Source organism: Canis lupus, chromosome 1 (genome assembly GCF_011100685.1).
Source record: "Canis lupus familiaris isolate Mischka breed German Shepherd chromosome 1, alternate assembly UU_Cfam_GSD_1.0, whole genome shotgun sequence".
Lineage (NCBI taxonomy): Eukaryota > Metazoa > Chordata > Mammalia > Carnivora > Canidae > Canis > Canis lupus.
Window position 1 is genome coordinate 47,839,116 of NC_049222.1, and position 254,261 is coordinate 48,093,376.

At 44.9% G+C, this 254,261-nt stretch overlaps 2 protein-coding genes and 3 long non-coding RNA genes across 7 annotated transcripts; 2 read left to right on the plus strand and 3 right to left on the minus strand.

The window, feature by feature from the left end:
• The first annotated feature begins 1,628 nt into the window (after positions 1-1,628).
• On the plus strand, positions 1,629-112,911 carry SNX9 (sorting nexin 9). Of its 2 annotated transcripts, XM_038526429.1 has the most exons (19): positions 30,222-30,353; positions 49,275-49,361; positions 52,445-52,519; positions 53,742-53,867; positions 65,400-65,486; positions 72,925-73,090; positions 74,605-74,755; positions 78,108-78,192; positions 80,275-80,400; positions 80,521-80,638; positions 89,124-89,254; positions 93,325-93,428; positions 95,033-95,136; positions 98,924-99,001; positions 104,161-104,237; positions 105,396-105,485; positions 107,344-107,458; positions 109,427-109,518; positions 111,290-112,911. In XM_038526429.1, the coding sequence occupies exons 1-19, from the start codon at positions 30,351-30,353 to the stop codon at positions 111,335-111,337; spliced, it is 1,863 nt and encodes a 620-aa protein (XP_038382357.1). In that variant the 5' UTR covers positions 30,222-30,350; the 3' UTR covers positions 111,338-112,911. The 2 variants fall into 2 exon arrangements, with proteins under 2 accessions (XP_038382358.1, XP_038382357.1); XM_038526430.1 differs by lacking the exons at positions 30,222-30,353; positions 65,400-65,486 and adding an exon at positions 1,629-1,688.
• Positions 101,261-103,768, minus strand: LOC111095864. Its single transcript, XR_005353733.1, has 3 exons — positions 103,662-103,768; positions 101,750-101,943; positions 101,261-101,420 (listed from the first exon to the last, which is right to left on the minus strand). It is a non-coding gene; the product is annotated as an uncharacterized LOC111095864 (long non-coding RNA).
• Positions 112,912-135,899: 22,988 nt separating the features above from the next.
• Positions 135,900-139,011, minus strand: LOC111090679. Its single transcript, XR_005353734.1, has 3 exons — positions 138,772-139,011; positions 136,749-136,973; positions 135,900-136,074 (listed from the first exon to the last, which is right to left on the minus strand). It is a non-coding gene; the product is annotated as an uncharacterized LOC111090679 (long non-coding RNA).
• On the plus strand, positions 138,237-236,737 carry SYNJ2 (synaptojanin 2). 2 transcript variants are annotated; one of them, XM_038526431.1, is made up of 27 exons: positions 138,237-138,372; positions 162,700-162,786; positions 172,422-172,692; positions 176,931-177,156; positions 184,292-184,375; positions 190,916-190,977; positions 195,647-195,743; positions 198,245-198,417; positions 199,922-200,003; positions 200,723-200,872; positions 200,948-201,113; positions 208,556-208,747; positions 210,479-210,560; positions 211,303-211,443; positions 213,038-213,230; positions 215,384-215,542; positions 217,443-217,599; positions 218,567-218,684; positions 222,311-222,529; positions 222,649-222,727; positions 223,315-223,483; positions 224,216-224,383; positions 226,963-227,097; positions 228,481-228,593; positions 229,916-230,024; positions 231,496-231,647; positions 233,182-236,737. In XM_038526431.1, exons 1-27 carry the CDS (start codon positions 138,246-138,248, stop codon positions 233,917-233,919), a joined length of 4,449 nt encoding a protein of 1,482 aa, XP_038382359.1. In that variant the 5' UTR covers positions 138,237-138,245; the 3' UTR covers positions 233,920-236,737. The 2 variants fall into 2 exon arrangements, with proteins under 2 accessions (XP_038382359.1, XP_038382360.1); XM_038526432.1 differs by lacking the exon at positions 226,963-227,097.
• On the minus strand, positions 214,019-227,315 carry LOC119870761. The gene is made up of 4 exons (XR_005353735.1): positions 226,944-227,315; positions 225,702-225,946; positions 216,703-216,825; positions 214,019-214,922 (listed from the first exon to the last, which is right to left on the minus strand). It is a non-coding gene; the product is annotated as an uncharacterized LOC119870761 (long non-coding RNA).
• Positions 236,738-254,261: the final 17,524 nt, after the last annotated feature.

Below are 254,261 nucleotides of genomic sequence, written 5' to 3' on the forward strand. Positions count from 1 at the left end.
TGTGGCGGCGGCTGGCCGTGGCGGCGGCGGCGGCGGCGGCGGCGGCGAGGGCCGGGGCGGAGGCTCGGGGCGGGGGCGGAAAGTGGGCGAGGAGGCCGGGCCGGCCCAGGGCACCGGGCGCGCTTCCGCCGGCCGCGCCGCGCCGCGCACGCCGCGGTCAATGGGAGGCTCGGCCGGCAGGGGCGGGGGCCGCGCAGCCGGGGAGTTTCAGGAACTGGAGGAGCGGGCGGCGGCCGGAGTCGCCGAGCGCCGAGACTCGCGGCCGAGGCGGAGCCGCCGCCGCCGCCGCCGCCGCCGCCGCCGGGGCCCAGCCGTAGCCGCCGCCGCCCTCGCCGCCGCCCTCGCCCGCCCTCCCGCCTCAGGCCGGCAGCCGCGGCGCCCGAGAGGAGCCGCCCGCCATGGCCACCAAGGTGAGGGGCGCGCGGCGCAGGCCCGGCCGGCCGGCCGCTCGGGCCCGCGGGGAGGGTCGGGGCGGGTCGCGGAGGGTCGGGGCCGGGCGGCGGCGGCGGCGGCGGCGGCGGCGGGGCCCGCCGGCCGGTCACGCGGGGCTGGGGCGCCGGGGGCTCGCGGCGGGACCCCGCACGGCCGCCGCGCCGTCTGCAAAGTTTGCGGCTGAGCGTGGGCTGCGGCCGGGCCGGAGCGACGGAAAGTTCCCGCGGCCCGGGCTCGCCGTGAGGGGGGAGCCGCCCGCGCCCCGGGAGGCTGGGAGCCCAGGCGCGCTGGCCGGCCTTGGGGCGCCCCGAGCCGCGCCGGGGGCCACTGGGCATTTCGGAGGCCGCCCGCGAGCCGGTGCCCCTGCCGAGGGAGGGAGGAGAACGGGCGACCACCCCGCGCCTCCACTTCCTTCGTTTTTCTTGTTTTTTTTTTCTGTTTTCTTCTTCTTCTTCTTCTTTCCCCCCCTCTTTTGTTTTGCTACCTTTTCAGTTTGGTGTATTTCCAGCGTGAATGAAATGCAAAGAGGGAAATGACTGTGCTTTCAGTAACGAGTTCGCTCGCAAAAAGGCCCAGGCCCGAATTTCCGCGGTGGAACCCTGGCTGGAGCTCGGTCACCGGCCAGCAGCGGCGGTTTGCTTAGTTCAGGGTCTTGGTGGTGGCCTTGGCAGTCACCCTTTGCTACCTGAGCGTGCCGGGGCCACCCCCCACCCCACCCCCACCCCCGCGCCGCCTGCTTCAGTCCTTCGTGCAGAACAGTCCCTGGGGAGTCACGACCGCGGAGGCCTCCTGGCAGGAGACCCCTCCTGCATAGACCTAGGGATGTGGTGTAGGGAATGGCTCCACTTTTGCAAATAGTTTCTGTGATGCCACCTTGATAGAGCATCAGCACCCTCTTCCATCTTCATGTCTGAGCTGCTTTGGGGTTGCTGAAAACCTTAAGCTGCTGCTGTTGTGTGTTCGTGTGAGGTTCGAGGAAAATTTAGGAGAGGATACAAAATTTGAAATCCCTTTGAAAGGCCAGATTCACTTGATGGGATGAGCGCAGGGTGTTATTCTATATGTTGGCAAATTGAACACCAACAAAAAATAAATTTTAAAAAAAGGCCAGATTGTCTGATGTCATTTCAGTTCTGTTACAATTTGTGCTCTGAATCTGCCTAGGTGCAGTGTTTATTTATTATTAATTATTATTATTATTATTTTTAGAAATGGAGCTCTCCCTCCAGGGAACCTGTTGTCTGCTGTTAACTGAAGTAATTACTTGCTCGTTACTACATCAACAACTGGGCTCTTCCTTGGTTTACTAGATGTGGTAGGACTTGGTACCTTTGTAACACGCATAATTTTGTGTCGATCTTTTTAAAAACAAGACTGAAGCCAAGGATTTCTAAGGAAATTTGATTTTTGAGCTTTGTTACCAAACATTCCAGAAATGACCAATTATGCGTCCTATCTTGCACTCATCTTACAACCTTAAAAGCGGTTTGTGGTAAATGTGTGTTCAGCAGTGGTCAGCGTCTGTGGTATTTTGCCCTCTGATCTGCTGATGCGTGTTACCTGTATCCTCCTTTTCAGTGGGACCCAGGTTAGCAGCTAGCACGGGTATACCTCATGAAAACTTGATTCTGTAGTTAAAACTGAACTTAGTTTTTCTGTAAAGTTGAAAAGGAGAGCACTCCTCGTACTAAACCAGAATTGCATGTGTCCTCAGCAAACCATGCTGTGTAAGCACTTCCTGCCTTATTACCTGCACTTCTCTGGAGGCCGACTCAACAGGGTTCTCAACAGGGTTCCGAGTCTTTCTCCTTTCTGATCACCGTTCCATGTGGTGTTCATCTCCATGTTTACATGATGTGGAGCCACTTCCAATTTAAGAAAGGGAGAGCAAAGAAGCACTTGCTAAAGGAGGACCCTAATTCCGTTCTCCGGTTTTTTCCCTCTTTTCCCATGATCTGTGTGTCAAATCAGCCTCAGTTTTTCGTTGTTATCAGGGAGGAGGAAAGTTTTCCTTCACCGCCCCCCCTCCGAAACCCCACCCCTGCCTTTGCTGACATCAGAGCAGTTTGGGGTTTTTCCTTTCCTCTCTTTAATTGAGTAGGTGGTGAGAATGCTACTCAGTACCGACTTCTAACTTTTTATGAAATTTAAGACTTCTGTGGCGCTCAGGCTCTTGCTGCAAGCCTCAAGTGATGAAAAATATAACAGTGTCTGGCTGTGTAGGGTGATTGTTGAGTTTCCCTTTGAATTTACAGAGAATGGCTTCATTCTCTTCAGATCTAATTTTCTTGCATAGTGCTCTCAGGTGTTTTTTTCGGAGATGCAGTTATCTTTGAATGGTTGTGATTAAGAAAAAATCTGCTATGCTCACAATAGAAAGAAATGAACTTTTAGAAGAAAAACTTTAATTGGGGCCATTCTCCACTGCCAGAGAAAGTTAATCAATAACTGCACATTTTAAAGGGATTATTGTCTTTGTTTCTAATCACTAAGGAGGATGCAGAATTCAGTTTTTAAGTAGGTACGTTATTCTGACTCCAATCTTATCTCTCTTGACAAATGCGGTGAAGGGCTAGTATGTCTGTAAAGTCTTGGCTTCTACTAGAAACCTCAGAAGGTTGTGTTTTGTCATAATCCTTTGGTGGATTTAAGAGTAAATTAAGTTTACTTATTAAGCCCTGGGAAATAATTTTTTTTTTTTTTTTGGCTCACATATATCGAAAGAAGCGTGAAAATAGTGAAAGTTAATCCATACCTATATAACGTAGCTGTAATTTCCATGTCAGAGTTAACCTTTGGTAACTAATTTTGTTCCTTTTGTGCTTACGTAGTCACTTTTGGGAGTAATCATTTTAACAAGATTCTGGGGGTCCTGGATGTGTGTTTTTTGTTTTTGTTTTTACTTTCTGTCTCCAGTATCTAAAGTAAGCTATTTGTGGTAGTGCTTGGTTGAATTAAGGGGGCGTGGAGTGTTGAAAATACTGGTAGGAAATGAGTGACCTGCTCAGGACTATTCCATGATCTACATTAGTGAGAGCAGTAGAAAGCATATTTTGTTATCTCTTCTGAACAAAAACCTCTTTATTTGAGTGAAAGAAAGAATCTATCTAATAGAGCCTTAAGGATTAACGTTGGATTTGATTGTTTCTTAAAACAGTATAGGAAATGCTAACTATTCAGTTTTGTATACACATAATTTTTAAATGTCTTAATAAATAGAATATCTGGACAGCATTTGTATAGCCCCCAAAAATTCTCTAGTAGAAAGGTCAGCCACTTTCTTATTGAGAAAGGAGTAGTTGAGAAAGCATAAATTTTTTGCAAAGTTTTCTACTGCACTGTTTTTTTTTTTTTTATATTTTATTTATTTATGACAGACACACACACACAGAGGCAGAGACAGAGGCAGAGGGAGAAGCAGGCTCCATGCAGGGAGCCCTATGTGGGACTTGACCCCATGTCTCCAGAATCACAACCCAGGCCAAAGGCAGGGCTTAACCCTGGGCCACCAGGGCTGCCCTGCACTGTGTTTTTATATTGACCATCTGAAAATGATAGTTTTACTTTGCCCACCGAAACCTTTTTAACTTCACCTGTATTGTTCTGTTCTTTTCTGGAATGCTCTTCTCTGACCTCTTCCCTCCAGATACCCCCCCTTCCCACACGCCTTTGTTTTAACACATTATTTTTCAGTTCAAAGCATCCCTTCTTCCCGAAAGCTTTTCCTGATCCCCCAGACCTCTGTTACAGGGTCACATTGTATGTCTGGGCCGCTATTTTACATGTTTTGCTTCCAGTGGCTGTGTCATACATAGGATGCTCTCAGCCCCCGGACACTGGGACTGTGTCTGCTCATCTTTGAATCCTCTGTGACTGGCATAGGTGAGGCTCTTGATAAACCTATTGCACAAACGAACGTTGGATTTTCTTGCCTGGGTTCCTTGCTGTCCAGTTTGAAAGTACAAAAGATATTCCAGTGAGTTCAGGGAAAAGTCTTTCTCCAACTGTAAACTGTCCAATTCTTTTAATTGTGTGTTTTAGGAAACTTTTCCTTTTTAAGTATACATGCACAGTGAAAAACACACATCTACACTTTGGGTATTAGCAATTTTTTAAAAAAAATCTAATTCAATTTTACTAATGAGAAATTGGTTCTTATGTTTTCAGGTTACTTGGGACAAACCTCATACTTCTGAGACTTTAACCCATGGTTGTTAGAAGTGCTTTTGATTTCCAAAAGTATAGGGTGTTCCTATTTATCTTTTTGTTAATGATTTCTAACTTAATTGCATTGTGACCAGGGAATCTGATTGATAAACATACTGTACCTGAAAATTTGTTGAGGCTAACTTTGTACCTCTCCTGTAGTCTGCTTGCATAAATGTGCCACCTGTTCATAAAAAGAATATGTTCTGCTTGCATAAATGTGCCACCTGTTCATAAAAAGAATATGTTCATCCCCTAATCAATGTGTGTGTTCTATGTTTGTCTCTTAGATTGAATTCATTAATTATGTGTTCACATCTGTATCCTTACAGACTACACTTGGTCTACTGTATCTAGCTGATCTTTTGTCTACTTGATGGAGATGTTAAAATGGTGTTTTTAAAAAATTACTCTAAGTTTAGAATTAGTATCCTCTTCCAGGTGAATCGAACTTTTTACCAGTATGAAGGGACCCTCTTGATCTCCAGTGTGTTTTGTCCTAAGGACTATTTTGTCTGATGTTAACGTCGTTTCACTGGCTTTCTTTTGGTAAATATTTGCCTGGCATATATATAAAATCCTATAGCACAATTTTACCCTTTTTATCTAGTCTAGTGGTCTTTGTGGCTAGGGAGTTTTGTCTGTTATTATTTGTGTTTACTGTTGTGTTTGGATTTCTGGCTCCCATCTTATGGACCAACAGAAGTTTTTTTTTTTTTTTTTTTTTTCTCCCCACTCTTCCTCTTATTTCATCCATCCCCTCCCCACCTCAACTTTTTGGACGGTTTGTCCTATATGTCAGTTTTTTCCAGTGGTTATCATAAGCATGTATGTTACCATTTCTAAGTTAAAGTCCGAAGTTACTATCATTACCCCCCTCCTGAATTAAATTACAAAAAGGCCACCTGGGTGGCTCTGTGGTTGAGCCTCTGCCTTCAGCTCAGGTCTTGATGCCAGGGTCCTGGGATCAAGTCCTGACTCAGGCTCCCCAGAGGGAGCCTGTTTCTCTCTCTGCCTATGTCTCTGCCTCCCTCTCTGTGCCTATCATGAGTAAATAAATAAATAAAATCTTAAAAATATTCAACTCCAGTCATGTCCTCCAGTATAGTTGGTTACTGCCCAGTATTGTAATTCTTTTCCACCAAAAATGAGACATTCTATTTTTTATTTAGCTATGCTTATTTAGATTTAACCAAAATTTTATCATATTTTTGCTATTTCTGTTTACGTTTTAGTCCTCCTCCTTCCAGATAATTTTCCTTCTACTTAAAATGAATTCTTTGTGGAGTTTCTATTGGAGAAGATTTGATGTTGGTAAATCTCTTGTGTGTAAAAATGTATTTTGCCTCATGCTTGAAAGATAGGTTTCGAGGTTGACAGTGTTCTAGGTGGGTTAGAAGGTATGTTCCCCTGACCTCTGTGGGCTCTTGGAGTTACTCCTAACAAATTAGCGATCTCATGCTGTTCCTTGAGGATGGCCTGACTCCTCTCTCCGCCCTTTTCTGAGACCACCTGGGGAGCATTCCTCCCTTGCAGTTTTATCTCAGCGTGCCCATGTGTGGGCACAGCTTGAACTTTGTTGGGTCCAAGGATGAGAATTTCAGTGGTTCTAGAATAGTGCATTAGTGGAACTTTCTGTGATGTCGGAAATGTTCTACATCTGTGCAGTCCTGCTCGCAGCTGCCTGCCACATGTGGCTAATGAGAATTTGAATGTGGTTAGTGGGACTGAGGAACTGTGTTTTAAGTTTTATTTTATTATTTATTATTTATTTTTTAAAGATTCTATTTATTCATGAGACAGAGAGAGAGAGAGAGAGAGAGAGAAAGAGAGGGAGAAGCAGGCTCCCTGTGGGGAGCCTGATGCGGGACTGGATCCTAGGACCCCTGGATCATGACAGGAGCCTGAGCCAAAGGCAGATGCTCAACCCCTAAGCCACCTAGGTGCCCTAAATTTTAAATAGCCACACGTGGCTAGTGGCTGCCTTGGGAGGGAGTGCAGTTATAGAGAATTCCCAGAAATGATTGTTTCCTGAACCTGCCTTTTCCCTATTCTTTTTCTGGAACTCTAATTAGCATGAAAAGGCCCAGCAGACCTCTCACTTCTCCAAACCTGCCACGTTCTTTCTGTTTGTGCTACATTCTGGATAATTCCCTGGGTTCTTACCTTCAGTTCACAACTCTTGCTTTCTTCGGGCCACAACTGCTCTTTTATCCACTACTTTCATTTCAGTTCTGTTTTTAGAAATTATATTTGGTTCTCTTTCAAATCTGCTTGGTCATTCTTTATAGTCTCATCCTTTGCTCATATGTTTAAGCTTCTGTTAAGCATATTAAACATTTCTAGTTTGTGTCTGTTCTGGTATGTGAAGTCTAATTCAGCCATCTGTTTCTGCTCACTTACTCATGGTGCCTTGTTTTCTTGTGTGTTGTGTGTGTGTGTTTCCTGTGAGTTGCTCATTTTCCTTGGAACTTCAGCTGAGGGAATTTTGATACCCAGATTGAAGTTACAGTCTTCCAGCGAGAATTCGTCTTTGCTTGTGCTGGGTCTCCTGGGGACACTACATTCTTGTGGCCACTTTAACTTGAATTCCTGGTTCAGTTGTCCTTCCAGCCATACTGGTACCAGAAATACAGACTTCAGATGTCAGGGGAGATCACCCTTATTCTTCTGCTTAGGGTCGATGATAAAACAAGTGTCCTTCCTGCCCACTTTTGAATAATAGATTTTCATCATCATGATGGGTGGCTCAGCGGTTAAGTGCCTGCCTTAGGCCCAGGATCATGAAGTCCCAGGATGGAACTTGGGACTGCCATGTGTCCTGGGACAAAATTCAAGTCGGAGCTTTTTTTTTTTTTTTTTTTTTTAAAGTTTTATTTATTTTAGAGCAAGCACAAGTAGGAGGAGGGACAGAGGAAGAGGGATCCTCAAGCCGACTCCCCACTGAGTGCAGACCCTGAGCCGAAATCAAGAGTCTGATGGATTACCAGACTGAGTCATCCAGGCACCGCCCCCCCCTTCCCGAGTCATAGCATTCTTTGTAACAGACTATAAAGTGGAGGAGGGGAATATGTGCACACATAGCGCCAGTCTCTTCTTTGGAGGGAAAAAGGTGAAAAAGCAGAGTAGTGAAGCATTTTAGTGGAAACCAAACCTTAAGTCAAGTGATCAAAATAACAGACTGTGGGCATATTTCACTTTCCAGCTAAGGTTCCCCCCCCCCCTTTGTTGACTATTAAAAAAGCACATGATGGATTTAGCCCTACTTACTCATTTTTAGATATTGTAAACACAGTGCTTGAGGATGTTATTCCATATGACTCAGTTCTACTGAGCTATTTGTAGTCTTTGAAAATGGAGCATCATTACCTGCAGGCAGGAGGCAGAATCACCTGTTAGTGGTGGTTCTTTACGTCAAAGAGACTTGGAAACTTTAGGTGGTGGGTTAAGGAGGGTGAAAGAGGCACCATTATTAGCCTGGGAGCTGTTACCCATCATCATTCACAGACTCCTTCATTTGAACAACAGGTGAGCTCAGTGCCTGGTGCTCCCTCCACTTGGGACGTCAGCACGGAAGGCCTCACCCCAACCCCAGGCCTCAACAGCACTTACCAGAGCTGTAGGTCCTGGAGTGCAGGGTTTCTGCCCAGCACAGTGGGGCCTCCCGGTGCAGCTTCTCAACCCGTGAGGCTTTCTAAGGTGCTGAATCTTAAAAGGTCTGTGTTTTTCTGTAATTCAGTGAATGAACTTTTACCTTTATTCTGTTACATCAATCATTTTTTTAAAAAAGATTTTATTCAGGAGACACACAGAGAGGCAGAGACACAGGCAGAGGGAGAAGCAGGTTGCCTGCGGGGAGCCTGATGCAGGACTAGATCCTAGGACCCCGGAATCATGCCCTGGGCTGAAGGCAGACAGATGCTCAACCGCTGAGCCACCCAGGCATCCCCCACATCAGTCACTTTTAAGATACTTCTATAACGCACTTCGACAGTCTGCATAGACCAGACTCTGTCTTGTAGGATCCAAGTTACCCAGTTCAGCAGATCCTTCAGGAGCCTCTGTGCAGGAAGGGAGGATGATAAGCTCTAGATCCTTGCCTAAGAGACTTGACAGTCAAAAATTAACGTGCTGTTTGAAATGTACCACTTAAATATCAGTTTAAATGTATTTTCTAACGCAAATTCACGAAGACGGCTTGAAAATGTAGGTAATGTGTGTTAATATTATTTGCCTTTCTCATGGTGGTTGCACTCAGGAACTTCGTTTTCATCTTTTAGCCTGTTTTGAATTCTCATGATTTGGAGTGATAAAGATTTGTTGCTTTTGTAATGAGGAAGAAAACAAGTTCATTTTTTTCCCCATTTAAAAGCTAGTTGTCATTTAACCAAGCCCTGAAAGCAGATTCCCAAACATACCTACCTTCTGTTAATTTGCTTTGAATTATGCTAAGATTAAAAAAAAAAAGTGTTTTAAATTAGTGCTATAACTAGTAAGTGGCACTTTAATGGAAAAATTCTAATGCATGCAGGATTGCAAATGGAAACTTAAAATTTTATTTTACTTCCTTAAGCACCGTATTTTCTTCTTCCAAAGGAGAGAAAGTAAGTTTCTTAATTTTAAAAATCACTAAAAACTTACTGAAAACCAGCACTGAACCTGAAGTTCTTAAAAATTGCTGCTTTATAAGTACTTTTGTAATTTTACCCTGCCTGACTGACTGTACCCTTTCCCTCAGGAGCTTGAAGAAAGCAGAGCCACTAGCCTTCGAAGGGCAGGACTGGGTTTTCATCACTTCCTAACATTTCCCACCTTCCTAAGGTTTTAGAGTCGAGAGTTGAATTTAAGATTTTATAGCCTTTCTGTTGATGTGTCAGGCTTTGTCTTGTGATTGTCCTGCCCAACAAGTAAAGCCCTTTCACTGTCCTCAAACCACCTCCCTCCCACACCTAGAAAACTCAGTAGCTTCTAGATTACTGAGATCTGTAGTTACATTATGTTGATTTGTCTTAATCATTTAAAGCTAAGATGATACCAAAGAATATGGACATTGTGTTTTAAAATTCTGATATTTAAACTACTTCTAGTATTGACTGCTATATGTGTAATTTTTAAAAACATTCCCCTTTTTGATAAGTAAAAAATTTCATTCTGTTTCTGTAGGGTCTTTTTTTTTTTTTTTAAGATTTTATTTATTCATGAGAGAGAGAGAGAGAGAGAGAGAGGCAGGCTCCCTGCAGGGAGCCTGATGTGGGACTCCATCCCAAGACCCCGGGATCACATGTGAGCCAAAGGCAGACACTCAACCACTGAGCCACCCAAATGCCCGTTTCTGTAGTTTTATTATGAAAGTAACAGGTAGTTCTCTGAAATAAAAATATTTTTCCTAAGACTTCCCCCCTCCCCCCTTCTCGGACTCATTAGCCATCTCTACTGTCAAGAAAGATTGTGGCATTGATAACAAGCTTCCTTCTAAGGGAGACATTGGACTCTCACTAATGTGCGTGGATATTATATGAGCTGTGATCATGTTTCTGAGGTTTTAGGCATTATTGGTTGAGTCGTGGTAACGTAGCTAGCTGCTGCCCCCGCCCTCGCCCCCTCCGGCCCCAGAGCATGTTAATCACAAATTGCTGGACCACAGTTTCTGATTCAGGAGGTGGGGCCCCGAACTTGAATTTCTACGGGTTCCCAGGTGACACCACCGGTGCTGCTGGTTTGGGACCACACTTTGAGAACCATTCTTGCGTGAGATGGAAAAAGAAGAATCAGAGCCTGAGTTCTGTTCTTGGTTCATCCCAAAAATCTGTGGGCTCTAAAGTGAGTGGACCACACCAGCATGCCCATGAGCAGTGAGTATGGTTTCTTGTTTCAGGGAATCTTCTAATTGGGTACAGGTGATGCTAAAAATCAAAAGATTAGTATTCTCCAGTAAAGGCTGGTTTCTTGTCGACTTGTGGTTTTCAGTAACTTTTCAGTGTCAGATTGGTGGGTCATTTGTGTTGTATGCAAATGAGTTTCTGATGATGGTGAAGGGGTGGCTGTGGCTGGTTATTAACTTTTCTTGTTGCTTTTAGCTTAGCCAGAAACTGGCCAGACAGTTGTATCATTAGAGTTCACAGTAATCAGCCTACATCTGTTCGCTTTGGGTAGCCCGTTCCTAACGTGGTTGGGTAATGATAACAGCTTTTCATTTACTAGGGGGGATTACTATGTAAAATTATCGTGTTTTAATTATCTCATAATTCAGATAATCTATGATATTTGTATAAATCCAGTTTTTGAAAAATTTTATTTTTGTAGTGTGTGCCTATTAATGTTGGTGATTTTTGAATTGCATCAGATTCAACGATCCTATTTTCCATTGAGGAACTATCCATCCTTCCTCTGCCGCCCCCTTAGAAGCCTTAACGAGGTCAAATTTTGGTAAAGTATTTATTAAAGCTAGAGAAAAGGATGAGTGTAATCCCTGAACTACAAAAGTCTGCGGTTGAATAAGTAAATTGATTGGTCTCCGACCGGCACATGAAGGCCTAGGTGTGCTTTGGAAGAGAGCTTTGTGATTGAGAGCCTGTCTGTGTTCCCATAATTTACCTCTATAATCCCTGAGAATTAACACGTGTCTAAATAAGAATGGTGCAGACAGATACTTTAAAATCTGTTGGCATTTACACCATTCAAAGTCTTTTTGTCGGATCCATTAACAGTAAATACTGTTGGTTATGGAAGGAATACATTTAATTTTCACTATCTGTGGTTAACATTATAATATCACTATACATAAATAAATACCAAGGGATATGTGTGGGAAATGTTGAGTATGCCACCAGAAATCAAATGCGTGAGTTTTTTTTTTTCATTCATCAGTCTTTATCCAGAACTTATAAATACTATAAGTGCACAATGCATATATATTTTTCTACTCTCAAGGAATTTACAGTCTAATGGGGAAAACACTTCAATGTCTTTAAATGTTACAGTTGCTGCTGTAGAAGAGTGTGCCAGGTACAGTTATGCCACCACCGTACCTGGAGTTGAAATGAGACCCTCTATTTTCTTAACATTCACGTTCAGTGGAAACTTAAGGGTAAAAATCAATTTGTCAGTAGAGAGACCGTAATTTAAAAAGTTTATGTAAAAATAAAAGCGTTAAAAACTCTGACATACATTAGTCATAATGCAGAGGAGGATGGTTTCTGTACTTGACATCAGGGAGCAGCAGTGTTAGATAAATGAGGACACATTCAGTTTGAGGTCTCTATTTAAGAGTCCTTTATTAGTGACTGCCCTGACAGGACAGAAAGTACATTTCACAGAAGCAGACATTTCAAGTCTCCCTGGTTGTGATCTAAAATTTTATCTGAGACTGCTCACACTAAGCCACGCTTAGGAATCTGTGAACAACACATACCATGCAGATAGTCTGGCATGGGTCTTTCTAAAACCCTGTGGTCATGGACATAGTCTCACAATGGTTAAAACAGATTTTCCAGGTTAGCAATTCAGTTAAAACATTTGGGATGTTTTATATGTCTGGTTTGTAACACCTCCAGTTTATTCAAGATTAGGGATTCGCAGCTGGTGAACCTTCAGGGGATCGAACATTGTCACAGACTGTGTGTCTTCTTCACATTTGCATCACTGTTTTAAAAGTATATGTCAGTTGTATTACTAATAAAATATGGATACATTTAAAAATGTTAATGACTTCATGGTACTTTTTTGACATTATTTCCCAATGAATTGTACTTTTGTATAGTTATAGTTGTTTGTGGGTAATATATATTTGTATGAATTAATTTTGAGGGGTGCCTGGGTGGCTCAGTTTGTTAAGTATCTGCCTTCGGCTCAGGTCATGATATCAGCGGGGAGCCTATTCAGGGAGCCTGCTTCTCCCTCTGCACCTCCCCCACCTTGCATGTGTGTGCACGTGGGCTCTCTTTCTCTCAAAAAATTGTAAAAAAAATTTTGAGGTTATTGGGATCCCTCTATGATTCAAGGTAGCTATTGCATAAAAGCCCATTTCCCTTACTAGTATTTGCTATACTTTAAGCTTATACTTAGGAGAGAGATTTTGTTGGGTTTTCTATTAGAGGTGCAATGAACAAATCAGTTTTATGATGATTTGAAGTTTGATGATTATGAAGTTTATGTGTTTCAGTGCAATGGTGGTGGTATAGCATAGAGATTGAGAGTCTGGGCTCAGATCCCAATCAAATCCAGCTGTGTTACTTTGGAAAGTTACCTAATGCTTCAGGTTCCTCATCTGTAAAATGCAAGTGGTAATATGAACTCAAGTGTGAATTCCACAGTCCAAGTGGGGAAAAAACAGAACTGTATTTTCCATTAATAATTTACAACAAATTATGGCCCCATGCTACTGGCGATGTGGAACTCAAATATGAGTTCGTGGATCTCGTCGTCTTGCCTAGGCTTAGGTATGGTTTGAGGATGGGGATCCCTTCATAACATCATGACCTCTGGGACCCCATGTTGTCTTGCCCTCCATTGACCTCTCTGCAGCAGCATCGAGGTGTCGCTTGCTCTTAGAGTCTGCTCCCCCAGTGAAGCAGCTCTCTCCATCCTTCCTTGCTGTGCCCCAGGGAATGGGAACCATTTTGCTGTTGTCATACTCTAGTGGGACACAAATCTCTGCAAAGCTCAGATACTTTCTGTCCTAATGCAATAAATAGCTGCCTTTTCCCCTCCAGTCGATGTGCCACTTCACTGGGGCTCTAGCACTGTGGGGCGTGCTCTCCCCAGGGCTCACCCTCACCTCAGGATGTGTTCTGTACGTCTCCACTGTCTCTGTCCCAGGAGTTGGGAGTGGAGGTGGCAGTGGGGGAAACAGAGGCCCTGTCTTGTCTCTCCTGTGCGGTATTTCTCACGGGTGTGTTTTCTGTGTAGGCCTAGAGGTCCCTCTATTCTGAGGGTCTTTGGAGCCTGTAGCTGGAAAGGCTCTCATGTTTTGCCACGGCCTGTCCCTCTCCCAGGGCAGTGGGCACTGCTGGTTTGGGTTGGGCAGGTAGGCGTAAAGATGAGGCAAACGAAAACCCTGAGGATGAAAAAAATTACATTTCAAAAATACTGTCTCTACCAAATAATTTCAAGAATTAGTAAAAATTCATGCAAAGGGCTTACCAAGCATCTGGCGTATAGCCAGGGATGGTAGTTATGGTGGAGTGGTGTTATTCGTGTTATTACAAAAATAGACTATAAACTACGATCTGTTAGGCCCCAAGATCTAGAGTCTGGGAGCTGAAACAGATTTTTCTACTTTCATGTTACTCTTGTGGAGGGGATCAACCTTTCTGTCTGCTTCAGATTTATCCAAAACTTTAGATATATTTCCCAAATTGGGTGTCTGACAATGTGAGTTTGCTTCTTTTGCCATGATCCTGGTGTGCCCTGTTAATTTTGGTAAACTACCTTTCATACATCAAAATGCGATAGATGTTCTATCGGCGGCCAGATGTTGGAGGCGTAGAGGACAGAAGTGTGATTCAGACCTCAGGGTGCCTGGCAGTGCTGTCCTAGCACTACGTATGTTGAGCAGAGCCGTCGGACTGAGTTTTCAGATGGCACACGTCACTGGCTCCTTACGGGGGTGGATCACCCTGTCACCTTGTTCCTTCAGTACGTTGTTGAGCACCTTCTACAGGCCAGAAACTGTTGGAGCGTTAGGAATACAACATTGAAGGAAATGATTACAAATCCCCGCTCTCATGACCCTTGCTTTCTAGCAGAGGAGATTGCAGTAAATGAGGTCGGTAAGAAGGAAGCTATAACTGGGAAGAGAAGTTGTCTGTGAGTGTGCATGTGCACACCCGGCGTTAGCCGGGGTGGCCAGTGAAGCCTCGCTGGGCAAGTGACCCTCCAGGAAAGACCTGAAGGAAGGGAGGGAGCCTGCCACTTGGATCCCTGAGGCCTGAGCGTCAGAGCATTGTTCCCCACCTGAGCAGCTTGCAGGTGGGGTGGGGTTTGGGGGTGGGAGGGCTGGAGTGGAGGGGGTGGGAGTGGGTAATAGGGGGCCAGCCTGCCAGGTCTGGGGCCACCTGGGTGACCATGAGGTCTGTGACATTCATTCCGAGTGAGATGCCAAACCGCTGGCTCCTTTTCAACAGAGCTAAAACCACAGGCTCTTTTCTTTTTCTGTCTCTTTTTTTTAAGGAATTGAGCTTGCCTTTATTGGCCAAAGCTAGCTGTGGGGAGTTAATGCTCTGTTCGCTTTTGTACTGGACTTAAGTCTTATTTTATCTCTTCTTGAGACTTAATTGATTGTGTCTAATTAAAGTCACACTAGGAAAATTCTGTGCAATGTTTAAGCCAATCAGTGAAAGAGCTATAAAAGGATTCATAGATTATCCTTTAAAAAAATATTTAGGGATGCCTGGGTGGGTCAGCAGTTTAGTGTCTGCCTTTGGCTCAGGTTGTGATCCCGGGGTCTTTGGATCAAGTCTTGCATCGAGCTCCCTATGGGGAGCCTGCTTCTCCCTCTGCCTGTGTCTTTGCCTCTCTCTGTGTGTCTCTCGTGAATAAATAAATGAAATCTAGAAAATAAAGAAAAAATAATTTATATTTTAAGAGCATACTGGTCGTGATGAGCACTGAGTAATGTATAGAATTGTTGAGTCACTGTATTGTACACCTGAAACTAATAACCATATGTTGACTATACTGGAACTAGAAATAAAGAAATAGATAAATTATCCTTTTATGTACGAAGCTATCTCAGTCAAGTCAGCTGAAAATAGTTTGTAAATGAACTTTTAAAAATCTTGAGCACACTGAATTTTAGATTCTAATGGACAGAAAGCAAATACATATACCTATCAGGCCACTTACTTATTTGGAGTAGAAGATAGTTGGTTTGGTGGTCATCATCACCTTACTGATTTAACTGGTGTTCACCCAGACAATAAGTGAAATATTTCCAGACTGACAGATTTTAAACAGATATGAGCATATTTATAACCAATTACAACCAACTACATTCTTCCTCTAACAGGAATCACTGCTTGCTAAAGCAGTAAACTTTCTGAAGCTTCAGCAATTTTGAGAACAGTGGTATAAGAAAGCAACAGGAACACCAAGAATTAGGTCAGAATGTTCTCACAAGCTTAGAAGAAATGGCACCATCCTGGCTTAGGATTTTGAGATTCAATGAATCATTATTCTTTTCCTGGTTCCATGAGTGATTTTTCTTGTGGGGGGGAAGGGGGTATGAAATAAGTGAAATTTCATATTATTTGTGCTTTAAAACTCCATGTGTGTGAGTTTTAAAGATACCCTCTAAGCAGTTTGGCATGATTCAATATTTTTATTTTAATTTGATTTATAAAAATTGCAAACATAGACAAAAGAAGAATAGTATGAAGAATACCATAGAATAGTGACCCGACCACCGCCCAGTATGTACCCATTACCAGCCTCAACAGCTACCAACTCCTGGTCAGTTTTCTTTCCTCCAAACTTCCTCGTTCATTTTCCCCTTCATTTTTTTGAAGCAAATTGCAGGGGCGCCTGGGTGACCCAGTCAGTTAAGCATCTGACTCTTGATTTTAGCTCAGGTCATGATTTCAGGGTCATGGCATTGAGCCCCATGTTGGGCTCTGTGCTCAGCATGGAGTCTGTCCCTCTCGCTCTGCTGCTCCCCCTGCTCATGTTCTCTCTCTCTTTTTAAAATAAATAAAATCTTTAAAAAAAATTTTCAGTATGTATCTCCCCAAATAAGACTTTTTAAAAACAAAACAATTATTCCTATTGTACTTAAAAATTGAGAATAAATCCTTAATATCTTGAAATACTCAGTCTGATGGTAGGCTCGTAGATGTAGAGTTGTACACATTTTCCCAAATTAATAATTTGCTGTATTTATATGGTTTGATATGCATGAAGATAAGGATTGTGTCATCTAGTTTAGCTAGATGCCTAGGTGATGGTTTAAATGATTATGATTGGTATTTGTGTGAATCTGCCAGTGTTAGTTTAAAACAAATTTGGCCATTGGTAGTGTGTCTACTACTAACATATCACAGATTTTAGAATAGGTATGTGTGTTGCTTTCCTCTTACCTTTCTTAACAGAATCCTCAGCAGACAAGGCCCTTCTAAAACCCTTTTGTACAGTTTAGGTGGTGCCAGCAATGGGTGGATGCTGAGGATTAGGGGAAAATGGGATTATATAATCAGAAGAACACATAAATAGACATTTATTTACCAATCCTGTGATAGAAAGCCAAGGTCTGATTGGAGTTCTAAGCGATCCATCTTATATAATCTCAGAATGCATTGCTTATGATTTCCTTTTTTAATTTCTTCTAAAGAGCTTAAAGAATTTAAAAATCATTTCAAAGGACTGTAAATACAGAATTCTAGATTTTAAAAAATTACAATTTCCTATTTGTCTTAACTGTTGCCTCATCTCTATTTAATAGTAAACTTTTAAACAAATTTTTATCAACGTTCCTCCAAACATTCAACTAACTTTCCTAGAACAATCACTCCTTTTTCACAGACTTGTGTGAAAGATAGTAATAATTCGGTTGCTCAGCTACAGCTGTAAGTACAACTACATAAATGGGGTTCAGAACCACATTGCATGGGTTTGAGGGAGTAGCGCCCTAAATGCAAGAGTTCAACATGCTGCATGTTCTATAAGGAGTGTGTGGGTGAATCTGGTAAGGTGATCATAGGGGGTATAGGCAGCCTGATGCTCTGCTATTCATGAGTCACATTGTTGACATTTGTGGTTGCTTACTTGAGATTGCCCCCTTGGACTGTGGTTCTCATGGCCCCGGAGACTTTGAGGAGACTTGATGGGACTTGATGAAGTCAGCATTTGTTCCTCACTTTCGTATGTTGACCAGCTGCCTTGAGTAAATCAGTATCCCAGTTAGGGCTGTATCATGATTTAAACAATGATCAGAAGCACTTCTCTGACATTTTCATTGAAAATGGGTTTTAGGCATGTCTCTAAAAAGCAACAAAATGTAGTGTACTAAAGTAATGTGGTATCAGTTTTTCCTATTTTACAAACAAGAACAGTATAGCTCTTTAAATTTAGAGATCTTGGGTAGCCTGGGTAACTCAGCAGTTTAGCGCTGCCTTCGGCCCAGGGCATGATCCTGGAGACCTGGGGTTGAGTTCCACGTCGGGCTCCCTGCATGGAGCCTGCTTCTCCCTCGGCCTGTGTCTCTACCTCTCTGTCTCTCTGTTTTTCATGAATAAATAAATAAAATCTTTAAAATAAAATAAAGATCTTACAAGTATGGGGAACTTGATAGTTACAATTTCTGCACTCATCTTTCCTTCTATCCTAGAAGTAAGGGTGGATGTAATCCAGTGAAGAAAACATATTCTCATAGTGGTGATGGGACATAATCTTTCTTGGCATTGCAGGTTAGCTGGTGTTCTGTGCTCACTAGAGTCTGCAACTTAAGTAACTACGTTTACCCTAGAAGGTATAAAAGAAGTAGAGTCAAACATAGTCTCTGTCCTTGAGGCCGTCATGGTTTTGGTGTTGTAAAAAACAAACAACAGTTGGCTGCACAAGACCATATTCAATAGGAAAATGAAAGATACAGACCACCTCCCTGAAACTCGGAACACCCCGCTGCTTCTTCTGCCCGGTGGCCTCCCTGCCAGCACCTCCCTCCCTGCCCACTGTTGCTGCTGTCTTATTTGTAGTGCATTCTCTTGATCACACTGTATCTCTGTCCCATTAGCTTTGGGAAACAATGACTGTTCCTTGCTCCTTTTCATATCCTTGTGGAGTGATGAGTAGTATATACTCAGTAGGTGATGTTTTGAGTGGGAGCCAGGAGCCCCTTGGGGGTGTGGGAAGGCCAGGCTTTGCCATGAGACAGCCCAGGGTTGAGATCCTGGCTTCCCCACTTTCCTGCTTTTTGACCATAGGCTGATTAATCACTCTGGGCTAGGGTTCCTCATCTGTAATTATGCAGGCATGTTAAACTTCTGATGTGCAGGAAAGTCTCATAGAACATGAACCATCATCCTCCCCTTGTTCAAATACAAATTGCATCACTACTGGGAAACCCTGGCCTAGGCTAGATTTGTCCCTTGGGTAGACAAGGGATTACCTTACCTGACTCACCAGAGGGAGGGATGAAAACCTTAAGAAAATGGGAGGAAGGTGTCCAGTAAAGGGAGAAAAGGAGGGCATGAATGTCGTTGATCCTGATGGTGTCTTACTGGGTTGAAAGTGAGTCATGGGGGCCCAAGAGGGCTTGGTATTATGGAATGGGAGAGAGGCCTAGATTTTTAGATTATGGAGAATCTTGACTGCCAAGGAATGAATTTGAAGATGATCTTAGGTGAGGGGGTATCATTAGAAGTTCTTGATGTGCGAATGATGCCAGTTTTGCAAAGGGAGCTTCCCAGCAGTGTGTGGAGATGGCTGTGAGGGAAGCTGTGGCAGAAAGATCAGCCCAGGGGCTCCGATGCCACAGAAGCTGCAGGGCAGAAAACCAGGTTAAGTGCCACCTCTTCCACTTGCTGGTCGCTTGACCTCAAGGCCAGGTACTTAGTGTGTGAAATTGGTGTGAACTGCTGTTTCTCCTGCAAAGCTGAGTCCATTGCTACCATGGGGCTGTTTTGAAAATTAAGGCCATGTGCGAAGTGCCTCAGTCCAGTTATACTTTTCCTCATCCACTTGCTTTTCCCTCTTGGTCATTTTATCAATTGGCAGAAAGGACCACCTGGTAGAAGAGGGACCTGGCAGAAATCTGGTCAGAGGTATATTTCCAGCCTGGTGGAAGGTTCCTCATTGGTTGCTGTTTAGTCTAAATCTCTTCATTTGACCCTGTATGATCCATTCTTCTGTTTTTGGCTTAAGAACCTTTGTTAGCTCTTTGCATTATGTTTTATTTTGCTAACTTTGACAGTCTCATTTTACTACCTTACACTGCGGTACAATAAAACCAGCTCTAGTTTTGTGGTTTTATGTTAGCTGTACGAATCTAGAAGAGAAATTGTCCTAAAGAGGAACCACTGGTAAAAATAAGTCATGGTTAAGAGTACTGCTCTTCATCCAAGTAGCAGTTTAAAAGCAGACACCTGTATCCCTCATGTAACCCAGTTGTGTGTGTATTGATGTTGAAGGAGAAGCATCATTTTGAGTAGTTTAATTTTAAAGATCTGTATATTTCACTTAAGTATAGTAGTGTTCTTGAAATACTTGAAAGTTTTGGGGTTTTTTTTTTCTTTCATTTAAGACAGGGGTGATACTTTAATCAAACCCATCAGAGAAATGGGCAGCTTGGGTCTGTAACAAAGTGTTGTATTTTAAAGCATAAGTCAGTAATTGTATGTGAGAATATATACTGCTACATACGCATTAACTTCAGAGCACAGATCAGAGATTAGTATTCCTCTCCTTCTTCACCCTCCCCTTTAGCAGAATCCATACCAGCCTTCTCATAATCTTTCTCAAGGGCAGCCATGTTCTCACAGGCCTCAGAAAACTCTCTTTCCTCCATGCCCTCACCCACATACCAGGGATCAAAGGTATGCGTGGTATACATCAGGTCAAACTTGTCCAGGTGAGCCCCAGCCTCAGCATTGGCTGTGGTGTCACTCAACATACACACAACTTGCTGTACTTTGGCTACATCTCCACCAGGTACTATAGTGGGAGGCAGGTAATTAATGCCACCTTTGAAGGCAGTGAGCTAGTCCACAAACTAGATGGTATGCTGGTCTTGATGATGACAGTGACAGCATTGACATCTTTGGGAACACTACCACAGTACAACAGGCAGCAGGCCTGTATTTGCCATGGCAACAGTCCTATTTCCCCCTCTTGTTGCCTGGCTCAGAGCATGCATTGGTGATCTCTGCTACAGAAAGCTGTTCGTGGTAGGCTTTCTCTGCAGAGATGACAGAGGCATATGTGGCCAGAGGGAAGTCGATACAGGGATAGGGTACCAGGTTGGTCTGGAATTCAGAGCCCCATCAACTCTGAGGGAAGCAGTGATGGAGGACAGCATTTGACCTTTCAACCTGTTCAGGTTAGTGTAGGCTGGGCATTCAGTATTGAGATTTCTACGACATGTCATATGGCCTCGTGTTCTACCATGAAGGCACAATCAGAGTGCTCCAGGATGGTGTAGTTAGTGAAGATGGAGTCATAGGGCTCAAGTACAGCTGTGGAAACTAAGGAAGTTTGGGTAAATGGAGAACTCTAGCTTGGACTTCTTGCCATAATCGACAGAGAAACCTTCCATCAGCAGAGGTGAACCCAGAACCAGTTCTCCCTCCAAAGCTGTGGACAACCAAGAAGCCCTGGAACCCTGTGCACTGGTTGGCCAGTCTGAATTCGGCCCAAGACAAGGTCAGTGATCTCCTTGCCAGTGTGTAGTGCACTTGGGCATAGTTATTGACAGCATCTTCCTTGCCTGTGACGAGCTGCTCAGAGTGGAAGAGCTGGCAGTGGGTGCCACTGCAAACTTCATCAATGACTATCGGTTCCAGGTCTGCAGACACTGGGCACATGCTTGACAACACCCATCTCACTGAAGACTGTGTTGAAGGACTCCTCTCCTTCCCAAGTGGTCTTGTCACTTGGCATCTGGCCATTGTGCTGGATGCCGTGTTCAGGCAACAGGGCTCCCATCAGGCACTGCAGATCTGGACCCCAGCCTGGCCAGCAGGGATGGAGATGCACTTATGCATGGTTGCTGTTTTGTGGCTGCCAAGCAGATGGCAGAGAGCAAGAGGAAAGGTTGTTGCTTCTTACAGGGTGACCCTCAGGCAGTTGATGCAAGAGAACCTGCCAATGTGAAATATTTAACTTAAGTTCTTTAAATAGGCCCAAAGGGACTTGCAGGTCATCTAGTCTAACCCTGTCATTTTTCATATTTGAAAGCTGAGGCCTAGAAACTTAAGTATTCAGTGTCCTTTACTTTATACAATAATCATGGTTATGACGAGGATCCCGAGGCATTAAGAGAAGACTTTTTTTTTTTTTTTAATGAGTTGTATTTTCAGGGTAATCTTTGTGAAACCAGGAAAGTATGTAATACTTACAAAAGAAAGACCGTGAAAAATAAATTTTTAAAAAATTTCATCCATTTTGATGATTGAGCCTTTAGGACAGAGAGAGGGCAAGCAGGAGCTGCCAGGAGGACATTGTTGAACAGGGCAGAGGCCACACACAAACTCTGCTGAGAGATTAATAATTTCTACCTTGGGCCCCAGAAGGAGCAGGGGAGCTGATGTGATATATCCTACATCTTCTGTTCTGATTTTAGTAGTGCTTGATTCCTATAATCTACTTTTCAGTATATTTTATTCATAGGTTAGGTTATATATACAAGTGTGTTTTTTTTGTGTGTGTTTTGCATAGAAACATCAGGGAAGTCATGCTAAAAATAAGGTGTTGATTTTAAAAATTCTTTTGTAAATGTGCCTTTGTATTATTTGACCTCTGGTTTATTTACCCTTAGCATGACCTAGAAACTCACAGGGGCCGTTACACTTGCTGTTCTTGCCTGCCATACTTAGTCTTGGCTCCTCCTCCATCCTTGTTCCTCACAAGCTAGCTCCCTCATTCCTGAGTTCTCAAAGTGACCTTCCCCACACATCTTAAAGTAGCCCTCCACTGGCCCCTTATTCGATCTTATCACCTAATTTCTTTTGTTGTACTTAGCACCAGCTGTATCGCCCTGTGTGTTGAGTGGCTGTCTTCCCACTAACACACTCTGAGGGGAGGTAGACATGATGTTGTGCTTTTCACCACTGAATCTCCCTGGAGCAGGGCCTGGCAGTAGTGACTGCCTGTTACATTGGATGACCAAATGAATCATATCCATCATCTGGCTTCCATCTGGTGGCCAGCATCAACTTCAGCGATTCCACTGCATCCCAGGAGAATTGCCTCTGATGGCGTTAAGCAGAAAAAACTAGGATATTGGGGGGGAAATTCTTCTCCAAAACTATGGTAGAGTTTTAGAAAAGTGTAATTAAGAAGCATTTGGAATAAACATTGACATTTTGCAAGGTAATGTTTAGTTTATAAACTCAAGAATTTTATGATTGCCTGCTAAACTATCAGGTTTTGGTTCTTTAGCTGAGGCTGTAAACCAGGGCTAATGAAGTTTTTTGTCTCAAGAAAAGTGCACCTTCTGTGATTTCGTCACTGAAATAGGGCAATTGGATTTATTTGGAAATGGCAGAGAACTCATTAGCTCAAACATCTAAACGTCTGTGCTATGTGATGAATGAATTAATAATTCATCCATCTAACCTATATTTGAGTGACTGCTGTCAGGTGCTATGCTTAACAAAACAAAAGGAACTTACAGTGTAGTAGAGAAGGCAGGAAAGTTAACAAGCACAAATAGTGGGATGGAAATACAGTGAAAGGGGAGGTATGGTGTGGGCCCAGGGACAGTCTGCAGAGGAGGGGTGCATAGCAGATCTTAGAGGCCTTAGGGGGCTCCCCCTAAGTGGAATCAAAGCTGGGACCTGAGAGATGAAAGGGACTTAGGTAAAGAGGGAAGGTCTATACAGATTTGGGGTTCATCAGTATATGGATGGCAGATGAAGCTGTCACGGTGGGTATAGGGTACAAGGTAGGGAGAGCACAAGGCCCCTGGGGGAGCATGAACATTTACAGGGAGCCTGTCTCCAAAGGGAGCCCAACAGAGGACAGACCACAGAAAGGGAGGAAGTAGCGGGCACATGCCTGAAGCCAGAGGAAGGAAGATGTTTCAGGAAGGAAGAGTAGACAACAGAGTCAAGTGTGGCCTAGAGGCCAGGAGAGAGGGGAGGGTGCCACAGGTTAGCTGTGTGAAGGTTGCTGGTGTCCTGGGCTGGAGCGGTGCCAGGGGTGCCAGCTGGCAAAGTTCAACTCCTGAGAGTTGGAGGGGGAGGAGCAGGTGAAGCAGACACTGTGAATGCGACTGCTTTTCTTAAAATTTTGATTTCTTAGATTAAGAGAAACCTTGGTCAAAGGAATCCTTGAAGTTGAGTGAGGATTTTTTTCCTTTTTCAAGATGTGATAGACATGAGTGTTTAGATGCTGATGGAGGGAGACAGGAGAGGTTGAAAAGTCCCAGAGTGGCTAGGAAGTGGAATTTGGGGAGTGTTGCCCCACTGTGGCTGGGGGGATCAGCTATAGATGATCACTGTAGCTCTGCAAGGGAGTTTCTTTCTTTTTTTTAAGATTTGATTTTATTTATTTGAGCAGGGGGAGGGGCAGGGAGAGAGAGAGAAAGAGAACCCTAAGCAGGCTCCCCACTGAGTATAGAACCCAACAAAGGGATCCCAGAACTTGAGCTGAAATCAAGACTTCAAGTTGACCCTCAATGGATTGTGCCCCTAAGCAACCCCCAGGGGTGTTTCCTCCTGGCATCTCCTAAATTCTTCCTTTCTTTCTTTGTCTTTTGTCTTTTGAAGTTGGAGCCCAGGCCAGGTACTTACAAGTAACCCCCAAGGATGCCCTAAAGCAAACATTGATGGTGAAGCTTATCACATCTGCTTTACAGTGTTTGGTGGCTGTACTGAAAGTATTTTAGTTTGCTTTACGGCTCCTGGCGACCTCTTTGAGAGCACATCTTTGTTTCTCTGACTTTTCAAGCCACAGTGTGCTGCTGGCCAGCTCCGCTGTGAATGTGTTTTAGCACCAGCTGTCAGCTACAGAAGGCTTATCCGTAGAAGGAAGAAAAGTGCAGTTAGAGTGCCATTCATTCCCCCCTCCCCCATAATTGTACCTTTTTATTTCTATAGTCTTCAAAATTGTGGAAAATGTACGTAAAACTTAGCATTTTAACCATTTTTAAGTGTATGATTCAAGTGGCCTCAGTACATTCACCATGGTTGATGTAACCATCACCAATTTCCAGAGCTTTTCCACCATCCCTAGTGGAAACTCTGCATTGTGATTAAACAGTAATCCAGCATCTCCCCTCCCAGCCCCTGGGAGCCCCTGTTCTGTTTTCTGTCTCTATGAATTTGCCTATTAGAGATGCCTCATTGAGGTAGAGTCCTGCAGTATTCGCCCTTTGGTATCCGGCTTCCCTCACTTGGCATGAGGTTCCAATGAACACCTGGTGAATTCACCTGGTGAATCTGTGTCTTAGCGTGTCAGACTGTCATTCCTTTCTATGTCTGTATAATACTCCATGGTAGTTTATTCATCTGTTAACAGACACTTGAGTAGCGTCTACCTTTTGGCTCTTATGAATATTTGCTGTATCAGTGTTTAATTTTTAATGTTTATCAGTTACAATGATTTAATGATTTAATGTTTAATGTTAACCTTGTCACAGATGATGGAACTAATTGACATTCTGGGTCAGTTTTCATTGATTTCCTCTCTTCGTTGCAGTCTGGTTTCCCGCCTGATAATTTTTGATCGGTTGCCAGATTTGGTGACTTTTACCTTTGTGAGTGCTAGATAATTGTATATTTTTCAAAACTTTCTTGAGCTGTTTTCTGGAATGCGATTAAGTTATTGGAAACAGTTTGACCTTTCTGATGCTTGTTCTAAGTCCTGCAGGATGAGATGAGATCAGCCTGTTGGGCTGTGCTCTCCCTGCCACTAAGGGGATACCTGTCTGAACAATTATCCAATGTCCTTTATCACCAGCTTTTTCCACTAGGGCTGGGGTGAACCCTAGCTATTTCCTGCCCTCTGTGAACTCTGGAGATGGTTCTGCCTGCTGCATATGTGGTTCTTCCTGCATGGCTGGGCGGTTTCCTTGCATGCACATGCTGACCCGTCCTCAGTTGGAGACGCAGAGGAAGGGCCCCTCTGCAGATCTCCAGAACACAGCCCCCGCGCAGCTGTTTCCTGCCCCCTCTTTGCCATCCGCCCTCCCCCAGTCCTGTCTCTGGGTCCTCCGTGCAGAGAGATGACAGGCTTCGCTTGGGCTTCCTTCCCGCCCGCCCTGTGGCCACAGTCCCTGTGGCCTCTCCGGGAGCACTGTCCCGGGTCGCCTGTTGGCCATGGCCTGAAAACTGTTGTTTCACATATTTTGTTCGGTGTCTGAGTTGTGGAAGGTGGGAGGGTAGACCCAGGACCCCACTCTTCCAGCTTCTGTGAAGCTGAAATTTGCCCCCTATATTAGGACATCTTTGTCACCTTTTGAAGTTAGCTTTTGTCAAATTGGCCTTTTTCCTGGGACCAATTATCTTCAGCAAAAAGGGGCCCTGATGGCCTCCTTCCCTCCTCACTGCTCACCTTCCCTGTCTAGTGTTGCTGTTTGGGGATGACTCCGACCCTGCTTCCATGCACATCCAGTGACCCAGATGCACGGGGCCCCTGAATGTGATGGCACCAGACGTGTATGTGACACGGTCTCCCAGCCAGCGGGCCGTCTGTCCCCCCAGCCTGCATCCCAATAGGAGCTCGGCCCTCAGCACCCTGGCCCTCCGCTGGCAGCTTTATTCTCCGGCTCTTCAGCCCATTGTCTCCTTTCCTCCTGACACTCTCCTTACAGACTACTTATTATCGTGGTCTCACTGTGTCATCAAGAGACAGTCTCTCACCATCGAGGCATTTAGACTACTGACATTTAAAGTGATTATTGATTCGATTTGGCTCAGGTGTAACCTCCTGCTCTTTCTTCATTTGCTGCACCTGTCTTTGGTTTAAGTTTTTTCTTTTTCTTTTATTTAGATTTTTGATAGTATTCCTTTTCACTTTTATCACTGGCATATTAGCTATTTATTCATATATGTTTCTTTTTCTCATTTTTTTTCTTTCTTCCCGATTGCTTTCAGGATCACAGTATGCACCTGTGCCTTAACACACTCTGACTCTGCCCCCTGGGGGGGGGGGGGTCCCGTCCAGATCTCCCTCCTGTTCTTTGTACTGTCTGTCTGTCTGGTATGTCTGCTTTCTTGGTATTATAAACCCCACAATACACTGCTGCCGTTCTTGGTTTAAAAGCCAGTCAGCTTCAGGAGTGTCTGGGTGGCTCAGTCAGTTAAGCATCCAGCTCTTGGTTTCATGGGTCATGGGGTCATGGGATTGAGCTGCTTGAGGCTCTGCACTCAGCAGGAGTCTGAGGATTCCCCCCCCCCGCCCCCCCCCCCTCCCCGACTCGCTGCCTCTCTTTCTCAAATGAATAAATAAATCTTAAAACAAAAAAAAAGTCAGCACACCTGGGTGGCTCAGCAGTTGAGCATCTGCCTTCGGCTCAGGGCGTGATCCCAGGATCTGGGATCAAGTCTCACATCAGGCTCTCTGCAAGGAGCCTGCTTCTCCCTCTGCCTATGTCTCTGCCTCTCTCTCTCTGTGTCTCTCATGAATAAATAAACAAAATATTTAAAAATAATAATAATAAAATAAAAGTCATCTTTTAAAAATCATTTTCTTTTAGGGAAAATAAACAATGAGAATTTTTTATATGACATTTGTTTATGGTCTGTGTGTGTGTATTCAGGTTTCCGTTCTGTGTCATTCTCCTTTGATGAAAGAGCTTCCCTTAATATTTTTCGTAGTGTCAGTTTGTTGGTTGCTCTTGGCTTTTGTTTGGCTGAAAATGTCTTTATTTTACCAATAATCTCTGAAGGATATTTTGCTGTGTACAGAATCCTAGGTTGATGGTCTTTGTTACTTTTTAGCACTTGGATGTTGACTCCTGTTGTTTCTGGTCTTCAGTTGCTGTTTCTTTGTATGTCATGTATCTCTTTTTTTCCCCCTGTGGTTTGCTTTCAGGACTTTTCTCTATGGCTGGTGTTCAGCGACTTGATTATGACGTCTCTTTGTGTATTTGTTTTGTGTGTGTGTGGTTTTTTAGTGTGTGTATGTGGGGTGTTATTCTAAGGGTTCTTGAATTGGTGGGTTTCATCAGGTTGGAAAATTCTTGCCATGACTACTTCAGAAATTTCTGTACTACCTCCCTGCCCCTCTGGGATTCCAACACACCTGTGTTAGACAAAGGCCCTGCCCCTGTGTCAGCCTCTTTTCTTTCTGTTGCTGTTTCTTTAGGTTCACTGATCCTTTCTCCTGAAGTGTCTGATTTTCCATTGAGCCCATCTGGTAAACTTTTTAATTTCAGAAATTGCATTTTACAGCTCTGGTCATTCCATTGGAATCTTTTTTTTATATAACATCCATTTTTCTCATCATCATCATATGTTCCTTTAAGTCCTTGAACATATTTATAGTAGCTGTTCTAAAGTGTCTGCCAATTTTATTATGTCTGTCATTTCCTGGTGGTTTGTAGTGATGGATGTTTTTGTCCTGGGTCACATTTTTCTCTTTCTTGGCTTGTCTATTAATTTTTTTTTTATTAATTTTTTTATTGGATAGTGGACATTGTGTTGGCATGTTGCTGAGTGTCTGGATTTTGTGTTCTCCCTTTAAAGGTTGTTAAGGTGTCTTTGGTGGGCACTTAAATTACTTGTGAATCAGTCCAGTTTTTTCAAGACTTATTCTAAGTTTTGAGGGGGCAAGAGGAGTGTCCACAGTAATCTTATCCTAGGGTGCTTTTAGCCCAACCCCAGCCCTGTTGGGGTTGCTACCATGAATGCTTTGGATGTATTCAGTGAAGCTTCTCCACTCTGGCTTGTCACAACTCCAGCCCTGCCTGACCTCAGCATTTTCTGAGCTCCCCTGTAATTGTTGTCTGCTTTGTCTTAAAGAGTTTTACCCTATTGTGTGCATCTTAGTATCCATCAGCAGGCTCAAGGAGACCTTGGTGCAGATTTCTGGAGCTTTTTCTTTGGGTAGCTGCTTTCTGAGAGTCTGTCCTCTGTTGCTGAGCCTCCTGGAGTTCTAGGCTCACTGTCTCTTCACCTTAGCAGGACCTGTGCTTTCTGCGTGGGGCTCTCTGCTTGGATTCTTCTCTTAGTGGTTGGTTCTGAAGGTGCCTCCAGGCAGAAGGTTGGGGCCATCCTGGGGTTCACTTCATCTGCTTCCCTTCTCTTGGAGTTCACTGTCCTGTTCTGCCCTTTTGCTCAAGATCTGGAAACGGTTGTTTCACGTGTTTTGTCCAGTATTTTTTTTTTTATTTTTTATTTTTGCTGTATGTGGTAAGAGGGAAAATCTAGTACCAGTTCCTCCACTGTGGCCTTCTACTATGATTCTGATCTTGTTATTTTAACTACTGAAATTTGGTGTGTGACTTAATGTACTAGTCTTTATCTTCTCTGTTTTATTTGGTCTGTACTATAGCCTCTTTAATTCCACTTTTAATAGTTTAATCCTTCCAAGGCCCTCAGTGGATTCAGGTTATACCAAGACAATGATACTGGAGTTCTAGGGCACACATTCATTTTTGTCATCCTGCACATACTTGGTGTTTCACAGTTTATCTGCAAGGTCGCCAGATAACAGTGGACTGCATGATGGCTCAGATCCTCTTTCCTATACCTTTCCCCAGTGCACAAATGAGCTCTGGGAATCTTTGTATTTAAGAAATACAGATTTAGGGGAAATTTCAGTTCACGTGAGGAACTTAAGGCACTGAATGTAATACAATATTTTGACAGATTCCTTTGTGATGACTATTTCTCTTAACTTTCATGAGATCATGTATTTTCCCCCCCCAAGTGGGAGTGTTGGAGTTCTCAGTACAAAGTAATCAGTGTAGTAAAGACTAAGTAGTACTTGCCCACCATGATTATTAGCACTAACTGAAAGGGGCTAATGGCTGAAACAAGAATTTATCTTACAGGACAGTTTAATCTGAACAAAGTTTTCACTGTCATGGGGAAAATAAATATTTCAAGGTACTTTGTGCCATTTTAGAAACTATGCTGAGTTTGTATTAAAGAGCTAGATGAAATGTTGAAAGATTTTAACACGGTCCTTTTTTGTTTGTGGCTTTGAAGTGCTAAAAATAAGGTATTGTCATTCTGTATTTCTGAAGTCATAGTATGTTTCAGGTGCCCTTTTTTCAGTGGTTGCAATATGTTTGGGATGAGTTTATTTGTACTTTCTCCCAAAATATCCCCTTGAGATTTTGGGTGAAACTGCAGTATATAGACTGACATCTTTATGGTTATCCCTTTGTTCTCAGGAATGTGATATGATTTATTGATGTGCCTTTCTTCACTAAGGTTCATCATGCCCATGGTTATCTCTTGGGCTTTGTGGTTTGGTTTTGTTGCTATTGGGAATGTCCTCCCAATTGTATTTTTTTTTATCAAGTTATTATTTACAGATCAACTTTTGATTTTTGCCAGTTTATCTTAGACTTGGTTTTCTTATTGAATTTTCATTATCCTATTATTTTTACAAAAGATTGGGGTTGAGGGACTCCCTGCAGATTATCCTCCACTCTGCTGTCATTTCCCACCTGCACACAATACTACATATACACAGGGGTGGGGGGCAGGGGATCGTAGACTCTGCTGGGAGGTGGGGCTGGTTCTCAGGAGACCTGGTGAAATAACAGATTACAGAAACACCTTCTGAGGGAATAAGTAACCCAGTACTCAGTTTTTTGTCTTGAACCCCAAGGCTAGTTCAGACCTCTTGGTAGGCTGGAAAGAGGACAGTTATGCTACAACTTTTAGCCCAACACGGAATGTATATATAATGTTCAAGTGACCCAGAGGTCGTGATAACTGACATTTACTGGGCCCTTTGTGCCAGTCACTGTTCTAAGCATTTCGCATTAATGACTTCATTTATCACTTGTGTCACAAGGCACATGCTGTTATCCTTATCTTATTCTGGAGGAATTTGAGACAGTCTTGAAGGAATTTGGCCAAGTTTAGAAAGCTGTTGAAATGGTAAAGTAGAGAGTTGACCCTGCGTGGTCTGGCTCCAAAGTCAGCTCATCGTCACCATGTTGACAACGATTACATTTCCTTTCCCTTGTGTGTGTGTGTGTGTGTGTGTGTGTGTGTGTGTGTGTGTTGGGGAGGTGGGGGTGAAAACCATTATCAACACCCAGTGCTGGGTTGGCAGGGGGGCAGGGGTGGTGGTGGCAGGCAGACCTTGTTAATAGAGTATGTAAGTTTTCAACCGTTGTCTTTAGAATTTGGGGTACTGTTTGCTTTTCAACTTTCTGCCCCCTTTTAGTTACATGTGTCCTTTTATAATCAGGAAAAAACAATAAAAGTATTTTAATTTAGGGTGGGGGTAAAGTTACCTTCCTAACCACAGCTAAGTTGTCTTGGGCTTTGCCTTAGAAGTTGCAAAGTGGGTTAGTAACCTTGCAGCTGTGTTAGAGAACAAGGTAGATGTGCAGATAGCAACAATCCTAAGATTAAATAAAACATGAAGCGTAGAAGAGCATAGGTACCGTGGTGTTTCTAATTGGTTCTGTGTGTGCAAACATGTGTGGCAAATGCATGATGTTTGAAGGCTACTTTCAACTCTGTTAGAGTTTTGTGCCCTTTGCAAGGGGGCGGGGGGGGGGGGAGAGAACATTTTTAAACTTTTCCTTCTCTAAACATAATTGTGTTGCTTTTGTTGTTGTAAAATGTATTACATATATATTTTTGTGCAATGAAAGTGACAGTACTCAGAATGAGAGCTCCAGAAAGATGTAGCCTTTAGTACAGATTCTGTTGGCCTCCCAGTCCTCTTGCACTTTGGAGCATTTTGTGTTTTGTTACAACCAAGGAAGCATTCCCCAATAGATTGTGGTATTTTCAACAGGTTCTGAGCTTCCTGGGTGGAGGTACAAAACCATGATTTCAATTTTTAATTTTGTTGACCAGGGGTACATTTATATTAGTTAAAACAACAACACTAAAATGGTGCAAAGGGGATGATTCTGGAAATTCTTCTCTTATCTGTCCCCTCCCCCAGCCAGCTGGCTTCTCTCCTTGGGGCTATGTTACTGGTTTTTTTTACTGTCCTTACAGAGATATTCTATGTACATACAAGCAGAGGCATTTCCCCCCTTTTCTGCACAAAAGGTATACTTTGCTTTATTTTCTTAACGCATTCATTAGAGATAATTGCACTTCTGAAAAATGAGCAAACCCTCATTCTTTTTTGCTGGAGCATGGTGCTCTGCTTCCTGCGGACACTCTATTTTGTACCAGTCCCTACAAAACAGTGCTGCAGTGAATACCCTTTGATGCGCGTCACTTTGCAAACATGTGAGTATTTCTAGGGGATGAATTCCTAGAAGTGGAATTTCTGAGTAAGAGAGGATGTGTGTGTAATTCTGACAGACATTACCAGAATTGCCTCTCACTTCATCTGCACTATAGGAATAACCTATTTCCCTGAACCTACGTCTTCATCAACATGATGTTATGAGTTTCATTTTTGTTTCCTTGCTATGCTGATAGGTGAAAAAATATTTGTTTAGTTTTAGAAGTTATGTTTTACAATTTTTAGAACCATCTTTTTTTTTCCCCCTTTAACTGATTTGTAGTTAACTCTGTAGAGTAGGGGAACTAACCTTTAGTCTGTGATATGAATTGCAAGTGTTTTTTTTACTCATTTGTCATTTATTTTTATCTTATTTATATTGGCTTTTGCCAGGCAAAGCAGGTATGTTTTATTTGGGTGAAGAGAAATTTCACTCTCCCTCCCTTTTAAGAATATTAAGATTCTGTTTCACATTTGAAGTCCTCTTCTACTGCAGGATTATTTTTTTTAATTTTCCTAAGATTTCCTTTGGTACCTTTTATAGTTTCCCAAAAAGCCTTTTCTCTTATGGGGAATGTCAAACATTTCCAAAACAATAGTATAACGAAGCCTAAATGCCCATTACCCAGCTTCAACAACCGTTGACTCATTTGGTCCAGACCCCATCCCATTCCTCTGCTCTTGCATTATTTCTGAAGAAATGCAATTCTTCATCAGTAAATATTTTTGTGTATGTTTCTAAATATGGGTAGTCCTTTAAAAATATAACCACAGGGGTGCCTGGGTGGCATAGTCAGTTGAGCCTCAGACTCTTGGTTTCAGGTGGGGTGGTGATCTCAGGGTCGTGAGATTGAGTCCTGCATCTGGCTCCTGCTGAGAGAGGAGTCTGCTCAGGTTTCTTTCCTTCTGTCCACTGCCCCCCTCCCCAACCCTGTGCCTGTGTGCTTGCGCTAGCTCTCTCTCTCTCTCATCAGTAAACCTTAAAGAGATGATTTATTAAAAATAAATAAATAAAATTATAACCTCAATACCATTTTGATACCTAAAAATTGAATACTTTTAAGTATCACATAACTCTTAAATATTCAGATTTTCAGTTTTCATATTATAACCTTTTTTGCATTCTGTTGGACTCAGAATCTAAATAAAGTCGACGTATATTGCAGTTGGGATCAATTTCCTAAATCTCCTAGTTTATGGGTTCTCCTATTCTACTCCCTCCCCCAACAGGCTTGTTTCTGTCTTTGAGATTTGTTAGAGAAAATGGATTCTATAATTTACTAGATCTGGGCTTTTCTTTTCTTTTCTTTTCTTTCTTTTTTTTTCTTTCTTTTCTTTCTTTCTTTCTTTTTCTTTCTTTCTTTTCCTTCTTTTCCTTTTCCTTCTTTTCCTTTTTCTTCTTTTTCTTCCTTTTCTCCTTTTCTTTTCTTTTCTTTTCTTTCTTTTCTTTTCTTTTCTTTTCTTTTCTTTCTTTTCTTCTCATGAGATAGACATAGAGAGTGGAAGAGACTTAGGCAGAGGGAGAAGCAGGCTCCTCACAGGGAGCCTGATGCAGGACTCGATCCCAAGACCCCAGGATCATGACCTGAGCTGAAGGCAGACTCAACTGCTGAGCCACCCAGGTGTCCCACATCTGGGTTTTCTTATCACATACTCATTGCATAATTTAATATATTCCTTTATCTTTCCTATAAATTGGTATGAGGATCTAAAGTGGCCATAAGATGCAATCTCTTTTATCTTTTCAAGTATTTTTCGTAATTGGCATTGCATTCCGTCAGAAGGCAAATGGTTTCTGGCTTTTGGAGGTACTATGCTTAGATGCATTAAATTATTAGGGATTGAAAATGATGTTCTAGTTCTATTATTCCTTTTTCATCTATTTCATTTATAAACTGTCTTCAAGGTTCATCCACATTTATGCATGTTGCAGATTTTCTTTTTTTTAAAGCTGAATAATACTCTATCATATATGTATGTATATACCACATTTTCCTTACCCATTCATCTGTCAAAGGACATTTAGGTTGTTTCCATACCTTGTCTATTATGAATAATGCTACAGTAAGTATGGGACTGCCAGTATCTCTTGAGATCCAGATTTCAGTTCTTTTGGATTAATACTCAGAATTATTGGGTCATATGGTAGTTCTATTTTTTAAATATTTTAAGAAAACCCATATTGATCTCCATAGTGATTGCACCATTTTGTATTACCTAGAATATTTTTATAAACAGACACTTATCTATTACTTGATTAGTTAGTGCTACAATTTGTAAAGGAGGGGCAGGATAAATGCCTGCTTTGTTTTACCTATATTTACTGGTTTTCAAAATGCATTGGTTCCCTAGTATCCTATAATAGTGACCAATTATTTTTATCATTTTTAACTCACAGATTTAAATAAATTTGATGTTTCAGGCTACTGTAATCCTTGTCCTTATTGACGCTTATATTGTCCCTTCTTTGGACAGCAAGGTCCTCTGCAAGTTGGAGCCTGTGTCTTTTTGATAGGGTCATAGCAGGTTTTGTTAGTGTCTTAATATCTGAAGGAAAAGATTCCCTGGCCCATCTTTGTATACTGTGTGTGGGTTTTGTTCTTGTGTGTTTGTTGTTTTTTTTTCTTTGAAACCTGAAATCAGCCTTTTTTTAGTAAATCTGATGCCATTTGATGAAAAATGCGATTTGACGATTGTAATCTGGGTACTAGCTCTGTGATCCCTCCCTCCCTTACCCCTTCCTTTCCTTCCTTCCTTCTTCCTTCCCTCCCTCTCTACCTTCCTGCTTTCCTTCTTTTCATGTAAATCTTTGTTCCAATCTGGAATTTATATTGGTGTAAGGCATGAGGTGGTGATTCACTTTGTTTTTTTTTCCCCTAGAGATCTGCTCGTTTATTGTAAAACAATATAATGCCGGTCATACTACTTTGTTGCATCCTGCTACCGTATGTGTCTTTGGGACTCGTTGTGAACTTTCTACTTATTCTAGTCTCTGCTTGTCTTTCTGTGAAAAAAACTTTTTTTTTTTTCTGCTATTCTTGTGTATTTATATGGCCAAAACAAATTTTAGGATCAGTTTGTTCTGTTTCAGGAAAAAAAAAAAAAAACTGTTCAGATTTTTATTAAAACCGGTAAACAGGGATCCCTGGGTGGCGCAGCGGTTTGGCGCCTGCCTTTGGCCCAGGGCACGATCCTGGAGACCCGGGATTGAATCCCACGTCAGGCTCCCGGTGCATGGAGTCTGCTTCTCCCTCTGCCTGTGTGTCTGCCCCCCCCCCCTCTGTGTGTGACTATCATAAATAAATAAAAATTAAAAAAAAAAAAAAAACGGTAAACAGAGATGCTATCTTAATGATCCTGGGGCTTCCCATCTAAAAACATGGGAAGGTTCTTTGTATAAATTAAGTTTCTGTTGCATAAGAAAGTACCCCCAAACTCAGTAACTTAAAACAACAAAGAATTTTTCTTTAGTTCCGTGGGTAGGCTGTGGGTGGTTCCTGTGATCTGGAAAGCCCAGCTGAGGCTGGATAAGCTTTGAGTGGCCTGCCCACAATGCTGGACTCTCACAGTGTACAGCTTGGCTGGCTGGGGTGCAATGGCCTCGTCTGCAGAGGCCAACCCTGGCTGGCTCAGTGGGCACAGAGGCGAGCCTGGTAACAAGACAGAGCAAGGCTCGATGTGCAAGTGCCTTTCATGCCTTTCCTTCTGTCACATTTGATGTTACTGTGTTGGCCAAGACGAGTGCATGAACAAGACCAGAACCAAGAGGTAGTAGGAAAGTAGCCTTCACTTCTTATTGGGAAGAGTGGCAAAGTCACATTGCAAAGGTGATATCCATATAGAGAGAGGAGGATTTCTTGTGGCCACTTTGGCAAATAATCTGCCACACTCTGTAGCTTTTCCAATTTTCAGTGTCTTTCAGGAACACTGTAAAGCTTTTTCCAAATAGGTTTCTATTTTTTGCTATTACTGTAAATGGTCTTTCTCTCCTCTTATTTTAATGGAGAATTCTAGGGCAGGCGGGACATGTACACAGTTAACGTGGAAATGATGTGAAAAGAAATCCACTCCTACTCTCCCATCTCTATAGGTAACCAATTTTAAAATAATTGATTTTTCTAGTGCTTTTTGGTGGAAATACTGGCAAATATAAATATCCTGCGTAGGAAAGAAGTAGCTATTCTATATCCCTTCTGAAGCTTGGTCTACACTCTTGTGACAGACCATGGTTCATTCAGCCAGTTCCTTATGACCAGACACCAGGGTTGTGTACAGTCCTTTGACATGGCAGATTGTGCTGTTGTAAATACCCTGGTACAAAGAGGTGCATCTTGAGAGTGGAGTCCCAAAATGAGATTCTGAGTCAGAGTCCATTTATCTTTAAAACTATATTGAGATAGCATTTTTCTCTTTCCCAATTGGCAGAAAATTCAAAAGCTGGGTAATTTATTCTGTCTGTGAAGATACAGAGAACCATTACTCTCATATATATGTATTTTGCTGGTGGTAGTTTAAATGATACAGCTCCTAATGGAAATCTGGCAACCTCTCCCAAATTAATTTTTCTTTCTTTATGTAAAATCAGGCTTTTTTTTTTCATATATTTAAGTACCATTTATATTTTCCTATGAACTATTTGTTCCTCTGCCCATTTTTCTGGGTTGCTGATCTTTTTTCTTAAGTTCTAGAAGCTCTCTATATTAGAAAGAGTAATTATTTGTGAAAAGAATTACAAAGATTCTTTCCTTTATAAGTCGTGCAATGTATATTGATTTTTTTAAAATAACTTTGTTCCCAGCCATGTTATAGGGATTAGCAAATTGTGGCCCATGAGCAAGATCCAGCCTGCCATGTGTTTTTTGTAAATAAAGTTTTATTGGAATGCAGCCACAGTCATTTGCATACCGTGTATGGTAGCTTTAAAGTACAGCAGAGACCGATTGTAAGACTTGCAAAACTTAAAGTGTTTAGTATCCTGCCCTTTACAGAAAGAAAAACTGGCCCCAATTTAAAGCAACTACATCAAAGTGTTCAGTATAATGCAGTCATTTTGATATAGCCTTAAAAATAAAAAATCCAGTTAACTTTTCGTATGTATGTGCCATTATGAAGCAGTGGGCAGAACAGGCTGTCACATGTGGGTGTCAGAAGTGTGTGTTTTGGCATATTACTTGGTCATAGTGATGTTATATATGATATGACCAGTTTGATGCCACCTAAACAAATAACTATTAAAACACCTTTGTCTGATTGTTCTTATATACAATACATAAATAAGCTTTGATCCGGGTGAGTTTGGGTAGAAAGTCTCTTAAAATCATCCCAATCTCTAGCAGCATGGTTTGGTTTGGTTCTGAGGATTTCCTTGGTCCTCAGTGCTTTCCACAACTATTCTCCATGCGTGGAATACAGGGAGGGGGAATGTGGAAATGGATGGTACAATGTGATTTATTTATGATGGCTATTCAGAACTTCTTTTCTGTTCCTCTTGTGATTGTATAATTGCCCTCTGTTACACTCAGATTTAAGATTATCCTAAATATATCTTGGAAATTTTCAAATTGCTCATATAATTGATTACTAGTTACAGAATTCCTCTTAAGTGCATCATATTTCAGGAAAATGGATACAAACCCATTTTAGGAAAAAACACTTGAACATATCAATTTCACCGATTTTATTTCTGAAATTTTTGCATAAGAAAAGTTTTCAGTGGTTCTTGATGGCTGCTACTAGTTCTTTGTAGAAATTTCTTGTTTTGGGAAAAGATCTTTTACTAGAACAACTATTAAAATTAAAACCTTAACAGAACTTTATCATCTTGACTATATTCTTGAATAGATATTAAGCACATTACTTGTGAACATTTAAGGAAACCAATTCTTTTTTTTTTCATTTTTAAAGATTTGAGAGAGAACATGTGTGTGTGCTTGCTTAAGCTGAAGGGGAGGGTCAGTGGGAGAGAACCTTCTAGCAAACTCCCTACTGAGCCTGACGTGGGGCTCCATTCCATGACTCTTAGATCATAACCTGAGCCGAAATCAAGAGTCTGATGTTCAACTGACTCTGTCACCTGGGTGCCCCAGACTACTTCTTTTGTAGGGGAGCAGGAGTTCGTGTCCCTTAAAGGGTCCTTCTAGCTGGACTACAAATCAAAGCGACGTGAGACAGATTAACTGGAAAAAGTCAAATTTAATAGCATATGTCTGGGTAATCCACACAGACGTGAAAATTCCAATGACAGGCAAAATGAAGTGTATGTGTCATTCTGAACTAAGGAGAAGGGGATGGCGGTCTGGGACTCCAGAGGAAAGGAATGCACTTTCCAAGGCAGTGAGAAGAGTGATATCACGTAATTAGATGGTTGCCCTGCCATACAGATGGGTTATCTCAGCGAGTAAGCCTTATTTGGTGAAAGACCCCCAACGTGGATTCTTCTGTGTAGTTAATGGAGGGGCAGAAGTTTCTCTTGAGCCCTCAGCCTGGGAGTTTCACATGTTAAAAGTTGAGCTGAGGGGCGCCTGGGTGGCTCAGATCAGACTCTTGATCTCAGCTCAGGTCTTGATCTCAGGGTCCTGAGTTCAAGCTGTGTGTTGAGCTGGTAGGTTGCTTTATCTCAGTGAACCAGTGTCTTAGTCCTGATAACAGCAGGTCAGTTTGGACAAACTCATTTCAGGTAGTGGTGATACAGGGGGATTCTTAAAGTTAGACCTATGATAGCCAGGCTGCTGGGAACTCTGTAAGCAAGGTGCCAGGCTGACATTTCTAAGGGAGTTTTATTGGCTCCATAAAGTTGTTAGTTCCCTAAAGCTGTCTCGTCACATCTGAGGCTATGCATGTCTCTCTCAAATATGGCATTCCAGTCATGTGGTGATACAACCAATGTTTCCAGTGGCATCCTGTCATTAGGAGAACAGATTCATACTGAACTTATGCCAAAAAAAAGATTGCCATGCACATATAGGAAGACTCACTAAGAGTTTCTGAATTCTGGAGGGCTCCAATAGGGTTTAGAAAAGAAATGTTTCAATTTGTCCCAAAAAAAGTGTATTTTATCAAATTGCAGTAAGTCAACCTTAGAGCAAAAATTTTTTTTTAAATCTGGGAAACATTTTTAAAAAGTCAGCAATGTTAAACAAAAAGTCATAAAATGTAATTATCTTCCTCAACTTACTCAGTTCTGCATTACTAATTCTTGAATCCAGTTCTTCTACTAGTTTTAGAGTTTTTATCTAGTTCAGTTTTATAACCTGAAGGCTTCCAGATGCCGCTACTCAGTTTTTTTTTTTTTCATGAGTCTCATTGAAGATGCAGCACATTTGTGGAAACTTCTCTGAAGGCATCTGAGTAAAAGTATAACTGTCTGTAAATGATGATAAACTTTAAAATGGCCATGATTGAAGTCTGACTAGAGTTCATGACAGTGCAATTGACAAAGGAAATTTAGTTATTTTTGTGACATACACTTTAGGATAATAAAGGATACTTTAGGATAATAAAACATACCAGGACATCAGATTTCTAGGGGTCTCATATAATTCTTAGAACACTTAATTTTAATAACATATCTATATAAGTATAATGGGAATATCATTTATTTGACAATGCTTCACATGTAATTTAACATACCAAATAAGCCTAATTACCTTACTTTCTCAAAAAGAAATCTTTGAAATGTTCTGCAGGCCCTTGGGAACACCTCAGATTGTGGTCAAAAGATTTTACTTTAGAAATTGATTTTTGAAGAAAAAAAAAAAAGAAAGAAATTGATTTTGGGGGCCGCTTGCGTTAAGCATCTGCCTTCCGCTCAGGTCATGATCCCAGAGTCCTGGGATCGAGTCCCATGTTAGGCTCCCTGTTCAGTGGAGATCCTGCTTTTCCCTCTCCCTTGGCTGCTCCCCCTGCTTGTATGTGTGCTTTCTCTCTGTCTCTCTCAAATAAATAAAGTCTTTTTTAAAAAATTGATTTTGGGATGTATGTCAGAAATATCAAAAGGTTTGAGCATTTGATTAAATAGAATGATGTCATTATGAAACAATATTTAATTATCCATTTAACCACAATGACAATATAAGATTTCAAAGGCAAATAGAGGTTACAAAGTTCTGAGCAAAATTTAACTCTTTTCGTTTTAAGACTCAGGTTTCATAAGCAATCAAAGAGCTGATAAACATAGGAAATTATTTTGGCAAATAGAATAATTATTTCTTACGTAGATAACTTAAAAGGTAAAGAAAAACTTTTGTTTACAGTTTCTTAGGGAGAACAGACCAGTAGTTCAAGTTCAAGACAAGTAGTTCAAGTTTGTAGTTTTAACAAAGAAAAGGCCAAAAATGTTGTACTGGGGTACTTTTGATATTAAAACTCATTTACTTATTTAAATTTATCCTCATCTCAGCCAGTGGCGACCACACATAGTTCCTTTCCAAAGATTGTTTCTCCATAAATCTTCTACAAGGTTCTTTTTTAATGTTTTTTTTTAAAGATTTTATTTATTTATTCATGAGAGGCAGAGACATAGGCAGAGGGGAAAGCTCCATACAGGAAGCCTGATGCGGGACCCGATCCCGGGTCTCCAGGATCACACCCCAGGCTGCAGGCGACGCTAAACCGCTGCGCCACCGGGGCTGCCCTACAAGGTTCTTTTTTACATTCAGATTTTGTCCTAAATTTTCCCTGTTTAAATAACCAGCCCCACTTGAAGACAAAATTATTTTCTTTTTCCCCAACAATAGGTATTTTCATTCCTCATACTTTTTCTTATCAAAAGCACGTCTCATTTTCCTCACCTATCAACTTGTTTCCCTTGTTGTTTCCAGCGGTCTTAATTACATTTGTTAGAATTCTTAATGCTTAGAAACCTTAATTTCTAGTGGAAACTAAGTAGTAAGCAATTGTGAACTGTCACACCAGAATTCTTTAGATTGGCAGATTTATATTTTATATGAATGTGGTTTCCCCCCCCCCCATTTACTTTCAGTAAAACACAAAGTATGATTATGTTTCCTTATTTTATCTTACTGGAAATGATCTAGATAATCAATGAACTCATCATTTAACTTAGCAAGACTTTAAAATTTTAGGTTATGAAAGATTTTGGAAGGTATTTAAAAGTTTACCTACAAACCGTTTTTATTTACCTCTGTTTAATTTACTTGTTCTTAACAGTTTTGCCCAGACTATCCATAAAACTTGATGAGGCATCAGACAAAATCAGCCGTTACTCTGGTTTTTTGCTCTGGCAGATTTTGCAACGGAGATATCATGAACTTACTTGACTTTTAGTAAACACAAGCAGAATAAACGTTTTATGTTTAATGCTGATAACTCTAAATACACGTCTGCTTTAATTAAACCAGCAACCTTAAGTTAGTTTTAATACTGAATATTGTCCCAGATCACTTGAACTTGAAAAACATTTGGGTTAGTTTCTGAGTTTTAGAATGGCCTGGCCTTACAAGTGCTTGCCTTTAACTAAAGCTCTTTTACAAATTAATTTTAGTAGTATCATCCAGAATTAGAGAAAATATCTCACATTTACAATATACATGGACACACCAAATAATACACAGACAAGATACAAACAAAACCTTAATTTTGTTTCTATTAGGTGCAGAACAATTTTGTTCCAGTATTCTGATCTTTATAATATGTACGAGCCTTGTGAGAGGAATAGGTGAAGCTTGGAGATTGGTGAGCTTTAACCTGTTTCTAGAGTTGCAGTTTGGGTTTTAGGGGTTTGTAAAAGAAAGACAGGTGTTCCTAATTCCCCAAAGGCCTGGATTACAGCCTGAGTATCAAAGGATTGGTCCATGTTCTTATTTTTTTTTAACATTTTATTTATGTATTTGACAGAGAAAGAGAGCACAAGCAGGGGAGCAGAGGGAGAGGGAGAAACAGACTCCCCACTGAGCAAGGAGCCTGATGGTCCCAGGACTCTGGGATCATGACTTGAGCCAAAGGCAGACATTTCACCCACTGGGCAACCCAGGCGCCACTGGCCCATATTTTTAACTAAATTTGCTTCTTTATATCAGGGAGAATTTTAACTAAGATGGGAACCAAGAGATTTATGACTTTGTAAAATATGCATAAAGCATTTTAACAAAGCCTTTTTTTTTTTCTGGGTACAAAATTAACCCTTGGCTTTAGTCTCTGAACATTGGCCTTTTGCAGATCACTTGACTAAGGGCCTAGGAGAAATTTTGGTCATCTATTTGCTTAGTGAAGCCAAAGTTATGAATATAGTCAAATAATCTAATTACTCTCTAAATGGGGTAGGGTAAAAGGATTTTATAGTTTAAAAGATCTGTGCTGTCCAGAGAATGTGAATTCTTTGGCAGTGGGGTAGTCTAGGATACAGCTGCAGGAATGCCCAAAGCGGGCAGAGCCTGATCCCAGAGCCCTGGAGAGTAGGAGCTGTGCCAGCCTTATTGCCAGTCTCAGTTGCTTTTGTTAGATTTATATTCTGGCTTTCAGCTTTTACATGAGCATCCCAGCTACTTAAAACCTAGAGATTAGGCCAGAATGAACTCTGTAAATCTTGCAGGGAGAGGGAAGTTAAAACAGGCAGGTGAGTCTGGATTTTAAGGGGAATTTACTTTGTATGTGGACATTGGTTTTTAAGTCTTAAGGCTAATTTCTGTTCTTTTGTCTTGTCAGGGGAGTCCCTGAGGCTAGCCATTACACTAATAAGACAATTGAGAGCTCTTTTCTTTTCTTTTCTTTTTTTCTTTTCTTTTCTTTTCTTTTCTTTTCTTTTCTTTTCTTTTCTTTCTTTCTTTCAATTTCTTTCATTTCTTTCTTTCTTTTTCTTTTTTTTTTTTAAATAACCAATTTAAAGGAACCATTATCTGGCCATTGGTGAGTAGGATCTATTAATAGCAATTCAAACCAATAAGCCTTTTAGTGCCTTAACCAAAGATGAAAGAGGCTTCCAGAAAAGGGCATAGATGACACAGACCCCATGATTCAAAAGTTTACTCCCAAAATTAGGCTAAGAAAGCAAAGGGCACAGGCAGTAAGGATGGTGCAGTGAAAATGCTGTCTCTAGTTTTGATAACAAGAGAATGTGAGATGCCTCCAGTCACAGGCTTACTAATCTGTAACACCAGGCAGGTGCTTCTGGGATGTAACTTTGTAGCACTGATCAAGCAATGAAGGTTGAGATGACAAAAGTTCCTATGGACTGAAACCTCTCATGATAGACACCCCCTGAGAGCTGGCATAGCTGGATGGAGAGCCTCAGATCCTCATCTGTTCAGCCGACCACCAAGGTGTACCCTCTGGATGGTGGAGACCAAAGAGCATATTCTCATTAGTCATAAGCCGAGCTCTTAGGACATAGAACACGATGAGAGGGAAAGTCTAACAGCTTTCTGTAAGCCTTGGGCCTCCTGGAGCCATACTAGTATCTAAGAGGGATGTGCTATGGGATTGGGGACTGTGTATTGTTTTAGAGTGGAGTGTACTTCATTGTACAGTTTACTTGATTTTGGCAAGTGATCTAGGGTCAATCTACCCTGTTCTGTGACCAACTTATCCTATCACGACAGTCTTCTTGGGGTGGAGAATGCTCTAGCAGCTTTTAAGCACTTGACCCGGACCCACCAATTTTGTGGCTTTGGCTTCCAAGATGTCCCTTAGCAACAAGGATAACAAACAATGTAAAAGACACAAAGGAGAATAAAGACCATCTCTGGGAGGAAATGGGTCAGTAACCAAATTTAACCAAGGAGTCACTAAGCCCAAGGAACTAGTTATACAAACATTTTCTCCTAATGTAGATGTAGAAAGTAAGAAAAGACCTCTCACCAGTCTCGCTCCATCGACTCTGCAGGTAGAGATTCTGGGAGACTGACATGGTAAGAAATCTCTCCTTCTGTGGCTGCTTGTCAGACGTTCCAGGATCTCTCAGCTGCAGTACTGTCCGGGCAAGTAGTGGCCAGTGAGTTACAGGATCCTGCCAACTATGCCAACTGTCTGCAAGCAAGAATTCCTGTCCCTTTCTAAGGACATTCCTGTCCTTCTAGCCGGACTAAGAATCAAATTAACATGAGACAGATTAAGAGGAGAAAATCCCAAATTTAACAGCATACATACAGGGAATCCACACAGACATGGAAATTTCAAAGATGGGCAAAGTGAGGCATATATTTAGCTGGGTGGTGGGGGGTCTCCCCATCCACCGCTGACAAATCCACAGGCAGAGAAAGGAGCAGTAGTAAAACAAATGAATTCATTTCATTGAGACCCCCACTGGGAAATAGCCCACACTAGCATCTCAGATGGTCTCCACAGAGTGCTGGAGGTACTTCCCAGTTTATATGAGGAAAATGCGGGGCAATACGTGCAGGTGGGTACACCTGTTGGGCTCAGGTGTGTGGGGTCTCCCTGGCTCAGGGCAGACATGATTGCTTCAGGGGGTAGTTTTCGTGCTCATCACAGATACTTCGCTCACAGGGTCTTTTGCCTGAATTAAGAGAGAAGCTGGACAGAAGAACTGAATCAAAAAGTTGGAGGTCAAAATGCAGGTGGATGAAGTCCTCCTTCAAGTATGTCCTTCTGAACGAAGGAGAAGGGGGCAGGGTCCGGGATTTGACAGGAAAGGAATGCACTTCTCAGGGCAGTGAAAAGATATCTTGTAATTAGATGGTTGCCCTGCTGTACAGATGCGTCACTCAGATAAAATTTATCTCAGCGAGCGAGCCTTATTCTGGGAAAGACCCCAGTGTGGATTCTTTTTGTACCTTAGAGAAGGGCAGACGTTTCCTCTGAGCTGCAGGGTCTCGATTGCCTTCAGTTTAAAATAATCCAAATACTAACATGGTCCACCTTAGAGCAACAAACCCAAAACGTGATAATCTATCCATGTCATCTGGGAAAGAGTTTCTTAGTATCTGTGGCTGACTGGGACCTCAGCCCTGCCATATGTTAACAGCTTTCGTAATGACACAGGTGAAGCCATGGAAAGCGTATGTAACGAGCTTTCTGATGACTCTCGACAGGGAAGGATGAGCCGTGGTTGGGTATAGTTAGATGATGGCTTCAGAATCCAGAAAACTTAGTAGGTTGGAGCATGACTAAATCTAACCAGATAAAATTTTACAGGGATAATTTAATACTCGCTGTTTGATGCAATATAACAACTGCACAAGCACAGATCAGGATTTAATTGAAATCATAGATTTTTTTAAAAAGATTTTATTTATTCATGAGAGACAGAGAGAGAGAGAGGCAGAGGCACAGGCAGAGGGAGATGCAGGCTCCATGCAGGGAGCCCGATGTTGGACTCGATCCCACAACTCCAGGATCACTCCCTGAGCTAAAGGCAGATGCTCAACCACTAAGCCATGCAGACGTCCCTGAAATCATATATTAATAGAAACTGAAAAGCACTTAAGTCATAATCATTTAGAATAAGGACAAATACATCTGCATGTATTTAGGGCATAATAATGCTCTCAGTCTATTAAAGGAAGTTCTTTTTCTTCTTATGATCTTGATGGTTATGTAAAAGCGAGATCTAGGAGGCATTAACTATATGATTTCACAAAAAGTCAAATGAGCGTGCTTAAGTAAAATAAGCTCAACGTTTGAGGGGTGCCTGGGTGGCTCAGTCAGTGAAGCATCTGCCTTCTGGTCAGGTCATGACCCCAGGGCCCTGGGCTTCCCTGCTCATGAGGGAGCCTGCTCCTTCCTCTCCCTCTGCCCCTCCCCACTGCTCACCCTCTCAAGTGAATAAGAAAATCTTTTTTAAAAAACACAAGCTTAGCATTTAAAAAGGTGAACTAGTCATATAGAAATACCACTTACATGCACAACATCGGTTCTCAAGGACCATGTTATAAAGGATCTGTCTGTACTTTGAAATTTTAATTTTAGTTTCTATTTGAGTGTCTCTGTTTTTAAAATGAGAGAGCTACACTACCGAAGATTTAGAGCTTTTCCCAACAGTTAATTGTGATTTATGCAAACCAGAGAAGCAGATGCTTAAGAATGGGGACTTGTCTCCTGCATCCTGATCCCCACATGAACTTTTTTGCTTGGTTGGTTGGTTGGTTGGTTGGTTGGTTGGTTGGTTTTGTTTTGTTTTGTTTTTTTGCATTTTGAACTGTTTAATTCTCTTGTTCATTTTAGGTTCTAGTGTTTTCTTTTTGCAAAATAGGAAATGCAGTAGTGTACTTATTATATCCAGTGCTTGTCTTTATTTAGAATGTCTTAATAAATCTTTGGTTTGGGATTATTGGATTGTATCGACTTGAACTGTCTTCGTTGTGCAACAGGATCTGAACTCACATTAGCTTAGGCACCTGTGGAAATGAGATGTTGGCTCTTTGTCTGACAGCAGGAGACGTAGCTTCAGGCTTGTCCTTCAAGTGATCACCTCAGAACATTCTTTCTCTTTGCCATTACACTCCACCAAAGATGGACTTTCTCCTACCTCAGCTGGTTAGCCTTTGACAGCATTTTCAGAGAAAAAGACCCATGCTCACCAGAATCTGTATCAATTTCTGGGAAAGAGTTCTCCTTATCCCTATTTGGTTTATATGCTTACCAATGGCATGGAGTCAAGCAGGAAGTTTCCAGAAGGAAGGGACATGGAGCAGACAACATAACAGATGTTTACAACATAGCCAGAAAGTATGAATACTTTTATACCTCTCTCTCTTCTCTCAAAAGGAAATAATGTGTTAAGGATGATGGATTATGCACATACCAGGTGTGTGGTGGCACATTTCGCATTCCTGTGCCTGGAACGTCTGGAGCTTTGGATCCGCTAATGTTTACTTTTATTTGCAGCTAGGTAATGGAACTGATGTTTAAGATTGCAGTCTACTATCCCCTCACCTTCATCTGTAATACTTTTTGGTATTGCCATTGGAGAAACTAATTGTTGTTGACATATGTGTTCGACATACAGTATCACGTCATCTGCCCAGGAACCGAGTAGAGGTTTAGCTCCTGAAAATACTTGAGTCATTTCTTAAAGTGTAGCCAACACTGGGAAAAGCAGTCAGAAAATGGACCTCTTCTCGAAGGCCATAGTGGGACTGAAGCATAGTGGGACTGACGGGCAGTCGGGGTGGGGGCCAGCATCTTGGAATCCTGTTGGTGGAGGAGAGGAGCAGTCAGATGGAAGCCAGATACAAGGATGGGAACAGGAAAAGCAGGTGAAGGGAGGCAGTGCCCCAAAGGTTTACATTCTAGGGGCCTCTAGGCTACCTAAGCTTGGGAAAAGTAACTGCTCAACTTTGTTTTCTGTTGACACGTTTTTGCTCATTTGGGGATGTGCTTTTTTCATTCTTTTCGTTCTCTAAAATTTCTCTCAATTCTAATTTTTAAGAAGCATCTCTGGGTTTTATTTTGTTTTTTTAAGGCTTAAATCAGTGTTTACATAAACCTACAGTGTTTATATACATTTTTCCATGGCTTAAAGTTCCATAATATTTAAATGTGTAAGGGAGTTTCCATTATTAGTTTTTGACTTGTTTCATCAAGTTGGACATTTGGTACACAAGAATAGTCTTTGGTATTCTGTAGTGGGGATTAGCTAGATTTAGCTGCATTAAAAAAAAAAAATGTTAAGCAGGATCCTTAAGGAACAAGAACCAAACAGCAGGTTGCTCATTTGTGTATCCCAGGAAGCCCAAGCCTGTGCTTGGCCCAGGGACCCTCCTCATGCATTTATCTGTATCTGCCCTCGTTGCATGAGAAATTGAGATTGGGGTGATGCGGTTTTTTAAAAAAAAATACCCCACAACATGACCAGCAGAATTCTAACTGCTTTTGCAGCAGTATGAGAAAGAGCCATCAACACGGTCTTGTTGTCCCATGTAATGACTCCGTTCAGACTTCTCAGTGCCTGCAACCTGCTCCCTATACCCCCTGCCCAGCCTCTGGATGGAAGTCCAGGAGCTGATGCCAGTTTTGTGACTAACCATTTGTTTCTTTCTAACATTTTGTTATGAAAAAAATCTCAAATATATAAAAATAGAAAAATCAAAATCATTTTCCACTGAACACCATCCACCTATCATCTAGATTCTGTAAATAACATATTACTCTACCAACTTTGTTGCATATTCATCCCCCCAGTCCATTTTATTTCTTCTGACGTATGTCAAAATAGTATTTGGAGGGTTTTTTTTTTTTTTTTAACCTTTTACCAGTAGATGTGAATCCTTTATCCTTGTTCTGAGTATTTCAGGCATCATTAAGCAAGTGTGGGGGAGCACACTGGCAAGCAGAAGGGCCTAGCGCAGTTCTGACCATATGGTGGGTGTTCAGCAAGTATCTTGTTAAATGAGTGCAGTTCTGTTAGTCCTATTTGACTAGCTCTGTACATATACTTGAACTTGCCACTTAGAACAGTTACTTTTAAAGTAACTCATCGGTTTCCTAGGTACATGTTATCTCCAGTATATGAGATGGACCTTCTTTTATGAGATGGTCCATGAAAGACGATAATTTAGAATTTGAAATGGATTAAAAATATATTAAATACTATAAAAATATATATATCTATTGTTTACAACAGTGATCATCTTGGAATAAATGCATAGCGGTTTTCCTAGAATCCATGTTTCTGGGTTGACACCTTTAGGAACCTCTTGAGGAAGAGGCTGAAGGAGCAGCCCCACCTCCCGTCAGCTAGAACAGCTTAAGTCTGTTTGCCATGAAATTAAGATTTTGTTGCAGGAAAAGTTTGAAAATCCCAGCTGTTAGGTTACCTGACCAGTATACACAACCCTGTGTAGGCTTCCGTATAGGGGGAAATATTCTAGGAGAAGAATGTAAGTATATCTCGCTACCCAGATCTTAAGTTCTGAGTTTAGTTGGCTAGGGGTACCACATTATTAAAATTCATCCCAGTGGCTCTAGATAAAGAATAGCAAGAGTTTTCACTGCCAGGGAATAATTTGAGCATGTATGCATCTTAAATGAGTGTACACGTGTGTGTCTGTATGTTCCTTCAGTCCCTGAGATTGAGTGTGCCCAGAATGAATGATATCTCCATTTCCACTTCTTACTTCCTTAAAGAAAGGGTATTGGGGTACTTAGGTGATACAGTAGGTAGGATGTCTGACTCTTGGTTTGGGTTCAGGTGGTGAGCTCAGAGTTTGAGACTGGGCCCTGTGTTGAGCTGCATACTCAGTGTGGAATCTGCGTGAGATTCTCTCTCCCTCTGCCCCTGGCCCCATCACTTGCTCCAGTATGTACTCATGCACGTTCTCTCTCTTTTTCTCAAATAAATAAATCTTTAAAAAAAAAAAAAAGGTACACTCCCCCCCCCCTTGATGAAAAGGGTGTGTTTTGAGAACATTTTGGGGGCTGGTCCCTGAAAGCAGTGTAGGCAGCTATGAGAAACCTTCCCTGTTTCCAAAACAGAGCAGGGGCCCTCACCATTGGTGTCCTCTTCCTCACAATAGGGCTGATGAATCATTTTGGTAATATGTCTTCCTTTATTTCAAAAAACCACAGCCACAGTCATGAGTGTTTGTTCATACCAGCATGTTTACAAAGTGTATGATAAAGATTGTTTGGTTTTTTACTGTGAAGTTTACATTTGTAACTTCCTCTGTTGCTATTCCCAACAGGCTCGGGTTATGTATGACTTTGCTGCTGAGCCTGGAAATAATGAACTGACGGTTAATGAAGGAGAAATCATCACAATTACAAATCCGGTAAGAGAATGAGTAGATTTTTAAATCTGATTTGCTCTTAAGGACTTATATTTTCAATTTTATTTTTTTATTAAGTTGATCATTCAAACCCACAGGAATTTCTTCCCTGTTGTTTATAAAGTGTTGATGGTGAAGTAAGACTCTATTTTATAAACATTGAATAAAAGCTCAGTCCCCTAAAGGTAGTTGTATGGGGTTCCATCAGGCAGAAATGGAAAGAGATGTCCCATACAGATCCCAGACAGAGCACAAGTGTAGAGATTTGGAAGTATGGTTTCTGGAAGTCACAGCTGTGGCTGATTAACAGCCTATGAGCCAGGTGTTTGGCTGAGTACTACACATGTATTTTTGATGTGTTTTCTCCATGAACTCTATGAGCTAGGGACTTTTTTTTTTTTAAGATTTTATTTATTCATTCATGAGAGACACACAGAGTCAGAGACACAGGCAGAGGGAGAAGCAGGCTTCATGCAGGGAGCCCAATGTGGGACTCAATCCTGGAACTCCAGGATCACGCCCTGAGCTGAAGGCAGAAGCTCAACCTCTGAGCCACCCAGGTGTCCTGAGCTAGGGACTTTTAATCTGTGTTTTACCGATGAAGGTAATAAGACGTAGAAGATAAGCAACTTGACCAGGATCATTCTGTTTGTAAGCAAAGATCCAAAACCACATCTGTTGGGTCTCTGAGCCTCTGCTTTTTCTCTCTTCTGGGAACTCTACATGTAAACAAGGGTCCCAGGGGTCCAGGGCACATATATACCAGTAGCAGACAGGCTCAGAAAACTGGCTTTTTGAGCCAAATCAGACAGAACCCATGGGCCAGGCTGTAGACTTTGGACTTCATTTGTAAGTAGTGGGTTCATTTAAGGGTTTTATTTTTGATGTTGTTGTTAGGCAAATGAAGTGGTGAGATGTGCATTTCCAGGAAATTAATCTAGCATAGGTGTATTGAGTGAACTGGTATGGCTGGAACCTGGGAATGTAGCTTAGGTAATAGCAATAGGAATTGAAAAGAAAGCTCTCCACAGGAGGCTTTGCCAAGTCAGACCCAGAGGACTTGGTGCCAGATTAGGTACTCTTGGAGAAAGAAGAGATAAGGATCCCTGCGACGTTTGACCTTTGACTTGAGAGAATGGTGGATTTATTAAAGTATGTGAGTCAGGAAGAAAAACTTCTTTGGAAAGATTAAGTGAGTTTATTGTTAGATATGTTGAGCTTGAAGAACAGTAAATAATTAACCCTTTCCTGTAGCTTTGCATCAGTTTAAAATGGAAATGTTGAGCTGGAGGTGAGAGCTGGAGATAGGTCGTCTCTCTGGATACCTCCAAGACTAGCATGTGAGGAAGGTTGCCAGGTCAGCTGGAGATGTGCTGGGAAGGGAAGGAGGAGATGCAGGCGTTCCCCTAGGTCAGAGGGACAGAGGGCTGGGGGAGCACAGAGACCCAGGAATGACCAAGAGGATGGAGGTTTCTTGATGTTGATAGTATTTTCAAAACCTGTTTTATATGTTTTACATACAAAAAAAAAGAATTACTGGGTAGGAAAAATATATGTAGTTTTAGATAATATGCCAAGTGTATATAAGTACTTAGGTTCTATTTTTAATCATAGGAGAGATTAAAGATTCTTTATCTGATTTTTTTTAATGAAATAATTTTCATTTCTTGGTAAAACAGTATTTTAAGTTGCTGTCATGTCAAAAATGGACGGAGTTGTGGTTTAAAGTGATTTTTAAAAAAGAATGTGTTATTGGGCACCTGGGTGGCACAGACAGTTAAGCATCTGACTCTTGGTTTCAGCTCAGGTCATGATCTCAGGGTCATGGGATGAAACCCCATTTGGGCTCGGCACTGTGTGAGATTCTCTCTTCCTCTCCCTCTGCCCCTCTTGCATGTGTGCCAAATAAATAAAGTTTTCAAAGAAAAAAGTGTTACCTACACTCAGATATTAACTAATTGAGAAATGATTTATGAACTTAAGACAACTCTTCAGGTAAAAAAGTAGGATTTTGTGGAGATAATAGATTGAAAAGTAGAAATTCTGGTATAGAATATTTTACAATTTAGTTTAATATCACTTATCCAGAAGAACAAAGGAACCATGTGTCAGTTAGCTTTTCCTAGATACCAGGTAATCCCAAAGCTTAGTGGCTTAAGCAAACAACCATTTGTTGTTTTGCCTAGGGACCTCCAGGTTGAGCTCCCGCATGGGTCTGCAGTCACCTGGTGGGCAGCTGGGGGTGGAGTGCTTTAACACATGGTCATTCAGGTGTCCAGCGAGTCCACTGATAAAGGTTTACTGGCTTTGGTTGGGGTGTACAGGAGATTGGGCCCTCTCTCTGTCATCATCTAGCAAGCCAAATTATTCACACAGCAGCTCTTTTGGAAAAAGTGTGCAAAGCCTCCTGAGGCTAGACTCTGAGAAAAAAAAAATTCCATATTTTTTTCTACCTCACCTCATTCTCTTGACCACAGAGGTCACAAAAGACAACAGAGATTCCAGAAGTAGAGGTGTCATTCCACTTCTTGACAGTCGGAGCTACAAACCATTTTTGTCATCTGCCCCCGACCAGTGAATAGAAGGGAATTACACACGGATAGGACTCCAATCCTTTAAATGGACTACTTTTCAGTCTTTGATCATTTGTTTGATTTTTCTTGTTTTTATATTCTATCATTTTCTGGAGTAAAGAGAAGCCTTAAGAGTTTATAACTTTGGGGGTACCTGGGTGGCTTAGTAGTCAGTTAAGTATCCAACTGTTGGTTTCAGCTCAGGTCATGGTCTTCAAGACTGTGAAATCTAGCCCTACGGTCAGGCTCTGAGTTTGGTGGGGTGTCTGTTTGGGATTCTGTTTCCCTCCTCCTGCCCCTACTCCAACTAACGCACATGTGAGTGTGTGCACATGTGCAAGCTTTCTCTCAGATAAATCTTTTAAAAAATAATTTATAACTTTGAACAGTGCTAACTCTGTGGGAATAAAGGGCTTAACATTAATTATTTTTTCATGTATAACAAAGCAAAACTTCTGCAGGAAATTCCAACTATAATCTTTTTTCTCTCTCTCTCTTTTTAAACTTTATTAGGATGTTGGTGGAGGATGGCTGGAAGGAAGAAACAGCAAAGGAGAACGCGGACTTGTTCCCACAGACTATGTTGAAGTAAGAACTTACTGTCATAAAGCAATTAAACCTGGTCTCTGTCAAACATCTTTTTATGGATTATGGAAAGTAGCAACTTTATTTTTAATAAAATAATTTCCACTGTAAAAGTAATATCTGCTAATTATATAAAATGTGAAAAATGCAACAAAGAAATGTTACCTGTAGATGCAACCAGGCTCCAAAGAGTGATTCCAGATATTTGGATTAAGTTCCTTCTAGGAAGAACAACTTTTAATTAATCCGAATAAATGTCCCTATTTTACCTTTGTTTATATTGTATAATCACTACTGTCTACACTGTTTATATTATAGAGTTCATTCACAAAATTGAAAGTTTTAAGTAGCTCTGCTCTGTCTGTGCTGGTTTAGTACCTATTTCTCAGCTCTTTGTCCCATTCCTGTAGATGGAGGGTCTTGGATGAGCTCCTGGGAGCTGCTGCCTCCTTTAAGCTGTGTTCTCATAAATGTCAAAGTTAGGGATCCAGTCCCTTTCCCTTCTGCCTGGGACATACCCACTCAGCTGGAACCCCGCCCCATCAACCTCCTGCCGCCCTCTACTGGTTGTCTGTAGGTCACTCAAACTCGAGTCCTGGGTACTTGGTCGGTTGCCTCTCTTCTCAGGTGACCCACCAAACCCAGGTTGCCTGGTGCCCTGTGAGTAAACTGGGAGCGAGATCAAGAACAAAGTGCCTGTGGTTTCCCTCCAGCAGGAAGGAATAATGTCCTGGGAGGATTTTTACCTGGGTGCCACCTGCAGAATGGAAGGCTGGCTGTCTACCTGTTATTCCTGATGGAGAGTTGGGGTGGGGAGTTTTGGACCCTCTGGAGAATCTGGTGAATCTGTGGCCCTTCTCAGAAATCTGTGCATGTACCCCAGTCTCATCCATGTGGTTCCAGAGTGTTTACAGGCCCCTGGACTCAGTCCACCTGTCTTAGGTTTATGTTGTGTTTTACCTCTGTGCACAGTGCAGCCAGGATCCTAAAAATGGGCAAGATGGAGAAAAATCTGAGGATTTAAGTTCGTGCTGGCATTAATTGCATTTTTAGAACTCTGCATAGTTCTGAAAAGGAACCATTAACATAGGTGTTCAAGAGCTCACTTACCTTTTAAGAATATAACCCCTTCATAATAGCTGACAATTTTGGCTTGCCTTTAGAGACTATAACTCTGAAATACCCCTAATCTATGAAAATAACTGTGGTTCTTTCTGATATTCAGATTTTGCCCAATGATGGAAAAGACCCATTTTCTTGTGGAAATTCAGTGGCTGACCAAGCCTTCCTTGATTCTCTGTCAGCAAGTACAGCTCAAGCCAATTCGTCAGCTGCCAACAGTAACAACCAGGTAAGTCTTCCATCATCTGGCTGGAAATGACTGGCTGTACTTAGAGCAGAGCAGCACATTTGTGAAAGCTCCTGATGCATCCTAGTAGTTGCCATTCCCTGAAAGCATAAACAAAGTACCTATTAGATGTCTGTGTGGCATTCTGTTGGGCATTAACAAAGAACTTGCCTCTGAGGCTGGCTAAAGACTGTCTTTAGAGTGTTCATTGAGAACTGCTTCTAAAAACACAGACCCTTTAAGATGCAAACATTCTCCCTAGCGGAGAAAGAAAAGCAGGGTCCCATGCTGAGGCGGTGAGTGTTAGAGCTCCAGTGAGTGTCAGAGCTCCAGCTGAAACCAAAAAGGATTTCTCTGACCTTAGCACATTTCCTACACTCTCAGAGAGGGAGCCCCCTCATCTTGCAGATGCAGTGCAAGTGGAAGTGGGTGCAAATCCAGCACTCAGCACTATTGTATTACCTCTAGGAAACTTACAACCATGGGGTGATTTGAGAAAAATACACTGAAATTCCATAGTAATTTTAATGAGTTTAACTGCCTTAGGTGACTCTGCCTAGTTCAGTTATCGTTAAATGATTACTGTGGGTGAGTGGCAACAAAAGTCAAAAGATGGAGATCAAAATGTTACCGTTTCCTACATCTTTAGAAACAAATGGACTTCAGAGGGTGTTTCTTGATATTCTTTATGTAGAAGGTTTTAAATTATGTGAAGCCTGATAGTCATATCACTTAGTAATTATTTGCTTACAGAATGCCTATATCTTAACCTTCCAAGAGAATTTATTGAAGTGCTATTGCCATATGTTAACTGCAGATTTTATTCATTTTTATTTATTTGGTAAAGATTTTACTTATTTATTTGAGAGAGAGCAAGTAGGAGTGAGAGGAGGAGCAGAGGGAGAGGGAGAAGCAAACTGACCACTAAGCAGGGAGCCCTGACTCAGGGGCCTGATCTCAAGACCCCGAGATCACGATCTGTGCTGAAGTCACACACTTTATCAGATGTGAGCCACCCAGGCACCCAATTTTATACATTTTTAAATAGCTTTTGGTGGACATCCTGAATTACAAATTAGTTTGGCCCAAATATTTAAAATTCAGAGGCAAGGTAGTCACCATAGTTGAACATTTTCCAATATTTTGTTACTCTAGACTACTTGAGAACATTGGTCAGTTAAAGATTATTCAAGATAAAATGTGAAGAAATAGTAGTCAAGCCTTACTTGAAGTTTTACTAGGAATTCTCAGCATGAGCACTGTTGATGGCCGGGGCCTGAGCTTTGTGTTACACAGTTTAGCGGCACTCCTGGCCTCTGCTCACTACATGCCAGTAACATCTAGTTGCCCTAAGGTGTAACAACCAGAATTATCTGCAGATATTGTCAGATGTCCTCTGGGTGCAAAGCCAACCCAGCTGAGTTCACGGAGTTAAACAAAAACATCAGTGTTTGCATTGAGTAAAAGACAACATTTTAATAAAAGGGAATGATGCCGAGATGATTGTAGAGTAAATGAAGGAAGCAAAAGATGGAGAATATTCATCTGATTTTAATTCAGAGACCTACTTCAGCCACTGTCTCAGGATAAATGGAAGCACTCTGACCAAAATGCAGGATCAGGCCTAAGTCTTGTTATGAAGTAGCTTCCTTGGTATTTAAATGTAGCAGTAGGAACTGAGTAGCATAAGTTGAAATTTTTTCTTCCAGGTTATTTAGAAGAAAATAAAACTAACTTTTTGAAGGTGGATTTTACTAATCCATTCTAACAGTAAATCTAACCAAATCCTTTGAAAGCAAAGAAAAAGTGAACTGAAACTAGAAGTAACAAAATATAGAAAGCATGGCCATAATTAACTGAGCATTTGGATTTAATTTAAGTCAAATAAAAGAATTTTTTTTTTAGAGAGAGTAGTTGGGGAGGGGCAGAGAGAAGGGAGAGAGAGAGAGAATCCTAAGCAGGCTCCAGGCCCAGCTTGGAGCTGGACACAGGGCTTGATCCCACAACCCTGAGATCATGACCTGAGCCAAAATCAAGAGTTAGATGCTCAGTGGCACCACCCAGGCACCCCCTTCTCAAGTAAAAACAAGTTATAATAGTCATCTATGCTTTCAGTTATCTGGGATAGGAGAATAATTTAAATAGGCCAAAATGCTGATAATATAAACATCATGAAAAATGTCATGAATAAGAAACCAAGCTAACATTATTAATTGGTAGCTTTTAAAAATTTTGCTGTTAGGTTTACTCATTTGCTCATTTTCTGAATGTCAACAAAAAATACTTGTTTTTTCCAGGGATATACCTCTTTTAGGGATTTTCTAATTACCCTGGCAGTGTGCTCTCTCCCTGAGAGCAATTTTATTTGGAAGGCAGGTATGTCAGAGGAGCTGGCTCTGCCCTCTCCCTGGTCCATGCAGGGCGCACCCCCCATTCCACTCTGCACGCCACTCACTTAGAGCTAGTATGCATTTGCTCTCCTCGGCACCAATTATTTTAAATTTGGCTTTCTTCCCACATTGGCAGGGTGAAGCCTCACATTCAGCTATGGGTTATCAACTTTCCGACTGTGGTATCTTTTCTCTAAATCCTATCTTTTTAAAAAAAACTCTCTCTAAAAGTTACTTCCATCTGCAGATCTCCTTGGATAACTCATTTTGAACTTATTCTTCAATTTATCTGAGCCTCCCTTGACTTTGTATTTTTAATCTATGGTACATTTCAGAGTAATTAGTTCATCATACATTTATAATTTAATATGTAAAATAGCACCTCCTCTTGTTTTTCTTAGAACTCCTAATTTCGGGTTGCTTGAGGTACCTTCTGGTTCTGGCTTCCTATTTAGCAGCCACAGAGGTTAAGTGTAGTTACTGGAGTAGAGGAGAGATCAGGGTGCATTTATTACAGTGATCTGTTGTGACCTTTTTCTCCCTTTACTAGTACGTGGGGGAGCCCTTAATCTGTAGAACATGGTCCAGTCGCTTGGCTATGGTAGAAGACTAGAAATGTAATGTCGAGGGAATATAACACGTTATTCTTTAAATGTGTTGATAAGCTTAAGTTGGAAAATAGTAAAGTTGGAGTTTTTTTCAGGTACTTGGAGAGAATATGGACAACTTTTTTTTTCCCTAACCTTAGAATATGGAAGACAATACAGAGTCTAACAGCCATTAAGGAAAGGATTGATACGTTTAAGTAAAGAAGTAATATTGAACTAGGAAAACTATTTCCCACACGCCACAGATATCGGCTGGTTAAGCGAATACATGAAGAACTCTTGCAAATCTGTAGAAAAGGGTGAATAGCTCAGGAGAAAAAAATGGGCAAAGGGTGGGAACAGATTTTTTTATTGGAAAAGAAGGGCAAATAGCTAATAAACATAGGAAAATACTTATTTTTAGAGTCTACTACTAAATGGTCAGAGAATTTAAATGTTTTAATACCAAGTGTGAGGAAAGGCATGTTCAGATAAGCATCCTGCTGCAAAGCTGGTGGAAGGATAAATTGATGAAGCACTTGGAAGGCAGTTTGATAGCATGTATTAATATTTAAAACTCATACACTCTGACCTAGCAGTTTACTTGCGGAGCTCCTCTTGGAACACAGCCACATGGCAGGAGCTTCACCATACACGGTTCCAACAGCAGGAGGCTGGGACACACGTGTCCAGCAGGAGGGGCCTGGCCAGGCGAACCAAAGGGCAGCCACACAGGGGGAAGCAGTGCTCCTTGCAGAAGCATGAGTGTAAATGCAGATGTATAGACGTGGACATCTGATTGTTTTTGAAGGCACACAATATGGCTGATACTAGCTTTCCTGTGCTTAGATACCCACCCACCACAGATGTAGATTGTAGCGCATTTATTGAAGGATAACCCAGAAATGAATCCAATTCTCACTGTTTTCTTACTCTTACACAGATTCAAAGTTGCATGAGACACTATTGTAATGTTTTTAGAAAAGAAGAATAGATTTTAGTGGTTGATGAACATTAGTTTCATTATTATTTATGTAGTATTTTATAGCTTCAGGAGTGTCTCACACTGGTGCCAGTGCCACCAGCCATCATTCAAAGATGCATGTGGATAGTTGCCCTAGTCTGGATTTTTACCCAGTTATCAGTGTTTAAATTAACAACATTGCCTCAATTCTGGAAAGCTCCTCACTGTGGCTTTTTTTTTTTCCTCACTGTGGATCTTTATAAACCTCTTGGATGGCAGCCTCTGTGGATTACACATTAATCAAAGGTTCTGTGAACCTAGATGTTTCACCTTAAGGTTTTTGACTCAAGAGATTTGTTTTTCTATCCTCGTTAGATGCTAGCAACATAGATCTCCCTACCTACGAGAGATGGCTTGCTTGTTTGTCTGTGGCACTGCATCCCAGGGCTCTGGAGTCTCTGTCCTCTGGGTCCCTGGCTCTTCGCACCTGCCCCCCTCGTGCTGACTCCCAGAGCAGGACACTGCCATCTGTCACAGGTGGCACCTGAGCCCGGCAATCAGCCCTGCGTGTGACACACCAGCTCCACTGTCTGAGCTGTGCGCCTTGGCCTCTGGAATTTGGGTGAGGACCCCCGGTTGGAAGTGCAGTCAGCAACGGGTGGACAGTTCATAAATCCTCCTCATCATCATCTCCCCTCTCCCCTGCTCCGGGGGATGTTGTGGCTGCCTTATCCTGTTCCTTCCAGCCTCTCTCTGTCCTCTGCTGCCATGGAGATGTCTCTCCAGTCTTGAATGTTCTCTTCAGTGTGCTCCTTGCTGGCCATCTCTGCCGCTCCCTCCTGGACTGTTGACATAGCCTGAGCCCATCACTCATCATCTCCCCAAGGAACTGGCTTCTCCTCCTCACTCTTCCACATCTTCATCTCTCCTCAGACATGTTCTTAACTGCCCTCCTTTCATTCCATCCTGAGACCCTCACCGAGATGGCTATGGACGGGAGTGGCCTGCATCTTTCTGGTAGGAAAGGTCAGGAAAACTCACTTTTCATCTCAGGACTCTCACTTTTGTGAGACTGGGGTCAGCGCCCTGGCTCCTGTTCCTCCGGGGCCTCATCTGGGAAATCTTGTAGAATGGTAGGAATGAGTAAGTGGAGAAATAGTTCTAAAGTGTGTAGAGCAATACTTGGTACTCAGAGGGGACTTAATAATTGTTCGTTTTATTTTTTTATTTTTTAAATATTTATTTGAGAAAGAGTGAGCGAGCGAGAGAGAGAAAGCAGGAGCACAAGCCAGGACAGAGGGAGAGGGAAAAGCAGGCTCCCCGCTGAGCAGGGAGCCCTACCTGGGGATCGATCCCAGGACCCTGAGATCATGACTGGAGTCAAAGGTGAATGTTTAACCGACTGAGCCACCCAGGCATCCCTAATTGTTCATTTTAGTGTCTTGTATCACTGCCTCTAAAATAAGACACTAAGTATGTCAGTTCTTTGCTTGAGAAGCTCTCAGGGCTCTCCCATTGCCTCCTGAACCAAGTGCCCAATTCTACATGTTGAGAGAGAGAGACATCTATGAGCAAGTGGTCACTATCCTGTCAGTAATCAGCCAGATACTAGACAGTGCACAGTAGGGACCTTGTGTAATGAATTCATCCGCACTTGAGATGCAGGTAGATAATTTTCCAGCCTCAGTTGTATTTGTCTGACTCCCTAGCATGGCCCCATCCTTCCCTTATCCTTCCCTAAGTATCAGGCTCCAGCCAGACTGGCTCTTCTCCAGATATGCCCTGTGCTAGCGCCCTTCTCTTTGTCTTTTGCTGTCTCCTCCCAGAATGGTAGAATGACTCGTTCTGTCTTTCAGGTCTGCCCAGCCCCCAAGATTCAGCTCAAATATCATGCCTCTTACGAAGCCATCATCTTTCCTTCTCCCCTTTCCATCTCTCAATTCCCTTAGTGCTATTTGTGACTCGTATCACACATTATTTATTTGTAAACTTGCAAGCTTGGTGAAAAGCAGAGATTTTGTCTTATTTTTTCTATTCCCATAACCTATAGGAAGCCTTGCACCATAATAGAGTGTTCTACACATGTTGGAATGATTTGTTGTGTTCTTTCATAAATATAGCAAAAGGTATTTTACAGTGGAAAATGTTATGAGATTGTCTGATTTCAACCTAAATTCTTGTCAAGGGAGGTTGTGCTGTTCTTAACATTGGCTGTAGGACTAGGAGCCATCGTAACACATCATTCTACCACTTGCTGGTTTACCCAATCAGAAATAGTTCATTCCTTTACAGGAAATCCTCTGGGATTGTTAATTATTTTTTAACCATTTAGATATTAAATAAATGCTCAAAGTTAAGTGGGTATTTAGGGAAATGACATTTTTTCAGAGATTTTTCAATGTAATATTTGTTGTGAAGGATTTTTAATTGGTTAAGGGATAAGGAAAGCAATAGTAATTTTATGTTAGAACTACGTTTTGCTTTCTCATTTCTCAAAAAGTCCATTTTTAGGCCATCTTAAGGCCATTTTGTAACTCACTTAAAAATAAATCAGCAGAAGATTGTTCCACATGGGTATTAAGTTTGCTTATTATTTCATTATCTCAAATAAGATCTGTAATGCCATAGACTTCTCATAATTGCTTATTGAGATTTCCTCCTTACATAATCCTATTGGAAAGGTTCTCTCTGCCTCCCCACCCCCACATGAATCCCTTTTAATGGGTTATAGGACTTTGTAAGGAAGGTTGTAGACGTAGACGTCTGTTTAAAGGATCTGCTGACATTTTTCTCCAGAACTGCATCAGGCCAGTGATACTAACTTTCCATGCTTTTTTTTTTTTTTTTTAATTACAGATCCTTGCTTTGTATAAGACAGCTTTATGCATTTAGGGAGCCTTTCCAAAAGTACATGCCGTGACATTCATTGTTGAGGGTGGTTTGTGATTGTTGTTTGTTTCCATCTAACAGGAAACAAATGACAAAAGCGAAGGGTTTGTTTTGTTTTGTTTTTTACCTTAACATTGCTTTGATGAAGGGCCAGCCAGCATTGTTTATAACACAACCCATCATTAGAAGTGTCCGTCTGCCCATCTCTCATGGACCTTAATTAGATCCATCTGGAAGCTACTTGTAGCATCATCCTGTTTGGAACATAAAGCTACCTATTTTAAGACTTTGTGCTAACAAAATAAGTAAACTCTCCAAACTTATACAAATATTTCCCATTTCTTAAGACAAATTAATAAAATAAGTTTTAATTTTTTGTATTTAAAAAATAAATACCTGGAGTTGACATCTGAGGGTTCAGAATTTGAATTAACAAAGGTTTGTTAAACCGGTTAAACTTTTTGGGTAATTTCCAGTCAGTACAAAGAGTTTAGTTGGTTCTGGTGATCTAACCTCATTTTTAAAAATATGTACAGGTTTTCTATTCTGACCAGTGGTTTTGTGAAATTAGTAGAGGTTCATCTGAATTTGATAAATTATAATTAGATAATGCCCTATGAGCCAAAGATCTATAAGGAACAAAACTGAAAATTTTACAAATTCTTCTACATTCTGAGCAGAAATGGTTAGGCTCTTTACATAAGAGAATTTTATACCCTCTGTAGGCCCTTTTGGGAGAAAGCATTCAATCTTTGTCAGAAACTGTTGAACTATTCTTGGGCATCACAGTATTTGCCTTCTGTTCCTACTCCCTAATACAATTGGCACACTGTCATTACATGTCTGATGCAGGAGAAATATCAAATAAAAACTTTGGTACCTCAGTTATGCAGATGAGTTGTCAAAACAAAAGAATAAAAAAAAAAACATAAATAGCCTCAGCCTTCACAGAGCAAGCAACTTTATTTTCATTCCTATTGCATATCCCAGGACAAAGTCTTGCCCTAGAAGTTTCTAGTTACAAAATTCCTTCCTTCCATCTTTGCTTCCAAGCAGGAGACCATGTATGAGGATGTAGTGGAATGAGAGGCCACAGCAGGATTAGCCTGCTGACAACAAACGGAACGTATGAACATGTGCCAGAGGCACAGCAAGACTCCCTTATGTGGTCACAAGGGGAACCCTCAAATGCTTCCACGGCCTCTCCTCCAAGGTAACAGTATAGTTGTGAGCCCAAAATTCAGGACTTCTCTTACCTGGCACACGTATCAGACCAAGTAGTCTTCATGACTTATATTGATTTGAGCATCTCCTCTAAGGAAACCAGGTGGGCAGCTGGAGCCGTGACCACTCATTGGTTTCTTTGAGCCACCAGATATCCTTTGGACTTTTGTTTGCTGGTTTGGTAGAAAGCCAAACAGAAAGCAACCTTAATGAAATATGTGTTATCTTTTTCATTCTCAGACCTCAGTCACCCTCAATGTCCGGCCTAGATTAGGAGAACACACAGAGAAACAGTAGTGGACTTATTACCCTTCTCCACATCTTGTCCCAGTAGCTCATGTGTGGCTGCTGTTCTAATGTGTGCAGTGAAAGTTGTCCTTCTCAGACCACGTCTTGTCTGCTTACTGGGAGACCAGTGAATGAGTAGATTTCACCACTGTTATCCAAATAAGCCCTTGCCCTGTTGTCAGAAGTAGGAGTTTGCTTCTTACTGGCCCAGGGTCCCCTAAGGATGTCATATAAGAAGCAACAAAAACAAAACCAGAACCCGTCATTTTTGTGGACTAGTGTTTTTATTTTCTTTAAAAATAATTTTTAAGAACCCTTTATTATTATAGAAGCAGTACATACACACTATAGAATATTGGAAACGTCAGGCTAGCAAAAAGAAAAACATCACATCCCAAACATGCACTGCTGTTTACACTTGGCATATACCTTATTTTTCCCACGTGAACATGGTTATCCACGTGTATACCAATACGAGGCACAGATGATACATACCATTTATAACCTTTTAAACATTGACGATCCTTTTCACTAAATTTTCATCTTACATAATATCCAGACCAATTTTAATTTTCCAGCAGACCCCATAATGTCCTCCACAGCCTTTTTATGAACTGGAGTTTAGCATAGGACCAACTGTTATGTCTGGTTACATCCATCATGGTCCTTCACATGTCACGTGTCTGCTTTCTTTTTTACTCTGACACAGCCAGTTTCCCTGTAGGATTCCCATCTCATGGATTTGTCAGATTGTCCCTTTGGTATCATCCACATTGTTCCTCTATTCTCTGTGCTTCCTGTAAGCTGGGAGTTGTACCTAAAGGCTCAGAGAATTCAGAGTGAACATTTGGGGCAAGAATATACCATAGAGTTGACATCAGAAGACATGTCTGGTCAGCCCACTGGTACTGATCAGAATGACCTCAGGTCACAGGTCAGGTTTATGACAGTCTTGTGCTTCCACTGTCTAGTTCTCTTTGCTCATGACCAGAAGGTAATCTGCCTGGTGTTAATTCGGTGTATTAACCATTCACCTAACGGTTTACCACCAGTTGATAATCATTGCCTGAATCAGTAAGGCTATTTCTTCCACATTAGCTGAGGTGACTTCCTTCTGTACAATAGCACTTTTCCTTTACTAGTTGGAGCACTTACTACCTTGGAAAACAGTTTCTACTGGAATTAGGTATAGATGTCTGATTCTTTCCCTTAAGCTATCAGTTTCCCAGGTAAGAAGTTGCTCTAACAGCTGCCTCAGGTGGCAACAAATGAGTTTTCCTGTCTTTGTTTTTTTTGTTACTGTTGTGAACCTACAGGTTTCCATTGATCCAGTGTGTTCCCTCCAATGTGGGTTTTTCTTTTTTATGCTTGAAATTATCATCCCTTGGAAGCCCATTCAAAGTGTTTCCTCTCTCTCAATATCTGGAAGCTTTTTTGCTCTTAAATATTATTGCTGATTCTGTTAATCTGTGTCATTACTGGGTCAGTTTTGATTGATTTTTCTCATTATGGCTCATATTTTTCTGCTGCTTTTTGTGCCTGGTGAATTTTTTTTTTTTTTTTTTTTTTTTTTTTTTTTTTGCCTGGTGACTTTTTTATTGGAGGGCAGACCTGGTGATTTTTACCTTGTTATATGTTGGGTATTTTTGTATTCCCATAAATATTTGGGGGTCTTGTTCTGGCACACGGTTAAGTTATGTAGAAATAGTTTAATCCTCTCACATTATTTTTAAGCTTTTTCAAGTGGGACCAGAGCAACGTTTGGGGGTATTTTTGCCTCTCTACTGAGGCAAAGCCCTTTTTAGTACTGTACCTGATGCCCTGTGACTCAGGAGGTTTTCTCTTCTGGCTGGTAAGAATCACACTGTGCAAGAGAGAGACTTAATCCTTTCGTGTGGTACACTGACTAGGATGAGCCCAAGACTTGGGGGCCCCTCTGCACATCTGCAGAGGGCTCTCTGTGCAGCTCTCTCCCCTTTGGCACTCTGCCCTGGGCTCCCCTTTCTGTCTCCTTCATTTACAGGAACCACTGGTCTTTGTACGGGTTCCTCATCCCTGATCCATGACCTGGAGAGTCTCTCTAGGCAGGAGCAGGTCCTTTGTTGCCTGGTGTCCAGTGACTGGGAAACGGTTTCATATGTTTTGTCTACTGTTGTTGTCTTTTTAAAATAGTTTTAGTGTAAGTGGAAAACTGAATCATCTTGATGGTCTGCTTTGTATATTAATTTTCCAAAGTCAAGTTTATTTACATGTATGAAATGGAAATAATACCACCAGCTTACTTAATGAGAGAGTTGTATCTGAAAAGTGCATTCTCAAAACACCATGTGAACTTTCTAGTAATGACTTCCCTACTGGGTAGTTGTGGACTGAGACTTGAAGCCTGGAAACTCGGCTCCATAGCCACCCTTTTTTTTTATATATATTTTTTATTTATTCATGAGAGACACACACAGAGAGAGAGGGGCAGAGACACAGGCAGAGGGAGAAGCAGGCTCCATGGAGGGAGCCCAACGTGGGACTCGATCCCGGGTCTCCAAGATCATGCCCTGGGCTGAAGGTGGCACTAAACCGCTGAGCCACCGGGGGGGCTGCCCATAGCTGTCCTTGACAGCGATGCCATTTTGGCCCCTGATTATCTTCATGGGAATGTATCCGTTACCTGTTCTCACAACGATGCTGCATACTGAGCCAGTGAGAACCTCAGGAGCACACACCAGAGACCTTTGCTGCTGTGTGCGTGGCCTGGCTGGCTATCCTGTGCCCTCGCCTGGGCTTGCTAGGTTTCACTGTGACACCGTGGTTCCTTTGTGTCAACCAGGTGCTATTGAAAACACTGGTTCAACATCTTAATATTTTCAAAAGCTTGGCTTTGTGTTTCCTCTGGAGTCTCTTTCACTGACTATATGACTTGCATGAAATTTGTTCTATCCCTCCTGTGCTGCTTATGATTATTTTTAGTGCTTCCGTGATACGGTGATGTGACCACAGCAGGCTCTAGAATGTGCATTGATGATAAGCCACTCCTATACAGTTGGGGCTTTGCTTTTGCATGCAGTGTTTCTGAATGAACAGCATGCAAGAATGTTCTAGTGAACCTAGCCCTGCCATGAATTTGCTGTTTCTAGTTAAAAGCTATGGTATGCTCTTTTTTTTTTTTCTTCCACTTACTGAGCACCCTTTTTGTTTTAAGGTGGATATTTTGGCTCAGATTGGTTGTATTGAAAGTCTCAGCCAGTCACCACCTTCTTCACCTTCTCCTTCTCCCACCATAAATAAGGTAAAATTCAAACCTGAATGCAAGAGGAAATAAATGTTTGAAACCCCTCAGAGTAACTTTTTCCACAAGTGAGGTGACTGTTTCAGGTGAAATATCTCCCTGAAGGCCTTCTTGGGGCATGGAGACCTACAGGTAGAATAGGTAGGATTTAGAAGAGCAGCCGGGATTTGCTCCTAGCAGAACTTGTCACTGAGACTTGATTGAGGATGATTCCATGGGCCTCAAGAGCTAATGATGGGTTCTTACTCATGTGGTTGACAGTCAGGAGCTGTTCAGTACCATAAGGGCGGGAGAGGAAGAGAATGAAGACCTGGCAAGAGGAGAGAGGAAGGAAAGCCTGAAGAAAGGGAGAGAAGAGGTTTGCTCTGGGTTTGAAGCCTCAGCTCAGGAGCAGAATGGGTTGTTTGGCAAAATGCCTGTGGTTGGTGGGGGCACAAGGATTTTGGGTTTGAAGGCAAAGTTGGAGGCCACAGGCTCATTAAACCATCATTGTAGCCAGGAGGGGTTGGGCTTTGAAGGATCTAGCATCTAGCACCCGGAAAATGTTTGTGCTGCCGAGTGCCCCAAGAATTAAGAGTTGCTGTTGAACTTTATGGTGAGCCATTTGTCTTCTTCCTCTTTCTTTCATGTTTCTGAAGGAAACAGATCATTGGCTAAAATAGAAAACATCTCAAGTGGCTGTTATCACCTCTTTGATTAAGTTTCTTTATTAACGTGATCTAGTGTTGAAACCATGGGAAATAATAGCTTCTGATCTTTTCCCCTAAAGTGTAAACTAATAGGTGAGCTATTTACATGGGGATTTACTCAAAGAACTGCTAGTGTTCATTCTTTCCCTTATATTCTAGGTGAACCACCATGTAATGATGAACCACCATGTAATGAACCACTACTCTACTGAATGCAAACTATGGGTCAGGCCATGTTTTGTTTTAAGTGCTTTATATGCATTATATCATTTAATCCTTATAAAGCTGCTATGAGGAAGTTACGTTATTATATCTATTTTATAAGTGTGGAAACTTATAAAAAGAAAGAAAGGTGAAGTAAGTTGCCCAAGGTCATGTAGCTAGTATGTGATAAAGCCAGGATTCAAACCTAGACAGCTCTAAGAGCCTCTTAACCTCTTAACCTCTTAACCACTGTGCCCACATGAAATAGCAAGTCAAATCCTACAGTTTCATTAGGGGATTGAAAATTCACCCAGTGGACTGGTATTCTTATCCTGGCCCCTTCTTACTCCATATTATATATTTGGAAGATGCACAGCTTTCCTCTGGTGATCATCTCATGAATGCCCATCACTGCCTACCCCTGCATGGCCACTCTGGCTCCATTCTGTGGCCCTTCTGGCTCTACAGCTACCTTATGTTATAAATCCTTTTAGTGGATAATTTAAATGTCCTGTGACATAAGGCCAGTATAAATGAATTTCTCTATTTGCCGTATGAGGTTAGGATAGGATAGCCCTTAAATTTAGAATGCTAGGTCAGCAGAAAGTGTTGCTCTTGGCCATAAGGAGCATTTAATTTAGTCGGCATGGGGGCTGGGAGAGCATCAGACATATCAGCCAGCTCGGTGCAAGGCAGATTAATATACATTCATGATAGAGATTCAAACAAACATGCTTTGAGAGTGTGTTATACAACAAATAATTTACTAAGAATTGACTACATGCCAGGCCCCAATGTTCATAGGCAACAGGAAATGCTGGTGACCCTGATGGACACAGTGCTTCTCTGTGTCCCCTGCATACACTGTAATGGAGTTCAGAAGACAGAATGAGTGTATGAACAGATTGTTGGGTTTTCCAACATTTTGTTAAAATTTGAAGCATAGGGATCCCTGGGTGGCGCAGCGGTTTAGCACCTGCCTTTGGCCCAGGGCACGATCCTGGAGACCTGGGATCGAATCCCACGTCAGGCTCCCGGTGCATGGAGCCTGCTTCTCCCTCTGCCTGTGTCTCTGCCTCTCCCTCTCTCTCACTGTGTGCCTATCATAAATAAAATAAAATAAAATAAAAATTTGAAGCATCGAGAAGTTAAATTCATTTCCTAGTGAATAATCATGTACTCGCCTTCTAGATTTTACCATTAACATTTTATTGTTCTTGCCTTGTCACACATCTGTCCATCCTCTATCCATCTATGTCTGTCTGATTCTTCCAGCTTTTCTACACTATGCTGATAAGGCCTTTATACCTTGGAAGTCATTGCCATTTTAAGAGAATGGTAGTGTCACGTGTTGAAAATGATTCATTTGTGATCAACCACAGCAGGTTATTTTTCTAGAAAAGACACAAGTCACTGAACATAAGGAAAATCTGATTTCCTTCTTTGTGAAAAAAATGTGTCTGTCAAGAATAATACATATTTCCTACAAATCATCAAGAACATCATTTAAAAAAAAAAATCCAGGGTGCCTGGGTGGCTCAGTCAGTTAAGTATCCGACTCTTGATCTCAGGTTGGATCTTGATCTCAGGGTCATAAGTTCAAGCCCCACATTGGGCTCTTCGCTGGATGTGGAGTCTACTTAAAATAATAACAACAAAGCCAGTCACAAAAGCCTTAAAAAAAGAAGAAGAATATCATATTAACCACTTTAAATAAAAAAAAAGTGAGTCCTTGCCACTTTATGTAAAGCATTTTGAGAATCTTTTGGGGGAAGTGTTTTTAAAATAAGACATAAGTTACTAGTGGAAGTGAGCATCTGATACAAAGTAACTCCAGTAGGAGACTGACTTTGGGAGAATGTGAGGCCAGCAGGCTCTGAGGCCAGGCCCTGAGTAGGGCAGGACTTTGACAACATTTGAGAAACTGAGGAAGAAGGCTTTGCATGCAGATAGAGTATAGCGTGAGCAAAGGCAAAGATACAGGAAAGTTTGAGAGGGTGAAGATTGAAGTGTAGTGAGGATCAGTGGTGAGGAATGAGAATGGGAGTATGATGGAAAGATAAGTTCGGTCTTGACTCGTGGACTGAGGAGTTCAGAATTTATTCCACCAGGTTCTTAATCACATGGTTGACAGAGAATAGTAAGTATTTGATACAAATGATCAAGAACAACATATTAAAAAAAAAAGTCAGGGTATGTTTGGTACCATGAAAGATGGACAAGGAAGAGGATGAGGACCTGGCAGGAGACGAGAGAAAGGAAAGCCTGAAGAAAGGAGAGAAGAGGCCACTCTGGGTTTAAAGCCTTAGCTCAGGAGAAGAACCAATTGTTTGGCCAAAGGCCTGCAGTTGGGGGGACATGAGGGTTATTGGGTTGAGGGCAAAGAAGGTGGAGGCCACAGGGTCATTAAACCAGGTCATTGTAGCCAGGATGTTAGAGAAGGGGTTGGACTTAGAAGGATCTGGCACCCAGAAAATGTTTGTGCCAGGCGCCCCAGAGGGGATATTGGGGATTGAAAACTGAGAAGTCAGAGGCCAACTCATAGGAAGGTCGTTTGGAGAAAGAATGACGCAGGCAGTATGAGCTACTAGTAACTGATACTAGACGCTACTAGTAATTGATCTTAGAGGTGGGGCCCTGGAAGTCAGTGAAGACCATCTGAGCAACAGTGAGAAGTCTGTGATCAAAGTGGAGACATGTCCAATGGACACGCCTGGTTGCCTCAGCGGTTGAGCATCTGCCTTCAGTTTAGGGCGTGATCCCAGGATCCAGGATTGAGTTCCACATCGGGCTCCTTGCAGGAAGTCTGCTTCTCCCTCTGCCTGTGTCTCTGCCTCTCTCTCTCTCTCTCTCTCATAAATAAATAAAATGAAAGAAAGAGAAAGAAAGAAAGAGAAGAAAGAAAGAAAAGAAAAGAAAGAGAAGAAAGAAAGAAAAGAAAGAAAGATGCATCAGCAGGAGTCACCTTGAAGCAAGATAGAGGGAATGTCCCAGGAAAAAAACAACAGAGAAAGCAGCACATAGTTACTAGATTTGCCTCTAAGTATTTCATAACCTAGGCAGGGGCTGAGATCATATAGGTGACCAAATAATATACTTATTACTACAAGCAATTTATAAACAAAGTAGTTCGTTTATTTTTACCATAATTAATTTTTTTGTAAATTTCATTGACTTATTTTTAAATTTAAGTATAATTAGCAGAAAGTGTTATTTTAATTTCAGATCTAATGATACCACAATTCTGTACATTTCTTACTGTTCATCTTGATAAGTATCCTCTTGATCCCCTTCATAGATCACCAATCCCCTGCCCACCTCCTGTCTGGCAACCACTAGTTTGTTCTTTGTACTTAAGAGTCTTTTCTCGGTTGTCTTTCTTTCTCTTTGTTCGTTGTTGTTTTTTTTCTTTAATTCTGTACATGTATGAAATCATAAGATACTTGTGTTTCTCTGACTGTTTCACTTAACACTTAGCATAATACCTTCCAGCGTCATCCGTGTTCTTCAGATGGAAAAAAAAAATCATCCTTTTTGATGGCTGAGTAATACTCCTCTGTGTGTGTGTGTCTATATTCATCTATGGATGGACACGTGGCTGCTTCCATATCTTGGCTATGGTAAAAAAAAAAAAAGCCACAAGAAACACAGGGGTACCTATATCTTTTCAAATTAATGTTTTCATTTAAACACAATAGTTTTCAAAAGAACTTTTTTTTCCTTTTAAAAATACTTGCTCGGGGATCCCTGGGTGGCGCAGCGGTTTAGCGCCTGCCTTTGGCCCAGGGCGCGATCCTGGAGACCCGGGATCGAGTCCCCACATCAGGCTCCCGGTGCATGGAGCCTGCTTCTCCCTCTGCCTGTGTCTCTGCCTCTCTCTCTCTCTGTATGACTATCGTAAATAAAAAATAATAATAAAAAAAAAACACTTGCTCTGAATAGTTCACATCTGATGGTTTCCTTGATGTTGATGAAAATCTTTCTTTGCTGACATGATAGCCTTAACATCAGGCAGTGCTGAGCTTCAGTCTTCCTCTTGTACTTTATAACCCTTTGTTCCTTTTCAGTTTACATCCTATAACTCCAATTGGCCTTTCTGAATCTGAGGCAGGCTGCCTGGTGGCGAATTCTAGCCTGAGGTGTCCCGGCTGGCAAGACGTAGAACCAGAATTTCAGCCTGGCAGCCTGACCAGAAGCCTTGCCTCTGACTGTGCCTATCATTTCATGGTGAGGCCTACTCAGGACTTGATGGACATACTGGACAAATGAATGTCTGTATTTATTGTCCTCTTACTGTCCAGAATTTCTGTACTTATGGAAGTACTTATTCTGAAAATAAAACCTCATAGTTTAGAGTTTGGAGGGCACAGACTGTGTGTGTGTGTGTGTGTGTGTGTGTGTGTGTGTGTGTAGCTGAGTATAACTTCCTCCCTTAACGAAACCCACGGGAGGAAGGGATTCTCTTAAATGAAATGTGATTGTCAGGCCCTTAGCATGACTGCCGTCATTGACAGTATCCGCCAGAGGGGCTTGTGAGTATCACCATGTCAGCTGTAGATTCAGGAAATTCACAGGCATATGGATGAAATGTCCGCCTGCTGTTCATATTGGACTTAGAACAAAATCACTAGAAACTTCACTTTTTGTCTTGGAAGGTATAAGTGATTGAATGGAATCATACTTCCACGTGTGAAACATACACTCTGTTTTTTATGCTCCTGGTGTGCTGCAGGCAGTTGTCCCCCCATCTGTCAGTGAAGAATTTTAAAAAGTCCCACCATGATAGCATTCTAGAACATGAGGCTTATTAGCGTGGGTAACTTTCTTGCAAATCCCCCTCTCTTTCTCTACTTTTTTTTTTTTTAACATCAAATTTTTTTAATGTGAGAAAGGAGACTCAAATAAAGGGTAAATTTGCTATTCCAGGATCTTAGACAAATGGATTCAATATTGAAATTATTATTTTTTTTGTTTTTGAGGCACTATTTTGTTTCCTCTGAATTTATCTGTAAGTTTAAGTGATACAAGAGAAAATTGACACATTTTTCAAAATTTGACATTCTGGTGCAAAAATTTAGATTGTTTCACTTTTAAAATAATAAGCTGACGCTAAATTTCATGTGTGAAAATAAACCAATAAAAGATTTATGCTAAAGTGCTAATGGTATTCTGTGTAGTAGGCTCCCAGGTCACTTGGTATTTGTACAAACGGATTCCTAGGATACAAGAAAGAGTCAAGAAGTAGGCCCAAGTCCAGTATATGATTAAGGTGACATTTCAACTCAGTGGGGGGAAAAGATGGATATTTTTTTTCATTAAATGATGCTAAGCCAACAGACTGACTACAAAAAAAAATTAAGTCAGATTCCCATATTATTATTTCTTCCACTGAAGGAAATTCCAGACAAATCAGAGATGCAACTATACAATCTCTTTGGAAAGCAATTTGACAAAATCTATCCACTGAAGAAGCACATTCTCATTACCCCACCAATTTCTCTTCTGGGAATTTCACATAAATGTATTGGACACATGGGGGATGGTGTATGAGGAGGTGCATTGCGGCATTATTTATGGTAGCAAAATGCTGAAAGCAGAATACATGAGCATCAGCATATGCTTGTTAGACTGTGGAAGTTAAACACAGCAGATGACATGGGGCCACAGGGAAGAGCCACATCACCTGTATGTGCTGATGGACCACGGAGAATGTGTCAGACCATTACATGAAAAAAACGAATACCAGTGCCCAGTGCAAAGTATAATTTGGGTCCACTTAGATGTTTAAAAGCAAAAAGGATCTCTGTGGGTGGGATGTTTGATTAAGTATATATAGGGAATTCCTTAGAGGTCGTTGTGTGGAGAGAATGGCAGCCTAAGTGGTAGACATATTTTTTTGAAGTGCATATCCTTTTGTTTTGCTCGAGTTTTTTTTTTTTTTTTTAAACTGGGAAGGTATTACTTTTCGTATAAAAATAAAAACCTAGTCAAAAATACAATGGATTTACTCCAAAACAGTTAAAGTGAATCCAACAGACCCTCATCAGCATGTATAATCTCAAAAACATGGTCTAACTGAAAACAAGACAGCTTGAAAAGAGAGAAGTCCCATGTAATGTTGTGTAGGTCAGTTTTAAGAACATAAAAGTTATTTATGAATGTGTACATACCCAGTGGAGGATAAAAACGTCTGCAGGAATGGATATAGATTCAGAAAAGTAGTTGCTGGGAGTGATGGAAGGAGAAAGAGGGAGTAGAGCAGCCGCGTGTAATTGTTCCTTTGTTACTGGTTGTCGGGTTCCTCAGCAAATAGTGCCAAAGGTTAACAACAACAACAACAACAAATCAGGTTTTTGCTGCTTTTTGTGCTTTCCTTATCTATTTAAATGTAAAATTTATTATTTGAATTTAAAATTGTTTTGAACTTATGTTCGTTTTTCCAGCACCCCTATTGTATTTGATTGTTACATGATTCTTACTGAATTGAGTAATGCTTTTAAGAAGTCACAAATAATCTTTCTCCTTTTTTTTAACCCTAACAATAGGTCAGCAGCAGCAATGACCCCTGGTCAGCCTGGAATGCTTCCACATCTGGAAACTGGGACAGCACTGATGGGTGGGGAGCCAAGCCAGAGGGGGCCGCAGCGCAAAGAAACACCTCCAATAACTGGGACACCGCCTTTGGTCACCCCCAGGCCTACCAAGGACCAGGTGAGGAAGGGGGCTCTGCTGGTGATCAGCCCACCCTTAGAGTGACTAGGGAAGGCGTCCGAGTTAAAAATAGAATTTAATCAAAGGTGCGCTCTCAGGTACTCTTATTCACTAATAGCAAACCTAGATTTCTGGACTCAGAAGTGGGTAGTTGTTAATTATAATCTCTAGTCACAGCTTCCATCATCCATCGTAGAGTCACAAACGCTTACAGGGGCCAGGTGCGTGAGGCAGAACAGGCGGCCCAGTGGCTGCGGGAGACAGAAGGGGTCACCCTCCTGCTGCCAGCAGGTTGATGCCATTGTGGGAGACCCCCATTAATCTTCCTGGTCTCCACAGTACTGGAGACTAGAAATCTCCGTTTTTATGTCATCTTCCCACTCCAGAGTCTTAGCTGACACACATTTGTTTTAAAACCTTGGGCCAAAAAAATGTATATACAGATCGAGTATGACTTATCACCTGCTGGTTTATGACCTCTGACTTAATGGTTTTATCTTTTCCCTCACTACCTGGCTTTAATAGAAGTACAGAGGCAAAAGGAATCTGTAGAAGGGAAACAGTTCAAGAATTAAGCAAAAGGGTATTTATGTCTGGTCTGAAATTAAAAAGAGATCTGCCTCTCACTTTTTTTATGACCTGTGTATGAGCACATCACGCAGAAAATTGAATGTGCTGGTGACAGGGAACCTGTATGGAGGAGATGTGAAGGGTGCAGGGTCCTCTTGTAGCCCAGGAGCCATGAGTTAGCGGAAGGGCTATGACCCACCAGCTGACCTCTAGTTCTGTACTAGCTCAGCCCTTATCCTTCCAGTACATTCTGTTTTTCATTTTCATTTTGGCATTTGTCTCTCCGCTTCTCTTGGCACCCCTAGGGCAGAGACCCCAGGGCCTGATAGCAAGAGGACATGGGACCCATTCAGGAGGGAGACAAAGGCCCAGACAGTGGGAGAAGGAAGTGGCAGGGAAGGCTGGCAACAGTGTGCCCCCCAGAGACCACAGTTAGAGTAGGAGGCTGCAGGCGCTGCTGACTCCCCCATCTCATTTCTTCTCTTCCCCTTCCTTCTGCACACCCTTGTCCTTCCCTTACCGGCATTGTCATCAGTGTTAATTCCTTTTCAAGGATCTTTATGTCCCCCATCCTTCCTTCCCAGTGTTCATGATTGAAAGGGTGTTGGATCTGTTTATTTGCAGGTTTATAAAGTGAGAGGTATCCGTGTTCAGGCGTTGCCCTTTGGACCCACCACAGAGCTGCTCCTAGTCCACACCTCCCTGAAGTTACTTTGACAGCCTCATTGTTTCTGACTTGTCTTTTGCACTAAAAGGCAGAATCCGCAGTTGGAGCTCTGGAACCCACTAGAGAGCCTACACTGCACATCTGCCTTATAATCCTGTGCTACACCTTTTCTCCTCTCTTAATTGACTAACGCAGTCAGTAGCTACTGTCAGAAAATTAAGTGATTCAATGTTTATTCCATTTTTATTCACTGGTGATCTTCTGTGCGCACCCCTAGCAACTGGTGATGACGACGAGTGGGACGAAGACTGGGACGACCCCAAGTCGGCTGCTCCTTACTTCAAGGATTCAGAGTCAGCAGAAGCAGGGGGTGCTCAGCGGGGCAACAGCCGTGCCGGCTCCTCCTCCATGAAGCTGCCGCTCAACAAGTAGGTTCAAGGAGCATTGGGGAGTGCAAACTCCATGCCGAAACAGACAGGAGGTCCGAGGAGGCTTCCTCTTCTCTGGGATCTCTGAAGTTTGGGGTGTCATTTGATCATTTCTCTTTGGATCTTAGCTTTAGAAGCTTATTTAAAGAATTTTTTTTATCATTTTAAGGTGAAATACTTGTTTTGTTTAATGATCTGCCAAATACTGTTTTTACCTTAACATGTTGAGGTCTTGTTGATGTCACAGGAAAGCTAAAAATAACATTAATAATAATAACCCTCCTTTAAATGTTTTACTGTTTGTCGATCACTCACTGTGTGCCAGGCATCATGCAGAGTGGTTTCTATGTGCTGTCATGTGACCCTCGTATCCCTCTGTGGTGCATAGAATCTCTATTCCACTGTGGGAAAAACAGAAGCCCAGAGGGGTTAAGTGTCCAAGCTCACACAGATGATAAAGTGATTGAGTCAGGATCCCGATCAATCACTCAGTCTCTCAGCTACTCTGCCTGGTATGTTTTAAGACTTGATTTCACCTAGATTTCTCTTAGATTAAAACGATAAGAAGAGTTTGGAACAAGACTTGTAAGGTAGAATCCCCACAGGAAAGTATGTGAGAAGGGGTGAAAGTGGATGTAGCACTTTGGTATTCTCCAGGGGAGGGTCCTGGATGAGCCTGTAGTTCACCCCAGGGTAGCTAGAAGGAGCTAGAATTGATGACTTCCCTAAGAATCTTCAGATGCTCTCCTTACAGCAGTGTGTTTCATAAAGTTTTTCTAAACTTACTGCCACTTTTTCTCCGTGTTCCAAGTCCATGATTCAAAGCAGACAGAAAAGAATGTTAATATGTCTGGAAAAAGTTGCAAACATAAGGTTTGCTGTATATCTAGATGTCAGAGTCTGGATCTAGATCTACCTATATAAGTTTGAATCATCCCAGTTCCCCCTTAGTATATTTAAATAGCCTCAGGTGATTACAATGAGTTGTCTTTTAGCCACATATTATCCCTACTTATCACTTTCTTCCATTATGTATTTTCAGGCTTAGCTGCATGCATGATACAATTAGTCACTCATATTGACTGTATCCTAGTTCTTACAGTGGAATGTGAAGTATTCAGTGTGGTCTGCAGTGATGTAAAGTAGGGTGCTGTGTAAACTGAAGTATAAGAGCGTTTAAACCTGTTTGACTCTAAAGTATCTCTCAGTCCCATTTGGACAGTGAAGAAGCACTGACTCTGCATACACGTGTGTGGCCAGGAGTTCCTGGCGAGTGAGGCAGGGCTTTGCCTCCTGCCCAGGCTCCTGACCCTGCTTTCTCCTCCTCTCTGGGGCCCCACTGCTCTCTCGTCTGCTGTATGATCTTGGGCAAGTTGGGTAACCCTTTCGAACCTCAGTTTCCTTATCTCTGAAGTGAAGTGAAGGCTGGCTTTAATTTAAAATTCTGTCTGCCCAAAAACTTCAGTTCGGGCTGAAACCAAATCAAAGGAGTCTTAATTTGACCCGGAACCTCTGAGATGTGCCCCCACCCCCCTGCCTCTCATGCTGAGAGCTACTTAAAATCCTGTGTGTGTGTGTGTGTGTGTGTGTGTGTGTGTGTGTGTGTGTATTTAACTAGACTAATATATAAATGACTCACTCATAACAGTCATAAAAATTATTTAAGGTATTAATGTTTTTTAGCAGTTAATCCATTTTATATGACAGCTATATTCCAGTCATGGAACATAAACCTTACACTAGAGAAGGAGATTAGAAATTTAAGTGTATTTAGCATTATAAGAATCCATCCTGATAATACTCAAAGAATTAACAAATTGCACAGCCATTTGGTATTGAATGAGTCAGCCCTAGAGTTTTGCTGTGATCCCTGAGAATACTGAAGGAGGTATGAGATGGAACCTCTGCTCTCAGAAGCTTACAGTTTAGTCAAGGAATTGTCACTCTCTGTAATTCCCCAATTTTTCCATCTGTAGTTTCTAGCAAAAGTATAGACTCTTTAATAACTGTTCCAGATTAGTCCGTTGAGCATTTAGTGTATTCCCATAACTCGGCTAGGTCCTGGAAATACAAATACTTTCTCTAAGGTACTTCTAGTCTGCTGTAATGTGTAAATGGATCATGGTGATTAAGCATGATACATTATATACATAAGAATATAATGAATATAAAGAATGTTGAAGAAGCACAGAGAGAGCTGTACCCGAGGCTGTAGGGAATACTTTCAAAGAGATGATAACATAATTAGAAATAACTTTAATTTATGAGTATATATACTAGGCTCTTTATATAACTCTTTCATTTAATTCCCTTATTCATTTAATTCGCTTATTATCTTAAAAGGCAGGTCATATTCGTCCCATTCCTCACACAAGGAGACTAGAGCTCTAAAGGTCACATAGCTATTAATTGTTGGAGTTGGCATTCAAATCCAAGACCATCCAGCTCCCAGACCCCTCTTTGTTCTCTCTTGTATGAGCTGTGTTTAAAGATTGTCTAGAGGAAAGAGGATAGAGGTAAGTCATTTGAGGATGAAGGAGGGGCCCCTGAAACCATCACATTGGTCTTTAGTTTGCTATATCAATGAAATAGAAGTAGTGTAGCTGTTTTTTTGTAGAATTAATATTTCTTTCCCTAGTATAGGTATTTTGCTTCCTGAGAGTCTTTTTTTTTTTTCCATTTATTAAAAGCACTTCTAAAACCCAAATTAATCTTGCCCTACTTGTCCAAAATACTGCGTTGGACCACTGTATGTATATTCCAGCTTTTCTCCCAATTTTAGAATGTTTGGGGTCTCTTTACTGAGGAGACCCGTTTTCTTTTGTGTCTCATAAACCAGTTCTGAAGATGACTCTAAAAGGAAATGGCACAAGTGCTTATGAATGGTAACAGCTTTTTTGGAATAATTGTGGCCTCCTAGAGGGATTATGTTGAAAGGCAGCTTTAATTTGGATGCAGAAATGTTGGCGTGTGGCCACTGCCCCATGTATTCAACTCAAATGGCTATGCTTGCTACTTTGTCCTCCTGTGCCCTGGGGGACAATTTTCTAGGCTGCCCTTCACTCTTTGTAGGGTGATAGAGTGTTTTAGATCCAGTTAAGCAAATAGAGTACCCATAAATATCACACCTTCTGGAGTCAAACTGTTCTCTTACCAGATTAAGCCTAATTAAATGACTAATTGGCCATTGAACAATCTGATTACATTAGGTTTCATTTACCAGTTTCCTACTCCTGGTACATCTGAAAGGCAGAACAAGGTTAAAACTGTTGTATTTCAGTCTATGAGGACAAGAGTTGTAGAATTCTATGAGGAAAGACCTAAGACTCACGACATTTGTCTTCATGACTAGGTTTCCTGGATTTGCAAAACCTGGAATGGAACAGTATTTGTTGGCCAAGCAACTAGCAAAACCCAAAGAGAAAATTCCTATCATTGTAAGTTAGCTCATTTTTGTTTGCTTGCTTTGTTTCTAATTAAGCTCTTTTATAATACCTTAAAGTTAAGAGGGTTATTAGTCTTCTGGAGGGTATTTTTTAACAGATTTAATGTTCCACATAACTGACAATATATATTAGTATTGTAAGAATGCTAAAGATAATTAGCATTAATTAATGCCAGCCATTATATGTAGATATTTTTTATTTTTACCTTTAAGATTATTAGTAACTGAACTAACCACACCTATAGTGTATATTCTTTTAATAATCTTTCTTCTCTAGGGTGTCTTGAAGTATCTTTTACATGCTGTCTTTCTACCAACTCTGTATATTTAGCTAATAAACCCAATTCAAATATTTAGTTTCTGCCCTGGCAAAGTACATGCATATTATCAAAAGATGCCCTTTTCACTGCCTTGGTAATAATTAGTCTGTCTTCCAATAAACCAGCTGTCAGGTCACAATAAGGTGCTAGCAAGTAAAAGCTAGGAATTAGTGACACCATTAAGAATCTCTCTCTTAGAATAACTTGATTATTACATGTCATGGGCTTTCTGGTTTCACCCAAATGTCAATTGCTGATAGATGTTCTGTCCTAAGCACTGTCTAGTGCTATATTTCCAGATGAAATTCTGGAAAAGAGAACTCTGGCTATCTTTTGACTCTATTGACTTAACCCTGTAACTGTAGGATGGGGTTGGGGTTGCCGGAGAGTCTTGAACGTAATCACCATGAACCCAAACAAGGCTGGAGAAACATCTCATCTTATTCTATCATCTCTAGGTCCTGGGAAACTTGATAAAATGCATAAACGATACTGGAATTTTTTTTAATTATTATTACTTGTTCCTACATCTTTGAAAAGCTTGAAATCCTAGAAGCTCCAGAAAAAAGTGTTGTGACCAAGAGCCCCTTTTCATCCTTTTTCCCTCAAAGTGAATTTGGGGTAATTATCTTAAGTGACTAAAGATTATTTTAATTTTTAATTTTTTAATTAAATTTTTAATGTTTAAATTTTTTCTTCAGATTTTTTTTTTTTGTAAATTACTGAACATGTATTATTCTTTTCACTAAATTTAAAACTCCACAGGACTAAGAGCCCTCAAAAGGGACTTTATCACAAGCACGATAGTGTTGGAACTAAAGTACCTCAACATCAGAGTTTTTCTGTAAGTTTTAGGTGGCCCCAGGCCCATGTACCCTGTAGGCCAGCCTGCCTATGCATGTTCCTCGCATGGAAAGGGAAGCCGAAGGATAATGCCTTCGAGTCTTCGGAAAGCCAAGAGAAAGCAGATCCATGGTTCTTTACTCTTAAGGCACAGTAACCCTGCCCACTAATAAAATGCAATCCCCTGGATCTTAGGCCCTACTTGATCAGAATTGCCTCTCGGTCCCAGTCGCTGAGGAAAGTTCGTCAGAGTCTCCTGTTCTACAGCTTTCAGCGTTTTCTGGATCTGGGCTCCCTCTTGAGGCCTCATAGTAGCTTATTGTCAAGATCTCTCTAGTCCCCTCGTAAGATTGTTTGGGTCCTGGTCACCTTCCCGACCTCATAACCTCTGAACCCCCGTACCCTACCCCCACTTTTTCTTCTTTCTACCTTTAAAAAGAATTAGGACTGAATATGCAGAGAATGAAAGTAAGCATTGAGAAAGTTGGAGGGAAATTTGACATTGTCAGGACATCCAGGTGTGTAACTTTATATTCCACAAAACTACTAGTCTGTGAGAGATTGGAAATTTTTAAAAACTTGGCCTTCATCACATATAACTAAGACACCTGGACTAGAGAGAGGAAAATTGTGTTCTATCCTGCCTCCCCTGGAGGGGAGGGAGATAGACCTCTCTTCTCCATGGCCTGAGATGACCATGTGGGGAGCAGAAGGATTTGCCCTAGCAGGTGAGTCTTTAAATATAACCTTATCAGGAATAGAGAGCATTTATAGAACTTCACAGAAAAGAGAAAGAATGACCCTCCAAAGGGACTTGTAGTCCTAAAAAGAAAATCATTTGACAATTTATATCAAATATATTGACTGTTTTTCCATGTGACAAAATTAACTCTTCCTGAAACATTATGTAGGTTGGAGATTATGGCCCAATGTGGGTTTATCCTACCTCTACATTTGACTGTGTGGTAGCAGATCCCAGGAAAGGCTCCAAAATGTACGGTCTGAAGAGCTACATTGAATATCAGTTAACACCTACGGTAAGTATCTAAATTATCAAAAATAGATTTGTGCTTGCATTCCTAGCTAAAATTTGCTTTTTTCTTCATTGTCCATAGTTGGCATTGGTAATGTTTTCTTCTCCTTCCCTTGTCTTGTAGAACACTAATCGATCCGTAAACCACAGGTATAAGCACTTTGACTGGTTATATGAACGTCTCCTGGTTAAGTTTGGGTCAGCCATTCCAATCCCTTCTCTTCCAGATAAGCAAGTCACAGGTGAGTGCACGTGACACTCAGGATAACAAATAACAAGACAGTGGATAGAGCATCTTTCCTCATGTGAATCAGTAGTGACGTTTTCCATCTTCTAGAAGAACAAAATGTTTGAGTTTAGAAACAGTGGCTAAATACTATAAATCTATATATACTGTACATGTATTTGGAAACACCTAATGAGAGTGCTTCATAAAATTTTCTATCAGAGTTCTTGTATATGTATCTTAAGTTCTAGCGAACTCATTGTGTCCTTGTTGCTACTTGATTGCCTATAAAAGAAATGTGTGAATTTTTTAAATGTGAAAAGTGACACCTGAAAAAATAGAAATGATCCAGATAGCCTGGAATGGAAATAAAAATGTATGATCCAAATGATGTAAACATGTCATGCAGTCTAGCCATGTTGTTTTCGTGGAAGCATCAGAAGCCACAGAGCCTCTAAGTATTAACTTAAGATGTTGCCAAGTTCTCCACTCAATTATTTTGGTGACTATTAATATTTCAGTGTTTTTGTTTATCATTATTACCCTGTTCCATTTATTTAGGGTGTCCTATTTCCCCTGCTCCCCGTGCCTCAAATGATTTTCTGGTAGATAATTCACAGTGCTACCAAAGCCATTTGTAAATATGCAGTCAGAGAGTATTTGTTTCTGTCTACTTTGAGAACTGTCACTGTTTTGTTGTTTTACATCTTTAGCCTAGTATAGAGCCTGGAATATCAGTACTCAGAACTCAGTATGTTTGTCTTGGAATAAAAGTGTGTAAAAAAGCTGAGCTTTACTGAAGATTAGAAAGAGTTTTAATATGTAGCTAGAACATTTGCAACTAAGTGAAACTATTAAGTATAGAAAGGAAAGAATCAAAGATGAGAATAAGGCTTACAGAGGTCAGCACTACAGAGGCCTCAAGACCTCAAAAGGCTGACCTGAACTCAGTTGGAGGAGGTGTGGAATGCATGAAGGAAGGCTTCTTTCCTGGGGGTCAGGGAAGATGGAGAGGGCTTAGTCCTCGCTCAGCAAGAGTAAGATGCAGGTAGTTTAGAGAGGGTGGGGAATTCGGCGGCCAGATGGCAGAGCCAGCTCCAGATGCTTTCAGTTTGGGGAGGCGGGGCACGGGTGTCCCTGCCAACCAGATGTCACGGCTCATGCACTGCCTCCCATCAGAGCCGTCCAGCAGGCTCTGCTCAACACCGCTGGCTCAGGAATTGGAATCTCATTCCAGAGCTTGCTCTGTTAAACTCACAAGATGTTCATCAACTAGTCCTTAGCTGGAATGAGTTACCCTAGGATAAGAAAGTTATTTTTCTCCTTAGAACTTTACTTTGTGCTTTACTTTGTTGTACGCTTAGGCTTCTCTGAAGTTTTTTGAGGAGATGGAGTTTTGCTTTTTAAAGACGTTGTTTTGATTGTGACTTTTTTTTTTTTTTTTGAAAACTTTTCAAAAATTTCAAATCGTGCATAGGAGAGTGGAGAGTGAGGCTGTGTTGCCAGATGGATCATGTGTTGTGGCCATCATCTGGGCAGAGCCAGAGCAGCTGAGTGAAGGCCACAGAAGGGCAGCCAGGTGGTGTAGATGGATTGCTGCTCCCTTCCACCCAGAGGTGTCCTCAGGCCCCCAGTTCTGGGCCCAGCTCAGATAGTCACTGTTGCTCCTCTTGGTCATCCTTATTGTTTGAAATCACGGCTTTCCTTTTACAAATTTATGTCCATGAAAAGTTTGGTTCTGCCTTTCTCCTTGCTTTCAATTTTCAGTCTGTTTCCTGAATTTTATACTATCCTTTATCAACTTGATTAGCACAACAGGTGCTTTGTAGTAGCTAAATAAACAGACTCATGAGCTATTTTGGGGCTGTAGGGATTCCTCCTATCTTTTAGACTTTAATACATTGTTCGTTCTGAATCTAGATAACTCAGTGCTGTTTTAAAGCATCATGGAGTCACAGTTCTCCACCCCCATACCAAGGTTTGGTTTTTTAAAGTGCAGGCCCGAAGCCAGGGGGATGTCCTAGAAAAGCAAGAAAGCAACAGCCGCTCGGTCTGAAGAAAGTTGAGCTTTGATTCACTGACTGGGATATGTGCCGAGGAAACCGAAAAGCACAGAAGCCACTTTATTTCTCCTCTCTCTCGTTTGCCTCCTGCCTGTGGTCCCCACAAGATCATTATTATATAAACTCGCCTCTCACTTACATCCTGGAGAAAAGAAACAGGAATGCCAAGTAGATGATGTCATGATATTTCTGTGGACTTGATAATCAATCTCTGAGAAACTTACAGCAAGTGCTTTTTATTTGTTGATAGATCTTCTTCATTGTGAAATAGTATTGGATGAATCTGGTTTTATTCCTGGGTGCCAGACTGGTACTCTCCCATCCTTGGTGAAAACCTAAGATTCGTTGAAAGTGGGGAATTAGAAATCTCTCTCCCCTAACCTTCTTTCTAGTTCTCTGGAACCTGGTAGGAAAATCCTGACCTGTACAAAATAACATCTAAAGTCAGAGTTCAGAATAAACCAGCAATGTCAGAAAATATTTCAGGAGGAATAAGAATCACTAATAATTAGTTAATTTCAGTCAATGAGTACGTTATAAACTCTTCGTATAACTCACTTTCTCCTAATAGAGAATTCAGTGTAAGCCAGGTTGATGCTGACTTACTGGGTCTTTTTTTGCCCAGGAGGTGGGTCAACTTCTTTCCTAGGGCTCAGACTTTGTTTCTTCATAGTTTAAGCTTCTGTAGCACTTAATCTGTACTCCTAATAAGTGCAAAATTTGAAGTGTTTTATTATATAGGAAGTGCCCAGACCCATCATGCTGTTCAAGTGACACCTCTTAGGTAAGGAGTTTTTGCTACGTGGATCTGTAATGCTCTTCCCTTTAAAAGAAATTTGTGCTTATTTGTACTTGTAACTTCTAAAGGAAAGGCCATGGCTGCACTTTTAAATTTTTATTTGTAAACCTCTGTACAGTAAATTCACTCCTTTTGGTGTATAGTTTTAAGAATTTTGACAACTACCACTGCAGTCTTATAACCACAACTATGTTCAAGGGACAAGGCAAGGCGTCCCATCACTTCCCCAAATTCCCTTGAGCTGCCCTTTTATATTCAACCCCAGCCCCTAGTTCTAACCCATGACAACACTGATGTGTTGTCTCCATATTTTTACCTTTTCCAGAATATCGTTATAAATGGAAGCATTTAGACATGCCTTAGGAAGCAAGAAAAATCTCAAACAACCTAACCTTATGCCTAAAGGACTAGAAAAAGAAGAGCAAACAAAGCACAAAACCAGCAGAAAAAAGAAGTAATATAGAGCAGATATAAATAAAATAGAAACTAAAAAAAAAAAAAAGGTAGAATGGATCACTGAAACTGAGAACTGGTCTGTCCTATCCCCCGCCTCCCCTCCTCGCCATAAAAACGGAAGCATACAGTGTGTAGTTCTCTGATTCTGGCTTTTCTCACTCGACAGTATGCGTTTTGTTTATCCATTCACTCCTTGAAAGACGTTTGGGTTTCCAGTCTGGGACATTTATAAATCAAGCTGCTAGAAACATTTACATAAAAGTTTTTATACGAGTGTAAGTTATCATTTCTCTTTGGTGAATGAATACCTAAGGGTGGAATGACTAGATCATTTGGCGGGTGTATGTTTCATGTTTAAGAAATTGCCAAACTGTTCCAAAGCAGCTGGATCCCACCAGCAGAGGATGAGGCTGGTACCAGGGGCTCCACATCCCTACTTCCACTTTGGATAGTGTCAATTTTCCTCTATTTTAACATGTCTACTAAATATGTAGTGGTACCTCATCATAGTTTTAACTTGCATTTCCCGTATTGAGCATCTTTGCCTGTGCTCATTTCCCTTCCATATATTTTCTTTGGTGAAGAGTTTGTTTATTTTTTTTTTAATTTTTATTTATTTATGATAGTCACACAGAGAGAGAGAGAGAGGCAGAGACATAGGCAGAGGGAGAAGCAGGCTCCATGCACTGGGAGCCCGATGTGGGATTTGATCCTGGGTCTCCAGGATCGCGCCCTGGGCCAAAGGCAGGCGCTAAACCGCTGCGCCACCCAGGGATCCCGAAGAGTTTGTTTAAATCTTTTGCCCATTTCTTATTAGGTTGTTTTGAGAAATCTTTATATTCTGGAAACAAGTCCTCTGTCAAATAAGGTGATTTGCAAATAATTTGTCCTGAGCATGGCTTGTCTTTCTCTCAACAGTGTCTTTCTCATAACAGAAGCTTCTCATGAAGTTCAAATTACCAATTGTTTCTTTCATGGATTGTGTTTTAGACATCATGATGAAAACCTCATTACCTAACCCAAGTTCACAGTAATATTTTCTCCAGAAAGTTTTGTAGTTTTAGATGAATTTCAAGTTAGTGTTTGTATAAGATGTGACTGTAATAAGGCAGAAGTTTATGTTATGCACCTGGGCATCAAGTAGTTCACTGTCTGTTGAAAAGTGTTCTTTTTCTGTTGAATTTCCTTTACATCTTGTCAAAAATCAATTGAACATATTTGTGTGGTTTTATTTCTGGTCTATATTTTGTTCTATTGATTTGTGTGTCCATCCTTATGCCGACACCCCACTATCTTGATTAGTGTAACTTTATAGTAAATCTTTAAATCGCATAGTATAAATTCTCCAATTTGGTTCTTTTTCATAATAACTTTGGACTATTTTTCTTTTGCCTTTCCAAATAAATTTGACTCAATTTGTAGATATTTAGAACTAATCATGCTGGGACTGTGATTGGTATACATACAGTTAGTAATTGTTATATCTCCCTGATGTTGTGACTCTTTTATAATTATGAAATGTGTCCTTTTGTGTCTAGTAAAATTCCTGTGCTAAAATCTATTTTGTTTTTTGTTTTTTTTTAAGATTTTATTTATTTTTTCGTGAGAGAGACACAGAGAGAGGCAGAGACATAGAGAGAAGCGGGCTCCATGCAGGGAGCCCGATGCAGGACTCAATCCCGGGATGCCAGGATCCCGCCCTGAGCCAAAGGCAGACGCTTAATCACTGAGCCACCTAGGTGTCCCTAAAATCTATTTTGTCTGATGTTAATATAGTCACCCCAGTTCTCTTATGGTTGCTGTTTGCAAGACCTATCTTTTACCATCTTTTACTTCAGTCTGTTGCTGTCTTTGAATCTGTATCTCCTGTTGACAACATTATTGGAGATTGCTTTTTTTTTTTTTATCACATCTGGCAACCTCTGCATTTTGATTAGAGTTTTTGGACCATTCATATTTAATCATTATTGACTCAGATTTACATTTGCCATTTTGACATTGTTTGACTATTGATCTCTTCCTCCCTTACTGCCTTTCTTTTGTGTGAAATATTTTCTAATGTGCTGTTTTAATTCCTCTCATTTTTCCTCTAAATTTTATTTTTTTAAAGATTTTATTTATTTATTCATGATAGAGAGAGAGGCAGAGACACAGGCAGAGGGAGAAGCAGGCTCCTTGCAGGGAGCCCGACGTGGGACTCGATCCCGGGTCTCCAGGATCACACCCCGGGCTGCAGGTGGCTCTAAACCACTGCGCCACCAGGGCTGCCCATTCCTCTAAATTTTAAAAATTATATTCTTAGCGGTTGCCTCAGTATGCATCTTTCTGTAATATCACAGCATACTTCATATGAATACTCAATTCTAGTAAAATTGATAGAAACTTTTCTCCAGTATAGCTCTGGTTCCCTCTCTCTGTTTATGTACTGTCATATTTTATATCTATATCTGTTATAAACCCAACAATATGGTATAATAATTATTGCTTTCTACAGTCATATCTCTTAAGAGAAGAAGTTGGAAAAAATACGTATTTTATGTTAACCCACATATTTGTAGTGCTCTTCATTTCTCTCTGTGAATTTGGGTAATTTCCTTTTAGCCTGAGGTAGTATTTTTTTTTAGCACAAGGGACTTCCTCTAATATTTCTGTAATACAGGTTTGTTGTATATGTAATACAGATTTGCTCTATATATATATATATATATATATATATATAAAATTAGTTTGCTCATCTTTGTTTGTATGGGAATGTCTTTATTTTGATTTTTGAAGGATAGGTGTGCTGGTTGTAGAATTCATGGCTGACAGTTTTCCTTTCAGCATGGTGAATATGTCTTTCCATTGCTCCTGACCTCCATTGTTGTCAGATGACTAGTCCATCTATTCCACTGATTACATACACACGCGCACATACCACTACCACCACCACCACCACACAAAATGAGGCATTTTTCACTTGCTGCTGTCAAGATTTCATTTCTGTCTTTCAGCAGTTTAATTCTGCTGTATCTTGGTGTGGATATCTTCATATTTATCTTATCCAGGGTGAGCTTCTGGAAATCAGATTATAGGTTTCCATCAAATTTGAGAAACTTTCCTCTATTATTTCTTCAAATATTTTTTCTTCTTCTTTCTCCCTTCTCCTCTGGGGACTCTCATTACCAGTGTATTGGTATGCTTTATTTTCTGAGGCCCATTCATGATGCTTCCAGTTTTTTCTCTCTATTCTTCATATTAGATCACTTCTGTTCATCTGTTTTCAGATTCATGGATTCTTCTGCCATCTTGAATCTGCATTTGAACCCTTAGAGTGAATTTTTAATTTCAGTTATTCTCCAAATTTTTCATTTTAATATTTTATAAGTTCTTGAGAATCTTTGTTTTAATTCCGTGTCATATTTGCCTTTACATTTTAAAATATAACTTCCTTTAGTTATTTGAGTATATTTCTAGAAGCTGCTTTGTCTGCTAAATTCAACATCCAGATACACTTAGAGATAGTTTCTGTTGACTACTTTTTTGTTGGTATGGGTCATACCTTGCAATTTCTCTGTATCTCTCTTGATTTTTTGTTGAAAACTGAACATTTTAGGGAATAAATTTTAGCAATCTTGATTCTGATTTTTCCTCTTTTAACTTTGGCTTCCTGGGGTTCACCCTTGCGTCTGTGTAGATTAGTGGGAAGCCTGCCTCAAGCCAGTTAGGCTTCTGTCCTGTGCTGATGGATCTTCGTGTGGAGAGGGGACTGCATTCAAAGCTCAGATAATTTTCAAGTTGGCTACCCTGGCTTTTTGCTTTTTTGTGGGCCTTTTTGTGTCTCCTTTACAAGTGTGTGCAACCTCAGAGCTGGCCAGGTGTGTGTGCCTGGCTTGGATCCCCTCTGGCCTCCACTGTTTCTGCACACAGCTTCAGCCTGGAATATGCTTGACCCAACCATGCAACCTTGGCTAGTGGAACCACTGGCACTTTATCTTGACCAGCCTCTGGATTGTCACTGCCGCCACCACCAAGCATGGGCATGTCCCACCACTCCAGGTCAAGCCAGCCTTCCACCTCACCAGGGAACCTGAAGCAGCCAGTCTTCACAGCCTGTTCTACACTGGTAGAGCTTCCATGTCAGCCGAGGAGAGGGTGGGGAGGCACAGGGGCAGTGGGAGGAGATGGGAGCAGCCTCATGCCAAACAGAACACTGCAGATTTCCACGGTTCTTGCATAAAGGTTAGCAGTTTTGCAAGTATAAACACTTCTCAGATGGCTGTGTGCCTTTGGTTGATTTCCAGAGCACTTATTTTTGGTGGGTTCTGTCCAGTTTTATAATTATTTTGGGGGGATGGGAATAGCTGATTGCCTCACTCAACTGTAGCTGGAACTTTCATCTCCAGAAGCCTTTTAACTACTAGTGGTTTTATTTGGTAAGCTTATAAAAATGTTCAGTGTTCATTTGATGTTTGGTATGTCAGATTTGTTAAGCTGAATTTCTGCTCTTAAAATAGAAATATCACTCATTAAGCTATGTTTTAGAATGGTCATAAGTTCTGAGATAGTAGCTTTTACTACTGCATTCATGGAAAAATTGCTTTTTCTATTTTTGGCTTTAATTTTTAAAACCAGATGGAATAAAAACCACCGTCCTGAATTACTTTTCAAAAATAGTCAATTTGTTTGTGTTTTTGAGATTTAATTAAAAATGTTTGGACACGTTTTTATAAATAGAGAAATGTTATGCACTTTGTAAGACATTAAATTGTATTTTCTTTCCCCTTTCTTGCCCACAGGGCTTCATACGGTCACACAGAACTGGCATAGTCTTAGTTTATCAGACAGAGAAAGTTGTTCATACCCAGATAAGATTTGCTTTTAAATTTTTTGAGAGCTTAGGGATCCTTGAGGAAAATCGCATTTTGTAGCTGTGATTTTTCTTGTCACAATTAAAAAGTTTATTAGCTTGTTCAATCAGAATCGTTGTAAACTAAAACATCTGTCGTATCTTTCCCATGGTTCTCTGAAGCATTTGCTGTGTTGCAGCTTGTTTGTAAGTTAGTGAAAAACTGCCATGGTCTTTTACCTTTTACTGAATGACTTTCTCCCAAGTACCCGCTGAGACAAACATCTTCGTTTGTGGTGACGACAATTCTCATTTTACACCGCATCTTAAGTCACTCTTGTTGTGCACCTTGCAGGTCGCTTTGAAGAAGAATTTATCAAAATGCGCATGGAGAGACTCCAGGCGTGGATGACCAGGATGTGTCGTCACCCAGTAATCTCAGAAAGTGAGCTTTTCCAGCAATTTCTAAATTTCCGAGATGAAAAGGTAGGACCTTTTATTGTGATAGTCTCAGGTCATATTGAGAATTATTACGTTTGCATCAATTTTATGTCTGAAAGTTAATAGGATGTTGGTTAGCTATTTCTTATTCCCTCCAAAGACCACGAGGGGCAGAACCCTAGATCCTAACCAGAGGAAATTAGTCCTGCTCTGTGGAAGAACTGCTCGCCAGAATGGTCTTCCATAAACTTGGAATAGAGTGGCCCAGAGTGGGCAGGAGGTGAAGGATATGATAAGGTGAGGAATGTTTTTCCCCAAGATGCTTTTAAAGATAGGAAAGGCCCCAAACAGTGCAGAGTATTTTAGTCTCATGAAGTCAGGGAAGTAGAGTGAATGAGTTCTTAAGATTCCGTTTTGACCTTGCAGTGTGATAATGTTATGAAAAGAAAAGTAGATTCAGAGGTAGACCATCCTTCTCAAAACCAAGTCATTTTTCCAGAACTGCAATCCCAAGTCCACAGTAATGAATGCCAGTCTCTCTTTGTCCCCATGGCTAGTCATTCTGCCAGTGGCCATGTGTTCTTTGTTGAGAATCAAGAAAACATTGGCTGTCTGACATCTCATTATTGTCCTGCTTTGGAAACAGTTTTCTCTCTCTCAGTAAGCTTTTACTCTATATTGTATCTTTTTATTCTGTAAAAAGATGTTTTCTCCATCTTTCTCTTATAACAAATATTACATATCTTAGAAAACAATGCAGAGAATAAAAGCATGAGTCAGCTCAGATGCCAACAGCAGATATGAAATACATTACAATCCTAGAAAAAAGTCATGACTTATTTTCAAGTTTATTTAAATGCTAGAATATTACATACTTTGTTAGAACTTTCAGAGATTTACTCGCTAAACTGCTTTATAGTACTTTCCCCTTGTTAATGTGAACACATTTATAATAAACATAAATAATCAGGCACTGTATGTGTTTACAGACATAGGCATACACTTAACTTAGTATAAATATTTGGGCCTTATTCTCAGTTACTGCTTATTTCTAGAATTGGCAGGCTCATTCATTTCAATGTGTTACATGTAACCAGGCCAGGAGCTAGAAAACATGGAGGTGCTTCAACAATTTTTGTAGAGATCGCAGGTCTAGCCCTACAAGCTGCCCTGGAAAACTCTTATTTCTCTGGTGAGATGTAGTGGTTCATTCACAATATGCCCTGTAACCACTGGGTTCTTCGAGTGAGTTCTGTCCATCAGTTTTGTTACTCTTTAGACACAAAAACTATAAGGCATACCCTCCCAAGTTTGTCGCCTTACTGTTACCCACAGGACTTTAACAAAAGTCCTGATTTTACAAAGATTTGATTTAGAAAGCACTTCTAAAAGTTGTGTTTTATACAGAATATTGTAATTAAAAATAATAATAAATCTAGACACTGGGAACTTTGGATGGATTTGATATAATAGGAAAAAGAAAGAACTTGGATTCAGGGTGCCTGGGCTCTGCTTCTAGCCCCTTCTGTGGTCTTGGCCACAGTTTCCTCACCTGCTAAATGACAGTGTAAAACTAGATAATCCAAAAAAAAAAAAACTAGATAATCACTAAAAGCTATGATTCTTTGGCCAGCAGTAGCTTGTGTAGATGGATGGACATAGAAGACCTACAGAAAAATTACTAGAAATAAGTGGTTAGTAAGATAGCTGGATATATGACTTCACATATTTACATACCAGCAGTAAACACAGAATGAAAGTCTATAAAAAACTATCACAATAGCATAAAAATATATCTGGGAATAAGTACAAGATAATGTACCCAAAAACTCTACATAAAAAACTATGAAACATTTTTGACAGAAATAAAAGAAAAACCCAGCTAAGTGTTCCAATACTGTTTCATGGATTGAGGAACAGAAAAGATGCTATATCCATGTGGAAAGTCAGAGCACTAAGAAAGCCAAGGTGCTCTTAAAAATGAAGGAAGTGGGAAGAGGGCTTTATTGGATATTGAGACTCGTTACAAAGCTAAAATAATTTTAAAACCATGATATTGGCATAAGGAGAGACAAACAGACCAGTAGAACAGAACAGAGTGGACACTTGATTTATGGCAAAGATGGTGCTAAGTACAGTGGGAATAGGACAGTCTTTCCAGTGAATGATGTTGAGTCAGTTTGGTGGTGTCATTGGGGAAAAATGAAGTCTGGTTACCACTCATAGCAGTCTACTATTGATTTCATTAGATTTGACACTGGAATTGCGGTTATGTTTTTAAAACACAGCTTTATCTATTAAAGATATTTATAGGTGAAATGACACTATGTTTGAGACTTCCAATAAAATCAGCAAGAAGAAAATAGAAGGTAGAAAGGAGGAGAATAGAAAAACCAAGACTGCAAAATGTTGATACCTGTTACAACTGAGTCTGAGCGGGGCTTAGACTTTTCTCTGTACTTCTGTATGTATTTGAAAGTTTCCATTGTGTAAAGTTTTTGTTGTTGTTGTTGTTGTTTTAATCAGCTCCATGGGGCACCTGGGTGGTTCAGTAAAGCATCTGCCTTCGGCTTAGGTCATAATATCAGGGTCCTGGGATCAAGCCCTAGCTCTGGCTCTGTCCTGAGCAGGGAATCTGCTTCTCCCTCTCTCTCTGCTCTGCCCCCTGCTCATGCACACTCCCTTTTCTCTCTCTCTCTCTCTCTCTCTCTCTCTCTCTCTCTCTCTCTCATTCTCTGAAATAAATAAATAAAATCTTCTTAAAAAAATCAGCTCCAGGCGATTTGCAAATCTAATGTGAAAGGCAACACAGTAAAGCTTCTAAGAAGGTAACATAAGGGAATATCTTCATACCCCCAAGGTAGGAAAGGATTTCTGAAATAGGACACAAAAATGATTAATCACACAGGAAGAAGCTGATAAATTAGACTATATTATCATTAAGAACTGCTCTGTATCAAAAGAAGCCTCTAAAAGTGAAAAACAAGCTAAAGATCTGAACATATATAACCAACAAAGGGCTGCATTTTGGAATATATGAAAACCCATAGAAATCCGTAAGAAAGATAACCCAGTAGAAAAAGAGATTTGGTAAGGTACTTCACAAAAGGAAGTACCTCAGTAATCCACAAATGTGTAGGACAGTGCTTAACCTCATTAGTCATCAAGCAAATGCCAATTAAAACTACAGTGAATACAAGTGCTCACGTCCTCAAATGACTATAATTAGAAAGACTGACCAAACGAAGCTCTTGTTGGACTGAGGAGCTTTCTTTACACACTGCCAGTGGGTGTGGAAATGGGTAAGACCAGTTTGGAAAGCCATCTGGCATTACCTGCTAAATTTGAACATTTTCCACCCTAGGGGTGTACCTGACCCGTAGGTGCCCACGTGTACAGGATATGTGTACATAGCAGCTTTACTCATCACCTGGGGGGCCTGGGGTGGCTGCCAGTGGGAGGATGAAGAAATAAACTGGGGAGTAATCATACAGTGGAACATTGTGCCACAATGGAATCGATGCACGGCAGCTCTGATAACACTGTGGATGTAGCTCGTAAGCACAGGGTTAGCACAGGAAGCCAGACACAAAAGCACACGTATATACATGGTCTTTTTGGTTCAAAAAACTAGTAGACCCCCTGATGAGGGACTTGTGCTTAGATGGTAAGACTTGAAAGGAAAGTGAGGAACCAGGAACCACTAAGGAAAGGATAATGTGTTACTTGTTCTGGGAGTGAACAGGGGGTGGGGGGGGGCGGTTGGGATGGGACACATGGGGGCTTCTGGAATGCTGGCTTGTTTCTCTTGGTCAGGATTCCTAAGGGTGCTTATGTTCACTGTGTTACGTTGCTGTACATGGGGAAGGGGCAGTGATGGAACCACCTTACTCTGAGGGCCTCGGGCTCCCAGGGACCCCTCTGTGTGTTGGCACTGTTCGTGCACCGAAATTACATTTGGGATGTAGAGACATCCCACGGTGCCAAGGGCAACAGCACGGGAGCTGCTGCCAAAAATTAAACATAGTCCATCACTGAGCCAGTTGCATTAGGGAATTTTGAAACCTATTTTGACACTGCTCCCCCCTGTAACATTATGATGTTCTTATTTGCAGGAATGGAAAAGTGGGAAGAGAAAGGCCGAGAAAGATGAGCTGGTGGGAGTTATGATATTTTCCACCATGGAACCAGAAGCACCTGACTTGGACCTACTAGAAATGTAAGAGATATTGTCACACTTCCCTTTTTCCCAACCTGTGTCCACCTTCTGTGCTGACAGGCCTTGGCTGGCGTCACCGACCTCAGCAGAGGTGCAGGGTGTTGAGCTAGACCGCATGAAGGTGTGGGGGCTGTGGTCAGGTGTTCAGGAGAGCCTCACTTGTGCAGGAGAGCGCTCTCTTTCTAGCCATAACATCAGGTGGAAGTCGGCTTCCTTTTTACCTTCAAGTCAGTGATTTCCTATCTGGTACAGTGGTTTCTAATCATTTCTAATAAAGAATGATAAAAGAAAATGGCATAGAGCACACCCATGTAATATTCAACAAAGCAGAAATCTCTGATTATTGCCTTGAAGGAAGGGAATCTCTAGCCTGCATTTTTGTGCTATTTTTTAATTTGTTTTTTTAATTATGTAATTTTTTTAAAATGTAGGCTTGGTTGAAAATCAAGTAGTTCCTTTTCTATTTAAAGGCCAACAAGAAATCATGGGGATTTTAAGTTTTTTTCTTATAGAATTATCACTTATGTTACCAAACGTAGAGACAAGAAAAAAAAAAAAAAAAAAAAACACACAATCTTGTAACTACCCAAAGAGAAAAAAATCAATGCTAATATGTTGGCCTAGGTCTATATAGTCTTCTGAAACATCACCTGCACAGATATAGCTCAGGGAAAAATTGTTACAAAAAGGACCTCATGCTATGCATTGTCTTATGATCTGGAGGGTTTTTTTTTTTTTCCATTTAACATGATTATTGGGGTGAGTTTTCAAGTTGGTACTTTTTACATCCTCAGCCAAAGATGTTCAGAATCACTTACCTGGTTGTGTATCTATGTTACCTTCTCTGATTTGTTAAAGTACTTGTTAAAATGAATGAAGAACCACTGGGTACCTCCACTGATAGAATTCCACTCAGATATTCAAGAAATCATGATTTTGTTTACTTCAGAATAATTTTAGTTAAAATTCACAGGGAATTGAAGGAGGAAGGGAAGCAGAGTTAAACATTTAAATGGCAAATTTTTAATTCTTTAAAATTCTGTTGTTTTTTTTAAGATTTTATTTATTTATTTGAAAGAGAGCAAACATAACCAGAAGGAAGGGGCAGAGGGGGAAGGACAAGCAGACTCCCTGAAACAAGAGATTTGGGATCAAGACCTAAACCAAAGGCAGATACTTAATCAGCTGAACCACCGAGGTACCCCTTGATTCAGATTTCTAAAGAAGGGGCACCTGGCAGACTCAGTCCATTAAGTACCTGTATTCGGCTCAGGTCATGATCCCAGGATCCTGGGATGGAGCCCTATATCGGGCTCCCTGCCCCATGGGGAGCCTGCTTCTCCCTCTCCCTCTCCTTGCTGCTGTCCCTGCTTGTGTGTTCTTCTCTGTCAAATAAATAAATAAAATCTTAAAATAAAATGAAATAAAAATCTGAATCAAGCCTGGTGAGAGCAACTATTACAATGCAAGAAAACAAATACCCGTGATTATGTTTAGCGTGAGTCTCACCTGACCATGTTGATTTTTCTCCTCCTGCATGTCACACTGTTGGACCATTTGGTAGCAAAGTCAAGGACATGCCTTCTTGTGTTTTGGCCCCACAGAGAACAGAAGTGCGAAGCTGTTGGTAAATTCACCAAAGCCATGGACGACGGCGTGAAGGAGCTGCTGACCGTGGGGCAGGAGCACTGGAAGCGGTGCACAGGGCGTAAGTCCATCCTCACGGCAGCTCTGGGCTTTCATGGGTGGCAGTACAGGCTTAGTGCTCTGACCTTTACCACCCTGAGGAACTGTCAGTCTAGTGAACTCCAGTAATATCATATCTAGAGCCCTTTGGTGAACCTCACTCATCAGCCCTACTTAGCAGAAAGTTGACTCCAACAAAGCCAGTTCAGGAGCTCTCACAAGACACCATGTTCCCTTAAATGCTTTCTAGTTATTTGGGGTTTATAATCTATGGACAGTTCATCATTTCCGTGTGTTTAGAGAGGACTTGTTATTTTTTATCTCATGATTTCATGTTCTCATCTTTATCCATTTGGTAAGGTGTTATATACGAAATCTTCGTCAACTTACAATGGGGTCGCATCCCTATTAGCCCATCCTAAATAGAAAATATCCTGAGTTGAAAATACATTCACTACACCTCACTTGCCAAACCTCACAGCTTAACCTGGCCTATGCCAAACACATTCAGGATGCTGACATCAGCCCGCAGTTGGACAAAACCATCTCCCACAAAGCCCATTTTATAGTACAGTGTGGAATATCTCCTACTGTACTGAAAGTGAGAAACAGAATGGCTGTACAGGTACAAACTGGTTGTCAGCGTGTGGGTCACTTATCCCCGTGGTTGCTAGCTGCCCAGCATCACAGAGACAGTCCCCCCGCAGACCTGCACCTGGGGACAAGATCCAAATTCAAAATTCCAAGGACAGTTTCTATTGAATGCCTATTGCTGTGGCACCACCATAAAGTTGATAAATTGTTAAGTCAGGGGCCATCTGTACTTGCTACAGCCCTAACTTTTAGAAAGACCAGGATAGTTGGCTGTGGAAAACATGAGCTGGGATAGACCAAGAGTAGTGTGAGGAGAGGTGGCACTGCTAGCTGTGGCTTTCTGCCTCTTCTTTCCCTGTCATCAGGGACTTCTTATCCACCCACCACACATACCCCTTCCCTTTGTGTCTACACTATCATTCTCCAGAACTGTGTTTTCCTGTATTCCCTGGCACCATGCAGCCCTTGTGTCACGTAGCCCAGGCTAGAAACAGTCACTGTCGGCTGTGGGGATGACACCTGGTAGCTGTCCCCCCACCTCTGACGCTCTGTGGGCTTCAGAGGCCAGGTCACCGCTGCACAGCATTCACACGGTCTTTGAGGGCCATCAGTGTTCAGAAGTTTCCTCCCCTGCCCACCCATCCTGCCCTTATTGCCAGCCCAGCCTTCCGAGTCTCAGAGGGAAAACTGTGCCCTAGTTAGGGATTGTGCATGTTATAATCCTAGAGAAAGCAGTGCAGCAAGTCCCTGACTGAGTACCCTAACCTAGTACTGAGGCTAGTAGGCTGGCCATAAGGCTGGTATCTAAGAATTTTCTGGCCTTCACCTTATACACCCTACAAGAGTACTTATATTCAGTTTTGTTATATTCAGTTATATTCAGTTTTGTTTTGTTTTTCTCTTAATAAAAATGGCTTCTGCTTTGAATTATAAAAAATAATACATACCCACTTTTAAACTGATGTGCAGCATAGGAAGGAATTTCATGATTTGTTTTGTGAACATTTTTTAACAAGTGATGTTTTTCTTCAAATTTTATTTTTTCCCCTCACTTAGAAGTCAAAAAATAATTTTAATGCATAAGAAACTGAATGTGGAATGACTTGTGGGTGAATTATTAAGATAGCATAGCCAAGTTAATAGCAACAGTGAGATCTCTCAAATCCAGACCTGAAATCCAAGCCTTATCAGGAGTTGGCAGGCTGTGCCCTGGAGGCCAAATCCGGCCTGCTGCCTATTTTTGTAAAAGTGGAACACAGCCCTGCCCGTTTATGTTCGTACTGTCCGTGGCTACTTTCCTGTTACAGTGGTAGACTCAAGTACTTTCCACAGAAACCCGTGGCTTCCCAAAGCTTGAAATATTTACTGTCTGGCCCTTTGCAGAGAAAAAAAGGCCCTGTTCACAGTGAATGACCCTGTACCACTCATGTAATATTTTATATCGACAAAAGGCACTTGTAGCAGTTTGCCAGCTGTTCGTGCTCGAGGGGCAGACACTGGGAGTAATAGCAGTTGCTCCTTTCTCATGGCAAAGAAATATGGTGTATCCCAAATATAGCACTAATTAAGCCCGAAATGGCCACGTATACAAATGCATCATTAAAAAACAAACTGACTGGCTGCCTTTGGTCACAGGGTGTTACAAACATAAAGGGGAGTGATGCTTCTCTCGAATAGTGGTTTCATTGTAAAATAATTAATTTCAGCTGTAAGCTCTTATGAGGCCGTAAGAATAGCAAATCCTTTAACTCTGTATATTCTTTTAAAGCTATTCCCTATTTTTTAGAAATATTTTGAGTACAAATCTTACAATCAAAATTTTAAGGATCTTGCAAAAATTTGGGTTTAGGATTTCTTTCAGTCCTTAGGGCACCTGGGTGGCTCAGTTAGTTGAACGTCCAACTCCTGGTCTCAGTTGGGGCCCTGGTCTTAGGGTTTTGGGTTTGAGCCCTGAATTGGGCTCCATATTGGGCATGGAGGCTACTTAAGATTTAAAAAAAAAAAAAAAAAGTTAAATCCTTTTATGTCTAACATCTAGTCACCTTCATGTCCCATGTAACCTACCAGGTCAAATTTATGAAATAGAAGATATTGGTTTAGGGCTGCTCCCTTTTTGAGAGGTGGAGGAGTTTGAAGCTTGGTTTAAGATTTGATGTTAGGATCTTCTTTCTCCTTTTCTCTCAAAATAGAGTTTCTTAAAATTCCTAATCTCTGAAGTGAGAAATCTAGCACATAGTGCGGTCAAGCACATGGCAAATGTCTTTAACTTCATATATAGTTATAAAAGTTAAGCAAGTTATTAAAATTAAGCTAATATAGTTTGAATTTGTGTTCCATGATTATTGCAGCATATAGACCATATTTCAGATTTCTCTGAACTAGACTTTTTTAAAGAAACATTTGAATTTTTCTTCTTTAATACTGTACTAAGTCTTCAAGTGTAAATAAGGCTTTCTTCTGAAAAGCAATAGATGTGTCTAAGGGAACTATTTACAGATGCAAAGAAAATAACCTAAGATACAGACTCTTATCTAGAAAGTTCTCCAGAGTGACCCTTGAATGCTAGAATTGTATCACTAGAAGGACCCTCAGAGATTGCTTCATTAATCATATTATGCAGATGAGAAAGCCAAAATCCTTCCTCCCTGGTCCTCTTGAGTCCTTCTGCCATATTTTTCTCCACACCTTGTTGCCTTCCACCTTGTTTTGTTTTGCAAATAATCATTCATGCATACATAACAGTGGGGAAAGCAAGGTATTTGGAATCACAAGTGGCCCATCCACCATTTTATTAGTCATATGACCCTGGACAAGTCAGTTCACTTCTCTGAGCCTTATTTTCCTAACCCATGGAACGGAGATGGTTGTTGTGGTGATTAGATAGGATGGGGTACATGCAAGCACACTGTCAACTAGAAACCATCTTCTGGACAAATTCCCAGTCACTTCTGTTTCATTCCATGGACAAAGATGTCAGCTGGGGTGGTAACTCATAATAATAGCACCTGCTACTAATTGAACAATTAATTAGTACAAAATTTTTATTGAAAAAAATTTCATTTTAAAAAGCCAATAATTTTATTAAAGAATATAGAATATCTTGAATAACTTCAGATTTCTTTTATGATAAAAGTAATTACTTTTAGGAAATAGTCGGATCCCATTTCTGTTTGCTCAGAGGACTAGTTAACAATGTATTCCTTTTTCCCTTTCAGCATTACCCAAGGAATATCAGAAGATAGGAAAAGCCTTGCAGAGTTTAGCAACAGTGTTTAGTTCCAGTGGTTATCAAGGTACGTCTGTATTTATTTACCCTTTGGGCTGCTGGTGTCTTGTGCAAAGCAGCCACCCCATTCAGGCTCCTGCATGCAAACAGAAACTCTTCAGCTAAGGACCCTTGTCACTGATACTTAGATTGGCTAGACTGTTCCACTCAGGACTTCTGCAACCCCACCTTACTACTTGCGAGAAAAGCAGAGAGGATGGTTATACTCTGTATTTTCTTGCTAGCTTCTTGGTGCTCAGATACTGCTCCTCTGTTTTGCTAGAACAGGCAGCTATGGTAAGTAACCCTGTGCCCTTGCTTTCGTCTCTCTGCCAAACTCAGAAGTCAAGTCTTCCTGTTACAAAGGCCATAATTCATCGAGGCCATTTGTAGGAAATGTTTTGACTAAGTAACAAATCCACGTTGCCCTATGTCTCTCCATGACCTATCATGATTTTCAGCATATTCCATACTGTATATCTGACTTGTCGAATCTTGAATTCATTGCACTTGTACATTGACAGCACTTGTGAGAACAAGCTGGCTGTTTTCCTTTACATTTTGGTTTACTTTTGTTTAGTTTGCTCTGTGGAGCCAGGTAGGCAGTGAAAGCATTTGTCAGGTGAGTGGCACTTACTAAGTTTGAGTGTGTCCAGTCACTTACAGAAGTGGGAGAACCGGTAATTTGGCCATAGTGCTTATTCTGATACCTAGGGGAAACAGGTCTGTGGACGTCAGAGTCTGAGTATTTTCAGGATCAAGAAATCAGTCTCTCACCAGAATGTAAGATGTGGAGCTCCCACATAGGAATATTTCTTTTTGTCCTGACTGAATCATGTCTTATAATCCCAACTTTTAGATCGGATGGGAGTTTTGAGGATTAGTTAATCTGGCGCCCTCATTTTCAAGATGAGGGACATAGAACTGAAAAGATAAGCCTCCCAGCCAGGGTGCCACACAGGATTAATGGAGGGGCCAAGTCTAGGGCCACATCCATTGCTGAGGTGCTGGCAGGACTCTAAGAGCACTCTCATCTTGACGGGATGAGAGCTTTTGTTCTGAAGATGCTGGACCCTGAACGTGTCCTTACAGGTCAGAGCTCACCTGAATCTGGGCCTTCCTTAAGCCCCCCCTGAGAGCTCTCTGTCCTCCAGCCCTGTCCTCAATTCCCGCCATCCCTCTTAGTACTCAAAACCCCTGTGAGAGAACTAGCTCTGCATATGGGGCTCCCCCTGGTTCCGGTCCCTCACACCAGCTTACGTGCATCTGGTAAAAGCAGCGGTGCCTCCCATCCCAGCAAAATTCTTCTCCCTGAGGGAGGCACCTTTTCCCACCCAGCATGCCTCCAGCCTCAGCAACTTGCCCAGGGTGCAAGGCTCAGCCCTTTCTGCACTGACTTCATTTGGATTTCCACATTCCCACAGTGCTTCAGTGACTGTAAGAAGTATGACATTTTAGTTTTTTTGGTGTTACTACATTGAGAGCAAGAGCCTTGCCCTTGTCCCCATCCTAACTAGAAATGGAACTGCTCCAAGATTAGATTTTTAAGCCCAACCATGATCCTCCCAGTAGCATGGACCCAGACTTGAGGACTTCATTCATTGAAGTCAGATATGAAACTTAAAAATCATTCAGAACTAGACCACAGAATTTGTGAACTGAAATTCATTTGTTCTCCTAGTTGAATGTTAGGAGGGACAAATCACTCTTCACTAAATGTGGTATTCTTAGAGGGTGCAGATAATTGAACCAAAGGCTTGAAAAGGGATCAGGGCAGTTGGTGATCTGGGAAATGGTTCCTAAAGACATTCTTTAGTAGCTTCACACTGTACATAAATCTTTCCATATATTTCTCATCGTGTAAATTTCAGGAGAATCTGCATACCTTCAAAATGATCAGCTTCTCTCCAGAGTTACATATCTGTATGATTTTGTCCACAAGCAACCAGGCAGAAAGGTGGGATGGAGGGGCTGTGGGGAGCTTAGGGGGATGCCCAGCAGGGTGAGACCCTCCTGGAGGGGAGATGGAGTATAAGATGACCCTTAAGGCCCTGCCTTCTCCACAGCACCCACCCGTTGTGATCCCCCTCTACACCACGCCTCACAGAAGTGCTGCTTGTTTTCCTAATGTTTTCCCTGCTTAAAACCATCATTCAGTGCATCATTAAATATTCATATTGCAAATGACACTTTGTCAAGTATTAAAAGCACTCCGTGTAATAAGTTTTGTGTGGAATACCATTCAACTTACTAGAGATCTTGTTTTCTTTCTTTTTTTTTTTTTTTAATCAAAAAAAGTAGACTTTATTTTATTATGGTTGGTTCTCATTGAAGTAACTGGAATGTGACCTGTTGACCTTTATACTTAAAAGTCTCTAATCTTATTACATAAAGTTAGTTCTTGGTGTTCAAAAGTCCTTGCTTCATCCTGCTCCCCATAGTCCATTCTGTGAAGAGGAAAAAAAGTTTTTGTTTTGTTTTGTTTTTATGTGTTTTTATTTTTTTATTTTTTTTAATTTATTTTTTATTGGTGTTCAATTTACCAACATACAGAATAACCCCCAGTGCCCGTCACCCATTCACTCCCACCCCCCGCCCTCCTCCTCTTCTACCACCCCTAGTTTGTTTCCCAGAGTTAGGAGTCTTTATGTTCTGTCTCCCTTTCTGATATTTCCCACACATTTCTTCTCCCTTCCCTTATATTCCCTTTCACTATTATTTATATTCCCCAAATGAATGAGAACATATAATGTTTGTCCTTCTCCGACTGACTTACTTCACTCAGCTAGAGATCTTGTTTTCAAAGAACTGTTGGAGTCCCCACGGACTAGCTCTCCACGTTTCAGGGCAGATGAAAGCATATAGAGTTGCATACTGTGTCTTACCACATCTTCCTTTGCTTGGACGTACTGGTGTCTTGGAGCAGTGCTGCCCTCTTTGATCTTGCAATAATTTGGATGATTCCAGTTCCTAAGAATATCTCAGATTATGTTAACTATAACCCTCCATGTTCCCTCTGTGAGTACATAAACTCATACTGGAACAACACAGGGACTGTTAGCATGGCCTTCACACAGATCCATGAAGCACTTCCTGTTCTTATGGATTATCATGGAAATATAATTGACAAAAATATTTAGATTGTTTTCTGTAGCGGAGAAGAAGAATGGGTATAGAAGCTACACCTGTGGTTTTATCTTGTTTTATAGATTTTACTTTGGAATCATGGGAATGTTTTACATTTATGTTTGTTATTTTACATTTATTATTAGAAAGTAAATTTAAATCAAAACGTAAAAAAAATCTCTAAAAAGCAAAATAAATCACTTGATACATCAAGATGAAGGCATAACTACGCAGAGAATTATTTCACGTCACCATCAAACATTGTATTTTGATTATGCATCCCTTGTAGTAGATGCCTTAAAGTCTAAAAGACTTCAAAAATCTTTTTTGTTTTCAGTAATCATATAGATAGCAGTAAAATGTTAATATTGTTATTCTATAACTTCTAAAACTATCTTACATATTTGTAGAGTAAAGCAAATACGTAATATATTACCATTGTTAGGAACTAAGTTTTTTAAATGAAAGAGATAAGGATAAAAATCAAGTTTTAAAATACATGAAAAATCCTGAAGTCCTAAATTTGAATTGGAAATACTGATATGAGCTCATGGTTTTCCTCTTTAAAAAAATACAATTTGCCTTGCTCTGTTCATTGAAAAGGCCTAGAAATATCCAATCCAGTAACGAGAAGCACCTCTAGCGCCACCCACAGGGGCATTGCTAGACACTGTTCCACCCAGATGAACCAGGCTCCTAACAGAACTCAGATGCTGATGTGAAAAGCCTCCCACAGCCAGTAAAGAGAAAATTAAAGCATTAGTGAAAATAATTCTTTCTGTGCAATGAAGCATATCAAATATGTTTAAATCGAGATTTGCGATGATACTTTTTAAAAAGTTAATCTGTTACCTTTAGGGGGATGGTTAGAGGATCAGCTTATTATTCTGAAAAAACAGTAGAGAGAAAGAAGCATTTAATCTGCTTTTTATCTTCCAATACCTCAGGGTAATCAGATAGTCAATAAAGGGAAGTTTCTCTTTATAGAAGTGCTTCAGGGTGCCTGGGTGGCTCAGTTAGTTAAACATCTGCCTTCAACTCAAGTCATGATCCCAGAATCCTGGGATCAAACCCTGTGTCAGGCTCCCTGCTCAGCAGAGAGCCTACTTCTCCCGCTCCCTCTGTTATTACCTCTGCTGTGCTCATTCTCTGTCAAATAAATAAATAAATAAATAAATAGATAGATAGATAGATAGATAGATAGATAGATAAAATCTTTTTTAAAAAAATAGAAATGCTTCAGATCAAGAAGGAGTGATAGAAGTAGAATAGCAACACTTTGCAAACCTTTCCTAAAATGAGAGATTTAGATAGTACAGGAAACAGAGGACTGCATTATCACCACAGACACAGCAAAACCCAGACTGTGGGTACCAAGGCACCTAGTTTCTTCAATACCCCCGAAAAGAAATTGGCAAGAAAAAAGGGAGGAGAAAGAACCTAAAGACTAAAGAAACACTTCAGCTCTCTATGATGTGGACTTTCTCTGAGTCCTGAAAGCAGCGAGCTTGATTCCAGACTCCAGGGAGCTGTCCACTTACTGGATTATCAGGAGCAGTTACCTTGTCTCCAGTGTTGTGTTGATATTGTCCTTGCTTTTTAAAGAATGCTTATCTTGGGGCAGCTGGGTGGCTCAGTCAGTTAAGCAACTGCCTTCATTCAGTTCAGGTCATGACCCCAGAGTCCCTGCTCAACAGGGAATCTGCTTCTCTGCCCACTCCCTGCTCATGCTCGTTCCCTCTCACGCGCTCTCTCTCTCAAAAAGGTGAAATCTTAAATCAAAACAAAAAAGAACTTAAAGTGTGCTTATCTTTGAGGTCAAATTTATGGGTGCATTGTTACATGGCCAGTGAAAGGGGGACTTTAGGGGCGGACAGTATGGGTGCTGCAGAAAGACTGGCCATGAGTTGTTCACTGGGAAGCCAGGGGATGGGTAGATGGGAACTTGTTACCCTATCCTCTAGTTTTGAAAAGTATAGTGTTTTCTATAATAAGATTTTTAAGTAAAGTACGCGAAGGGAAAGTACATATGACCACTGATGTAGCTGTAATGATTTCCAGGCGAAACGGATCTCAACGCTGCCATCACCGAAGCAGGAAAGACTTACGAAGAAATTGCTGGTCTTGTGGCAGAGCAGGTATCCACAGAGACCCATGTAGCTCCAGGGCACAGCAGCTGCTGTCCAATCCACATGTTCTTTCAACCTATTTTAAAACAAACTTTGCCAACAACTCTCCTCTTATGTTCCTCTGTATCTTTTGTTAATTGTATATGGTAATAGTGTTTCTTTGGTTAAGCTAAAGTGATGGATACATTTATCATCGAGAAATCTAAATGAGTATCTTCCAGTGTCAATGGCTGGATCCATCCTCAGCCATCAGGAGTTGGAATGTTCTATCAGGAACACCGTTCATATCACCATTTAGACTCTTAGCTTGTCTGAGGCTGCTTTACCCACCTGGTAAACGGTGGTAGTAGAGCCTACTCTGTAAGGTTCTCAGCATTCAGCAGCCACAAAGGAGAAGGCACCAGTGGGGGATTTGGCAGGGAGAAGGTCTTTGATAGAGTCACATGGCTTTTACTGAGGCCTTCAGTAGTCCTGATTCCAGTTCTTTTGACAGATAACCAATAACAAATTCCCTTAAGGGGAATAGACATCTGTGTTGACATTTGTGTCTCAAATCCCTAAATTAAAAGTTTTTCAGACAACTTCTTGAAATACGTATTTGTGCACATACACCCGTTGCACACCCCTTCGTGTTAGTCATTGACTACTGCTCCTTATAGAAAAAGATTAGGTTGAAAAAAAAGAAAAGAAAAGAAAAAGATTAGGTTGTAGAAATGCATAACATAGCTATTAAAATTATAATTCAGAAAAATTGAAATATTTTAAGTTGCCACTTAAGATAGTTACCAGATCTTTAGTAATAATTTACATTCTCTGCCAAAATTTAAACATTAAGTTACTACATCTTCTTTGCTTGTGTATGAGTAATATTAACCAGTTTTCCCCCCTAATAGTATTATATTTGAAGCCGCCTCAAAATAACTAATTTTTATCAGCCAGCCTAAAAACGATCTGATGTTTTATGATTTTCTCTCCAATCTACAATTGAGAATGTAGTAGTCTTGGGGCCTGTTTTCTTGCAGGAAAACTAGGCTGATTGCATAGCCCTTGGTATGGTAACTAGTACCCCAGGGGCTTGGCTCATGCAAGTCCTCTGGGCAACTGTTTTCTTGGCCTTGATGGTCTGGATTTCTCTGCCAGGAATAACCACCCTGTGTCTTGTTTTAGCCAAAGAAAGATCTTCATTTCCTCATGGAATGTAATCATGAATATAAAGGCTTCCTTGGCTGCTTCCCTGATATTATCGGCGCCCACAAGGTAACTTAAGCACAGAAGTGCACAGATGACACGGGTGACCTAGGGCTGCTACGCAGGGCCACCTGCATGGCCACCTGCGAGGGCCCTGTCGGTCAGCTTGGCCCCAAGTAAGGAAGAGCTTTCTGAAATCGGCCGGAGCTGCCTGTGGTGTTCAGTTAGTGAGGTCCCATAACACATATAGGCTATGGGTTATTGTTTCTTTGATTCTATAGACAGACTATTTTGAGGGAACAAAAATGTGAAAAATACTCCTTTCTGCCTATACTTAGGTCAGGTATCAAACAAAATAATCATGCTATTTGAAATTCAAAACAAGATTAGGAATACTGCTTCCCTTACTAGTGAGACCTCTGTAAGCTGCTTGGGCAAGTCACTAAAGACCCTTCCTTCCCCGTCAAGATGAAGTAAGATATTCTGTCCCTGGGCCTGACGAAGGGTTCCTAATTAAAACTTAAATGGTCAACGTCGATTTTATATTTTTGTGCTAATAAGGAAACTATAGAAGTCCCACCATAAAGGTATTTTTTGAACTGAATTTTGACATGTTTTGGGATGTCCTCACTTTTTGATTCTGGTTAGTTTTTCTGTTTCCAACTCATTATTTCAGAATAGGGGCATTTTATCAACTATAGTACTCTGGGATGTTGTAATATACTTGAATTTATTAGGAAAATCTCTGCCAAGGGCTGGTCTGTGACCCTAACAATTCTGACATGTGGCCATTTTAGCATTCAGCTCAATAATACAAGCCTCAGGAAGGGGTAGTATGGGCAAATAGGAAGCTTTGTGCAACTTCAGATAATTTAATATGAAACTCAGAACATTCTCTTTACCAAGTGGACACTTGGGGGGTGTTTCGGTATTGTGGCTGTTGTGGGTAATGATAGGAATGCAGTGATCTCTCTGAGATAGTGGTTTCCCCTTCTTCAGATATGTACCCAGAAATGCAATTGCTAGGGGAGTAGATCTTAAATGTTCTCGTCACAAGGGGAAAAACAAACTTGTAACTCTGTGAGGTGATGGATGTTAACTGTTACTGTGGTCATCGTCCTGCAGTAAAGACAGACCTCAGATGGTTATGTTGTACTGTCGTACACCTTCAACTCCTACCTTGCTGTCTGTGAATCACATCAACAAAACTGGCGGGGGTGGAGAGGGATAGGGAATAAAATAAACATAATAAAACTAAAAGTCTTAGTTAAAAAAACATCTCAGAAGAGTTAGCTTGTTGTAGGGATTTATGCCAGCAGTTAGAGTTTTGGGCATGGAGCCTGATTTATGCACGAGTAGAAAGTTTTTCTTCCCAGGCAGCTCTAATGAGCACTGTGATGATCCTGGAGTGGGAAACGTTTGGCAGCTTTTACCACGACTTCTGAGTATCAACTTGGAATTGATGCAGTGCTCCTTACAGACCTGGAGCAAAGCTGACAATTCACACGCCCAGGCACCCACAGACAGCATGCCCCCACCGATAGAGACAAAGAGGGCCCTGACACACACACGGGGCTGCCCCTCATCCACTTTCTAAACTCCGGTGCCTGTTTCTGTCTCATGTGCTACTCTTGTCCTGGCACAGGCTCACAGAGATTACAGAAATAGATTGCTGTTTGGTTTTCCTTCTGTTGTAGCCTAAAACTGTCCGATTTAGCTTAGTTCTGTTTTTTAAGAATAGCAACCTTTTTGCTTCCAAGTGACTTGCAGGAAGTTATACTTAGGTGCTTTCCTATGTTCTTATTTTGTGGGGAGATTTTTTTATTCAGTAGCCAGTCATAGAATATGTCGGCATTGTTACATTTTAAATTAATGACTAATCCTTTGAGCACTGTTTTATTGACACTGTTGCATTCGTATTTCACAGGGAGCAATAGAAAAAGTGAAAGAAAGTGATAAACTGGTTGCAACTAGTAAAATCACCCCCCAGGACAAACAGAACATGGTGAAGCGGGTTGGCACTATGTCTTATGCGTTGCAAGGTAAGACAGAGGTTTGTGCACAGCAGAGATATTTTTTTTTCCTCCCCAGGGAGGTTGCTATTTTCCTAGCTAGAGAGAAATCTAAATGTGAACCACAGCTAAGCAAGTGAGAGCTGATTTAAAGTATCCTCCTAAGGGCAGCCTGGGTGGCTCAGCAGTTGAGCGTCTGCCTTCGGGCCAGGGTGTGATTCTGGAGTAGCAGGATCGGGTCCCACATCGGGCTCCCTGCGTGGAGCCTGCTTCTCCCTCTGCCTATGTCCTTGCCTCTCTCTGTGTGTCTTTCGTGAATAAATGAATTAAAAAAAAAAAAAGAATAAGTATCCTCCTAAGCCTGTTGTTTGCAGGATTCCAGTGTTAATGAAAATGAACCCATTTCTTTGACATAACTATGAATGACAGTCTGCTTGAGCCTGTGCATTTTTATTATTTCTTATAGACAGTTAAGATCCTTTTAAAACTCTTAATATTAGCCTATCATCATGCTGTGTTAGATTCCAAAGTTCAGCTTTTAACAGTTTATAGCCTCTGTCCCCCAGGAGCACAGAATGTAAAGGGAGTTTGGACATGGCTTTTTCAAAAAAAGTTCAAAATGTTAGTAAAAAGATATTAATTAATTTTTACATATCTGAGTGCTTTCCAGCACACAGGAGCAGTGAACAGATTTTCCCTGTCTTGATGGACGACAGCAGGCTTGGGCAAAGGAGAAAGGAGAAGGATGCTCTAGTTTGAACAAAACCATACAAAATAATGGTACAAGATTTTATCATCAGCTTTCAGGAGTAAGATCTCCTTATAGGCTGTTGGAGAATAGGTGCTGGTAATAGTGGAGGGCCTGGAGAGCCAGACAGAAGAGCCTAGACTTGATGTAGACATTAAGAAACCATTAAAACATTGATGGTGGGAGGCGGGGGGTACACTGCTGAGAGAGGTGGGAGAGGCCAGACGGTAATTGGAAAGCCCACACAGAAAACTGCTGCTTCTGTGATCCAAGAGTTCCGAGCCTGAACAAGACCTGGTGCTCGTTTGCAGGCTTTTCCAGGGAATAGCCCTCAGGACTAGGTAGTGAGCGGGACACAGAATGTCCGGAAGGCTTCCTTGAATGAAGATCTGGCTTCTGAAGGGTTTGAAATGGGGGATTTGGCTTCGAACCTGTGTTTGAAGTTATCCAAACAGATAAATGAGAAACTTTATACAACTTCAGATAACATAAAACTTAGGATGGTGCCCTCTCTGTAGGAATTTATGCCTGCAGCTGGCTCTCTAGGTGCGCAGAATCAGGGAAGAGGCAGGTGGAGGTGTGATGAGGCCAGAGTTGGTATGGGGTGGGGTAGGGTACTGAGAGACAAATTCCATAAGGGAGTCATCTGGAGTCAGTACATTCAGCAGAGTTGAAGATCCGCTCACCTGGTAAGAGGTTGGGTTCTGGGAGCCCTACTGCCCAGGGCAGTGAAGCTCCATACAGAAGAGGGTCTCCCCCTGTGCCCAGCCATCCGTACAACCTTTCTCAGGCTCCTGAGACACCTGCCCAGGCAGCTGCTGTGCAAGAAGGAACAGGGCAGGGCCTGCCAGGTGCCTTGCCGGGTCCTGCCTACAGATGCCACTCCGAACTGCAGGCGTCTGCAGTGGGTAACCACCACGCCGACCTGCTGCTCCATTGGCGCTGTGAGAACCATGTGCACACATGAGGGATTGTGTGCACTGGGTTTCAGAGTATCTGATAGGCAAGTCAACAAAAAATTGCCCCTCTACTGGAAAGTATTGTTGGCCATGACAGTTCAGGTTATTTTTCTAGCCTCTTTATAAAGTGATTTGTCAAAAAAATAAATAAATAAATAAAGTGATTTGTCAAGAACTGGCGCCCCGAAGCCAGCGAGACTAAACCAGTTGATGACTCATCACAACCCAGAACCCCCAGTGTTGTCTGCTGCAGTTCACAGGTACTGATTGATATCTTGGTTTTGGTTGTAGCTGAGATGAATCACTTCCATAGCAACCGGATCTATGACTACAACAGTGTCATCCGCCTGTACCTGGAGCAACAAGTGCAGTTCTATGAAACAGTAAGTTGGCCACCCCTCCTGGGCCTTTTACACATGTGTGCGCGCGCGCGTGCACACACACACACACACACACACACACACGGGAGAATCCATGATCACTTAACCTTGACCATATAAAGTTAATCTGTTTGTAATTTTAATCCTGAGTAATAAACAAAAGGTTGGTTATTAGGCAGGATTTTTTTTTCTTTAATCCCTTTTAATTATATCTGCCTTTTCCTTTTTGAATCACCTTGGGTTAAAAAAGGTTTCTCTTTAGGAAGAAGGGGCACTGGAAGCTGGTTGTGAGGTCCCTAGGAGCTCTTCCCAGGAGGTTCCCTACCCCCACATCCTCTCTCTGTCTGGGGACAGTGAATGACAGGAGGCCCCTGGCTCTGCGGGCTCTCAGCTGGGGATGGAGCCTGGCACCACAGGCAGGCTTCGTGAATGAGGTTTCATTGTGCATCAAAGGAACTTTAGAAAGAAAATGAGAGAAAGGAACCTCAAATATCTTCATTTAGGACATGGTCCCGAAAATGTAAACTTTTATACCCTGCCTAGTAATGTGGTTGCTTACCAGAGTGTACAGACAACAAAGATGTAGCACACAAGCGGAAACTCAGACCTCTGAAGGCAAGCTCTGTATGATCGACCATGTGGTGGCTGCCGAGTTTCTCGCGGAGTGTTCCACTATTTTCATGATAATCTCTCACGTACGTTCAGGGTGATGGTAGGCAAGCCCCAAACTCACATCCGTGCCTGTGTCATCTTTTGGCAAGACAGTGCAGAAAATGTGTGTCTCCGACAGCAAATTCTTAAAAGGGAGCTGCGATTAGTGTGCTTGTTATGTTGTGTGACTTGTGGGTCAGGAGCAGCTGGTTTTGGAGCTGAGTTCCCAGAAAGAATTCCCTTCAGCATTCTTAGCCTTGTAGCGTGCGGTTCCTGGGCTCTCTCTGTATGAACTGGCGCCACTCTATTGTTGCCCCTCATGTATTAGGGTCGCAGATTGCATTTGTTTTACATGGAAAGATCATTGAAGGGCACCTCTTAAAATTCTGACAATGTTGATTTGTTAGATAATCTCCAGCCCAGTGAGGTTTAATCATCGATGACATTGTGACTCAAAATAGAAAACCATGCATTTAATCAGTTCCTGTTAGAGGTAACAGTTTTATGAGAAAGTAACCCTTAAATACTAAAATTTGCATACTTGTTCATGGAGCAAGCATTTCTTGAGCCCCTGTTATGTACTAAGCACTTAACTCCAGATACTTAGGCTCCATGAACAGCCACAGCCTCTGTGTCCTAGGAGAACATGTGGTTCCCTGGGGAAGGCACGGGTACATTGCTGCAGCCGCAGTAGAGCCCTGGCTTTGGAACGGTGTACACAGCACATACTAGCAGCAGGTGGGATCCAGGAGGCATGCTTGGGGGTCCACGGGTACCCAAGAAGACAGGGGGAATCTAGGCAAGCCTGAAACCCACACCCCCTCACTCACTGAGGAAGAAGTGCCTAGTCTGGAAATACTGCTGCTCAGCGAGGCAGGGGCTAGAAAGAGGGGGAGCTTCCTGCAAGCTGGGGCCATGGCCCCTGGCAGCACCAGCTGGGGCTTGGTCGGCGGGGGGGGGGGGTTCCCCCCAGCTGGTTGGTACTGGAAGAGTCTAGAAACACAGCCCAGTTAAAAGCATCTGAAATGTTTGCCATGTCTAACTTGCAAGAGATGGAAGCAGTAGACGATCATGAAATCCTGGCAGGAGTGGTGTCTCAGGATTGTTTTTGTTTCTTCACCAGATTGCAGAAAAGCTGAGGCAGGCCCTCGGCCGCTTCCCAGTCATGTAGACCAGAACAGAAAATGACGAGAACTCCGAAGTGCTTCTTTCTGACTTTGGGCAATGCAATTTAATCTTTTTCCCCCTCTTCTGCAAAAACAAAAAGGAAAGAACGAACGAAAACCAAAAAAGAAACAGAGTTGCAAAAAACTGCATCTATTTTATTAACAAACCTAAATGAACACATCGGTTACTTAGGGACAGTTGTCTCTGGTTCATTTCCACATCCCTTATTTAAAACAATGGAAATTGTCTCTATTTTTGGAAAGTACTTAAAGTTATCAGAATTTTGAATGGAAAATTAGGGGTTTCCCCCACTGGTATTTTACATAAAATTGTGATTTTTACATCATCCGTGATCTTCTGGTTCTTACCCAATGTCAGATGATTACTAATTGCTTTCTTAAAAATATGAAATATGCCGGGATAAAAAATATATATGTTTGTATATTTTTATAACTCTTTTCAGTCCTGTGGGACACCTGTCTACTTAGGAAAATCTACATGCCTTTCACGGACATACTTATGACTCCAGTGCTTACGTTTCCAGGAGAGAGGAAACCAAGAGAGGGGCTCCTGGGGCCGCTCCTCACCGGCAGCGGCTCACAGTCACTGTCCCCCTTCCCCCAGGAACATTGCTGAGCGTCCCCTTCTGTGCAGAGGGCTTGCTCCTTGGCACCCCCTTCCCGGGCTTAGTTCTGGCCAGAAGGAATATACTGGAGAAGTAGGGCTCTGACTCTGCTCCCAGGGCTGGGCTGACCCTGGTGCTCGGGAAGGAGTGGTCCCCGGGACAAATGTGCTCCCCGCAGCTCTCACCTCGAAGGGGAGTCTCAGTCTATCCAGTCAGACGTGATGAGAAATGGGTGTGAGAGCGTAATTTGCCCCTCGCTTCAGAAGGGAGACCAGCGGGCCAGGGCTATTATCTGAAAAGATGAAAAACCCAGCTCAGTAGACCTCTCCGTCCCACCAAATGGAAAAGTTTAGGGACTGATATAAGGGTGACAACCTGAATAATGCACAGTGATCCCTAGAGCTTTTATGTTCAAGAAGTACGGAGTGATGTTCCTCGTGACTGCACCCTAAACGTCAGAGTTGTCCTGACCACTAGGACTCCAGTAAATGGCAAAAAGCCAGACACCATCTTCACAGACTGTCCGCTTTCCATCTGAACACGCGCTATCTTGCCTGCTGGCGAGCGTGTCCGTCCACAGTTGCCTTACGACAGTACCCACTGCTTTCATTTTCCTGACCTACCAATTATAGTATAGAAAATGGAAAGTTTGGGCCCACACAATGAAACCAAAAAATAAGTAGAAGAGGAAATCAGACGAACATGAATATGAGAATTTCTTGTTCTTTAATATCACGGGTTTTGTTGACGTTTTATAAGTAATTTTCCCTACTTGATTTTTCTTTTATAAAATCTCATAGAACAATGTTTATGATACAGCCATTTAATATATGTACAAATTGTAAAGAATATGTATAAATGTTTTACACAAATGTAAGAGCATGTAGAAGCCAACATATAAATAAATTGTTAAAAAACTGTACAGTAAATTCTGAAAGCACTTTTTCAAAACACTTTTTGGTGTTTGTGTGATTTTTTTTTCTTTCCTTTCCTCTTTTCTTTCTTGGATAATTGCCTCTTGTTTCCAGCTCCTGAAAATGGTCTAAGTAATGAATTTTTCCCCAATACCTAATTCTCCTGATATAAATTAATAATTGAATTTCCTGAGTCAGAGTCCCCAATCCTGGAAACATGTCATAATCACCAGAGAGCGAGCTGTAAGAAACAGATACTGATGCCGATGCCAAGTGTATAAGGGATCCGTAGAGAAGCAACCGATGGGGTGTGTGTGTGTGTGTGTGTGTGTGTGTTCCTTAAGTGATGTTTGCTCTTTTCCATATCCTATAACTTAATTCTATGGTGTAAAAATCTTATGTTACAAGAAAAGAGAGGAAAGAAATCAGATATTAGCTTTATATACACACTGGTATTCAAACAAAAGGAGAAAGTAGGACGGTTGAAATCCTTTTATTGGGCACTCAGCAGTGGCCGTGGCCAGGTCAGCCTTGGTGAGTGGAGTGTATGTTGCTGAGCCCACGCATAACCTCCATCCCTGCCACCATGGCACTTTGTTCATGAACCCACCGGGATGTGACTGGGGAGGCTGGAGAGAGAGACTGACTGGTCTCCACAGAATGAATCATCCTATCCACTTGATTATTAAAATCCTCTTCTGCCGAGGTCACCCTTTGGTGGGCATTTATGGGACACAAATATCTTCACTTTTTTGAGGACGGGTCTATCCACATTCCACTTCCCCAGATTTCTCTGTCACCAATGGTCCAGTTGCTTTCAGGTATCTGACCATCCAGCCAAACCGTGGCCACAGCCCAAGAATGGATAGATCATCACCCCCGAGGCCATTTCTCTTCCCAAGCGAAGTGAACAGCCTGGTGCACTGCTCGATGTTCTGCCCACTGGGAGGATTTCCCTTCACCGTGTCCTTTAGGGATTCCTGGGGAGGGGCTGTGGTGCTGGGGCTGTCTGCTTCAGGTGGTGTCTGAAGACCTTGCAGAACCATCTATAAACCGGGCCCAAGTCTTCTCTCCCTCTGTCAGCTGATCTTTGAGAACTCTCCACGCAGCCACAGGTCAGGCTACGAGAGAGAAGATGGTGTAGCAGTAGTGGGGACCGTGGGCATTTGGGTAACTTCTTTGTGCCCATAGGGCCTGCTCGGGCCTGATCATATATGTACCACTTCCGTTTGATGGTGGAGTGCTGCCATGTGTGCCCAACTTCATGGCCTGATGGGCCAGATAATACCCAGTTCACAATGGGCAGCTCGGGTGTCACCACCTAACTTGGGGGCCCACGGGTAAGCATTTAGGCTTCACTAAGGCCAAGAGCTGTTTCTCACAAGGAGAGTAGTTATCTGGAGGGGGGGTGGCAAGGCTTTGCTCCAGAATCCTAAGAGCCTGCTTTATTCCTCACCTCTAGGGCCCTGCCAAAGGCTCCAGACGGGATCCCTGTCTGCTGTGACATTTCAGGTGCCATTGAATGTGCTGGAACCTATGGCCCCTGCCTGAGAGCAGAGCAGCTTGCACAGCAGCCTGGACCTGTTGTGAAGCTTCTCTTATTCTGGGCCCCACACCAAGTATCTGTGCATCCTGTGGCCTAGTCAAGTTGATGATACCTTCCATACATTCTGATTTAATTGGTGTGAGGAAGGGGCCAGGAAAATGAAAAAAGAATCCAAGGAAAAAAGATGACATGAGGTATTCAGAAAAATGGTAGCTGACTGCAAGCCAGGAAAAGTGAAAGGAATTTGAAAGTGAAAAATGATTATCCATTGAATGTTGATACTTGGAAGATTCTCCTTCAAGTGGCAAAATTTTAATGACCTCGTGTAGATTTCTCTGTGGATTCAAACACATCGTGTGGTTCTTATATGTTGACTTTTTTTTATTTGCATCAACCTTTGGCTATCCCAGAAGAGCTATAGGTATAGAATAATTTATAATATTTACAGATCTTGACCCTGTAAGAATCAGTATTTGGAGAGGAGAGGTAAAAGCACGGCGCAAGGATAGATCAGTGAGCAAGAGACCCTGGTTGCCTACCACCAGGAATGGCAGTCCCAGGACGCCAGCCCCCTGGAGGATTCACAGTTGCCAAGGAAGACATGACTCAGGCACTGGATGGAAGCCTTTACTCACAAAGATCAGCTTCAGGGCAGCCCCGGTGGCGCAGCGGTTTAGCGCCGCCTGCAACCCAGGGCGTGATCCTGGAGACCCTGGATCGAGTCCCACATCGGGCTCCCTGCATGGAGCCTGCTTCTCCCTCTGCCTGTGTCTCTGCCTCTCATTCTCTCTCTGTGTTTCTATGAATAAAATCTTTAAAAAAAAAAAAAAAAAAACAAAAACAAAGATCAGCTTCAGTAATGAGTGTCGGTCCCCAATGGCCAGTGGGTCTCCTACTGCCTCAGGTGTAGGGAGACGGTCTGCGCACACCTGACTCATACAGCAGGTGGAGGACCCTAGCCCTCCCCGCTGGGAGCAGATAGAGCAGGGGGGTTGACCAGGTGCCGCATGACACACTTCAAAACAAATACACATCAGGCCCGGAACAAGCCAAGACAGCCCCAAATAAACAATATGCTCCTAGGTGTGTGCCTTAATTTTTTCAAGCTGTTTGATTTAAAATCCTTTTCTCCGAGGAAGTAAGGAGAATTTTATTTCCTTTGATAAGGAGGGCATTTTCCCATGGGTCTCTTGCACTCCGCCCAGCTTGGCCAGCTGTGCCAAGAACGCAGAGCCTGGACTTCTTTTGACCCGGGCCATTTCTCGGGGCTGTTTCCAGCAAGCATCCTTGATGGATGACCTGACACCTTCACGGAAGAAAAGCAGGCTTGCTCCTGCTTGCTCTGAAAGCTCCAGGCTCCTCTCCTGTAATACAGCTCATGGCATGTGCTTGCATCCCTCGGGCTCCTCCAGGCCGCCGCCCCCGCCCCCCCTTGCAAGGCAGGAAGAAGCCAGAGCTCATGCTGCTGCAGCAGCACCATGCATAATAAAGCCTGTTGTCCGCCTCACCTAAGCCTCCTGCCGGCATCCACGACACAGTAACACTAACTCATTTGCTCATAAACAGAACAAAATCAATCCCAGACCCAGCTGTTACTTTTGTAAGAAAACATTTTTAAGGGGATCCCTGGGCGGCTTAGCAGTTTGGCACCGGCCTTTGGCCCAGGGCCTGATCCTGGGGTTCCGGGATCGAGTCCCATGTTGGGCTCCCGGCATGAAGCCTGCTTCTCCCTCTGCCTGTGTCTCTGCCTCTCCCTCTCTCTCTCTCTCATAAATAAATTTTTAAGAATATTTTTAAAAAATTTCAAAACAAAAGAATAAGAAAATGAATAAAGCCACCAAAAAATACATACATCAGCATAGACCGTAAAAGGATGCGGAATAGTCTTTGACACTCCACTAGGAAACTGTATCAAAGAACAGGAGAACAAGTTGAAGTCTTAGCCGAGCAGAAAGGTTTTTTTTTCCCCAAAAATTTATTGAGATACAACTGACTTGTACCATACGAATTCAAGCGTGCAGTGTGGTGGCCTGATACATGACTATATTCGGGAACATACCATCACCTCACGTCGTTCTCTCTTGGTGTGTGCCAGGTGAGAAGTTTTCAGATCTACTGTCCGCAACTTTCAAATATGTAATACAGGATTGTCACCTGTCGTCGCCACACCACACAGGAATATGTGAGTGCCGTTGGCAGTTCAAAGAACAGCAATGAACCACTTTGAGGACCACGAAAGCTCTGGGGAGAAGGGAGAAGAATGACTTTAGTCAACAGTACGTTCAAAGGTCTGGAGATGGAAGTACATGATCTTAGGCAAAAAAAAAAAAAAAAATTCAAGGAAGCAATGGTCTGTCGGATTTGCAGGGCTCCGTGGGCGGGAAGAGAGAGACAGGTAGGGTGTGGGACTTGAATCCAGGAACCTGGGCGAGGCGAGACCAGCTGCTTTAAGCCGTGCGGTAATGTTCTATGAAAGGCCGAAGACCTGCCATGGGCTCACCCTCGCCGCTGGGAGCTGCCCTGCAGAGGGAGCACCTGCAGCAGAGTCAGGGAGGCCGGGAAGTGGGGTTGGTGGTGAGTCACTAATTCTGGAGAAAAGCCACGGACTTACTGAAAGCAATGTTGGTTTTACCAGCAGGCCAGAGTCATGCACTTCTCCTCTGGGCATAAAGTGACGTCACAGCATCTGGCAGCGGACACAGAGGCCTCTCGCGGTCGGGACGCAGCCCCATCAGCTGTCCTGCGGAGGTTCTCAGCCCGAGGTAACGGTGCCTCCACAACACATTTACCGAGCCTGTTCCTGTCCTCTGGGGAGTAGACGTCAGAGATGCTGTCGAACATCCTCCAATGCAAAGAAGAGCTGTCACAATAAAATTATATATATATATATCCACCCAGAATGTCCATAGTACCCAAACTGAGAAACCCTACTTTAAGGCAAACAGACAAGGGGCGTCTGGGTGGCTCAGTTGGTCAAGTGTCCAACTCTCAGGTTCAGCTCAGGTCATGAGCTTATGGGCTGTGGGATCGAGCCCTGTATCAGGCTCCGCACTCAGGGGGAAATCTGCTTGAAGACACTCTCTCTCTCTCTCTCTCTCTCTCTCTCTCTCTCTGCCTCCCTGCCTCACATACTCACTTGCTCTCTTTCTAATAAATCTTTTAAAAACCATAAAGTTAAAAAAATAAAAATAAAAAAAAATAAAAAATAAAAACCATAAAGTTAACAGACAATTGCTTTTTGCCTGGGGACCAATAGATGGTTTCAGGTACACACAGAAGGTGCTCAATAAATGTATATGGCCGAGGATAGGATGAAGGCCATCATCAGTAGGATCTAAAGGAGCCCAGGGTAGTGGGGGAACAGAGGCGACAGGAGATGTGCTAAGGCTAAAACCACGGCACGTGGACTAGGAAGCAAAACCCAGGCTAACAGTGAGTTTCTCTAGTGGTTCTTTGGGGGTATGATGATGATCAACCTTTATCGTAAAACTATTTCTCTGAGGTTTATTTTTTTTTTTTAAGATTTTATTTATTTATTCATGAGAGAGAGAGAGGCAGAGACACAGGCAGAGGGAGAAGCAGGCTCCATGCAGGGAGCCCGACGTGGGACTCGATCCCGGGACTCCAGGATCAGGCCCTGGGCTGAAGGCGGCGCTAAACCACTGAGCCACCCGGGCTGCCCCTTCTCTGAGCTTTTGTAAACAATGAGCTTGTATCATAAATCCAAGTGTTTAAGCTCTCAGAACGCTTCCATTTCCCACGCCCTCTGCTCCCCGGATGCTCGTTAGCCCCAACAGGGTGCCGGACACCCACTCGCTCTGCAAGCGCGGGCCTCGGCGCGTGCTGTTCGCTTCACCCTGGCACGGAGGAACCCGCAGACGCGCGGAGACAGTCCTTCCCCTGGAGAAACGCGCGCTCCCGTAAAGAAATCTGAATTGTGAGTCGGAGCCCGGAGAATCACCTTGAACGAGTCTTGCACACCCTCCGCTCTTGGTCCCCTCCTCCGTGGAGCGCCAGGACGGGAGCAGACATGTCCCAAAGCCCTTCCCAGCGCCGGGATCCTCCGAGAGTCACGTGCAGAAGAGCAGGGAGGGGGCCCGAGGCCCACGGCCTCCCAGCTTCGGCTGGGGGCAACCCCTCTCTGGTACAGCCCCCCCGGGACTTGGACAGCCCCTCTGGGACACAGTGCAGGGCTTCAGGGCAGCGCGGGTGCGTCCAAGAGCCTCTGCCTTCTTCACCTGTCAGCCCCGCCGATTCCAGAGCAGGACCTGGCTGCCGGTTGCACCTGCTGCTCCAGGCACACCTCACCGGGCAGGAGACAAAGGGGAGCTTGCGAGCAGATGCCATCCAGGGTGAATGTCCAGACACCCTCTTTCTGCTCCAAATCTTCTCGATCTCAAGGCGGTCATCAAGCATGAATGGACTCCACAAGTAGTAACAAGGTGAGTCATGCCTCTGTTCTAGAAGAGTCATTGGCCTCTTTTCACCCAATGGGCACCAAAGGCCAGGAGTAGCACCCCTCTGCCCAGGCCTCTGCAGCCCCTTCCACATCTGGAGAGCGTTCCCCGATTCCCTTTGTCTTGGCACACCCAGGCCCTTCACAAAGGACGGTGGAGCTCCAGAACCTACTTCCCAGAGTTGGTGTCAGTTGAGTTACACGAAGGGAGACCGGTTCTCCCCAAGGTTTGTGGAGGTTCCCATGCACGCCCTGGAACCCCTGCGCCTTCCCAGCCACAGCCTCAACAGCGTGGTCTCCCAGGGGAGTCCAAATTGGCTGAGACTCTTTGAGCTTATTATCTGGACATTAAATCCAGTATCATGTGATATACTCTGGCTGGAAAGCTAATCTGAAGCCTGTGGCAGACCCAGAGTGAGGCCATTCTGTCCCGGAGCTGGGGGCCAAGGCTCCCCAGCCGGATGGCCCCCCCACACCTGCTCCTTCTTCTGGGGTGAATGGGCACGCACACCCGCATCTCACTCCTGGTTTGCCTACTTGAGGTTATTTTTTTAATTGCCTCCATTCTGATTGCCACCCGTGTGTTTTTGGCAGTCAGATATTAATAGTGATTTTCTATTTTGTTTCTTAGCCATTAGAATATAAATAATTTTCCAGTGAAGATGGGAAAGAAAGGGTGGTTAATAGAGAAGTTAGGGCAGGGCGGCCCGGGTGGCTCAGCGGTTTAGCGCCGCCTTCAGCCCAGGGTGTGATCCTGGAGACCCGGGATCGAGTCCTGCATCGGGCTCCCTGCGTGGAGCCTGCTTCTCCCTTTGCCTGTGTCTCTGTCTCTGTCTCTGTCTGTCTCTCGTGAATGAATGAATAAAATCTTTAATAATAAAAAAAAAAGGCAGCTCTGTGCTGCTTACCCTGCTTACCAGTTCCTTCCCACACAGATAAGGAAACAGGCCCAGGCTGAATTCAGTTTGCCACTTCATTTAATAAATGTCGGCTATTAGGATTACAGATTTGCCTAGACCTTGGCACAGAGGGCCGCTGACAGGACAGGGGGAAGGCTGGATCCTGTCGAAAGCAGGATGGGGTCATTCACGTCAGGTGGGGTCTTGGGTGAAGCAAAGGGCCTGCAGCTCCCAGATGTCACAGGGACCAGCGCCAGCTGACGATGCCCCAGAACTGATAACAGGTGGAAGGAGAGGAGCTCTGCCCAGACCCAAGACTGAGTCAATCCCTTTTAAAAAAAAAAAGGGTGGGGGAGGTTGCAGCTGCCAGACTCTTCAGGCACTGACCACTTAAAAAAGGCAGCTGCCCTGGAAGGCTTTGCCTGATTGACCTGGGAACAGAACTGAGATCCTTCAGGGCTTGAACATAGTAAACAGTAAGTGCCACCAGCTGACGCAGACAGCAGGGGCCTCGACTCAACCACAGGCCCACAGCCTGACTTCGAGTTTGGTTCATTAACTTCCTACCCTCTGTGTTATCTTTTTCTTTTTTTTTTAAGATTGTATTTATTTATTTGAGAGAGAGGGGGAGACAAAGACAGAACACCAGCAGGGACGCCTGGTGGCTCAGCAGTTTGGCGCCTGCCTTCAGTCCAGGGCGTGATCCTGGAGACCAGGGATCGAGTCCCACGTCGGACTCCCTGCATGGAGCCTGCTTCTCCTTCTGCCTCTCCCTCTGCCTCTCTCTCTCTCTGTATCTCTCATTAGTAAATAAATAAAATTTTTTAAAAAAAGAACACCAGCAGAGGGAGAAGCAGGCTCCCCTCTGAGCAGGGAGCCCCGCAGTGGGGGCTCAATCCCAGGACTCCGGGATCCTGAGCTGAAGGCAGATGCCCAACCGTCTGAGCCCCCCAGGCGCCCCCATTCCCCGTGTGATCTTGTTTGTGGTGTGACTCACCCTGTGCGCTGCTTCATGCACCATGTAAGAAGCCGAGTCAAGCACACGGTGAAGTGTCACTGGGTCTGGAATCCCGAGCCCCCTCTACAATCATGTTACCCTCGCTGTATGGTGGCAGAAAGCTGACACCGTGGGGAGATCAGCTAGTGTGTGTGCCGTCGCAGTGTGCTCGTGACACATAGAGACCTGACAGGCGTGTGGCAGGGACTGTGACAAGCGGCCCGGGCTCTGGGCTGACAATCTGGCCTTCCTTTGGCAGTAGTGGGCACCCGGCAGGCCCGGGTTTGCACTTGTCGTGGCTCCCTGGGCCTACTGAGAGGAGAAGGGGTTTGTGGGACCAGCCTGACCCCCTCCCCCAGGCCAGGCCTCCCACCTCCCGGCCGATGCCTGTGTTCCGACGTCTCACAGTCTGGCCAGTGACCATCCGGCCTCCTTCCCTTCCTGTGCAGCTTCTGGGAGCTGCCTGGGCTCCTGAGCTCTGGGGACTGGGGCACGATCGTCGCACAGTGTCCTCATGTGAGTGCAGGCCACCACTCAGCACAGCCAGTCTTGTCTTTTTTTAGAGGACACACCCCTGGGGCTCGCTTGCTGGTGGCCCCCACTGTCCCTGCACCCCCATCTCCAGAGACTCCTCCTCCTCACCTGCCCTTCCCATCCTGGCCCCCTCAACTTGGCAAGACCACAAACCTCACCTTGGTCCCTCTCCCCTCCTGGGCCTGGCATCTGCATGCAGGCAGTGATCTGGGGCTCATGTGGGGCTCGGCTCCACTTTTTCTCATCTCTGGGGATCAAAGTCCTACACCACCTGCTGTCTCATGTCTGAAGCCATTTTTCATATATTCTATCCATTTTTCTCCTCATCAAAGGAGGGGTAACTGCCCTCTAGTACTCCCACCGTCGTTGCTAAAAGTAGAAAGCGTATTGTTTATTTTCAAAATCGAAGGCCAGGGTCATGGAGAGTACTTGGCACGCACATCCCCCAAACTGTATTTTGCTTTGGAGCGGGTTCCAGGAGACTCTGTGAAACCACTTAAAAGCATAAAGTTGAACAAAACCCCAAAAAGTTGCACTAACGCTTCAGTGAGGCACATTTTTTTAAATTATTTTATTTATTTATTTATTTTTAATATTTTATTTCTTTATTCATGAGAGACACACAGAGAGAGGCAGAGACACAGGCAGAGGGAGAAGGAGGCCTCCTGCAGGGAGCCCGACGTGGGACTCTATCCCAGGACCTCGGGATCATGACCTGAGCCAAAGGCAGACTCTCAACTGCTGAGCCGGGTGCAGTTTTAAACGGTGTATCCTTTTTGCTCGCTCTCTTCGGCAAACTCCCCACCTTCCCTCTTAGCCCTTCGTTTCAGGGGCCCGGAACCACCCCTGAAAACGTGGCTAAGGAGGCTGGCAGCAAGTCCAGGATTCCTGTGGAATCCGCCTAGATCCTGTATTTCCCCTCCTGGGGCGGGGCCGCAGCTTTGAAGGCCTCGACCTGCTGTAGCGTCCCCTGCAAAGCCACAGAGCTACCGCTCCTCCTCTCCCAAACTCTGACCCACGCTGTGTTAGGCCTGCGAAGCCCGTGGTGGACGGTGGACAACACCTGCAGGAGGCAGTTGCGTAGTTTACTACGTGGGGGCTCCCCCCTCCCTCCGGGCCCGCTGATGCACCACGCTTCCCCATCTCCGGAAAACCAGGCCCCCCCGACGTGCGTTGCTGTGGCCAAAGAGCCACGTGTGCACTTGCAGGTGGAAGCACGGGTTTGCTGGTTGGTGTCCCCCCGGCTCTTCCCTGCGGCCCACGGGGACGAACGGAGGAGGTGCTGGCATCAAGGAGCTGAAGGGTGCAAGCGGCTGGGAACACGGAGCCAACACACGGAGGGGAGGCGGCTTGGGGAGCTGCTGCCCACCCCCCCGCACCCCCCCGCGAATTTTCATGAGCGAGAAATAACCCCTGCCACGTGGAGCCCCTGAGATTGGAGTTGTGTCCTGTGTAGCACGAGCCAAGCCGCGTCCCCCCGGCCAATGCAGTCGCTCCTTACCAAGCAGGAGTGGGGGGTCGCCCTCCCCGGAACAGGGGTCTAGAGATGTGATGGCTTTAAGGAAGCAGGCATGTTTGAAAATGTACCGTTTGGAAAACTCTCAACCTACCTAAAGATAAAGAGTGGGAAGAAGCAAAACAGAACAAAAACTTACAAAAGCAAAGAAGTCACTTCTGTGAGATTGAGTTCCTTCTGCTGAAGTGTTCAGATGACTCCAGACAGACGGATCCATCGTCGTTCAGAGGGGCTTGTTCTCCTCTCGCCACTCATCTAAACAGAAAGGAAACCGGATTCCTACAAACCGTAGGCATATACCTCCACCCGCAGAAGTGTTGCTCCCCCGTCCCCCTCCTCGGGGAATTAAAGTTTTTCTGGACGAGCACTCCGCTCTTGATCCTCTTCTTTGGGTAATATTAACTGCATTTTCTAGTGCCTTGGAAATTTCTTTGTAGTTAAGATTTACTTCCCCTCCACCTTTTTAGAGATACTTGTGTTAGCAGCTTTTCCTAACTTGCTTCTAGAATAGGACTTTTTGGCCTTGTGGTCCATGTAATACTGGGGGTTGGATCAATGAACTATAGCCGGGGCACAGGGGTGCAAGGACACCCGGTTCCGGGGCCCCCAGACAGACCAGGTTCAGCCACTCGCCGCAGACGAACCCCAAAGGCAGAGAAACAAGTGGGGGTGGAACCAGAGAGGGATTTGTTTCAGGGAGCCCAATGCTGGGAAGACAGCAGACCTGCATCTCAAAGACAGTCTCCAAAGTGCTGAAGGTACGTCCAGGTTCATATAAAGAAAATGTGGAGCGAAGGTGCGCAGGCATGAGCAGGTGGGCCATGGGGGTCAAGTCCATTCTCGTTGTGGAGCCAATCGTGGGGGGTCCTGCTGGCTCGGGGTGGCCTCGTTGCTTGAGTTTCGGTTCCCACCAGGGGAGGCTTTGCCCACAGACAGGGTCTTCTGCTTTAGCTGAGAGACCAGCTGGAAAGAAGAACCCAACTAGAAAGTTTGAGGTCAAAAGGGAGGCAGCCAAGATCCTCTTTCAGAATCACATGTGACTGTAGGGATATTATCCATGCACATGTTTTCCATTTTTCTGGGGAAAGAGGCTTGTACTTTTCATCATCTCCTTAAAGGTACGGGGTGACTCAGTGAAGGAGTCAGAGCTACTGCTTTAAAGACAAAGTCGATTTCCTCATCTATCCAGACCGGCTCACAAGTCATGTGCCACGTCCTGGTCTCAGGCCTGCGACTGCTTCCAAGGTTCTCTTACCCTTTCCTTATGACCCAGGGACTGAAGGGATGCCACGAAGAGGGACGGAGGGATCATCTCACACGTGGACGGGAGGGCGTTGCCACGTGGCCCTCGAAGCTTCCAGCCGGTTCCCCCATCACCTGTCTGACCCAGAATTTGAGTCAGTGCGGCTGGTGTGGCTGGTGCAGCTGGCATGGAAAGCACCAGGGGCCCCTGACCCTCAGAACCTCTGTGGTCAGTGGTCAAAGATCTGCTGTCACCCTGCGGCCCGGGGAGGGGAGCAAGAAGTAGCTGAGCCTCGAGGAGAAAGGAGAGGGTCCTTCTGCTGTAGGAACGTACGTCCTTTCAGAGTCCACTGCCCTGTGTGGCTGCCAGCAGGGTGTGAGGCTTTCAGAGGAAGGGCTTTGGGAAGGAGGGAGAAGGTGGTGGCAGAGGGCAGGAAAGAGAATGGAAAAAAACCAAAAGCCAACCCCCTGCCCCCTGGCTTGTAGGATCAGCCCCGGTGTCGAGCAGGGGGTAGGGGTGGGGGTGAAAGGCAGGAAGCAAGTGGAGCTTGGAAACAGCTCTGAGCCTGCAGACATTGCTGGTCTGGAGGCTTGGGGGGAGCCAGAGGGGGAGCCGCCACTGATCTCTAACATAAATGTGCTTCGAAGCACAAACTCTGGGGGCATGTTTATAGCTCTTGGGACACACGGGGGGCTCAATCGGTTGAGCATCTGACTCTTGGTTTTGGCTCAGGTCATGATCTCAGGGTCGTGGGATCAAGGCCTGCATCGGGCTCTGCGCTCAGCCAGGGGTCTGCTTGAGGATTCTCTCTCCTTCTGCCCCTCCTACTCGTGCTCTCTCTAAAATAAATAAATAAATAAATATTTAAAAAAAGAAAAAGAAAAAGCCATGTCTTTATTGAGAAGCAAACAGAATACCTCTTCTAAAAAGGAATCCTTTAGGAAACTCTAGAAATAAGGACCTTAGAGGGATAGGAGCCAAGTGACCTGGGGTCACAGCTCCCTTTTACTTTCTCTTGCTCACTGAACTAACAGATCCTTTCTTAGTTCTTATTTTGGTTACATCTTTCATGGATTCACATTGAGTTTTGTGGTTAAAACAGTCATGTGGCTTGATCTGAGAAAGGCTGTCGTGTTTATTCAGTTGCGGTCAGCCTTGTCGTCCATGCTCCCTGTAGAAACATGTCTGTGGGTACGGGGACAAGGTGGCCTTCCTGCTTCTAGAGCTATGCTGAAAATACCAGTGATCGGGGCCTTACTCAGCAAATGAGGACAAACACTCCAGCCTGCTGAATTCATCAGCTGCACAGTAGAAAAATAAGTTCTCTCAAAGAGAAAATATGAAATCAGAGGCAGTATACCTAACAGAAAAAAAAAAAAAACAACAACAACACAGGGTGAGAAATCCAGAGAGCCAGTGTCTAATAGCAAGTTCTATCAGAGCTTCAGTGTCTTGTAGCAAATCAGAAATCATTCCTGTCCTTTCCACTGCATAATTGCCTTAGGAGAAAAGAAATGACATATGGAAAAAATTAAAATAACATAACTGTTCCTAAGGCAGCATTAAGCCTTATGCCAAAATAACAACAAGACTGATCATCAGATGCTAGCTGTTCTCGAGACTTGAGACACTACTGGCCAGCCAAACCCAAACCCATTCATTCCCATTTCCTTTTTTCTCTTGTCCATCTCAACCAAACGGACAGGAAAAGTCCCCATTGCAGCATATGCCATGTGACACAGTTCTGGCCAATGAAACTTAAGTGGAAATTTGTTGGTGGGTTCTGGAGAAAGGCGTTTGCCTTTTTCTTATAAAAGAGAAAGAGCTGATTTGGATTCCTCTTTTTGTTCTACCTTGAATATCCATGTGATGGCTAGAGCCGAAGCAGCCATTTCATGATCATGAGGACAACAGGCCAAAATCCTAATGATAAAGATAGGTTGGGTCTGAGGACCCAGAGAGGGCTCACCAGAACCAGCAAAGAGGGTCCTTGGCTTTGTGCAGGATAGGAATCAAATACCAGCTAAAAAAGTAAAAGCGGAGTTTATTGAATAGCATAAGTGACAGGTAGAGAATAGCAGGTGGGGTGTCTGGGAGACTTGGAAAGGATAGGAAAATGAGTTCCTGTCATTTGGGGGCTATGGGTTTATATTGGAAAAGGGGTCTAGGATACATATTTCTTCAGGAATCCAGGATAGGGTCTGATTAAAGGTGAGTGACTAAATAATAGGGTGTTATTTTATAAATCACTGAAGGTAGGGGGTGTTGATGCCAGTGTAGGCTGAGGTTTGTTCAAAATTAATGTTCTAGAACATGTTTGGGATCCGGCTTTTCTTAGATGTGATTGGTGTTGGGAGCCTAGGACAAAAACTCGGAGAATGATTAATTCTCTTGCTTCCCCGTTAGAGTGGGAACATAGCTTCTCTGGTTTTTCATCAGAAATAAAGAACATGAGTAGTCTATAGGGACTTGCAGGGAAACAGTAGAGATGGGGTCTTCCTAACATGGAGTCGCTTCAGCTTCTCTACCTCACTAAGAATTATGGTATAGAAAGAGCTGAGAGCTGCTGGCCTGGCTCTAGATGACGTCCCTTGAGAGTCCTGGCTCATTTAAGACTTTTTTTTTTCTTTTTTTTTTTTTTTTTCATTTAAGACTTTTAGAGTTGAGTTTTCTGTTGCTTCCGCCAAAACCTTCCAAAGTACCCCTGACACACCGGCTGCATATGTTATTACTGGAAGATTTAACGAATTGCAAAAGGGAATGACCATGAAATGATCCAAAATTTCCTATACTTTTCAAAACTAACTGTATGATGAAGCAAAATTTAAGAGCAAATGTTTTAAGAATTTATATTTTGAGGGGCGCCTGTGTGGCTCAGTTGGGTAAGTGTCTGACTCTTGGTTTTGGCTCAAATCATGATCTCAGGGTCCTGGAACCCAGCCCCTAGTCAGGCTTCCCACTCGGCAGGGAGTCTGCTTCTCCCTCTCCTTCTGCCCCTCCTCCTCCTCGTGCCCTCTCTCTCTCTCTCTCTCTCTAATAAATAAATCTCAAAAAAAGAATTTATATTTCCATAATTTTAAACATATAGAAAAATAGCATAGTTGTAGATGCATATTCTATTTATACAATTTATATTTTCTTTTAAATCTACCTTTTATTTTTAATTCCATAACAAATTTATATTTTGAAATTTTTTCAAACAGGCAGAAAAATACAAACATAAAGAAAGTGTTTCCTTTCTCACACACCCACAGGAGGGGTCATTACCCAGCCTCCACCTGCATTCCTCCAGAGATGGGGAGCTTACTTCAACACAAGGTAGACTTTTCTCTCTCTCTCTTTTTTTTTTTTTTTTTTTACCCCTGATGGCTAGAAAAATCTTTTGAACATTGAACTAAAACTTATCCCCTGTAACCTTTTTCCCTGCTCTCTGGAGTGATGATGTACAGGCCTTGTTATAAAACAACTCAGGGCACTTTTTTCTATCTATGGATCCTGGAACCCACTCAGAAAGGAGGTATTTCAGAGGAAGGTCAAGGATAGAGTGGAAACTAGGCCTGCTCATCCGCTGAGGTGGGAGCACAGTCCAGAGGCCTGGGCTTCCACTTGAGCCAGAACGTGGGGAGGTGGTGTTCAAGTGCCCTCCTCCCTTCCTCCTACTCTCCCCCACACCCCCCAGCTGTAATCGGCTCTCGGGCCGGTACAGATGCAGTGCAGGAGAAAGACCTTTGCTGTCAGAGCTACTTGAGCTGACAATGACTGGATGGCTAGAATCTGGTCCAGACAGTCATCCCGCCAACTGGGCGTGAACTTGGAAGCGAATGGTGCACAAGCCAACCCTAGCCATCCTTGGCATCCGAAAGGCCCTACACCCCAGCCTGGGACAGGTGCGCTTTGGGTTGTTTTCCCAGCTGTGATGCTGGATTCAGGCCCGCAGCCCAACTGGCAGCTGGTATGCCTGTGTGTGAAGCTTGGTCTTGGCCACAGAACTGAAGAAAGTTGCCCTGGTCCTCAGAACCCACAGGTGCCCACACAAGCAGGCTCTGTTTCACCCCATCTAAAGAGCAGCAGGTACTGTGGACTTTCAGTAGGAGACCTGGAGGGAAGGAGGACACCCAGGACCTGGGGACAGAGAGGGCAGGCGCAGCACAAATAGATGTGAGAGCCTCTGAATCACTGGGGTACCTGGGGCTTTTAAAAGGCGGTGCTGAGCTCACCGCCTGCCAGGCTCACTCGACTGGGGGAGGGTTGTTTTTTTTTTTAAGTTATATTTTATTGGAGTTCAAATTGCCAACATATAGCATAACACCCAGTGCTCATCCCATCAAGTGCTCCCCTCAGTGCCCGTCACCCAGTCACCCCCACCCCCCGCCCATCTCCCCTTCCACCACCCCTCGTTCGTTTCCCAGAGTTAGGAGTCTCTCATGTTCTGTCTCTCTTTCTAATATTTCACACTAATTTTTTCTCCTTTCCCCTTTATTCCCTTTCACTATTTTTTATATTCCCCAAATGAATGAGACCATATAATGTTTGTCCTTCTCCGATTGACTTACTTCACTCAGCATAATACCCTCCAGTTCCATCCACGTCAAAGCAAATGGTGGGTATTTGTCGTTTCTAATGGCTGAGGAATATTCCACTGTATACATAAACCACATCTTCTTTATCCATTCATCTTTCGATGGACACCGAGGCTCCTTCCACAGTTTGGCTATTGTGGACATTGCTGCTAGAAACATCGGGGTGCAGGTGTCCCGGTGTTTCACTGGCTGGGGGAGGTTTAACGGTGTCGGCTGGCTCTGCTGCAGTCCTCCAAGGCCCCACAGTCTGGAGGTCCTGCCGTGTAGGGTGCACTAGGAGAAAAGCAAAGAAAGCCTGTACCCAGTTACCACGACCTCAGGTCGTGAGCACGGTCCTGGGCATGCAGGTGTGTGTCGATAGATAGATACCGTGTCTCCCATTCCTTTTTCACAGAAATAATGATGAACTTCCAGCCACCCCCCTATTCAGCCTGCCTGACACCCAGGCCACAGTGTAAAGGCCAGTGGAGCCAGGCCAGCTCTCCCAGGGAGCTGAGCCACCAGCCTCAGGTCCCATCAGGCTCTTCCTCACCCCAGCAGGGTGGGGGTGGAGGTGGCAGCCAGGAGGCCCCATGCACAGGGGTCTCTGCCCTGAGCCACAGCAGGGAGGCAGACAGGAATTCAGCTAGTGAGTGCCAGCTCAGTCTGAGGGGCAGCCCAGTTCTGGGCTGCAGGCTGCCTCCGGCAGCGAATACAGAACCACGCTCCTACTGCTCCGATCACTGTAACTGCTCGACAGGTTTCTCCCAAGTTATCAGTACCTTGTGCAACAGTATTTCGATTCTGGGCCCTGGGCATGCATCCTCTGAGCTGCCAGCTGCCCCGTGTCTACTCGAGAGGCTCAACGTCCCAGCCAGCTCCTAGCAGGTGTTCCTGCATCCTTCGTTCCTTCACTCAGTGAGGACCTGGAACACCAGGCGTCGGGTGCCCACCAGTAACAGTACAGACGCGGCCCCAGCTCGGCGGGGCCAGCGGGACAGTGGGAAAGCACAGGGAGACAGTGTGGTCAGAGCCCTCTGAGGGGTCACCAAGAAGCTGGCCAAGGAGGGAACTACCTGAGCATCAATCAGGATAAAACCACAATGGACAGAGCGATGAAAGTGGAAAAACAAACTAATTGGTCACCACGGGAGGATGTTAATGGACCAAATCACGGTCATTATTTTGAACACTAGCAAGTAAAGGAAAAGAATGCTATCTGCCTGTTTTGTTTCTGTGCCCACTGGGTAACATAGAGTGGATGGAAAATTTCCATTTATAGAAGAATTTTGGCACCAATGAAGAAGGAATGAGAGAAGAGGATATAAGGCTGGCCAGGATTACAGCGTTGATGGTCAGTGGTTGTTGCATCAGGGAGGAGCAACCAGACACAGGCTTCCTGACGGGAAGCACACACCACACCCACGGGACAAAATCTGCTGAGCATCTCTATCTACCACGGGCTACAGATGATACAAAGGGCAAAGCAACCTGCTGAATGATGCCACAGGCACCACACTCAGCAGAGTCCAGTCTGTGGAGGACTACTGGGCATGCATCCCGGTTTTTTCAACAAATAAAATTGCAATGGGGGAGAAAAGAAATTGAAGGGAAATATATATATAATTAATATATATAATTATCTATTTTTTTAGAGAGGGAAAGAGAAAAAAGGCAGAGGCAAAGGAAGAGGGAGAGAAATCTTCAAGCAGACTCCCCGCTGAGCATGGACCTCAATGTGGGGCTTGATCCCATGACTCTGAGATCATGACCTGAGCTGAAACCAAGAGTCAGACGTTCAAATGACAGCCACCCAGGCGCCCCAGAAGGAAACCTATATTAAAGGAGGTTTTAGGGGCACATCAGTCACATCATGTAGACATTATTTGTGTGATTCACACAAACTGTGTGAAGCAACTGATGACATTTATGAGACAATTTGGAAAAATGTATACTAACTGTATATCTAATAATATGATAATGTTAAATGATAATTGTTTGGAAAAAGGACACCGGTCTGCAAGGTCATGCAATTCTCCAGCAATGTGAAGGATTCAGATTTAAGGGAGGGAAGGGCTACTACACAAGCTCCTGGCAGGTTGAGTCTGCGTGAATAAATGAATGAGCTCATTCATGAGTTGAGAATATTGGGGTTTTGTCTTAAATGTTCACTGTGTTGTTAATATCTAATGGAATATTGTATATAAGAAAGTACCTTGAAAAACTTTGACGTTTTATTCAAGAGTTGGGCTAGGGACACCTGGATGGCTTAGTCAGTTAAGTGTCCGACTCTTGATTTGAATTCAGGACATGATCTCAGGGTTGTGAGATCGAGCCCCGTGTTAGGGGCTAGGTATGGAGCCTGCTCAAGATTCTCCCTCTCCTTCTCCAAAAAAAAAAAAAAAAAGGTTAGAGCTAGAAGTCTTTGAAAGTCAGCCAGTCATGCACATGGAGACTCAACAAATACATTATTTGCTGCTGGGTTGGCTTGCTTTGCCAGTATACTTATGGTGATCATAGATTTCTAAACCCCAGAAAGGGGCATGTGGTCTGGCACCAGGATATTTTCCAATTTGTGAATGTATTTAGATGAAAACTCTTACTCAGGTCTAACATTTAAGTCACAATTAGTTGTAGATTTATGAATCCCTTTTAAGGAAAGCACAAAGGTACATGAAACTCAAGGGAACCCAGGAAACTGTATGTATCATCCCCTTAATTATGCTCCACGCGAGTCAGAGCCTCATCAGAGAAGTGTGTCTGGCATGCTCACCAGGCTTCCCGAAGTGGGGACACTGGAAGACGGCCCAAGAAAGCAAAGAGTGTGGTGGGAGTGATGGAGACCAGGAGGCACGAGGAGCCGTCACAGAGCCTGGGGTGTTTCGCCAGGGAAGCTAAGGGTGTTCAGAGTCACTGCTTCCAAGTTTACTTTGTGCTTTTAGTCAGCAGAGGTCAACGACTGGATCCTCAGGCCAACAGAGGTGAAGCAAGAAGAAACGAGCTGTAAAGAAGTACCACGGTATGCCCACCACCTTCTGCAACTGCTCCCACCGGGGCGGCCGTGACCTGCACCCGGCTGGACCCCAAGGACCAGTCTTCATCTTCCTGGACCCGCTGCAGCCTTTGCCATCTGCTCCTTGAGACGCTTCCTTCCCCGGGACCCCAAGGCCCTGTAACTGCTGGGTGTCCTCCTATCTCACGGGCCTCCGCTTACTCAGAGCCACAGGTCAACACGCCCTGGGTGCAGGCCAGCACCCCGCCCTTGGCCAACTCGTCCAGGCCCCAGGCTTTCAACGCCACTGGGATGCTGGTAGCCTGCGTGTTTATGTCTCCGCCCAGACCTCGCCCATGGACTACAGGCTTGCGTAACCACCGCCTACACGATACTTCCACCTGGATTTGTAACACGCACCCCAAACTCACATGACTCAGCCACCTGCTCCTCCCTCAGCTGCCTCCATCTGATGGCAATGCCATCCTGCCAGTAGCTCTGGCCAAAAGTCTGGGATTGTCCAAACTCCTTTTTCTCATATTCTGATCTGCTCTAACAGCAAAACCCATTGGCTCACCCTTCAAAAGCCTACACAGAACGGGACAGTTTCTCTTGATCGCCCCCATCGTCCTTGTGGCACCAAGAGCTATGGCCTCCCTCTGGGCTCCCTGCTGTCCCTCCCTCTGCCCTGCACTCAGGTTTCAGCTCAGTAGTTGAGACGGTCTGCTGAAGACAGCATCTGAGCGTGTATGTCACTGCTCTGCTCCCAACTCTCAGAGCAAAAGCCAGTGTCACCGTGGCCCAGGGCCACTCCACTTCCTTCTGTCTAGGTGCTCCCTCCTCGGGGATTTGCACTGGCTGTGCCTGATACCAGGAATGCCCTTCCCTGAGACCCAAGGGGCTCACTGCCTCAATTACTTCATTTCCTAACTCTGATGTCACTTCTCAGTGAGGCCCTCCCTCGTTTCAAACTGTCCCCCCACCGCCCCAGCACTCTCCCGTCCTCCACAGCACTGTCCCCTCCTAGCTAGTTATGCATTTTGTTTGCTGGATGTCCCCTCTGTGGCAGGGGCTTTTCTCTGTTTGGTGTGTGGTTTTTTTTCCCCAGCATCTAGAACAATCCTGGGTCCACAGTAGGATCAGAAAATATTTGTTCACTGGAGGCCTGAGCCAGGTAAGAACCACTGTGATGAACAACCACAGAAGTTGTGAATCCTCCGCCCTCCCTACGAGGATTCATTTATTCACCGGACTGGCTCCTCTGGATCTCACTATGAATCAGGCACGGTTCTAGGCCTGGGGATGTGCCAGGAACAAATCAGGCGAAACAGAAGCATCCCTGCTCAGGGAGCTTATAACAACATCGGGGGAGGAGGGTGACAGGCAGGATAAATCAGGGAAGAAATAAACGATTTCTTATGTTCGAGACTGATGTGTGCTAAGGAGAAATTGCGTGCAGGGAAGAAGATATAAGACAGAGAGCGCATTCGTCCACTCAGCCACCCGACCAAAGTCCCACAGACTTCAAGCTTAAACAGCAGAAGCTTATTTCTCACAGTTCCTGAGGCTGGAAGTCAGAGATCACGGGGTTGGCAAGTTTGGGTCTCCGAAGGCCTTTTTCCATGGGTCTGCAGACGCCATCGTCTCCCCGTGGCTTCACATGCTCTGCCCTGTGTGTGTGTCTGTGTCCCGATGGCCTCTTCTTATGGGGACACGGGCAGATTGGACTTGGGCCCACCCACCCACGTGGCCTCATGTTAGCCTCGTCACCTCTTTAAAGGCCCTGTCTCTAACACAGGGACATGCCGAATATGAATTTGGGGTGACACAATTCAGCCCACAGCAGGGGGTTAGCTGGGTGGAGGAAATTTAGGTAGGAGGCTCCAGAAGGCCCCAGTAAGAGGACAATTAGTTAGCAGATCTGAAAGAGGGAGAGAACCAGCCACGGGGATACGCAGGGGTGCGGCATTCCAAGGGCGAAGACCTGAGCGGGGGCGCCTGGCGCCTATGAGGAGGAGCGGGGAGAGCCAGGTTATGTGTGTTGGCTGAACAAAACAGAGCCCGAGCAGGTGGCCCGGGAGGGATCACAGTGTCCCGGGTCCTGGGCCAACAGGCGCTTGTGGGAGCGTGGCCGCTGCTGGGGGCCAGGCTCACGCTTGTGGGCCAGGAGGGGCAGGGGTGAGGCGGCAGAGGGGGCAGCTCCCCGGGCTGGGGTGGCATGCCTGGCCCAAGGTGGCACCGCCTCGGGGACAGAGCCTGGGACACGGCCTACCCTCTCTGGAGGTCCCGAGGGCCCAGTGGGGCCTGTGGGGCAGCTCAGCTTCATTCTCCCTTCCTTGGCCCAGGCCTCAGAGCCCCCAGGACGCCTCCGGCTCGCAGATTCCCAGCTCAGAGGCCGTGTCACGGAGAACCAGGCCTGAATTGATGGGGAGGCCGACAGTGGTCAGACCCTGGCCATATTTCTAAGACATTGCTGACAGAGACGCCTTCTCCTCCTTGGGCAAAGAACTACGCCACAGCAAGTGTTCTAGGCCTTTCCCACTTTCCTCAGTTCCCGTTCCCACTCCTTTTTTCTGCTTATTGGGGGGTTCAGCCTGGGCCAGGCCTCCTACCCTCCTTCTTGACCCACCCTCACGCCATCCTATCTCCCCCTCCAAAGTGCCCACCCTGCCACCTGTGCTGGGGGCCTTCCTTCTCCTCTCTAGAGGGGACACACCCTTTCTACCAGGGTCTTTACCTGCCCGCCCCCCGTCTTTGCTGCCCACCCCCCTGACATGTGCTTATCTTAGAAAGCCTCTACTGTCCCCTCTGCCTGCATCACATCTGTGTTTCCCGCAGCTGGGCTTCTAGAACTAGCAGACTATCCTCACTGCCTGCATTTCTTCCTTAATTATTTCCAAGCCGACTTTTTGCCCCACCCCCTAACAAAACTAACCACTCAAAGGTCACCAAACCCAGTTTTCTACTGAGTCCTCATTCTTGAATTTTTTTTTTTAATTTTAAGTAGGCTCCTAGTGGGGCTTGTCTAATGGGTCTAGTGGGGCTTGAACTAATGGGGCTTGTCTAGTGGGGCTTGAACTAATGACCTCGAGATCAAGAGTTAGATGCTCAGGGCGCCTGGGAGGCTCAGTCCATTAAGTGTCTGCCTTGGGCTCAGGTCATGACCTCGGGGTTCTGGGATCACCCTATGTTGGGCTCCCTACTCAGCAGGGCATCTGCTTCTCTCCCTCTGATACCTCCCCGCACCCTGTTCTTGCACACTTGCACTCTCTCCCAAATAAATAAATAAATTTTTTTTAAAAAACTCAGATGCTAAACCAAATGAGCCACCCAAATGCTCCTGAATTCCCATTCATACAGACCCTTCTGGGTTTTTTTTTTTTTTTTTTTTTCAAACCACTGATTACTCCCTGCTTCCCAGGGCTTCTCTAATCTCTCAGGCTACTTCTTTCTGGTCTTTTCTCCTGCCCCTGCCAGGCTCAGACACCCTGTCTCCACTCGGCTACAGACACAGCCTCCTCACAGCCTCCACTGTTCATTTCTGGAATTTTCCATCGGGCAACCCTCCTGGTCATAAACTCAGCTCAACCCCAACTACACCCCCCAGCCTGCTCCCCTAGTTCTCCTATCTCTCAGTGGTGCCCCTCTGTCCCCTCCTCTAACCACTGGGCTCTTTTCTGACTCCTTTTCACTTCTCATGCAATCAGGCACGAGACTCAGCCTTTCATGTCTTTCAAAGCTCTCCCCGCCCCCTGCTTTGATAGCCGGCTGGGCTCCAGGCTCCCCAGGTCCTGCCTGCCTCCCGGCAGCACAGCCTGGATGAATTTCCTACGGTGGACTACTCCACTCCGGAGGCTGTCGGAGGTGGCTTTTCATCCCTTGCTCACCTCCTCCCCTTCCAATCATGGGCCTTCCAGGTGCGCTAGATCTCAGGAGCAGAGTATGCCTAGACTCTCCCCACTCAGATGGGTCCTCTTGTCTTCCCAGGTTAGGTAGCAGAGCAGAGCTTTTCTCCTGAATGTCTCAAGCTCTGTTATGTCTTCCGTCTGCAAGATGTAGCAGTGCCCAGGTGACCCGTGGCTCATCAAGGCAGTGTGCATGGAAGGCTGCACTTCATCCACCACCCATGTTGAATGTTCTCTCTAAACCAGAGAGCAGTGACCTGAAAACCCAGCGGCTCTTGGCTCCTTCAGCCACTTGTCAGAGATAGGGGAGCAGCTACTTTAGTTCACTGAGTCTGAAATACACACCATACCGTTGCTGAAATCAGGGCATAGCCAACACAGTTTAGCGGGCAGCATTTTTTTCTTTCTCAGTGGTACATAAAATAGTGGTTCATCTTCCAGTTGATTGCATCTTAGATTCTATAAGCTGTAAAGCTCAACTGCTGGTCTTCACTGCAGGTACATTTCTACAATATGAGCAGCATACCACTATGTGGAGCTTCAAATTATGGGATGCTAGAGAAGGCACAAAGGGGGAGACAGTTAACATTTAAAAAGACTAGATGCTTCCTGAGATCTTATCCCTAATTTGTGAAACAGAGCTAAGAGAAAAGAAATATAAAAACCTGGGCACCTGGGTGGCCCAGTGGTTAAGCCCTTTGGCCCAGGGCATGATCTCGGAGTCATGGGATCAAGTCCCACTTGGCCTCCCTGAAGGGAGCCTGCTTCTCCCTCTGCCTATGTCTCTGCCTCTCTGTGTGTATGTGTCTCTCATGAATAAATAAATAAAATCTTTAAAAAAAAAGAGAGAGAAAGAAATATAAAAACCCTTTTCAAGCAACATATGAGCAAGTGAGAGCTGAAATGTACATCTGTGAATCTGAGTACACATAATAAACGCTATTTCCTGGGACCTCATCATTCCAGGTGGCTTCCTGGAAGAAGTGAGCTTCAAGTTGCAAAGGAAAGGAAAAGTGGGTCAAAGGCTCCGTCGTGTCATGTCATGGGTGCACTGTCCTCATGAGGGTAATATCTCCATTTCACAGAGAAAGAAACTGGACAGCTTGTGAGCGTCATACCTGGGATATCCACCACTTCATAACTGAATTTGTGAGCAGTAGGACAGAAGGCTGAGGAATGATTTGAATCTCTGCCAATTATTTACATTACTTTATTCCCCAAATCATCACCTGGGAGGTTGTCCACAGAGGATTGAATATCTGGTCATTCTTGAATGTCTGCAAGGGCACCACAGAGTCCCGCTTGGCATGGGAGGCTCTGCTCCTTCTGGAATGTGCCCCAGAGACAAACAGCCTGACCCACAGTCTTCTCAACATGGGGTGAGAGGAGCCGGGTTGGTTTGGGAGCCTGATGGAAACGCCCTGATGGAGCTCTCTGGGGCTGTCCATACATACCTGTTGGAGGAGAAGGAAAGGAAGCCTCCAAACCCACCCAAGGAGCTAACCTGGGCAAGCCCTCTCCCTTCTCCCCACCCCTGCAGATGAGACCTGGCATCCGGCTAGAACCTAGTGCCAAGAGGGGCCCTGCCCGGCTTGACCTAGCTGCGAGGTCATCCTGTATGGGCAGCATACTCCTATGCGCGATGCAGGGGTGTGTGCTGGGGCCCATAGGGCTGATTGCAGGGTCTGCCCTGAAGCCAAGGGGACTTGGCCCACAGACTGGGGGGAGGGACTGTCAGGTGGAGGCCGAAAGGCAGCTGCAGGGAGAGGGAGGAGACCCCTGGCTCTGCACCGACCCACACCTCGGCTTCCCTGCCGGTTACTTCCTTCGCTTTCAGCCCTGACCTCTGACTCAGCACCCATCCGGTAAGCGTGAGCGGGTGGGACAGGTACAGCCACCATCTGCCAGGTGAGGAGTCAAGGTCACATAAGGGGCACGCCTAGGGGTCGTGGTCTCAGTTCTCTCCGAGACAACACGCCTTTGACCCCCCCCCCCGCCCCCAGTTCTCCCGAGTGTGGAGCCCAGTAGCCTCCCGTATAGGAAGCTAGTAAAAGGCAACATTTATGGAACACTGCACTCGCCGCCGGGCGCCCGCGGAGCCCCTTCTGCGAGGTCACCCCGCGTCCCCCGCAGGGCAGCTGAGGCTCGCAGCCCGGCAGCCGGCCGGGGGCGGCGCAGCGCGGGAGCTGGAGCGGGGCCGGGCCGGGAGCGCAGGCGGCCGCCCCGCAGCGCCGCGCCCGGGCTGCCCGAGCAAGGCCGCGGCGCCCTGCAGGGGGTCAGGCTCCGCGGGGCGCCCGCCGCCCCCTGCGCCCCGGAACGCGCGGGATCCTCCTCCGCGGCTGCCGCCCTCCGCCGGGGGCACTTGCCCTGGGCGCCCGGGGCCGAGCGGAGGGGAGGGGAGGGGAGGGGAGGGGAGGGGAGGGGAGCCCCGGGGGCGCGGGGGCCGACGCCAGGCCCGCCCGGCCGCTGGGGGGAGCGCGGGGCGCGGAGGCGGCGGCGCACCCTCACCTGCCCGGGCGGCCCGGCGGGGGGCGGGGCGGGGCCTCGGGGCGGGGGCGGGGCCGCGGGGCGGGGGCGGGGCCGCGGGGCGGGGGGCGGGGCCGCGGGGCGGGGCGGGGCGGGGCCTCGCGGCGCCGGGAGCCCGGCGCAAAGTGAAAGTCCCGGCCGGCGCCTGCGGGAGCGCGGGGCGGAGGCGGGACGGAGGCGGGCTGCGCGCCCCGGCGCCCATGGCGCTGAGCAAAGGGCTGCGGCTGCTCGGGCGGCTGGACGGCCCGGGGCCCGGCAGCGTCCTGCTGGAGGCGCGCGGCCGCGGGGAATGCCTGCTCTTCGAGGCCGGCACGGTGGCCACGCTCGGTGAGTGCGACCCGGCGCGGGGCGGGGCGGGGCGGGGCGGGGGCGCCTCCCTTCCCCGCGGAGAGCGGCGCGCGGGGCGGCGGGTTCGGGAGCTGAGGCCGGGCCGCGGGAGCGCCTGTCCCGCCCGCGCCGCCTGCTGTGTGCGTTCACGGCCGCCGGGACGCCTTACGGGGCACCAGGATCCCAGGGGATCGCCTTAGGAGCCGCCCGCCCCGAGCCTGGCGCTCGCTTTCGGTGGCACCTGTTGATGAAGCCGGTGATTGCCCGTTGCTTTGTGTTGGGCAGCTTCTCTCCCGGAGGGGATGGGGTGCACCAGCCCGGGAACAGAGACCCCGAGAGACCTCATGCAAGCATGTACTTGCTGAGAAGCATCAGTCGTGCACTTTGCAGATGTCCTACCTGGTGACTCTACCTCTGCGCTGCCTGTATTTGAAGTTAGATGCCAAGCCAGTCTGTTTCACGTCTGTGCTACAGGAAGTCTTGAGACTGGCCTCGAGCCAGGGACTTGAGCGATGATCTCATTTAACTTTCACGGTTCTGCAGGAGTTCCTCTTGTCCTCATATTATAGATGAGTAAACTGAGGCCTTGAAGAGGCTTTGAAACTGGCTTGCCCCAAGGTGACACATCGCTACCTGAATCCTCTGTGGCTGTTTTTAAAGATGTATTTATTTGAGAGAGACAGAGAGAGGAGGGGCAGAGAGAGGGGGAGAGAGAGAGAATCTCAAGGACACTCCCCGATGAGGGTGAGCCCGGGTAGCGGTGCTTGATCTCACATCCTAAGATCATGACCTGAGCTGAAACCAAGAACCAGGCGCTTAACTGACCATGTGGCTGTTTTTATAATGTCATAAAATGCATGGCTTTCTGGTATCTCCAACCACCCCATCCCTTGTTTTGTGGCTAATTTCATGGGGAAAAGCCGAAGTGAGCAAAATCAAATAGGATTATTAGAACTTTAAATTTGGGGATCCCTGGGTGGCGCAGCGGTTTGGCGCCTGCCTTTGGCCCAGGGCATGATCCTGGAGACCCAGGATCAAGTCCCACGTCAGGCTCCCGGTGCATGGAGCCTGCTTCTCCCTCTGCCTATGTCTCTGCCTCTCTCTCTCTCTCTCTCTGTGACTATCATAAATAAATAAAAATTAAAAAAAATAACTTTAAATTTGAATCCTGGAGGATAGGCTTCCAGCTGGTGTCCAGCTGTACCACCTACTTTGCTAGTCCTAAACAAATAATTCAAGGAAGGTCACTGTCCGTAGGTTCTGGATGACCAATGTACTCATTCCCACAACACTTTATAAATGTTTCTGGTCTCCCCACCCCTCTGCATCTTTATGCATGGATTCTTCAGCTGGGATATACATCTTGGAAGAATCATCTCTTCTATTTCAATTTCCCTAATCATTTCATTCCCACAGAGTTATCAGGCTTGTTTTCCGTTGCTTGGTTACAGAAACAATGTCTCCAATATTGTCAGTACCATAGTGTGCATTCAGTCGTTGATTAAATTATTATCAGATTATTCCAGTTTGTGCTCTGTCCCAAAAAATCCAAGTTTGGTCATTTGCTAAGGTCTTGAAAGAAAACCACAGAGGTTTCCATTCCATTTTAGATGTCTACTTCATACCACATTTATCAGAGCCGAGAGATTCATTCCGTGGTACAAAAATACTACTTCATCAAAAAGATTGAAACGTCCATCACTTGGAGTAGAGGAATGTTAAGGAAGGTTCAGGCACATGTAAGAGTTCCTTGGAAACCACTTGGAGAAGAAGTCTTTATTTTTTTCAGAAGTGAAGACTTTGAAATGATTAATGAAAATAATATAATGCCAACTTTCCATTTGGAAACTAAGTTTGGGCTGTGATGCGTGTATATTACTTTGGTGATTACAGTACACTGGATGCTAACACAGAGGTGGTAATGAAAGGAATTGGCACATTTCAGCTCATGTGCGGCCCACATTTGTCACTTAATGGAGCATTCATTTTTTTCAATAGAACTTGGGCTGAATACTTAGTTTTTTTTTAAGATTTTATTTATTTATTCATGAGAGACACAGAGAGAGAGGCAGAGACATAGGCAGAGAGAGAAGCGGGCTCCCTGCAGAGAGCCGGACGCGGGACTTGATCCCGGGATTCCAGGATCAAGCCCTGGGCCGAAGGCAGGCACTAAACCACTGAGCCATCCAGGGATCCCCTGAATACTTAATTTTTAAAGTCAGTTTTTCTTAAGTTAAGTGAAACTATTTTTAAAAGGCAGCTGTAGCACTTGTTGATATTACTGGTCCAAGGAGGATTATAAAAGCTTCCTGTGACTAGAAGGTTGTCCTTTCAGACTTCTCAAGTATCCAAAACATGCCACAATTTGATAGAATAGTTCTGAACTGAAATTCCCATCTGTGTTTCAGAGGGCTAGCATTTTGGCTTTCCCTTCCTTGACGAGGAAAAGCATACTTTCATATTTTCCCCAGAAGGTTTCAAGGTCAACTTTTGCCTGGGACAGTGCATCTGGGGGAGCTGGCGTTGGAATCCTGACTGTTCACTCTTTCCATGAAGTTCAAGGTTGGGGGCAGCTTCCTCTCACTGGAGCTGTGGTTTCCTGTGATGGGTCACCCTGGGGAGGAGGGAAAGGCCAGGGAGACTTAAGTGGACGGTTTATTACTGTGTGGGTGGTGGTTTCTCCCCAGCCAGTGAGGATAACTCAGTTCTGTCCTGCTGAGCGGTAGATGCACGCTGCTGCTTCTCTGGGGAGCGGCAGGGAGAGCCAGGGGGTCCCGCAGCCCGGTGGAAGCACCGCTGGTCGAGGCCCACTTTACCCCATTAGGACCCATATTTGAAAAGGCCTCTCGCCACGGGGAGATAGGAACTCACAATTGCTTCAGTGTTTTCGGGCAGTGGTCAGAGATAGTCAGGAGCTCGAATGGGGCTGTGAGTTTAGGAAAAGCTGAGGACCCTCTGTTGGCCTGTGGCTGGGCGCCGTCCTTCTGTTCCTTCCACGGTGACCCTGCCGCAGTCTTCCACGTCGGGCCTGCTAGCGGGCAGCTTGCGGAGGGAATACTTCTGAGCTCCTGCCTCTCAAAGAATTAGGTTGAGAGTCTATCTTCCGTGTCCATCAGCGGGAGCAGGAATTTGGAAGCAGAAAACTCAAACGGTTGGCACCAATCACAAAAGTTTGGATTACGTTCTTGCGGTGACCTGATTCACAGTAGGACGCTTCTCGGGTACAGGTGAAACACCGTAGCACGTGGTCCGCAGTCCACAGCTAGGGTGCAGGTGTGCTCTTCTCTGCACATCTGGGCAAAAAGTACTTGTCTTTCCCTGTTGTCTTGTGTAGACGTAGTGTGGACACCCAGTGGAGGCAAGCGTGCTGATTGTCCGGGGATTCCAATTTCGGGACGAGCTGGGATACTCCAAAGTTCAGTGTTCTCCAAACAGCCCCCAGGGAGGGTGGCCCGTGAGTGCCCCCGTGTTTGCACAAGTGTTTTTGAGCGAGAGCAACTCTGCCTGCCCCCACCCCCCACCCCATGCTTGCTGGTGAACAGGGAGCAGGGGCGGTGGGGGTGGGGGTGGGAAGGCCTGGGAGACTTAATTAAGTTAATTAGTGAGTGTCCTTCAATTACATTGAGCTTCTGGGGGGAAAGTTTCTGTGTAAACACCAGCCCTGGGTTTCCCAGCTGCTGTGTTTAGATAGAGGCCACGATATCCTGCTTCATTTGAATTGGTGAAATGGCCACGGAGCCAGGCAAGGCTTCTGCTGAACTATTGCCTTGCTCACTCTCCCTGGCCTTGTGGCCTAGGACTATTTGGTCAGCGCCTTAAAGTTTGACCTGCTTAAGAGCACCCGAGAGAATCAGTGAGTGGCCATGTGCCATGTTATCAGCTCTCCTGGGTGAAGACTGCAGGACAGGTAGGGCCAGGTGAGGGTTCAGGGCGCCTGACTTGGGATACTTGGGCAGCCCCCACATGTTGGCCTCCACAGCTCCTGCCCGGGTCCTTCTTCCTACTTCTAGGTGTGCTCAGCATATTTACAAAAACACAAACTGGGTTAGCGTGTACTTCTACCTGTCATTTGTGTAACTTGCCAGTGGGAATGTGATTTCGTATCTTGCCAGGCTCCCTTTTGGGGCCATGTGGCTCGAAAACTTTTTCCTTAACCTTTGTGAACATTTTCAAAGGTACAAAAGTAAAAGGAAAAATGAATCCTCTGTACCTGTCACTCAGCATTTATTTCTGTCAATATATTTCAATTCTGTGTCACTTGTCCCTGTATTTTTTTGCAAAGAATGAATCTCCTAAAATTTAGTTGGTTCAGTGCAAGCAAGATTTTAATCTACTTGGCCTGGCTTCCTCCCTAATCCCCCCGGACTTGCATTTGTGTGTATGTGTAGAAGTTCAAAGTTTACTTGACGGATTGAGATGGGACCAACAAACAGAGATGGTGGTGTGAATTGATTTTGAGATTCTGGCCAAGATACATTTTTTTTTTTTAAAGATTTACTTACTTATTTTTGAGGAGGGCAGGGGCAGAGGGAGAGAAACAGGCTCCCCCCCTGAGCACGGAGCCTAATCCCACAATCCTGAGATCATGACCTGAGTGGAAACCAAGAGTCGCCACTTAACCAACTGTGCCATGCAGGTGCCCCCTCAGGCCAGGATACATTTTTAAAAACAAAGTGATCACAGGGAAGAGTAAACCATCAGCTGGAAGAGCAGGATGTCTCCGTCTTGGGATGGCAGTGATGGGTTCACAAGGAGACAGTCTGAGCCCTTTGGTGGCACTGCCCCTAGACCATGGCAAAAGTGCAGCTTGCCCTGTGCCCCTCGCTGAAATGAGGAGTCAGGCCAAGGGGCCATGTTCACCCACCATTTGCACTCCCCCTCTGGACCCTGCCCCGGGTACAGAGGACCCTGGAATCTTCCACCCAAGTGATGCCCAGACTGCTTCCATCCTGCTCGTGTCTCTTCCCAGGGTCTGTGACAGACTGCAGTGCCGGTATCCACTCAAGGTCCCAGGGAAGGGGGTGTGGCAGGGTTGCACAGTACGGGTGGATCTGGACACATGACACATTGGCTGGGGTGTCCTCAGGTATGTACATGAGGCCTCTGGCAGAGTGGTATGAAGCCCAGAGGTAGGGGGTGGGGAGGCGGGTGGTGTCATGGTGTCAGTGGAAAGAGAAGGGGTCCAGGCTAAGGGCAGGTGCCCTTGCTGGCCACATTCTGGACCTGATCTTCCAGTTAGCAACAGGGGTGAACTCATTAAGCTAAGAAGGTAGAATGTATTTTGTTAAACAGAACTCTGACAGCTGTTCAGGGCATCTATGTAAGTATGGGTCTCACCTCTGGCGTGTTCCTTGGGGACCAGGTCCCACTTTGTGATTTGTGGCTGCTCAGCATCTGTTGCTAGACTGGGTCAGCCAATCCATCTGAGATGCAGAATATTTGTTGTTGTTGTTGGTTTTTCCCCCACTTGAAGTGTCCTTAATGCCCTAGGAAACTGCCCCAGGCTCAGACTTTGAAATTAGATGTGGGGGGGGGGGTCCCTAAGCATTTTCAGGCAGGGCTGGTGGTGTGCTGGCCAGCCCACCCCAAGGAGAAAATCAGATCCATTTTGTGAAGGTGTCTGCACTTGACCAAGAGCTGTGCTAGCATTTCCAGGCTGCATTTGCAATGGACAATGCTTCTGGTTTCCACACACTGGTGGATGTTGTGCACACACTGGTAGACTCATCCAGGCACTGGTAAGTGTCATCCACACACTGGTAGATTCATCTGGACAGTGGTAGAGGAGGGGCTCTCAGTGAGCAGGCCAGGGTCCACCTTCAGGCCAATACAGAACAGCCCAGTTATGAACACTTTCTAATTGTGTCCAAGGAATGCTGGAAGGAGGCTTTGCATACTTCTATGTACATGTAAGTCATTCTTGAGGACAGTTTACTGAAAACCTTAAGAATATGCATGTCCTTGGGAGCGCCTGGGTGGCTCAGTTGATTGTCAGACTCTGGGTTTCAGCTCAGGTCATGATCTCATGGGTCCTGAGATTGAGTCCTGAGTAGGGCTCTGTGCTCAGCAGGGAATCTGCTTAAGATTCTCTCTCTCTGCCCCTCCCTCCCATGCTTGTGCACACATGCATGCTCTCTCTCTTAAATAAATAAATCTTTTCTTTTTTAAAGAAATATGCGTGTCCTTAATCCAGTATTAAATGGATAGAAATTTATTTCAGGATATATTCATATATCATGATCTCATTTTGCTGTAAGGATGTTCATTGCAAACTGCTTTGAAGTTTTAGCTGACTAAACCTTGGTCCAACTTGGTAATTATAGCTAACATTTATAGGAAAAAATGGCTAACATTTACAGAGCACTTGCCATGAACCAGGCGCTGTTCTCAGTGCTTTCCATGTATGGATTTATTTAATCCTCACACGAAGGCAGGCACTAATTGTGACTCCATTTTACACTTGGAGAAAGCAAGGCACAGATAAGCATAAGACCTTATGTGAGGTTATACCTCTAGTTAGTGGTGGAACCATGATTTGAACAAGGCCCAGAGGCTCTAGAGAACAGTATGTTTAGTAAAATCTCATCCCTAGAAAAAAAGAAAATTCAGGGGCTCCTGGGTGGCTCAGTTGGTTAAGTGTCTGCCCTTTGGCTCAGGTCATGGTCTCGGGGTCCTGGGATCGAACCCCGCATTGGGCTCCCTGCTCAGCGCAGAGTCTGCTTCTGCCTCTCCTTCTGCCCCTCCGCCCTGCTCATGCTCTCTCTCTCTCTCTTTCAAATAAATAAAAAAATGTTTTAAAAAGAAAAAAGTTCAACGTGTGTATGGAAAAGACTCATGGTGTCCTATTATCTCTGTGCTTATTTTGAGCTTCAAAACACGTGTTGTCAGTGAAGATTGGGGTGCTGGTGAGTGTAAGAATCAGTAGAACATCCTTGTGGGGACTAGATTTTCATCTGATGCTGCGTCAACAGGAGCATTCAGGCTCGGGGGAGCACTTGCCCACTTTCTGAGCAGGGAGTGTGCTATCGCAAAGGGACATCGTCAAGAGAAATGTGTGGCCTTGGGTCCTGCGTTCCAGTAGAGCTGCGGCTTACGATGGGTAATAGCCTTCCATGGGGATGTCCCCAGCACCTAGAACAGAGCCTGATTAGGACTCAAGACTCTGAGGAAAGTTTCTTAGCATAGAGGCAGCAATGAGCCACCAGGCTCCCCAAGAACATGCTTCTGAATGTGAGGTATGTAAAATAGATAACATGTTGGACTGGCATCTTCCCAAAGATCTCCTTAGTTAGTTGTGAGTGGGAAGAATGCCCACGTGAGTGAATGTATCCCCCTATTCTAGTAGGTTTGCTCCGTCTGGAGGGCAGCCCAGGGTCGGGGGGGGGGGGGGCAGAGACTGCCAGCTGGGCGGACAGAACTGTGTTTTGCACCCAAGGTGGGCACTGTGCATCTTTCGTGGCCCGGATGCTTAACAAAGGGCCTGTCCAGGAAAGCTGGACACATCTGGCCAGGTCCTGCGGGAGTGGCAGTCTGCACTCACGGCACATCATGCTGGAGCCTTGCCATATGCTTGTGAAGCTTCCTGGCTGGGAAAATGACTCCGGGCGGGAGGATTCACTTTGAGCACATCAGCTAAGGAGGACAGGCAGCTCCTTCTGATGACCCAGTTCTTGGGAGCAGTTCCAAAGTACGAATACAAAAAGTCTGAGTTTAATTTTATGGCAGTTTTTGAGGATCAGGGACTCTCCCGGGGAGCCTCCTGTAATACCATGGGAGCTCCTACTTAATTCTGTTCCTGAATCTTCTGCATTTCTGCCCGCCACCGCCCACCCTCCCCGCCCTGCCTTCTCCAAGGCCAGGCCTAATGGAGCCCAGCCTCCCTGACTTCCTGGGGCCCCTGTCCAGCCTGATCACAGCTGCTGTGCTGTATTCACCCCCTACCCAGGAACAAGCCTCATCCCCTGCCACTTTTGCTCCTTGGCGCAGTCTGCAGCGATACTTGGGGCAAAGCAGGTGATAAGAAATGAAAAGGGACTTTCCTTTGTCCTTTAGAGCAGTGTGAGGTCTCACAACGCAGATCCTGGGCCACCAAAAGCACTCCTAGTTTTGAAATTGATGTGGGATTTGGGGGGTGGGGTGGGGAGAGGGCAGGGTGGTCACAGCAATGCTCAGACCCAGACCCACCCTAAAACTGGATGGTCTAGTCACCCATCAAAATCTAGGGAAATGGCCAGATTTTAGTGAGGCATGATGTACAGTTTCTTCCTTTCTTTTAAGATTTATTCATGAGAGACAGAGAGAGAGAGGCGGAGACACAGAGGGAAAAGCATGCTCCTCGCAGGGAGTCTAATGGGGAACCCAGTCCCCAGACCCGGGATCATTCCCTGGGTGGAAGGCACATGCTCAACCACTGAGCCACCTGAGCGTCCCTGATGTAGTTTCTTATCTCTCCTGGCCAGCTGCCTTTTTGTATTCAACTTGTATTGATTTATTATTGATTGATGGTGGTAATCTCTACTCAGAAAAAGCAAATTGCTTCCCTTTCTTCAGGTCTCACCCTAGAATGTTCCAGTGAGACCTCCACTAAATCCTTCACCTGTTTCCTCTATAGCCTGGTGATACCTGAATTCTAGCCCTGGCTCCTTATCCTAGCCCTTATCTGATGGGATTGAGTTAACCCCTCCAGGCCTCAGGGTCTGCATCTGAAAACAAACAAATGACAATTCCTTCTCTGGAATTCTTTTTTTTTTTTTTTTTTAATAATAATGGGTGGTGATAGGTCTGGTTATTGGGCATTTGCTGTATACACATATCGGCATTGAGTACTTTACATGTGTTACCTTTTTTTAAGAAAATATTTTATTTATTCATTAATGAGAGACAGAGACAGAGAGAGAGAGAGAGAAAGAGAGACAGGCAGAGGGAGAAGCAGGCTCCATTCAGGGAGCCCGATGTGGGACTCGATCCCGGGACTCCAGGATCATGCCCTGGGCCAAAGGCAGGTGCTAAACTGCTGAGCCACCAGGGATCCCCTTCTCTGGAATTCTATGTGCCTCTAAAAAAAAAAAAAAAAAAAAAAAAAAAATTTAAGCGCTAAGCATAAGCAAATAAGCAACACCCTTACTTTACATACCTAGCTAAAATAATAAACTACCCAGAAATTTGAATCTTGGGAGAAATGATCTAGCAAGGTAAAATGTAGGATGGTTCAGAACTAAGTCTGATCTAAGAATCTAATGCTATACATTTTTTTTATTAGAGACTTATGAATTAATTAAAAGGCATGAGATTATCTCTCCTTGAATCTGCCCCTATAACCAGCAGAAAAATTTTAAAAACGCATTAACAATTTAGCTTAAATCAGGGACACAAAGTAAGGTATTTATTAAAATACAAAATGTGCTAAAGTATTAGCTCCTTTAGTTGGTTCTTATTAGCATCGATTAACATTCTGAAGATCCTTTCACCATAAACATAACTTTGCTTTTAACGATCTACTCTGGAGGGAGGAGTTTGTGTGTCTGGCAATGTGTGGTCTTGTTTCAGTTGCTTTCTGACTCTTGTGTGAACTTAGCTTCACTTCGAATCTTATACATGGCTGATAAATTCTGTATGTTGGGGAAAACTCTAAGCAAAGGAGACAGTTTTCTGCAGCTCTTGCTTCTCAATTAAGCAAAACAGAGGTCAGGTGGAGACGACATGGATCCTGCTGGCAGAAGGAGTGATAGAATGCAGTCCAATGTGGTGGCAGTCCATGTGCTGTGGCCCAACAGAACTGTGACACTCTTGCCATGGCCTGCTTCAGTAATGGGCTTGTTTTTACATAAAGGGTGCAGATAAAGAAAGGAATATTGGAAAACTTGGGCTAGAAGTAACTTGCCACCAGCCCAGGCCTGAGCCAAGCCTTTGTGATAAGGTCCATCAATCATAGTGGTATCTGCTTATTTTTTACCCAGACCTCCAAGAGTGGAGAGGGGAGGAGCCATGCACCCAGAGAGGAGGGGCCTGTGGCTCAGGAGGGGAGGAGCCCTGGGGCCTGGAGGGGAGGAGCATGTACCCAGAGAGGAGGGGGCCTGTGGATCAGGAGAGGAGGAGCTGAGGACCACCTGGAAAAAGAGCTGGTACTGGTACTGCGCCGTTTCCTCCACCACCTCCCCTGCTTTCCAAGCTGATCAGTCTAGAGGGAGCACTTTTTCTTCTAATTCACAGAAAGGCACCTTGTGGGTTCTAGGCTGCCTGGGTTCTAGGCTGCCTTGGAGAAAACAGACCAGTAAAGGCCTTTTTCTAACTTGTATGGCAGTGATACATTTGTAATCCATCTGTGGAACTGGTATTTGCAGCCTAGCCCTGCAACAAAGTGGTGCATCACATACACAAAGGGAAAAATTATAATGAAATGCTGCTGCCTGCGGACAAATGGCTCCAGACCTGGGGGGGTGTCAGGTGTGGGTGACTTCAGCACCCTCTGAGACCTTAGGTTTCTGGTTCCGTTTTGCTGTTAGGATGTTTGGGTCGCCGAGAGCTTATTAGAATTTTGTCTTAAGGGAGAAGGTAGACCCAGATGGAAGACGAGGGAAGTGATCCTGTAAGAATCCTGTGAGTTTTAGATTCTGTGAGTTTTAGGGGTTGAACTTTGTGATTTTAGTTTGCTCACCAGCTTGCTCACCAGCTTTCTCCTGGGCTCTGTAGGACGGGCCTCAGTTTTACGGCCTGTGAGCTCCCCTCCTGTGCACCCTTAAGTGTTTTGGATGGATGATAAGATTGTGCACTTAGAAGATCCAGGAAACAGATCCTGAAATATGTGTCAGTGAAATGATACCATATCTGAGATTTGTTTAGTAGTACTGTGCGAGGCAGATAGATGGGGAGGGAATAGGTGAGATGAGACTGGGAATATGTTGGTAACTCTCGGAATTGAATGGTAGGTATGTGGAGGTTTAGTGAATTAATAAGCTGGCTGCTTTTCAAGCTCAGCAGATAAAAACTGATGGCTTTCCCATACACTATCATGAGTCAAGAAACTAGAAACTAGAGGATCACATAAGAAAAAAAAAAGATTCCACTCCCAGTGACAACAGTTTCTGAGAATAAACATAATAAAATATGTCAGGCCTAAAAGAAGAAAGCTATAAAACATTACTAAAGCACCAAATAATTGGAAAGGTATCCTGTATTCTTTGATAGGAACACTGACATTGTAAAGATGTTCTTCTCCAATTAATCTGTAAATGCAAGTACCTATGAGTAAAATCCGATTAAATTCCAGTAAGAGTTCAACATAAAACATAATGGGCTGACTCAGGTATATCTGGACTCCCCCACACTTAAACTAAATGGCAGCCCCATGTGGGTGTGGCAGAGGCTTGAGACACAAAACGTGTGAGTCATCCTGGTCCCACTGTCTTCCGCCAGTCCACCCAGTCCTCCAGCAAGTCCAGATCTCTCTGCCTCCACGTATGTCTGGATGCCACCAGTCCCCCTCCACTGCACAAGTATGGTGCTAGACCAACCATGCCCTCTTTCACTTGGACTGGCAGCCGCCACCTAACAGGTGTCACGGCCACCACTCCCAGGGCTTCCCCAGATCCCATGCAGGGACCTGCTCAAGCCTGCACCGCTTATGGCCTCTGCCCTGGCTCCTTTTCCTCTCTCACCACTTCCTGAGCTTACTGCATCTGACCAGCCCTGACTGGCTTCTGTCTCCACATCTTTTTTTTTTTTTTAAGATTTTATTTATTTGTCAGAGAGAGAGACAGAGAGAGAGCATAAGCAGGGGGAGTGGCAGAGGGAGAGGTGGAAGCTGACTCCCCTAGGAGCAGGGAGCCCAATGCAGGGTGCGATCCTAGGACCCCAGGATCATGACCAAAGTCCACGGCAGATACTTAACCTGAGCCACCCAGGCACCCCCTACCCCAGCATCTTTGTACTTGTTGTGTCTCCTGCCTGCCATCCTGCCCCCCATCCCCCGCCCCACAGACCTCTGCCTGGCCATGTCCTCCTCATTCGGGGCTATCTTGATGATTTGGGTGACACTTTCCTGGCCACCTTAGTTGAACTAGCCAATGGCATCCACACTCCCCACACCCCCATTGCCTCTGTTCCACCACCAGCTTTCCTGTCTTCATAGCACTTATTACCAAAAGCACCTTCTTTATTGGCTTGCCTGTGTACTATGTAACGTTGCTCACCGTCAGAGTGCAGGCTCTATGGGAGGATGTTACAGGTTGCGTTGTGTCCCCCCAAAAGCGGTGTCCAAGTCCTAATCCATGATACCATGATAACTGAATGTGACATTATATGGAAATCAGGTCTTTGCAGCCATAATTAAGTTGTAAACTAAGGTGAAGTCATATCAGAGTAGGGTGGGCCCTTGATCTAGTAGGATTAGTGTCCTTATAAAAAGAGAAGACACAGAAACAGGTAGAGGATGATCGTGCAGAGATTAGAGTGATGTGGCCACCAGCCAAGGACCCCCAGGGACCCCCAGATGCTGGAAAAGCCAAGGAAGGATCCTTCTCTGGAGCCTTCCAAGGGAGCATGGCCCTGCCAACACCTGAGTTTGGACTTTTGGCCTCCAGAACTGTGAGAGCATAACCATGGTTATTTTAAGCACCCCAGTTTGTGATAGCACTGTCTTCCCAGCCCTGTCTGGTGTGAGGAGCAGCTCCAGAAACCCTGTGGAATGATGAAAGAATGGCAAAAATAGCCAAGATTTTGAAAAAGATTAGTGAAAACAAACTTGATCTACCAGATAGTAAAGCCATAAGAATGGTATAATAGGGGAGCGCCTGGGGGGCAGTCGGTGAATCGGCTGCCTTCGGCTCAGGTCATGGTCTCTGGGTCCTGGGATCGAGCCCCACATCGAGCCTCCTTTGCTCCCTCTGCTTGTACTCTCTCTGTCAAATAAATAAAATCTTTTTAAAAAACCAGAATGGGGGATCCCTGTGTGGCGCAGCGGTTTAGCACCTGCCTTTGGCCCAGGGCGTGATCCTGGAGACCCGGGATCAAGTCCCACGTCAGGCTCCCGGTCCATGGAGCCTGCTTCTCCCTCTGCCTATGTCTCTGCCTCTCTCTCTCTCTTTCTGACTATCATAAATAAATAAAAAAAAAATTAAAAAAAAACAATGGTATACAAAAATCAATAAATTAGAAGAGAGGGCTCAGAACAGACTTATGTAAATGGATTGATTTAGTTTATTATAGTGCTGATGATTTATTCAACCAGGGAAAATGTGGATATTCAACAAATGGTGTTGGTACAATTCACCAGTGCTGTGCACGGTGGGGCTCTTCCTTTATTCAGCCAGATATTCAGATGGGGTTCCTCTTGAATTGTCTAGTCTGAGAGGAGGAAACCTGGCTCGCCCATGGCACAGCGGGGGCTGTCCCTGTCCAGAGGAGCGAGTCCAGGGGTTCTTGCAGGTGACTGCTTGCGTAGCCATCCATCTGGTAACTAGCTTCTCCCCTAGCTTAAAGCCTTGTGCCTGTTAGAGCCAGTATCTCTTATAAAACCCCTAGAAGTACAGATTCCAGACTTCACCCAAGCCCCGAGCCTGGTGTCCTCACCAGCATGTATAATTCATCTATGGTTCTTCCCTGTCCAGGAGCAATTGGCCAACAAATATCATTTTTACCATAAGCAATGTTATCTAGTAACATAGGAATCTTTATGGGGTTCCTAGGTTTTGTTAAGCCCATGAGGATGCTAATTAAGTTAGAGCCGTATATTATATCATACATTAAAGCAAATTACAAAGGCCTTTAAGGTTAAACATAAAGAGCCCCAACTTTTAAAGTCTTAGAAAAACACAAAGGAGCAGCATTCACAGATTTATGGTATAGAAGGCCTTTCTAAACAAAGCATAAAACTCAGAAGTCAGAAAGATAAAGAAACCTGACAGATTGAAGAAATATTTTTTATGGAAGTATAACATACATAGAAAAATGAACAAATCCTAAATGTACAGCTCCATGAATTTTCACAAAGTGAACACACCCACATGATCAGGGTGAGATCTGGAAACAGAGCATTAACAGTACCCTAGAACTTCCTGCCCAGGCTTCACTCTGTGTCAGGCTGACAGATTGGACTACATAAATATTTAAAACTCCTAGGATATCAGAAGACACCTATAAAGGTAGTTTAAAAACAAGCAACAGCCTGGCAAGAAGCTGTGTATAACCACTTGCAACATATAAAAGGGTCAAAGACTGATAATCATTGGGTATAAAAGAGTGCCTGTAGATCACAAAGAAGGACAAATAGTTCACCAGAAAAGATGACAAAGAATATCTAAGTCATTCTCGAAAGATGCGAATGGCCGAAGCCACGGAGCCAGCACTGCCCCTCTGCTTCGGGCTGTACACAGTGCTGGACGGATGAGCGCTGGTACTCTCTCCTATTTTTCTTGCCATCTCCCTCCTGTGATTCAGGCTTGGAGGCCCCGGGACAGACACTGCATGCCACCCAGTGTCACCCCTCCCCCCTGGCCCTGTAGCTGTGCCTCCCGCCTGTCTCTCCCCTTAGGCCTTGACCCCTCTCGGAGGAGACATTTACTGCTCTTGTGCACTGGCTCTAGGTAAGCCGCACAGGCTTCCAGGTAAGCCCAGATTTGACTTGTCCTCTCAGGGACACACCTGCTGGGGTTCAAGCCAGGCTCAGTGTGCTGGGAACATCAGGGCAGAGCTCAGGTGCCTGGGGCATGCCCCACAGCTGTGGCAGGACCAGGAAGGGCAGAGAGTCGGAGGGGGCCACCATCGCCAGAGGTTAGGGCAGGCGGAAGGTATGGCATCCCATTCAGAAAGGCCAGGGTTGGGGAGGACAAAATAGGCCCCTCTTTCCCCCTTTCCTTCCTAGCTGGGTGATTTCCACCATTAAACCAGCAGACAGTGGTGTATCGTCCCTGCCCCAACCCCTCACCTCCTTTCTCTGTCCACGTGTGCTGTGGCTGCTCCCCCTCCTCCCACCCTCCATCCTTCTGGATGCGCTTCAGCCAGGCTTTGGTGCTCACAGCTCCTCTGATGCCCTCCATCCAGGTCCCCATGACTTCCACCTCGCCGGATCCCGCTAAGGTGTGTCCCCTGTCCAGAAACACCCCCAGGTGATCACACCTCCTTCCCTAGACGACGCTCCCCGCCCCCCCCCCCCATGGTCCCGCCTGGCTGCAGTTCTCCTGGGTGCTCAGAGCTGCACCCTACACGGAGTGTGCACCTGGAATCTCTGATGAGTGATGATGTTGTAGCAGGAAAGGGTGTGACTTTCCCCTTCCTTCCAGCCCCCACTGGCACTCATGTAGCATAAGAAGTTATATATGCATCACACTACATGGCTTCTAAAAGGGTGCCTGTGGGTCTGCACACACACGTGTGTGTGGAAGTGAGGCTTCTCTGCAAGGGAGGAGGCTGTGAGGCAGGGTAGTAGCCGGGCTGGGAGGGGCTGTTCAGATGGACGGATAATTGGGGGAGGAGGAGAGAGGATGTACTGAGGAGCTGGTTTGGGTTGTCAGTCAGAGAGGATACTGGAAAAGTAGTTGTACTACAACCTCCAGCCCCAGGCCCGGGCCGGCGGACCTAATTTGTTACTCGTAGGAAGCAAACTGCAGAGCTTGTTGTATGAGGAGGTGACGCATCAGGACTTGGTCCAGGAGGAGAGCCTGGGGTGGCGGGGAGAGATGGAAGGCCCAGGAATGAGATCTGCGGTTAGGCTGTCAACACTGCCCCCAGGGATCTGGTCTATGGGATCCGCCCCCACGTGTACGGTGAACACACACACATTTTCAGAGAAACAGGTATCTTCCGCTTCCCCCTGGCTCCCTGGTAGGGGGAGGGCTGCCTGGCCCTCCCTGTGCTGCTGGGTGCTGTAGGGAGCCACCCACCGGCCTTACGGCCCCTGTCCCCAGGCTCTGTCCGAAGCATGCTCAGTGTAGACAAAGGACTCAGCTCTGAAGGCTGCGTACAGGCCTGCACTCCAGCCCTCCTGTCTGAGGAGCCCGCCTCCTCCTCGGGCCTGGTTGCAGCCACCTGCGGACCTCGGGGCAGGGAGGGGAGCGTGGAGGGGCCCACCCCTGCCTCACAGATGTTTTTCCAGCTGTGGCTGCAGGAGATGATAAATTTCCCTTTTATTTTCTCGGGTTGGTTTGCGCAGGCTAACACGGCCTTGGTGGGAGGCAGCGCATTTGCTTAGGTCATGTGTTTTCGGGGGCCCACCTCGCCGCCCTCCCCCCGCTGGCTCTTTTGCGTGGCCTGGACTTTTTTGGTGAGAGAGAGCAGCAGTGGGGAGTACAGGAAAGTTTCTTATTGGGGCTGCCTTGCGTCTGCCCAGTTGGCTCTCATCATAGCTCTCAAGCTTCGGTTACAGACTGATGTTTTGATTTGCACTTTGCTTAGCAACCCTCCTAAGCCTCATCCGCCCCACCCGAGAAAACCCATTGTCTTTCTGAAGAGCTGCTTTAGCTCTAAACTGGTAACCCTGGAAGGAACAGCGTAAGCCAGTCTGAATTGAACTCCTGAAGGAGACACTGACCTTGATCTGGATGATGCTGTCCTCTTGAGACCCTGAAATACTAGAAGATGGTTTAAAATCATGCACAAGAATGCAGCAGCCACAAATGGTACCTCCGTCTTGGACTGTCAGCATTGTTAAATTGACCTACTTGTTTCTGTGACTTGTGGGCTGGGCTTCACTCGAATTTCCTTATGGAGTGTTATTGTGGAATATATTATGAGAGAAAGAAACGTGTGTGGTTAGTTTGCTTATTGATCTGGACTGGCTGTCTGCAGACCAGGAACATGGCCTGCGTGGCCTGGGTTTTAAGAATAGAGCACACCAGCCCCAGCTTCCAGGGTCCCCTCAAAGGACAGGCCCATTCATTCCCAGAAAGTCCACATGGCCCTGTCATAGTTATTATAGGTCACCCGTGGTTCCTGTCAGCCTGGATGCCTTCTACCAGTCAGGACTATTTTTAATCATAAGCCATACTGTCTAGTAACTTAGATAACTTTTATCAGGTTACCACAGAAACAGGGCTAGAATGCTAACTTAAGGTCAGTTCTCTTGCAGGTTCTGTTAACCCTTTGCCCACACACACCAGGAAGACTGTCACCCATTGCTCTGTGTTGGGATTATCTGGCTCCCTGGTGATTTTACCTCATTTGCCACCAGTCTCTCTGATGCTAAGCTTGCTCTCATTCTTGGTACCTTCAGCCGTCATGGTGATCCTGCTGCAGCCCTTGGCTTTGGACTCCCTGACCTCCCCTCAACAGGTGTGTCCTCCACCCTGCTTTGGCCACTCTCCCCCGGCCGTGCTCTGGTCCCCCCACTATCTGTGTCAAACACCCACTACCCCCACCTTTTCAACACAGCCCTTGGTTCCCCAGTTGGGTGCTCTTTGACTCTGCTAGGACTGTGTCCCTGACCCTGCCACCTTTCCACGGTCCCACAGTGTCCCCCATGCCTCTCCTTTGGCTATGTGGGTCCCAGCCACTACCTCTGCTTGCACCTCCCCCTGTGCTCCCTCGTCCCTCCCTTGCTGATACCGAAGTGAGATCCTCTCCTCTCCTGAACCAGCCTCTGTGTAGCTGGAAATTTCCAGAGACCCATTGTCATGCTGGTAGATGTCATTGCTGCTTCATGATCCCTGATTCCAGGTGGGTCCTGCAGTGACTGTCCCAATGGGCTGTCTGCATCTTCCCACTTCTCAGCTCTGCCGCTCTCCTCTTCCTCCTCTTCCTCCTTCTCCTCCTCACTCTTTGCTGGACTTGCCTCTCCCTGCACTGAAGCATGAAAACATTTGGGAGGGGATGTCCACACTACCTGTGCCATGGTGGCTGCCTCTCCACCCCCCCCCGCCCCCCGCCATCTGGCTGGTGTCTGCTCCCTTGTCTTTTATTAAGCATGGATGGACTGTTTCTGAGGGTGGTCCCCACTTAGACATCGGATTCCACTGACCTGCTCTGGGGCATTGCTGCAGCAGCTCCCCCTCTCCTACGACATTGGATTTTACTGTCCCAGAGCATTTCCACAGCAAATGCGTGTGGGTGCACATGCACATGTGTATATACACATGCATGTATACACACATACACGCACACACATATACATATATACACACAAACACACATACACAGGCATACACAGATGCACATACACATACATACCACACATGCATTGCACACATACATGTATGCACACACGTATATCGATATATACATACATGCATGTATACACACATGCACAGATATATACACAAATGCACATGTGCAGATATATACACACATGCACACATACAGACATATATACACATGCACACACATACACACGTACACATGCACACACATATATGAACGTGCACACACGTGCATACATGCACAGACATATACATGCATATACATGCACGTGCACATAATATATACATATGCACATATACACGGACATATACACACATGCACATGCATACACACACATATCCACATGTATGCTCATGTACACACACACACACACAGGGTTCCTCAAAGAATTGTCTCTACACAGTCTCTGTTCCTCTCTCTCCATTCAGCTTCTTGTCTCTGAACTCCCCTGACACTGCTCCTTTCTGGCCACCAGTGCTGAACTGGAAGGACACTCTGTCCTCATGTGATGGAACATAGAGCAGCATCCGAACTTGCTGACCACGCCTGCCTCCTTCAAACGCTTTCTTCTCCGACCTCCAGGACACCACACATTTCTGGTTTTCCTTACATCTCTTTGGATATTTCATTCTCCTTGACTTTTGAACACACTGTTTCTGCCACTCTCTTCCCAGGTGATCCCTTCCATTCTCCAGATTTTGAGTACCTTCTGTTTGCGGGAGGCCCCCGTTTGTGTCTTCAGCTCAGCTGGACTTCCTTGCAGGACTCCAGGCTGGCACAGCTCTGCCCTCGATGTCTGTACTGGGACACCTGGGGGCACAGCAGGCTCATCGGTCTGACCTGAGCTCTCAGTGTGGCCTCCAGGCTCCTCCATCCCAGTGACGGCTGCTCCAGCCTTCCCATTATCCAGGAGAAAAACTTGGCTTCATCCTTGGACCTTGTCTTTCTCTCATATCCCACATCAAATCTGTCCACAAACCCTTTTGATTTGAGCTTCAAAATATATGCAGATATCTGGCGATGTTAAGGAATATGGCTAAGTTTTTTTCAGATGTGATAATGGTATCGTGGTTACATTTTTTAAAGGAGGCCTTATCTTTCAGAGATTCTTACTGAATTATTTATAGATGAAATGCTAGGAAGTTTGGGATTTACTCACAGTAATCTAGGGCAATGATTTTCACGTGGAGGACTCATTAAAACAGATTTTTGTGTCTCATGGCCAGAGTTTCTGACTCTGTAGGGCTGTGGTGGGCCCGATCAGTTGTATTTCTAAGGCTGGTTGATGCGTATTGTCTGCAATCCACATTATGAGACCCACTGATGGGAGGTATAGGAGAGTGGTGAGGGGTATGAGAGCTGATAGCTAGGGTGGTGGTGGGTACATGGTAGTGTGGGTGGGTCCACAGCATTGCTCCAGTACTCCATTTTTCTTTGGAAATATCCATAGTAAAAAATTGTGTATGTGTATATCTGTGTGTATGTGTGTGTCCAGACTTTGACTGTTTCTCAACACCTCCATTGCTACCACCCTGGTCTAAGCTAGCATCTCTTGCCTTGATCATTGCGGGGGTCTCCTTGCTTTCCCCCCTGCCCCTCTAGGATCTGTTCTCAACAGAGCAGCTAGAGCAACCTCCAAACCCTGCAACGGCTCCCTGTCACTCAGAGTGAAACCCCAGGTCTTTCTATGACCTACAAAGGTCTTTACAATGTGTCCTCTATGCTGTTTCCTCTGTCAACCTCGGAGCTTCTTGTTGGTCCTTGGATAGTCAGGAATGCTTCTGCCGTAGGACCTTTACACATGATCTCCTGGGCCTGTAGTGGCCTCCCCACCATCACTCAGCCATCCTTGTCATTTCTTTCCTGCCTGCTTTCAAAAGTCGCCCCTGCAGCGAGGTCTTCTCAGATTATAGTATGTAAAATTTCACACATGTGCGCGCACACACACCTACACACACAACCCACACACTTTACGCCTCCTTCCCTGCTCACTTTTTCTCCTTAGCTCCTATCACTGTCTGTATTGTGCTTATTGAGCTTGTCTGTTCCTCTTGGCAGGAAGCTTGCACCGAGTAGGCCCCACTACTCTGCCTTTGTGGATATGCCTTGGCCGTGCCACTCTTCCTGGCTCCCACTCCCTCCCAGCTTGGCCTCCACTGTCATCTCACATCCATTCATGACACACGTTCCTTCTTTGCCACTGCCAAACGCCTGCCTTGGCCAGCTCTGCTCTGCAGGGGTTTTTGTCTATTTGGTTCACTGCTGTATTTGTGTCTAGGACAGTGCCAGCCATGGCAGGCTCTCACGACGCTGTCTCTAGCTGCATGGCTGAGTCCCAGGGGCCAAGGGGTGAATGAAGAAGAGGGTGGAAAGTACATGAGGGGACTTTCCTTAAAGGCTGGAAATTTGTGGCCAGTGGGAGGGGAAGGAAAGGCACTCTAACATGGAGAAACCTACAGGAAATGCAACAAAAGTGTGAAAGACAATAATAGTCTATTTTCGAAACATTAAGTAAGGGAGGACAGAAGTTGCAAATGGGCAGGCCAAATGCAGTCTGCAGAGGTGTGTGTTCAGCCCACACGATGCTTAAAATAAACTTGGATTGGTTGCCAACACTGAAAAATCAGGAGTGTCCTATTTCTCTCAAAAAACGAGAGGCTCGCTGGCACCGGGTTAGCATGGGACTGACCATCTGCACCCATTAGAGGGGGTATGCGTCCTCTGGTCCCCTGGGGCCCCCTCTAGCAGCTTCATTCATTCATTACCTGCCTGTTGCTATTGTAGACATTCCATCTGTGGCTCCCTTTTGAAGAGCAGAATGGATTTCTTCTTCCTTCAAACCTAACTGAGGGAATACAGTTGTTTGGGACTAGCAGGGATGTCGGGTGATTTTGGAACAGACCGCCTGAAAGGCCAGGCCACTGGGAGCTCTGAGGGTGGGGCAGAGAAGGCAGTGGGGTGGGGGGCTGCATTATGGGAGCAGAACGTTCCGTTCCCCCTTATACACTGAGGGTCAGAGGGAGCATTGGAGAGAAGTACATGGAAAAGAGAAAATCAGCTTCTAGGAGAGACAGCTTGCCAGCGAGTCTAGGCTTTAAAAAGACTGGCTCACCACATGAAAAAGTGACCAAGTGTTACGGGTTCACATGTGTCCCCGAGAAAAGATATGTCAAAGTCCTAATTTGCAGTATCTCCGAATTTGGAGATAGTCATTGCAGATGTAATTCAGTGACACGAGATGACATCATATGATGAATCCCAGATCCAATATGCCAAGTGTCCTTTTAAGAAGGGGACAAGACACAGGGACATGCACACAAAGGCCAGGAGAAGATGGGGGTGGGAATTGGAGGGAGGCAGGAGGAGCACCGAGCTGAGAGCCAGAAGCAGGAGGAGGCCGGGCGGGCTCCTTCCCTAGAGCCTTCCGAGGGACGGGCCCTGCCCACACCTGCTTCAGCCCTCTGGCCCTCGGCCCTATGAGATGGTCACGTGTTGTTTGAGGCCAGTGAGGTGGAGGCTTACTGCGAGTTCCCAGGTGCAAAGTCCGGCAGAAAGGGGACCTGGTGGCCCTGAGGTGTGTTGGTTTGTCTGCTGAATAAGAGGTTAAGAGTCTTTGTTACTTGTATTGGCTAAACGTTCCTGGTGACAGGGGCTGTGATGCATGCACTTGTCACCTGCGATCCAGCAGGGCAAGCGGCCAGTTCTATTGCCACAGCTTCTCCCCGTGGGCACGTTCCAACCCCTGGAGTGTGAACTTGACCACAGCACTTCAGTGAGCAGTTTCCTGGATGTTTTATTTTATTTTCTCAGGATGATTTGCGGAGGTAAATGAATATACAAAGGCCTCCTTGTTGCTGGTTAACAAAATGAGAACCGGGTGATACTAAGGCTTCAGGATTCTGTGTGAAGGCTTTGTAAAGCTCCGAGGGCTGACATATACATTTTTTGTGTGTCAAAATTATTCTCTTGCTTTATCAATGTGTGTCTTGAGATAAGGGCCAGGATCCTGGCCCTGCCTACAGCACCTGTGTGCAGGAGACCCCAGTCTGGACAGCCTGTGGCCTGCAGGGTTAGGATTTCACAGGATTTACCTGTCCTAGAGCAGCGAGCAGGCCCATTTCCTAGAGGACTCTGTAGGCACAGGACACAGTGTCTGGCCCTCGGCAGTGAACTTGCCATCACCTCTGGGCAGAGGGTGGTGTTCATTGCACAGCCAGGCGCAGATGCAGGGAATGGAGAAGCTGCCTCGTCCCCCTCACCCATCATCAGTGTGGGAGCCGGAGGCCTATGGCCTCCGAGAAATGGGTTAGAGCCACCTGGAGGCCCTTAGATATCAGCATCGTCATCCGTAGTCCCTGTGACTGTTACCTTGTATGGCAAAAGGGACTTTGCAGATTTGATTTAGTGAAGGGGCTTGAGATGTGGAGATTGTCCTGGGTTACCTGGGTGGGCCCAGGGTACTCACAGGGGCCTTTAAAAGAGGGAGGGCAGGTGGGTGCCTGGGTGGTTCAGTTGTTTAAGCATCTGCTTGCAGCTCAGGTCATGATCCCAGGGCCTTGGGATTGAGCCCCATGTTGGGCTCAGTGGGGAGCCTCTCCCTCTGCCCTGCCCCTGTCTGCTCTCTCTTGCTCTATCTCTCAAATAAATAAAAATCTTTTTAAAAAGAGAGAGGAAGGAAGCAGGAGAGAAAGAGAGAATGAGAAGGAAAGGTGGGAGCAGAGGCCAGAGTGAGGCCATCGCCAGCTTTGAAGAGGATGGGCAGCGGCCAGGAGCCCAGGGATGCAGACGGGCTGGAGATGCTGGGGAGTGCCAGGAAACAGGTTCTTTCCTAGAGCTTCCAGAGGAATGCAATCCTGCCAACACTGATTTTAACCTAGTAAAACCCATTTCAGAGACTTCTGACCTGCACAGTTGTCAGTGCACGGATGTGTGTTGTTTTGAGCCAGTGGGTCTGGTCATTTGTCACCACAGCAGCAGCAGCAGAAGACTGGTGACTCAGGCGCCCTGCGGCTGCCCCTTCTCTGAACCCGGGTGAGGGAGTAGGTGGGACTGTCCCCCCAGTCCTGCTCATAATTAGCTTTAGGTTATGCCCCCTGGCCCCCCTAACAAATTCTAATCAATCCAAACAATTTCTCTGAGTATGGGGGAGGGGTGGGGAATGTGACTTAGTGAACTGGTTGTTAACCTCTTCAGCGTCACTAACTCCTTTGCGATTCTGAGCAAAACAGCGGCTCTCAGCCCCATAAAAAAAATACATCCAGAAATTTGCGCACAGTTGCAGAGGTCATACCAATTCCCCCAAACCCTCTCCCGTGGAGTGGCCGTGTCTGCTGGGCCTCCCTCTGTCACCCCAGGTTAAGAGCCCATCTATCACAGTAATTCAAAGGCAGAGTGACTGCTTACCTAGTAAGCCTCCCTAATGGTGTCTGCTGGCCCCTTATTTGAGTTGATATTGGATTGATATTTCATTCTCTGAATATAGAAACATTCATCAGAGGAAGGACCCAAGGGCCCTGCCACCCTCCATGCCAGATGGGTCTCTGGTGTCCTTGCAGGTCAAGGGCTCCCAGCTCCGAATGATCTTTCCGTCTGTCGGGTCTGCTATCTTCTTTTGCTTCCACCCAAGGCTGTGTCTTATCCTGGGCACTGGTGGTGAATGCTGAAGACCTCAGGGGCTCTGCTCCTGCAGCTTGCGGGGAGCCGCCTTGGGCCCAGGCCGGGGTACCAGCGGCACGTGGGTCTTCTGTGCAGCCTCCCCTGTGCATCAGCAGGTCCCTGCAGGCAGGTGGGCACTTGCGGGCCGAGCCCCCACTGAACAATATTTAGGAAGGAAGGTCCACCCCATTGGGCAGCGATGACTCACTCCTGTTTCAGAGCCTGTAGACGGGGCTGGGCCTGCGGCACCTGCTCCTGGCTGGAACCCCAGCACCTCCCGGCAGCCTAGCTGGGGACTCTCCTCACTCTCCCCAGCCCCCAGGGAGCTGTGGGCGCTTCCAGAGAGCAAGCTTTTTGTGGGAAGGTCTAAATCTCTGCAGCCTGGTGATTCGCTGATCATAAAACCTCCACACACGTTACTCGAGGCCGAGCTTTTGTCTCTGCGTTTTCTTTTTCGAGTGGGTGGGGAGCCAGATTGGAAGGCTGCGTGAATGAACTCAACAGGAGCCCCAGGCTGATGTTGTCTGTGATGTGTTTCTCCCCCAGCTCCGGAAGAGAAGGAGGTCATTAAGGGCCAGTATGGGAAGCTCACGGATGCTTACGGCTGCTTGGGGGAGCTCAGGTTGAGATCTGGTGAGTACCCACCCGTTCCTGGCAAAACAGCAGCTGTCAGAACGTCTGATGCTAGACTTTCAGGGCGCTGGGCAGAGCTTCTCTTGTGTTCATTTGGAAAGACTGCCGGATTTAGGCGTTTTATTTTAGCTGTCCTGATCTTTTAGAATGTTCCTTTATTTGGCTGAGCCTGCTCCTCCATGCCAGGGAGGAGGTCAAGGTGAATGAACGCAGCTTGGTTCTCACCTGTCTGTGCTGGTGGAGGAGGAGAATGTGTGCAAAGGAAACTCACCTGCATTATTTGCCCTCCAGGACCTGAGTTTTTCCAAAGTCAGGTCTGGGAGGGGCCGCCCAGGGGGCTGTTTGTTGTTTACAAGGGATCCGTGCTCTAGAAGGGATGGATGCGGGAGGTCAGAAGCTCCCGGACTCACTGGGTGGCTTGGGAGAAGAGCCGGGACAGGGCACATTGGCAAGGAGAGAAGAGCCCCCGAGCACCTGCTGTCGGACACTGAGGATGGGGTGTGAGCGAGAGGAAGGGAAAGTGCATGCAGAAAAGGGGCCACATAGTCTGACTTTGAAAAGGCTGAGAACTCACAGGAACAAGCAGGTGTCCTTGCTAATATGGGACCCTCGGGGCTGAGCTGTCGGCTGGGCTGCTATTGGGGGTCGCAGCCTTCTGGCGGGGCCCCTTGCCTTGTCCCCTCTGCGCCCCGGACCTCACCGGAGCCTTGGGGCGCTTGTGGGCTGCACCACCATTCCCCTCCTGTCTCAGCCACCTCATGTGGGTTGGCCCCACCCAGTGTGTCCAGGGACATTGGGGGCCAGAGCAGGTGACATCCCTCATCCGCTGTCTGGCTTCTCAAAGTGAGAATGGCTGTGAGCTGACCAGATCAGCACACAGCTGTTCCCGGGCCGAGCGTGGTAGGACTCCTCGTCTCCCACACCAGCCGTGTTCACAGACACGATTTGTTAAGCCAACAGAATACTGGTGTTCGGCACTACTTTTCTGGGTCTTCTCTTTCGCGGGATGGTGTCTCCTGATCTGTGATGATTCCACGGATCGTTTCCAACTAGTGTGTAGGAAAAGCACTCAGTACCCACATGACAAGATGCATCTGTTCATGTCTGTTTTGTGCCCGGGGCTAGGTATACATTAACGTATTTAATCCTAAAGATAAGCCAATAGGATATTGTGTCTTGCCCACTGTTGATAGTAACGAAAACAGGCTCAGAGAATCAAAGTAATCGCCTCCGGTGAGAAGAGTAGCTAGGATTCAAACCCAGATCGAGCCGCCTCCATATGCTTGCTTTTTCCCTGAAAAATGTGCTGCCTGCCAGGGATTTGCTGTAGGACTTTCCCCACCGTGATTTTAATGAGGTTATGAAAAATTCCTGTGGCCCATGTTTCCAGACGATGATGTGAGGATGCCAGCTAACCTTCCATACCGCCTCCTCTGTGCCAGACCCTGTTTTGATGTATTAACTCCGTTCTCCCAAAGTGAAAAGCAGGTGCCTGTTATTGTCCTGCTTTACCTTAAGTGCTATATTTGGTCTATTCTGTGATTGATTGATATATATATATAATTTTTTTTTTACATTGTAGCATCTTGGCTGGTAGGATATGTTACAGTTGTTGACATCTTACAGTTATAACTGGCAGTGTTTTTCTCCGACATAAATCATTGATGCATTTTGCATGTGACCAGGGCCTGGATTTAGCACAGGGCCAGAACTCAGCCAAGGTCAGGGAGTTCTCAAGTGGTGACCTGGGTTTTAAACTTGTGCCTTCTGGCACCTGGGGTTGTTTTCAACCACCAGGCTGTTCTGTCTTGAAAAGGGGCAGAAAAGTTTGAGCTTCCAAGGATAGGAAGAGCAGTACCTTTCCGTCATCCCAGAGGAAAATGTTTTCTTCCTGGACTATGATCTGAGATCAGCCATGGGGAGTTGCTCTTAACAGGGAAGGGCAGCAGCCCCCCTGAGAAATATTGTCAGAGTGGGCCAGCGTGTCTGTGGGGTGTTTGGCCCAGGGTCAGGGCAAGCTTCTGCGGAATCGTCCCAGGGCAGGATGTGGAGAGAGGTAACCACAGCTAGAGCTGCCCCAGGCAAGGCCCTGCTCTCTTCTATGCCACCCCCCTGCCCCTTCCCTAAGGAGTGAGTTTGCACACAGGGCCATGCTCCTAGCATTGAGGATCCTCAGGTCCCCAGCCACTGTGTCTCATGTCCTCTGAGTGCCCCCAGCCCTGCCTGTCAGAGTTGCTCTTCCAGGGTGGGCTGCCAAAGCTCTCCGAGGGGGGTAAGGATGACTTCTGAGTTTTGGAATGTCAGGATTATTTGGCCTGTCTTCAATGCATTCCTGAAAGGGCCTAGGGTATCTGAAGGATGGAAGGATTGGGCCTTATCATGGAGTTTCTCAAATCCCCTTCAGCTGCATGATGAAGTGCTTGGCTTTAACTTTATTTTCTTTTCCTGCTCCAAGTCCCTAACCCAGAACTATCATGTTTTCCTCTCCTCGGTGTAGGGCTGTTGGGCAGTGCAGAGTGAAATCCCAATTGGGGGTTGCCACCAAGATAGGCAGCCCGAGTTAGGGATGGGCATCCCCTTTGACTTTTTTTAGGCTGAAGATCTCTGTACAAAGAAAGAGACTGCCCCTCAGACTTACAACGTGGGGCACATTGTTCAATTTCAACCTACCTAAGTGAAGACAGCTTTTTTTTTTTTTTAGTGTTAGAAATTAAGAAATGTGAACAAAAATTGCATACAAGTTTTATCCCAGGTTCCTAGGTTTTCATGGAGACCATAAGTCCCTCCTTCCTCCCTGAAATGCCAGCAAGAAGGGGGTGGAGCCCCCACAATTAGCTGGGGAGTCTGGTTTCCTGATGCATACAGAATACAAAGCACAGAAAGTGAGAGTGTAGCAGTAGAAAGAATGTATCCCAATGATTATAGGGATTTAACTCCCTTTTAACCTAAGCTCTCATGGCCTTCCTGCTTCAGAGCCTCAAGGGAGGAATACAGTGAGGTCTGTAATGGATTGTGCCTTCTGGAGTTATGTAGTGCACAGGCTGTAAAGCTGTACGGGACGGCCCTTGTAGATTCTAGTTCCAGCTTCATAATAGACTCCCCATCTATACTTCGTAATTTCTCTAGGGCCGTATTCCCACCTGCAAAACCAGGAAAACTGCCTCATTACTATATTACATAACTCTTAAGAGATTTGTAGGGGAGAATAAACATGGTCTGAACATGGGTACTAAGTGGGAGGGGGCTGGCCTGCAGAGGGGTTTCTCTGGGAGAAGTAGGTGTGGGGTGGAAGTCAGGTTGCTGACTCCTGGTGAATGGTTCATCCGCACAGGCCAGTGGAGGGCTCCCTTCTGGGTGGGAAAATGAGATGAAAATGAAAAGCCTCTGTAGTGGGAAATTTGATAGTCTTCTGTCTTGAGATTCCGAGTATGCAGTGTTCTCTAGAGAGTCTTGAAATGATGTGGCCTTCATCATTCCTAGAATAATTTATTACCTAAATCCAGTAGTGTGCTGGTAAATATTTGACATCCAGCTCTCTGGGGGAAAAAAAAAGCCCTAATGTGTCATGTTTGCCAGTTTCTGTGGGGTAGCTGACCCACCCGGGGCGGATTTCAGGCTGAGTGCGGAGTTGGGGAAAGATGTGCACCACTGGCTCGCATGAGCTGGTGCCGGCTGCCAGCACACCGATGCCGACACCACTTTCATGTTCTAGAAAGGGAGGGTGAAAGAGATCCTTGAAGCTATGCCATGTGAATGCAGGGTGTTTAGAGTTCTGAGTTTGTTGGTGGGGGGAAGTCTTGAGGACCCTCCACTCCGTGAGTGGGAAAGCCTAGAGCTCCTAAGTCCTTTGTCTACAGCTTCAAAGTATGAGGGTGTCCTGTCCAAACAGGGTAGACACAGTGGTCTGTAGGTACCACAGGGCTGAGATTGGCACAGACCTGGCCAGGGAGCAAACTCCAAGGCTGAGCAAACAAAGAAATGCCAACGCAGGGAAAGAAAGAGGCTCAGCAGTGAGAACACACCCAGCATTGTCCCTGCACAAACGGCATTGTGTCTACGCATGACTCATCGTGATTCCAGCCTCAGCCCTTCCCAGCCAGATGACAATGGTCACAGCTAGATAAGACATGGACCCCGTTACTGCAGGGGTCAGGGGGTTTGGGGCAGCTGTGCCTTGGAGTTGGGTTTTGAAGGCAGCCCTCTGGAGGGAGAGAATTTCTAAATTGACTCAAGGTCTCTGAGGTTTTTGTGTATGGGAGGGAATATAGAGAAGACAAAATTTACCATTTTAACCAGTTTAGAGTGGACAGTTTGGTGGCATTAAGGACATTCACATTGTTGTACACCCATCACCTCCGTCTGTCTCTAGAACTTTTTTCATCTTCCCAAACTGAAACCCTGTCCCCACTAATCCATACACTTTGGCGTGGCTGACTTCCATTCCTCTGCCCTGCTTGCTCAGACTGCAGGAGTTGTCTGGACCGTGAGCCTCCTGCCCTCTGGAGGGGTGTCTACGTCCCCATGTATGTCAGCCCTTCTGGCTCTGGTGTGTCTTTTTGGCCTGTGACCCATTGCTTGCCCTCCCTGTCACCTCACCTGACTGCATCCAGCAACCTCTGACCCACGTGTGCTCTATCTTTGGCCAGAGCTCTGGAACCAGAGATCCTCTGGGCTGGAAGGGACATAGAAGCCATCTAGTGCTTCATTCTCCAAGGCCCAGAGAGGGTAGGAGACTGGCCAGAGGCCCCACAGCCTGGTGGAGGCGTGCTGAGTCCAGAGCCTCACCTTCTGAAGCCAAAAAGCAAGTTTGAGTTTTGTCTTTCCCTTGCTATAAGATCCTTACTGATTTCACGCCCCTGGACTCAGCCTCGACTAATGACTTCTGAGACTTTCCCCCTGCCCTGCCTCCCCCCAGGTCTGGTGTACTTCTTGGCTTGGAGAAAACTGACCCTAAAGTCTAGGTCCTGTGTGCAAGGTGGGCACCCAAGGGGACATCTCATACACCTGTGGCAGATGAGTCCCACCAGCCCCGTTATTCCCTAGAGACACCTTTTCTGCTGGGATCGCAGGCCAACACCATACTGACAGGTAGGCCAGGGGGCATGGACTCCCTACTACCACCACCAACACTAATAGCAATAGTCTGGTGCTTGGCTGGAACCAGGGCCCTTTCCTTAAAACCTAGTACATGGAGCACATCCAAGGGTTCTAGACAAGATTGGGTAGGTAGAGTTGTGCCAACACTGGGGTGACAGGGAGCCACACGCCAGCTGAGTGGGGCCAGGTCCCCCTCCTGGAGGGCCCGCTGCCTAGCACAGTTCCTCTGGGGCCAAGAGACTTCCACGGCACTCAGACGTGGTCAGTGCTAAGGCAGTTTCTAGGTCCTCCCCTCTTTGGTCTAAGAACATCCCTGTGCTGAGGGGCCTGCTTCTCATCCTCCTCTGTCCCTTCCCCAGCCACCCATCTTCCATCTTACCTTCTCCCCCCAGAATTGCACCATGGTGTGTGGCTCTGGGAGGCAAATGCCTACAGATGCCAAACAAAGGTCCAGTTCCCACAATTGTTGTCGGCGCTGCCGAGGAAGCAGGTCACTCAGTGACTGGGTGACCGTCGATTTACTAGTCGGGTGCTAGCCAGTCGTTTGCTTTCTACAAAACTGAGGGAGAATTTCAGTGGGCTGTCAGCTGACAGCATTAATAATAACTGTATGGATAGATTTTGTGATTCTTTTTTGAGATTTTATTTATTCCTGAGAAACACACAGAGAGAGGCAGAGACATAGAGGGAGAAGCAGGCTTCCTGCGGGGAGCCAGATGTGGGACTCCCTCCTGGGACCCTGGGATCACACCCTGGGCCAAAGGCAGACACTCAACCCCTGAGACACCCAAGCACCCCTGTGATTTTTTTTTTTTTAATCAAGTAGCTCAGAAGGACTTTGAAGAGTGTATAGACAACATTTCTATATTGAAGCCCTTTCTTTGCCATCGATGTCTTCATGTGAACATGGTTTCTTAGTGTTCCCATCTACAAAAATGAAAAACAGAACTTAAAGTGGTATAGAAGCTGGTTTCATTCCGTTAATAAATGATATTTATTCTTTGATGAACCAGAGGTCCCATCCACCTTCCCAACAAATCTTTATTTTTTATGTTAAAGCACGATTTAGTCAAAGCATTTTGTTTACATCGTTCGACTGATTTTGTACTAAAAATCATTACAGTGATAACTCAAGCCAAAGTCTTTTAAACACTTTGAGCACTAGGATCAAACTGCCACACAATGTGATCAATATGAGACGCAGAAGCATGAAATATGTGACATTAGGATGAAATCCTGGGTGGATGTGGGATGGAAATGCAAGGACAATCCCATCTGTTAGTGAAGAACTTGTTTGTGCGTTCCTTTACCAAACCAGAGCCTAGATTCCACTGGGTGATGGTAAAGAGGCCTATAACACTTTCATTTTTACACGTCAACATTTGGTATGTGCTGGAAAATATATTATTCACAACCATTTAAACTATTGAGAGAACTTGTGTCAGTTTCCAAAGGAGTGAGTGGTGCGTTAGCCACGCACACCCCTAGTGAGACAGTTAGGTCCACGAGATTGGAGACCGCCAGACCTTGGGGCCCGATGGAGTTGGGGAGTGGGATCCACGTGTGCATTGTGGGTCCAACAGAGACTAGCCGTACACCTGGGCAGACGATTCGGCTCCCCTGGGGGACATTCCCTTGTGTGTAAGATGGGAGCATCGTTAGGCACATTGGTGCTCCATCAGCAAGGATATGGGCCAGAGCACCAGCTCTGGAAGCAGACTTGGCCTGAGTAACTTGCCCAGGTGGTAGAGCCCAGAAGGGGCTTCAAATTCCAGTTCCCCTTCTGTGTCACCTTGGGTAGGCTTCTTAACCTCTCTGTGCCTCCATCTGCCTCTCTGTAAAATGGGGCTAAAAGTGGCCCTACCTCCATGGGGTTGCTGAGACGAAGTTCATAGAACAGTGCCTGGTGCCTGGTAAGCACTGCCCTGAAAATCCACTGTCATTAATCTGCTGGGTTTCCATGTGCTCCTACAGTGGCTTTTTTGTTGTTGTTGTTAATTCACCTGTGCCCTCTCCTGAGCCCCCCTCATCCCAGGACTCAGGGAGCTTGAATTCCCATTTAGTGTAAGAGCCTTTTCATGCCTGCTGCAGCCACCTATCTGAACCAACCCCTAGGCCACTGCCCTGCACAGGAAATGCCTACTGTCTTCAACGCCACTGAGACTCTTGCCAGGGACTCGGTCCCCCCACGCAGAAGCTGTTGAGGAAGTGGTGCTAGAAATCCACTCCACAGCTTGGGTAGAGAGACATAGTTTTCCATGCCTCTCCTTGAACCCACTCTCTACAGAATCCATTCTTGGGCTCCCAGCCTGGACCACAGGGACTGTCTCCTGGCCATGCCTCTGACTCTTCTTTTTTTTGTTTTTGTTTTTAATTAATTTATTTATTCATGACAGACACACACACACACACACACAGAGAGAGAGAGAGAGAGAGAGAGAGAGGCAGAGACACAGGCAGAGGGAGAAGCAGGCTCCATGCAGGGAACCTGACATAGGACTCGATCCCGGGTCTCCAGGATCACACTCCGGGTTGAAGGCGGTGCTAAACCACTAGGCCACTGGGGCTGCCCACCTCTGAATGTTCTTGAACTCTGCTTTCCCTGCACTGAGCACATCAAAAGAGGCAGATGGGATGCCTGGGCATTGATTCTAGCACAGGCTATGGGAATAATTGTATTTGTGAGGCTATAATTCGAGGATGTCAAGCCCACACAAACCTCACCTGTCTTCCAAAAATGATACTTATCCTTACAAAATCCAGCCCCCGATACCTATCACTGTCCACAGCATAACTGCCTTATCCTTATGTGGCTTTAAAGTAGTTTCCTGATAAGCTGCCTGGGGAGGTGGGTATGAGCGAGCATGGTCACCCTGTAGGTCCCCCCAGCAAACATGGTAGGAGTGGTGACCTAGTTATCAGATGAAGGCATCTTAAAAAAAAACACCCAGATGTGTCCTGCCTGGCCCTGAGCAGCACTCTTCTTTCTATAAAGCGTGAGGAGGGAGTGGGGGCCACACAATGAGCTGTGGGCCTTAAGGGTCTTTTATCAGAATGTCCAGAGATCTAAAACATTGACCACCATGGCTCCAGATAGTGACTTCTGACTATTTGGAGTAGATCTTGCTGGGAACAGGTCCTTTAAACCTCAGCAGGGTGAGAAGAATCTCCTCTAGACCAGAACCATGCCAGGCCCTGAAGGCCAGTTGGTCACCCAAGTTACATCTCGGGCCCTCTCCTGAAATAGAGGGGGGCATCGTCCCTGGTGTCCCCAGAGCAGAGCCTTGCCATGTACCCGTGACTCACCGGTGTGTGTTTATTAGCACCTTTGTGTGCCAGGGGCCTGCTGTGCAGTGGGGCGTGCAGAACAGAAGGTTTGGTGGGGTCCCCGGAGAGGGGTGTCTCGTTCTCCTGGCAATCAGGTGAGCATCAGTATGGGTAACCCTTTCACAGGAAGTGGGGAGGCTTGAGCTGCCCTCTTGCTGGCTTATGTGGGATGTATTCATCAAACGTTTGCCATGTGCGGTGCTGGGATTTAACAGTGAACCAGAGTCCTGCCCCTAAGGAACCCCCAATCTACTGGGGACACAGATGGGAAGGAGGTTGTTAGCTTTGCATATGTGAGGGCTAACAGGGATGCTATTGGCATGTAGGAGGGTACATAACAATGTCTTGGGAGAACAGGGAATGCTCCCCAAGGGTGGAGAGGAAGTCTCCTGGAGAGGAGGGACTGAGCTGCGGTGGTCCTGATGAACCCTGGGCAGGCTCGTGACTCTGCTGGAGGCTGGAGGCTGGAGGCAGGGCAGGCGAGTGGGGAAGGCATTGATGGGCAGATGGTGGTGGGGCATCCCAGGCAGAGACAACATCGTGGGCAAAGGCCCAGGGGTGCGAGGGCATGTGGCACATTTGAGATGCCGCAGAGGACAGCCCATGAATGCTGCTGGACCAGGGGTGGGGAGGAATCGGGTGGTCGGCCCTGGGGGAAGTTCCCCTTTCAGTCCTGGGGGAGGTGGGATTGTGGGAGGACACATGCAGAGAGGGAGGTCCTCCATCAGGCAACTTTGAGAGGCGACTCCAGTGACTGAGCTTGGAGGACTGACCCCACCCAGGGGCCCTGAGCCAGGTGCTGCCTGAGGATTTGTGGAGAGGGCGCACTTGTGAGGCTTTGGGGTAGCAGATTGAAGGAGAGGCCATGGGGCCCGCAAGGTTCCAGGCCAGTGATCCTCTGGCTAGTGGGCAGCAGAATGATCTGGGTGCTTGTGAAAGCCCAGGTGGCTGGCTCCTGGTCCAGCGGTCTGGATGGGACCAGAAATTCACATTTCCAGTGGGCTCCCAGGTGGTGGTGGTGGTGGTCAGAGGCCACCTTCCGAGAACCAGGCACCTGGCTTTAGGCTCAGGTGACAGAGATTCCTGGGGTGCGAGGGAGCAAACACAGCCATGTGGTTGCAGTGGAAACGTGGGCGCCGGTCCCCTGTGCGGCTGTGGCCTGTTCTACCACCGGCCCGATGTGGTCCTAAGCCCTCCTGTTTCCCTTCCAGGCGGTGCCTCCCTGAGCTTCCTGGTTCTGGTGACAGGCTGCACATCCGTGGGCAGAATTCCAGAGGCTGAAATCTACAAGATCACCGCCACCGACTTCTACCCTCTACAGGAGGAGGCCAAGGAGGAGGACCGCCTCGTAGCCTTGAGGAAAATCCTCAACTCGGGTGTCTTCTACTTCTCGTGGCCCAATGATGGGTCTAGCTTCGACCTCACCGTCCGGGCGCAGAAGCAGGGCCATGACAGCTACGAATGGGGGAGCTCCTTCTTTTGGTGAGGGCCCGGGGTCGTCTCTTGCCCCCTGTCCCCCACCTCCATCCCCCTTGGGTCATGTGGAGGGTAGGCTCTGATTGGCACCTGTGTCCTTGCTCTCCGCTTTACATCATCCCTAGGATCCTGGGCTACCTCTGAGAGCCCAATCGTTCTCAGCACAGTGAGAAAAATATGAAAGCCCCATCCCCACTCCTGAGCCCAGGGAAGGGGTTCAAATAGGTCTACTGTAGATTTAGAAAAGAAACTCTCCGTAAGTAGAGAGCATAAGAGCCAACATCCGCCAGGTGCTTCCTAAGTACCTGGCCTGTGCCCAGTGCTTCTGTGGTCCTCTCAGCAATCCTGGTTACCCTCTGGTGCACAAACATTTACCACTGATGCTTATAAGGTGCTCATGTTCTACGTTTCCTGTAGGTAATAACTCAGAATCCTCATAGTAACCCATAAGGGAGGGTCTGTTTGTTATGCCCATTTTACAGATAAGGAGACTGAGGCTTGAACAAGTGAAGGAACTCGAACCCAGGCATTTTGGCTCCAGATCCCACACTGTTAATCACCAAGCCAAACCAGCTCCTCCAACAAATAAGGAAACTGAGTCAGCCTGCCAAAGTGATGTGCAGTCATGTGATAAGACATGTCCTAAAGCCCAGACAGAGGTGCCTGGATTTCTGTTATGTTTAGGGTTTATTCGAGTGCTCCTTCATGGATGTAGCTAGGTGTGGATGACTGAATTAAATATGTAAATTATCTATTGCCCTTTCTGGACCCTGAGGCTCACGACCCTGGCAAGTCGTGGTGGGGAGGGGTGGCGCGGTGATTTACACAGACCAGTGCCAGGCCTATGTTGTCAATTGCTGTTCCCCTCGGATTTGCCAGGAGACATGTGAGAAGTGAGTCAGAAGCCAGTGTGATGAAAATCGTGCTGTAGAAATTGCTCCAATATGCCTCATCTACTGGATGTTCTTAGAATTGCAATGCTGGCTCTTTGCAGCCACCCCGGTTCTCCAGCCCTAAGAAAGGGCCAGTGAGGCTTATTTACATCCTTTATTTGCGGCTGCCTCCCTCCCCTTGCCCAAACACAGAAAGTCATAGGGCTCCTTCACTGGATAAATGTTTTTTTTCTTGATGCTTCGGGCCCCCCACCCCTGCCTGACTTCTGTTTGGAGAGAGAGGCTTCACCATATCCTGCGCTGTGCCTCGGCAACCGCCCCCCCAATCCTCTTGGGCCCGCTGGTTTTGTTGCGTGTTTTGGGCAGTATTGTACTTAAACTTGAAAACACCTGCGACTCTCCTGCTGATCTTGTTAAAATGCAGATTCTGATTCAGCAGGTCTGAGGGGCCGGGAGGTGGGGGGTCAGACTCAGCATTTCCAGCGAGATGATGATGGTGGCTCCTGTCCTGCTGGTTTGAGGCCCACTCTCAGAGGAACAGGTCCAGAGGATGGTGCTTCTTTGAATCACGGATTCCTTTTGCAGGGACCAGCGAGTGCAGATGCTCCTGAAGTCAGCTGGATTCAGGGACTGAATGCAAGGGCTGGGGGTTATGAGGGCTATTTGTGCGAAGGCCGCAGAGCCACTTCCAACAGGGACTGTCAGGCAAGGAGAGGCGAGAGGTCTCCGAAGCTGTACCATTCCTGGGCAACATCGGAGGACCATAGTGGGGGCCTGGGGAACTGGATGGCCCCGGCACCATTGTGACTGCTCTTGTCGGGCCTCCTCGGGCCAGTTCGGTGGCTGGAGACGTGAGCCCCACAGAGAACAGCAGTAAGGGTGCAGGTTCACAGGGTGGAGGCTGAGAGGGGCTTGGGAAGGGGGAAGCCCTGAGTGGCCACCAGACTGTAACTCGAGCTGAGAAGAAGCAGCAGCTCTTGGGTGGGGGTGGGGGGGTGTGCCAAGGCCTCCGGGCCACACCACACTCCAGGGCGTGGTGTTTGGGCAGCGCCCAGGGAATTGACCACAGCTGAGTCAGCCCCGACCAAGTGGTCATGGGCTTGATCGCCTAAACCCACCATTTGGGGTGCTGTGTGCCAGGTCTGGGCCCACTTGTGGAGTCAGATGGGGTCAGCACTGGATGCAGCTGGTGAATGAGGGAGAGTGCGCAGTGGTGTGAAGTTGTTTTTCTAGGCTGGTAATTGACCCCACGGATAATTGCTTCCCGGTATAATGAAGGCCTGGGAGGAAACTCAAAGTGGTTTTCCTTTATAGATCTGGGTCTCTTCCTCTGGGGAGAAGAGCTGTCCTCCTATAGAGCGTCAGGCCAGTGTGGCTACAAACAGGGATACAGCGTTGACAGTTTGGCAAAAATCTCCTTTGCCTGACCCCTGCTGACTGACCGTGGCCTCAGCCGTGTGGCTGGAAGGCTGGAATATTCCAGAGGCTTTGCCTTGATACCATATGCAGATTTAGTTTGTTACTAAAGCTGGTTCATCCTCTGAATTTTAGAGAGTGATTCAGAAGAGGAAAATGCATTCTTGTAAAGCAGGGCTCCGTGATCATCATTTTTCAGGCAGACAAGCACAGCGGCTAGGAGAGCTCGGGAGGGGGCCTCACGTGGCTGCTCCCGGAGCGGTGGGATCTCTCAGCACCCAGTGACCAGGTACAGGTGGTCATGCTCACAGTGGGGGCAGCTGGCCTGAGGCCCTGGGAGCCTTGCTGCTTGAAGAAGCCACCTGAGACATCAGGGCTCCCAGAGCACTCCTGAAGAAATGAGAGAAGGCTGCTATCTCTAAGGAAGGCTCTAGGGCAGCAACAGTGCTGCCTTTTTTAAACAAATAGGGCATTGTGATCTAGATTTGCTTAATACCCTGTGGGAGAGAGCCTTCTGGGAAGGTTCCTGCCTCCCTGGGCATGTTGGAGAGGCCTAGGAAGCGACTGCTGCTTGGGTCCCCTGAGCTCCTGAGTGGAGCTGGGCCTGTAGTGTCCGGGGTCCCGGCACCCCTCTGAGGCCTCACTTCCCAGAGTGGCAGCTTGGGCTGAATAAGGTCGAGTGGGTGTTGGGGAAGCTGAGAGGGAGCCGGAGAAGGTGGTGGCCAGCACAGGTGCGGCTGTACCTGTGGGACCTTCACTGAGAGAGGACGCAGGCCTGCGGCTGGCAGGGCCAATGAAGAGCTCAGGCTCCCAGCTCCTCGCTGAGGCTTATTGGCTCCGAGACCTTGGGCAAGTCCTGCACTTCTCTGTGCCTCAGTTTCTTTAAGATGGCTGAATGGTAATACCTTTCACAGAGGGCCTTTGGAGGCTCTGGTGAGTTAATCCATCCCAAAGCACTTAGAATGGTGCCGGTGCACTTGATAAATGCTGGCTTTTATCCTCCTCATGGACTCCAGGGATTCCCAGAGCCTCAGGACAACCCACTGGATATGGGGACAATAGACTGGAACTTTTGTTGCTCTTATTTTTATCTCATCCTTTTTTTTTTTTTTTAAGAATTTATTAATTCACGAGAGGCAGAGGGAAAAGCAGGCTCCTTGCAGAGCCCGATGTGGGACTTAATCCCTGGACCCGGGATTACGCCCTGAGCTGAAGTCAGACACTCAACCACTGAGCCACCCAGGCTCATCTCATCCTTTTTGAAAAAAATATTTTATTTATTTGAGAGAGATAGAGCATCCACAAGCAGGGGAGAGGGGCAGACAGAGGGAGAAGCAGATTCCCCACTGAGCAGGGAGCCCAGCACAAGGCTGGATCCCAGGACCCCCCAGATAACGGATTGAGCCACCCAGGTGCCCCTTGTCTCATCCTTTTTTATATTGGATTGCTTCCTACTTGGGATAGGCTGTACCTCATGGGATATGTACCCTTTTAAATAAGCATGCATATATTTCATGATCATTTTTATCATTTATTATTCAATTACAAAACCTGTGATTAAATTTTTTACTGATAGGATTTCTGGTTTTAAGATGTGAAGGCCAGGAGTCTAAAGGGAGGCCCCTCCGACGTTCCCTGGAAGGTGGTGGTTGGCTCGCCCTCCTCGTAGGGCTTCCATTCGCTGATTCTGACGCCCGCAGTGGTTTTGGAAAGGACCCCTTCCCCACTGCTGCTTGCCGGGTGTGGGGGGCGGGTGCGTATGTGTCTCAGAAGCACGTTTGAACCCCCCTGGCCCCGTGCCCGGAGCCCTGTGTCCACCAGGGGCGCCTTCACCCCATCCTGGGCGGGGTGCCCCTGCCCCGCTCCACGTGCTCGGGCCCAGGGGTTCCTGGAGGACGTGCAGTGACCCTGTCGCCGTGGGGCTCTATTTTGCAGGAACCAGCTGCTGCACGCTCCCCTGAGGCAGCACCAGGTGAGCTGCTGCGACTGGCTGCTGAAGGTCATCTGCGGCGTGGTGTCCATCCGCACCGTGTATGCCTCGCACAAACAGGCCAAGGCCTGCCTCATCTCCCGCATCAGCTGCGAGCGCGCCGGCGCTCGCTTCCACACCCGCGGCGTGAACGACGATGGCCACGTGTCCAACTTCGTGGAGACTGAGCAGGTCAGTGCCCAGGCGGGGGTCGGTGGCACCCCGTGGTTCCGAGGGGACACGGCCACCGTGTATGGTGCATTTCTGTTTGGGGCAGAAGAGGCCTAGGCGTATTAGAGGTTGTTTCTGGTGATCGTGGCTCCTTCTTCTGCTTGGAAAACAGTGAGTCACTGGGGCTCTGCCTGCAAATGTGGCCTTCAGTTTGCCTGGGGTATCTTTCTTGATTCACATTTGCTGGGGCAACACTGACAGCTAAATGGAAGCAGGACTTTTGCCAGGATCATAAAGGGTGGCAGTTGTTTGAGAGCACAGGCAATGGATGAACCAGCAGGGTTGGAAAATCTTCTTAAGACAAAAAGTAGATCAATAAAACAAGGATGAGAGGAGAAACAATTTTTCATTCTAAATCAACCGAAGCCTGTCCTAGCACCTGGGAGTTGCAAAGTCTGCGTGTTAGGCGGTACTTGCTTTCGGCTTCCATGAAAATAACCATCTGCTTAATCTCTCATTGATTTTTTTCCCCCTAAATTCTGTTCTCATTTCCAGAAATGCTGTCTTACACTGGTTTTTTCCTCTCCAGGTTGCAAATCTGTAGGATAATGCCACCTTGGAGACTAACAGGTGAAATAAATTATAAGAAAGGCAAGCCCCATGAAAGGCACAGGTGCAGCGTGGCTGTGGGTGTCAGCCTGCAAACAGCCTGTGTTTATTTAGTGGCGAAGTGGCTTTGCATCCTCTCCTTCCTGCAGCTGTGAGAGGTGTTTTCTACCAGGACTTGAGCCAGTTTAATTCAGCACAGATTTGAGCACCTGCTTTCTATGTGTGGGCTGCCACCTGCTTGGGCTTAAGGTGAGAAGGTCCTCTTGGAGTCAGATGCTGAGAGGGAGCACTTTGAAACAGGAGCTTTGAGAGGAGCAGCAGGGGCAGCTTCTTGCCTAGGACTTCTATTCATTCTGTCCGCACTCCTGGATATAAATAATATCTGGTGAAAAATGTCAGAGAAAATGTGGCCCCTAGATGGAAGACAGTTTCTTTTTTTTCTTGCTCATGTCCGCACGATGAAAAGTACTTTCTTTTGTTCGCATGGCCCGCCAGCATTACCACTGCCCATCCGAATGCTTAGCCTTGTGTTCTGAGCCTTTGAATCAGTGCATTCAACAGATCTTTATTGTGTATCGCCTGCCATGGGCTGAGTCTTGTGCCAGGAACTGGGGGCCAGAGGTGCAAAGCATATTGGTGCAAATCAAAATACTCAGCCCCCTGAACCTGCTAACTGAATCAGATTGAAGAGGTTTTCATTGGCAGCCCTGGAGTTTGGCCCCTGCCTCGCTCTCCATCCGGCCCTCGGGCAGATAGTCCCTTATTTGCTCTTCTTGTTCGGTGTTCCTCAGAATTTTGAGTTTCAACCATTTTTTTTTTAATTGGGGTTTTGTCTGTTGTATCTTACCAAGTCATCAGAAAAGCATCTGCCCTGCCTATCACTGTAGTTCCTGAGTGATTGGGCAGTTTAACGCTGAAATCATAGGCTGCTAGAACAAAGTGCCACCGACGGGGGCTTAAAATAACTAGAGTTTATTGTCTTATGGTGCTGGAGGCCGAAGGTCTGAAATCTGGGTGTTGGCAGGACCATGCTCCCTCTGAGCCTCTAGAGAAGGATCCTTCCTGCCCTTTCCAGTTCTGGCCACCACCCCTACCCTGTTGCAGCCCTCCCATCTCTGCCTCACCTTCACGTGGTGAGGTGAGGTGTCCTCTCCTCTTTGACAGGAGACCCACCCTCTCCAGTATGTCCCATCTTAACCGGGTCTGCTGTGACTGTCTCCAAATAAGGTCACACTCCGAGGTGCTGGGGATTAGGACGTCAGCATATCTTTCTTGGGACACACAGTTGAACCCTCTGATAGAGACATCATTCAGTGTTGAAGGACAGTGCTTTAAATGCAGTACATTTAGCTTTATGAAAAATCCTGATACTGCCCTTTTCCCATTTTTCTACAGATGAAGGCTGGGGACTTTGCTCTGATTATTTCATCTGTGTGTGTGCCTGGTGACTGGCATTTGTCCCATGTGCCCAGTTGCTTGGCCTCTGGGACAGAGACCTTGTTGCCCCGTGGCCAGCCCAGCAAGGCCTTAGAGACACCACTGGCCTGCCCTCTGGCTCCCAGAGCCTACAGCCTGTGCTACTTAAATAGCCTTTACCTGCCTCCCTTCTCAGGCCTGGGGAGCGGTTTCTTGGTTCACGAAGCCTGTATGGTCCTCCTAGTTCATGTTTTCTCTCCCTTTTCCTCTCTGGCCTCTGGATCAGAGGATTTCCTGATGAAACCCTTAACCCAGCCTTGCTCCAGAAGCAGCAGATGAGCAGGCAGGCAGCCGGGCGCCCTGTCTGCTGTCCGCCCAGAGATGACAGGCAGCTGTGACCAACACAGGGCTACTGGAGCCCGTAGCAATTTTGTGTTTATGGGACATGTAACAGAGTGAGGGGTGGGGAGGGGGCATGGTGGCCTTGCACCCAAAGCAATTCTTTGTGGGGCTACTCCTAATAGCCCTGCATGCTCTCCCGGGGTTATCCATGCCTTCGGGGAACCCTCAGACTGTGACCACCACGGTGTGGGGGCCAGGAGGGGGGGTGGTGGCGAGGAAGGCCCCCACCAGGTGGGGAGGAGTCAGTTCCCAGAGCCCACTCCCGCTGTGTTCTCGTTGGCAACAAGAGAGCCAACTTGGAGCCCCTTGGCTAGGTTTGGGTGTCAGCCTGTCCAGTCAGGGAAGCAGCAGGAGCAGGACAGGCAGCTTCAGGATCCTGGGCGTGCTTCCCATAGTCGTGCTCAGCGGCAGGGGTCCTGCCTGCAGAGAGCTGGGAAAGCCCACAGAGTAAGTGAAGGCAGGGTGGCAGACGCAACCAGTGCCAGGCGGGGAAGCCAGGGAGAGAGAGGAAGGCACAGATGCTGTTGATGGGAGCAGTGCCTGTGTACGCCTCCCTAGGAGAGCATCCTGCCCAGGACACCCTGACAATCCCCTGGGGAGCCAGCACAGCCCTGATGGGGGTCAGCCGCTTCCTGAAGCCAGCTCCAGGCAGTGTCTACCGCAGGAGTGTCATCCCCTTTTCAGAGGCAGGATGAGCAGCCATGGCCAAAGGAAAGCAGCTGCTCCCCCGGAGAAGCAAGACACTCGTGTTGCTCTCACTTGTACAAGAGAGCCATTTGCTGTCTGCCTCTGCAATCATGGAATGTTTTGTTTACAGCCCTTTTAGCAATAGAAATGCTTAGGTTGCTCTCAGTTGTTTATTTTAACACAATCTTTTCCTAAGTGGAATATATCCTTAACCAGTGTTCCTGCCAAGCACAGCTATGCCTTCTCCCACCAACCCCGGCCCCACCACGACCTGCTGGTGAAGGGACTTCTGGGTTTTGGCGCCTGGGAAGGCTGTTCAGCCTGCAGGCATCTGCTCAGCTCAGGGGCAGCTTGGGAAGGGGAGCACATAGGTACCATTGGGGCAAGCTGCTGTAACCCTGTTGAAGTTGGCCCATTAGGGCCTGCGGTGATCTGATAGGGTTCTGGAAAGCCAGGCACATCCTGCTGCCTTGCATCTGTGGGACAGAGACTGTCTGGCCTGGGTCAGGACAGTGTTACAGGGTACGGTGCACCTCCCCACGGTCGTGGTGTCTTTGCTCATGGTGATGGCAGATTAAACATTGCATCTCCGGGCCTTTGAATCCGAGTGATACAGTAGGCACAGTGGGGCTGGTTCTTTCAGGTAGCATGCTGTTGCCTGCTCTGTGACCTGACATTTAAAGAAAGTGGCAGGCTTTGAAACACGAGCCCCTCACCAGGGAGGGGCAGGCAGCGTCTTGGCAGCAATTAGTGTTGAGCGGACGGCAGGAAGGAGCTTCAGCTGGGTCTGCTTGGCTCCTCTTGGCGGTTGCCCATAGGTCACGTCTGGCCTATGCCCCTGCCACGGAAGCGAGGCTCTTCAGACCCAAGCCTGTGGCCACGTGGGAGTGGAAATCCTTCACTACATGCACGAAGGTGGCTGATGAATTGCCACACTCTGCTCCTTTGCAAATGGTGGGACTAGCCAGAGAGCAGACTGGCCCCCGAGGCAGGGCCTCTCTTAAACTAAATGCTCAGGGAGCCAGAAGAGGGAGGTGCTTTCAGCACCACCCACTCTGCCTTGCTTTAACATTTTTCCTAAGAGGAATGAACCAGCTTTCTTCTCCAAAGCATGCGTGTGCATGTGTAGTGTATAAGTGTGTGTGTCTGGGGGGGGGGGGGGGTCATTGTGTGCATGCACAGGTGTGTGCACTTGTGTGGTGTGTGAGTGCCTGTTTGGGTGGTATTTTGTGTGTGTGTATGGTGTGTGTATGGCACATGCATGCATACAGGTGTGGACCACATCTAAGTCTTCCTGGGAAGAAACCGGGAGTCCTTTCGGCTCTGCTGTGAGTCATACCTGGTGGGATTGCTCGGCAGCTGTGACTCACCATGCAGAAAAACAAAATCAAGAAAGTCCCTTTGGTCTACTAAAGAAAAAAAACAGATGAAAAATATTTGGCTTTTGAAGATAAGGCCACTGATTAATCCAGGAAGGTTGGGATGACTGTGTCCTCCAAAGAATGCAGCAAACTTGGAGAGCACTGGTTTGCAAATATCTCACCTGGAAATGGAAGTTGAGCAAAAGCCTTTCAGATAAAGGAGCATCTGCAAGGTTGCTTCCTTTCTCTTGAGGATTGTTGGGTTTCTGCTCCTACCACTCCATCAAAGGGTCACTCAGAATTGCCAAGACCAGGTGTCCTGGGCCTGGCCTGGTGTGGCCCTGGCCACTGCTCAGCTGTGGTCGACTCCCTACCACCACTTGTGTGCCTTCATTCTGCTCCCCACAGCCTAAGCCCTGCTCACCACCACCACCCCACCCCACCCCCTCCGTGCTCTGCCCCCTGCCTGGTCCATCAGTCCTCTGCAGGGGTCTCATCCGCACTCCTGGGCAGTGCTCTCCTGGCCTGCAGAGCAATGAGCCACTGCCCTGGATCACATTCCCTCATTACTCATTTACTCCTCCCTGGGACCAGGTGACAGTAACTCTGTCGAGAGAGGGAAACTGAGGCCAGAAGTGGCTAAAGAATGCGTCTAGGGTCACCCTACAGGGCATGTGGGAACCGGCAGGTGTCTCAGAGTACATGTGCTGACCGACTTTCCTATTGCACCCTCCTCTCCTCCCCCTGGGATCTAGAGGCCCTCTGTGAAAATCACATCTATGAGATGAGGCATCAAGCCTGTCAGCAGTATTAAAACCTATGTTCTTTAGCTCAGAAAGGAAAGCACCCCAAATCCACCACTGGTGATTGGTCAGCCTTGTCTTGTTACTATGGCAATGAAGAAGGTGGTCCTGATGGTGAATGGGACACAACTGGAATATCTTCATGCCAGGAGAACTTCAGAAGCCTCATTTCTTCCTGTTCTGGGGTGGGGTCTGGAGGGTGGGTGGCTGGGTGGGTGTTTTCTCAAGCTGGTTCTGTCTATGCCAAGTTAACGACTCAAGAGGAGTGTGATCTAATGCTGGAAATAGCTTGTTTAGCACGTATTAAAGTGAAGGGTAATAGTTTCATGGCTTAAATCAGGTCCTGGCACTGTTAGGGCTGTCCTTATAGAGAAATGTTAGCTAAATTGGTTTCTTTCTCAGTAATCTGAACCTGTATTCATTCTCTCTCTCTCTCTCTCTCTCTCTCTTAAGATTTTATCTATTTATTGACAGAGGCAGAGAGATAGCATAAGCAGAGGGAGAAGCAGGCTCCCTGCTGAGCAAGGAGCCTGATGTGGGGCTTGATCCCAGGACCTTGAGATCATGACCCGAGGCCAAGGCAGACACTTAACCAATTGAACCATCCGGGTGCCCCTGGACCTGTATGCTCTTAATCTCACTGTAGGCAGTGATGCCTCCATTGGCTTAAGCAATCTGCTTTCTTCTGTTTTTGTTTCTTTGTTTTTTCCAGTAGAAAATAGGGGTAGCAAATTTGCTGGTAGTCCATATCTGGAAACAGACAAATTCCTAATCCAGTGCTTTTCCCAGAGAGGAGTTCAGCTCAACTACAAGAGCTACCAGGCTCCCATAATTCCTGCTGTCCCAGGGAGCTGTGGGTCTGACACTCAGGTCCTCTGCCGCAGAATTACTAATGCATGTGTGATCTGAGCGTGATCTAGCCGCATGGAAAGCTACCCTGTAAGGGAGCAGGCTGGTAAGAAATGGAAAGGATCAGCAGCGTTGCCCAGGTTGGCCCTGCCAGGCCAGAGTAGAATTACTCAGATAAAGGGCAGTGCATCTGATAATTGCCACAGCCTCCCCCTGTGATGCTCAGGACTGCAAAAGTCTCAGGACTTTTGTCCCCTTAACACTCTCTTGCACTACAGTGTTGGGGGGTGGGGTGGGGCGGGGCATCTGCAGGCAGATGAGCTGGTTCGCTCTGAAGTAACCTTGTGTGCAGTGGGGACAGAGCTCCGTTCTTCAGCGGGTAAGTATGCTCTGCTTCCAGGCCGGTGCTCCCATCCTGGAAGCATGTGGAAGCTGTGCTGTGTGTGTTGACTTCGTGGCAGGTTGGAGAACATGGGCCAGGAGCAACTACCAGTTGCTTGTGTCTTGACTTGTGTCATCCATACGGTGTCAGTGATGAGCGGGGCCACCTCGGTCCTTTGGCAGTAGCTTATTCATTTCACCCATCCTTTTCCAGGGGCGCTCTGCTCCTTACCTAGTTGACCAGGTGAAAATAGCGGGCTCTAAGGAAAGTCTTAGTTCAACTCCAGAGCACATTTGCTTCTGTTCCTGAAATGGGGTGCGGGGAGGCATTGCCAGGCTTTCTGGGGAGCTGGGTAAGGCTGTGTTTATTGGTGGCAAGTGGTGGCACATCCCCGGGAGGCCTGGGGCCCGCTCCAGACTCGGCCGAGGCTGGTCAGCCGCCAGCATGCCCGTGAGCACACGGGGCTGGCCTGTGGGTCAGGCGACAGGAGGCCACGCCGGCCAGGGGAGCGGGGCGCGCAGAAGGCCGCTGTCTGCCCTTCATTCTGGCCTGGTGTCGGGTCTCAGGCGGCCGGATCCCATTACCCGGCCCCAGAACATTCAGTCTCATTGAGGAATACTTTCCCTTTCTGTTCCCTTGTGGTGCAGACGATTTACATGGATGATGGAGTGTCCTCTTTTGTCCAGATCAGAGGCTCCGTTCCGCTGTTTTGGGAGCAGCCAGGGCTTCAGGTAAGTGATGAAAAAAGTAAGTCACTTGCCTTTCTCTTCTGAACAACTCTGGGTAGTGTCTTCTAACTGCATTTCCTTTGGTTTCCAGGCTTGCTCCTCAGGCCAGGTGAAGCTGAGCTGAGCTCTCCAAAGTATACACACCTGTGTGTGTGTGTGTGTGCGCGGTGTGTGTGCATGTGCGTGGGGTTTTATACAGAAACGTATACATCTATGCAATTTTCTGATCCTGGGCTTGCTGTTGATGCAGGCCAAGTGGGAAGGAAGGTCTTTGCTGATAAGCGAGCCATGTAATGTAATGGAGTTGAATTAATTTCATTAGCTGCTCCCCCCCCCCCCAAGTTTGGTATATTTGAGAACATGGCCAAAGGTGTTTTTTGAAAGCTATGAGTGTCCTACGGGGCTTTGAAAGGTTTCCGGGCCCCAGTGGCCGTGCAGCGGGTACGATGTTCCGAGGTGCCTGTTTGGGGGCCACGTGAGAATTGCACGGAACTTTCCCATGCGTTCTAAAAATACACCTTGCGGTCTAAAACAGGGCTCTGGTCAGTGCCAGAGTATGCGGCCTTCTGTCTCGGGGAGAGTTCAGGGTGTGGTGCCACGTTCCAAGAACACATTTGTCATCAGTGGAACGGTGCCCTGCCTCGTTCGTGAGTTCCTTCCCCAGAGATCATGGGTCGAGTGGGTCTGAGGTTCCTCAGCATCCACCCCAGATCTTCCTGTCTGGCCTGAGCGGTTGATCATCTGTGGGCTCAGAAGACCTCTCTGCCCGGGCCTCTGTGTTTCGGCTCCTCTTGCCGAGGACTCTGTGTGACAGCAGTTGGGGTGTCAGCGGTACCTCAAGAGGCTCAGAGCCATCTGCCCATCTGCCAGGTTCTTCGGGGTGTTTGACACCACTGGGTCTTTCCCTGGCCCTTGACTTGACCCCATGTCAGTCAGGAAAAGGCAGTTTGTCCATGTGGCTGTCACTGTGCAGTTGACAGCCTCGGTGAGGAACTGCATCAGCTCTTGGAGTGAGGAGGAGGCAGGAGAGTCTCGTGTGGGGTCTGACTTCCGGTGGAGGGAGAAGCTTTGTTAGCATTCAGTCTTCCCATCGGAAAGGAACAAGTAAGATGTATGAGGATGGCTGGTGGCATGAAGTGGTGGCACAGAGAGCTGTCCTGAGGATGAGCAGGATGAGGAAGATGACTCTGGAGCTCATCCCAAAAGAATTTTGTTTATTTTTATTTTTTTTAATGGCTTTGTTGTGATACAACTTACATACCATAAACTGCACCCATTTAAAGCATACAATTTGCTGGTTTCTAGTGTATTACAGAGTCATGTGACCATCACCATGGTATAATTTTAGAGGACTCACCACATCTAAGAACCCCATCCCCATTGGCCATCACCCCTCCCCGTTCCCTCACAGCTCTCCCTGAGGCCCAAGCAACCGTTCTTCTACTTTGAGTCTCTATAGGTTTGCCCATTTGGGACATTCTAAAAGGGTTTTGAAACTGGATTTCCTTTAGAGTTGCAGTTTTCCTTCTGAAACTTCTGGAGCTCTGTATTTAGAAGAATGAACAGCAAACCTCAAATGAGGTGGGGGTTAAAAAGGAAGCAGGAGACCATGTTATGTTTCCTGTGAAGGTTTTAAAAAATCCAGAAATTGGGTAAGGTCGCAATAGTCTTGGAATTTGGGAAGGAGCTTTGGAAACTCATCCCCTTCGCCCCTGCATCCAGTTCTGGATCCTACTGACCTCTGACGCTGACCCTGAGGCCAGGACTTGGGATGGCTGCGATTAGCAGTGGGCTGCTCCTTGCCTCGCATGCTGCTGCCTGTCTGCAGGGCGTTGTGGGGGATGCTCCACAGTGAGTCTGATTCCCCAGACTTTTGAGGAGATTCTCACTCTCTCCATTGTGTCTTGTCCAAGGCCTTCCAGCTCTTTGGCATCTTCTATTCCATTTCTAGAACTCTCCAGGTTCTGGTCTCCCTTTTCCCCAAACAAAGCAAAACTGCAAAACTGATATGTCATTCCCCTCTTGAATTTTGGTCCCTGGCTCGACTCCCTTGATGCAGCCTGACCTTGCCATGAACAGCTGTTCCTCACCCTGATACCGGCAGTCTCAGTGGGGCCTGGGTGGCTCGCTTCTTGGCAGCTCTGGCACCTTTTAGATTCATGACACTTGTGCTTCTCCGGAGCTTCCGTGGTTTCTTCAAAATAAGTTTCAAAATGCTTTAGAGTTCATTAATCTTATTAAGGATTTGCTAACCTTTGGGTCTGATACCCATGTTTGTCCTCTCCAACCATCCACCATCAAAGAGAGATTAGGTCATCTTCACAGGGGGACCAGGAGGACAGCTTTCAGTGATGATCTATCAATGGCAAGCCTGAGGATTGATTCTACTTGTTCTTCTCCATTAAGAACTTTCTCCCCTCCTTCTTTACTTAGGCTGGATGAAAAATGCAAAGATTTTTGGACAGATAGCTTGCATTTTAAGTTGCAGTGATGCACCCTCCAGGGCTCTCCCTGGGAACTGACGAGCCCTGCCAGGGATAGAGTGTTGGGGTGGGGTCAGGCAGAGAGGACTTGGGGTGGTGATTTGTTTGCACATTTTCACAGCGGTGAAAACTGGTGCCTTCCTTACAAATGCCCGGATCCTGATGCCATTCCTAGCAACCATGTACCTTTAGCAATTTCATCTTTACCATGTAAATAGGCTTGTGGTTTATAAATAGCCACCCTGGAATTTTACCCTTAAAGCTAATTGTTCTCCTGGTATGGTTAGTTAGGGGGTATATTTTTTATGTACTCTTAGCCCGTTGAAGATTTTGCTCCCCTGTCACTTCAGAATCTTCCTCCCCTGTAACATACGCATAGGGACATGTCTTGCAAAAGTGAATTAGGTCTCTGTTTTGAAGCTTCATATGACATCAGCAGCTGGAGGAGGATGCAAAGTAGATTCGTCTCTGCTGTTCCCACCTTGCCTACGTTTGTTCGCCTCCGCCCTGTCACACCCTGTTTACTAGACTCTTGGGTACACGGCACTGTATGTGCTCATTTGTGTGGCTGTACTTTTCTTTTTTGTCCCCTAAAGGATGTGAGATGGCTTGTAGCACAACAGTTTCAAAATAAGAGGTTGGGGTGAGGGAAAGATACTTTTATTGCAAACGAACTGAATTCAGGATAGAGTTGCACACGCACTATGGGGCCCCAACTCTTTGGTGCTCACACGCAGCTCCTGTGTTTACAGGCAACCATCACCAAAAGAACCAAGGTCGCAAGGTAGCTTATCCTGTGGTTCAGAGCGTAAACTTTGCAGTTATAAGATCTGGTCCCAGTTCAAGTTCTGGCTCCCGAAATAGGGACCATAGTCTTTCAACAAGTTCTTATCTTAGAAAAAGATTCTTATCTCAAAGAGAAAAAAAGAACCCTGAGACATTCCCATCTTTGCTGAGCCTTAGTTTACTCTTCTGTAAGTGGGGTTGACAGTAGACCTCCTGGGGTTACGGAGAGGATTAGTTGTCACTTGCACATAGTAGAATTCAGCACAGTATCCAGAACCCAGAGAGCACACAAGTGGTAGCTGTTAATGTTAGTAAAGTGAATGATCACGTCGAGGTTGTGTTGGGAGAGCATGGCTCTTTGCACCTGGAGAGCAGAGTAAGGGCTTCCCCCCACCTCCCATGTGCGAAGTGGGGACTGTGCCCACATTATGTCTCTATCAAGATGACACAAGGACCAGGCTCCCAGGTGTCCTGTCACCCCGCCCTCAGAGCAGGCCATTTGTTCATCCCACAGCCACTCACTGAGTATCTGTGGGCACCTGGGGGCACTTTAGGTCCTACCCCCGGCCTCGAGGAGGAGGTGTGGTGTGAGGAGCACCCATGAAAGAGGAGGCCGAGATCCCTGGAGCAACTGAGGGGGGTGGGTGTCTGAACCAACGCAGGTGGGATGGGGGCCACATTGCCCAGATGAGGAAGGCAGCCCTGCAGAGGGGACCACACAGGCAGGTGTGGTGGCCTCTGCGATCATAGCATGTCCAAGGAGCTGAAAGGCTTGCTGCTCACAGCTCAAGGCATGGGGGCCATGGCCACACATCAGACCAGAAAGGCCGGCAAGGGCCAGATCGAGACGAGCCTCATACATTACACTAGAGACTTCATGTTTTACTCCAGGAGCTGCTAAAGGGAGGGGGCACCCCAAAACAGCTGCACCAGGTAGCTTATAAAACACCTGATACCCAGATCACATGCTATCCCAATGAAATCACAGCATCCAGTCATCTGTGCCTGCAACTTCTTCCTGTTTATAGAAGAACCTTTGGGTTATGATTTGGGGAGAGGCAGACATGTCCAGTAACGGAACCCGTCACAACTAAACACCAGGCTTCTGAGCCCTGAACCGTTGTTCTTCTGCTCTCCCATTACTGCCTTCCCCTGGGAAGGATTCTGAAAACAGCTGCAGTTTATCCAGGGAAGATTTCTTGCCCCGATGGACAAACTCACGCACAGCAAGCAGCCCCTTCTCTTGGGCTTCAGCCCCCAGGGATCTCACCAATGGGGGCTCAGAGGAACATGGGCTCGCTTTCCACCAGCACCTGCCTTCTAGGACCAGAAGACAGGAGCTGACTGGCGTTGTGGTGCAGAATAGAGCAGTCTTCTCAGAGCTTGGGCTGTGCATGTTTTAGGAATTAAGGATCACATTTCTTCAGCCAGGTATTGATGCTGCTGGGAAAAGGAGCACAGAATAAACACAGCAGCAAAATGTAAGCGAGTGGTTGAGGCTCTTCTAAGAACGCCCAAGGTTTCTTAGGACCAAAAGGGACTTGGGGCTTTATTTGTAGAATCATTTCAACAGACATGCCTAATCCTAGTGATTTCTAAATCTGTTGCTGAGGAGCCAGTGATCTAGAGTGGCTCTTCCCTCATGTATGAAGATGAACAGATGTATTACCTGTGGTGAGGAGACTTAGAAATAGCACTTGGTCCATACTCAACAGTGAGCATCCGATGGTACAGATGAGTCTAATGACACCACCATTATACTCAATAACCAGCAAAGCTGAACATTATACTCCAAAAAACTTTCTATCATAATTCCAGACCTACAGAAAAGTTGTAGGAACAGTAGATAGAGCTCCCATGTGTCCTGTCCCCAGATTCACTCAATGGTAATTAACCTCTTGCTGACTACACACCTGCCATCTGCTATTTCCCGAACCACCGGACCGTAGGTTGCATACATCACATCTCCTTAACTTAATACGTCAGCACGTTCTTCCTGAAAGCAAACCTGTTCTCATGTATCAGCACAGGATGGGTACATGTTCAGCAGGTGTAACAGTGATACAGTCCTCTAAACTGACCTGCAGGCCACATTTCAGTTTTATCAACTGTCCCCATAGTGTCCACCATGGTGCCTTTACCCCTTCGGTCAGGGGTCCAGGCCAGGACCCTGTCCTGCACTTCATTGTCATGTCTTTAGTCTCCTTTGATCTGGAACAGTTCCTCTGCCCCTGTCCCTCGGACACTGACATTTTTGGAGAAGGCAGACTTTCTTTAAATTGAAGGTGCCATGTGGGGGTTTCCAGGTGTTTCATTATGATCAGGTTCAGGGTGTGGATCCCTGACACCACCACATCCTTGTCAGAGCGTCCCAACTGGAAGCCCACGGTGTCCATGTGCCCCCTCATCAGTGAGGTTGATTTCCATCGCTCGGGCACAATGCTACTCCATTTCTTCACTCATCGTGAATAGGTCTTCCTTTTCAAATAATAAGCATCTATGAGCAGACTCAGACCATGCTAGTGTCCTGTTCCTCATCAAACTCTCTCTTAATATTTACTATTAACAGGTGATTTTTGCTGAACCATTCTTTGCTGTGATGGTTGTAAAATGGTGATTTTTCCCACCACTCTCTCCACATTTATCAGTTGGTATTCTAAGGAAGAGCCCTCTCTCCTCCCCCATCCACCTGCCCACCTCTCTGCTCATCTGTCCACTCATCCACTCGGCCATCTGTATAGGTTTATGAATTCCTATTTTATTCATCAGACTATAAGGCAATACTGTGCTTTATAGATCAGTGTTCACAGGTTTGTTCAGAGAGAGCCTTTTCAAGCTGGCCGCAATAACAATATGCTGCATTAAGTTTGTTTTTTAAACTTTCAGTGTTAAATAGGTAATTATAAATCATAAGGCAAATTAGTTTGCAGGTAGCGGTAACTCAGATTTTAGGGGTGGTCGAGGTCCCCAGACTTGCAGAGGAGGTCGGGACGTGGTGTCTCTCTCCTGGTTGGCTTACCTTCCCCTCTGCACTGTGGAAAGGTCTGCAGATCTGACGTGGGCCTCATGGGCTGATCCTGAGATTCCTCTTCTGCCTTTGGAAGGATTCCATCCAGCGCCGGGTCCATGCTGCAGTTAGGACCAGCTGCAGCACAGCCAGACAAGGGGTGAGAGGCTGCTGCGTGCAGCCTGGATGGCAGCGAGGGGGTCGGGGAAGGACTTCCTGGGTTCACAGAGCAAGGGGAATCACTAGTGTTTTTTCTCTTTACTTTAGGTTGGCTCTCATCATCTGAGACTCAACAGAGGCCTAGAAGCCAATGCCCCTGCTTTTGACAGGTAGGGTTGTCTGCGTCCTAAGCCTGTCATCCTTTTGGAGAGTCTTCCCCCCACCCCGCCATGAGATGGCACCACAGGGGACAGCGGGAAGGCCCCAACCCCTGGACGTGTGTCTGCCTTTTAGTTTGGTTCTTTGGGCAAGAGGAGGGGAGTTTACAAAATGGGATTTTTAGTGGCTCTCAGATTTTCCTGAAAATTCATGAAGACTGAGGTAGCCCTTGGCAATTATTTTATCTTACCACTTCCTTTTTTAATAAAGCTTTATCCATTTGTCCTAGTTAACAAGGGATAACCTAAATCATAGGATATTTCTGGGTGCTTGTTTTTCTTTTAAAAGTAATACATTCCCATACTTAAAAAGTCATAGTATAGAAAGGTATAAAGTGAGAAGTAAAAGTGCTGTTGTCTTTCCAATTCCCGCTACTAAAGATTTGACTATTAGTTTTTTATGTGTCATTCTAGAAAACCATTTGGCAGATCTGTAGTTCATTTTGTTTTGTTTTGTTTTGTTTTTGTTTGTTTTTTTTTTTTGTAGTTCATTTTTTGAACCACAGACTGACCATTACACATTTCCTGTTACAGAACTTTTTTAAAATCCATCACTGACCTAAACAGTAACTTGTATTTGAAATAGTTAATTGCCTCTTAAAATATTTGGATTTTTAATCTAAATACTAATTTTAAAAATTAGTGAATGTTGTCAAAATTCCAAGAGTGATTCTTTTTTAAGTGTATTAATCATTCTACCCGAAGCTTGATTTGGACGTTAAATCTGCATGCATCGTTGTTGTTTACCACAGACTGGTGACAGCAGCCCGACCGTGACCGCTAATGAGCTCATGATGACTAGTGGGCTGTCACTCTGGAGAGAAGTGTAATGTGCAGATAAAAATGCTCTTCCCTGTTTTCAGAATGCTGTTAGTGTGTCCTGCGTGTTGTGTAGATGGATTCGTCTTTTGGAGATGCTGATCTGCATTACATATTCCTAGGAAATTGAAAACAGATTCCTCCCCAGCTGACCACAAGTAGAAGGGAAAGGACATGCCTCCTGGGCTTGTTTCAAAGGCCTTGTGTTGATGAGCTTTTAAAATATATGTATATACATATAAAATATATATACATGTGTATATATATATATATATATATTTTTTTGGCATGTTTACGCTGACTTAAACATTTTTAAATCCTGTTAGTGCGTGGTGTGTGCACTGAGGATGAGCCCTCTCTTTTCTCACAGGAGTGTTCAAGACCATGAGCCCGTTGACAGGCCGCTGCCACTGGAAACGTGGCTCCCTGCACGCTCCCTTCCTCAAGCAGCCTAGCTGGGAGGCAGCTGAGATCCATGTGCCCTCACAGGCCCAGGGTAGGAGCTGCCTGGCTACATGTTGGGTGATGCTCCGATGCACTCATTTCAGTGACATGTAGGAGCAAGGGCACATGATTGTCCAGCAGACCCACCGCAGGGGGCACTGGGGATCCTGAGAAGCAGGGCTGCAGGCCCCCAGAGGGGTGCCCCCCATCTCTGGCATATCATGGGGCTCTCAGGAGTTTCTCCAGTCTTTTTTTTTTTTTTTTAAGATTTTATTTATTTTTATTTTTATTTATTTATGATAGTTACAGAGAGAGAGAGAGGCAGAGACACAGGCAGAGGGAGAAGCAGGCTCCATGCACCGGGAGCCCGACGTGGGATTCGATCCCGGGTCTCCAGGATCGCGCCCTGGGCCAAAGGCAGGCGCCAAACCGCTGCGCCACCCAGGGATCCGGAGTTTCTCCAGTCTTTGATGTGTTTAGTCCAGAGTCAATCCCTTAACCATCCCCCCTAACCCACCCCACAAAACCTGGGTTGTTTGAGTACACACGGAATACCTGTGACCAATGCTGTACTGTTCCGTGGGTTGTTCACTGTTACCACTTGGGCACCTCCTGTCTGGGGGAAGGGGGGGTACATTGAGCAGCCCTTTGGCTGTGCTGGCCTGAGGAGGATCTCATTTCCCTGGTAGAGTTTGAATGGAGGTATTAACCCTTTATGGAAGCGGTGCCGGGGTCTCACCTATGCAGGATGCTGGGCCCCTGCTCCTTCTTCCCTCTCTGTGTGGAGCTACTTGCCATCTGCAGTCCCAGGGCAGACACCAGAGTGTGTTTCCCTGCTGGCCACTCAGTTGTGCCCTGCGTACCTGACTCCCGGTATCCTGAAAAGTCCCCTAGTTCTCCAAGGAGCTCCACACAACAGTCCCCAGGTGGGCAGGCAGGGGAAGGACCCTGGGTGCCCAGAGCAGGGAGGCCGGGCTGAGTCTCACTGGCCTCCATGTGGGCTCCAGTGCTCCCCCTGGGAGCCCTGAGGTGAGTTGTAGTGTATTGCTAATAGGTGTATTATTTTAAAATTAAAAGGAAGGAAAGGAGGGCACCTGAGTGGCTCAATGGGTGGAACATCTGCCTTCGGCTCAGGTCATGATCCCAGAGTTCTGGGATGGAGTCCTGCATCAGGCTTCCTGCTCAACAGGGAGTCTGCTTCTCCCTCTATCTTTGTGTGCTTGTGCTCTCGCACATGTGCATTCTCTCTCTCTGTCTGTCTCTCTCTGTCTCCCTCTCTCTCTCCCTCCCCCCCTCTCAAATAAATACATCTCTTACAAATTTTTTTTTTTTAAAAAGAGGAAAGGAAAACCAGCTCCCACGTGCCAGGCACTAAGCTGTCACTTTTATTTGTCTTGTTTAGTCTTCAAAACCATCTTTTCCAGGAGGAGGATTAGCTTTGTGGTACAGATAAAGGAATAGCTCAGAAGGGAGGAATAATTTGATCTAAGATGCTTGGGGCTGGTATGATGAGCGATACTGTTTCTCTTCCACCTCTGGGTTTGGAACCAGTTGAGACAACAGGTGCAGCATTGGCGGGGTCACACATCAGCCTTATTTCTGATAAGCTGCATTGTGGGAGGGGGCCTGCATGTGGGCCACAGTGGCTTCCTCGCATTTCACTCCCAGATCACAGATGCTTGTTCAGTGGCTAACAGAGCTGGGAAGCTCAAACTTGCCACCAAAGCAGAGCCTGCCCTTTGGCTCCATGCATTTGACCTCTGGCCAGGACACACCTCTCGGGGCAGACGCAGAAGAGCCCAGAGGGGTTGAGTCATGCACACTCCATTTCTTCTCATACCTTCACCCAGATTGCATGGATCTGATGGAGCCCTACCTCTTCCCAGGGTGGGGACACCTCAGGGAGGGTGGGGCTGTCAGGAGCATCCCTAGAAAATTATGCCAAGTAGAGATAGGAGCCCACCCTTAACAAGTCAGCAGAGGCCTAAACAAACTACCTCCGATCACAGTTGGTGAGAGAATAACCTTTCCTTTATTGGGCTAAAATTGGTTCTAATTAACTTAACATTTTGTGTAAAGAAACCTGTCATCCTAGAAATTTGGAAAGTACAAAAATGTACTTTTGTACATTTGTACAACAAATTTTAAGTCACATAAAATTCCACCATTTTTGGGAATCCCTGGATGGCTCAGCGGTTTAGCACCTGCCTTCAGCCCAGGGCGTGATCCTGGGATCCAGGGATCAAGTCCCACATCGGGCTCCCTGCACGGAGCCTGCTTCTCCCTCTGCCTGTGTCTCTGCCTCTTTCTCTGTGTGTGTCTCTCATGAATAAATAAATAATAAAATCTTAAAAAAAAAAATTCCACCACTTTTAATATAGTGGCACACCATCTTCTAGTCTTTTTTTTCTATCTTTTCTATAAACATTGCACGATGAAAATATGGTTTTCATCTGCTTTTTGCATGGTCTTTTCCCTGTGTTTTTTAAAATTATATTTAAGCATTCCTCCTATTAAGATTGTAAGGTTAACTTTTCAAAAGCTAGTGCTAAGGCATAAATATTAGTCTCTCCATAATATTTCAACTTCTGTATTTTTAAAAAATTTTTCATTTATTTGAGAGCGAGTGCGCACAGGGGGAGGAGCAGAAGGAGGGAAAAGACTCTTCAGCAGACTCTGGTGCTCAGCACAGAGCCCCGTGTGGGGCTTGATTTCACAACCCTGAGACAGTAACCTGAGCCAAAACCAAATGAGCCACCCAGGTGCCCCACAACAAATGTATTTTTAAAAATCTCTGATCTAGGGCTATTTTCCTAAAGCCTGAAATTTTACTGTGCCTTCTTGTTTGGGTTACACGTAATAAAATATAGCACTTAGATAAAAGTTAGACGTGGAGGTTAACAGACCTCCTACCAGCTTTTCTAGCTTAGAGAAGGAAGGTACTAAGTGAAATGAGAGATTAAGTTCAGAAATGTGCACGTCTTACTTCTAGGGTTCGGTTAATAAAAGGCTGAGTTAGCTGTTCTAGATTTAATAGTGGTACTTGACAGAAAGTCCGGCATATCCTTCCTCTGATGTTATGCCTCCGTAGAAGTCTGAGATGCTGTGAGTTATTCTTGGCCTGTCTTGCATGCAAGCAGGCTGTTGACATGCTTGTACCCTGACAGTGGGGTTGATGGCAAGGAGAGACTGGTTCTCTGCTCATCCCCGCAATTCCCCATTTTGGGTCCTGGGAAACAGCGCCTCCCAACCCTCTAGTGCCAAACAGGTGCCTCTTGCACCCCGTCCCCTCGACAGTGGGGCTGTCAGCCTGTGTCCTGGTGACCTGGGCTCACGGTGCTGCCCTGTTCCACTGCAGACACATGGTGCTTCTGAAGGAGCAGTATGGGAAGCAAGTGGTCGTAAACCTGCTGGGGAGCAGAGGCGGAGAGGAGGTGCTCAACAGAGCCTTCAAGGTAAACGCCGTGCTGCTTCTTGGCGCCCGGGGTGGTGGGGTGGTGGGTGAGTGAGGTGAGGGCCCCGCTCAGAGGCAGGCTTCTGTGCTGGACTGGACAGCAGTGCTCTCCCCATGTTTGGGGAGGCTTCTTTTTTTCCCACCAGCTCTGTAGCATGAGGTGATTTGGACTCCTGATCTATGAAATTTAATTTTTATGAACTGATGGTTTAGGAATTTGCTCAAAGTCAAAACAAAGCATCTCCCATCTCCGGCTGCATTTCCTCCGGGGCTCCCACTGGGGCTTTGAGGGCTCAGGTTAGCCAGGCCTCTTTCCCATTCTCTTGGACACACGTGCACGCACGCACCCCCATCACCACCACCTTGCACACATGTGGGCTTCGCCCTGCTGCCCCTCACTGCTCTGGGAGCCTGAGCTCCCCCTTCCTTCCTTGGTCTGGCTCTGCTGCAGGCCAGGGCCTCCTGGCAAGCTCACCCAAACACCTGCAGGGCACCTGGCATGGAGCAGTTGTTCAGAGCTCCTGGTGGAGTTAAAGCAAGGAATCTTACATGATTTCCTCCTGCTAATAACTTTAACCTTCAAATCTTCTGTCCCCTTCTGGGCTGTCCCTGAAAGCTGCTTCCTTTGCCCGGCTCCTCTGGGTACTTTCAGGGGTGGGAGCAGGGGGGCCTGAACAGGGAAGGAACAGGTAGAAGGAACGGCTCCACCTACCTCGCCCCACCTTGCCCAGGGCCTCTCCCTGTTCCCAGAGTCCCAAGGATATTCAGTCCACTAGGTGAAAAAAGCTCCAGAATGAGCTGTGGGCGATGACCACACTCCTATCCTAGTGGCCCATGTCTCCCATGGGAAGTGAAGAAAAGCCCTCTGGTTGTTCCAAGGTCACAGAAGCCCCTTATGGGGAGAGTGAAACCAGACTTCACCTCATGGGAAGCAGCGTTTGCTGCCTTCCTAACTCCTGACCTCTGGCTGGTAGGAGCTGAACCCAGTGGGTGCTCCTTTCCCTCTGCTCAGAAAAGCCATGTGCTCAGAGCAGACTTCCTGGTGGCCAATTTCATTTGGCCAGACCTGCTTTTCCTGTTTGGTTTGTTGCTGTTGGCAACAGCTTGCTGAGTATCTCCCCACCCAACCATCTTGGCAGCAACATTGACAGCTTATTTTAAGGAAAAAAAAAAAGAACAGAATCTCTTTTCCCTTGATGTCTTGAGTTATGGAGAGGGGATCCCCTCAGGTCCCCATCATCTGGAGGAAGTGCCCCCTTGATGATGGGCTCTTTTGTCACTCGTGGGGTAGGAGGCAGCAGTGGTCCTGTGGCCCAGGTGGCGGGGGGGGGCAGGTAGGAGAGGGGAGGGGAATGCCACTGGAGGAGACCTGCCGGTGCCACACCGAACTGCGGTTCTGTCAGCCCTGAAGTCCGGGCACCAGCAGCCAGCCTGCAATCATCAGGCCACAGTGGGACAAGGTGCTCACTCGAAAATGTAAAGTCACCAAGAAGTACACAGGTCAGTTCAGCTGACTTTTTTTTCATAGCGAGACCTTCCTGATGGTCAGAGCCACGCTCTGCCTGGCATTCTGGGTACAGCGCTGGGCACTTTGAGTTGGAGGGACCAGAAGGCCTGAAGCCCTTCTTTTTTTTTTTTTTTTTTTTCTGAAGCCCTTCTAATCTTTCAAGGTCATCAGACTCTCTGGACAAGTCTAAGCTGAAGCTACACAGGAGGGTCCAGGGTGGGGTGGGTCTGAGCCCCGGTGCTCTGGGGAGGCAGCTGGTTCATCTACCACAGGGCTCTCAAGAAAGCTGAGTTGTTGCCTGGGAGGTTCCTCACGTGGGAGGAAGGCAAAGCCTCTGTCAGGAACACTGAGCTGCCTGGGGTCCACCTATTATGCACCCCCATCTCTGGCCTTGCCTCCCCTCTGGGTCCTGTACTAGCCTGGGCCCACCGACCCTGACCATTTGTCACCCCATCCTAAAGTCTCATGGGACCATGCCTCTGGCACTCCCCCCTCACAGGGACCTTGATGCAAGAATTGGGCACCACTGAGCACACCCCCCCTGGGGCTTGCACTTGTCAGGATGGGACTGGTTACCTGGGCAACAGGGAGCTGGATTATGAGCTCCACAGCCTGCTGGGCTGTGCTGTCCCTGATGGGCCCAGGGCACTTGCGTGCCTACAGGATAGCGTGGTCCTCCCCTCATGAGTGCCCTCCCAAGGGCCCTGCAGTGGGGGGATGTCCATTCAGGGCTGTGAGCCAGGGGGCTGAACCTCCGGCTGTCCTTTGCCCAGGGAGGCCCTTCTGCCCTGCTGCAGGCAAGATGCTCTTTGCAGCCTCATCCGCAAGTCTTTGTTTTTCCCTTTCAGGGTCGGGACTGATAAACAGCTTGGTCCACCACATGCCTTAAAATAAACTGTGGGCTCTAGCGAGTGCCTGGGGTAGCCTCACAGATTCCAGCCTGCGAGGCTTGTGGTCCCTCGCTCTCCTGCCACTCTCTCCCTTTCCACTTTCAGAAATTGCTCTGGGCTTCTTGCCACGCCGGCGACACACCTATGATAAACTTTGACTTCCATCAGCTGGCCAAAGGTGGGAAGCTAGAGAAATTGGAGAATTTGTTGAGGCCCCAGTTGAAGCTCCACTGGGATGACTTTGACGTGTTCACCAAGGGCGAGAATGTAAGTCCACGGTGAGTCTCCACCTGCGTCCTCGTCCTCCTGCTGGGTGACTGGCGGAGCAGCCAGGGGTCCTCCCAACAAGTGCAGTTTCCTGGACCACAGGCTCAGGGATGGGGGGGACCCCAGGTTCCAGCCTTCTTCCCCTCCCCACCTTCAGAATGTGCTTTTGAATTTTGTGAGTAGGTGGCAAAACCTGGTTTTCTGGCAAAATAAATTATAAATAAAGGGACTCGGTTAAAACATGGAGCTATGGTGGCCATAGAATTCATTGTTCAAACTGATGAAAGCCCATGAGAGTGAAGAGGAACATCTAACATCAGCCCCATTGCCAGGAGGGCATGGGGTATAGATTTTCCTGCTCAGAGCTGAGCAAAAAAAAGGAAGCCTACCTTCCTCAAATCACAATGCAGTCAATCCTCTGCATTCACAGATTCTGTATTTGCACATTTGTCCATTGCTAACGTTTATGTGTAACCCCCAAATCAATACTTACAGCCCATTCATGGTCATTCACAGACATGCTCAGAACTGTGAAAATTTCGAGTGTCTCAGTACGCCACATTCCCAGCTGAGGGAGAACAAGGCGACGCTCTGCCTTTTGGTTTCAGCTCTTCTACTATAAAGCATCCTTTTTATGGTCTGTGTAGTGCCACATGGTCACATTTTTGTGCATTTTATTGGTGATTTCGCTGTTTAAAATTCTCCCCAACTGTAGTGCAAAGAGCTGTAAGGTGTTCCCAAGCACAAAGTGGCTGTGATGTGTCAGATGGGGAAATACCTATGATAGAGAAGCTTTGCTTGGGTATGTTAGCTATAGTGCAGTTGGCTAGGAATCCAGTGTTAATAAGTCAACAAACTATATTAAAGTGCCTTTAAACAGAAACACACATAAAACAAGGTTGTATGTTGAGTGGTTGATGAAGATGTGTGAGAGCAGAGGCTTGCAGGAACCTAACCCTGGATTTCCCCTGGGAGCAGTAGTTTGGCATTGGCTAATCTGCTAATGGTTCGATTCACTAATTGTTTTTTTTTTTTTCTTTTTAAGATTTATTTATTTATTTTATGGGGTGGAGAGAGCAGGAGGAGGGACAGAGGGAGAGACTCGCATGCAGAATCCCCACTGAGCACAGACCCTGATGCGAGGCTCAATCTCATAACCCTGAGATCATGACCTGAGCTAAAATCAAGAGTCGATGCTTAACCAACTGAGCCATCCAGGTGCCTCTCAATTCATTGATTGTTCATGGTAACTTTTTAAGATATAACTGTAGCAAATAGTGAGAATTGGCATCTGTTATAACAACCTAGGCGTGCAGGTGGCCAAGAGTGTATGTGCCACGCCAGCAGTGCTGGGGTCCCTTGGGGTGTGTTCTGGGGCTTCTGGTGGGCTACCAGAATAGGTGAGTGTGGGCACCAGTTTTCTTGGAGGCCTCCAGTCATATGTAGGCCATTGTGCTATGGCCCTTGGTCCTTCAACTACAATTTGTAACCATTTGCATTTCTTGTTTTTCAAAGTTTTCAGAAAGGCACTTTGCGGATGAACTGTCTTGATTGCCTGGACCGAACCAACACAGTGCAGAGCTTCATAGCACTCGAGGTCTGTCCCTGTTGTGTGAGGCCCCTTGGGCCACCTGGGTTATATCCCATGCCTCCATTGGCAAGATGAGGGTGACCTCACTGGGCTAACTTTCTAACAGTGGGAATGTGGGGCAGAGATGTGCTGGGAAGCTAAGAGCGAGGTTTTCCTGGCTGGCCTTTGCCCCATTTTTAGGCACTCTTTGAGGAATGCATCCCAGACGTGGTGGCCCAAAGCTGCCAGGTGCCACCTTGAATAACAGTGGTTCTGTGTAATGATTGCTGTGGATATCCAGTTGGGCAAGGGCAGTGTGAAGCTGGCTGAGATGAGGCTGAATCTGAAGCCTGGGAGGGAGATCTCAGTCTGTCTAGTGGCCTGCTGGCCCAGTACCTGGTTCACCTCTCCTGCTCACCACTGGGGGGATGGCATGGAGTCACCACTGCCTGCTGGGGTATCCCTGATTGCTCTCCATCCCTCTGGTGCTCAGGGGTGGGGGATAGAGGAGGTTAGGAGTAAGGGGGGCAGAGGAGGGCTGATAGAATGATCAGGTTGGGTGAGTTGTGGTAGGAAGCCCCATTCTTTGCTATAAGGATTCTTGGAGAGGCACAGAATGAGCCACAGCCTGCCAAATAAGGAACCCACCAGAATGATGCCTGGTGACATTCCCCCCGAACCAGCTATGGGTGATGGGAGCTTCCATGTGAGAAGACAGTGACATCTGTCCCATATTTCTTATCCAGGTCCTTCATCTACAGCTCGAGAGCCTCGGCCTGAATTCAAAGCCCATCGCTGACCGCTTTGTGGAATCCTTTAAAGCCATGTGGTCTCTGAATGGACACAGCCTGAGCAAGATGTTCACAGGCAGCCGGGCCCTAGAAGGGAAGGCCAAGGTAGGGGCAGGCCACAGGGAGAGAGGGAGGGCCTGCATGAATCCCTCATACCACCTATGGTCTGGCTTGTGGCAGGTGGGTAAGCTGAAGGATGGGGCCCGGTCCGTGTCTCGCACTATCCAGTCCAACTTCTTTGATGGAGTGAAGCAAGAGGCCATCAAGCTGCTGCTGGTTGGGGATGTCTACACTGAGGAGTCTGCAGACAAAGGAAGGATGCTTCTGGACAACACAGCCCTGCTGGGTAAGGGGGCTCCCACTCCACTTGCATGGAGGTGTCCAGCTGCCCTGCCCCCAGAAGGAGTGGGTGGGAGTGGTGGGTGTGCTAGATAGCCCTTCCTGCTCCTCCTCAGGTAGTCCCAAAAGGCAGGTAGCAGACACTCCCCTGAGCTGAGCTTCCATGCCCTGCACTTCTGGCCTGTGTCTTGAGCTTGACCACTTGAGAAGCAGCCTACAGCTGTGATTTGTATTCTTTTATGAAATGGTCAGTCATTTGCAGCCACAAGAGGAAGCTCAGGAAAAAACAAAGTTTATTCTTCAGAAGTAAGAACATACAGAGGCATCTGGGTGGCTCAGTTAAGTGTCTGTCTCTTGACTTTGACTCAGGTCATGACCTCAGGGTCATGAGATAGAGCCCTGCATTGGGCATCAGGCTCCAAACTCAGTATGGAGCCTGCTTAAGATTCTTTCTCTTCCTCTCCCACCCCTGCTCTCTCTCTCTCTCTTTCTCAAAAAAAAAAAAAAAAAAAAAATACAGACCAAAAGTGAAAGGTTGGAAAAAGATGTTTGTAGCTATATTCCTAACAGACAAAAAGAGACTCTAAAACAAAGACTATTAAGAGACAAAGAAGGGCATTACATAATGATAAAGGGGTCCATTAAACAAGGTGACATAAAGTGTAAATATATATATACACACCCAACATATGAGCACTATGATATTTAAATGTTAACGTCTAAAGGGAGAGATTTACAGCAATACAACAATAGTAGGGGCCTTTAAGATCCCACTTATATTGATGGATAAATCATCCAGACAGAAAATGAGTAAGGAGACATTGGCCTTAAACAACATATTAGACCAGATGGATTTAACAGACATAAGCAGAACATTCCACCCCCCAGCCAACAGAATACACATTCCTCTCAAGTACACATGGAACATTCTCTAGGATGGGTCATATGTTAGGCCACAAGACAAATCTTAATAATTTCAAGAAGATGAAATCCTGTCAAGCATCTTCTCTGACCACAATGGTATGAAACTAGAAATCAATTACAAGAAAACTGGAAAAAAAACCCACAAAAATGTAGAGATTAAACAACATGCTACTGAACAACCGGTGATGGGTGATCAGAGAAGCAAGGGAGAAATTTAAAAAATACCTAGAGTCAAACAACAGAAATACAATATACCAGAATCTTTGGGATGCAGCAAAAGCACTTCTATGAGGAAAGAGCACAGCAATACAGGCCTACCTCAAGGAAGCAAGAGAAATCTCAAGTAATCTAACTTTACAACTAAAGGAACTAGAAAAAAAAAAAAAATGAAGCCCAAAGTCACTAGAAGGAAGGAAGTAATAAAGACCAGAGGGGAAATAAATGAAATAGAGATTTAAAAACAGTAGAAAAGATCTACAAGAATTGGTTCTTTGAAAAGATAAAATTGATTAAACTATAGCTAGACTAACCAAGAAAAAGAAGTGACTAATCAGAAATGAAAGAGGAGATTCATAGCTGACACCACAGAAATACAAAGGATCACAGGAGACTTCACACATAATTCTATGCCAACAAATTGGACAACCTAGAAGAGATGGATAAATGCCATTCTTCCAAGACAGAATCATGAAGAAATACAAAATCTAGATAGACCGATTGTTAGTAATGAGGTTGTATTAAAAATAAAAAACCTCCCAAGGGGCACCTGACTGTCTTAGTTGGTTGAACGTGCAACTCTTGATCTTGGGGTTGTGAGTTCAAGTCCCCTGTTGGGCAGAGATATTTTGAAAAATAAAATGGAATAGCTGAAAATTAAAACCAAAACAAACAACAAAAACCCTCCTAATACACATAAGTCCCTTGACCTGAAAGCATCACTGGTGAATTCTACCAAACATGCAAAAAAGTTTTAATACCTGACCTTCTCAGCTCTTTAAAAAAATTGAAAAGGAGGGAATACTTCCAAACTCATTTTATGAGGCCATCATTATCCTGATACCAAAACCAGACTAGGATGTCATGAACCCACAACAAAATTGTAGGCCAGGATCACTGATGAACACTGACACACAAATCTACAATAAAATATGCAAACCAAATTCAACAACACATCAAAAGGATTGTTTTTACCATGATCAGGAAGGATTTATTCCAGTGATGCAAGAATGGTTCAACATCCACAAATCAATCAGCTGATACACCACATTAACAAAATGAAGGATAAGAATCCTGTTGATCTGGGCACCTGGGTGGCTCAGTCAGTTAAACATCTGCCTTTGGCTCAGGTTATGATCTCAGGGTCCTGGGATCGAGCCCTGAGTTGGGCTCCCTGCTTGACAGGGAGTCTGCTTCTCTTCCTCACTTTGCCACTCCCTTCCCCCACTCATGCTCTCACACGCACTCTCAAATAAATAAAAATCCTTTTTAAAAAAGAATATATAAAGAAAAAGCATTTGACAAAATTCAACATCCATTCCTGATAAAAACTCTCAACAAAGTGGATATGGAGGAAATTTACCTAAACATAATGAAGGTTATAGACGACAACCCCACAGGTAACATCATACTCAATGGTGAAAGGCTTTCAGCTTTTCATCTAAGATCAGGAATAAGACAAGGATGCCTAGTCTTGCCCCTTTCATTCAACATATATTAGAAGTCCAACCCACAGCAATTAGGCAAGAAAAAAGTCACCCAAGTTAGGAAGAATAAAACTGCCACTGTTTGCAAATGGCATACTATATATAGAAAACCCAAAGGACCACCCAAAAACCGTTAGAACTAATAAATGAATTTAGTAAAGTAACAGGATACAAAATCAACATATAGGAATCTGATGTCTCTATACATTAGTAACAAATTATCAGACTGAAAATTAAGAAAACAATTCCATTTACAGTTGCATCAAGAAGAATAAAATATCCAGGAATAAATTTAACCAAGGAGATGAAAGACTTATATTCTGAAAACTGTAAGACAGTGATGAACAAAACTGAAAAACAGGCAAATAAATAGATATTCTGTGCTCATGGATTGGAAGTATTAATATAGTTAAAATGTGCATACTATCTGAAGCAATGTACAGATTCAGTACAATCCCTATCAAAATTCCACTGGCATTTTTCACAGAATTAGAACAAAGAATTCTAAAATTTGTGTGAAATCACGAAAGATCCCAAATAGCCAAGGCAATTTTTTTTATTAAAGATTTTATTTATTTATTCATGAGAGACACAGAGAGTCAGAGACACAAGCAGAGGGAGAAGCAGGCTCCATGCAGGGAGCCTGACATGGGACTCGATCCCGGGTTTCCAGGATCACACCCTGGGCTGAAGGCAGCACTAAACCGCTGAGCCACCCGGGCTGCCCTAGCCAAGGCAATCTTGAGAAAAAAGAACAAAGGTGGAGGTATCCAGCTCTCTGATTTCAAACTAAACTGTAAAATTATAGTAAAACAGTATTGTATTGGTATAAAAACAGTCACACAGAACAATGAACAGAATTGAGAGCCCAGATTTAAACCCATGCATATATGGACTGCAAATTTATGACAAAGATGCTAAGAACATACAATGGCAAACGGACAGTCCCTTCAATAAATGATGTTGGGAAAACTGAACAGCTACATGCAAAAGAGTGAAACTAGACCACTGTCTTACACGATGCACAAAAGTCAACTCAAAATGGATGAAAGACTCGAATGTAAGACCTGAAACCATACAGTTCCTAGAAGAAAACCCAAGTAGTAAGCTCCCCCAACATTGGTGTTAGCAATATTTTTTTGAATCTGACTCCAAAGGCAAAGGAAACTGAAGCACAAATAGATTGGATTACATCAAACTGAGTAACTTCTGGACAGCAAAAGGAATCATCATCAAAACAAGAAGGCAGTGGTGCCTGGTGGTGGCTCAGTCGATTGGGTGACTGCCTTCGGCTCAGGTCAAGATCCCCGTCCTGGGATCAAGCCCTGCATTGGGCTCTCTGCTAGTGAGGAGCCTGCTCCTCCTTCTGCCTCTGCTGCTCCCCCTGCCTGTGCACACATGCTCTCTCTCTCTCTCTCAAATAAATAAACTCTTAAAAAAAAAGAAAAAAAACTCAAAAGGCAGGGGGTACCTGGATGGGTCAGTCAGTTAAGCATCCAACTCTTGGTTTTGGCTCATGTCATGATCTTGGGGTTGTGAGATCAAGCTCTGCATCAAGATCAGGAGTCTGCTTTAGATTCTCTCTCTCTCCCTCTGCCTCTCTCCCTGCCTCACCGCCCCCCCCACCAGAAAAATAAAAATAAAAAGCAGCCTACTAAATGAGAACGGATTTTTCTGAATCCTATATTGGATAAGAGGTAATATCCAAAATATGTAAAGAACTCCTACAACTCACCAGTAACCACAAAAAAATCAAGCAACCTGATAAAAGGTGGCCAGAGGATCTGAATGGGCAGATCTCAAAGAAGACATATGGTCAATGGGCACATGAGAAGATGTTCAACATCATTAATTACTAGGGAATGCAAATCAAAACCAAAATAAGATATAACCTCACACTGGCCAAAAAGGCAACGAGCATTGGAGAGAGTTATGAAGATAAGCGAGTCGTCATGTGCTGTTCCTAGGAATATGAATTGGCACAGCCACTATGGAAAGCAGTATGGAGATTCTCAGAGAATTAAGAATAGAACTACCATATGATACCACTCTTCCACTTTGGGGGATTTATCTGGAGAATGTAAAAACATTGATTCAAAAAATTATACATACCCTTATGTTTATTGCAGCATTATTTTTTTTTAAGATTTTATTTATTTGACAGCACAAGCAGGGCGAGTGGGAGAGGGAGAAGCAGCTTCCCCGAAAGCAGGGGGCCCGACATGGGGCTCGATCCCACCACCCTGGGATTATGACCTGAACCAAAGGCAGCTGCCCAACTGACTGAGCCACCCAGGTGCCCCAATTGCAGCATTATTTACAAAACCAAGATATGGAATAAGCCAAGTGCCCATCAGTAGGTGGATAAAGAAGATGTGACATGTACACACACACATGCACACACACATACTCACACAGAGGAATACTACTTGACCACAAAAAGGAATGAAGTCCTGCCATTTGCAACCACGTGGATGGACCTTGAAAGTATTATGCCAAGTGAAATGAGTCAAGTGGAGAAAGACAGATACCACGTGACTTAGCTCTTGGAATCTAAAACAAAACAAAAGCAAACTTCCAGATGAAAACAGATCCGTGTTTACCAGAGCAGGTTGGTGTGGGTGAAGGCTGTCGAATGTGTGGTGATAGATGGTAACCAGACTTTGGGTGGTGATCATTTTGTAGGTGTACGGATGTAGAATTGTAATGTTTTACACCGGAGACATAAAACGTTATCTACCAATTTTACCTTAGTTTAACAATTTCTTTATTAGACTTGCAGCTCCTAGACATGGAGGGCATGCCACACAGGAGTTTATTGGGATTTTCTTCAGTGGGGTTTCCTCCGGAAAGGCAGGACAGGGTAAACAGCTTAGAATTGGCTGGTTTGAGTAATTCTGGTAGGGCTTTGGGTTATAGGCACGGAGTCTAGTTGAATGATAACCTGATCCTGGCATGATTGAGGCAAAAGAATATACAAAATAAGTATACAGTACTAGCCATCACTGTTTCTTGGGGGCCCGTGCTTTCTGGCCTTGAATGGGAGCCCACTCTTACATATTTCCAAGGGGAGGGAGAAAGTCAAGAAGGCACTGCAGGCATCCGTGTACAGTCTCAGCCCCAGTGGGCTCTTGGTCCCATCGCCAGGTATCATTTGTCCCAGGGAGTCTCCCGTGAGAGTGGCCCCCTGTTTGTTATGGTCCCAGGACCCTACTGAACTGGAAGAAGGAGAAGAAATGATTGTCTCCGGGGATCAGGACACCTCCTGCTCTCGGGGCAAGATTGCCATGCTTCTGTCAATAGCTAGAGGTTTGGGGTTGTTAGTTGATATATAGTTGACGTGTGGCATTGTATTACTTTCATGTGTTCAACATCATGATTCGATACTTGTGTACGTTGTGAAATGATCACAGTAAGTCTCGTTAATATCCATCACCACACATAGTTACAAAAGATTTTTTTCATATGATGAGATCCTTTAAGATCTACTCTCTTAGCAGCTTTGGAATGGGTGACCCAGTATTATCAACTATGGTGGTTCTGCTGTACATTACATCCCCAGGACTTCCTGACTTTATAACAACTATACCTTTTGACTCCCTTCATCTTTCTCTCCCCCAACCCCCTCAACACCTTCTCTATATCTAGGAGTTCATGGTTTTTAGAATTTGGGGAGAGGGTGGTTTTTTGGTGGGTTTTTTCTTTTTGGTTTCTTGTTTTGTTTTTTGTTTTTTAACTTCTACCTGTAAATGAGCTACAGGTTTCTTTGAGGGAATTTTAATGGCTTCTTATCCCCTAGACCCTATAAATGTTATAGAGCTAGTAGAGAAGAAGGGGGAACCCAGCATTTTTCCTTATAAGACCGTATAAGTTTTAGAACTTTTTGAAAAATTAACTTGCCCATGCTTAAAATGGTTTCACAGCCCCTTTGCTGTTTTCATTCCTCCATAAAGACTTTCGCTTGGCTTCACTTCACCAAGGTGATTATTTGCGTCGACCTGGAAATCAGGCCAGCTTGGTCAAAGCTGAAGAGAGGATCTGAGTAGCACAGGATCTTATTAAGTAGATAGGTAGGCATGACATAGATTTGAGGTAAGTCACTCATTTAAAAAAATGGAATGTATTTCGGATATCCAGAGGATGGACATGATTCAGAGCAATGATTTTTTTTTTTTAAAGGCTTGAGTCCAGGGTAATGCAAACAAAGTATCTCATGAGGGATGGAGGATGAAAAAGGCCAAGATGGTGTAAGACATTTAAAAGTGTTTTTTTTTTTTTTTAAGATTTTATTTATTTGAGAGAGAGAGAGAGAGAGAGAGCGAGCAAGAACACGAGCAGGGGGAGGCAGAGGGAGAAGCAGACTCTCTGCCAGGCAGGGATCCCGACATGGAGCTCGATCTCAGGACCCTGGGATCATGACCTGAGCTGAAGGCAGATACTTAACTAACTGAGCCACTTACCCTAAAACATTTCAAGTTTTAGGTACCAGTGTTCAGAGTGGGGTGGGTTGTGGCGTCCCCTTGCTGACAGCCCCACTGGGTGGTGGAGGTCGTGCCAAGCAGAGACTCCCTGTGGTGTCTGGGTAAAGGACGTCGAGAGTGAACGCGTGGTCCTGTGTTTTCGGGGCTTCGTGGCACAAATGCCCCAGGGAAGTCTACTGGTTCTGGGGCTCTGGCCTCTCCCCACCCTCGCGGGGAGCAAACCCAGCCCCTGCCCGTAGGGGCTGCAGCCCTCTCCCCGACAGGGAGCCCCTTCCGAGTCTGGGGAGGATGCGTGTGGTTGTGCGGTGTAGACAAGCATGCCCTCTCCTGCCTCTACACAGTGACTCCCAGGATCCTGAGGGCCATGGCTGAGCGCCAGTCGGAATTCACAAATTTCAGGCGGATCCGAATTGCCACGGGGACGTGGAACGTGAACGGAGGCAAGCAGTTCCGGAGCAACCTCCTGGGGACGGCCGAGCTGGCCGACTGGCTCCTCGACTCCCCCACGCGCTCGGGCCTCCCGGGATCCCAGGGTGAGCGCTGCGGCTTGACCCTGAAACAGATTCCACCGAGACCCCCCTGCCCCGGGCTGACCTTTCCCGCAGCCCACGACTCCTTGAGATGCGGCATGTGGTGCCCTCAGCCCTCAGAAAGTTTGGAAAGGGCTGTGGTCTCTGTTTCCAGAACACACCTGGCAAATTACTTGGCGCCTTCTCTTTTCCAGATGTTTGGAAGGGTCACCAGAGCGGGGAGGTCTCTCTTGCCACAGAGAGAGATTTTGCAGTTTGGGTTTGGCTCTTCAGAAGGGCTCTGTCATTAAGGAGGAGGATGTGCTCAGGGCTGCGTTACTGTGGGAAGTGGGGCCGGGCCGAGGACACCTGTCCAGCCTTCCCTGTCCCAGCCTTCTCCCCAGACGCCTCCGTCTGCTCATCTGCGTCACATAGTCACAAAAGAATTTGCGTGCCCCTTAAGAACCAAGTGATTCCAAACTTGGCACTTCACTGTCTTCTGTCACGTGAGGTGATACTGGCCTCAGGATGCAGGGTTTGAGGAATAAAGGCTTCTCTTCAGTTGGCATTTGTGGGCGGGCTGGCTTCCTCCAGCGACCTGGGATCGTGCAAGGGAGCCACGCTCGGGTCTGTGCCCCGTACTGTCACGGGCACCCGCACCCCCCGCCGTTGCCTTGAGGTACAGGGTGGCTCGGGTCCACAGTGTGGGGTTCCTGGGATTCTTGTGTGGGTGGTGACCAGAATGCCCACCGGGGAAAGGCCCTGGACGCGCTGAGGGCCCCCCCATCTTCCTGTGCCTGCAGGGATGGGTGGGTGGTGACAGCAAGCTGGCTGCCACTTTGCTGGGGATTTTATTGGGATGGCGGCCCTGCAGCCCCACGGGGAACTTGCCAGGTTCAGAGGGAAGGAGGGATTGTGGCGACTCTTGCCAGCAGTTTGGAGGAACAGGTATTTTTTTTCTTGAAACAAAGAAGAGAGACTTGAAGCCATTTAAGCTCGAAGTGCCAGGCTGCCCTGTGAGGCCAGCAGGAAAGGAAGTAGACGCCAGGCCTTTCCCCACAGCCTCAGGGAGGGCAGGGTCTCCCTTTCCACAGCTCAAGGGCTGAGTGGCAGGACGGGGGCCACTGGAGAGAGGCAGCCAGTGGCTGTAGGGATCCTATTAACCCCTCTGATTCCCTGTTAGAGGGGACACAGAGAGGGGACGGGCAGCCCCTCAGCTTGCTGTGCTTCCCATAAAACACGTTTCTGCAGCAGGCCTCAGCAGCCACCGGGGAACAGCAATAACCACCTTGAGCCGGGCAGGGTGTTCTCACCTCCAGCCACCGTCCAGGACAGCAGTCCCCTGGGACAGGACACCTCAGGCAGTCATTAACGGGTTAAGGCTGGGTCTGATGCACCTGTGGGTCACCCAGAGGGACCCACAGGGCAGTGCCCTAACTACCTGCCGGGTGGGGCGGGCACTTCACACATGTCACCTGATGGGTGCTTTACAACATCCTTGTGAGATGACGGTTACTGTCCCATCTGCAGACAAAGGAACAGAGATTTGGGGAGAGGTCGGTAAGGTGCCCCGGGATGGAGACAGGGCAGGGCCATGCACAGTGGGAGGTGAGGGGAGGTGGGGATCTGTAGGGAGCTTCACTCAGTCATCGGGACGAGTGCACCTGGGCTCAGAGAGGCACACGAGGCGCCCCACGCGTCCACTAACACAGGCCTTGTGGGATCTGATGTCCTTCAACTCCTGCCTTGTCCTAGATGAGGACAGCCCAGCTGACATATTTGCCGTGGGGTTTGAAGAGATGGTGGAACTGAGCGCAGGGAATATCGTCAATGCCAGGTGAGTGTCTGGGCATGAGGGGTGCAGGACCACACCCTGAAATTCGCCCAAAGTTTTTCCAAGCCAGGTGCCTCACTAGGAGCAGGACTCTGGGTCCGTCCTGCTTCTGCATGCACTACCCTATGACCCTCGATGTGTAGGCACTGCAGATTGCTCTCCAGCACCCCCCCCCCCCCCCCCCCCCCCCCCCCCCCGACATACACCTCCACTTCCTCTTTGCAAATTAAGGAAACAGAGGGAAGGGCAGGTGTGTCCTTGGCCATGTAGGGAGGAGGCTGTGAGCTGGCGTGTGCACACCTGGAGGGTGTGTGCTGAGGGCCAGGCTGGAGGGGTGCTGATTCACTGTTTCCTGGGGAATGGGCTTCTCTTCTCTCCACCAGATCCAAAGGAAAAGAAAACTGCTGCATTAACATTTTGTATAGGGTCAACTGGACTTCTTTCCTAGTTTAATTTCAAGGAACCTTCTGAACAAATAATAAAACCTGATCTATGCAGCTCTTGATGAGCAAGGTGCTGTGTTGGGTTTTAGGTGACGGGGGAGTGAGGTATGTGCTGTGATGTGTGTGACACAACCAGAAATACACAGATAGTCCACTGCAGAAGTTAAGGCATGGCAGTAACATGGGAGTGGGGACAGTGGGATACTAGCTCTACAAAAAGAATAAAGGCTGAAGGAGTCTGTTGGTGGGAGAGCCCATGTCCAGCAGACTGGAAGGCATCATTTCTTTCTCTTCTCTTCCAGTACCACCAACAGGAAGATGTGGGGTGAGCAGCTCCAGAAGGCCATCTCACGCTCCCATAGGTACATTCTCTTGACTTCGGCACAGCTGGTGGGCGTCTGTCTGTATATCTTTGTACGTCCATACCATGTCCCATTCATCAGGTAAGAACATTTAGTTTATGAACATCTGGGGGACACGGGGTCTTTCGTCTTGGTGTTTTGTTCAGACTTCCTCCTCCTCCTCCCCTCCTGCAACAGGAATCGGGACTTGCCATTATTCGAGATAAATGTAGCAACCCCCTGAGGAAAAAACAGGCTGAATAGAATATTGTCTGGTAGTTAAAAAGCCACAGTGGGAACCTTGCAGGCCAGGAAGCCGAACCCTTTCAGAGGGAGTGATTGTTGTCCTCCCAAGCTCAGTTTTGTGCAAGGAAAGGGATTCCTGGTTGAAGTTTTAGACAGGAAACCTCTGACCAAGAGCTGTGTTAACTCATCGGGAAATGCCAGTTCTTTTGTCTCTTTTTAAAAGAGTTCTAAATAAGATGTGTGGGCAGAAAGTCTCTACCACTGTCACCCCGTTGTAATGTCTTAAAGTGACAGCTTTGTGACTGTCAGAAAGGGAACACTCAGCAAATGGGCGTCCTCTTGGTAAAGTGTATGCACGTGTGTGTGCAGGCACATGCATGTGTGCACACGTGTGTGCATGTGTGTGTTTTAAGGTTTGGGAAGAACTTAACCTTTTCCCTTAATGACTCATAACCTCCTGCTGCTACCTGGTTTCACTCAAATCCGTAGAATTTCCTCCCACGTCAGGCTGAGCTCACTGCCCATGCCAGGCTGAGCCTTTCCCCGCTCCGGGTTGAACGCCTCTGAATATGTAGAGGATGAGAGGCGTGCCCATGGCAGCACTTGGACAGCATGACTGTCCTCTTCTAGGACTTTCAGAAAATCTCTAAGTCCGTGTCCCCCTGAGTGTTTATTCTGGCCCTTGGGCAGTGTCCAAAGTGAGTGGGTCAAAGTCAGGAAAGGTAAGGTCAGGGCAAATGTTAGAGATGAACCATGAGAGAGGGAGTGATGCTGGGGAACTCCAGATTTCCCAGATGCCACCCAAGGTCCCCAGCCTCTCCCCCAGCCTTAGCCTCTCAACCAGTTACCCCATCACCTTGTCTGCCGACTGACAGGCCCAGGGAGCAGGTGTGGGTCTGAGTGCCTCAGTCTGTGGTCCAGGGACCTGCACGCTCACCTGTGTGCAGTGTAAGCGGGCATTCCCATTTGAGCAGGAGTGTGTTCGGAAACTGCCTACACAGCCTAGCACTCATCCGGGGTGTTTCCTGTTCTTAACACATATTGATTACCTGATGGCACCATGTGTGCTTTGCAGGAAAGCCGCAAGAGGGTAGGACAGGGGATGGTGAAGTCCGAGCTGGGTCAGGGGCCCCAAGGACATGGACATGGAAAGGACCCAGGGTGGAGGTGAGAGCTTCCTGGGTGCCTTCGTGAGTGCAGGGCTCTTGAGGGTGGGGACTGCGGAGAGGGTCCTCCAGGCCCACCGCAAGGCAGCTGCCAACAGCGAGAAGACAGAGGTCTGGAGTGACGGCCATGTGGTCGCCGTGTGGCCCGGCCACCGATGTGATTGAACGGATTCCAAGCTGCAAGCCTGGCGCTGCTGCCCAGCTCTCGTCTGCAGCAGAGCCGGTTCTTGCTTTTCCTTCCGAGCCACAGAGCAGCCACCGCACATGCTCGCTGTGTGTTCCAGGGACGTGGCCATCGACACGGTGAAGACAGGCATGGGAGGAAAGGCGGGCAACAAGGGCGCCGTGGGCATCCGCTTTCAGTTCCACAGTTCCAGCTTCTGCTTCGTGTGCAGCCACCTGACGGCCGGCCAGTCGCAGGTGAAGGAGAGGAATGAAGACTACCGGGAGATCACCCAGAAGCTGAGTTTCCCGATGGTGAGAGCAGTGTGGCGTTGGTGGCCGGTGGCCTGGAGCATGACAGGGATACGGGTGCTAGCTCCCAGCTCAGGCCAACATCGGGGGGTGCGGCTGCGGGAGGGTCCCTGTCCTGGGGGCTCGGCTCCGGGGCAGGGGAAGCACCCGTGGGATGGAACAGTAGAGGTGAGCCCAGGGGGTCCAGCCCTGGAGGGTCCAGTGCCCCACGTCTGCACATTTCCTGAATGTCCCTCTGTATCCTACAGTTTCTTTGCATTTTTGTGCATTTTCTGATTTTCTCATTCACTGTTCATGGTACATCCATGCTGGTGAAGAACCTCTGAGCCCACACGATACTAGACTCGCTTTTCCTAAGATTCATGATCTTCATACATACCTTCTGTTGCAGCTCAGATAAGGAAGCTGGATTTTGAAACCTGTGTCTTCAGGACCTAAGGAGCCCTGGATCCTCCCACCTGGGCTCCAGATTGCCGACAACGCGCGCCAGGCTGCCCTCTACTGGCGGCGGGGGTTTCCATCCCAAAGCCAGCGGGGCGTCTTTCCAGATTCAGATTCAGATGTTGTCATTCATTCCTGTGCAGAGATGTCACCTGCACACCGTCAGCCTGCTGCGAACCACCTGTCTCCCTGCAGTTAGGGGCGGCCAACTCTTTTTGCCACATTGTCTGTAACAGTTGGCTGGGTCATGTCCTCCGTGTGAGGCCAGATAGATCCCGTAAAACTGACCTCCTGTTTTCTGGGCTGCACCAGTTACTCAAGGCAAAAACTCTTTCATTCTCAATAAGAAGTGCTGTAATCTTTGCTCTAGTTTTTATTTCTTGAATTAAAGAAGAAACAAGTAGAGTTGGGAAATTTACAACGTGAAGTCTTCTAGACTTCATGGGACATTATGCTTATTTTCTTTGTGTGTCTATTTAGTTTAAAAAAAAAAAAAGTCCAGCCCTTCTCACTTAAACTGCTATCTTGAAATAGTAAACAACTTTGGACACATTCAAAATATTCAAAGAGCTTTTAACATAGTTTTTTTTTCCCCCCCAACAGAAATATCAAGGGATACCTATAGGTTAATACTCTACACCTGTGCTCTTTGGTAGACTAGCTGCTAGCCACAAGCAGGTACTTAAATTTTAATTAATTAAAATGAAATAAAACAAAGAGTTCCTTGGTTACACTGGCCATGTTTTTTGATGGTCACTCAGTGGCTGCATGTGGCTGCTTGTGGCTGGCGGCTCCTGTTCTGGACAGTGCGGATGGAGGACATTTCTATCACTGCAGAAAGTTCTACTGGCCAACAGTGCTCTGCACACTCATTTATTTGGTTGTGATCATTTTAATATTCTGTCTAGATTACTGTTATGGGTTACAGAGAGTGGAAATGCCACACAAGGAAAAAGAAACAGATTTCGGACTTAGGTTGACCTGAGTTCAAATGTTGCACTTATTATGCACTAGTGATAACTTTAGCAAGTTTTTTTGAACTTTTTTAATCCAAAGGAGAGCCAATAGTGCATGCTTCGCAGGACTGCTGTGAGGGCAGTGTGCCCCCAGAACAGAGCCCAGCACACGTAGGTGGATGATAGGGGTGATATGCTGTGGCTGCTGTCATTGTCCTTGTGATTCACGGCAGGGAAGGGCGGGCAAGGATCCCACGCTCTCCAGGGCTGTGCTGGGGGACTGCTGGCTCAGGGTGGGCTAGACAGGGCAGAGGAGGGAAGAATAGGACAGGTCACACGATGAAAATGGATAAAATCCATGACATTTTGCAAAGTTGCACATTCTGAGCATTTTAACTTATTTTCTTAAGCCTGATCCTCATAACACAGAATGTTTGGGCAACTCTTCTTTGGATGTAGACCTGATAAAAGCAGGAGCACAGCCCGATCACAGAGCTGGGCCGCAGTGAAGAAGGGGGTCATGCTTCCCAGTTAGATATGAGCTTTCTCCAAACCACTAAAAAAATACCATCATTTAAAATGAAGTAAGCCACATAAAAGCCCCGCACTAGGTATATGGGATTGAGAGATGAGGTGCTCTACTGGAAGTCATTTTTTAAATAACATTCTAAGAAATGTATCATCTGCAGGGTGAGTTTTCCTCCCCTCGCCCACCTTCTTTGCAAGATGAGCTGGAACGACTGTGATTTTCTTTAACAGGGAAGAAACATTTTTTCTCATGATTACGTGTTTTGGTGTGGCGATTTCAACTACCGCATTGATCTCACTTATGAAGAAGTCTTCTATTTTGTCAAACGCCAAGACTGGAAGAAACTTCTGGAGTTTGATCAGCTACAGCTACAGAAATCAAGTGGAAAAGTAAGTTGTGCTCTTATGATAGGTCTCAACAGCTTTTCCACTCTGGAATAACATCGAAACATTCAGTAGACTCAGGCATTGAAGTCAGAGAAACGTGAGCGTGTGTTCACACACACATCCTGGTCCCCTCTCCAACGGGCTGCATTCAGGGCAGGTGTGCTCCTGGTGGGAATGGTTGTCAGTCACTCTGTGGAAAGCTGGTGAGCACAAAAGCCAGCGTAGGAGGTGATGGCAGCAGAAGACTCCCTGCCAACACCAGAATCTGTGCTCTGCAGTTGGAGGGTGGGTTTGCTGTCTCTTCCTCCTTCGGACTTCACAATGTCAACCACCGAGTGACACTCAAAGTACTCTATTTTGGTGAGATCTCGGTTTCTCATTGGTAAGCACACTAACAAATTATAACAATACTGAATATACTTTATATACCAATTTGGGTGGATAATCCTCAAGACCATCCTACAAATTAGGTATTACACCCATTCAATAAACAAAAGAACTTAGGCCCAGGTCAGATGAGTCCAAGGTCACACAGTGAGTACACAGAGCCATCATGCCATCCAAGACTGTCAAACTATAGAGCTCATATTTTATCCACTACATGACCCATGTGCAATTTTTTTTAAGATTCTTTTTTTTTTTTTTTTAAGATAGAGAATGAGTGGGGGCAGGGGCAGAGGGAGAGGGAGAAAATCTCAAGCAGATCCCCACTAAGTGTGGAGCCCGATGCCAGATTGATCTCACTACCCTGAGATCATCACCTGAGCTGAGACCATGAGTTGGACGCTCAACTGACTGAGCCTGCCTGGCATCCCACCATGTGCAGTTTTTTAGTGACTCCTTAGACCATGACATAATAGGAAAGATTCAGGATGGGGTCTGCCCTCAGTTCTTCACAGTCACACTGGTCAGCTTCCAGATGACCCGAAGCTTATGTTCTCCACCTAATACTGTTTGTTCTTTTCAGTGCCTGTTAGCTTCATAGCACCTGCACTCCATTTACCTTTTGAAAATGTGGCTGGTTCAGTGCGTGGAGCTAGGAGAGTTAAGGTCTCTCCTACAGCCAGATTCACACATTCTTTGAGATGTTCTGTTCACCTCCCACTCAGCCCTGCCACAACATCGCTGAGGGGTGGCCGGATGGAAAAGTAACCACAGCATACCTTGCTAGAATAGGTTTTGCTTTCTTCCTCCAACCAGTGTTGTCTACATCCTTCCACAGATGCATGGAGAGAATTAGGTGTCTGTTCCAGGGTCTTCTCACAGCACCAGGGCTGGATCTAGAGCTAACCAGAAACAGTTCCATTTCGGTCCTGCGCTTCTATTTTTAAAGATTTTATTTATTCCTGAGAGACCCAGAGAAAGGCAGAGACATAGGCAGAGGGAGAAGCAGGCTCCATGCAGTGAGCCTGATTTGGGACTCGATCCCAGGACTCCAGGATCACGCCCTGAGCCAGAGGCAGACACTAAACTGCTGAGCCACCCAGGCGTCCCCCTGCGCTTCTATTTACTCAATTCATTTAGTTAGCAAATACCAACAAGGGCCTTTTAGGCTTACCCAGGCATGTACTAGGTCTGGGGCTGAGTGGAGGGGCCCCTGTGATACTTGCCTTGTGCCTTCCACTGTCTCTGGGGCACTGACGAGGGGACAGTTGGGCATCGGGTCCCCAAGGTGGGTGGGAGTTCCCAGGGTGGTGCGTCAGTCAGTGGAATCAATAATCATCCCTCTCTTGCTAATTAAATAGCATACACATGTTCACTTTGAGACATATTTGCAACTATAATGTCAATTTTGTGTCTTTAGGAATGGGGCACTTGGGAATGTGCTTCCTTATTTTTTGTTGTTTTGCATACTATGTACAGAATCTAGAACCAAGTTGGTCTTGGTCTTTTCTCCTAATAGATTTTTAAAGACTTTCACGAAGGCGCTATTAATTTTGGACCTACCTACAAGTATGACGTTGGCTCTGCTGCCTACGACACAAGTGACAAATGTCGCACCCCCGCCTGGACAGACCGGGTCCTGTGGTGGAGGAAGAGGCACTCTTTTGACAGAACAGGTGCGTGAGATGTGTGCACATTCAGAGCTGGTGGAGGGCGTGATCGATAGCGTAGAGGGGAAGTCTGCACATTCATTCAGCACAGCACTCTTTGTGGTATAAATAACAACTTTCTTGATGACCCCAAATGATAGAAAAGTCATTCCATCTGTTGGCCCCTATGGTTTGGAAGTTGTGCTTTGGGGAGCTCCCCTCTGGCTCTCCCCGCCCCTGCATCACGGCTGCCACCCCCCGCAACACCACCCCATCTGCCTTCTGTTCTGGGTGGACAACAAGGAGAGAGGCCACGGCTCTTCTGGTCCAGTATGTCTCCCCTTGCCCACACATGGCACTTTATCCCTCCTGTTTGCTTCCACCAAACTCTTACCTGCTCCAGGCTCCCAATTCGGAATTGAACAGGAGCCAAACACAGGAAAGAAGAGCTTTTTCCTCAGTTAGTGGTCAAGTACATTTTGAATTATTTGTGATGGCCAATTAGGAAGGGACAGTTGAGTCAGAACACCTAGACATAAAGCAGCTCTGCTTTCCTGGCAAGATGGCTGCAGAGATTTCAAAGCCAGGGAATCACGTCATGCAGATCAGTCTTTGGACATCTGTGGGCATCCCTGGGGCACCGAGAGGCCAGGATACAGTGATGGCCTCAGCCTCGGCTTTGCCTACATAAAAGGTACAGACTTCCTGTGTCCCTGTACCCCTGGGATGGGAACCCCACAGCCACGATGTCTGCTTTCCCACTTGGTTTGTCCACTGGGAAGGCCACAGGCATCACTGGATAATCTACATAGATTATCTACCCCAGGCCAACTCCACATGGTTTCCGGCCCAGCAGGTTAGAGCAGACGAGGGTGAGACAGGTGGTGGTCTGTGCCTGAGATCCCTGTTGTACAGCTTCCTCGGTCCGCATTCCCATATGTTGATACCAGTTTGTGTTGTATGTGGGTCTCTTGATCGGAATCCCTGTGAGTAGCTGAAGAACTCAACCTTCTAGACAACGATGTAGATGCTGACAACACAGTCAGACATTGCTGGTCTCCTGGTGTGCTCAAGTATTACGGCCGAGCAGAACTACAAGCATCTGATCACAGGTATGGTCTTCACTGCGTCAGGCACATTCTCCTGTGCCGGGGTGAGCAGCATCTGCTGCTCCCCACAGAGAACAGATGTGTTGTCCCCCTCGGAATGCATGTGTGCACACGTGTGAAATATAGTAACGAACCAAGAATAGCATGACCAATAGCTGTGTCCCCACCACCAAGAATGAATCAGTGTTAGTATTTTGTACTAAAAAAAATGACATCATTCATGAAAACTTCAAAGATGCACCCTATACTATTTTGTCATTTAAATTCCTATAAATGATGTCATTGGGCAACTTGCTTTTTTGTTATTTAATATCTTTGAAACACAGTCATGTCGATATTACAGACCTGGCTCGTTCTCTTGTAATTGCTGTCCAGTATTACACTAAATATATCCATGGAATTTACCCATTCACCTACTGGTGACATTTTTTCCTAATATTTTATTATTACAAATGCCATAGGGTTTTCGGGTGTTGGATTCTGAGTTCTTAAATGCTCTGAGCTATTAGTTTGGCCTTGCATATCTTGCGTTAACAACAGAACACAGCAAAAGCGTTGGTCAGCTCAATGTGCACTGGCACCAGCCACAGAGAGAGATTGGTCTTCTAGAACAACTTTAAAGAGACAGAGAAAATGGCATTTTCGGATGGAAATAGGAAGGGTTTGATCTTCCCATGGCTGCTCCTAAAACTAGCCTGTCAGTTTCGACTTCTACAAGGAAAGAAATTAGGAGAGAGAGTTGATGAATAGCTGGTCAGCCAGTAGATCTAAATCTTTAGATATCCTAAATTCTTGAGAAAGCTGTGTTGCAAACACATACCTAGAAACCAACCTTGGGAAATCTCCAGTTATAGGATTTTCAGGTTTGCTAATTCAGTGAGTGTCTTTAAGAAGCAGTTCACTTAACAAATATTCACTGAAGGGTGTTGTATACTAGCCCTGTTCTTGTATACTGTTCACTGAAGATTAACAGTGAACAAAACAGACAAGACCACATTCTCATGGAATTGTCTAGTAAGGACAGACAGACAATAAACAAATGTGAAAAAAAATAGTAATAAGAGTCAGACAAGGGGTTGGTGCTCTTTTAATACCCAGTGTTCAAGGAAAGCCTTTACGATATGATGACCTGAAAGAAGTGAGTTGAGCCAGAGGGGCATCAGGGGGAGAGCATTCCAGGGTGAGGAGGGAGGCAGTGAACATTCAGGAATTGAGAGAACAGAAGTGGAGTAGAAAGAGTAGAGGAAGTCATAGGAAATGGGCAAGAAGTGCAGACCATCTGGAAGAACTCTGCAGGCCACAAGAACACATTGGGTTTTACTAGGGCTGAGGAGTGGCATTATCTGATGAGGTGTTGACAGAATCAGCCAAAGAGAGTCTATCCCACTGGGCCAGGGAAGAAGCTGGTGTGGTAAGCAAGGGAAGAATCAGTGCCAGCCTTGGACCAGGTGGTCATGTGTCCCTGTGGTAGGTTCTGGATAGATTTTGCAAGTGGAGCCTACAGAATTGTCTGAGGGATTGGATGGTGTATGTGTGTGTGTGTGTGTGTGTGAGAGAGAGAGAGAGAGAGAGAGAGAGAGAGAGAGAATGGATTTTAGGAGGATGGGGCGGGGAGGATTTCAGGAAGACCCCAGAGTTTGGCCTGAGCAACCAGAAGGACAGAGTAGCCTTCACTCAACTGGATTGCTGGGAGGTACGGATCTGGACACACTGGTTTGAGGTGCATCTTAGACATTTATGGATTTTTCTGATTAAAAAAACAAAGCACCTCAGTCATTGACAGGGAAAACCTATGTATGCAAACAAACCCTCCATAGTTCACCTTCTGAGACAGTGGCTGCAATGGTCTGTTACATGTCTTCTGTATTTTCCATGCACGTTAAAAGATCTTATACCAAAATGGTAACCTTCATGTGCAGCTATGCATTATATATAAATGCGTATAAAAACATTAGGATTATACTATGCAGACTTACATTGCCTTTTTACTTACTACATTCATATCTTTAAATTAAACTTTTTATGTGGAGGTAATCAGAGATTGACATCTGATTATAAGGAATAATACAGAGAGCCCAGGTCCCTTTTCCCAGGCCCCGCAGTGAGGAGATCCTGTCCTTCTGTAGCACAGGGCCATGACCAGGATAGCGACAATGTCACTGTCAAGATACAGAACATCTCCTTCACCACAGGGATGCCTCCTGGCGCCTTTCATAGCCCTGCTCATTTCCCCTGGTCCCTAACCTGTCTGCCGCTGCTTTTTCTCCCTTCCCATCATTTCGTCATTCCAAGCATGTTACATAAATGGCATCAGAACTCGGGGACTGGGGTTTTTCCTGCCAGCCTCATTCTCTACAGATCCATGCAGTTGTTCTGAGTATCAGTAGCCTGTTTGCATCATCACTGGGGGTGCTGCCCGTGTGCACCTGCTTTCCTCAGCGATGCTTCCTGTATAGCACGTGCGGCTTCTCCCAAAAGGTTTCCTGCCAGCTTTTACAACTACTCACTTGGTGCACATCCCTGTGTCAGATTTCCCTCAGTCTTCTTTTTCCTTCTAAATGCAAAAAAACAAAAATCTAACAATGGCGATACAAATTTGTGGTAGGATAATATCGGTTATCACTCACATCTCCCCATTTTCACAGTGTTCCCTGTTTTTAAAGGTCACCATCCTATGACCTACTGTTTTGTGTTCTGTTCTGTTTCCACTTAATACTGTCTTATAAATGTCTTTGATGAGATTACAGAATCTTCATAATAGAGGATTTCCTAAATTTTTGTAAAGAAAGTAAACCCATCCCTATATCACACTTGCAATAACGATTGCATTATTTCCTGCTGGCCTGTTTTCCTAGGTATGTCAACTAGAGTTCTCCAACATTGTTCTTATTAGTTGTATAATATATGATAATATGGCTACACCGTAACCTCTCATGTATGGGGCAGATAGATTGTTTCCCCTTTCCCCTTTCAGCAACAGTGCTGTAATAATCATCCTTGTGTATAAATCTTTGTCTGAATCTCTCATCATTTTCTTAGAACAAAGACCCTGGAATTGAAATTAGTAGGTCAAAGGAGATGGACATCTTTGAGATTCTTTTTTTTTTTTTTTTTTTTTTGAAAGACACAGAGTGAGAGGCAGAGACACAGGCAGAGGGAGAAGCAGGCTCCCTGGGAAGAGCCCAGCTAGAGGGACTCGATTCCAGGACCCCAGGATCACACCCTCAGCCAAAGGCAGACACTCAACCACTGAGCCACCTAGGCGTCCCCATCCTTGAGATTCTTAACACCAGTTGCCAAATAGCCGTCCAAAAAGCTTGTTCCCCTAGCAGAGGGAGAATTCACACTTCACTCCATCCTCAGCAATCTTGGCAAGTACCACATAAGAAAAAATCTCCGCTAACAGGACACTGTTTTCTCTAAATCATCCTTTAGGTAAGAATGCCAAGACAGTGCTAAGGCTGGGCAAAGACAGAGTCGGAAATCCTAGGACAGGACAGCCGGGCTGCAGGTGCTGGGCCAGGGCCACACCATGGGTCATTGTTGTTCACTCTTGCCAGTGGACTCTGGGGGTCAGGACCTACTCAGCCAGTTAACCATCACCCATCTTCCCTTCATGTCTAATGCAGACCTGTGCTGGCGATCGTGGAGGTGGAAGTTCAAGAAGTCGATGTGGGTGCTCGAGAGAGGGTGTTCCAGGAAGTGTCCTCTTTCCAGGGCCCCCTCGATGCCACTGTTGTAGTCAACCTCCAGTCGCCAACTTTAGAAGAGAAAAATGAGTTTCCTGAGGATGTACGCACAGAACTCATGCAGACCTTGGGCAATTATGGGACCATTGTTCTTGTCAGGTAACTAGTTCCCTGGCTGGCATAGGGTTCTGGGAGCATGTCGTGTGTATTCTGGCCAGGACCTGTGAGAGCCACCGAGCTGCTCTTGATGTTGACTTGGCATATCTCATTTATTCCAGGATCAACCAAGGGCAAATGCTGGTGACTTTTGCAGACAGTCACTCGGCTCTCAGCGTCCTGGACGTGGACGGTATGAAGGTGAGTCATGCTTGGTCACTCATGGAGTGGGGGGCTGCTTGTTTCCTTGGGCTTTTACATGGTCAAGGCATCTCTTCACCTGTCCCTTAAAGTGTGGACTCCACAGGAGGGCAGGCGCTAGCACTCTTCCTTCTGGTGTCTATTTCTGGTGTCCTCATTGAGGATATTAGTATATCTAATGTCTCCTTGGCCACTTGCAGAATTTAGGAGGAAGAGCAAGTTTTAGAGGGCAGATCCCACTGAGTCACTGGGTCCATCTTGGCTCACATCTGCAGGTGGGAGAGCACTGCAATCATTCTCTTTAGATGGTTTATTTTGAAATATGGATACAGATATTTCCCATTTTGATAATATCCTGGTTTTACACTCACATGGGATGAAAAGCTGGAAGTGATAATTCAACTTTTATTTTGACTGAATGGTGAGCTATCATGATCTTGCCTGAGGTCTAGATTCTCAACTTTTCTTAGCAAAACATGAAGATTGGCCTGCTTCTCATGCATGAGTTTGAGCAAGATGCCCTTTGAAAGCGAAGGGAGCGGTTCTGACGTCTGCATTCATCCTCAGATGGCCACTCTTCCTCACAGGTAAAAGGCAGAGCAGTGAAGATCAGACCAAAGACCAAGGACTGGCTAAAAGGTTTGCAAGAGGAGATCATCCGAAAGCGGGATAGCATGGCTTCCATGTCTCCCACTGCCAATTCCTGTTTGCTGGAGGAAAACTTTGACTTCACAACTTTGGACTATGAGTCAGAGGGTGAGTAGTTCTTCTCCAGGACTTCCTGGTCATTGTGGCGAGGTCAGCAGGCAAGACGTTCTGACAACCAGCATGAGATTTGCTTTTTTTTCTTTCTTTCTTTTTTCTTTTTTTAAGATTTTATTTATTTGTTTGTTTGTGAGAGACACAGACAGAGAGGCAGAGACATGCAGAGGGAGAAACAGGCTCCCTCTAGGAAGCCAATATGGGACTTGATCCCAGGATCCTGGGATCATGCCCTGAGCCAAAGGCATGAAGGGGTAAATAAGACCTGGAGCCATCTGACATGATAGTGAGAACAGGGTTTTTGAGGATGTCTGGGCTGTGGGCACAGTCCCGTGTCTCAGGTGTGAGTGGAATTGGGATCCTGTATCTGTTGACACGTGGGCGCCTCTGGGCTGCAGAAAGCTGTGCCGCAGACATCCTGATGCTGAGCCGCAAGCCCAGATGTTGAAACAGACCCACTGGGCAGCCCAGGAGGCTCAGCGGTTTAGAGCTGCCTTCAGCCCAGGGCGTGATCCTGGAGACCTGGGATCGAGTCCCACATCGGGTTCCCTGAGGGGAGCCTGCTTCTCCCTCTGCCTGTGTCTCTGCCCTGCCCCCTCATAAATAAATAAATAAAATCTTAAGAAAAAAAAAAAAAAGAAGAAGAAAGAAAGAAAGAAACAGACCCACTGCTGAAAGGCTCTGCTATGTATCCTGATGATGTGCTATGACATTTCCTTCCCCTAGGGGATATTCTCGAAGATGACGAAGACTATTTGGTGGATGAGCTAAATCAGTCTGTGGTCTCAGATGGTGAGATGGGGGCGGACAACCTTTCTGAAGCCTCCACGGCTGCGGTGTCTGCCAGCAAGTCACCTGCACTCACTAAAAAGAAGCAGCACCCGACGTACAAAGGTAGCTTGGCCTTCCTTTTCTAAAAAGCCTCTGGCATCGAGTTGATTCTTTCTCTCAACATCAGGACATTACGTGATACCACGAATCAAGTGCCCACCCTAGAGCTAAAACAACAAGTCATAGCAAGTGGGTGGAAACTGGGTTTTGGGCCTGGATCCAGCTACCACCACACCAATTTTCTGTAGTGCTTTTTTCTTTTTCTTTTTCTCTTTCTTTTTCTTTTTTTTTAACCACTGGTACCCCTATAGCACACAAGATCTATAGTAATTCCTGTTTCCTCTGTATGTTTAAATGGCCACCGCTCTGAACTGGTTTTACATTTCTAATTCTGTTTTTCCTCTCCAAAATGTTTCTCTTTCAATCCCATGAGAGACATAATTATTTTTTTTGAAGTATAGTTAGCATACAATGTTATATTGGTTTCAGGTATACAACTTAGCAAACCAATAATTCTATATATTACGCAGTGCGTGTGGTTATCATCTGTCACCTTATAATGTTGAAAAAAATATTGCTGTATTCTCTATGCTATCTTTTTCTTCCCTGTGACTGTTTTGTTTTATAACTGGAAGTTTGTATCTCTTAATCTCCTTCACCTATTTCCTCCACTCCCACTTCCCAGTCAACCACCAGTTCTCTGTATGTGTTTCTGGGTTTAATGGTTTGTTTGTTTGTTTGTTTTGGGGTTTTTTTTGGCTATTGTTTGTTTTGTTTTTAGATTCCACATGTAAATGAAATCATACTTGTCTTTCTATGTCTGATTTATTTCACTTAGTGCACCCTCTAAGTCTATCTATCTAAGTATCCATCAGGTCCTGAGTGCTGGTGTATGGTTACATTCATATAACACATTATTGTACATTAACATACATTAGCATCATTCTATCATTTGAGATTGAGCAAAGAGGGACTGAAAGGCTTGCAGATTGAACTCCAAAGTCATAGGTTATATGGTATAATGGCCCTTCTGAATAAGTTTTAAAACCTGCTGGCATTTCATAGGCTGGAAAGTAGGTAGTCCCTGCTCTAGCCTCAGACTGCTCCAGCCACAAGTGCCTTCCAGCTGCTGGTCACTGTGTCCCCCCTACCCCACTGGAAGAAAGCTGTGCTCAGCAGGTTCAGGAGCTTAGAGTATGTCAGGACCCTTTGAGCTGTGGCTGAGAACACAGAACATGGTGAAAGTGAATTGAGATGCTTCCCAGGGAAGGTAATATACTGAGAGAGGTGCAGGCACCTCTAAGCCCCTTTGACTGTACAGTGGTCCCAAAGGTGGTTAGTAGGCTGACTACATTGAGCCAGCAGGAGCTTTTAAACTTACAGGTTGCTGAGCCCCATCATAGAGATGTGGATTTGGCAGGGGTGGACTGGGATCCTGGAAACTGGCAGGTCACGAAGCTCCTTGGAGGACTGAGATGCATGGCTGAGTTTGGGGACTGCTACCGGGAAGCAGCAGTCTTCATCCATGCATCGAGGTGGTTCTGTGCCCTGCACATCCAGAGGGCTCCTGCCCTGGAGTAGGAGTGGCTGAAGGGACACGCTTTTCAGACAGCAGGCAGTCCTTTTCTGCAGGAATGGCCATCATTCAGGAATCCTCCCAAGCAGAGTGCACACATGTGCTCAAAGGCCTCTCTGAATGAAAAACTAGTAGAGCAGCATGAGGGTGCTTGATGGTGAATGTCAAGAGGCATGTCCATGATGCTATGGGGGTTCAGGCATTCCCATTAGAAGGAGAAGCCTGCCTCTTCCTAGCTCCAAAATAACATGGGCTTGAGCTGTTGGAAATGTGAGGGGTGGAGTGTCTGAGCCAAAATAAAATGAGTCAGGCTGTGTTGCAGTGGGAGAGAGAAGATCTGAAATTTTCCTGAACTTAGGTAATAAATCAAAGCAGTCACCTCCTCACGCCCCTCTTAGCCTTAGAAGGTATTTGCAGGACAAGTCAAGAGGCAGTGGGTTTTGGTACTTGGGGCTTGATGGATGAGCAAGGACGCTCCATACTAGGAGCTTGCCACTGGATGGCAGGCAAGCCTGCTGGCAGAGGCAGAGAATATCCTAAGCTTCCAAAACATCTGTCCTGTTTGTTTGTTTGTTTTACAAGATTTTACTTATTTATTCATGAGAGACACACAGAGAGAGGCAGAGATGTAGGCAGAGGAAGGCAGGCTCCCTGTGGAGAGCTCAATGCGGGTCTTGACCCCAGGATCATGAGCCGAAGGCAGACACTCAATTACTGAGTCACCCAGGCACCCCAGCTGTCTTGTGTAGAGTAAGAATTAAAACTGGGGTACTCTGGTCTTCAGCTGTCTACTCTACTCCTCTGTGTGAGTCTCCTTCATTATTTCAGAAGGAAGTACCCCTACACTTGGAAAAATTTCTCTCTCTCTCATGTCAGGACCAGAAGGCTGGTCCACAGTTCATCTCATGTTCCAAGCAGGCATTGGGTGCCCCCACCCACCCACCCTCCCATGCCCGCAGAGAGGGGGGCCCTGCCCCGCGGGGAGCCCCCCTGCATGGTCAGCTCCGCGCAGACCCGAGTCTGAGGCCCGCCTCCCACGTCACTCACCTTCCACCATGTCCTCCAGATGACGCTGACCTGGTGGAGCTAAAGCAGGAGCTGGAAGCAGTTGGGGATTTCCGGCACCGTTCTCCAAGCAGGTCTTTGTCGGTTCCCACTAGGCCTCGGCCACCTCACCCACCGCAGAGACCCCCCCCTCCAAGTAAGACTTTGCTGCTTTGGGCTTGCCACCGTGCCTGCTGGGAATAACCACCCATTTCCTGCCACTCGACACCCGCCTCTGGGTCCCCCGCCTTCCCCTCCTCAGGCTCCTTTTTGTGTTGATCTCAGAGAGAGTCTAGTACTTTCTGTTTTACCTCTTCTGTTCACTCCTCCCTCCACCCTAAAAGTGCAGTCAGACACAGAGATCTTTCCCTCAGGCTTTACTTCCCAGTTGGGCTCCTCTTGGCTTACGTCACAAGAGCAATTGTTGGCAGGCTGGAAGCACGTGACTTTTTAAGCATATTCTTTGCTTTTCTGAGTTAACACCCAGAGAACAAAATGATAAGTAAATAAAAAGTAAATTTTACATCATATTGTGGAAATTTGCAAAAACAGATAAATATAGAAAATGAGATGTTTAAATTCACTTGACTGTCTACAAATAACAATTGTTAACCACGAGACTTCTAGCCTTTTTCTAATTGCATACATCTGTAGCTACACATGGCTATTTAGTTTTTACAAAACTGGTATCCAGACTCTTTGATCATTTGTCTTTCATCTAATGTCTGTGTCATTAAATATTCCTTTATTTTTTAGATTTTTTTTTAAAGATTTTATTTATTTATTCATGACAAACACAGAGAAAGAGGCAGAGACACAGGCAGAGGGAGAAGCAGGCTCCATGCAGGAGCCCGACAATGGGACTCGATCCCAGGTCTCCAGAATCATGCCCTGGGCTGACGGCGGCGCTAAACAGCTGAGCAACCAGGCTGCCCTAAGTTTATTTATTTTGAGAGAGAAAGAGAATACATGCAAGTGGGGGAAGGGGCAGGGAGAGAAAGTCCCAAGCAGACTCCTCATTGAACGCAAAGCCAATGTGGGGCTCGATCTCATGACCCTGAGATCATGATCTGAGCTGAAACCAAGAGTCAAACACTTAACCAACTGCACTGCCCAAGTGCCCCTAAATGTTCTAAAATATGATTTCTTAATGACTATAAGTTTAATTTAATATCACTTATTTCCCTGCTTTGGGATTTTTTAGATTTTGCCTACAAACCACTTTTAAAATTGGCTCCTAATAACAGTAGTGTATTTTAAACCACTTAAAAATAAATTGATTTTTGTATCAGATTTAAATCCCCCCAGGCTGTTAGATTAAAGTTTGCATGCAAATAATCCTTCCCAGAGAATAGGCACAAACTGTTTGAGAATCAAAAGAGAAATTTAATATCAACCCTGTGAATGCCCACCTGCCATGCACGGGCTGAGCCCCTAAATGCATCTGTGGTTGGCCTGGCTCTTGGCTGGCTGGGAATTGGCCTCAAAGCAGCCGGTGACTTCGCTGAGATTGAGACTCTGCCCTTGTTGGTTTTCCCAGCTGGTTTAATGGTGAAAAAGTCGGCTTCGGACGTGTCCATCTCCTCCGGCACCCACGGGCAGTACTCGATTTTGCAGACGGCAAAGCTTCTGCCAGGAGCACCTCAGGAAGCAGTGAGTTCTTCTGAGTTTGGCCTCAAAGCAAAATGGGCCGGCATTTCAAACCCAAAGGATCTGCCCCATGGTTCATCTTCAGCCCCTAAGATTGTGTGGGATTGCCACTTTTTTTTTTTTTTTAAGATTTTATTTATTAAAAAAAAAAAAAGATTTTATTTATTCATGAGAGAGAGAGAGAGAGGCAGAGACACAGACAGAGGGAGAAGCAGGCTCCATGCAGGGAGCCCAACACGGGACTCGATCCTGGGACCCCAGGATCACGCCCTGGGCCCAAGACAGGCACCAAACCGCTGAGCCACCCAGGGATCCCTGGGATTGCCTCTTCTCAGCAAGCACATAGACTTACATCTCTTTACCTTCTGCCTGCCTACCTGCCAGCTCTGTCTCAAACCCAGAACTCAGGAGCAGGTCTTAGAGAGTTTCTACATAGTTGTACAGTGTTAGAAAATCCTATTTGGTGAAAAATCCCATGTGTCCCTGCAGGGTGGGACTGCTGGTTTCCACACTCATCTGCTGCTTTCTGATGCGCACCTTTGACCTTGGTGTGCAGAGCAGTGCTCAATAGAAGGCAAAGTAAGAGAAATTCAGATCAGTCGTCTTGAAAGAAGAGGCTAAAAAGAAGAGGGGTAACAGGCCCTAAATAATTTAGCACGGTTGTGGAACAGTAGTAATAACCACAGTCAGGGAGGCTTGTAGAAGTAGAAAGTTCCAGAGGATGGCAATGAGCCGCTGAGGAAGACGGGAGGTGGTGCTTGGTGGAATGGAGGTGAGGGAGGTGAAGCCGGGGTGCTGGGTGGAGGCAAACCGTCCCAGGAGGCTAGGGCAGATGTCATGCGTGACAGCAGGAGAAGGGATGACCAGGCCTCAGTGGTTGATGGCAGGTCATCGGCAACCCCAAGGTTTGGGTTCAGAGGTAGAAAGATGAAGAGGTAGAAAAAGCACATTTGAGAAAAAAGTGGAAGGTGTTTTAGTAACTGTTGAGCTGTGGGAAAAGTGGCTTCTGATGAGGCTTTCTGCTTTTGCCTGATTAATGAAATAGATAGTGATTTATCCACTTTACAAAGACCTGTAACCACCCAGTTTGGGAGAGGAGGCTTGTCAGCTCTGAATTATTGCATTCGTCTTCTTGCTATGAGCGTGCTTCTGGGGAAAGGAGGCTTGAGGGATGCGCTCTGTGTTGGAGTTTGTGTTTAACTGCCGTCTGAAGGAGCGCCGTGCACCTCAGGCTTGCAAGCTGATCAGTAGGCAGGGAGCGCACCAGGTGAGCCTGTTTTCCTGCCTGTGTTAATAATGCCTTTCTTCTTGATTCTGTGCTGAAGCCCAAAGCCAGGATGGGGATAAGTAAACCCTATAATGTCAAGCAGATCAAAACTACCAATGCCCAGGAGGCAGAAGCAGCCATCCGATGTCTCCTAGAAGCCAGAGGAGGTGAGCGTTCTGCTGGGACTTCCCTTCTGGTCTTTTCTATGCATCTTCCTACTAGAAGGGGCCTCGAATGAAAGTAACTTTTTCTCCCCTGCAGGCAGTATTAAAGTGGAAACACCCTTTAGCAACACTTTATAAACTTCCACTAATATGTTATTGTCCATTTGAAATTACATATTTAAAATTCAGTAAGTATATAGAAGTAGCCCCAAGATTACCAAGAAGTGCTTTAAGGGAGAGATGGAAATAAACAAAAATGAATTTTAGAAAAGGATAATAATGCTCCAGGCACTAACTCATTTTGCCAGCTCCATAAAAAGAGGTAATTTGGGACACCTCCCTATTTTAGGCACAAAAGCTACTTTTGAAATCAGCAGCAAATATAAATTCTTTACTGTCAGGCAGGGACCTCTTCCTCACCATACTACCTGTTAATTTTTTGGTGCTGTTATTTCACTTTACCCATGTTAATCATATTAATCATAATCACATTCAAAATTGCTGGTGCTAATATTTTTGAGGGGATTTTTTTGTATTGATTTTGTTCAAGTATCTCTTTTGGAGAGAAGAGATCATGCCCTCTGAAACACCGTAGCCAATCACTTGCTGTCTATTTGCTTTTAGGCAAGATATATAACTTACTTGGAATCCCAAGTAACTTTGAAGGAGGGCATGAATTAAGAGGTCAGGAAACACTGTTGTAGGATAACACTATCGTGAGTGGTTTCTGTTTTTATTTAAAAAAATAAAATTGTGTGGCTGAAACCACCCACGTGACCACCAGCTGATAGAAGGATACAATGTAATGTAATCATAAAACAGAGTATTATTCAGCCATAAAAAAGAACTACTCCTATATATGCTTTATCACAAGTGAACTTTGATAATATGCTGAGTAAAAGAAGATAAACACAAAAGGTTATATATTATATAATTCCACTTATTTATTTATTATTTATAGAGAGAGTGGTGGGGGAGAGGGTGGGAGAGAATCTTTTTTTATAGGATTTTATTTATTCATGAGAGATAAAGAGAGGCAGAGACATAGAGGGAGAAAAGCAGGCTCCCCGCGAGGAGCCTAGTGTGGAACTCGAACCCAGAACTCTGGGATCACACCCTGAGCCAAAGGCGGACACTCAACCCTTGAGTGCCCCCTTAGCTGAGATTTTGAGAAATTTCAGATAACCTCCCCAGAGAAATGCACAGACATAAAACTTTTGCATATGATGTCTGGGCCTCACCAATCCCCCATGAAGAACATCCCTGTTGAGAAAGTGAACATGAGATGCTGGGGGCTAAACCTAGCTGGTTGGTCTTGACAGCACTCAGAAGGTTGGGGTTTTTTTTTTTTTAGAAAAAAAGGAAATCCATTTCCTTAACACGTTACTCCTTAGCGTGTAGACTGTGTAAAGATGAGCTCATGCAGCGGATTGCCCTGTCCTGCCCGCTTCAGCCGTACCGCTGTGTGTTTCAGGCACCCCAGGCGAAGCCCTAAACGCCCCGGCCCTGAGGGACCAAGGGCCTTCCAAACCAGAGCCCCCTGCGGGGGCGGCCCCGCTGCTGCCCCGTCGGCCTGCACCCAGAGTTCCTGCCATCAAGAAGCCAACCTTGCGGAGGACGGGCAAGGTAAGAAGCTGCAGCAGAACCTCTTCCTCCCGAGGTGCTCCCGTGTCTGGCTAGAGGAGGCGCAGACCCGGCCCCATCCTGGAGGAAGCTGCTTGGCCACCGCTTCCTCCTCCACATCCCCGCCGCGTCTTTGGCTCTAGCTGAGCAGAAAAAACGGGGGTTTCTCCTTGCGATGAAACAGCTTTGGAGGTATCACGCTTCCTAAATGTTCTATCCGAGCCCCCAAGAGGAGTCACTGTGGGAGGCTCTCCTCCAAGTGCTCCGGAATTCCCCATCTGCGAAACTCCGTGTCATGTGCATGTTTGCCCGCGTGCAGAATTTCACATGCACTGGAAAAACAACCACCAGTTCCCGGATTAGCCGTGTAGATGCACCGTGGTGTGGACAAGCTCTGGTGCGGCCTCCTTCGATGCTGGGGTTTCGACAGCTTCTCTTGCCACTTTTCTTGCAGATTGTTTTTTGCTCTCCCTCTCAAGCTTCTCAGCCTTGCTTGCTGCTTCAAAGACATGAGTTTGTCAGGACAGTAGCAGCCCAAAGACTGGCACCTATAGAGACATCTGGATCTTCCGTTTGATCTCGGTGTTCTCGTAACGGGACCGTCGGTAATGGCTTGGCTGGCCCTGCAGTGACTGCCGTTTCCCAGCCGTAGGAAGTGTGCGGTGTGGCTTTGGCGCTTGCTCTGTGTTTTCTGCATCCCCAGCCCCACTTGGGGGTCAGACTCGCGTCTGTCCGTCTGCCACGCCTCCTTGCAAAGCAGACCCCTTTCCTCCTCCTTTTCCCTGTGCCTGCTCCATCTTTTCTTCTAAAAGCTGGGCAGAAATTGATTTATTTTCCCAGCCACCGCACAAGAGTTTCGGTGAAAGGCTGGTGGAGAAGGGATGGTTTCTGCAGTTTGTTTTCCAAAGAACCCGAGGAAATGCTGAGATGCTGATGCTTTAAGATACTAATGGTTCCCTCAGTACAAAAGCTCCCTTTTGCACCGCGTGGTGGTTTTGTTGATAGTGTTGGGTCGGAACCAAGGAGGTGACATTCCTGGGTGAAATTTGCCGTCTAGTAATTTCAAATATCAACGATTTAAGGAGCACGCTGATCCATCAGGGATTCAATTAGCTTCATGCCCCAACAACATAAGTTCCCCCCTCCCGGCATGGTACACACTGTATTTTCCAAGCTGTGGCCTCCGAGAAGATGGTTTTCAGAGGTTCACTTTTAATAAAGGGAGAGCATAACTGCATTTCCTAAGGTAACAAAGAAAAGACTTGTTTCAGAAAATTCGCTGTGTGGCCCTGATTTTAAAGTTTCTGCTCCTATTTCATTGGACCTACTGGTACTTGATAGACGGGTGTCCCTCCTGTGCCCTCTCCTTCCTGCTCACCCTCTCGCACCCCAGATATTCTCAACTCTCGAATTTGCTGGATGTCAGCTTTGACCCATCTCTGCTACCCTGCTGACACTGTCTGGGTGCTGACTCCCGCTCCCCCACCCCAGTGCCAGCTTCTGATTGACTTAGGCTCTCTGTCCTGCCTTTCCCTAGCCGGAGTCACCAGAAGGACAGTTTGGGCAGCAGACGGTCCATTTCACGATCGGGCCCCCAGAGACCAGCCTTGACGCCCCTCCTCTAGCAACCCCTCCTGTTCCCAAACCGAGGACACTTCAGCCTGGGAAGGGTGCCGAGAGGAAGCCCGCACCAGAAGAGGCCCCTCCCATGGCAGGAGCCGCCCTGCCGCCCCCCCTGGAGGTGCCACCTCCCGCACCCCAGGCCCCCCCGAGGAGGAGGAAGAAATCGGCACCCGCAGCCTTCCACCTGCAGGTGCTGCAGAGCAACAGCCAGCTCCTCCAGGCCCTCACCTGCAGCACCCCAAGCAGCGACTGGCCCCCTGCACACCTGCCCGACCAGGGTGCACTTGTGCCGCCACTTGCCAGCCTCAGTGCTTCCTCTGCCACAAGCCCCGAAACTGAGGGCCCCAGGGAGACCCAGGCAGAGGCAGCCTCCCTTCTGGGTGACTATCAGGATCCCTTCTGGAGCCTTCTCCATCACCCTAGCCTTTTGAAGAATACCTGGCTTTCCAAGAGCTCTGACCCACTGGACTCGGGGGCTCAGGGCCTGGAAAGAGCACACACGGCCCCACTGCACCCACTGCAAGTTGCTGCCTCGCCGGCCTCGGAGCTGCCCCTGGAGCACGGACAGAAAGATTTCACCGGCTGGATGGCAGTCAGTGACAAGGACAAGAGGACCGTGCTGCAGGTGTTTGACCCACTGGCAAAAACATGAGGGGGATGCTTGGAAAGCCACTCTCGTGCAGAACGTGTGCCTTCTGCCCTCAGGCATCTCTCGGCCTTCTTGGGGAGAAGCCCCAAGCCTCACCCCGCTCCCTCTCCATGGAAAGAGACCTCTGTTTAAAGGCACACTGAAAAAAAAAATCTGTACTTCTGTCACTCTTGTGTAGTTTACAGACATGGTGTCTCTTAGTCAATAGATGATCATTCAGTCACCACGATATGTTTTATTCCAGGCTCGTGCATTTCCATTTCCTTGCAGGGGCATGAGAAGCCTCTGCTTAGATTCAAGGTATGGATTTGGGGAAAGGGAATCTGGCTGATAATGTCCACGAAATTCTCTCTCTCTCGTTGGATTTTTAAATGGTTTTTCAATTTATGTGTGTATGCGGTGTTCTTTTTAGAATTTTGTTTGTATTTTGCAGATTTGGTATCACTTTTTGGTGATCCACCTGAAGGTTGATGTGTAAACTTGAAAGATGGTTGGGACCATTAAGAGCTGTACCTGGCCTACTGTGACACCAGGTTAAAAAACAAAGCCAGAGTTGAAAACAGCAAACAGATCAACCAAATGACTTGACTGTACATTCCCGTGAGCCCTTGTATTTATGTACATGTATAGTAACCTTGGTTACGTGGGAGATGGTGTCATACGCTGTTTTGGTTCTGAAGCATATACTCTTAGCTTAACCGGAGCTTAAGCTGGCTAGAGACTCCTACCTACACCACATCTTAGCTACTGCATGCCCCATAAAATGCTGCAGCCTTGAACCATGGTGTACTAGTTAAACCAGTTTTTATATACTGGCTCTTTCCTATTAAAGGAAACCTCATGGCTTCTTTCTCCCCTTACATTCCCTACTGAGTATAAGCACAAACCGTGAAAATTCTTACTGGCACGTAATACTGTCCTTATTGTTACATTATGAAGAATATTTAATTTAGCCTGGTCTGCCTGGCTCAGGATGGAAAGTATCACCTGCCTCTGTATATAGGAAATTCCAAGGCAGCAGTTTTGAGTTTGTTTATCTGTTTACTAGGTTCATTTTTTTGTCTATACATTTTTCTATACATTTGCAACACCACTTCTTGCCTCGTTGGTCCTTTAGAAAGACGTCACCATGTGATTTTACATTTTAAGAATAATGTTGTAAGGCCTAGAATCCATTTGAAGCAGATACTATATTTTTGCCAACAAGAAATCCACTGGTGAAATCTTAGTTTGCCACATACCATATTTAGTTTTTAGTGTCATAGAATCATATAGCAGCAACTCTGTATTATCCATAATGTGACCAGAGAATTCCTGCACTAAATGCTAATGGTTAGGGTGACAGTCATCATCCTGCCTGGGCAGGATACCACTCTCTTTTTACCTCTGGGATTTCAGAATTATTTCTCCTTGCCACTGTTAAGATATACTGCAGATTATTAAAATCTGGCACTCAAAAAAAACCACAACATGTATCACATTTCATTTGAAAACTGATAAAAAGATATTAGTGACCCACAGGGATGAACATATGTAGTCAACCAGTCTTAAAAAGATGGAGTTGATGGCCTTAGCTGATGAGGATCCTTTCTGTAAGTAAGGACTTTATATCCTGTTTACCTCTCTAACAAACATGAGTAAACAACATCATTCTTGAAGAGTTAGCAGAAGAAAGAATGCAAGATGGGTAAACGGCTTGGAGAAGTTAAATAATTTGCCAGGATTCACATTGCTATTGAGGGTTCAATTGGGAATGGAATCAGAGATTTCATAATTCAAATGTTCTTTCCTCTGTCACTTCTTTTTCCCACCAAAAAGGAAGTGAATTTGAAAGTAGATATGTATAACACAACAGTTGCTTGCAAAGCTGGAAATAGGCCTAATTTTCAGGTTTCTTCTTTGTTCTAGATGCAAATAGCCAACAAATGGGATAGTGAATGGAAGTTTAATTAAGAAAGGTGCTCATCACACAGGTAGCTCTTAAGAATCTGACATTAAGTATTTTTTTTTGACATTAAGTATTAATACAGAATTGTGTTGACCTCGGAGGGCAGATCACAATAAGAATTCAAAGTAGTTTAAGATAAAGAATCGAACAAATATTTGAGTGGGGATGTTCATATTTAGTAAACTCCTAGACTGGATTTTGAGAGGATCATATGTAAGTTTCACACACCAATATACTCTTTAAAAAGCCGATTGAAATTGCCTTATTTAATTTCTTGATCAGAGCTTTACTGAGTTGGCAAGTTTCCTAGGTTAGCAGCAGAGTTGGTTAAATATTCTGGACAATGAGCAGCTGCCATACTGGGGATTCCATTCTGTGGGTTTTTTATTTTTGGTTTTTCTGTGTGCCCCCCCCTCCCCAGACCCCCACCCTACAGGCCTTGCAATTTCTTTCATTACCATTCTGTAAGATAGGACATACAGTTCACTGTGGAGAATTTGAGGCACACAGCTTTACAATTCAACATTGTCTCTAGGACCCCAATTATATTCCCTTTAACAACAAAATCTCCGACTTCTTGCCTATTTTAAAAAATTTGTTCCAATAAATGACTGAAATTAGGACATCTGCTCAAGCAATTCCTGTAAAAGTTAAAAGTTGTTGAATTTCAAGACACGATGGAATTCTCCAGATGTAGAAGTACAAGCAAAGTAATGCATTAAAAATGTTTGCTTTATAATAATTTTATCAGAAAGCTACAAAAATTATTTATTGGCTGACTAGCAATTAAAACCCTGTGATGTTTATTTGAAGTGATAATTTGTACTGCAATTGTAAAAAAATGCCTATTAAATATTTTGTCTTTTTTTTTAATTTGGTTTCTTTCTGGATATGAAAGAATATTGGAATACCTTCTCTATCATGCTTTCTATTCTGGATAAAACGTGGTTATTAGTTATTCCTCTGAGTTTGGGTTTTGGGTTTTTTATAAATGGCAAAAGTGAGGGCCAACATCATCTTGCCGAGGGATAGTTACATAACGTTAAATAACAAACCATTGCTCTTGCTTCCTTTAATTAGTTTTTCTCAAGGGGTATTTCAATTTTATTGGCACTTTCAAATTACAATGAGATTTATATAGCCTTTCTATTTTTTTTTCCTGTTGATTTAAAAAATATTTGTCATTAACTTAAACCTTACGCCTTTTTAATTTTGTTTTAATTCCTTTTTTTTTTTTTTTTAAGATTTTATTTATTCATGAGACACACAGAGAGAGGCAGAGACACAGGCAGAGGGAGAAGCAGGCTCCATGCAGGGAGCCCAACGTGAGACTCCAGGATCACACCCTGAGCCGAAGGCACGCGCTAAACCACTGAGCCACCCAGGGATTCCCCCTTTTCTTAATTTCTTAATTAAAAGTGCTAGATTCCATTATTTTCTCCTGATTATAGCCTTAACTGTGCCCCGTGTATTTTGGCATAAAATATTCTCTTTCTCATTACTTTCAAGATTAATTTGCTTTTATTTTCTCCTTCATCCAAGGGAGACCAATTTTCTAATAGTTAAGGGTTTATTTGGCATTTAAAAATCGTTTACTACTATCGTATTTTTTGGATTATGACCTGAGAATATGGACTAGATAAACCTTTTTTTAAAAAAATAAAGCTACTTTTAAAAATTAAGGTTTGCTCTGTTGGTCAAATGCAGGATTGATTTTTAAAGTGTGTTCAATATAGAATAAAAAAATTTTTTTAGTCGTAGGGTACAAAACTGTGTGTGAGAGAGCGCAAGAGTGAGATTTGATATATCAATTCTGCCTATACCCCAAATGGAACAGGTCTTTCTAATAAGGCAGATTTAGGGAAGGGGGTATAAGGTACATAGTTCTCCAGTGCAACGGCCTCCCATCTTCCATTATTCTTACCAAAATTCATCAGGTTTTGGTGAATTAATGCTTCTCAGTTTGTTTAAGTCTTTTGGTCAATCTCTATACATGTTGAATAATTGCCTTTACTGATTTTGACTAGTTGAATAGATGCCTCTCTGAGAGATACCCCTGTCCTCATCCTGCCGTTCCAGAGCTGCTATCCCTGAGCAGTCTATTCTGTGCCACTGGATTACTTGTTAGTCTCTGTGCCAGTACTACATTGCAAGTAATTACTAATTTTTCTTAAGTCTTCATTCTATTTAACTTTGGTATCTGGTAAAACAGTCCTCATACCTCATTATTTTTCTTAAGAGAATATTGGCTATTCTTGATTCTTTGAAATTGCATGTAAATTTTGGAAGCAGTTCATCAATTCCATTAAAAAAAAAACCCTATTGGAATTGTTTAATGGGAATGCATGGAATAGAATAGACCTCTTTACAATATTGACTTTTTAATCTAAGAGCATAATATATTTCTTCATTTAAGGATTTTGTCATTTCACAAAGTTTTAAACATTATTTCTAAATATATATGAAATCAAAGAGAATAGTTTGAGCCCTCATATGTCCATCACCAAGATTTAATAGTAATTAATATTTTACTGTATTTGCTTTATATTTTTCCTTTAAAATACTTTAAAGGAGGAATTCTGCTTTGGTGACATTTGATTCCTATTGTAAATACTTCCAATATGTATCTCTAAATAACACTTTTTAAAAAGATTTATCTGAGAGAGAGAGAGCACACAAGCAGGGGGGAGAGGTAGAAGGAAAGGGAGAAGCAGACTCCCTGCTAAGCAGGTAGCCCAATGCGGGGCTTAATCCCAGGACCCTGAGATCATGACCTGACAGACACTTAATTGAGCCACCCAGGCACCCCTCTAATAACATTTTTATAACCTTAATACTATATCTACAATTCTTTAAATTCATTTGCTATTTTTTGTTGGTACACTTAAATATGAGTTTTTTGTGTATGGACTGCATAAATCTTGTTAAACTCTAAATTCTAACTATTTACTGTATTTTGGTATGCCTACTACACCATCCATATACCATACTGTATCATACCATTATAAGATATGCCATATGTATGCTATTAAGAAGGTGCTATGGCTTGAATATTTGTGCTGCCTCCAAATTCATATGTTGCAATCTTAACCCCCAGAGATGGTATTAGGAAGGTGAGTATTAGGATGGTGTTAGGAAGTGAGGCCTTTGGAAGGGGCTCAGGTCATGAGGGAGGAGCCTTTGCATTTATGATCAGACTTCTTATAAAAGAGACCTCACCGAGACCTCTTGCCCTCTCCACATGTGAGGACACAGCATGAAGATGCCAGTTATGAGCTGGGAAAAGGACTTCCACCAGAATGTGCCCACGTTGGTACCACGATCATGGACATACAGCTTCCAGAACTGTGAGAAATAGGTGTTTATTGTTCATAAGCCACCCCAGTCTGTGGTGTTTTGGTACAGCAGCCCAGACTAAGACAGGCTTCCAACTTAATTATGATTCTTCATTTATTGAAAGATGCAGTCCAATTACAGCGATGTTAAAATAATTTTAATGTGTCTTAAAACTGATAAAATAAGATCTCTGTATATTCTTTTGCATTTTCTATGTAGAAAAGTGTATCCTCTGCAAACAAGTTATGTTTATCGCTTTTCCATGCCTTTGCCTTGTATACATTTTTCTTGCCTTATGGAGTTGACTAGAACATTTAATTTAGTACAATGTTAAAAAAAAGTTGGTGACAGGCATTTTCCTCAAATTAATATTTTTGCCATTAAGTATAATGTCTATTGTTTTTTGTTCTTTAGACACCTTTATTAGGCTAAGGAAATTCTCTTCTTGGATCACTAAATTTATCTTTTTCATGAATAGGTGAATTTTATCAGACATGTTTAACATGTATAGAAATTATTATGATTTTCCCCTTTTAGTTCATTAATATGGTAATTTTATTGATCAATTTTCCAATACCAGACAACCTTGCATTCTTGGTATAAATCCAACTTGGACAGATCATGTTGTCTTTTAAACTATTACTGGATTTAGATTGTCAATATTTTTGTCTAGGACTTTTGCAACTATGTTTGTAATTGAGATTCTCTTTTTTGTACTGTCCTTGTTATCAGTTACACTAACCTTTAAGTTGTCCTTGTTATCAGTTACACTAACCTTTAAGTTGGGGACTATGATCTATTAACTGGAAGAATTAAATATTGAAATTACTTTCTCCTTAAATTTTTGGTAGAGTTCACCAGTAAAGTCAACTGGGTCTATAATTTTTTCATGAGAAGATTTTTAAAAAATCATTGATTCTGTTTCTGTAATAGTCATAGGACTAGTTCTTACTTCACAGACAAGTTCTCTACATCATGGATAAGTTGGGTAAGTTATATTTTTCTTGGAATTTTTTATTTCATCTAAAATTTAATAATACTGACCTAAAAGTATTCACAATATCCTCTCTTAGTGTTTACATTATAGTGATAACTCCTTTTGATTTTAATACTGGTAAATTATGCCTTTTTCTCTTAACTGGTTTCACTAGAGATTTGTCAATTTATTAGCCTTTTCAATGAATCACCTAGTTTTTTTGAGACTCTATTTGTTTTCTATTTAACAGGTTTGTCTTTTTAAATTCCTTCTATTTTTTAAATTTTATTTTGCTGTTCATTTTTCTAATTTCTTGAGATCTAGCTCATTCAACCATTTGGTCAAATTTGAAAAGAATTCATATTCTCCATCCCTTAGGGACTGTGCTCTAAACATTTCAGTAGGTCAAGTCTAGAAAGCATGTAGTTCAAATCTTATATTCTCCCCCTTGCTTTTTGGTTTATTCCATCAGTACTAAGAACCATGTTAATATCTCCCATAGTGTCTATTCTTGTAGTTTTCTCCATTTTTGCATTATATAATTTTAGGTCAAATACATTTATATACAATTAAAATTCACTATTTTCCTGGTGAATTTAATCTTTTTAAACTATGAAATGGCCCTTTTTTTCCTCTAATAACTTTCGTCCTAAAGTATGTTTTACCTGATATAGTTACATCATCTTCCTTTTGGTATTTGCATGACATGCTTTTTTCCATCTTTTAAATTTTGAACCTCTCTGTGCCCTCATGCTTCAGATGGGCCTATTATAAATAGCATACAATAGAATGTTGTTTTCTTAGCTAGCCTGACATATTTATCTTTTAACTGTAATATTCTGTCCATTTACATTTAACATAATAATTGCTACATTTGGGTTTAAATTTTACCATGTTGTCTATACTTTTTCTGTGTACTATCTGTTCTTTGTTTCTTTTCCTCTCCTTCTATGCCTTTGTTTGGATTTTTATCATGCCTTTTTTTCTTCTAATTTATGTGATTGTATCCTATTTTTATTGGTTATCTTAAAAACTACAACATGAGGGGATCCCTGGGTGGCTTAGCTGTTTAGCGCACCTGCCTTTGGCCCAGGGCACGATTCTGGAGTCCTGGGATCAAGTCCTGCGTTGGGCTCCCTGCATGGAGCCTGCTTCTCCCTTTGCCTGTGTCTCTGCCTCTCTCTCTGTATGTCTATCATGAATAAATAAATAAAATATTTTTTAAAAAATTATCTTAAAAAACTACAACATGGGCCATTAAAATCTCCAAGTCTAATGTTAACTATTACTTTACCTTCCTCTTGAATAAGGCAGTAACTTTTGGAACACATTAACTCCATATATAACATTGCAAATATAGTTGCTGTGTATTTTAATTTTACCTCCTTTAATACCCACTCAGGTCATTATTATTGTTTTATACAATCAATTTTTATTTAGTTTACTCAAATAGTTGCCTCTTTTCTCACCCTGCATCTCTTCTTGAATCTTAGCACGTCTGCCTGAATCATTTTTCTATCTGAAGTACATCCTTTAAATTTCCATTACTGAAAGTCTGTTGGTGGTAAACTGTTTTAATATATATGAAATATCCATTTCATCTTAATATGTTCAATGTCTTATCACTTTTACTGAATGTATAATTCTAGAGTGGGAGTGGTTTTCTTTCAGCACACTGACAATACCATTGCAATGTTTTCTGGCTTCCACTGACTAATGACTTAGCAATCTTAAATGTTATTCCTCTAAACTTTTTTCCTCTTGTCGTGGACTTTCTGCAGTTCTTTGTGCTGTTTATAGATGAGACTATTTTTATTTGCTCTACTTTGGATTTGTTAAACTTCTGGAATCTGGGTTGGGTCCTTCATCAGTTCTGGAAACTTTTCAACCATTCTCTCTTCAAATACTGCCTCTGGGACATTCTTTCTCTCCTTTCTTTCTGGGACTCTAACAAAACTATGATGGAATTTGTTATCTTTTAATTTGCCTATATCCTTAGCTTCTCTGTATTTTCCATCTTTTGTTCCTGCTGAATTCTGGATAATTTTTCTGACCTCTCTTCCAGTTCACTAACTTTCTTTTGTTGTATCTAATGTAATTTTAGCTTTCCTTTTTAGAGGCTGTCTTTGGTACTTTCTAAAATTTAAGACATTATATAGTTTCCTATTTCTAGAAAAATTTCAACCTTGTATTCATAAGAAAAATATCAAGGATAGTTATTTTTTTAAGATTTTACTTATTCATGAGAGAGAGAGAGAGGCAGAGACACAGGCAGAGGGAGAAGCAGGCTCCATGCAGAGAGCCCAACATGGGATTCGATCCCGGGCCTCCAGAATCAGGCCCTGGGCTGAAGGGCAGTGCTAAACCGCTGAGCCACCCGCGCTGCCCCAAAGATAGTTACTTTATTAGCTCTAGCTGATAATTCCAATATTTCAAAAGTTTTTGGAGAGAGTATTTTTCTATTTGTTCCCATTTGTGGTATCTTATTTCCTTGTATGTCAGTGATCTTTGCTTACTGATTATGCCATTTGGAAAAGTATTTGTAGGAGTAATTTAAGGGCTGGTGTGAATGTGTCTTTCTCCTTTCTCCCAGACAATACCAGTCCAATTTCTTGATTCAAATTGTAGGTTTGCAATTCCCTGGACCACTCAAGATTCATGAACACAGGATGTTTACTTCCAGGTCACCCTTATTGCATATAATAGCCCTTTGCAGTTCCAGTTTAATGAATGTGTTGGATTATCAGACTCCTAATCTTTGACTTCTATCACCTTTGCCTTGCAGATTTGTCAAAACCACAGCTCAATCTCTGTTGTTCGTTTGGGCTCTACAAATGACCACAGAGTGGTCTCCTTAACCAAGATGCCCAGTTAAGGAGAGCAAAAGGGATCAGAAATACAATCCCTGCTCTATGTCACAAGCCAAGTGCTGGAGGAAGAGGTGTCTTTTAAAAATTATCTGGCCACAAGGAACCTTTTTTGTAATTACCTGGGCAGAGGGGCTGCCAGATATGCCAGTGGCATCCTTGCCTCAACCAAAAGTAGTTTCAACTGCTTGTTTCCTCTCTGGTTTCTTGCCTTTTCCTACATTTTTGTCAATAATTTTTTTGTTAGCACTTTGATCAGTTAAAAACATTTCATAGAGATTTATTGGTTGTCCTCACTGGGAGCTGGTTCCAAATTATCTAGCCTATTACTGAAAGAAGAAGTTAATAGTTAATTTTTAAGATTACTTTTTCACTGATATTTTAATTTAGCTTTGTTCTTCTAAGATATACTCTAGCTTATGTATGCTGCAATAACTTGAATAATAGTGGCTATGATTTGAATTTTGACTTCTATAAAGCCTCTTGTTCAGAATTGTGTATCAAAATAATAAATACTCATAAAAATTAAGCATTACAGAAAAATATAAAAAGCTAAAAATTTCTCCCAAAATCTATCCAGAAATAATTATCATTATTTATTATTCTAGAAAATTTTCTATGTACAGTAATATCAGATTAATTTTTAAAAATATTTTATTTATTTATTCATGAGACAGAGAGAGGCACAGACAGAGACCAAGGGAGAAACAGGCTCCACGCAGGAAGCCCAATGCGGGACTTCGATCCTGGCACTCCGGGATCACACCCTGAGCTGAAGGCAGACGCTCAACCACTAAGCCACCCAGGCATCCCAATCAGATTAATATTTTAACATCACACTATATGTCATTGTATAGTAAGTAATAAACTTAATTTACTTGAAATTAAACTAAGAGGATCAAACTACAAGAGCTTATTAACAATATTTCCTGAGTTCCTTAGGCTTGAGCATGTTGCTCCATTACCTCTATAACCATTTCAAGGGCAATTTAGTCCTTGAGTACACAATTCTTTCCAACCTTGCTGTTTTCTAACATGAGGGTTTTTTCTTTTTTGTCTTTAGGATATTTGTTTGCAGTTTAACGTGCAGTATTTTCATCCATTTTTTCTTCATAATCCTGAATTTAAACAATACGCAGATTTATCAGAAGATAAATCCCTATTTATTGCCTGAGTTGTCCCTATTGCCTGAGTGTTGGCAATGTAAATCATAAGCTTGTAGGGCATGTAAATTTGCTTTTATAGTTAGGATAATGCCTTTTTAGCTATTCTAATTGTCTTATTTTCCTTCCGTATCTATTGTGGTTCTGCATCCATCAAGCCATCACTCTATTAAGAGGATTTTCATCCATTTCTCTTTCATCCATGTTAAAGATAACATGGTCTCTCTTCTGTAATTGCATTGATTTGGTTTTCATTTTATTTCCATATCTATACCTTTTTTCCCTGGATGTCACTTTTTGCTGTTGTTCAGGGATTATGTTTCCTTTTAGAATTGAACCTTCAGCTATCTTTATATACTTGCTTGTATTGCTTCATTATGTTTAAGTGTCATGTAATTTCTTTTCATCTTAGGCATAATAAACTTCATCTAGATACATTTGATCTAATAAATGGAGGGTGAACTCTTCTGAAAAACCCTCCCTCCTTATCTTGGCCATCCATGTTTGACATTACCACTCATTCTCTCCTTTATTTGAAGGTGAGAAGGGGCAAGTGTTGCCCTAACAACACAGCTGGGGTGAGTCCTATACTATCTTTGTTAGAAGATCTCACCTCTTGTCCTTCTTTTGAGGGTTTGTTACTATACTAGGGTCTACTTCATTTAGAGTGATTATACCTTATTTCCATGAGGGCTTCAGAAAATAGCCTATTTTGGTTTTTGAGTATTTTAACATCTTCAATGATAGATGAGGTTTCCAAGCTCAAGGCTTTTTAACTTTGCTTTAGCACCTTGTTCCCTCTCTTTTTCCACAAAATACAGAAATATCATCAAAATTCTCAAGATTGTATTGATTAACCTTCTTCCTTAGTATCACTTATTTTTCTTAATCACTGGTTTTCAGTTCTTTCATTTTTTTGTTTGCTGAAGTATTTTTTCCTACTTCCCCTTTTTTCTGTCTTATTTTCTCCCTTCAGTTAGGTATTGAGGAAGAGAAATTCTAAAATCAGCTTGAAAGTCCTAGACTATTAGTCCTAGACTGTCAGTTTTAAAGTTAATGATGTGTGAAATATTTTATGAAGATATTGCAACAAATATGCATAGATTTTAAAATCAAAACCATACTTAACCTTCGCCCTCAATGGTTTTGAGACTTGGCACCAGATTTATGATTACTTTAATGCTTTGTTTTCCTATCTCTAAAATATGGCTAATAAAGCTATTTTATATAAAATCACCAAAAAGTGGTACACCCAAAAGTCTAGTTACCATCCAACCACCCTACAATTTACCCCTTTCATCCACTCACCCCTCTAGAAACCCCCTCTGGAAACTACCAACTGTTTTCTGTATGTGAGTTTGTTTTCATTTTGTTTTTTTTATATTTCACATACAAATGAAATCACAAAGTATTTGTCTTTCTTCTCCTCACTCATTTCACTTAGTCTAATACCCACTAGGTCTATTCATGTTTTCACAATGGCAAGATTTCATTCTTTTTTATGGCCAAGAAGTATTCCAGTGTGTATATATATGTGTTTGTGTGTACACATCTTCTCTATCCATTCATCTGTCACTGGATATTGGTTGTTTCCATATATTGGCTATTGTAAGTAAGGTTGCAGTGAACATAAAGGTACGCATATCTTTTTGAATTAGTGTTATCTCATTCTTCAGATAAATACCCAGTAGTGGAGTAGCTGGATCATACATTAGTTCAATTCTTAAGTTTTTAAGGAATCTCCATACTGTTTACCATACTGGCTGCACCAATTTACAATCCTACCAGCAATGTACAAGTGTTCCTTTCCTTCCATATCCTCTCCAACACCTGTTATTTGTCTTTTTTTTTTTAACTTTATTAAAGTGATCTCTACACCCAACACAAGGCTTGAACTCACAACCCAAGATCAAGAGTTGCATGCTCTTCTGATTGAGCCAGCCAGGCACCCCATCTTTTTGATAATAGCCACTCTTATAGATATGAGGTGATAATCTAATTGTGATTTTGATTTGCATTTCCCTAATAATTAGTTATGTTGGAACATTTTTTCATGTGCCTATGGTCCATTTGTATGTCTTCTTTAGAAAAATGTTCAGATCCTTTGCCCATTTTAAAATTGGTTTGTTTTGTTGTTGAGTTGTATGGTTATTTTGGATATTGACCCCTATCAGATGTATGGCTGCAATTATCATCTCCTATTCAGTAAGTTGCCTTTTCATTTTGGGATTGCTTTGGCGAGTCAGGATCTTTTATGGTAATTTTAGAATTTTTTTCTAGTTCTGTGAAATATGCCATTGGAATTTTGATAGGAAATGGATTAAATCTACCTCATATTCTTATGTAAAGCAACACTTGGTATACAAGAACTCAGTAAATGTTCACTGAATTACAGTTCTATTTTATTATTAAAATGAGAAGCCAACTAGGAAGTTACTATATTCCAGGCCAAATGTGAAAACCTAAACTGAAGACTGTGCCAGTCAAAATGGAAAAGGATTCTGGTATTTTTTGAGACTAGACACCTTTTGGTAGTTAATCATATATGGGAAAGAAGGGTCAAAACAACTGAAAAGAGTCCTGTTTGAAGGAATATAATGAATTGTTTGAAATAGAAGAAATGGACTTGAGGATAAACAGAATATACAATTCTTAGGCTTTCAAATGTTTAAAATTCTTTTAATAAAATTAATTTCAGCTCTATTGAGATATAGTTGACATATAAAACTAAAATAAAATATACTTGTGATCTGATATAAATACATGTGAAAGGATTTTCCCCATCTAGTTAACACATTTATCACCTCATATATCATTTGTATGTGTATGTGAGAATATTGAAATTTAACTCATAGCAAATTTGAATTATATATTACAGTGTTGTCAATTATAGTCACTGTTTTACAGTAGATCCTCAGACCTTATTCACCTTATAGCTGAAAGTATGTATATTTTTTTAATAGCTGAAAGTTTGTACCCTTTTACCAACCTCTTCCTATTTCCTCCTTTAGCCCCTGGCAAACCACTTTTCTACTGTTTCTGAGTTTTACTTTTTTCTTTCTTTCTTTCTTTCTTTCTTTTTTTTTTTTTTTTTTTAAAGATCCACATATAAGTGATACCATAGGCCATTTGTGTTTTCCTGGCTGGCTTACTTCAGTTAGCATAATGCCCTCAAGTTCCACCCATGTTGTCACAAATGGCAGGATTTCCTCTTTTCTTATGGCTGAATAATATTCCATCATATGTATATACCAAATCTTTATTCATATGTTAATAGACACTTTAGTTGTCTCCTTATCTTACCTATTGTGAGTAATGCTGTAATAAACATGGGAGTGCAGATACCTCTTCAATATCCTGTTTTCACTTCCTTTGGATATTTACGCAGAAATGAGATTGCTGGGTCATATGGTAGTTTTCTTTTCAGTGGCCACATAATTTACATTCCAGCCAACAGTGCACAAGTGTTCCATTTCCTCTACATCCTTGCCAACACTTGCTATCTCTCATCTCTTCATGTTAACCATCCTATAATCATGAAAGGATATTTGATTGTGGTTTTTATTTGAATTTGATTTGAGCTGATGACTAATGATATTGAGCACCTTTTCATATACCTGTCAGTCATTCATGTTTTCCTTGGAAAAATACCCATTTTAAAGTCAAATTGATATTTACTATTAAGTTGTATGCATTCTTTATATATTTTAGATATTAACCCCATATCAAGTTTATGATTTGCAAATATTTCCTCCCATTCCGTAGGCTGCCTTTTCATTTAGTTGATGGTTCCTTTGCTGTGCAGAAGCCTTTGGTTTAATGTGCCAGTTGGTTTTTGTTTTGCTTCTGTTGCCTTTGTTTTTGGCATCAAATCCAAAAAATCATTGCCAAGATTAATGTTAAGATGGTTATCAGCTATATTTCCTTCTAGGAGTTTTATGGTTTAAGGTTCAAGTCTTTATTTTGAGTTGATTTTTGTGTATGGTGTAGATAGTGGTTCAGTTCCATTCTTTTGCATGTGGCTGTCCAATTTTCCCATCACTCATTGAAGAGACTATCCTTTCCCAACAATATATTCTTGGCTTCTTTTCCATAAATTGACCATATATGTACAGCTTTATTTCTGGGCTCCCTATTCTATTATCTATTGTCTTTTTATCCCAATATCATGCTGTTTTGGTTACTACAGCTTTGTAACATAGTTTGAAATCAGGAAGTGTGCTGCCTTGTTTCTTTTTCTCAAAATTGCTTTTGCTCTTTGGGGTCTTTTCTAGTTCCACAAGAATTTTAGGATTGTTTCTTCTAGTTCTGAGGGGGAAAATGCCATTTGAATTTTGATGGGGACTGCACTGAAACTGTAGGTTGCTTTGGATAGTAAGGACATTTTAATAATACTAAGTCTTCCAGCACATAAGCATGGAATATCTTTCATTTATTGTGTCTATTTCTTACATCAATGTCCTACAGTTTTTAGTGTACAGATCTTTCACCTCCTTGTTTAAATTTAGTCCTTAGTTATTTTTTGATGCAATTGTGAATGGGATTGTTTTCTTAAATTCTAATAGTTTATTGATGTATAGAAACCTGATTTTTTTGTATATTGATTTTGTATCCTGCAACTTTACTGAATTAATTTATAAGTTTTTTTGGTAAAGTCCTTATAGAGTTTTCTAAATAAAATGTTGTCTGCCAATAGAAACAGTTTTACTTCTTCCTTTACAATTCAGATTACTTTTTTCTTGCCTAAGCACTCTGGTTAGGCCATCCAATCCTATGCTGAATAAAAAGTGGCAAGAAAACGTGGCAAGAGTGTGGGCACTCTTGTTCCTGATCTTAGAGGAAATGATTTCAGCTTTTCACGATGTTATCTTTGGGGTTGTCATATTAAGGTGAGGTATGTTCCCTCTATAGCCACATTGTTGAGAGTTTTTATCATGAATTGTCAAATTTTTTGAATGCTTTTTCTTCATTTTGTCAGTGTGGTATACCACATTGATTGATTTGCAGATGTTGAACCATCTCAAATCCTTGGAATAAATTCCACTTGATCATGGTGTATGATCTTTCTATTATACTGTTGAATTCAGTTGGCTAATATATTTTGCAGAGCATTTTTACATCTATTTCATCAGGGATGTGGTTCTTGTCAGGTTTTACTTCAGGGTAATGCTGGCCTCATGAATTTGGAAGTATTCCCTCTTCTACTTTTTGGAAGAGTTTGAGAGGGATTAGTATTAATTCTTCTTTAAATATTTGGTAGATTCATCAAAGAAATGATCTGGTCCAGGACTTTTCTTTATTGGATTTTTTTTTTTGACTACTGATTCAATCTCCTTACTAGTAATTGGACTGTGCAGATTTTCTATTCCTTCACAATTCAGTTATGGTAGATTATATGTCTAGGATTTTATCTGTTTCTTCTGGGTTGTCCACTTTATTCATAAATATTGTTCCTATTAGTCTCATGATTCTCAGTATTTGTGTTGTTAGTTGTAATGTCTTTCACTCCTTTTTTTTTTTTTTTTAAGTTCCAAAAAAGGCTTTATTACTTAGAGGGGAGGGGTTCAGTCCTTCTTGGCTGCCACTTTTCTTATAGTTTCCAGGATGTTGCTCAGCTCGTCTCTTCTTGGCATGGATGTATGTTCCCACCCTTTTCTTGATGAACCTGAGGGCCCATTTGTCCTTGGAGACTGAGCAGCTCCATAGTATGTAGTGATGCCACACACTTCTCAGATGTTCCACATGAACTTGGTGTGCGCCTGTAGCAGTGGTTGTGTCTCAGCTTGCTCACATTTACTTTGTGGAGCTTGTTGAGGCTGTAAGGTAGCACAGAGCCATGGCTGCTGCTCTTCAATAGAGGGCTATTCAAGGGCCTCCTCTTTCATTTCTAATTTTATTTGGGTCCTCTCCGTTTTGTTTATCTTGGGTAGGGTAGCTAGTTTGTTTTACCTTTTCAAAATCCAGCTCAGATTCACTGATATTTTCTATTATTTTTCATGGACCCCAACGTGGTGCTTGAACTCATGAACCTGAGAACAAGACCCAAGTTGATATCGAGTCAGACACTTAACCAACTGAGCCACCCAGGTACCCCTCTATTATCTTTTGAGAATCTATTTCATGTATTTCCATTGTGATTTTTCTTTCCTTTACTAACTTTGGGCATAGTTGGGTGTTTTTTTCTGGTTACTTAAGACAAAGTTAGGTTGTTTGAAATCTTTTTTTCTTAGTTGTAGGCATTTGTTGCTGTAAACTTCCCTCTTAGAAATGGTTTTGCAAAAAAAAAAAAAAAAAAAAAAAAAAAAAAAAAAAAAAGAAATGGTTTTGCTACATTCCTTAAGTTTTGGTATGTTGTATTTCCATTTTGATTTGTCTCAAGGTATTTTTTATTTTTATTTTTTTCTTTAACCCATTGCTTATTCAGCTGCATGTTTAATCTCCACATATTTGTGAATTTTCCAGTTTCCTTCTTTTCATTGATTTCTAGTTTCACACCACTGTAGTCAGTAAAGATGCTTGATAGATTTCAGTCTTCTTAAATTTATTGACTTGTTTTGTGGCCTAATGTATCATCTATCCTGGAGAATGTTCTACATGCACTTGAGAACAATGCGTATTCTGCTACTGTTGGATGGAATGTTCTGTAATTATCTATTAAGTCCGTCTGGCCTGATGTCATTTAAGTCCAATGTTTATTAACTTCTGTCTGGATGATGTATACATTATTGAAAAGCAGGGTACTGAAGTTCCTATTACCTGGGTTTTTTACTCTTCAGGTGTGTTAATATTTGTTTCATATATTTACATGCTATGTTGGGTATGCAAATATTTACAAATATATGTTTTTGGATTGACCCTTTTATTATATAACTTTCTTTTTGTACATTTCTTTTATTGGAGTTCAATTTGCCAACATATAGCATAACATCCAGTGCTCATCCTGTCAAGTTGTCCCTAATTACAGTCTTTGGCTTTAAGTCTATTTTTTTGTCTAATATAAAAAAAAGCTACTCCTGCTTTCTGGTTTCCATTTGTATCAAATATCTCCATCTTGGGATCCATGGGTGGCTCAGCCAGTTTAGTGCCTGCCTTTGGCCCAGGGCATGGTCCTGGAGTTCCGGGATCGAGTCCCATGTCAGGCTCCCTGCATGGAGCCTGCTTCTCCCTCTGCCTGTGTCTCTGCCTCTCTCTCTCTCTCTGTCTCTCATGAATAAATAAAATCTTAAAAAAAAATCTCTATCTCTTCACTTGCAGTCTGTGAGTGTCTTATAGGCAGCTATAGTTTGGTTTTATTAAATATACTCAGTGACTCTGTCTTTTGCTTGGAGAATTCAGTCCATTTACATTTAAAGTAATGGTTAATAAAATGGCAACAGTAAGTCCATGTCTAATTGTTTTCCTTTCTCTGTTATATATTTAAGTTTTTGCATTCAGATTACTATGAAGCTTACATAAAACATTTTATTTTAAACTAAGTTCAAATGTCTACTAAAGCTATTTTTACACCCATTTTGCTTTTGATGTCACAAATTACATATTCAGATCTTGTATATCCATTAACAAATTGTAGTTTAGTACTTTTGCCTTTTGCCTTCATACTAGATTTATAAGTGATTTACCCGCCACTATTACATTATTAGTGTGTTCTGAATTTAATCATATATTTACCCTTACCAGTGAGATTTATACTTTCATGTTTTCCTGTTACTAATAGCATCCTTTCATTTCAGCTTGAAGGATTCCCTGAACATCTCGAGTAAGGCTGGTCTAGTGGCGATGAACTCCTTCAGCTTTTGCTTGTCTGGAAAACTCTTTATCTCTTCTTCAATTCTAAAGAATTTTGCCAGGTATTCTTGATTGCCAATTTTTTTCTTTCAGCACTTTGATTACACCATTCTCTTCTGGCCTGCAAAGTTTCTGCAGAAAAATCTGCCAACAGTATTATGGGGTTCCCTTGTACATAACCATTTTCTCTTGCTACTCATAAGATTCTCTGATCTTTAACTTTTGGCAATTTAATTATAATGTATCTTGGTATGGGTATGTTTGGATTCATTTTATTTGATATTCTCTGGGTTTCCTGGTTGGGGAAGAATTCAGCAATTATTTCTTTGAATAAGCTCTCTGCCCCTTTCTCTTTTAAGGAACCCTATAATGCATTTATTCTTTTTGGTCCTCTGATTGGATAAATTCCTGCCATCTTTGAGTTTGTTGATCCTTTCTTCCACACAATCTAGTCTGTCATTGAAACAAACACGCTATTGGATTTGCCAGTTTATATTTTCCAGCTTTATAATTTGTTTGGTAAATGCTTATATATTCTAGGCCTATGTTGAAATTCTCACTTTGCTCATGCATTATTATTCTGACTTTGGTGAAAATCTTTTTATTTTGAATTCTTTATCAGGTCATTTATCTCCATATTATTAAGGTCTGTTTCTTAAGTTTCATCTTTTATATTCTTCTGTTTAATCATTTTCCTCATCACTGTTGATTTCTTTGCATTAAGTAAAACACCCACTTCTCCCAGTATTGACAGAGTGGTCTTATTTAGGAGATGAAATTTGTCATTCAGTCTGAGCTCTTGATTCTCTCTCAAACCTTTGTGACTATCCAAGCCACCTTCTTTGTTCTTAGTGTTTGCCACCAGTTGAGGCTCTGCCAAAACCTGTCAATGTTCCAAAAGGGAGGAGGATCTGTCAGTACCTAGAGGCAGGCTGACTAGAAGCTGGACTTTTAAAGTTGTAAATAGATTTCTTTCAGGGAAAGACTGGGAGATGGGTGTTTCTGCCTACTGCCTCTGTGGTGGGCCCTGAATGTTTGTTTGCTACATGCTGAGGGACCTGCAAACACAGGTTCTGATGGCCACCAAAGTCAGGCATTCAAGGGGTGCATTCCCTGGGTAGCACCCACAAAAGCCAGGTCACAATACATGCACAAGGTTCTTCCAGGGAGACACCAATGACCTGGAATGGGCCAGAGGGAGAATGTAGATATGCCTCCCTTCTACCTCTCCAGTCTCCATGGAGGATCAAGTAGCCTGAGCCTAACGCAGCACCTTTAAGATATGCAAACAGGCATCCATTAGCTAGTACTTATTGTTAGCTTACTTACTGTTGTGAGATAATTGGTATATTCACTGTATCTACATAATAAAACAAGTGGTTAAGTCACTTGTTTGCTGCATAATTAAACAAATGTTGATAGGGTTTACTGATAACCTCAGTTTACCTTCAAATGCTATACTCCAGTTTTAGCTTTGACTATCCCATTCTACAAGTGTCTACCATCTTCAAAATGCTAAAGACAGGTTTAACAGGACCCAGCAATTCCACTCTTAGTATATATCCAAGAGAATGGAAAACATGTCCACATAAAAACTTGTACATAAATGTTTACAGCAGCATTATTCATAATAGCCAAAAAACAGAACAGAAATATCCTATCAGCTGATGAATGCATAATCAAATGGGTATATCTCCACACAACTGAATATTTGACCATAAAAAGGAATGAGGTTCTGATACACGCAACATCATAAATGAACCCTGAAAACAGGCTAAGAAAAAGAAGCCAGACACAAAGGGCCACATATTGTATGATTTCCATTTATATGAAATGTCCATAATAGTCAAATTCATAGAGGAAGTAGATTAGTATTTGCCAAGGGCTGAGGAAAGGAGGTAAGGAATGATTGCTAATGGGTATAACTTAATTTGGGGGATGATGAAATGTTCTGAAATTAGATAATGGGGAAGGTTGTACAACACTATATTTAAAAGGGTGAATTTTATGGTGATTTCTATCTTAATAATGCTGTTATTTAAATTATTTTTCAAAAAGACTTTATTTATTTATTCACGAGAGACACAGAGAAAGAGGCAGAGATAAGCAGAGGGAGAAGCAGGCTCCTTGCAGGGAGCTCGATGTGGGACTCCATCCCGGAACTCTGGGATCATGCCCTGAGCCGAAGGCAGATGCTCAATCGCTGAGCCACCCAGGCATCCCAATAATGCTATTTAAAAATAAGTCATCAACATGCTTTCCTATTTCCT

What these genes read in the sequence shown, in the direction of transcription:
- SNX9 (XM_038526429.1), top strand. An exon ending in CTGGTCTTGTGGCAGAGCAG is followed by an intron (nt 104,238 to 105,395) that starts GTATCCACAGAG and finishes GTCTTGTTTTAG; the next exon opens with CCAAAGAAAGATCTTCATTT. An exon ending in ATATTATCGGCGCCCACAAG is followed by an intron (nt 105,486 to 107,343) that starts GTAACTTAAGCA and finishes CGTATTTCACAG; the next exon opens with GGAGCAATAGAAAAAGTGAA.
- SYNJ2 (XM_038526431.1), top strand. Translation starts at nt 138,246, where the DNA reads ATGGCGCTGAGCAAAGGGCTGCGGCTGCTCGGGCGGCTGGACGGCCCG. An exon ending in AGAGCTTCATAGCACTCGAG is followed by an intron (nt 200,004 to 200,722) that starts GTCTGTCCCTGT and finishes TTTCTTATCCAG; the next exon opens with GTCCTTCATCTACAGCTCGA. An exon ending in GCAGCACCCGACGTACAAAG is followed by an intron (nt 224,384 to 226,962) that starts GTAGCTTGGCCT and finishes CATGTCCTCCAG; the next exon opens with ATGACGCTGACCTGGTGGAG.